General features: G+C 41.2%; 11 protein-coding genes and 1 pseudogene across 14 annotated transcripts; 4 read left to right on the forward strand and 8 right to left on the reverse strand.

The window, feature by feature from the left end:
- Positions 1-5094: 5094 nt before the first annotated feature.
- On the reverse strand, positions 5095-19396 carry LOC133008592 (myosin heavy chain, fast skeletal muscle-like; annotated as a pseudogene).
- Positions 19397-22758: 3362 nt separating this feature from the next.
- On the reverse strand, positions 22759-33138 carry LOC133009312 (myosin heavy chain, fast skeletal muscle-like). The gene is made up of 39 exons (XM_061076785.1): positions 32932-33138; positions 32709-32852; positions 32465-32621; positions 32345-32372; positions 32153-32267; positions 31975-32067; positions 31822-31885; positions 31642-31740; positions 31444-31547; positions 31177-31315; positions 30940-31058; positions 30202-30351; positions 29938-30108; positions 29543-29843; positions 29348-29412; positions 29180-29267; positions 28941-29058; positions 28730-28853; positions 28329-28465; positions 27982-28237; positions 27646-27888; positions 27387-27563; positions 27161-27306; positions 26966-27056; positions 26477-26866; positions 26230-26356; positions 26024-26142; positions 25746-25942; positions 25377-25560; positions 25129-25294; positions 24852-24976; positions 24420-24728; positions 24113-24316; positions 23894-24019; positions 23641-23811; positions 23450-23554; positions 23262-23357; positions 23029-23160; positions 22759-22779 (listed from the first exon to the last, which is right to left on the reverse strand). The coding sequence occupies exons 1-39, from the start codon at positions 33136-33138 to the stop codon at positions 22759-22761; spliced, it is 5808 nt and encodes a 1935-aa protein (XP_060932768.1).
- Positions 33139-37907: 4769 nt separating this feature from the next.
- LOC133009309 (myosin heavy chain, fast skeletal muscle-like) lies at positions 37908-48025 on the reverse strand. 2 transcript variants are annotated; one of them, XM_061076779.1, is made up of 39 exons: positions 47849-48025; positions 47596-47781; positions 47353-47509; positions 47233-47260; positions 47037-47145; positions 46849-46941; positions 46697-46760; positions 46517-46615; positions 46319-46422; positions 46052-46190; positions 45749-45867; positions 45268-45417; positions 45004-45174; positions 44609-44909; positions 44414-44478; positions 44246-44333; positions 44007-44124; positions 43796-43919; positions 43374-43510; positions 43030-43285; positions 42694-42936; positions 42435-42611; positions 42209-42354; positions 42015-42105; positions 41526-41915; positions 41282-41408; positions 41076-41194; positions 40798-40994; positions 40441-40624; positions 40193-40358; positions 39917-40041; positions 39484-39792; positions 39177-39380; positions 38953-39078; positions 38700-38870; positions 38491-38595; positions 38295-38390; positions 38054-38185; positions 37908-37928 (listed from the first exon to the last, which is right to left on the reverse strand). In XM_061076779.1, the coding sequence occupies exons 1-39, from the start codon at positions 48023-48025 to the stop codon at positions 37908-37910; spliced, it is 5814 nt and encodes a 1937-aa protein (XP_060932762.1). The 2 variants fall into 2 exon arrangements, with proteins under 2 accessions (XP_060932762.1, XP_060932764.1); XM_061076781.1 differs by having other exon boundaries at positions 47596-47739; positions 47819-48025.
- A 3078-nt stretch (positions 48026-51103) lies between these two features.
- LOC133009310 (myosin heavy chain, fast skeletal muscle-like) lies at positions 51104-61527 on the reverse strand. The gene is made up of 39 exons (XM_061076782.1): positions 61321-61527; positions 61098-61241; positions 60855-61011; positions 60735-60762; positions 60543-60657; positions 60368-60460; positions 60219-60282; positions 60039-60137; positions 59841-59944; positions 59574-59712; positions 59337-59455; positions 58574-58723; positions 58310-58480; positions 57915-58215; positions 57720-57784; positions 57552-57639; positions 57313-57430; positions 57102-57225; positions 56680-56816; positions 56334-56589; positions 55998-56240; positions 55739-55915; positions 55513-55658; positions 55318-55408; positions 54829-55218; positions 54583-54709; positions 54377-54495; positions 54099-54295; positions 53740-53923; positions 53492-53657; positions 53201-53325; positions 52769-53077; positions 52462-52665; positions 52239-52364; positions 51986-52156; positions 51795-51899; positions 51607-51702; positions 51374-51505; positions 51104-51124 (listed from the first exon to the last, which is right to left on the reverse strand). The coding sequence occupies exons 1-39, from the start codon at positions 61525-61527 to the stop codon at positions 51104-51106; spliced, it is 5808 nt and encodes a 1935-aa protein (XP_060932765.1).
- Positions 61528-64639: 3112 nt separating this feature from the next.
- On the reverse strand, positions 64640-74867 carry LOC133009311 (myosin heavy chain, fast skeletal muscle-like). 2 transcript variants are annotated; one of them, XM_061076783.1, is made up of 39 exons: positions 74691-74867; positions 74438-74623; positions 74194-74350; positions 74074-74101; positions 73884-73995; positions 73696-73788; positions 73544-73607; positions 73364-73462; positions 73174-73277; positions 72908-73046; positions 72671-72789; positions 72023-72172; positions 71759-71929; positions 71364-71664; positions 71169-71233; positions 71000-71087; positions 70760-70877; positions 70549-70672; positions 70129-70265; positions 69787-70042; positions 69451-69693; positions 69192-69368; positions 68966-69111; positions 68771-68861; positions 68282-68671; positions 68038-68164; positions 67832-67950; positions 67554-67750; positions 67243-67426; positions 66996-67161; positions 66723-66847; positions 66290-66598; positions 65983-66186; positions 65769-65894; positions 65516-65686; positions 65307-65411; positions 65111-65206; positions 64870-65001; positions 64640-64660 (listed from the first exon to the last, which is right to left on the reverse strand). In XM_061076783.1, exons 1-39 carry the CDS (start codon positions 74865-74867, stop codon positions 64640-64642), a joined length of 5817 nt encoding a protein of 1938 aa, XP_060932766.1. The 2 variants fall into 2 exon arrangements, with proteins under 2 accessions (XP_060932766.1, XP_060932767.1); XM_061076784.1 differs by having other exon boundaries at positions 74438-74581; positions 74661-74867.
- Positions 74868-78422: 3555 nt separating this feature from the next.
- Positions 78423-105538, forward strand: nlrc5 (NLR family, CARD domain containing 5). The gene is made up of 54 exons (XM_061076756.1): positions 78423-78482; positions 79748-80094; positions 80717-80806; positions 81465-81650; positions 81853-82007; positions 82334-82465; positions 82802-83117; positions 84030-84444; positions 84713-84875; positions 85314-85438; positions 86846-87077; positions 87173-87414; positions 88537-88620; positions 89193-89276; positions 89387-89470; positions 89591-89680; positions 89827-89877; positions 89974-90000; positions 90258-90341; positions 90553-90636; positions 90843-90932; positions 91132-91215; positions 91300-91383; positions 91522-91605; positions 91874-91963; positions 92152-92199; positions 92291-92320; positions 92760-92843; positions 92928-93011; positions 93176-93265; positions 93384-93443; positions 93842-93925; positions 94014-94097; positions 94525-94614; positions 94740-94805; positions 94988-95071; positions 95563-95646; positions 95928-96014; positions 96131-96190; positions 96661-96744; positions 96849-96932; positions 97023-97106; positions 97494-97568; positions 97731-97814; positions 97899-97982; positions 99485-99583; positions 99666-99746; positions 102741-102824; positions 102981-103064; positions 103166-103249; positions 103322-103399; positions 103560-103643; positions 103924-104007; positions 104139-105538. Exons 2-54 carry the CDS (start codon positions 79764-79766, stop codon positions 104218-104220), a joined length of 5697 nt encoding a protein of 1898 aa, XP_060932739.1. The 5' UTR covers positions 78423-78482; positions 79748-79763; the 3' UTR covers positions 104221-105538.
- Positions 105539-109854: 4316 nt separating this feature from the next.
- cpne2 (copine II) lies at positions 109855-135107 on the forward strand. The gene is made up of 15 exons (XM_061075811.1): positions 109855-110031; positions 113356-113535; positions 113733-113807; positions 114042-114113; positions 114260-114343; positions 114546-114635; positions 114884-114982; positions 116404-116490; positions 117994-118053; positions 122736-122869; positions 123570-123624; positions 124097-124148; positions 126785-126918; positions 133578-133814; positions 135000-135107. The coding sequence occupies exons 1-15, from the start codon at positions 109855-109857 to the stop codon at positions 135105-135107; spliced, it is 1644 nt and encodes a 547-aa protein (XP_060931794.1).
- A 2236-nt stretch (positions 135108-137343) lies between these two features.
- psme3ip1 (proteasome activator subunit 3 interacting protein 1) lies at positions 137344-143910 on the reverse strand. Of its 2 annotated transcripts, XM_061075813.1 has the most exons (8): positions 143836-143910; positions 142088-142220; positions 141904-142002; positions 141166-141288; positions 139275-139404; positions 138826-138908; positions 137982-138179; positions 137344-137405 (listed from the first exon to the last, which is right to left on the reverse strand). In XM_061075813.1, exons 2-8 carry the CDS (start codon positions 142212-142214, stop codon positions 137401-137403), a joined length of 765 nt encoding a protein of 254 aa, XP_060931796.1. In that variant the 5' UTR covers positions 142215-142220; positions 143836-143910; the 3' UTR covers positions 137344-137400. The 2 variants fall into 2 exon arrangements, with proteins under 2 accessions (XP_060931796.1, XP_060931795.1); XM_061075812.1 differs by having other exon boundaries at positions 137363-138179.
- Positions 143911-145070: 1160 nt separating this feature from the next.
- Positions 145071-147140, reverse strand: exosc6 (exosome component 6). The gene is made up of 2 exons (XM_061075816.1): positions 146825-147140; positions 145071-145909 (listed from the first exon to the last, which is right to left on the reverse strand). Exons 1-2 carry the CDS (start codon positions 147100-147102, stop codon positions 145369-145371), a joined length of 819 nt encoding a protein of 272 aa, XP_060931799.1. The 5' UTR covers positions 147103-147140; the 3' UTR covers positions 145071-145368.
- A 505-nt stretch (positions 147141-147645) lies between these two features.
- Positions 147646-160673, forward strand: aars1 (alanyl-tRNA synthetase 1). The gene is made up of 20 exons (XM_061075814.1): positions 147646-147715; positions 149733-149890; positions 150009-150197; positions 150363-150508; positions 151116-151307; positions 151740-151884; positions 152465-152610; positions 152746-152854; positions 153373-153523; positions 154359-154483; positions 155336-155480; positions 155564-155742; positions 156391-156504; positions 156594-156800; positions 156902-157086; positions 158065-158173; positions 158640-158753; positions 158840-159046; positions 159449-159562; positions 159733-160673. The coding sequence occupies exons 2-20, from the start codon at positions 149747-149749 to the stop codon at positions 159910-159912; spliced, it is 2901 nt and encodes a 966-aa protein (XP_060931797.1). The 5' UTR covers positions 147646-147715; positions 149733-149746; the 3' UTR covers positions 159913-160673.
- Positions 160674-168409: 7736 nt separating this feature from the next.
- On the reverse strand, positions 168410-207153 carry st3gal2 (ST3 beta-galactoside alpha-2,3-sialyltransferase 2). Its single transcript, XM_061076462.1, has 9 exons — positions 206902-207153; positions 206675-206860; positions 179213-179914; positions 173903-173962; positions 173313-173446; positions 170369-170548; positions 169828-169873; positions 168721-168840; positions 168410-168583 (listed from the first exon to the last, which is right to left on the reverse strand). The coding sequence occupies exons 1-9, from the start codon at positions 207151-207153 to the stop codon at positions 168410-168412; spliced, it is 1854 nt and encodes a 617-aa protein (XP_060932445.1).
- A 3839-nt stretch (positions 207154-210992) lies between these two features.
- sf3b3 (splicing factor 3b, subunit 3) lies at positions 210993-234585 on the forward strand. The gene is made up of 27 exons (XM_061075996.1): positions 210993-211094; positions 212201-212343; positions 213708-213863; positions 214582-214752; positions 215288-215460; positions 215690-215831; positions 216589-216701; positions 216981-217118; positions 217527-217630; positions 217761-217926; positions 218009-218104; positions 218593-218665; positions 220106-220257; positions 221505-221660; positions 221902-222057; positions 222583-222726; positions 223060-223182; positions 223440-223594; positions 223739-223913; positions 224177-224382; positions 224824-224980; positions 226888-227013; positions 228861-229073; positions 229433-229531; positions 232896-233039; positions 233218-233322; positions 233487-234585. Exons 2-27 carry the CDS (start codon positions 212274-212276, stop codon positions 233625-233627), a joined length of 3654 nt encoding a protein of 1217 aa, XP_060931979.1. The 5' UTR covers positions 210993-211094; positions 212201-212273; the 3' UTR covers positions 233628-234585.
- Positions 234586-259060: the final 24475 nt, after the last annotated feature.

Raw genomic sequence — 259060 nt, forward strand, 5'->3', positions numbered from 1 at the left:
TTTAATTTTCTTCAGGAGCTGCAACTGATTATAGGCAACTTGACTTGCTTAAGGTTCTTGAATGGTTAGTTTTGCCTTTCACCAACATTCTTATTAAGTTTAGAAATGAAGAAACCTCTTGAATGAGAGGTGAAACTTCTTCAAACAACTCAAGCATGTCCAGTTGCCCGCAGACACTTCTGTGCGACTTTTGAAGATACCATGACTGAGAGTCTTCACAGACACTTACTATAATATCTCTAATTGATTTTGTCCATTACATGTGACATGACTCGAAGTAGTTGTGATTAGTCACACTAATCCTAGTTTTGACAAAACTATGCAGTTAAATTCAATGTTTCACTCAAACTGGACCACAATAAAAAAAGTAGTTCATACCTGCCCCTTTCTATGACAAACTTCCTTTATATTTCACAATCCTGTGGAAATCATAAAACATATATTTAGTCTATGAAAGTTCATGAATGTTTATCTAAGATTTGTTGATATTGCTGTTTAACTAGTATCAAAGAAAGTTCTCTTATCTTTATAATAAACAATAAATGCTCTAAAGCAGATTGACGATACACCTACCAGTAGCAGGAGTCTTCAGGGGTCCTCTACTAACACTCTTAGGTTTGAATCCACTCCTTATATTGGTTTCATGTTGCGATTGATGCCAAAGTTATAAGGGGGAGATTTCCAAATGTGGTGTTGCTATCCCCTACAGCTGTAGTCTTAATTAATATATCTAATATTTTAGATGTCAGGGAGGCCATACATCTTTTATGAGGCATCTACAGATAGCCCATATCTGTGTTGCTGCCTTGGACATTTTTAACATTGTAACATTAAAATGATCTTTCAGTACCATTTTTCAATGTTCATACAGATTTGCTTTGGTTTTAATATGCACATGGTCTTCATAGTGGCTTTTTTTCAGTCATGCTTGACGCTATACTAAAGATAATGAAACTTTCAGTTTATCTCCAATGAACATTTTGATGTATTTGTGTTTTTTTCATCACTCCTCTTATACATCCTGGTTTACAACAGCTGTTGTTGTCCTCTGCGAAGTAATACACAATGTTTTGTGCACAGGATCATCTACTTCACTCAAGCTTTTTATATTAGATTTTTTAAACTGAAAAAAGGTTTGATTCTGAAGTCCATCATAGTCATTGGCATCACCAGCTGTTCAAACATGATGCACCCCGTGCCAGACTATTTGTGTGTGACTTTAATTTGATTCCCTTTAATGGACAAAATAATGTATTCTCTTTATTATTGTTGGATTTTAGCGGAATGTTTTTTCAGACACAACAAGTAATGACCTAAAAACACATATACCTTATAGTAACAACTTTTCAATTTCATCTTTTAATCATTGATTATTTGTAAACATTTTATTTAAATTTAACAATTTTGAAATCTTTTCCTGTCAATCCAAGGATTTTGTTTTTAGCACAACACATAAGAAATACATAGGGGCATAGTTGCACATGATGCAGTGGCATCTTTATCATATGTGTTATAGTTGTGTAACATGTTTTATTTATAGAAAGTATTATGTTCCCTCTGACCATGTCCAAGTGGCTACCTTGGATGTTATTACCACTGAGTCAACAGTGAATGCCCCAGCCTGCAAGATCTATTTTCCATTTACCTTCCTAAGCACAAATGAAGGAGCAGATATTCTTTAATTTCAATTAATACAGCCTTATTCACAGGCTCTCATTTCAATCAGGTTTTTACAAGAGTGACAACCTATAGCATCTTTATGGGCTTCATATCTATTTTCTGCCTTTTTATGAGTTTGATTGCCACCAGTCCTGAGTGTTACCCTTTTGGTTGGAAGGAAGCAAAGTGATATTAATTGTCAATATCGTAATTTGATCCTAATGTGTAATTGGTATATCTAAAAGCATAAACACAACGTGGATGCTAGTCTAACATTGATGGGGGAAAAAAATCCCATCAATGTTTGATTGGTATGTTAATGACAGTAACCACAAGCGAAATGTCTGTGTCTGCATTTTTACAAGTTGTAGTTTCACAACTATAACAGTATATCAAATAAAAAGCTATAATCAACACACATTTGAGAAGCTCAAACTGCCGGAATGCTTTAAGATCCTGAGAGCCTTGACTTTTTTTTTTTTTTTTAAACTCAAGGGCACTATTAGAATCTATCATTGCTGCAATGAGTGAAAATTTGTATGAGGGGGGAAAGGAAAGAACAGAAACGGCAAATCCTTAACTGAAGCTGAAACCAGAGAATGATTTGAATTCCAACTACAAATAGGCAGAATCTGTCTTTTGAATCACATAAAAGGTTTATGAAGTGTTGATCCTCTCACTCTGGACAGGATCGTGTCGGAGAGGTGCTGCTGTCACTGAAGTTTCTTCCAACTTCTCAGAGGCTTGAAATTGGTCTGCTAAAGGTCAGAACAGTCCCCACTGAGATATCCTCAGATGCCGGTAAATAACAAACCTCCTGACAAATAGAAAACCATCAGAAACCATACACACACACATTGTAACGTATAGGGTTACTGATTTGCTGTTTCTTGTGTTGTACAGCCGTTTACGTCAGGATCAGTGTCCAGTGTAACCATTGCAAGCTCAGGTCGCAGAAGACCTCGGTGGAGGCCCGGTGCCGGGTGAACTTCTTCAACGAGGTGCTCATATTCTCGCTGCCCGAGTTTCCTGTGGAGCAGTGTAAAATCATAATCTCTGTGTATGAGACTCACACGACCTGGAAATCACCCAAACATCTGATAGGACAGTTGACTGTGGGGAAGGAGAGGAGTACGGAAGACGAGCACTGGAACTGGATGATGCGCTCAGTCCGCCAGCCTGTAGCAAAGTGGCACGGCCTGCTGATCTGAGCTGCAGTTCATAAACCCACTTCTTAAATCTCCCTGTCTGCTGTGTTTAAAGCTGTTGAGAGATGGGCAGCTGTTGAACTGAAGGACAAACACGGACTCCTTTACTGTCGATTCCCAAGTGATTTAACAAAGAGTTCTTCCTGCTTCAATCAGGAAAGAGGAGTCACTACTAAGCTGGAACTTCAGGTTTCACAATCTACTCATTCGCTTACATCGCGTCTTTCTTTCGTTTTATTTTCAAATCACATTTTATTGAAAAGGCTCTTATTATCTGACTTTTTCACTCCTTTCATCAAGATTACTTGAGTGTTGTACTTACTGTAATCAGTGAATACCTGTTGTTTGTGTTGTTGAAATATTTATCTTTAAGCTGTGTTGTACTATTGTAACTGCTCTACTGAAAGATCATTAAATCTTTATACTCCAGCTCAACACAATATAATATAAATCTTTATGCTTATAGTCAACAATTTATATCATATTATTTATTGACTGATTTTCCATGATGTTTTATTATTCTGTTCGTCTTGGGTTTTCTTAATTTGTCCCAAGTGCAGCATTTTGTAATGGCTAAATTTGAAATGACGGATATAAATAAAATTGTTGTTACTACGATTTTTGAAATATATTATTTAATCAGTATAACTACACGAACCCATTATGGACTGCTTTTCAAGTCAGGTTCCCTTTTCAACTGTGCAATATTAATTCTGACCTGTGAGCTACTAATACCCTAAATTAGGACTAGAGTTTGTACTTGCATTATTTTCAATATTAAAATTAATCATTAGAAGTAAGTGTGTTAACTACAAACAATGAAACAAAACAAGTTTAGTTTTGCATGATAAATTCTATCGGAATTCCATGATCCATAAACTTCTGTTTTGATCAACAGCAATTATTTGATTGTTCTTATAATGTTTAATAGTGACGCCACAAAGAGATGGAGATATAGCTTTGAATGCTGAAGTAAAGCGTCATATTAGGTTCGTCTGTAAACACTAGAGGGCGCTATATAGGACCACGTGCTGTTGTGGTTCCTGTCCAGTTGCATCACAATTTGACCTTGCAGGAGCCAACTGACCAACAAGGCTCCAGACTTTGGTGTAGTAATGCTAAGCTATACATGCTATTTGATATATTAGTATTAAGGACAGTGGGCTTCATACTTTTAATCATTTCTAACTATGACTAAGCTTAGTGCCGTATAAATGCAGTTATCCATTATTTCGATTTAAGCTAGGTGGCTAGCTAGCAAAGTTCAGCTGCTTCTTTAGCCATCCAGCAGCTAGCTAGCTAGCAGATCCTGCTTAACATTGAAGGGTAAATTGTTAGTTTTAACAAAGCCTGTTAATGTTTCAATATATAATAGATCAGGCTATAGAATATAATATGTAGACAGTTGTTTTAAGGAGGGGTTAGTTGGGATTTGCTAATATTGGGGGTGGAATAGGACGAGACACTGTTGATTTTACATTGGAAACTATGGTGTGGCGGTTTTCAAAGTGCGTCCGATGCTGCTAGTTTAATTTCATCATAATCATCATCCACCATCTTCCTCTCCTCATCCAGAAAAGGTTTGACAAATCTTTCTGTAATCGTTTTGTAATATGTGATCAAATAACATTATTGGTAATATGAATGAATTATGGAAAGGCTTCACAGACAAAATAAGGTATCTAAATATTTACAGTATATACAGTGATGTTATATGTGATTAAATAATATTTTGTATTATTAAAGATAAGTTATTCATATGTACAGTATATTTTGCCTGTTTGCCACTTGTAAAAGAATCTGTAGCTACCGTGAGTTTTAACCGCACTGCTAGCAAGGTAAAACCTGATAAACTTGTGACATGCAGGTAAAAGTTGACCTGGACAATTATTGGTGATTACATTTTGCTCATATGCATCTAAATAACTACAGCTGATTATGCCCATATTTGTCATGTATTAGACAGTGAAAGAGGGACATTAAACGGGGAATGACTGAATGATGAAGGTAAAGAAAAACTACCTGAAAAAGTTTTCTTATCTGATGGAGATGGTAAAACCCAGGAAGAGACTTTAAAAGAGTGGACGGACAAAATATGTCTCAGAAGAAACAGGCAGATGAAAATAATATTAGAGACATCAATTTCAGAGCAAAAAATACAATTTATTTGAACAGCATATTTCACCTCATATTATATGATTTGAAACAGGCGATCAGCCGATGAGCTTTATTCAGCTGCCTCTTTACCCTGAAAAACACCAACAAACAAAAATTATTGATTAGGTTCCTTTCAAACACCTTTAACTAGTGACTTTCTGCCTCAATAATTTTCAATTTTTATTTGTTTACTACACAGAATTGTAGATTTACCTTTCCAGAGTCACGGGTCTTGGCTCTCAGTTTGTTGACTTGGGACTCTGCAATGTCAGCACGCTCCTCAGCCTCCTCCAGCTCATGCTGGACCTTCCTGCACTTGGACAGGTGGACATTGGCCTGCTCCTCCTGGAAGACAATACAGGGCAAATGGTTAAATTATCAGCAGATATACTGCACATGAGATATGATGTCGTATAGAGTTGTCATTTTTTAAATATTAATGTTTTGCCCTTACCGCTTCCTCAGACTGCCTCTTGTAGGCCTTCACCTTGAGCTGCAACTTGTCAACCAGATCCTGCAGCCTGGAAACATTTTTCTTGTCCTCCTCAGTCTGTAGTTGAAAATACATAGGTTTGCATGTTTTAAAGGAAATTATATCATTACATTTGCTTGTTTTGTACTATACACATTTAATGTCAAAGTGACTCTACCTGGTAGGTGAGCTCCTTCACTCTCCTCTCATACTTGCGGACACCCTTAACAGCATCTGCTCCACGTCTCTGCTCGGTGTCAATCTCTGATTCAAGCTCGCGCACCTTTTGGAAAAAAGACCAATGCATTCACAGTTTATGTTACAAGTGTTTTGATGTTTTTTTTAAACTGTGTTTATATATGTATAATTCTATCATAATTCTCTTACCCTAGACTCCAGTTTCTGAAGCTGCTTCTTGCCACCCTTCATGGCCAGGTTCTCAGCCTCATCCAGGCGGTGCTGCAGGTCCTTAACAGCAACCTCCAGGTTCTTCTTCATCCTCTCCAGGTGAGAGCTAGTATCCTGCTCCTTCTTCAGCTCCTCAGCCATCATCGCAGCCTGGAAAACACAATATTTGGTTTAGAAATGTCAAAAATCAATGAGTAAAAAGTATTGATAATAAGTAAAAACTTAAGCGTACATCAGTGATGGCTTTCTTAGCCTTATCCTCTGCATTCCTTGCTTCCTGAACAGTGTCATCAACTTCACTCTGGACCTGAACCAGGTCAGACTCAAGCTTCTTCTTGGTGTTCAGAAGGCTTGTGTTCTAAAGGATGACAAAATGAAGTTTCTTAAGTTATCAACATTTCATGTTGTTTAACGTTTCATTGGTTTTATATATTGAAGTACTGTATATTTGTTCACCTGAGAGTGCAGCAGTCCAACACGCTCACTGGCATCCACCAGCTCCTGTTCAGCGACTTTGCGACCTCTCTCTGTCTGTTCCAGAGCCAAACTCATAATGAACTGTAGGTGCACTCACTATACTGTAGTTTGTACAACAGCAGTTTGTCTGACAATACCTTCAGCTGTGCCTGCACATTCCTCAGCTGCTTCTGGGACTCAGCCGACTGGCGATTGGCATGGCTCAGCTGAATCTCCATCTCATTGAGGTCTCCCTCCATCTTCTTCTTGATTCTCAGGGCATCATTCCTGCTCCTGACCTCAGAATCCAGAGAGCTCTGCATAGAGTCAGTCACCCTCTGGCTGTTTCTCTTGATCTGCTCCATCTCCTCATCTTTTTCTGACAGTTTCCTGTCCACCTCACCCTTGATCTGGTTGAGCTCCAGCTGAACACGCAGAATCTTAGACTCTTCATGTTCCAGAGTTCCCTGATGACATCATAGAGTACGATTTTTGACCTAACCTTCAGGCCTTTTAGCCCGATATACTGCATTGTCCTAGATTTGTAATGTTTTTCTCCTCAGAAAATCTCCCTTGATAAAACAAACATACCTCAGCCTCCTCAAGAGCTGTCTGGATCTCAGATTTCTCTGTCTCCACCTGCTTCTTTGACTTCTCCAGCTCATGGATGCTCTTGCCAGTCTCACCAATCTGTTCAGTCAGATCAGAGATCTCCTCTGCAGAAAGACACATGTTACATATTGTCAAGCCTGAGATGTAAAATAGGAACACTAACACAAAATGCGTTGAATATAATCAAAGACAATCAGGTAGGAGCTCAACACTAAAATATGAATACATTATTCTCGTTGTCAGGTGAGAACTCACGTTGCAGGTTCTTGTTTTCACGCTTCATGGTCTCCAGCTGATCCAGAGCTTCCTCATAAGAGTTCTTCATCTTGAACAGCTCAGTGCCGAGAGAACGAGCCTCCTTCAGAGATCCCTCAAGCTCTGACTGACCCTCCTCATACTTCTGCTTCCAGTCTGCCAACACCTAAATAAGACAATTTATTGTGATCAGATAGATATTCTGCAAAACAAAGACAAGTAAAAAAAAATTTGTATGAATTGGCCACCTTGTCGAAGTTCCTCTGCTTCTAGTCCAGGTTGGCAGCCAGCCCATTAGCCCTCTCCACATCAATCACGAGGTCCTCCACCTCACGCTGCAGCCTCTGTTTGGTTTTCTCCAGAGAAGCACACTTGGAGTTCACAGCCTCAATCTGCTCCTCAGCCTCCTGGAGACGCTGAGCCAGCTTTTTCCTTTGAAACATTTGCAAATTTTCTCTCAATAAAAATGTCAATATCTTGTAAACTTTTACAGATATTCTTACATATATAAAATAAACTAAAGACACCAATGTGATGTTGCACAGCTAAATGTACAATCTATATGCAAAGAAAATATTGGGTAATTTAATTTGAATGTTACTCACTTGGACTCTTCAAGCTCCTCAGTGCGCTGAATAGCATCAGGTTCATACTTAGTTCTCCACTAAGCCACCTCACTGTTGGCCTTGGACATTCCACGCTGCAACTCAGCCTTGGCCTCCTGCTCCTCCTCAAACTGTTCCCTCAGCAGGTCACAGTCGTGGCGGGCTGATTGCAGTCCATGGGCAAGAGCATTCTTGGCCTAGAATAAGAAATATTATTGAATGTGTAAAACTTTTAAATCTCATTCAACGAGGCAAGGACCTGTTTGAGTTTTCTTACCTTAACCTCCTCTTCAATCTGTCTCTTCAGCTCTTCAATCTGTTGAGTGTAGGCCTGTTTGCCTCTGGTCAGCTGGGAGACAAGAGCCTCTTTCTCTTCAATTTGACGGCCGAACTCACCTTGTGTGAAAATTAAGATCAAACATTAGTTTCTTTTCAGTTTCTGGTTGATCTGTGTCAAACTGAAGATGGCTGCCATTTGCATACCATTTTCTGTCAGGAGACGGGCTTTCTGTGCACCCAAGTCATTCGCTTGACGAACAGTTTCATCATTCTTGGTCTTCAGTTCACTAAGTTGGTCCTCAAGAGTACGGCACATCTTTTCCAGATTTCCCTTGAGAAAAAAGTAACGGAAAAGAAAGATTTAATTTTTAACACAATTATGTCATTTATTGTTTTTTTAATGTACAAAAAATGCATTTAATACTCTAATATTACATTTATTTTGTACCTTTGCTTTGGCAACAGCCTCCATGTTGATGGACAGGTCATCAATCTCCATTTTGTATTCACTCTTTTCCTTTTCAAGCTTCTGCTTGACTCGCTGGAGGTTGTCGATCTGCTCTCCCAGCTCAGCAACGCTGTCAGCCTGCTTCTTGCGAAGAGCGGAAGCAGTGGCTTCATGCTGCAGAGTGGACTCCTCAAGGTCACGACGGAGCTTCTGGAACTCAGCTTCCCGCTTCTTGTTCATCTCAATCTGAGCAGCAGTGGCACCTCCAGCCTCCTCTAGCCTCTCACTGATCTCCTCAAGTTCCCTGGAGAGGTCAGCCCTCTGCTTCTCAACCTTGGCACGAGCAGCACGCTCAGCCTCAATCTCCTCCTCCAGTTCCTCAATACGGGCCTGTTTCAAGTGTTGATTTTATTGTTTAGTGAACATTAAATGTGAAACACAAAAACTTGAAAGCATGTTGTGCTTTGTTTAAAGCAATATGTTGATTACCGGAAGCTCCTTGATCTTCTTCTGAAGCTGAGATCCCATAGACTGCTCATCCTCAATCTTGCTCAGGAGTTGGCTGATTTCAAAGTCTTTCCTGTGAGAGTAACAAAGTTCACAGTAAGAGTTAATTCATGCTATTGAATATTACTAGAAACATGATGGTAATTTGTAATGGGGAGGGAAAAAAAATTCAGATACTTTTTCCCTTTCTCATCAGACTGCTGCTTGTCATTCTCAAGATCCATTATGGATTCCTGGGCCAGTTTCAGATCTCCCTCGAGCTTCCTCTTGGCTCTCTCAAGGTCCATACGCAGTTTCTTCTCTTGTTCCAGAGAACCCTCAAGCTGAACATTGAGACATTGAGATTGTAATATTATGCTAAAGAATCTTGTTTTGCCAACCTAAGTGATTTTGTAAACTTACATCATCAACTTGCTGCTCAAGCTTTGTCTTGGCCTTGGTCAGAGTGTTGACTTTGTCTTCCTCAGCCTGCAGGTCATCAAGAGTCTGTTGATGAGCCTCCTGAAGAGCTTTCTTCTCCTTGCTCAGCTTAGCAATGCTCTCATCTTGAGAGGCCATCTCCTCTGTCAGGTTCTAGACCTATGTGTGCAGGTAAAATGTTATTTAACACATAGCAACCATGAATTTACTCTATATGCTACACATTTTTAAATTTACGAACCTTGTTCTCAGTGGCATGTTTCTCCTTCTCCACCTTGGCCAATGTAAGCTCCAGATCGTCAATATCCTTCTTGAGCTCAGAACATTCATCTTCCAGCTTTCTCTTCTTAGCAGTAAGCTCAGCATTCATTTCCTCTTCATCCTCAAGTCTCTCAGTTGTTTCTTTGAGTTTGGCCTCAAGCTGAATCTTGCTCTTGATAAGTCCCTCACATCTTTCCTCAGCATCTGAGAGATTATCTCCTTCCTGTGTCATTATATGAACACATCAAGTGTGAGCCCATCATTATTTGTCGCACAACACATGAACAGTTGCAGGTACCATCTGAATTTACTTACGGATGCCACTTGGAGCTGCAGATCATTCTTCTCTTGCAGAAGAGACACCATCTTCTCCTCTAGTTCCTTCTTCTTGGCCAGGGCAGTAGCCAAGTCAGTTGTCATCTTTTCATAGTTTTCCTTCATCGCAGACAGCTCCTTCTCAGTTTCAGCAGTCTTCAGCAGAGGCTTGATCTTGTAGTAAACCTTCATCCATGGCCAATGTTTGACATTCATGAACGAGCGCACGTTGTACTGGATGGTGTACATGGCTTCCCTGTGAAGGAGAAATTGTTTACATGAGAATTTTTGAAAAATTTTCATCCCATGTCTTTCTGTCCAGAATTTATTGTTTTCAACATGGCTCCTCTCCATCATCTTCATAAACTCCTTTCTCATGAGGTAAGCACGGCAGAGAGCCTGAGTCATTGTGACCAGAGCTGCAAGCTTTTCATCTCTCATCTCCTCAAGGGTACCCAGCAGACCAGCCTTGAAGAACACCTGAATAAACAGAAAATATAAATTAACTTTCAGGTATCCTAACTTGTTCAACACTCACAAGGCAAAGATGCTTTATAAATGTACACATAAGATAGACGCTTTGAAACTATTCCATTGATGAGTAATTGCTCCAGGTACATGGTCTAATTTTACACCAAATTACTTCAAACATTTAATAAACGTTGAGGTACAATGCTGATTATCAGACAAACAAACAAAAAGAATAAGAAAAATCAACCTCCTTTGTAATTATACCAACAATCAACAAGGGAGCATGGTTCTTACCTTTGTGTGTCCAAATCTGTACTCGTCATGATTAACATCAATCGATCAAAGCAGCTTTTGTGAAGCCTTCTTGTTGTCAATGAACTGGCCCTCAGGAATGACACTGGCATTCAATACCTTGTTCCTTTAATACAAAAGTTATTGGTCTCTGTAAGTATTTTTTGGCGTTTGTGGCAACATTTTTGGACGTCAAAAATATAGTCATTGGCACCTCTGCTTGAAGTCACCATATTGGATTCTGCTGGGGAAACCTTTCCTGCAGATTCTGATACCCTCCAGCACACCGTTATACCTCAGCTGGTGGATGACCAGGAAGTTCTCCATCAGTCCTATTTCATAAGACATTTCATTATTACTTTTGTGAATAGTTATACTCTTCATTGAACCAGCACTGAACTGAAACCATACTAACAAAAAATACATGCTATTCCCCAAAGAGTTCAAATCTTACCTGGAGTCTTTGACTCATTGGGAATCAGACAACGCACAAAGTGAGGATGGGTGCTCCTCAAGTTAGTCATCAGCTTGCCCAAGTTTTCCTGTAGATACAAAAGAGTAAGTTAGTTGTGTATAACGTAATGTGTGATTCTATTTCTTAGTTTACAATGCCAAAGCTTACCCTGAACTGTGAAGACACAGTCTGCATAGAGCCTCCCTTCTTCTTGCCTCCCTTCTTTCCAGCCTCTGTTGATCATTTCAAGTAGAATTATTTTTGTGAGAAACTGAATATATACAGAGACAACTTGCTACATTTGATAAAGAGTAATACAATATTAAAATGTGTTTTAATTGACCAGTTAATTGTGTATCATACCCTCAACAATAGGTGGATACAGGCCAGCCAGCAGTTTCACTGATGACTTCTGGTACAGCTGCAGAACAGACTCATTCAGTGGGTCCTTGTTCTTGTCCAGCCAGCCAGCGATATTGTAGTCCACTGTACCAGCATAGTGCACCAGGGAGAAGTGGGCCTCAGCCTTGCCCTTTGCAGGTTTTGGCTTCTCAAATGCTTTGTTTTTGCCAAGATGCTGATCATAGAGCTTATTCTTGAAGGATGTGTCATCAGCCTTAGGGAACATGCACTCCTCTTCAAGGATGGAGAAGATGCCCATGGGCTAGATGAAAGTACAGAGAGATAAAGTATATCATTAAGTGACTGGTGTATTTTAGGAGAATTACATACAATAGAATCATAAAATTGGTGTTTACCTTTTCAATCAGCTCAATGCAGGCGGCCAAGTCCATACCGAAGTCAATGAACTCCCAGATAATACCCTCCTTCTTGTACTCCTCTTGCTCCAGGACAAACATGGTGTGGTTGAAGAACTGTTGCAGCTTCTCATTGGTGAAGTTGATGCACAGTTGCTCCAAGGTGTTGAACTGTGAGGTGACAAATAATCAGCCTGATTGCTCATGGACAACAGGAAAGGCTTTGTCATATTTTAATAATAAAATGCACTGTATGACGCTTACATCAAAGATTTCAAAGCCGGCGATATCCAGGACACCAATATAGGAGTTCCTTGACTGCTTAGTGTCCAACATCTGGTTGATACGGACAACCATCCACAAGAACATCCTCTCATAGATGGATTTGGCCAGGGCAGTCACTGAGTTGTTCACCTGAAGAAGAATCTAAAAATAGTTTTTTTCCTGTACGCTTCTGCAAAGTTGTTTTATAAAATCCTGTGCTACTGTATACCCTATATAGGTATAAAACTAGATTTTGGCGATTAATAGTCAATAAAAAGATAACACACCCAGTACATCTCAATCTCTTTACTTCTCAGGACAGCCTTTGGCCTCAGTTAATGCTCCACCTTGCCATTAGTGCTGTTTATTTATATCATGTTTTGTACAAATTACTTTTTTCTTTGTATTTATATATATATGCGTGTGTCATTATAGAAAAAACTATTCACTAGGATATTTGAAATGAATACTTTATGTTTACCTGAGGTACAGTCTGTCCCTTTGTGACATACTCATTTCCGACCTTCACTCTGGGATAGCACAAACCCTTCAGCATGTCAGCGGAGTTCAGACCCAACAGGTAAGCAACCTTGTCAGCATCTGAAAATGGTTTCATTATTTATAATGTAGTTTTGTATATATGTGTGTTCATGAAAGACCAAAACCAGTGTGATATAGAGCTTCTGTTGTTCACTTTGATATGATATCAAATAGTCACCTTCTGTGCCATCGGGTTCAGCCTGCTCCTCACGCTGCTTTTGCTTGAACTTCATGTTACCATGGTGGATCACAGCACCAGTAAACTTGTAGATGGCCATCTTCTCCTCACCAGTGAAGCCCAAGATATCAATAGCATTCTGTGTTCAGAACATAAATATTTTACAAAACATCTCCACTTTGGAAATGTACATTCATAAAATCACTTTCGATATCATACACATCAGATGTATGGAATATGTTAAATATTAAAACCTTGATCACTCACATCAATAGCTTCCAGCTCAACTTTGTCATCAATGCTGGCCACAGTGATCTGACCCATGCTGATCAAGGGGTAGTCGTAGGGGTTGGTTGTGATGAGTGCCCCCTCTGAAGATTTAAAACGGAATGAAGATTAAATACAGTTTTTCCCAAAAAACAATCAGCATATGTATAAAATCATGCAATAGCTTAATCTGTTTACCAACTATCCCCGGTATGTGGTTTGTCATCATCTGGTAGAAGATGTGGTAGCCTCTCTCAGCAGAAAGCTGGTATGTCACTCTTGACTTCTCCAGCAGATCTACAAATGTTGATCATCAGTCACAACCTGGTCAGTCCTGAATTTCAGTCATCTACACTTGCTATGAGGATTATTACTTACATGTCTCAATGTCAGCACTGGACAGTTTGCCAGTTGTGCCGAAATGGATTCTGATGAATTTACCCTGTTTAGAAGATAGAAATTGTTGTAATCTCCCCACATAAACAATTTCTAACATGAATTTAGTCTATACAAAATAACCCCATACTTACAAAGCGAGAAGAGTTGTCATTCCTCACAGTTTTGGCATTACCATAGGCCTCCAGCAGGGGATTGGCTGCAATAATCTGATCCTCCAGCGACCCCTATAATCCAAGTTTCGAAATTAAATCAGAAAATAACCTTCTTTCACGACATATACTCTATTTTACTTGGACTCAATGCTTTCATCACAACATACCTGAATCTTGCTTGTATCCTTCTTCTTTTCTCCTCCTGCCACTGCGATTGTGGCGAAGTACTGGATGACACGTTTCGTGTTCACAGTCTTTCCAGCACCAGATTCTCCACTGGGTATGAACACAGATTTATAAGAATATGCTTATATATATATAACATATTTATCTCTCAAAAAAAGTCTACAGATATGAACTTACGTGATCAAGACAGACTGGTTCTCCCTATCTGTGAATATAGAAACCAAATTAATTAATCACACTTCTTTCAGTGAAACAACATTGTGTATACTGTATACAAATTCTACAACATGGACATACCAGTGAGCATGAACTGATAAGCGTTGTCAGAGACGGAGAAGATGTGGGGTGGAGCCTCCATACGCTTCTTGCCTCTGTAGGCACTTACAACATCAGCATCGTACACTGGGAGCCATTTGTAAGGGTTAACAGTGGCACAGAACAACCCAGAGTAGGTCTGAAAGTGAACATAGAGATAAACAGTTAACTCCATGTTTAGTTTTGATTTCAATATATCTTATTGCACTTTAAAGATAGTCTTACGTAGATCATCCATGCTGCATAACGCTCTTTGAGGTTATACAGGACAGAGGCTTCATTGAGATGGGTCATCATGGCCATGTCCTCAATTTTGTCGTACTTGGGAGGGTTCATTGGATGGACGTCTGCTTCTTTATATACCTTCTCCTGCAACAGGACATTGGTTACAATTACAACTGAGAACACATACTTTACTTTCATCTGAGTCTGACCTTATCATACAAACCTCCTGAAGGTCGAGGAGTTTGACGGTGACTTTGCCAGCGTCTTTCTTCATGATTGTTCCCTTTAAGTACAGCTCTTTGTCTTGGCATCAAAAGGTGCGCTTTGAGCCTCAATTCTCTCCCTCTCCGGCTTACGCAGGTATATGGCTGCTTTGCCATAAATGGCCATCTCCGCGTCCGTACTCATGGTGACAGTTTACTTCTGTGAGGCAATAACAAATAAGAGTAATGTTATTTATCTGTGTCAAAGCTTCTATCTTCAGCTGATGTAACTGAACTGAATGAAAAACTGCATTGAACTTCTTAATTAACCTATCTATATTTAACTAATGTCTGGACATCCCCACAAGTGACTTTACCTGTGTTAAGTTAATATTGATCTGAATAACTATAACCTGTACAACTGTCTTAACAAAAACTGGAAAACTTGCAGAAAGCTTTCGTATGAAATGAGTTAAAAGTTCATTAAAAAAACGGTTGCCCTTACCTGACCCTCCCTCTTTGAAGATTGGTTATATTCCACTATCCTGTTGAAATCATAGAACACATTTTCAGTTAATGGTGATAGTGTTAAACCTACATTTGTTAAACAACCACTGCTGATTTCGGTATCAAAATAGTTCAGCCAAAAGCAAGAGAGTAGCGGACAAGAGTAGAACATATGGGTTAAATTGCAGGATGAAGCATGACATTTGTCACATTTGTCAGTGATACTGGGGTAGATTTGCGACAGTCGCGCTTTAGAAAAGTGGACTCTAAACAGAACTTTAAATTGTGTAAAAGTGTGAGACGAGCGCAGGATGAACTTGTATGAATTTTCTTAAGAGCGGTGTCCCACCAGTCATCCTCCAAATTTAGATCCAGTTCATCTTCCCAGGCAGCCCTAACTTTTGTAACTGGAGAGCAATCAAAAGACAGAAGTTCATTATAAACTTTAGAGATGAGTGATTTCTGAAGTGGATCGTGATTTAAAAGCACCTCCCATTGTAGGGTCGGCGGCGAGGAGGGAAAAAATGGAAACAAAGCTTTAGCGCTGTGTCTAATTTGAAAGTAACGAAATAGATGAGAAGTTGGGAGATGAAATTCTCCTGAGAGATTTGTAAAGCTGCGAAAAATACCATCTTTGTAAAGATCTTTAAAACATTTCAGGCCTCTATTATGCCATGTGAGAAAGGTTGAATCTGTAAGTGGAGGTCGAAATAAATGATTGTTCAGTAAAGGAGCTAAAGTAGACGTTGATTTAAATTTGAAGTGTTTCCTAAACTGATACCAAATTTTAAGTGTGGAGTGAACCACTTGATTATTTGTGAAGCCTGAGAGGTTGGATGGAATAGAAGAGGTAAGTAGAGCAGGTAAGGAGGATGAAACACATGACTGTGCCTCTAGGTGGCACCATGGCAGATTCATTGACTTGAACCAAAATGACATTTTTTTAATGTGTGTCGCCCAATAATACAGTTGAAAATTCGGAAGTGCTAATCCGCCATTGAATTTACATCTCTGAAGTGTGGATTTGCGGATCCTAGGAGCCTTTCCACACCACAAGAAGTCAGAAATAGTCTGATCGATTGTTTTAAAAAACTGCTTTGGCAGGAAAAGTGGGAGACAATGGAACAAAAAAAGAATTTGGGCAGAATATTCATTTTAACCGCGTTAATTCTTCCAATTAACGAGAGAGGCAAGCTCTTCCATCTTTGGAGGTCAGACTTAATTTTAGACATTAAAGGTGAGAAATTAGCAGAAAAAAGAGAGTTTAACGTTCTGGTTACGTTGATCCCGAGATACTTAAAGCCAGAAAGGCTCATTTTGAAAGGGACATCTGATTGTGTGAGCCGTAATGCTGAAGCATTGACAGGATAGCATTCGCTTTTAGAAGTATTCACTTTATAGCCTGAGAAAGAACCAAATCTCTGGAAAGCAGATAAGATTGTGGGAATCGAAAGGACAGGATCTGAGACATACAACAATAAGTCATCAGCATAAAGTGACAATTTAAATTCTGTGCCCAATCGTGAGATCCCAGTAAAAGTGGAGGAGGACCTCAGAAAGATTGACAGGGGCTCTATAGCTAGCGCAAACAATAGAGGAGATAGGGGACACCCTTGTCTGGTGCCACGGGTTAGAGTAAAAAAATTGGACTGAATGCCATTAGTGGAAATGTTTGCTTGTGGTGATGTGTAAAGGAGACGTATCCACGAAATGAACCCATTACCCAGTCCAAACTTCTTTAGTACAGTAAATAAATAGTCCCATTCAACCCTATCGAATGCTTTTTCAGCATCGACCGAGATCACTACCTCAGGTGTTGTTGTGGCAGTTTTAGAATAAATAATATTTAGGAGTGTTCGGACGTTAAAGAATAACTGTCGCCCCTTAACAAATCCGGTTTGCTCATGTGAGACAATAGTTGGTACAATGTTCTCCAGGCGATAGGCCAAAGCTTTAGCAAGAATCTTAGCATCTACATTTATCAATGAAAGAGGTCTGTATGAGCCGCAGAGATTCGGATCTTTATCTTTTTTTAAGAGGAGACTTATGGAGGCTTGCCTTAAGGTGGGAGGGAGAGTGTAATGTTCAAGTGATTCCTTATAAACAGCATGTAGCAAAGGGGACAATTTATCCTGAAATCTCTTAAAAAATTTCACTGGAAATCCATCAGGGCCAGGAGCCTTGTTATTTTGCATACCTCTCGCAGCGAAAGTGATTTCTTCTACTGTTAATGGTTTAGTCAAGTTCTTTTGCAGCATCTGGGCTTATCACAGGGAAGATGAGGCTATCTAGGAATAAATTCAATTCAGTGGTGTCAGGTGGAGATTCAGACTTATATAAAGAGGGATAGAATGAGTGAAAGACCGAATTAATGGTGGTGGGGTCCTTATGCAATGAGCCAGATGAATCTTTTATTTGAGGGATCATACGTGAAGCAGCTTGGCGGCGTAGTTGATGAGCTAGAAGACGACTTGCCTTGTCACCATGTTCATAATATGTGGAGCGTGATCGTAAAAGAAGTCGCTCTGCATCACTAGTGGTGATGAGATCAAATTCAGTCTGTAAATCGACACGCTGTTTAAGTAAACTGGGAGAGGAGCAAGTAGCGAGTTGTTGGTCATGTTTGGTGATATTGATAGAGATTTCTTGCAATTTGGCTTTGCGGGACTTATTTAAGTGAGCAGAGTAAGAAATAATTTGTCCACTCAAGTATGCTTTTAATGATTCCCATAGCAGTGAACATGAAACTGGTTCCATATCATTTTGATTTAGAGAGATATAATCATCTATTTTAGTTGTAATAAATTTGGTGAACTTATCATCTGAGAGAAGTAATGTATTAAACCTCCAAGGTGTTGAGTACCGGGGTTGTGAAGAGAACTGAATATCTAAAGAAAGAGGGGCATGGTCAGAAATAACAATAGGATGATAATTAACAGACAGTACTTTGGGAATTAGTTTAGCATCAATAAAATAATAATCAATCCGAGAGAAAGATTGATGCATCTAAGAAAAGAAGGAATATTCCTTGTTATGAGGGTTATTAAATCTCCAAGGATCAGTGCAACTGTTCCTGGACACAAAATCTGAAAGTGACCTCGCCATTGAAGAAGGAGTCAGAGTACGTGGGTTGGAGCGGTCTAAGTTGGGATCAATTACACAGTTCATGTCCCCGCCAATTATGAGGAGGCTGTTGTTCAATGAGGGAAGACGTTCAAATAGCTTATTCATAAAGTGTGGATCATCGAAATTGGGGGCATATATGTTAACTAATAAAATGGGAATATGGAATAACGTACCTGCAACAATTAAGTATCTGCCGTTTTTGTCTGATATCACCTTAGAAGCTGAAAACTGAATTGACTTACCAATTAAAATAGCGACCCCTCTGGCCTTAGAGTTGAAATTAGAGTGAAACACCTCAGAAACCCAGGGACATTTAAGTCTGACCTGATCTTTAGTACGCATGTGGGTTTCCTGCAGGAACACTAAGTCCGCTTTAAGACGTTTCAAATGGGCAAATATCTTTGATCTCTTAATTGGACTCCCCATACCTTTAATATTCCAGCTCAAGAGTCTCACAGAGGATCCAGTGAGTGGGACATCAGAAGTATTAGTATTGGTGGCCATATGTTAAATCCCTAGAGATAGAAATAGACTGAATGCGGATCCCCAAGGAAGGAAGAAGAAGAAAAAGGGAGAAGAAGAGAAAGAAAAAAGAAAGAAAAAACACACAAAAACACAAAAAAAACAAAACACACACATTGAACCACCCCCCCACCCCCCAATTGCACTTACAACTTCCCCATCCCCAAACGATGGAGAACCCAGTGCTAACTCCACAAGGAGACAGATCCCTAAAGCGAACACTTTCGGCTTTTTGCATAACTATCAAACTTCGGGTTAAGCTCCTGCAAGTCTAGCAACATTTGACAAGAAGGTACAGCCAATCAAGACCAAGTTAAACTGAAAACCACATACTGTGTGTTTATGAAAATAAGAGGAAACAGATTAACTGAAAAAAGTAATAAATGTCAATATGAACTGTCACTGCTTCCTCACCGGTGTGTATCACCTCACGGATCTCTTACAAGTTGAGCGACCTGATGAATGCGCTGGCCTCCTCCGCCGAGTCAAACCTCTTCTCCGCACCGTTGTGTGTGATCCGGAGCCGCGCCGGGTAGAGCAGACCATAGCGGATCCCTGGTATCTCCCGGAGCCGGCGACGAACATCATTAAAGGCGTGTGATCGGGGTGTGATCGGGAAAGACGGAGAAACTCAGCTCTCCAACCTTGATCCGCTGCTGGGTTCTGGCTCGGCACAATATGTCCACACAGTCTGTATGATAGTGAAGACGAGCGATTATGGGTCGAGGGCGCTCTCCCGGCTTCGGCTTCGGCTGGAGGGTACGATGTGCGCGGTCCATGAGCGGCTCTTTCTCCAGCTCAAAAGCCTCCTTGAGCAGAGAGGAAACATCCGCAGCAGCAGAAAAGTTGGAAAAATCTTCGGGAATTCCCACTAACCGTATGTTATTACGCCGGGATCTCGCCTCCAGATCTTCGCATTTATTGTCCAGTCTTGTCAGCTCAGTTGTCAGGTGCACCACTTTAGCCTGTATGGTAGCAATGTCATCGGTGCAGGAGGAGAGCGATGCTTCCATTTCACCTACGGTGTTCTTCAGAGTGCGCACCTCAGACTGGATGTTTGCAATGCTGCTGGATAACTCCGATTTCACTGCCTGTAGTTCAGTCTTGATGCTTGACAAGGTCTCGGCCGAGGCAGCCTGAAGTTCAGCTCTGAAAATAACTGCCATTTCAACACGGAGTGACGATAGCAGTTCGGCCTTGAAGTCGTGTGATGGAGCCCCACCTGTGGCCTCGACCAGGCAGGAGGGGGGATCACTACGAGGCGGGGATGCAGTGTGCGAAGCAGGCCGCGGCGGTTGTACATGTGGTTTGGCTTTTTGAGGCATTTTGGTCGGCGAAAAGACGGCGTTAAATTTAGATTATGGAGGTGGGGAAAACACACATCGAAGAAAGATGGAAAAGGTGTACGTAAAATAGTTTTTTAAAAAGTTGTTGCAGGAGCTCTGAGAAACACGTCCTACTCCATTAGCTGCAACACCGGAAGTCACAGATTTTGTTTTTAGCACAACACATAAGAAATACATAGGGGAATAGGTGCACAAGATGCAGTGGTATATTTTATAATATGAGTTATAGTTGTGTAACATTATTTATAGAAAATATTCTGTTCCCTCTGATCATTTCCCAGTGGCTGCCTTTGGTGTTTTACCCTTGAGTCGATGTGAATGTCACAGCCTGCAAGATCTATTTTCCATTTACCCCCTTACGCACAAATGAAGGAGCAGATATTCTTTAATTTCAATCAAAACAGCTTTATTCACAGGCTCTCATTTCACTCAGGTTTACAAGAGGGACAATCTATAGCATCTTTATGAGCTTCATGTCTATTTTCTGCCTTTTTACGAGTTTGAATTCCTCCAGTCCTGAGTGTTACCTTTTTGGTTAAAAGGAAGCCAAGTTTTAATAATTTTCAATATCGTAATTTGATCTTAATGTGTAATTGTTATATTTAAAAGCATAACTACAACGTGGATGTTAGTCAAACATTGATGGGGAAAAAAATCCCATCAATGTTTGATTGGGATATTAATGACAATAACGACAAGTGAAATGCTGTTTCTGTATTTTTACAAGTTTTAGTTCCACAACTATAATATAATAGTATATAAAAAAAAAAGCTATAATTAACACACATTTGAGTAGCTCAAGCTGCAGGAATGCTTTGAGATCCTGAGGGCCTTGACTTTTGTTTTTTTTAACTCAAGGTTAGGAATCTATATTTACTGCAAAGAATGGAAGTTGGCAACAGCTGTTGCCCACGGGTGGTGGGTTAAGTATATTGTAGTGCAGTGACACAGGTTAGATTCGGCTTTGATGCAGGATTACTCTCAGTTATTAGTAGAAGAAAACTTTTATTCTTTAATGGCAGCTTGAAATGAAGCTAATATTTTAGATGATTTATAGACTTGTAGTTACAGCTAACTTTTATTCTGAAGAATGCAAAGTTTTGTGTTAAGCATGATTTTCTGAGTTTCAAGTTTTCTCATTCAAGTGTTAAAATTCCTTTCTCAGCAGGTATTAATCTGCATTAATCTAAACATTTTTTTTTAAATCCTTCATGGGCAGGTGTGGCTGAGAGGTAGTGCGGTCGTCCTCCAACCTGAAGTCGGTGGTTCGATCCCCATTCTGAACCATCTGCGTGCCAAAGTGTCCTTGGGCAAGATGCTGAACCCTGAATGGCCCCCCATAGAATAACAAAAGTGCTGCAAGTAGATGCACTGTATGAATGTGTGTGTGAATGGGTGAATGTGAAACTGTACTGTAAAGCGCTTTGAGTGGTCATCATCAGACTAGAAAAGCGCTATATAAATACAATTCCATTTACCATTTAAACCAATTATTTTGAAGATGACCTTCTGTATAAGTATTTGGTTGGCATTAGATCAATTTTAAGGGCTTCATGTGTATTTTCTGCCTGTTTACAAGGTCAAGTTCCACCAGTCCAGAATGTTACTTCTTTGGTTGGAATTTAATTTAATTGGAAGTCTAATTAGAAGTAATTCATTATTAATTATTGTTATTATATTTTCATGGTAAATCTGACATTTTATTTGGACATATCGTTCTTTGAGTATTTGTATAATTGTAATGATTCTTTTCCAACAAGTCCAAAATATCTTCTTCTGATATGCCAAATAGAGCAGGAATGTAAAGTAATCTTTTCAATGTATGATTGGTAAACTTAAACAGTAGATGTTTGGTAATATAGTTTCCTTTCAGCAGTTGTTTTTCCAAAAAAAGGAATTTGGTTGCTGCGAAATTCACTGTTAAATGTATGTGCCCATGAAATTACGTGAGTAAAACAGTATAGTATATAATAATGCTACCCCACAGAAAAAGCATCATGAATTATTTGAAATAGTTATTTTTGATCCGTCATGGCAAAAGGCTCATACCATATAAAGACAGTTAAGATGAATTTACAGTATATTTTGACAGCTGTTGATTTCTTTCAAGGTTTATTCAAATCCCAATTGACACATTTGTTGCTGCATTTGTAAGATTCTGTAATATATATATACACAATGAAATTAATGCTGAATTGTTATTGATACCCTAAATGTCAAAGGTTTTGGAAATGATAACATTGGATTAATATTTTTGGTCATTCGTGACTTCAAGACAGTACCCAGAATGCAATTTATAGTGTATAAAGTGTAGAAGGTTGTCTAACTGTGTGTAGGATGTTTTCTAACTGTGTTGCAAATCATCCATAACTCATTTGCTCTCACAACACACAATGAGTTGTAAATAACACAGAGTAATTTAAGAAGAAAAGGTATTTTATTGTAGTATATTTCACATCATATTATATGACTGAAAACAACTCAATAGTCCTTTACTCTGCTGCCTCCTTTCCCTGTAACAAGAGAAAAAGAAATACTGAGGTTACATATGTGCAAAGAAACAACACGCTTCGTGCAGATATACAATTTTCGTCTGTTCTGGATTTTATGAATTACTGTGTCTACTCTAAAATTCACCATTACCATGAACGTATAACCATAAATGTGTACTTTGCCAGAGCTTTGATCATGTTCCTTTCAAACACCTTTAACTTGCAATTTTTTTCATTTAATTTGTTTACGACAAAGAATTGTATATTTACCTTTCCAGAGTCACGGGTCTTGGCTCTCAGTTTGTTGACCTGGGACTCTGCTATGTCAGCACGCTCCTCAGCCTCCTCCAGCTCATGCTGGACCTTCCTGCACTTGGACAGGTGGACATTGGCCTGCTCCTCCTGGAAGACAATGCATATTAAAATGTTTAGATGACCAGCAGATATACTGCAAATGCAATATGACGTATCTCTAATCATTTTTAAATAAAGCTTTTGCTTACCGCTTCCTCAGACTGCCTCTTGTACGCCTTCACCTTGAGCTGCAACTTGTCAACCAGATCCTGCAGCCTGGCACCGTTTTTCTTGTCCTCTTCAGTCTGTTATACATAGATTATAGATTTAAATATACATTGTTAACATGGCAAATGAGATTGATTTGTACACATTAAATGTAATAAAGTGACTATACCTGGTAGGTGAGCTCCTTCACTCTCCTCTCATACTTGCGGACACCCTTAACAGCATCTACTCCACGTCTCTGCTCAGCCTCAATCTCTGACTCAAGTTCACGCACCTTCAGAAAAATGTTTAGAATACAAGTATTTTGTATGTTTTCATACATTTCGTCATCCATGTAACTATCTTTAATAAATGTTTTACCCTAGACTCCAGTTTCTGGAGCTGCTTCTTTCCACCCTTCATGGCCAGGTTCTCAGCCTCATCCAGGCGGTGCTGCAGGTCCTTAACAGCAACCTCCAGGTTCTTCTTCATCCTCTCCAGGTGAGAGCTAGTATCCTGCTCCTTCTTCAGCTCCTCAGCCATCATCGCAGCCTGGAAAACACAATATTTGGTTTAGAAATGTCAAAAATCAATGAGTAAAAAGTATTTATAATAAGTAAAAACTTAAGCGTACATCAGTGATGGCTTTCTTAGCCTTATCCTCTGCATTCCTTGCTTCCTGAACAGTGTCATCAACTTCACTCTGGACCTGAACCAGGTCAGACTCAAGCTTCTTCTTGGTGTTCAGAAGGCTTGTGTTCTAGAGGATGAAAAAAGTTTCTTAGGTAATCAACATTTCAGTAGTTTAACGTTTTATTGGTTTTATATATTGAAGTACTGTATATTTGATCACCTGAGAGTGCAGCAGTCCAACACGCTCACTAGCATCCACCAGCTCCTGTTCAGCGACTTTGCGACCTCTCTCTGTCTGTTCCAGAGCCACTCTAAGTTCCTCAATTTCAGCCACCATCAGACCGTTCCTGCGATCCACCATAGCAGCTTGTTCCTTAAGGTCCTCCGCGGCTCTGACAGCATCATCAAGGTGCAGTTGAGCATCCTAGTGAAATGATAGCAGGAAAATATACGAATGAAACTCATAATGAACTGTAGGTGCACTCACTATACTGTAGTTTGTACAACAGCAGTTTTACTGACAATACCTTCAGCTGTGACTGCACATTCCTCAGCTGCTTCTGGGACTCAGAAGCCTGGCGATTGGCATGGCTCAGCTGAATCTCCATCTCATTCAGGTCTCCCTCCATCTTCTTCTTGATTCTCAGGGCATCATTCCTGCTCCTGACCTCAGAATCCAGAGTGCTCTGCATAGAGTCAGTCACCCTCTGGCTGTTTCTCTTGATCTGCTCCATCTCCTCATCTTTTTCTGCCAGTTTCCTGTCCACCTCACCCTTGATCTGGTTGAGCTCCAGCTGAACACGCAGAATCTTAGACTCTTCATGTTCCAGAGTTCCCTGATGACATCATAGAGTAAGATTTTTCACCTTACCTTCAGGGCTTTTAGCCCGATATACTGCATTGTCCTAGATTTGTAATATTTTCAGCACAGACAATCTCCCTTGATTAAACAAACATACCTCAGCCTCCTCAAGAGCTGTCTGGATCTCAGATTTCTCTGTCTCCGTCTGCTTCTTGGACTTCTCCAGCTCATGGATGCTCTTGCCAGTCTCACCAATCTGTTCAGTCAGATCAGAGATCTCCTCTGCAGAAAGAAACATATTATATATCGTCAAGCCTGAAATGTAAATTATGAACACTAACACAAAATGCGATGAATATAATCAAAGACAATCAGGTAGGAGCTCAAACACTAAAGTATGAATACATTTTTCTCGTTGTCAGGTGGGAACTCACGTTGCAGGTTCTTGTTTTCACGCTTCATGGTCTCCAGCTGATCCAGAGCTTCCTCATAAGAGTTCTTCATCTTGAACAGCTCAGTGCCGAGAGAACGAGCCTCCTTCAGAGATCCCTCAAGCTCTGACTGACCCTCCTCATACTTCTGCTTCCAGTCTGCCAACACCTAAATAACACAATTTATTGTGTTCAGAAAGATATTCAGCAATACAAAGGCAAGTCAAAAAAACCTTGTATGAATTGGCCACCTTGTCGAAGTTCCTCTGCTTCTTGTCCAGGTTAGCAGCCAGCCCATTAGCCCTCTCCACATCAATCATGAGGTCCTCCACCTCACTCTGCAGCCTCTGTTTGGTTTTCTCCAGAGAAGCACACTTGGAGTTCACAGCCTCAATCTGCTCCTCAGCCTCCTGGAGACGCTGAGCCAGCTTTTTCCTTTAAAACATTTGCAAATTTTCTCTCAATAAAAATGTATAATATCTTGTCAACTTTTACAGATATTCTTATATATATATATATATCAAATTAAATAAAGACACTAAAGTGATGTTGAACAGCTAAATGTACAAAATATATGCAAAGAAAATATCTGGTAATTGAATTGTTTGAATGTTACTCACTTGGACTCCTCAAGCTCCTCAGTGCGCTGAATAGCATCAGTTTCATACTTGCTTCTCCACTGAGCCACCTCACTGTTGGCCTTGGACATTCCACGCTGAAGCTCAGCCTTAGCCTCCTGCTCCTCCTCAAACTGTTCCCTCAGCAGGTCACAGTCATGGCGGGCTGATTGCAGTCCATGGGCAAGAGCATTCTTGGCCTAGGATAAGAAATATTATTGAAAGTGTAGAACGTTTAAATCTCATTCAACGAGGCAAGGACACATTTAGAGTTTTCTTACCTTAACCTCCTCTTCAATCTGTCTCTTCAGCTCTTCAATCTGTTGAGTGAAGGCCTGTTTGCCTCTGGTCAGCTGGGAGACAAGAGCCTCTTTCTCTTCAATTTGACGGCCGAACTCACCTTGTGTGAAAATTAAGATCAAAGATTAGTTTCTTTTCTGTTTCTGGTTGATCTGTGTCAAACTGAAGATGGCTGTCATTTGCATACCATTTTCTGTCAGGAGACGGGCTTTCTGTGCACCCAAGTCATTCGCTTGACGAACAGTTTCATCATTCTTGGTCTTTAGTTCACTGAATTGGTCCTCAAGAGTACGGCACATCTTTTCAAGATTTCCCTTGAGTGAAAAAGGAACAGAAAAGAAAGATTTAATTTTTTTTACACAATTATTTAATTTATGTTTTTTCAATGTATAAAAAAATGCATTTAATACTCCAATATTTCATGTATTTTGTACCTTTGCTTTGGCAACAGCCTCCATGTTGCTGGACAGGTCATCAATCTCCATTTTGTATTCACTCTTTTCCTTTTCAAGCTTCTGCTTGACACGCTGGAGGTTGTCGATCTGCTCTCCCAGCTCAGCAACGCTGTCAGCCTGCTTCTTGCGAAGAGCGGAAGCAGTGGCTTCATGCTGCAGAGTGGACTCCTCAAGGTCACGACGGAGCTTCTGGAACTCAGCTTCCCGCTTCTTGCTCATCTCAATCTGAGCAGCAGTGGCACCTCCAGCCTCCTCTAGCCTCTCACTGATCTCCTCAAGTTCCCTGGAGAGGTCAGCCCTCTGCTTCTCAACCTTGGCACGAGCAGCACGCTCAGCCTCAATCTCCTCCTCCAGTTCCTCAATACGGGCCTGTTTCAGGTATATGTTTTATTGTTTATTGAACATTAAATGTGAAACACAAAAACATGAAAGCATGTTGTGTTGTGTTTAAAGCAATATGTTGATTACCTGAAGCTCCTTGATCTTCTTCTGAAGCTGAGATCCCATAGACTGCTCATCCTCAATCTTGCTCAGGAGTTGGCTGATTTCAAAGTCTTTCCTGTGAGAGCGACAAAATTCACAGTAAGAGTTAATTCATGCTATTGAATATTACTAGAAACATGATGGTTATTTGTCATAAGGAGGGAAACAAAATTCGGATACTTTTTCCCTTTCTCATCAGACTGCTGCTTGTCATTCTCAAGATCCATGATGGATTCCTGGGCCAGTTTCAGATCTCCCTCGAGCTTCCTCTTGGCTCTCTCAAGGTCCATACGCAGTTTCTTCTCTTGTTCCAGAGAACCCTCAAGCTGAACATTGAGACATTGAGATTGTGAATATTATGCTAAAGAATCTTGTTTTGTTAACCTAAGTGACTTTGTAAACTTACATCATCAACTTGCTGCTCAAGCTTTGTCTTGGCCTTGGTCAGAGTGTTGACTTTGTCTTCCTCAGCCTGCAGGTCATCAAGAGTCTGTTGATGAGCCTCCTGAAGGGCTTTCTTCTCCTTGCTCAGTTTAGCAATGCTCTCATCTTGAGAGGCCATCTCCTCTGTCAGGTTCTTAACCTATGTTTGCAAGTAAAATGTTATTAAACACATAGTAACAATGAATTTACTTGATATGCTACACATTTTAAAATTTACAAACCTTGTTCTCAGTGGCATGTTTCTCCTTCTCCACCTTGGCCAATGTAAGCTCCAGATCGTCAATATCCTTCTTGAGCTCAGAACATTCATCTTCCAGCTTTCTCTTCTTAGCAGTAAGCTCAGCATTCATTTCCTCTTCATCCTCAAGTCTCTCAGTTGTTTCTTTGAGTTTGGCCTCCATCTGAATCTTGCTCTTGATAAGTCCCTCACATCTTTCCTCAGCATCTGAGAGATTATCTCCTTCCTGTGTCATTGTATGAACACATCAAGTGTGAGCCCATCATTATTTGACCTACAACACTTGGACAATTGCAGGTACGGTCTGAGATTTACTTACGGATGCCACTTGGAGCTGCAGATCATTCTTCTCTTGCAGAAGAGACACCATCTTCTCCTCTAGTTCCTTCTTCTTGGCCAGGGCAGTAGCCAAGTCAGTTGTCATCTTTTCATAGTTTTCCTTCATCGAAGCCAGCTCCTTCTCAGTTTCAGCACTCTGCAGCAGAGGCTTGATCTTGTAGTAAACCTTCATCCATGGCCAATGTTTGACATTCATGAATGAGCGCACGTTGTACTGGATTGTGTAGATGGCTTCCCTGTGAAGGAGAAATTGTTGTCATGAAAAATGTTCCTGGTTTATTTTTCTTTTTATGTCTTTTTGTCTAGAATTTATTGTTTTCAACATGCCTCCTCTCCGTCATCTTCACAAACTCCTTTCTCATGACATAAGCACGGCAGAGAGCCTGAGTCATTGTGACCAGAGTTGCAAGCTTTTCATCTCTCATCTCCTCAAGGGTACCCAGCAGACCAGCCTTGAAGAACACCTGAATGAACAGAAAATATAAATAAACTTTCAGGTATCCTGAGGCAAAGATGCTTCATAAATGTACACATAAGATACATTCTTTCAAAATATACAATTTATAAATAATTTCTCCAGGTACATGGTCTGATTTTGTTCCAAATCCCTTCAAACATAATAAACCTTGAGGTACAGGTTGATTTTCAGACAAACAAACAAAATTAATAAGAAAAATCCTCCTCCTTTGTAATTATACCAACAATGAACAAGGGAGCATGGTTCTTACCTTTGTGTGTCCAAATCTGTACTCGTCATGATTAACATCAATCGATCCGAGCAGCTTTTCTGAAGCCTTCTTGTTGTCAATGAACTGGCCCTCAGGAATGACACTGGCATTCAATACCTTGTACCTTTAACACAAAAGTTATTGGTCTCTGTAAGTATTTTTTGGAGTTTGTGACAACATTTTTGGACGTTAAAAATGTATTCATTGGTACCTCTGCTTGAAGTCACCATATTGGATTCTGCTGGGGAAACCTTTTCTGCAGATTCTGATACCCTCCAGCACACCGTTACACCTCAGCTGGTGGATGACCAGGAAGTTCTCCATCAGTCCTATTTCATAAGACATTTCATTATTACTTTTGTGAATAGTTATACTCCTCATTGAACCAGCACTGAACTGAAACACTACTAACAAAAAAACATGCTATTCCCCAAAGAGTTCAAATCTTACCTGGAGTCTTTGACTCATTGGGAATCAGACAACGCACAAAGTGAGGATGGGTGCTCCTCAAGTTAGTCATCAGCTTGCCCAAGTTTTCCTGTAGATACAAAAGAGTAAGTTAGTTGTGTATAACGTAATGTGTGATGCTATTTCTTAGTTTACAATGCCAAAGCTTACCCTGAACTGTGAAGACACAGTCTGCATAGAGCCTCCCTTCTTCTTGCCTCCCTTCTTTCCAGCCTCTGTTGATCATTTCAAGTAGAATTATTTTTGTGAGAAACTGAATATATACAGAGACAACTTGCTACATTTGATAAAGAGTAATACAATATTAAAATATGTTTTAATTGACCAGTTAATTGTGTGTCATACCCTCAACAACAGCGGGATACAGGCCAGCCAGCAGTTTCACTGATGACTTCTGGTACAGCTGCAGAACAGAATCATTCAGGGGGTCCTTGTTCTTGTCCAGCCAGCCAGTGATATTGTAGTCCACTGTACCAGCATAGTGCACCAGGGAGAAGTGAGCCTCAATCTTGCCCTTTGCAGGTTTTGGCTTCTCAAATGCTTTGTTTTTGCCAAGATGCTGATCATAGAGCTTATTCTTGAAGGATGTGTCATCAGCCTTAGGGAACATGCACTCCTCTTCAAGGATGGAGAAGATGCCCATGGGCTAGATGAAAAAACAGAGAGATAAAGTATATCATGAAGTGACTGGTGTTTTTTAGGAGAATTACATACAATAGAATCATAAAATTGGTGTTTACCCTTTCAATCAGCTCAATGCAGGCGGCCAAGTCCATACCGAAGTCAATGAACTCCCAGATAATACCCTCCTTCTTGTACTCCTCTTGCTCCAGGACGAACATGGTGTGGTTGAAAAACTGTTGCAGTTTCTCATTGGTGAAGTTGATGCAAAGTTGCTCCAAGGTGTTGAACTGTGAGATGACAAATAATTAGCCTGATTGCTCATAGACAACAGGAAAGGCTTTGTCATATTTTAATAATGAGTTGCAGTGTATAAAGCTTACATCAAAGATTTCAAAGCCGGCGATATCCAGGACACCAATATAGGAGTTCCTTGACTGCTTCGTGTCCAACATCTGGTTGATACGGATGACCATCCACAAGAACATCCTCTCATAGACGGACTTAGACAGGGCAGTAACTGAGTTGTTCACCTGAAGAAGAATGTAAAAATATTTTTTTCTGTACGCTTCTGTTTAGTTGTTTTGTAAAATGCTGTGCTACTCTATACCCTATATAGGTATAAAACTTTATTTTTGCAATTTATAGTCAATACAAACATAACACACCCAGTACATCTAAATCCCTGTCACCAGTGTTAAAAACATTAAATACAAACTCCTTATTCTCACCTATTAATTGCCGTAGCCCAACTATATTTAAGGCTCTCTCCTCCACCCATACACTCCGCTAAGAAGGCTGTGGTCCTCAAACTCTGGATTGCTCTCCATACCTAACACTTAACGCAGACTTTTGGGGACCTATCTTGTTGCCCCACCCTCTGGAACTTTCTCCCTGCCAAAATCTGCAACTTTACATCTCTGGACAGGTTAAAAAAACTACTCAAACACCCCCTGTTCAGTTTATGCTCCACCGTGTCATTAGTGCTGTTTAATTATATCATGTTTTGTACAAATTACTCTTTTCTTTTTATATATATATATATATATATATACATGGGTGTGTCATTATAAAAAAAAAAATATTTACCGTGATACTTGAAATGAATACTTTATGTTTACCTGATTTACAGTCTGTCCCTTTGTGACATACTCATTTCCGACCTTCACTCTGGGATAGCACAGACCCTTCAGCATGTCAGCGGAGTTCAGACCCAACAGGTAAGCAACCTTGTCAGCATCTGAAAATGGTTTCATTATTTAAAATGTAGTATTGTATATATGTGTTTTCATGACAAAACAAAACCAGTGTGATTGAGAACTTCTGTTGTTCACTTTGATATGATATCAAATAGTCACCTTCTGTGCCATCAGGTTCAGCCTGCTCCTCACGCTGCTTTTGCTTGAACTTCATGTTACCGTGGTGGATCACAGCACCAGTAAACTTCCAGATGGCCATCTTCTCCTCACCACTGAAGCCCAGGATATCAATAGCAGCCTGTGTTAAGAAGATTTATTTTTTACGAAACATCTCCACTTTGGAAAATACATTCATAAAAATCACTTTGCATATCATACACATCAGATGTATGCAATATGTTAAATATTAAAACTTCGATCACTCACATCAGTAGCTTCCAGCTCAACTTTGTCATCAATGCTGGCCACAGTGATCTGACCCATGCTGATCAAGGGGTAGTCGTAGGGGTTGGTTGTGATGAGTGACGCCTCTGAATATTAAAAACGTGATGAAGATTAAATACAGAGTTTCACAAAAAACAATCACCATATGTTTAAAATCATGCAATAGCTTAATCTGTTTACCAACTATCCCCGGTATGTGGTTTGTCATCATCTGGTAGAAGATGTGGTAGCCTCTCTCAGCAGAAAGCTGGTATGTCACTCTTGACTTCTCCAGCAGATCTATAAATGTGGATTATCAGTCAAAACCTGGTCAGTCCTGAATTTCAGTCATCTACACTTGCTATGAGGATTATAACTTACATGTCTCAATGTCAGCACTGGCCAGTTTGCCAGTTGTGCCGAAATGGATTCTGATGAATTTACCCTATTTAGAAGATAGAAATTGTTGTAATCTCCCCACATAACCAATGTCTAACAAAAAATTTGTCTCGTACAAAATAACCCCATACTTACAAAGCGAGAAGAGTTGTCATTCCTCACAGTTTTGGCATTACCGTAGGCCTCCAGCAGGGGATTGGCTGCAATAATCTGATCCTCCAGTGATCCCTATATGTATCCAAGTTTCGAAATTAAATCAGAAAATAACTCTTTCTCAACTTTACTTGAACTCAATGGTGTCATCACAACATACCTGATACTTTTTTTCGCCGCCCCCCCCTTTTTTGTCCCCTCCTGCCACTGAGATTGTGGCGAAGTACTGGATGACACGTTTCGTGTTCACAGTCTTTCCAGCACCAGATTCTCCACTGGGTATAAACACAGACTTATATGAATTTGATCAACATATTTGATTCTAAAGAAAAGTCAACAGATATGAACTTACGTGATCAAGACAGACTGGTTCTCCCTATCTGTAAACATAGAAACCAAATTAATTAAACACATTCCTTTCAGTGAAACAACATTCTGTTTAATGTATACAAATTCTACAATAAGAACATACCAGTGAGCATGAACTGATAAGCGTTGTCAGAGACGGAGAAGATGTGGGGTGGAGCCTCCATACGCTTCTTGCCTCTGTAGGCATTAACAACTTCTTGATCGTACACTGGGAGCCATTTGTAAGGGTTAACAGTGGCACAGAACAACCCAGAGTAGGTCTGAAAGTGAACATAGAGATAAACAGTTAACTCCATGTTTAGTTTTTGATTTCAATATAACTTATTGCATTTTAAAGATAGTCTTACATAGATCATCCATGCTGCATAACGCTCTTTGAGGTTATACAGGACAGAGGCTTCATTGAGATGGGTCATCATGGCCATGTCCTCAATTTTGTCGTACTTGGGAGGGTTCATTGGATGGACGTCGTCTTCTTTAAATACCTTCTCCTGCAACAGGACATTGGTTACAATTACAACTGAGAACACATACTTAACTTTCAGTTGAGTCTTGTTTTATTATACAAACCTCCTGAGTCTCCAAGACTTTGACGGTGACTTTGCCAGCGTCTTTCTTGATGATCATTCCCTTCAAGTACAGCTCTTTGGCATCGGCCACATAGCAGGCAGCCTTAGCATCAAAAGGTGCGGTTTGAGCCTCAATTCTCTCCCTCTCTGGCTTACGAAGGTATATGGCTGCTTTGCCGTAAGCGGCCATCTCCGCGTCTGTACTCATGGTGGCGGGTTATGTCTGAAAGTCAAAAAACAAAAATCTTAAACTGATGACTGACTCTCAATGTGATTTAACACTGGCTAAGTGCATCCGTACTCATTGAAGATTATACTTTCATCATTATGGCCTTGGACGCCTCTAAAGCCTATGCTTTAGAGCTGCTACCTTAAGTTCATGTAACTGACCAAAAAACTGAGTAACTATTTAATTTTCTTCAGGAGCTGCAACTGATTATAGGCAACTTGACTTGCTTAAGGTTCTTGAATGGTTAGTTTTGCCTTTCACCAACATTCTTATTAAGTTTAGAAATGAAGAAACCTCTTGAATGAGAGGTGAAACTTCTTCAAACAACTCAAGCATGTCCAGTTGCCCGCAGACACTTCTGTGCGACTTTTGAAGATACCATGACTGAGAGTCTTCACAGACACTTACTATAATATCTCTAATTGATTTTGTCCATTACATGTGACATGACTCGAAGTAGTTGTGATTAGTCACACTAATCCTAGTTTTGACAAAACTATGCAGTTAAATTCAATGTTTCACTCAAACTGGACCACAATATAAAAAGTAGTTCATACCTGCCCCTTTCTATGACAAACTTCCTTTATATTTCACAATCCTGTGGAAATCATAAAACATATATTTAGTCTATGAAAGTTCATGAATGTTTATCTAAGATTTGTTGATATTGCTGTTTAACTAGTATCAAAGAAAGTTCTCTTATCTTTATAATAAACAATAAATGCTCTAAAGCAGATTGACGATACACCTACCAGTAGCAGGAGTCTTCAGGGGTCCTCTACTAACACTCTTAGGTTTGAATCCACTCCTTATATTGGTTTCATGTTGCGATTGATGCCAAAGTTATAAGGGGGAGATTTCCAAATGTGGTGTTGCTATCCCCTACAGCTGTAGTCTTAATTAATATATCTAATATTTTAGATGTCAGGGAGGCCATACATCTTTTATGAGGCATCTACAGATAGCCCATATCTGTGTTGCTGCCTTGGACATTTTTAACATTGTAACATTAAAATGATCTTTCAGTACCATTTTTCAATGTTCATACAGATTTGCTTTGGTTTTAATATGCACATGGTCTTCATAGTGGCTTTTTTTCAGTCATGCTTGACGCTATACTAAAGATAATGAAACTTTCAGTTTATCTCCAATGAACATTTTGATGTATTTGTGTTTTTTTCATCACTCCTCTTATACATCCTGGTTTACAACAGCTGTTGTTGTCCTCTGCGAAGTAATACACAATGTTTTGTGCACAGGATCATCTACTTCACTCAAGCTTTTTATATTAGATTTTTTAAACTGAAAAAAGGTTTGATTCTGAAGTCCATCATAGTCATTGGCATCACCAGCTGTTCAAACATGATGCACCCCGTGCCAGACTATTTGTGTGTGACTTTAATTTGATTCCCTTTAATGGACAAAATAATGTATTCTCTTTATTATAGTTGGATTTTAGCGGAATGTTTTTTCAGACACAACAAGTAATGACCTAAAAACACATATACCTTATAGTAACAACTTTTCAATTTCATCTTTTAATCATTGATTATTTGTAAACATTTTATTTAAATTTAACAATTTTGAAATCTTTTCCTGTCAATCCAAGGATTTTGTTTTTAGCACAACACATAAGAAATACATAGGGGCATAGTTGCACATGATGCAGTGGCATCTTTATCATATGTGTTATAGTTGTGTAACATGTTTTATTTATAGAAAGTATTATGTTCCCTCTGACCATGTCCAAGTGGCTACCTTGGATGTTATTACCACTGAGTCAACAGTGAATGCCCCAGCCTGCAAGATCTATTTTCCATTTACCTTCCTAAGCACAAATGAAGGAGCAGATATTCTTTAATTTCAATTAATACAGCCTTATTCACAGGCTCTCATTTCAATCAGGTTTTTACAAGAGTGACAACCTATAGCATCTTTATGGGCTTCATATCTATTTTCTGCCTTTTTATGAGTTTGATTGCCACCAGTCCTGAGTGTTACCCTTTTGGTTGGAAGGAAGCAAAGTGATATTAATTGTCAATATCGTAATTTGATCCTAATGTGTAATTGGTATATCTAAAAGCATAAACACAACGTGGATGCTAGTCTAACATTGATGGGGGAAAAAAATCCCATCAATGTTTGATTGGTATGTTAATGACAGTAACCACAAGCGAAATGTCTGTGTCTGCATTTTTACAAGTTGTAGTTTCACAACTATAACAGTATATCAAATAAAAAGCTATAATCAACACACATTTGAGAAGCTCAAACTGCCGGAATGCTTTAAGATCCTGAGAGCCTTGACTTTTTTTTTTTTTTTTAAACTCAAGGGCACTATTAGAATCTATCATTGCTGCAATGAGTGAAAATTTGTATGAGGGGGGAAAGGAAAGAACAGAAACGGCAAATCCTTAACTGAAGCTGAAACCAGAGAATGATTTGAATTCCAACTACAAATAGGCAGAATCTGTCTTTTAAATCACATAAAAGGTTTATGAAGTGTTGATCCTCTCACTCTGGACAGGATCGTGTCGGAGAGCTGCTGCTGTCACTGAAGTTTCTTCCAACTTCTCAGAGGCTTGAAATTGGTCTGCTAAAGGTCAGAACAGTCCCCACTGAGATATCCTCAGATGCCGGTAAATAACAAACCTCTTGACAAATAGAAAACCATCAGAAACCATACACACACACATTGTAACGTATAGGGTTACTGATTTGCTGTTTCTTGTGTTGTACAGCCGTTTACGTCAGGATCAGTGTCCAGTGTAACCATTGCAAGCTCAGGTCGCAGAAGACCTCGGTGGAGGCCCGGTGCCGGGTGAACTTCTTCAACGAGGTGAATACCTGTTGTTTGTGTTGTTGACATATTTATCTTTAAGCTGTGTTGTACTATTGTAACTGCTCTACTGAAAGATCATTAAATCTTTATACTCCAGCTCAACACAATATAATATAAATCTTTATGCTTATAGTCAACAATTTATATCATATTATTTATTGACTGATTTTCCATGATGTTTTATTATTCTGTTCGTCTTGGGTTTTCTTAATTTGTCCCAAGTGCAGCATTTTGTAATGGTTAAATTTGAAATGACGGATATAAATAAAATTATTGTTACTACGATTTTTGAAATATATTATTTAATCAGTATAATTACACGCACCCATTATGGACTGCTTTTCAAGTCAGGTTCCCTTTTCAACTGTGCAATATTAATTCTGACCTGTGAGCTACTAATAACCTAAATTAGGACTAGAGTTTGTACTTGCATTATTTTCAATATTAAAATTAATCATTAGAAGTAAGTGTGTTAACTACAAACAATGAAACAAAACAAGTTTAGTGTTGCATGATCGGAATTCCATGATCCATAAACTTCTGTTTTGATCAACAGCAATTATTTGATTGTTGTTATAATGTTTTAATAGTGACGCCACAAATAGATGGAGATATAGCTTTGAATGCTGAAGTAAAGCGTCATATTAGGTTTGTGTGTAAACACTAGAGGGCGCTATATAGGACCACGTGCTGTTGTATTTTCTGTCGAGCTGCATCACAATTTGACCTCGAAGGAGCCAACTGACCAACAAGGCTCCAGACTTTGGTGTAGTATCACTAAGCTAAACATGCTATTTGATATATTAGTATTAAGGACAGTGGGCTTCATACTTTTAATAATTTCTAACTATGACTAAGCTTAGTGCCGTATAAATGCAGTTATCCATTATTTCGATTTAAGCTAGGTGGCTAGCTAGCAAAGTTCAGCTGCTTCTTTAGCCATCCAGCAGCTAGCTAGCTAGCAGATCCTGCTTAACATTGAAGGGTAAATTGTTAGTTTTAACAAAGCCTGTTAATGTTTCAATATATAATAGATCAGGCTATATAATATAATATGTAGACAGTTGTTTTAAGGAGGGGTTAGTTGGGATCTGCTAATATTGGGGGTGGAATAGGACGAGACACTGTTGATTTTACATTGGAAACTATGGTGTGGCAGTTTTCAACGTGCGTCCGATGCTGCTGGTGTTTAATTTCATCATAATCATTATCCACCATCTTCCTCACCTCATCCAGAAAAGGTTTGACAAATCTTAAAATGTTCTAAACTGTTTTGTAATATGTGATCAAATAACATTATTGGTAATATGAATAAATTATGGAAAGGCTTGACAGACAGGATAAGGTATCTAAATATGTTCAATACAGTGATGTTATATGTGATTAAATAACATTTTGTATTATTAAAGATTCTTATTATTATTAAGAATGTATTCATATGTACAGTATAGTTTGCCTGTTTGCCACTTGTAAAAGAATCCGTAGCTGCCGTGAGTTTTAACCGCACTGCTAGCAAGGTAAAACCTGATAAACTTGCGACATGCAGGTAAAAGTTGACCTGGAAAATTATTGGTGATTAAATGTTGCTCATATGCATCTAAATAACTACGGCTGATTATGCCCATATTCGTCATGTATTAGACAGTGAAAAAGGGACATTAAACGGGGAATGACTGAATGATGAAGGTAAAGAAAAACTACCTGAAAAAGTTTTCTTATCTGATGGAGATGGTAAAACCCAGGAAGAGACTTTAAAAGAGTGGACGGACAAATTATGTCTCAGAAGAAACAGGCAGATGAAAATAATATTAGAGACATCAATTTCAGAGCAAAAAATACAATTTATTTGAACAGCATATTTCACCTCATATTATATGATTTGAAACAGGCGATCAGCCGATGAGCTTTATTCAGCTGCCTCTTTACCCTGAAAAACACCAACAAACAAAAATTATTGATTAGGTTCCTTTCAAACACCTTTAACTTATAGTGACTTTCTGCCACAATAATTTTCAATTTTTATTTGTTTACTACACAGAATTGTAGATTTACCTTTCCAGAGTCACGGGTCTTGGCTCTCAGTTTGTTGACCTGGGACTCTGCAATGTCAGCACGCTCCTCAGCCTCCTCCAGCTCATGCTGGACCTTCCTGCACTTGGACAGGTGGACATTGGCCTGCTCCTCCTGGAAGACAATACAGGGCAAATGGTTAAATTATCAGCAGATATACTGCACATGAGATATGATGTCGTATAGAGTTGCCATTGTTTAAATATTAATGTTTTGCCCTTACCGCTTCCTCAGACTGCCTCTTGTAGGCCTTCACCTTGAGCTGCAACTTGTCAACCAGATCCTGCAGCCTGGAAACATTTTTCTTGTCCTCCTCAGTCTGTAGTTGAAAATACATAGATTTGCATGTTTTAAAGGAAATTATATCATTACATTTGCTTGTTTTGTACTATACACATTTAATGTCAAAGTGACTCTACCTGGTAGGTGAGCTCCTTCACTCTCCTCTCATACTTGCGGACACCCTTAACAGCATCTGCTCCACGTCTCTGCTCAGCGTCAATCTCTGACTCAAGCTCGCGCACCTTTTGGAAAAAAGACAAATGCATTCACAGTTTATGTTACAAGTGTTTTGATGTTTTTTTTAAACTGTGTTTATATATGTATAATTCTATCATAATTCTCTTACCCTAGACTCCAGTTTCTGGAGCTGCTTCTTGCCACCCTTCATGGCCAGGTTCTCAGCCTCATCCAGGCGGTGCTGCAGGTCCTTAACAGCAACCTCCAGGTTCTTCTTCATCCTCTCCAGGTGAGAGCTAGTATCCTGCTCCTTCTTCAGCTCCTCAGCCATCATCGCAGCCTGGAAAACACAATATTTGGTTTAGAAATGTCAAAAATCAATGAGTAAAAAGTATTGATAATAAGTAAAAACTTAAGCGTACATCAGTGATGGCTTTCTTAGCCTTATCCTCTGCATTCCTTGCTTCCTGAACAGTGTCATCAACTTCACTCTGGACCTGAACCAGGTCAGACTCAAGCTTCTTCTTGGTGTTCAGAAGGCTTGTGTTCTAAAGGATGACAAAATGAAGTTTCTAAAGTTATCAACATTTCATGTTGTTTAACGTTTCATTGGTTTTATATATTGAAGTACTGTATATTTGTTCACCTGAGAGTGCAGCAGTCCAACACGCTCACTGGCATCCACCAGCTCCTGTTCAGCAACTTTGCGACCTCTCTCTGTCTGTTCCAGAGCCACTCTAAGTTCCTCAATTTCAGCCACCATCAGACCGTTCCTGCGATCCACCATAGCAGCTTGTTCCTTAAGGTCCTCCGCGGCTCTGACAGCGTCATCAAGGTGCAGTTGAGCATCCTAGTGAAATGATAGCAGGAAAATATACGAATGTAACTCAAAATGGACTGTAGGTGCACACACTATACTGTAGTTTGTACAACAGCAGTTTGTCTGACAATACCTTCAGCTGTGCCTGCACATTCCTCAGCTGCTTCTGGGACTCAGAAGCCTGGCGATTGGCATGGCTCAGCTGAATCTCCATCTCATTCAGGTCTCCCTCCATCTTCTTCTTGATTCTCAGGGCATCATTCCTGCTCCTGACCTCAGAATCCAGAGAGCTCTGCATAGAGTCAGTCACCCTCTGGCTGTTTCTCTTGATCTGCTCCATCTCCTCATCTTTTTCTGACAGTTTCCTGTCCACCTCACCCTTGATCTGGTTGAGCTCCAGCTGAACACGCAGAATCTTAGACTCTTCATGTTCCAGAGTTCCCTGATGACATCATAGAGTAAGATTTTTGACCTTACCTTCAGGCCTTTTAGCCCGATATACTGCATTGTCCTAGATTTGTAATGTTTTTCTCCTCAGAAAATCTCCCTTGATAAAACAAACATACCTCAGCCTCCTCAAGAGCTGTCTGGATCTCAGATTTCTCTGTCTCCACCTGCTTCTTTGACTTCTCCAGCTCATGGATGCTCTTGCCAGTCTCACCAATCTGTTCAGTCAGATCAGAGATCTCCTCTGCAGAAAGACACATATTACATATTGTCAAGCCTGAGATGTAAAATAGGAACACTAACACAAAATGCGTTGAATATAATCAAAGACAATCAGGTAGGAGCTCAACACTAAAATATGAATACATTATTCTCGTTGTCAGGTGAGAACTCACGTTGCAGGTTCTTGTTTTCACGCTTCATGGTCTCCAGCTGATCCAGAGCTTCCTCATAAGAGTTCTTCATCTTGAACAGCTCAGTGCCGAGAGAACGAGCCTCCTTCAGAGATCCCTCAAGCTCTGACTGACCCTCCTCATACTTCTGCTTCCAGTCTGCCAACACCTAAATAAGACAATTTATTGTGTTCAGATAGATATTCTGCAAAACAAAGACAAGTAAAAAAAAACTTGTATGAATTGGCCACCTTGTCGAAGTTCCTCTGCTTCTTGTCCAGGTTAGCAGCCAGCCCATTAGCCCTCTCCACATCAATCATGAGGTCCTCCACCTCACTCTGCAGCCTCTGTTTGGTTTTCTCCAGAGAAGCACACTTGGAGTTCACAGCCTCAATCTGCTCCTCAGCCTCCTGGAGACGCTGGGCCAGCTTTTTCCTTTGAAATATTTGCAAATTTTCTCTCAATAAAAATGTCAATATCTTGTAAACTTTTACAGATATTCTTACATATATAAAATAAACTAAAGACACCAATGTAATGTTGCACAGCTAAATGTACAAAGTATATGTAAAGAAAATATCGGGTAATTTAATTTGAATGTTACTCACTTGGACTCCTCAAGCTCCTCAGTGCGCTGAATAGCATCAGTTTCATACTTAGTTCTCCACTGAGCCACCTCACTGTTGGCCTTGGACATTCCACGCTGCAACTCAGCCTTGGCCTCCTGCTCCTCCTCAAACTGTTCCCTCAGCAGGTCACAGTCGTGGCGGGCTGATTGCAGTCCATGGGCAAGAGCATTCTTGGCCTAGAATAAGAAATATTATTGAAAGTGTAGAACGTTTACATCTTATTCAACGAGACAAGGACACACTGAGAGTTTTATTACCTTAACCTCCTCTTCAATCTGTCTCTTCAGCTCTTCAATCTGTTGAGTGTAGGCCTGTTTGCCTCTGGTCAGCTGGGAGACAAGAGCCTCTTTCTCTTCAATTTGACGGCCGAACTCACCTTGTGTGAAAATTAAGATCAAACATTAGTTTCTTTTCAGTTTCTGGTTGATCTGTGTCAAACTGAAGATGGCTGTCATTTGCATACCATTTTCTGTCAGGAGACGGGCTTTCTGTGCACCCAAGTCATTCGCTTGACGAACAGTTTCATCATTCTTGGTCTTCAGTTCACTAAGTTGGTCCTCAAGAGTACGGCACATCTTTTCCAGATTTCCCTTGAGAAAAAAGTAACAAAAAAGAAAGATTTAATTTTTAACACAATTATGTAATTTATTGTTTTTTTAATGTACAAAAAATGCATTTAATACTCCAATATTTCATTTATTTTGTACCTTTGCTTTGGCAACAGCCTCCATGTTGCTGGACAGGTCATCAATCTCCATTTTGTATTCACTCTTTTCCTTTTCAAGCTTCTGCTTGACACGCTGGAGGTTGTCGATCTGCTCTCCCAGCTCAGCAACGCTGTCAGCCTGCTTCTTGCGAAGAGCGGAAGCAGTGGCTTCATGCTGCAGAGTGGACTCCTCAAGGTCACGACGGAGCTTCTGGAACTCAGCTTCCCGCTTCTTGCTCATCTCAATCTGAGCAGCAGTGGCACCTCCAGCCTCCTCTAGCCTCTCACTGATCTCCTCAAGTTCCCTGGAGAGGTCAGCCCTCTGCTTCTCAACCTTGGCACGAGCAGCACGCTCAGCCTCAATCTCCTCCTCCAGTTCCTCAATACGGGCCTGTTTCAAGTGTTGATTTTATTGTTTAGTGAACATTAAATGTGAAACACAAAAACTTGAAAGCATGTTGTGCTTTGTTTAAAGCAATATGTTGATTACCTGAAGCTCCTTGATCTTCTTCTGAAGCTGAGATCCCATAGACTGCTCATCCTCAATCTTGCTCAGGAGTTGGCTGATTTCAAAGTCTTTCCTGTGAGAGCAACAAAGTTCACAGTAAGAGTTCATTCATGCTATTGAATATTACTAGAAACATGATGGTAATTTGTAATGGGGAGGGAACAAAATTCAGATACTTTTTCCCTTTCTCATCAGACTGCTGCTTGTCATTCTCAAGATCCATGATGGATTCCTGGGCCAGTTTCAGATCTCCCTCGAGCTTCCTCTTGGCTCTCTCAAGGTCCATACGCAGTTTCTTCTCTTGTTCCAGAGAACCCTCAAGCTGAACATTGAGACATTGAGATTGTGAATGTTCTGCTAAAGAATCTTGTTTTGCCAACCTAAGTGACTTTGTAAACTTACATCATCAACTTGCTGCTCAAGCTTTGTCTTGGCCTTGGTCAGAGTGTTGACTTTGTCTTCCTCAGCCTGCAGGTCATCAAGAGTCTGTTGATGAGCCTCCTGAAGAGCTTTCTTCTCCTTGGTCAGCTTAGCAATGCTCTCATCTTGAGAGGCCATCTCCTCTGTCAGGTTCTTAACCTATGTTTGCAAGTAAAATGTTATTTAACACATAGCAACCATGAATTTACTTGATATGCTACACATTTTAAAATTGACAAACCTTGTTCTCAGTGGCATGTTTCTCCTTCTCCACCTTGGCCAATGTAAGCTCCAGATCGTCAATATCCTTCTTGAGCTCAGAACATTCATCTTCCAGCTTTCTCTTCTTAGCAGTAAGCTCAGCATTCATTTCCTCTTCATCCTCAAGTCTCTCAGTTGTTTCTTTGAGTTTGGCCTCAAGCTGAATCTTGCTCTTGATAAGTCCCTCACATCTTTCCTCAGCATCTGAGAGATTATCTCCTTCCTGTGTCATTGTATGAACACATCAAGTGTGAGCCCATCATTATTTGACGCACAACACATGGACAATTGCAGGTAGGGTCTGAGATTTACTTACGGATGCCACTTGGAGCTGCAGATCATTCTTCTCTTGCAGAAGAGACACCATCTTCTCCTCTAGTTCCTTCTTCTTGGCCAGGGCAGTAGCCAAGTCAGTGGTCATCTTATCATAGTTTTCCTTCATTTTAGACAGCTCCTTCTCAGTTTCAGCAGTCTTCAGCAGAGGCTTGATCTTGTAGTAAACCTTCATCCATGGCCAATGTTTGACATTCATGAACGAGCGCACGTTGTACTGGATGGTGTACACGGCTTCCCTGAGAAGGAGAAATTGTTTTCATGAGAATTTTCGAAAAAATTTTCATCCCATGTCTTTCTGTCCAGAATTTATTGTTTTCAACATGCCTCCTCTCCATCATCTTCATAAACTCCTTTCTCATGAGGTAAGCACGGCAGAGAGCCTGAGTCATTGTGACCAGAGCTGCAAGCTTTTCATCTCTCATCTCCTCAAGGGTACCCAGCAGACCAGCCTTGAAGAACACCTGAATAAACAGAAAATATAAATGAACTTTCAGGTATCCTAACTTGTTCAACACTCACAAGGCAACGATGCTTTATAAATGTACACATAAGATAGACGCTTTGAAACTATTCCATTGATGAGTAATTGCTCCAGGTACATGGTCTAATTTTACACCAAATTACTTCAAACATTTAATAAACGTTGAGGTACAATGCTGATTATCAGACAAACAAACAAAAAGAATAAGAAAAATCAACCTCCATTGTAATTATACCAACAATAAACAAGGGAGCATGGTTCTTACCTTTGTGTGACCAAATCTGTACTCGTCATGATTAACATCAATCGATCCGAGCAGCTTTTCTGAAGCCTTCTTGTTGTCAATGAACTGGCCCTCAGGAATGACACTGGCATTCAATACCTTGTACCTTTAACACAAAAGTTATTGGTGTCTGTAAGTATTTTTTGGCGTTTGTGGCAACATTTTTGGACGTCAAAAATATAGTCATTGGTACCTCTGCTTGAAGTCACCATATTGGATTCTGCTGGGGAAACCTTTTCTGCAGATTCTGATACCCTCCAGCACACCGTTACACCTCAGCTGGTGGATGACCAGGAAGTTCTCCATCAGTCCTATTTCATAAGACATTTCATTATTACTTTTGTGAATAGTTATACTCCTCATTGAACCAGCACTGAACTGAAATCATACTAACAAAAAAACATGCTATTCCCCAAAGAGTTCAAATCTTACCTGGAGTCTTTGACTCATTGGGAATCAGACAACGCACAAAGTGAGGATGGGTGCTCCTCAAGTTAGTCATCAGCTTGCCCAAGTTTTCCTGTAGATACAAAAGAGTAAGTTAGTTGTGTATAACGTAATGTGTGATGCTATTTCTTAGTTTACAATGCCAAAGCTTACCCTGAACTGTGAAGACACAGTCTGCATAGAGCCTCCCTTCTTCTTGCCTCCCTTCTTTCCAGCCTCTGTTGATCATTTCAAGTAGAATTATTTTTGTGAGAAACTGAATACATACAGAGACAACTTGCTACATTTGATAAAGAGTAATACAATATTAAAATATGTTTTAATTGAGCAGTTAATTGTGTATCATACCCTCAACAATAGGTGGATACAGGCCAGCCAGCAGTTTCACTGATGACTTCTGGTACAGCTGCAGAACAGACTCATTCAGTGGGTCCTTGTTCTTGTCCAGCCAGCCAGCGATATTGTAGTCCACTGTACCAGCATAGTGCACCAGGGAGAAGTGGGCCTCAGCCTTGCCCTTTGCAGGTTTTGGCTTCTCAAATGCTTTGTTTTTGCCAAGATGCTGATCATAGAGCTTATTCTTGAAGGATGTGTCATCAGCCTTAGGGAACATGCACTCCTCTTCAAGGATGGAGAAGATGCCCATGGGCTAGATGGAAGTACAGAGAGATAAAGTATATCATGAAGTGACTGGTGTTTTTTAGGAGAATTACGTACAATAGAATCATAAAATTGGTGTTTACCTTTTCAATCAGCTCAATGCAGGCGGCCAAGTCCATACCGAAGTCAATGAACTCCCAGATAATACCCTCCTTCTTGTACTCCTCTTGCTCCAGGACAAACATGGTGTGGTTGAAGAACTGTTGCAGTTTCTCATTGGTGAAGTTGATGCACAGTTGCTCCAAGGTGTTGAACTGTGAGATGACAAATAATCAGCCTGATTGCTCATAGACAACAGGAAAGGCTTTGTCTTATTTTAATAATAAAATGCACTGTTTGACGCTTACATCAAAGATTTCAAAGCCGGCGATATCCAGGACACCAATATAGGAGTTCCTTGACTGCTTAGTGTCCAACATCTGGTTGATACGGACGACCATCCACAAGAACATCCTCTCATAGATGGATTTGGCCAGGGCAGTCACTGAGTTGTTCACCTGAAGAAGAATGTAAAAATAGTTTTTTTCCTGTACGCTTCTGCATAGTTGTTTTATAAAATCCTGTGCTACTGTATACCCTATATAGGTATAAAACTAGATTTTGGCGATTAATAGTCAATAAAAACATAACACACCCAGTACATCTCAATCTCTTTACTTTTCAGGACAGCCTTTGGCCTCAGTTAATGCTCCACCTTGCCATTAGTGCTGTTTATTTATATCATGTTTTGTACAAATTACTTTTTTCTTTGTATTTATATATATATGTGTGTGTCATTATAGAAAAAACTATTCACTAGGATATTTGAAATGAATACTTTATGTTTACCTGAGGTACAGTCTGTCCCTTTGTGACATACTCATTTCCGACCTTCACTCTGGGATAGCACAAACCCTTCAGCATGTCAGCGGAGTTCAGACCCAACAGGTAAGCAACCTTGTCAGCATCTGAAAATGGTTTCATTAAAATAAAATCCCGAGATTGACAATCCTGAATACAGCGCAGATTCCAGCATCTACAAGTTCGATAACATTGGAGTTTTAGGTCTTGATCTGTGGCAGGTGAAATCCGGTACGATTTTTGACAAACTTGACAAAAATTATTCACTTTGATATGATATCAAATAGTCACCTTCTGTGCCATCGGGTTCAGCCTGCTCCTCACGCTGCTTTTGCTTGAACTTCATGTTACCATGGTGGATCACAGCACCAGTAAACTTGTAGATGGCCATCTTCTCCTCACCAGTGAAGCCCAAGATATCAATAGCATTCTGTGTTCAGAACATAAATATTTTACAAAACATCTCCACTTTGGAAATGTACATTCATAAAATCACTTTCGATATCATACACATCAGATGTATGCAATATGTTAAATATTAGAACTTCGATCACTCACATCAGTAGCTTCCAGCTCAACTTTGTCATCAATGCTGGCCACAGTGATCTGACCCATGCTGATCAAGGGGTAGTCGTAGGGGTTGGTTGTGATGAGTGCCCCCTCTGAAGATTAAAAACGTAATGAAGATTAAATACAGTTTTTCCCAAAATACAATCAGCATATGTATAAAATCATGCAATAGCTTAATCTGTTTACCAACTATCCCCGGTATGTGGTTTGTCATCATCTGGTAGAAGATGTGGTAGCCTCTCTCAGCAGAAAGCTGGTATGTCACTCTTGACTTCTCCAGCAGATCTACAAATGTTGATTATCAGTCACAACCTGGTCAGTCCTGAATTTCAGTCATCTACACTTGCTATGAGGATTATTACTTACATGTCTCAATGTCAGCACTGGCCAGTTTGCCAGTTGTGCCGAAATGGATTCTGATGAATTTACCCTGTTTAGAAGATAGAAATTGTTGTAATCTCCCCACATAAACAATGTCTAACAAGAATTTAGTCTATACAAAATAACCCCATACTTACAAAGCGAGAAGAGTTGTCATTCCTCACAGTTTTGGCATTACCATAGGCCTCCAGCAGGGGATTGGCTGCAATAATCTGATCCTCCAGCGACCCCTATATTCCAAGTTTTGAAATTAAATCAGAAAATAACCTTCTTTCACGACATATACTCTATTTTACTTGGACTCAATGCTTTCATCACAACATACCTGAATCTTGCTTGTATCCTTCTTCTTTTCTCCTCCTGCCACTGCGATTGTGGCGAAGTACTGGATGACACGTTTCGTGTTCACAGTCTTTCCAGCACCAGATTCTCCACTGGGTATGAACACAGATTTATAAGAATATGCTTATATATATATAACATATTTATCTCTCAAAAAAAGTCTACAGATATGAACTTACGTGATCAAGACAGACTGGTTCTCCCTATCTGTGAATATAGAAACCAAATTAATTAATCACACTTCTTTCAGTGAAACAACATTGTGTATACTGTATACAAATTCTACAACATGGACATACCAGTGAGCATGAACTGATAAGCGTTGTCAGAGACGGAGAAGATATGGGGTGGAGCCTCCATACGCTTCTTGCCTCTGTAGGCACTTACAACATCAGCATCGTACACTGGGAGCCATTTGTAAGGGTTAACAGTGGCACAGAACAACCCAGAGTAGGTCTGAAAGTGAACATAGAGATAAACAGTTAACTCCATGTTTAGTTTTGATTTCAATATATCTTATTGCACTTTAAAGATAGTCTTACGTAGATCATCCATGCTGCATAACGCTCTTTGAGGTTATACAGGACAGAGGCTTCATTGAGATGGGTCATCATGGCCATGTCCTCAATTTTGTCGTACTTGGGAGGGTTCATTGGATGGACGTCTGCTTCTTTATATACCTTCTCCTGCAACAGGACATTGGTTACAATTACAACTGAGAACACATACTTTACTTTCATCTGAGTCTGACCTTATCATACAAACCTCCTGAAGGTCGAGGAGTTTGACGGTGACTTTGCCAGCGTCTTTCTTCATGATTGTTCCCTTTAAGTACAGCTCTTTGACATCGGCCACATAGCAGGCAGTCTTGGCATCAAAAGGTGCGCTTTGAGCCTCAAGTCTCTCCCTCTCCGGCTTACGCAGGTATATGGCTGCTTTGCCATAAATGGCCATCTCCGCGTCCGTACTCATGGTGACAGTTTACTTCTGTGAGGCAATAACAAATAAGAGTAATGTTATTTATTTGTGTAAAACGTCCTTTCTTCAGCTGTATAACTGAACTAAATGAAAAACTGCATTGAACTTCTTAATTAACCTATCTATATTTAACTAATGTCTGGACATCCCCACAAGTGACTTTACCTGTGTTAAGTTAATATTGACCTGTATAACTGTTTTAACAAAAACTGGAAAACTTGCAGAAAGCTTTTGTATGAAATGAGTTAAAAGTTTATTAAAAAAACGGTTGCCCTTACCTGACCCTCCCTCTTTGAAGATTGGTTATATTCCACTATCCTGTTGAAATCATAGAATACATTTTCAGTTAATGGTGATAGTGTTAAACCTACATTTGTTAAACAACCACTGCTGATTTCTTAGTATTTTAAAGACATTGTCCATAAATATTTAAATGCTGGCTTACTGACAGAAGATGAGTCTACCTCAAGCAGGAGTCTTCGGGGGTCTGCTACCACACTGTTGTGTCCTGTTGGACCCTTTATATTGGAACTGACTTGAAGCTATATATGGGACTGATGCCAAATAGGGTGTGGATGGGAGTTTCAGGTGACATATATTGAAACAGTCCTCAAACAGTTATTGTGCATACATACCAGCCCATGTCGCCAAATTCTTTATTTGTTTGTTTAACATTTTATTTAAATTTTAACAATTTTGAAATCTTTTCTTGTCAATCCAAAGATTTTGTTTTTAGCACAACACATAAGAAATACATAGGAGCATAGGTGCACAAGATGCAGTGGTATCTTTTATAATATGAGTTATAGTTGTATAACATTATTTATAGAAAAAATTCTGTTCCCTCTGATCATTTCCCAGTGGCTGCCTTTGGTGTTTTACCCTTGAGGCGATGTGAATGTCACAGCCTGCAAGATCTATTTTCCATTTACCCCCTTACGCACAAATGAAGGAGCAGATATTCTTTAATTTCAATCAAAACAGCTTTATTCACAGGCTCTCATTTCACTCAGGTTTACAAGAGGGACAATCTATAGCATCTTTATGAGCTTCATGTCTATTTTCTGCCTTTTTACGAGTTTGAATTCCACCAGTCCTGAGTGTTACCTTTTTGGTTAGAAGGAAGCCAAGTTTTAATAATTTTCAATATCGTAATTTGATACTAATGTGTAATTGTTATATTTAAAAGCATAACTACAACGTGGATGTTAGTCAAACATTGATGGGGAAAAAAATCCCATCAATGTTTGCTTGGGATATTAATGACAATAACGACAAGTGAAATGTCTGTTTCTGTATTTTTACAAGTTTTAGTTCCACAACTATAATATAATAGTATATAAAAAAAAAGCTATAATTAACACACATTTGAGTAGCTCAAGCTGCAGGAATGCTTTGAGATCCTGAGGGCCTTGACTTTTGTTTTTTTTAACTCAAGGTTAGGAATCTATATTTACTGCAAAGAATGGAAGTTGGCAACAGCTGTTGCCCACGGGTGGTGGGTTAAGTATATTGTAGTGCAGTGACACAGGTTAGATTCGGCTTTGATGCAGGATTACTCTCAGTTATTAGTAGAAGAAAACTTTTATTCTTTAATGGCAGCTTGAAATTAAGCTAATATTTTAGATGATTTATAGACTTGTAGTTACAGCTAACTTTTATTCTGAAGAATGCAAAGTTTTGTGTTAAACATGATTTTCTGAGTTTCAAGTTTTCTCATTCAAGTGTTAAAATTCCTTTCTCAGCAGGTATTAATCTGCATTAATCTAAACATTTTTTTTTAAATCCTTCATGGGCAGGTGTGGCTGAGAGGTAGTGCGGTCGTCCTCCAACCTGAAGTCGGTGGTTCGATCCCCATTCTGAACCATCTGCGTGCCAAAGTGTCCTTGGGCAAGATGCTGAACCCTGAATGGCCCCCCATAGAATAACAAAAGTGCTGCAAGTAGATGCACTGTATGAATGTGTGTGTGAATGGGTGAATGTGAAACTGTACTGTAAAGCGCTTTGAGTGGTCATCATCAGACTAGAAAAGCGCTATATAAATACAATTCCATTTACCATTTAAACCAATTATTTTGAAGATGACCTTCTGTATAAGTATTTGGTTGGCATTAGATCAATTTTAAGGGCTTCATGTGTATTTTCTGCCTGTTTACAAGGTCAAGTTCCACCAGTCCAGAATGTTACTCCTTTGGTTGGAATTTAATTTAATTGGAAGTCTAATTAGAAGTAATTCATTATTAATTATTGTTATTATATTTTGATGGTAAATCTGACATTTTATTTGGACATATCGTTCTTTGAGTATTTGTATAATTGTAATGATTCTTTTCCAACAAGTCCAAAATATCTTCTTCTGATATGCCAAATAGAGCAGGAATGTAAAGTAATCTTTTCAATGTATGATTGGTAAACTTAAAATGTAGATGTTTGGTAATATAGTTTCCTTTAAGCAGTTGTTTTTCCAAAAAAAGGAATTTGGTTGCTGCCAAATTCACTGTTAAATGTATGTGCCCATGAAATTACGTGAGTAAAACAGTATAGTATATAATAATGCTACCCCACAGAAAAAGCATCATGAATTATTTGAAATAGTTATTTTTGATCCGTCATGGCAAAAGGCTCATACCATATAAAGACAGTTAAGATGAATTTACAGTATATTTTGACAGCTGTTGATTTCTTTCAAGGTTTATTCAAATCCCAATTGACACATTTGTTGCTGCATTTGTAAGATTCTGTAATATATATATACACAATGAAATAAATGCTGAATTGTTATTGATACCCTAAATGTCAAAGGTTTTGGAAATGACAACATTGGATTAATATTTTTGGTCATTCGTGACTTCAAGACAGTACCCAGAATGCAATTTATAGTGTATAAAGTGTAGAAGGTTGTCTAACTGTGTGTAGGATGTTTTCTAACTGTGTTGCAAATCATCCATAACTCATTTGCTCTCACAACACACAATGAGTTGTAAATAACACAGAGTAATTTAAGAAGAAAAGGTATTTTATTGTAGTATATTTCACATCATATTATATGACTGAAAACAACTCAATAGTCCTTTACTCTGCTGCCTCCTTTCCCTGTAACAAGAGAAAAAGAAATACTGAGGTTACATATGTGCAAAGAAACAACACGCTTCGTGCAGATATACAATTTTCGTCTGTTCTGGATTTTATGAATTACTGTGTCTACTCTAAAATTCACCATTACCATGAACGTATAACCATAAATGTGTACTTTGCCAGAGCTTTGATCATGTTCCTTTCAAACACCTTTAACTTGCAATTTTTTTCATTTAATTTGTTTACGACAAAGTATTGTATATTTACCTTTCCAGAGTCACGGGTCTTGGCTCTCAGTTTGTTGACCTGGGACTCTGCTATGTCAGCACGCTCCTCAGCCTCCTCCAGCTCATGCTGGACCTTCCTGCACTTGGACAGGTGGACATTGGCCTGCTCCTCCTGGAAGACAATGCATAGTAAAATGTTTAGATGACCAGCAGTTATACTGCAAATGCAATATGACGTATCTCTAATCATTTTTAAATAAAGCTTTTGCTTACCGCTTCCTCAGACTGCCTCTTGTACGCCTTCACCTTGAGCTGCAACTTGTCAACCAGATCCTGCAGCCTGGCACCGTTTTTCTTGTCCTCTTCAGTCTGTTATACATAGATTATAGATTTAAATATACATTGTTAACATGGCAAATGAGATTGATTTGTACACATTAAATGTAATAAAGTGACTATACCTGGTAGGTGAGCTCCTTCACTCTCCTCTCATACTTGCGGACACCCTTAACAGCATCTACTCCACGTCTCTGCTCAGCCTCAATCTCTGACTCAAGTTCACGCACCTTCAGAAAAATGTTTAGAATACAAGTATTTTGTATGTTTTCATACATTTCGTCATCCATGTAACTATCTTTAATAAATGTTTTACCCTAGACTCCAGTTTCTGGAGCTGCTTCTTGCCACCCTTCATGGCCAGGTTCTCAGCCTCATCCAGGCGGTGCTGCAGGTCCTTAACAGCAACCTCCAGGTTCTTCTTCATCCTCTCCAGGTGAGAGCTAGTATCCTGCTCCTTCTTCAGCTCCTCAGCCATCATTGCAGCCTGGAAAACACAATATTTGATTTAGAAATGTCAAAAATCAATGAGTAAAAAGTATTTATAATAAGTAAAAACTTAAGCGTACATCAGTGATGGCTTTCTTAGCCTTATCCTCTGCATTCCTTGCTTCCTGAACAGTGTCATCAACTTCACTCTGGACCTGAACCAGGTCAGACTCAAGCTTCTTCTTGGTGTTCAGAAGGCTTGTGTTCTAGAGGATGACAAAATTAAGTTTCTTAGGTAATCAACATTTCAGTAGTTTAACGTTTTATTGGTTTTATATATTGAAGTACTGTATATTTGATCACCTGAGAGTGCAGCAGTCCAACACGCTCACTGGCATCCACCAGCTCCTGTTCAGCGACTTTGCGACCTCTCTCTGTCTGTTCCAGAGCCACTCTAAGTTCCTCAATTTCAGCCACCATCAGACCGTTCCTGCGATCCACCATAGCAGCTTGTTCCTTAAGGTCCTCCGCGGCTCTGACAGCGTCATCAAGGTGCAGTTGAGCATCCTAGTGAAATGATAGCAGGAAAATATACGAATGAAACTCATAATGAACTGTAGGTGCACTCACTATACTGTAGTTTGTACAACAGCAGTTTTAAAGACAATACCTTCAGCTGTGACTGCACATTCCTCAGCTGCTTCTGGGACTCAGAAGCCTGGCGATTGGAATGGCTCAGCTGAATCTCCATCTCATTCAGGTCTCCCTCCATCTTCTTCTTTATTCTCAGGGCATCGTTCCTGCTCCTGACCTCAGAATCCAGAGTGCTCTGCATAGAGTCAATCACCCTCTGGCTGTTTCTCTTGATCTGCTCCATCTCCTCATCTTTTTCTGCCAGTTTCCTGTCCACCTCACCCTTGATCTGGTTGAGCTCCAGCTGAACACGCAGAATCTTAGACTCTTCATGTTCCAGAGTTCCCTGATGACATCATAGAGTAAGATTTTTGACCTTACATTCAGGCCTTTTAGCCCAATATACTGCATTGTCCTAGATTTGTAATATTTTCACCACAGACAATCTCCCTTGATTAAACAAACATACCTCAGCCTCCTCAAGAGCTGTCTGGATCTCAGATTTCTCTGTCTCCGTCTGCTTCTTTGACTTCTCCAGCTCATGGATGCTCTTGCCAGTCTCACCAATCTGTTCAGTCAGATCAGAGATCTCCTCTGCAGAAAGAAACATATTATATATCGTCAAGCCTGAAATGTAAATTATGAACGTTGATAAATTATTATCAACACAAAATGCGATGAATATAATCAAAAACAATCAGGTAGGAACTCAAACACTAAAGTATGAATACATTTTTCTCGTTGTCAGGTGGGAACTCACGTTGCAGGTTCTTGTTTTCACGCTTCATGGTCTCCAGCTGATCCAGAGCTTCCTCATAAGAGTTCTTCATCTTGAACAGCTCAGTGCCGAGAGAACGAGCCTCCTTCAGAGATCCCTCAAGCTCTGACTGACCCTCCTCATACTTCTGCTTCCAGTCTGCCAACACCTAAATAACACAATTTATTGTGATCAGAAAGATATTCAGCAAAACAAAGACAAGTAAAAAAAACCTTGTATGAATTGGCCACCTTGTCGAAGTTCCTCTGCTTCTTGTCCAGGTTAGCAGCCAGCCCATTAGCCCTCTCCACATCAATCATGAGGTCCTCCACCTCACTCTGCAGCCTCTGTTTGGTTTTCTCCAGAGAAGCACACTTGGAGTTCACAGCCTCAATCTGCTCCTCAGCCTCCTGGAGACGCTGAGCCAGCTTTTTCCTTTAAAACATTTGCATATTTTCTCTCAATAAAAATGTCAATATCTTGTCAACTTTTACAGATATTCTTATATATATCAAATCAAATAAAGACACTAAAGTGATGATAACAGCTAAATGTACAAAATAAATGCAAAGAAAATATCTGGTAATTGAATTGTTTGAATGTTACTCACTTGGACTCCTCAAGCTCCTCAGTGCGCTGTATAGCATCAGTTTCATACTTGCTTCTCCACTGAGCCACCTCACTGTTGGCCTTGGACATTCCACGCTGAAGCTCAGCCTTGGCCTCCTGCTCCTCCTCAAACTGTTCCCTCAGCAGGTCACAGTCATGGCGGGCTGATTGCAGTCCATGGGCAAGAGCATTCTTGGCCTAGGATAAGAAATATTATTGAAAGTGTAGGACGTTTACATCTTATTCAACGAGACAAGGACACACTGAGAGTTTTCTTACCTTAACCTCCTCTTCAATCTGTCTCTTCAGCTCTTCAATCTGTTGAGTGAAGGCCTGTTTGCCTCTGGTCAGCTGGGAGACAAGAGCCTCTTTCTCTTCAATTTGACGGCCGAACTCACCTTGTGTGAAAATTAAGATCAAAGATTAGTTTCTTCTCAGTTTCTGTTTGATCTGTGTCAAACTGAAGATGGCTGTCATTTGCATACCATTTTCTGTCAGGAGACGGGCTTTCTGTGCACCCAAGTCATTCGCTTGACGAACAGTTTCATCATTCTTGGTCTTTAGTTCACTGAATTGGTCCTCAAGAGTACGGCACATCTTTTCAAGATTTCCCTTGAGTGAAAAAGGAACAGAAAAGAAAGATTTAATTTTTTTTCACAATTATTTAATTTATGTTTTTTCTATGTATAAAAAAATGCAATTAATACTCCAATATTTCATGTATTTTGTACCTTTGCTTTGGCAACAGCCTCCATGTTGCTGGACAGGTCATCAATCTCCATTTTGTATTCACTCTTTTCCTTTTCAAGCTTCTGCTTGACACGCTGGAGGTTGTCGATCTGCTCTCCCAGCTCAGCAACGCTGTCAGCCTGCTTCTTGCGAAGAGCAGAAGCAGTGGCTTCATGCTGCAGAGTGGACTCCTCAAGGTCACGACGGAGCTTCTGGAACTCAGCTTCCCGCTTCTTGCTCATCTCAATCTGAGCAGCAGTGGCACCTCCAGCCTCCTCTAGCCTCTCACTGATCTCCTCAAGTTCCCTGGAGAGGTCAGCCCTCTGCTTCTCAACCTTGGCACGAGCAGCACGCTCAGCCTCAATCTCCTCCTCCAGTTCCTCAATACGGGCCTGTTTCAGGTATATGTTTTATTGTTTATTGACCATTAAATGTGAAACACAAAAACATGAAAGCATGTTGTGTTGTGTTTAAAGCAATATGTTGATTACCTGAAGCTCCTTGATCTTCTTCTGAAGCTGAGATCCCATAGACTGCTCATCCTCAATCTTGCTCAGGAGTTGGCTGATTTCAAAGTCTTTCCTGTGAGAGCGACAAAATTCATGGTAAGAGTTCATTCATGCTATTGAACATGACTAGAAACATGATGGTTATTTGTCATAAGGAGGGAAACAAAATTCGGATACTTTTTCCCTTTCTCATCAGACTGCTGCTTGTCATTCTCAAGATCCATTATGGATTCCTGGGCCAGTTTCAGATCTCCCTCGAGCTTCCTCTTGGCTCTCTCAAGGTCCATACGCAGTTTCTTCTCTTGTTCCAGAGAACCCTCCAGCTGAACATTGAGACATTGAGATTGTGAATATTATGCTAAAGAATCTTGTTTTGTCAAGCTAATTGACTTTGTAAACTTACATCATCAACTTGCTGCTCAAGCTTTGTCTTGGCCTTGGTCAGAGTGTTGACTTTGTCTTCCTCAGCCTGCAGGTCATCAAGAGTCTGTTGATGAGCCTCCTGAAGGGCTTTCTTCTCCTTGCTCAGCTTAGCAATGCTCTCATCTTGAGAGGCCATCTCCTCTGTCAGGTTCTTGACCTATGTGTGCAGGTAAAATGTTATTAAACACATAGTAACAATGAATTTACTTGATATGCTACGCATTTTAAAATTTACAAACCTTGTTCTCAGTGGCATGTTTCTCCTTCTCCACCTTGGCCAATGTGAGCTCCAGATCGTCAATATCCTTCTTGAGCTCAGAACATTCATCTTCCAGCTTTCTCTTCTTAGCAGTAAGCTCAGCATTCATTTCCTCTTCATCCTCAAGTCTCTCAGTTGTTTCTTTGAGTTTGGCCTCCATCTGAATCTTGCTCTTGATAAGTCCCTCACATCTTTCCTCAGCATCTGAGAGATTATCTCCTTCCTGTGTCATTGTATGAACACATCAAGTGTGAGCCCATCATTATTTGACCTACAACACATGGACAATTGCAGGTACGGTCTGAGATTTACTTACGGATGCCACTTGGAGCTGCAGATCATTCTTCTCTTGCAGAAGAGACACCATCTTCTCCTCTAGTTCCTTCTTCTTGGCCAGGGCAGTAGCCAAGTCAGTTGTCATCTTTTCATAGTTTTCCTTCATCGCAGCCAGCTCCTTCTCAGTTTCAGCACTCTGCAGCAGAGGCTTGATCTTGTAGTAAACCTTCATCCATGGCCAATGTTTGACATTCATGAATGAGCGCACGTTGTACTGGATGGTGTAGATGGCTTCCCTGTGAAGGAGAAATTGTTGTCATGAAAAATGTTCCTGGTTATTTTTCTTTGTATGTCTTTTTGTCTAGAATTTATTGTTTTCAACATGCCTCCTCTCCATCATCTTCATAAACTCCTTTCTCATGACAAAAGCACGGCAGAGAGCCTGAGTCATTGTGACCAGAGTTGCAAGCTTTTCATCTCTCATCTCCTCAAGGGTACCCAGCAGACCAGCCTTGAAGAACACCTGAATGAACAGAAAATTTAAATAAACTTTCAGGTATCCTAAATTGTTAAGACTCGCAAGGCAAAGATTCTTTATAAATGTACACATAAGATACATTCTTTCAAAATATACAATTTATAAGTAATTTCTCCCTGTACATGGTCTGATTTTGTTCCAAATCTCTTCAAACATAATAAACCTTGAGGTACAATGTTGATTTTCAGACAAACAAAAAACAAAATGAAGAAGAAAAATCAACCTCCTTTGTAATTATACCAACAATAAACAAGGGAGCATGGTTCTTACCTTTGTGTGTCCAAATCTGTACTCATCATGATTAACATCAATCGATCCGAGCAGCTTTTCTGAAGCCTTCTTGTTGTCAATGAACTGGCCCTCAGGAATGACACTGGCATTCAATACCTTGTACCTTTAACACAAAATTTATTGGTCTCTGTAAGTATTTTTTGGCGTTTGTGGCAACATTTTTGGACGTCAAAAATATAGTCATTGGTACCTCTGCTTGAAGTCACCATATTGGATTCTGCTGGGGAAACCTTTCCTGCAGATTCTGATACCCTCCAGCACACCGTTACACCTCAGCTGGTGGATGACCAGGAAGTTCTCCATCAGTCCTATTTCATAAGACATTTCATTATTACTTTTGTGAATAGTTATACTCCTCATTGAACCAGCACTGAACTGAAATCATATTAACAAAAAAACATGCTATTCCCCAAAGAGTTCAAATCTTACCTGGAGTCTTTGACTCATTGGGAATCAGACAACGCACAAAGTGAGGATGGGTGCTCCTCAAGTTAGTCATCAGCTTGCCCAAGTTTTCCTGTAGATATAAAAGAGTAAGTTAGTTGTGTATAACGCAATGTGTGATGCTATTTCTTAGTTTACAATGCCATAGCTTACCCTGAACTGTGAAGACACAGTCTGCATAGAGCCTCCCTTCTTCTTGCCTCCCTTCTTTCCAGCCTCTGTTAATCATTTCAAGAAGAATTATTTTTGTGAGAAACTGAATATATACAGAGACAACTTGCTACATTTGATAAAGAGTAATACAATATTAAAATATGTTTTAATTGACCAGTTAATTGTGTATCATACCCTCAACAACAGCGGGATACAGGCCAGACAGCAGTTTCACTGATGACTTCTGGTACAGCTGCACAACAGAATCATTCAGGGGGTCCTTGTTCTTGTCCAGCCAGCCAGTGATATTGTAGTCCACTGTACCAGCATAATGCACCAGGGAGAAGTGGGCCTCAATCTTGCCCTTTGCAGGTTTTGGCTTCTCAAATGCTTTGTTTTTGCCAAGATGTTGATCATAGAGCTTATTCTTGAAGGATGTGTCATCAGCCTTAGGGAACATGCACTCCTCTTCAAGGATGGAGAAGATGCCCATGGGCTAGATGAAAGAACGGAGAGATAAAGTATATCATGAAGTGACTGGTGTATTTTAGTAGAATTACATACAATAGAATCATAAAATTGGTGTTTACCCTTTCAATCAGCTCAATGCAGGCGGCCAAGTCCATACCGAAGTCAATGAACTCCCAGATAATACCCTCCTTCTTGTACTCCTCTTGCTCCAGGACGAACATGGTGTGGTTGAAGAACTGTTGCAGTTTCTCATTGGTGAAGTTGATGCACAGTTGCTCCAAGGTGTTGAACTGTGAGATGACAAATAATTAGCCTGATTGCTCATAGACAACAGGAAAGGCTTTGTCGTTTTTTAATAATGAGTTGCAGTGTATAAAGCTTACATCAAAGATTTCAAAGCCGGCGATGTCCAGGACACCAATATAGGAGTTCCTTGACTGCTTCGTGTCCAACATCTGGTTGATACGGATGACCATCCACAAGAACATCCTCTCATAGACGGACTTAGAGAGGGCAGTCACTGAGTTGTTCACCTGAAGAAGAATGTAAAAATAAATTTTCCTGTACGCTTCTGTATAGTTGTTTTGTAAAATGCTGTGCTACTCTATACCCTATATAGGTATAAAACTTTATTTTTGCAATTTATAGTCAATACAAACATAACACACCCAGTACATCTCAATCCCTGTCACCAGTGTTAGAAACATTAAATACAAACTCCTCATTCTCACCTATTAATTGCCGTAGCCCAACTATATTTAAGGCTCTCTCCTCCACCCATACACTCCGCTAAGAAGGCTGTGGTCCTCAAACTCTGGATTGCTCTCCATGCCTAACACTAAACGCAGACTTTGGGGGACAGAGCTATCTGTGTTGCAACCCCTACCCTCTGGAACTTTCTCCCTGCCAAAATCCGCAACTTTACATCTCTAGACAGCTTAAAAAAACTACTCAAACACCCCCTGTTCTCTGAGGCCTTCGGCCTCAGTTTATGCTCCACCGTGTCATTAGTGCTGTTTAATTATATCATGTTTTGTACAAATTACTCTTTTCTTTTTATATATATATATATATATATATATGGGTGTGTCATTATAAAAAAAAAAATATTTACCGTGATACTTGAAATGAATACTTTATGTTTACCTGATTTACAGTCTGTCCCTTTGTGACATACTCATTTCCGACCTTCACTCTGGGATAGCACAGACCCTTCAGCATGTCAGCGGAGTTCAGACCCAACAGGTAAGCAACCTTGTCAGCATCTGAAAATGGTTTCATTATTTATAATGTAGTATTGTATATATGTGTTTTCATGACAAAACAAAACCAGTGTGATATAGAACTTCTGTTGTTCACTTTGATATGATATCAAATAGTCACCTTCTGTGCCATCGGGTTCAGCCTGCTCCTCACGCTGCTTTTGCTTGAACTTCATGTTACCATGGTGGATCACAGCACCAGTAAACTTCCAGATGGCCATCTTCTCCTCACCAGTGAATCCCAGGATATCAATAGCAGCCTGTGTTCAGAAGATTTATTTTTTACAAAACATCTCCACTTTGGAAAATACATTCATAAAAATCACTTTGCATATCATACACATCAGATGTATGCAATATGTTAAATATTAAAACCTCGATCACTCACATCAGTAGCTTCCAGCTCAACTTTGTCATCAATGCTGGCCACAGTGATCTGACCCATGCTGATCAAGGGGTAGTCGTAGGGGTTGGTTGTGATGAGTGACGCCTCTGAATATTAATAACGTGATGAAGATTAAATACAGAGTTTCACAAAAAACAATCAGCATATGTTTAAAATCATGCAATAGCTTAATCTGTTTACCAACTATCCCCGGTATGTGGTTTGTCATCATCTGGTAGAAGATGTGGTAGCCTCTCTCAGCAGAAAGCTGGTATGTCACTCTTGACTTCTCCAGCAGATCTATAAATGTTGGTTATCAGTCAAAACCTGGTCAGTCCTGAATTTCAGTCATCTACACCTGCTATGATGATTATTACTTACATGTCTCAATGTCAGCACTGGCCAGTTTGCCAGTTGTGCCGAAATGGATTCTGATGAATTTACCCTGTTTAGAAGATAGACATTGTTGTAATCTCCCCACATAACATAACATAAAAAATTTGTCTCGTACAAAATAACCCCATACTTACAAAGCGAGATGAGTTGTCATTCCTCACAGTTTTGGCATTACCATAGGCCTCCAGCAGGGGATTGGCTGCAATAATCTGATCCTCCAGTGACCCCTATAATCCAAGTTTTTAAATTAAATCAGATAATAACTCTTTCTCAACTTTACTTGAACTCAATGGTGTCATCACAACATACCTGATACTTTTTTTCGCCACCCCCCCCTTTTTTGTCCCCTCCTGACACTGAGATTGTGGCGAAGTACTGGATGACACGTTTCGTGTTCACAGTCTTTCCAGCACCAGATTCTCCACTGGGTATAAACACAGACTTATATGAATTTGCTCAACATATTTTATTCTAAAGAAAAGTCAACAGATATGAACTTACGTGATCAAGACAGACTGGTTCTCCCTATCTGTAAACATAGAAACCAAATTAATTAAACACATTCCTTTCAGTGAAACAACATTCTGTTTAATGTATACAAATTCTACAATAAGAACATACCAGTGAGCATGAACTGATAAGCGTTGTCAGAGACAGAGAAGATGTGGGGTGGAGCCTCCATACGCTTCTTGCCTCTGTAGGCATTAACAACTTCAGCATCGTACACTGGGAGCCATTTGTAAGGGTTAACAGTGGCACAGAACAACCCAGAGTAGGTCTGAAAGTGAACATAGAGATAAACAGTTAACTCCATGTTTAGTTTTGATTTAAATATAACTTATTGCACTTTAAAGATAGTCTTACGTAGATCATCCATGCTGCATAACGCTCTTTGAGGTTATACAGGACAGAGGCTTCATTGAGATGGGTCATCATGGCCATGTCCTCAATTTTGTCATACTTGGGAGGGTTCATTGGATGGACGTCGTCTTCTTTAAATACCTTCTCCTGCAACAGGACATTGGTTGCAATTACAACTGAGAACACATACTTGACTTTCAGTTGAGTCTTGTTTCATGATACAAACCTCTTGAGTGTCCAGGACTTTGACGGTGACTTTGCCAGCGTCTTTCTTGATGATTGTTCCCTTCAAGTACAGCTCTTTGACATCGGCCACATAGCAGGCAGCCTTAGCATCAAAAGGTGCGGCTTGAGCCTCAATTCTCTCCCTCTCTGGCTTACGCAAGTATATGGCTGCTTTGCCGTAAGCGGCCATCTCGGCGTCCGTACTCATGGTGCCGGGTTATGTCTGAAAGTCAAAAAACAAAAATCTTAAACTGATGACTGACTCTCAATGTGATTTAACACTGGCTAAGTGCATCCGTACTCATTGAAGACTATACTTTCATCATTACAAACGGCCTTGGACGCCTCTGTGTTAGAGCTGCTACCTTAAGTTCATGTAGCTCACCAAAAAACTGAGTTACTATTTAATTTTCTTCAGGAGCTGCAAGTGATCATAGGCAACTTGACTTGCTTGAGGTTCTTGAATGGTTAGTTTTGCCTCTCACCAACATTCTTATTAAGTTTAGAAATGAAGAAACCTCTTGAATGAGAGGTGAAACTTCTTCAAACAACTCAAGCATGTCCAGTTGCCCACAGACACTTCTGTGCGACTTTTGAAGATACCATGACTGAGAGTCTTCACAGACACTTCATTTAATATCTCTATTTGATTTTGTCCATCACACGTGACATGACTTGAAGTTATTGTGATTAGAGTCACACTAATCCTAGTTTTGACAAAACTATGCAGTTAAATTCTATGTTACACACAAACTGGACCACAATAAAAAAGTAGTTCATACCTGCCCCTTTCTATGTCAAACTTCCTTTATATTTCACAATCCTGTGGAAATCATAAAACATATATTTAGTCTTCTATGAAAGTTCATGAATGTTTATCTAAGATGTGTTGATATTGCTGTTTAACTAGTATCAAAGAAAGTTCTCATATCTTTATAATAAACAATAAATGCTCTAAAGCAGATTGACGATACACCTACCAGTAGCAGGAGTCTTCAGGGGTCCTCCACTAACACTCTTAGGTTTGATTCCACTCCTTATATTGGTTTCATGTTGCGATTGATGCCAAAGTTATAAGGGGGAGATTTCCAAATGTGGTGTTGATATCGCTATGGCTGTAGTCTTAATTAAAATATTTAATATTTTAGATGTCAGGGAGGCCATACATCTTTTATGAGGCCTCTACACATAGCCCATATCAGTGTTGCGGCCTTGGCCATGTTTAACATTGTAACATTCAAATGGCCTTTCAGTACCATTTTTCAAAGTTCATACAGATTTGCTTTGGTTTTAATATGCACATGGGCTTCATAGTGGCTTTTTTTTCAGTCATGCTTGACGCTATACTAAAGATAATGAAACTTTCAGTTTATCTCCAATGAACATTTTGATATATCTGTGTTTTTTTCATCACTCCTCTTATACATCCTAGTTTACAACAGCTGTTGTTGTCCTCTGCGAAGTAATACACAATGTTTTGTGCACAGGATCATCTACTTCACTCAAGCTTTTTATACTAGATTTTTTAAACTGAAAAAAGGTTTGATTCTGAAGTCCATCATAGTCATTGGCATCACCAGCTGTTCAAACATGATGCACCCCGTGCCAGACTATTTGTGTGTGATTTTAATTTAATTTGATTCCCTTTAATGGACAAAATTGTTATGTCCTAAGTAATGACCTAAAAACACATATACCTTATAGAAACAACTTTTCAATTTCATCTTTTAATCATTGATTATTTGGAAAATATGTTGAAGTTGAAATACATTTTAAAAAATGGGTCATTGTGAATTACATATATTTAGATGCAAAAAATATTTAATTAATTAAAAATAATATTCTCCTTATAAACATGCAATATATCACTACTCTATGTTTGGAATTTTGTGATCTGATGCATTAGACTAGATCATTTAATTTCACAAAACATGAGTTCAATATGTCGTCTACCACTCTCACAGACCTGGATTGGAATGCTTGCATCGAATGTGCTATGCCTACGAAGCAGAAGTTAAAAAGGGACACTTGCCAAATATGGTTAGGGAGACAGCTGATGGTCACATGAGATTGACATTTGTTGCTGGTGCAGCCATTCTACATCTCAGGTTCCCATCAGTAAAGGAAGATCTTGAGTTTGCAACCGCACTCAAAACAGTTTGTTTAAATTTTTGTTATTCTGGAGACATTCAACAGTTTTAATCTTTTGTTAATTTTTTCATTAAATAGTTATTTCAATAATGAATTAATGACTTTGAATAGAATAATTCTAAATAAAAGTTATATGACATAAATGTGGTTAACAAAACAAATTCCAAAAATTTAAGATAGTATTAATACCAACAATAAATTTGAAACATCTTCACAATGAATAAATAATACAAGTTATATTTCTAGTACTTTTGATTAAGTGTAACAGATATGTTTGTGATATTCACACTCATATGTCAAGCTATTAACACCTTAACTGAGTCTGCAGACATAGCAGAGTTCATTTTTGGCTCATGCTCATAAGTGGACAGTGAAGGTCACTTCACTGCACTGCTCTGCTGTTGCAAAACAAGTTGCAAGTCCTTTGTGACTTAAATTTGTGTGATTATGTTATTGTTTTAAAGACTGGTCAAGGCACTTCATAACAGCTGTTAAGTTTGCCTTCTGCCTATGTATTTCATATTAATACAACCCGATTGAATATATTGTTATTAGTCTTGCAGCTGAATGCTTTTCGATCCGAGCCAAATATATTTACAACATGCGATTCTGAGATAATAGAGTTTGTTTTGCTGTTTTAAGTCCTGTTTGTGAACTCCCAAGAAAACTACCCGGTGAAAATTTATTTTTGGATAAGGTACTAGGTATTAGGTTATGCCTATTGTCCTGGTTAGAAATAAAGTGACTACACACTGTGTTACGCACATTTGATTTTTTTTTTTTAACCCAAGTCTGTTTCTGTAAATCTTTACTGGCCATTTGGTGCTATGACAAACATTTTGGCTACCCATAACCTCAAAACATTGTTTTCTAGTTTTTGACTCCCGTTTAAAATTTGAATTTAACATTTCATAACAGTATTATCTAATTGTGTTATGAAACAATTTAATTGATTTTTCACTCACTGAAATAGTCTAGATCATTTAAGGATTCGGAAAAATATCCATTTTTTCCATTTCGACATTGCAAAATATTAAAATCTCAAATTAGCTATTTTATTTTAAGCAAAGACATGAAAGACAGCAAGTTTAGGAGTAACAACTTAATCTTTATTGTGTCAGCATTTTATCATATTATATGAATCAACAAAGCAAAATCTTCAGTGTGCTTTACTCAGCGACTTCTTTTCCCTGTAAAACAGATACAAGGTTGGTGTTAGGAAGAGTTTTAACAAGACTCAGGGACAATTCATTTTGATCTGATTTTCTAATTTTAAACCTCATAAAAAATAAACTTCATTTATAATCTAATCTATCTGAGCTTACAAATTAACATATAAAGTAAAGGAATGATGACAGAATTTTTGTTCTTTTGTTACACCAGACTGATAGATATTTACCTTTCCAGAGTCACGGGTCTTGGCTCTCAGTTTGTTGACCTGGGACTCTGCAATGTCAGCACGCTCCTCAGCCTCCTCCAGCTCATGCTGGACCTTCCTGCACTTGGACAGGTGGACATTGGCCTGCTCCTCCTGGAAGACAATACAGGGCAAATGGTTAAATGACCAGCAGATATGCTGCACATGACAAATTATGTCGTATAGAGTTGTCATTGTTTAAAAATTAAGGTTTTGCCCTTACCGCTTCCTCAGACTGCCTCTTGTAGGCCTTCACCTTGAGCTGCAACTTGTCAACCAGATCCTGCAGCCTGGAAACGTTTTTCTTGTCCTCTTCAGTCTGTAGTTGAAAACACATAGATTTGCATGTTTTAAAGGGAAGTATATAATTATATTTGCTTGTTTTGTACTATACACATTTAATGTCAAAGTGACTCTACCTGGTAGGTGAGCTCCTTCACTCTCCTCTCGTACTTGCGGACACCCTTAACAGCATCTGCTCCACGTCTCTGCTCAGCGTCAATCTCTGACTCAAGCTCACGCACCTTTTGGAAAAAAGACAAATGCATTCACAGTTTACGTTAGAAGTGTTTTGATGTTTTTTTTAAACTTTGTTTATATGTGTATAATTCAAACATGATTCTCTTACCCTAGACTCCAGTTTCTGGAGCTGCTTCTTTCCACCCTTCATGGCCAGGTTCTCAGCCTCATCCAGGCGGTGCTGCAGGTCCTTAACAGCAACCTCCAGGTTCTTCTTCATCCTCTCCAGGTGAGAGCTAGTATCCTGCTCCTTCTTCAGCTCCTCAGCCATCATCGCAGCCTGGAAAACACAATATTTGGTTTAGAAATGTCAAAAATCAATAAGTAGAAAGTATTGATAATAAGTAAAAACTTAAGCGTACATCAGTGATGGCTTTCTTAGCCTTATCCTCTGCATTCCTTGCTTCCTGAACAGTGTCATCAACTTCACTCTGGACCTGAACCAGGTCAGACTCAAGCTTCTTCTTGGTGTTCAGAAGGCTTGTGTTCTAAAGGATGACAAGATGAAGTTTCTTAAGTAATCAACATTTCAGTAGTTTAACGTTTCATATATTGAAGTACTGTATATTTGTTCACCTGAGAGTGCAGCAGTCCAACACGCTCACTGGCATCCACCAGCTCCTGTTCAGCGACTTTGCGACCTCTCTCTGTCTGTTCCAGAGCCACTCTAAGTTCCTCAATTTCAGCCACCATCAGACCGTTCCTGCGATCCACCATAGCAGCTTGTTCCTTAAGGTCCTCCGCGGCTCTGACAGCATCATCAAGGTGCAGTTGAGCATCCTAGTGAAATGATAGCAGGAAAATATACGAATGAAACACAAAATGAACTGTAGGTGCACTCACTATACTGTAGTTTGTACAACAGCAGTATGTCTGACAATACCTTCAGCTGTGCCTGCACATTCCTCAGCTGCTTCTGGGACTCAGCCGACTGGCGATTGGCATGGCTCAGCTGAATCTCCATCTCATTCAGGTCTCCCTCCATCTTCTTCTTGATTCTCAGGGCATCGTTCCTGCTCCTGACCTCAGAATCCAAAGTGCTCTGCATAGAGTCAGTCACCCGCTGGCTGTTTCTCTTGATCTGCTCCATCTCCTCATCTTTTTCTGCCAGCTTCCTGTCCACCTCACCCTTGATCTGGTTGAGCTCCAGCTGAACACGCAGGATTTTAGACTCTTCGTGTTCCAGAGTTCCCTGATGACATCATAGAGTTAGATTTTTGACCTTACCTTCAGGCCTTTTAGCCCAATATACTGCATTGTCCTAGATTTGTAATATTTTACCCCTCAGAAAATCTCCCTTGATAAAACAAACATACCTCAGCCTCCTCAAGAGCTGTCTGGATCTCAGATTTCTCTGTCTCCACCTGCTTCTTGGACTTCTCCAGCTCATGGATGCTCTTGCCAGTCTCACCAATCTGTTCAGTCAGATCAGAGATCTCCTCTGCAAAAAGAAACATTATATATCGTCAAGCCAAATGTAAAATAGGAACACCAACACAAAATGCATTGATTTTAATCAAAGACAATCAGGTAGGAACTCAAACACAAAAATATGAATACATTATTCTCGTTGTCAGGTGAGAACTCACGTTGCAGATTCTTGTTTTCACGCTTCATGGTCTCCAGCTGATCCAGAGCTTCCTCATAAGAGTTCTTCATCTTGAACAGCTCAGTGCCGAGAGAACGAGCCTCCTTCAGAGCTCCCTCAAGCTCTGACTGACCCTCCTCATACTTCTGCTTCCAGTCTGCCAACACCTAAATAACACAATTTATTGTGTTATGATAGATATTCAGCAAAAAAAATACAAGTAAAGAAACGTTGTATGAATTGGCCACCTTGTCGAAGTTCCTCTGCTTCTTGTCCAGGTTAGCAGCCAGCCCATTAGCCCTCTCCACATCAATCATGAGGTCCTCCACCTCACTCTGCAGCCTCTGTTTGGTTTTCTCCAGAGAAGCACACTTGGAGTTCACAGCCTCAATCTGCTCCTCAGCCTCCTGAAGACGCTGAGCCAGCTTTTTCCTTTGAAACATTTGCAAATTTTCTCTCAATAAAAATGTAAAGACACTAATGTAATGTTGCACAGCTAAATGCACAAAGTATATGCAAAGAAAAAATTGGGTAATTTAATTGTTTGAATGTTACTCACTTGGACTCCTCAAGCTCCTCAGTGCGCTGAATAGCATCAGTTTCATACTTAGTTCTCCACTGAGCCACCTCACTGTTGGCCTTGGACATTCCACGCTGCAGCTCGGCCTTGGCCTCCTGCTCCTCCTCAAACTGTTCCCTCAGCAGGTCACAGTCGTGGCGGGCTGATTGCAGTCCATGGGCAAGAGCATTCTTGGCCTAGAATAAGAAATATTATTGAATGTGTAAAACTTTTAAATCTCATTCAACGAGGCAAGGACACACTTAGAGTTTTCTTACCTTAACCTCCTCTTCAATCTGTCTCTTCAGCTCTTCAATCTGTTGAGTGTAGGCCTGTTTGCCTCTGGTCAGCTGGGAAACAAGAGCCTCTTTCTCTTCAATTTGACGGCCGAACTCACCTTGTGTGAAAATTAAGATCAAACATTAGTTTCTTCTCAGTTTCTGTTTGATCTGTGTCAAACTGAAGATGGCTGTCATTTGCATACCATTTTCTGTCAGGAGACGGGCTTTCTGTGCACCCAAGTCATTCGCTTGACGAACAGTTTCATCATTCTTGGTCTTCAGCTCACTAAATTGGTCCTCAAGAGTACGGCACATCTTTTCAAGATTTCCCTTGAGAAAAAAGTAACAGAAAAGAAATATGTAATTTTTAACACAATTAAGCCATTTATTGTTTTTTTAATGTATAAAAAATGCATTTAATACTCCAATATTTCATTTATTTTGTACCTTTGCTTTGGCAACAGCCTCCATGTTGCTGGACAGGTCATCAATCTCCATTTTGTATTCACTCTTTTCCTTTTCAAGCTTCTGCTTGACACGCTGGAGGTTGTCGATCTGCTCTCCCAGCTCAGCAACGCTGTCAGCCTGCTTCTTGCGAAGAGCGGAAGCAGTGGCTTCATGCTGCAGAGTGGACTCCTCAAGGTCACGACGGAGCTTCTGGAACTCAGCTTCCCGCTTCTTGCTCATCTCAATCTGAGCAGCAGTGGCACCTCCAGCCTCCTCTAGCCTCTCACTGATCTCCTCAAGTTCCCTGGAGAGGTCAGCCCTCTGCTTCTCAACCTTGGCACGAGCAGCACGCTCAGCCTCAATCTCCTCCTCCAGTTCCTCAGTACGGGCCTGTTTCAAGTATATGTTTTATTGTTGAGTGAACATTAAATGTGAAACACAGAAACATGAAAGCATGTTGTGTTGTGTTTAAAGGAATATGTTGATTACCTGAAGCTCCTTGATCTTCTTCTGAAGCTGAGATCCCATAGACTGCTCATCCTCAATCTTGCTCAGGAGTTGGCTGATTTCAAAGTCTTTCCTGTGAGAGTGACAAAGTTTATGGTAAGAGTTCATTCATGCTATTGAACATTACTAGAAACATGATGGTTATTATATAATAGGGAGGGAATTTTTTTTTTATACTTTTTAAGTTTCTCATCAGACTGCTGCTTGTCATTCTCAAGATCCATGATGGATTCCTGGGCCAGTTTGAGATCTCCCTCGAGCTTCCTCTTGGCTCTCTCAAGGTCCATACGCAGTTTCTTCTCTTGTTCCAGAGAACCCTCAAGCTGAACATTGAGACATTGAGATTGTGAATGTTATGCTAAAGAATCTTGTTTTGTCAACCTAAGTGACTTTGTAAACTTACATCATCGACTTGCTGCTCAAGCTTTGTCTTGGCCTTGGTCAGAGTGTTGACTTTGTCTTCCTCAGCCTGCAGGTCATCAAGAGTCTGTTGATGAGCCTCCTGAAGGGCTTTCTTCTCCTTGCTCAGCTTAGCAATGCTCTCATCTTGAGAGGCCATCTCCTCTGTCAGGTTCTTAACCTATGTTTGCAAGTAAAATGTTATTAAACACATAGCAACCATGAATTTACTTGATATGCTACACATTTTTAAATTTACGAACCTTGTTCTCAGTGGCATGTTTCTCTTTCTCCACCTTGGCCAATGTAAGCTCCAGATCGTCAATATCCTTCTTGAGCTCAGAACATTCATCTTCCAGCTTTCTCTTCTTAGCAGTAAGCTCAGAATTCATTTCCTCTTCATCCTCAAGTCTCTCAGTTGTTTCTTTGAGTTTGGCCTCCAGCTGAATCTTGCTCTTGATAAGTCCCTCACATCTTTCTTCAGCATCTGAGAGATTATCTCCTTCCTGTGTCATTGTATGAACACATCAAGTGTGAGCCCATCATTATTTGACCTACAACACATGAACAATTGCAGGTACGGTATGAGATTTACTTACGGATGCCACTTGGAGCTGCAGATCGTTCTTCTCTTGCAGAAGAGACACCATCTTCTCCTCTAGTTCCTTCTTCTTGGCCAGGGCAGTAGCCAAGTCAGTTGTCATCTTTTCATAGTTTTCCTTCATCGCAGACAGCTCCTTCTCAGTTTCAGCACTCTGCAGCAGAGGCTTGATCTTGTAGTAAACCTTCATCCATGGCCAATGTTTGACATTCATGAATGAGCGCACGTTGTACTGGACGGTGTACACGGCTTCCCTGTGAAGGAGAAATTGTTGTCATGAATATTTTTGCTGATTTTTCCCCCATGTCTTTGTGTCCAGAATTTATTGTTTTCAACTTGCCTCCTCTCCGTCATCTTCACAAACTCCTTTCTCATGAGGTAAGCACGGCAGAGAGCCTGAGTCATTGTGACTAGAGCTGCAAGCTTTTCATCTCTCATCTCCTCAAGGGTACCCAGCAGACCAGCCTTGAAGAACACCTGAATGAACAGAAAATTTTAATTAACTTTCAGGTATCCTAAATTGTTAAAGACTCGCAAGGCAAAGATGCTTTATAAATGTACACATAAGATACATTCTTTCAAAATATACAATTTATAAGTAATTTCTCCAGCTACATGGTCTGATTTTGTTCCAAATCCCTTCAAACATAATAAACCTTGAGGTACAATGTTGATTTTCAGACAAACAAACAAAATTAATAAGAAAAATCATCCTCCTTTGTAATTATACCAACAATGAACAAGGGAGCATGGTTCTTACCTTTGTGTGTCCAAATCTGTACTCGTCATGATTAACATCAATCGATCCAAGCAGCTTTTCTGAAGCCTTCTTGTTGTCAATGAACTGGCCCTCAGGAATGACACTGGCATTCAATACCTTGTACCTTTAACACAAAAGTTATTGGTCTCTGTAAGTATTTTTTGGAGTTTGTGACAACATTTTTGGACGTCATAAATATAGTCATTGGTACCTCTGCTTGAAGTCACCATATTGGATTCTGCTGGGGAAACCTTTCCTGCAGATTCTGATACCCTCCAGCACACCGTTACACCTCAGCTGGTGGATGACCAGGAAGTTCTCCATCAAACCTATTTTATAAGAAATTTCATCATTAGTTTTTGTGAATAGTTATACTCCTCATTGAACTAGCAGTGAACTGAAACCATACTGACAAAAAAATAAGCCATTTCCCAAAGAGTTCAAATCTTACCTGGAATCTTTGACTCATTGGGAATCAGACAACGCACAAAGTGAGGATGGGTGCTCCTCAAGTTAGTCATCAGCTTGCCCAAGTTTTCCTGTAGATGCAAAAGAGTTAGTTAGTTTGTGTATAACGTAATGTGTGATGCTATTTCTTGGTGTACAATGCCAAAGCTTACCCTGAACTGCGAAGACACAGTCTGCATAGAGCCTCCCTTCTTCTTGCCTCCCTTCTTTGTAGCTTCTGTTGATCATTTCAAGTAGAATTATTTTTTTGAGAAACTGAATACATACAGAGACAAATGGCTACATTTAATAAAGAGTAATACAATATTAAAATATGTTTTTATTGACCAGTTAATTGTTTGTCATACCCTCAACAACAGGTGGATACAGGAGAGCCAGCAGTTTCACTGATGACTTCTGGTACAGCTGCAGAACAGACTCATTCAGGGGGTCCTTGTTCTTGTCCAGCCAGCCACTGATATTGTAGTCCACTGTACCAGCATAGTGCACCAGGGAGAAGTGGGCCTCAGCCTTGCCCTTTGCAGGTTTTGGCTTCTCAAATGCTTTGTTTTTGCCAAGATGCTGATCATAGAGCTTATTCTTGAAGGATGTGTCATCAGCCTTAGGGAACATGCACTCCTCTTCAAGGATGGAGAAGATGCCCATGGGCTAGATGAAAAAACAGAGAGATAAAGTATATCATGAAGTGACTGGTGTATTTTAGGAGAATTACATACAATAGAATCATAAAATTGGTGTTTACCCTTTCAATCAGCTCAATGCAGGCGGCCAAGTCCATACCGAAGTCAATGAACTCCCAGATAATACCCTCCTTCTTGTACTCCTCTTGCTCCAGGACGAACATGGTGTGGTTGAAGAACTGTTGCAGTTTCTCATTGGTGAAGTTGATGCACAGTTGCTCCAAGGTGTTGAACTGTGAGGTGACAAATAATCAGCCTGATTGCTCATAGACAACAGGAAAGGCTTTGTCATATTTTAATAATGAGTTGCAGTGTATGTAGCTTACATCAAAGATTTCAAAGCCGGCAATATCCAGAACACCAATATAGTAATTTCTCTGCTGCTTAGTGTCCAACATCTGGTTGATACGGACGACCATCCACAAGAACATCCTCTCATAGATGGACTTGGCCAGGGCAGTCACTGAGTTGTTCGCCTACAGAAAAGAAGATGATATTTGTTTTGACTAAAGCTGCATTGATTATACGTTTTTTGAACACTTCCCAGAACAATCTTTAAATCATTAATATAACCTCACTATTTATCAGTCTTGGCAAATTAATTCGCAAGCGGTTGCCTGTTACATCAATGTTGGATATTCCCTTCCCTTATTAACCTTTCACATTATTTATACTTATTTTATCCATAATTAATGCATCTTGAAATTCAGACCACAAATCAAATAAAAATAATTTCTATCTGTTTCATGTTTAATGAGATAAATGAAATAAACTTAATTTTAGTTTGAATTAATTTTGTCAAAAATAATGTATGCGATATTCATTCACTTAATAATACACAGCACATATGTGCATAATTGTTAAATGCATAATTACATATTTTTGGAATAAGTTCAAATATAACAAATTTTAAAACACAATTATAAAAGTTACTTTCAAAATACAACCCAATAAAACCATTGTGACTACTTTACCTGAGGTACAGTCTGTCCCTTGGTGACAAACTCATTTCCGACCTTCACTCTGGGATAGCACAGACCCTTCAGCATGTCAGCGGAGTTCAGACCCAACAGGTAAGCAACCTTGTCAGCATCTGAAAATGGTTTTATTATTAATTATGTAGTATTGTATATATGTGTGTTCATGACAAAACAAAACCAGTGTGATTGAGAACTTCTGTTGTTCACTTTGATAAGATATCAAATAGTCACCTTCTGTGCCATCGGGTTCAGCCTGCTCCTCACGCTGCTTTTGCTTGAACTTCATGTTACCATGGTGGAGCACAGCACCAGTCATCTTGTAGATGGCCATCTTCTCCTCACCAGTGAAGCCCAGGATATCAATAGCATTCTGTGTTCAGAAGATTTCTTTTTTACAAAACATCTCCACTTTGGAAAATACATTCATAAGATTAATTTAGATATGATAAACATCAGATGATTGCAATATGTTAAATATTAAAACCTCGATCACTCACATCAGTAGCTTCCAGCTCAACTTTGTCATCAATGCTGGCCACAGTGATCTGACCCATGCTGATCAAGGGGAAGTCGTAGGGGTTGGTTGAGATGAGTGCCATTTCTGAAAATCAAAAAAAGTTTAGTTGGAGTTTTTCACCGTATAACTTTCATGTACATTTACAATTGTGCAAGTCTCAATCTGCTTACCAATGATCCCCGGTATGTGGTTTGTCATCATCTGGTAGAAGATGTGGTAGCCTCTCTCAGCAGAAAGCTGGTATGTCACTCTTGACTTCTCCAGCAGATCTACAATTGTTTATCATCAGTCACAACCTGGTCAGTCCTGAATTTCAGTCATCTACACTTGCTATGAGGATTATTACTTACATGTCTCAATGTCAGCACTGGCCAGTTTGCCAGTTGTGCCGAAATGGATTCTGATGAATTTACCCTGTTTAGAAGATATAAATTGTTGTAATCTCCCCACATAACCAATGTCTAACAAGAATTTAGTCTGTACAAAATAACCCCATACTTACAAAGCGAGAAGAGTTGTCATTCCTCACAGTTTTGGCATTACCGTAGGCCTCCAGCAGGGGATTGGCTGCAATAATCTGATCCTCCAGTGACCCCTATAATCCAAGTTTCGAAATTAAATCAGAAAATAACTTTCTTGCTGAACATATACTCTACTTCACTTGGGCTCAATGATGTCATCACAACATACCTGATACTTTTTTTCGCCCTGACTCTTTTTGTCCCCTCCTGCCACTGCGATTGTGGCGAAGTACTGGATGACACGTTTCGTGTTCACAGTCTTTCCAGCACCAGATTCTCCACTGGGTATGAAAAACAGACTCATTAGAATTTGCTCAACATGTTTGACTCTCAAAAAAAATCTACAGATATGAACTTACGTGATCAAGACAGACTGGTTCTCCCTATCTGTAAACATAGAAACCAAATGAATTCAACACATTTCCTTCAGTGAAACATTATTCTGTATACTGTATACAAATTCTACAATATGGACATACCACATAGCATGAACTGATAAGCGTTGTCAGAGACGGAGAAGATATGGGGTGGAGCCTCCATACGCTTCTTGCCTCTGTAGGCACTTACAACTTCTTGATCGTACACTGGGAGCCATTTGTAAGGGTTAACAGTGGCACAGAACAACCCAGAGTAGGTCTGAAAGTGAACATAGAGATAAACAGTTAACTCCATGTTTAGTTTTTGATTTCAATATAACTTATTGCACTATAAAGATATTCTTACGTAGATCATCCATGCTGCATAACGCTCTTTGAGGTTATACAGGACAGAGGCTTCATTGAGATGGGTCATCATGGCCATGTCCTCAATTTTGTCGTACTTGGGAGGGTTCATTGGATGGACGTCTTCTTCTTTATATACCTTCTCCTGCAACAGGACATTGGTTGCAATTACAACTGAGAACACATACTTTACTTTCAGTTAAGTTTTATTTTATGATACAAACCTCCTGGTCCAGCAGGAGTTTGACGGTGACTTTGCCACCATCCTTCTTCATGATTGTTCCCTTCAAGTACAGCTCTTTGACATCGGCCACATAGCAGGCAGTCTTGGCATCAAAAGGTGCGTTTTGAGCCTCAATTCTCTCCTTCTCTGGCTTACGCAGGTAAATGGCTGCTTTGCCGTATAAGGCCATTTCTGCGTCCGTACTCATGGTGGCGGCTTATGTCTGTGTAGAATGTCAAAAAACAAAAATCTTAAATTACACCACTAGCAAAGTGCATTGTTTATTTTTTTTACTGAACTGTTTGCTTATCTATTGCAAAGAATGTATTTGCACATCTACAGATGGCCCTCGGCTTGGTACAGGTTTTTAAACTTGTTAACACTAACCATTACATTGGTTTTATCCAAACTGGATGAATAACATCTGGGGCCATTGACAAACTGACTAATACACACCTTCCCTGTACAAATGTAAATAAGCCAATCAATCAATTGAAAAAATCCATACATACCTTCCCCTTTCCCTTTGAGAAAATAATGCTATATTCCAGAATCCTGTCAAAAAGGTAGTATTTTAGAGCAGGACATGAACAAAATGAACTGTACAAAATACAATATAATCAAATATTAACAAAGTTTAAAGGAAGAAACAACCAAAAGCACAGTTTGCACTTAATAATAACTTCATACATCTTTGAACTTTTACATTACATATATTTTAAACTAATTTATAATATGAGGATTACATGTGAATGTTACAACACTCAATAGTAGATGTCCTCACCAGAGATGGGAGCCTCACCAGTCCACAAACTCTGTAGGTGTCTGCAGGGCCCCTTATATACAAAACCGTTTGCTTGCAAAGCAGAGGTCTAAGCTTGGCCCCCCTCCAAATACGGTTAGACTGACAGTTGAGTCTGTAGGCATTTGAAGTATTTTGGTGTCACTAAATATCGGAGAATCCCTTTCTAATGTGACTTGTGAATTATTTTCAAACAGTCAAACATATATACTGTATTCATACATTTATAATAATGGATTAATGGTTTCATATAAATACCTTGACCTTAAGGTGTGAACAGCTGTAAGGTGTGTGTGTGTGTGTGTGTAATGTAGCCCAATAAAACGTTCTGGGTTCACTAGGGATATTTTTTTAAGTTATGGTTTTCACTTCGAAGTTTCAAAACATGACACATAAATATTTGTCATTATTTGACACTGTGATGAAACCTTGGAAACCAATTAAGCTTTTAAATGGTTAATTATCATGTCCTTTGCTTTCAGGTTTTAAGTTATGTGGTGAGATTTTACGACTTTAGGAGAAATGCAAACTTGTGTTGAATTTAATAGCTGCTGTTCATAAAGAAAAACGAGGGGGCGACAGTTTTGTGGGTGTCACTGTCTTATGAGCAGATGCAGCTGATGTTGTTTTGCTTATACTTGTTTGATAATTTCTTGTTATTTTGAAGTCGGGAACCGATTGTTTCCTTTTTATAGATCAGAGGGAAAGTTTGGGAAAACTTGTTTTGACATAATGCTGCATTTCGTCGATAAAGTGAATGTCCAGTAAAAGCAGGGATTCTTAGAAAGCAATCAATGATCCATTAAAGTTTAAACCCGTATTTTTCTCAAAGAAAAATCTTAATCATTTCCTCTGAATAGTATGAATACTAAGAATTTAATTTTAATCAAATTGTTATTGGTATCTTTACTGTGCACATTAACTCAGTATGTATTATGTGACATTTGTCACCTAACTTGGGGTCCAGCACATGCTACGTTTCTTTGAGCTACATTTGTCAGGGGCCCCATGTCATAATCCATCATGTAACTTGAGCAGTTGCAAAGTATGGGGTTTACCAAAGTTGTCTTGTCATTGAACAGTAAAGGGGTGATGGGCTTACTCTGAATTGGTTGAATGCGGTTAAAAGCAATATCTAAAGTTTAGTGAGAACAATGGTGGTTTTCACTTGGGTGCCAAAAAGTTAATTAATTAAATATATCTTTATTAATATTTCATTTTAATGTAATTATTTGAAAAACATGTAGGTAATAATCCAAACCCAAATAGTTGTATACTTAGAAAATAAATGTCAGTTGCAAGATTAATACTACAAGCTGTAGAGAATCTGACACAATTAGTACAGGGATGCTAGGTCGAAAAGCATGTAAGATGTTTAACTAGCTGCTCTTCAGTCAGCCCAGAAAACCCAGTTGTCACTGAAAAAATCGGTGTAATCAGTCCATGACGGTTTTAAAATTGGGTAAATTAGTTTTAGAATATTTTTTGTGATGTTCCTCAAGGAAAATAAATCACAAGGATGGGTATCGCCTGTGTGTAGAAGTGTGTCTGGAATGAGTATAAATCCATTTGAAACAATTATTATCTTAATAGACATGTTTTAAACTTCTTTCTTTACATCTTTTCATTTAGGATCACCTACAATTGAAAATGCTGCATCTATCCAATTACGCCTGTTCAATGTAATGAGATATGTGTCAGGACACTAAGAATAAAGGTGGGAACTGGGAGGTCAGAGTTGAAGTGGTGTTATGTCACGATGTCGGTGGTTTGAGGCACAGGGCAGTTGCTAAGGGTTTTGTAAAAGCCAGTCAGCAGAATTGTTACCATAGTGAAATAGTGTAAATGCTGTGACCACTAATGGTGTGAGTTATTTGCGTCCAAAAAAATGAGGATAAAAGAGACTGCAATCCACAGTGGGCAGACAGAGAGTAAACAGACAGGTGAGGCGTCTCGTTCATTCTGTCTAACTCAGTTACAACTCAGCTTGGAGCGTTGGACTTCAGTTGTGTTGATTCATTTTTATTGTGAATCCTGAGTGAGTTTCCCGGGGATCATATGAAAAGGATGCCATCAGCTATTAAGTATTTTATTTTAACTGTTCAGTACAGCAGGCACCAGCTCTTTTCTGGGTAATGCTCCCTTAATGGCACAAGACAGACAACCAGTCTCCTTGCTCTCTCCCTCCTTCTCTGATAGATATTCCTGTTTTTCAGAAAGAGCTGTTTATTTAAACCAAACTAATTCAATTATTTAATACTTACAGCTCAATTATATTAATCCATGCCCAGAATGTACCTCACACACTTGTACAGGCTTCAGTAAGAATCATTGTCGTAGCCATGCAGGATCATTTGTTTCCATGTACACAATGAAGAGCTCATCATTAGCGAAGGGGCTTTACCAAACGTTAATCTGAGGCACAATCCCACAATTTAATTAAAATTTTATTTTTTAAGTGTTGGTTGCATTAACAAGATACTTTAAGCAGCAGCCACCTGATCTGTCTCCTACAGAGCCCCTTGACATCCCAAAAGATGTATTTTTCATCTTGTTTGCACAAGTTATTATCAAGTTACTATAGCACAAGATATTTATTGAAGAAGATGTTAGTGTTTTAATCACTCAGATGCACACAGCCATCAGATTTGTACAATAGTTGGATAAAATTCAGCTAATCTAAAAACTGAAAGTTTTAATGCACCTGCAGTTCACACAATGAAATTGTTTTTGCTCAGCTGGAAGGACTGTGTGCACAATGTATTAATTTATCTTGTGCACACAAGATAATGAAGTTGTACACACGAGTAAAATATCTTGTTTTTACTAGATCATTGTCTTTTGCGCACAAGTTTAATAAAGTGTGCACGTATTGTTAGTTATTAAAGACATGTCGGCTCCGGCAGAACTAATGGCAGTTTTGTTTACGTAAAAGCGAAACCAAAAGTCCGCTGCCTTGGTTTCGTTTTACAATAATAGACCGTGGCTGCAGAGAGATGCGGTGAACGACACCGGCTGTTGGTAAGTGTTGATTTTACGATACGTAACTACTGTGAATTTAACCCAATAAACGCAAATGCGTCGTTGTGTTCACCATGAAACGTGTTTGTGCGGATTTACGGCGTGAAGACTCCGCAGACTCCGTGTCCTTAAATGACCTCGCTGACGCTTCAGGGACACGATGGAGGAAATGAGCAGAAAACATAGACGCCCTGTCTCATTGAGTTTTGCCCTAAAACATATTTATACGGAAGAAACGAGAAGTTTAACGATGATTACAGCGGTGAAATACAACATGTGCGCAACATATAAGAAACTCTCCGGGTACATGCGTTCAAAACAAATGCACATGCTCCTTATTCGATGTCAGAAATAAACTCTTAATACACTGGGAACACACACACACACACACACATATAATATGATTAACCACCCAATGATAAATATATACTGTGTGATAATATGTTGTTATTTAGGCATATTTAACGTATAATAATCTTCTATTTATATGTATGGATAATATAATGCGTGAAACTGTCATTAGTGTTATATGAGTCTATTTCTTTATAATTACTCTTTCACTTTCGCATTTTAATTCAATATTGTGGCTGAAAAAACACAACGTGATACTTAAGCCAATGGAAACATTTGGTAATTTGAAGTCTTTGAAAAAGGAGAAACGTTGTAACTGTTATTAATGAAAGCAAACATGTGCTGCAAGTCATTGAAGGAGGCAAATTATGTGTGACTGAACTTGAGGGCCTTCAAGAAGTAAATAACTCAGATTTAATAATCGTCTACGTCTACAGATGAATGATTCATACCCATGAATCCATTGTGCAAACTGTGAAGCGTGTGTGTGTGTGTGTGTGTGTCTTATTGACTTATAGGGACTATATGGGTCCAGGTATATCTCCTGTCAGTTTAGACAGGGTTTTATTTTTGTTGGAGATTCTTCCACCCACTCAACCAAATGTTGACTTTATATATTTTAATTACATGTTAAAGTTCAATGTAATGGGTCCCATTTAAGGAAGTGTTTTCTATCATGTTGAGTTACTGTGAATGAATCAAGAAACATCACAGTGGTTTGATTAAATATTTTGTGTGTTTAATGTATGAGTTTAACTTTATTTGAACATTAAACTTAGGCAATAAAGTTACGTGGAACTTAGATATGTACTTGAAATACATAAAGTCAATATTTAAGGCAGAAAAACCTTTTAGGCGAATATGTGTCAATTTGTTTTGTGCTTGTGTCCATGTGTCTTTGTTTTGTGCCTCAGCTGATGGAGTCTGACCATGGATGAGGACCTTGACCCTGGCGATGAAAATGTAAACGTCGTCTTGGCTCAGGAATCCTCCGAACTGTTCCACATCCTCAGCAGTCAGTCGCCCGACGTCATAAAGAAGTTGTGCCTAATGATGCCCGGTGGTGATATGTGGAGCGTTGATGCTCAGCTCGAAGCCCCCCCTCGCTCCTCTGCAGCAGGTATCAAAGATGTGTTGGACTATTTCAGCATGGCCGAGGCCGTGGATTGCCGCAATTTCCTCCAAAGCATGTGCATGCTGTGTGAGAATATCCCCATGCGCCTGGAATCTAGGCTAATGTCAGCGGCTGGAAATGCAAATAGTGAGTATGAAATGAAGATTCAAATGTTGAAAGGTTACTGTTCTGAGAGCATCAGTCTTTTAATTAAGGTGGCCTTTGCATGCAGGACTGTATCACACAGCAACAAATTCAGCTTTCAAAATAAAATGTAGTTTACCCCGTAGATGACACACATTTAATACACTAATTAGATATAAGAAATTCCTGATTAACATTCACCCATTTATTTTCCTTGTATGATTGAAAAATAACAAATAATCTCTTAATGCCAGCCCCAGTACAATCAATGAAGACAGAATTTAATTATTGTTTTAATATTTAAAATGTTTCTATTGTCTTTATTCGATGGCCAGTAAATGCTCAACAACAGATGTAGTCAGACAGAAATGCTAAAGTGGAAAAGTGAAAGTGAAAAGGTAGCTGTGGGAGGAGCAGCAGCCGTTATTCAGTAAATCTTATAACTATTTTTGTTCTTTCACTTTGGGAATCCCCAATATTTCCCTTTTTTAAAAATTTGAGAGTGTGAGTGTAAGAGTACAAAACATGTCAAACTCTTGCAGTGCAGTAGTCTTTTTGTATTTATTTTCTAGTATTGCTCTGTATTTTATACTGTGTGTCTTGTATGTGTTTTTCTGCACTTTAGACGTTTGTGAAAATTCCAGCCCCGCTGTAACGTATGAGGAGTCGTCATCATCGCATTCAGAGCCGCAGCTTATCAAACGCCCACGGATTGGTAGAACATTCACACCGCAACTCAACTTTGTTTCATTACAGCCACATTCACAAGCTAACCTGGCAAAATGTCACTGACTGATTTAAATCCATGGAATTTGAAAGAGGATTGAATATGGTGTAGAAGAACCAGCTGTGTTATCACTTTGTGAGAGTGGAAATTATAGTAATGTAATTAAAAATGTCAGCAAAGCACAATGAACACAACATTTACGAACGTTTGTTTGTGAATTGTCAAACTTGTGAAAAGATTTTTTCTTAAAATAAAGTCTAAGTGATGAGTTAGCAGAGAGAGAGACGGAGACACAGAATTGTGTCATGAGCCGCCACCAACATCAGCACATAACCGTGAAACCGCAACCTGAGTTTGTTCAAATAGTAAAAATCGAAAGAGAAAGTTGCCAGTAAAAAAAGGCATGTTAACTATTTTTCTTTTAATGGGTATTAAATTACTAGGGTTAACCAGATCTCTTGTTAAAATGTGTTTATATACGTAACCAGCACTTGATAAAGTGTCTTGTTGGAAAAGTGTTTAGAAGTTACTTCATTCCTCAAGTACACACGCCGAAATTTCCAAATTAAACAATAACAATAAAGAATTATTCTCAAAGAAATTGCCCTCTGCAAATAATGTGTATTTTTTACTATATGTTCTACAGACTACTGGGAGCAGTACGTTGCTGCAGTGATGATTTTACTGCTGAGGAGGTGGGAGCGACTGAGTGAGGGCCTTGTGAAGGAGGTCCAGCTGGAAAATGTGTGGGTCAACCTCAGGACGGCAACTAGAGGCAGGGACAGACCTGATCAAACCCCGGGACCGACAGACAGAGGGAGCAGAACACCAGGTCCGCACGACTTCCTCTCAAAGTGTCTGATTCATTTATTTGATTATTATCTAGTTTGAATTCGATTTTCATTTGAAAATATAGCATCTCGTTGAACTGAATACAAAAATTAAGAGAGTGAAAGAGATAAAAGCATTTTCTAATCATTTATAACAAAATGTTGTTGTCCACTTAATAAACACATTTCCTTCACTGAACTCAGAGCCTGATGGAGATTTTGGGTCTTTGGAGTCCAGAGTGACACTGGAGACCTTCCTCCAGGGATGTGCAGGAAAGGTGACGGTCCTCGTTGGCCCGGCTGGATCAGGAAAGACTCTGCTGACGTCTTGTTTAGGTCGGGAGTGGGCACGCGGTCTTGTAAGTGCAAATACTTCCCCACTATTTAATAGAGTTATTTTTTGTAGATATTTGCATTATGACGGATAATCTGTGGTTTGGGGCTGGGGCAGATAAAATTATTATTGTCAAGAGGGAGCCCAATTGATCGATTGATACTTAATTGTCAGCTACGTGTGAATCATGTCATCAGGAGCAGCTCCATTCCCCAGAGGAGAGCATATAGGCGAGAGCTTGTGCGGTGTGAAGAGTGGTGGGGTGTATTGACTAGCCGCCCCTTTGAGTATTCTATTCTATCTCTGACATCCTGCCTTACCTGTGTTTCTGTCCTCTCTTTCATCATCCAGGGCCCAATCCCTTCATCCCGCCTGTTTGTCCTGTTAGAGTTTCGTTTGCTCAATCTCTTGTCCAGCCCTCTCTCCCTGTCAGAGCTGCTGTTCCAACACTACCTCCCTCCAAAAGGGGGCGACGAGGAAAAGGTATGGGTTCAGCCATACCAGAACAATACCTTCATAAATCAGGAATTTCATGGCATTATATGCTAAAGTAGCTTTTTTTTAAATGATTTTTCATTTGGACCGGAAAATGGGGAGATAAGGGGATATAGACTAAGCACCTTCTCTCTGGAGGACGTCTGTGAAGAGCTGCACCAGCAGATATAACTCAAGCTTTGCTTTGTGAGGGATTTTTCTGCTTCACTAGTAAACCAAACTGATTAAACAACTGTTACTAATGAATAACAGACACTAACACTTGTAATTTAGGTAACTAATGCTTATTTTCTAAACGTCTGCATGTATTGTCTGTTTGGGCAGAGAGCCGTTGTGGATTACCTCCTTTCCAATCCAGAGCAAAGCTGTTGGGTGCTCGATGGCTACGATGAGTTTAACAGCAAACTCACCAGACATGAGGTGCCGGGAGAACGGTTGGACCCAGAAAACCCCTTGCCTGTCGCCAAGCTCATCTCAGCACTATTATATCGTCAGCTTCTCCCAGGATGCACTGTGCTGGTCACCTGTCGCGTACGTGATGTCATGGATTTGGACGACGTATCAGATAAATCGGGGCAGCTGATGGGATGGGACTGCCATCAGATCAAGGAGTATGTGGACAACTTCTTTGGAGTAAAAGGTAAAGAATGTTCATGCTTTTACATGAAGTTGTATTTTTTATTCCATATAATTCATACAGAGACATTATCATGTAGGTTAATTATACCTATTATTATAATATATAATTTATACTGTCTGTCCAGTGGAGATAACATTATGTTGCCATTTCACATACACAGGCTACCTCTTTATCACAGACACACTGACAGCTCTATTACTGGTTTTATTTTATTATATCAACTGTGACTTCTCCACATCTCTTCATAATGAGAGTCTGTTGCAGCCGCTGTAAGTGTCATCATGTTTTCAGTTTGACCGTCTGTCCCTTTCTTGCAAACACAATATCTCAAAAGCAAGTTGTTCCCTCGGACTTGAGGATGAACTGATAAGAATTTGATGGTTAAAAGTAAATTTACCTGAAACCTAATAAAACACATTTTTGACCATTACTCAACAAAAGTTCACTTAAGTTAATAGACTATTAATTTAAATAAGCAAACAAACACTTTATAAATGGTGTCCGGTCACATAAGGTTTATAAACTTGAACCACACAACTTGCAAACAATCAGAATACAGATATCTCTGTGACCTCAGTATAATACAGTATATTCATGCATAATGACTAACAATTGTAAATAGTAGGTATAAAAATTGGTAAAAAAGGTAGGTTTTGGATTGCAAAACAGACAGTTTAAAGTTAGTGAGGCTGACCTCAGCTTGAAATGAGACATGAGATACCCGAACTTCAGGAAATAACAAGAATCATTCCAGATGCAACAAAAAGAAGAGCAGGTTCAGGCAGATGTGAATCAATCTCAGCTTGAACAGAACTACAATGTTTTTTGAAGATGTTGAATCAGTTACATCTCTGTTTAAAATCTGTCTTGAGTTTCTCTGAGTTGAAACTAGTTTTTCACTCATCTCCAAAGGTGACTCCACAGACAGAGCCCTGGGATTGCAGGCTGCAGACCTCCTCCTTTCTAGCCGACACCTCCTATCCCTGTCGAACCTCCCAGCCCTCTGCAACATCTGCTGCATCTGTCTGAAGCATCTGCTGCTGGAAGCTAAAGAGTTGGGAACAACAACAATACATTCCAGAGAAGAAGAGGGAGGAAACGAGACAAGAAGAAAAGGTACAGGACCGGAACCAAGAGGAGGAAGAGAAGACTTTGCCACTGGTGGGACGAATGACAGAGACCAGTCACCTCCCACACAAGTCCTGATACCCGCCACTCTCACCCAGGTCTACCTCAATGTTCTGTGTGCATTTCTGAGCCGTGGCTCTGATGAAAGAAGAAAAACTGTCAAAGCAAAGACCACGAAATCCTCAAAATCTCCACAGAGGTGCAGACCAAGTAGAGTATTTATTTATACTGTTTCACACCAACACATAATATCCCTTTTTCCTTAGTCTTAAAACAAAAAGGGAAAGAGGTGCTTCCTACTTAAGTGCAAACACTGAGTTAAGAAAAGTTGTAAAGAAGTATAACATGTTATTTTTTACATTATCTTTGAGTTTAAATCCAGTTCTCACTTCCATATAATTACATTATTTATTAAAGCGCTGTAATAGGTTAAGTTAAATGAATTTGTTTTCTGTGTCTTTGTGCAGAACTGTCTGTCGGCCTTCAGCTCTGGGTCAGTATCGATCAGAGTTATGTGAGCTAAGTCGATTGGCCTGGAAAGGTTTAGAGGAGAGCAAGATCCTCTTCTTGAAAGAAGATGTTCCTCACAATGTTTTGGATTTTGCCATCAGGACCGGGCTCCTCTCACAGGTCAGACTCACAATCTTCATTCAGGCTGATCGTTCTTGTTGAAGGTCGAACTGAAGTGTGTTTGGCTTGTAGTGTACCGTCTTTGTTTTATGACTTGGTTTGTTTGAAAACAAGGAATTTAGAACACTTTGTTTTGTTTGGCATTCAAAGAGTTAAAATACTCTACCATGGCCAAATAGTTTAGTAACAATGTGGAATATCTGCATTATGCTGTAGCATAAATATCGAAGCCTGTGGACACATCTTATAACACTTAAATACTCAAAAGATCTGTATTAACCCAAATAACTTTTCTTTCAGCCTGTGGCCAGTTCTACATTAACTTTAAAGTGACTGATGAACAATAATGACAAAGATTCGATCGTAACTTTCTTCAAGTCCATCTTCACAGAGCACATGTCACAATAAATAACTGGGTGGTCCCTGTCTTCCTGGAAGGTGGAGCTCAGACTTGACAACGGGACGCCCGCCTACTGTTTCATTCATCTGACAATACAGGAATTTTTGGCTGCACTCAGGATCATGACCAGTAAAGATGTCAGTGACCAGCAGCTCACGAAAAGGTGAGGAAATGAATTTGAGGAAGACAAATAGAGGAATTAACATTAAGACCATGTGAGTTTTCCTCCAAGGAGCTTTCAAGCCGTCCCTCTGGTATTGAAGGTGTGGGCTCTATTTTAGTGACCAGTGACTTAAACTGAGCCTGGTGTATTCAGTCAGTTACAATTACAACTCGAATTCCGCCTCCCACCATGTTAGGAAAGGAGAAAAAGATTCCCGGATCTACGCGTTTATTCAGATCCCATATTCCTCCGTAAAACAGATCAACAAACAAACAAACAAACCATTATAAAAACATTATTATATAATTTATGTCCATTTCCTTTCAAACAGATCAGGTTCAAACTGATTTTTATTTACATGTATGACTCAATTTTCCAAATGCACAATTTTCTTTCCCTCCCCTGAATGAGGTCTGCACATGTGTTACATCTTTGTGCTGTTAGATCTTTGCTGGTAACAAAACATCAAATGGACAAGGAATTCAAATCAGGTCAGGTAATTAACAACCTGTCGCTGTGATGCTTACATGAGCCTTTTCTCAGATAATAAAAATAGACCCTTGTAGCTTAACCTTGAAATATGACCCTATCAAAAACAAGTGAATAGTAAAAAAATTGAAATATATTCAAATACCATAAACCTATTGCAAGAGTGTCTAAACCAAATTTCAAAGTGGTAACTTAATCTGCGTGTGTGCCAAGACATTTTTGGACAATCAGGGTATTAACACCATCAGAGGGGGTTTAATAGATTTTGACCATATAAAGTCACACTGTATTCCCGGAATACATTTCACATGGAAGCAATGGAAGCTGTGTAAGTTGAGTACACTGAGACGTGAATTACCCTTCTCCCTTAAAGGAGATTAGCAGGGGATTTCCGAAAGGGGGGGGGGGCTTTGGAAGCATAGAAGGTTGTATCGAAATTGAGATGTGAGTGTGACGCAGCAGGAGGTATCCAGTGTCAACCAGTAAAGGCTGTCCTGTCTCCTTTAAAAATACCAGTCTCCCGTCTTCACTCTGTCTTATGCTGCTTAGAATACTGTGGGGCACCCTCAAAAGACTTTAACGTGTGTTGTGTGTTCCAGAGGCTGTTAGAAACCTTCCCAAGTCACATGTTGAATTCAATTAATTAAAAATCTTAACGTTAAACACAAAATTCCCTCAGTCTAAACCAACTTAGACTCATTCACAATATCCAACAAAGCCAAAAAACCCTTAAAATGTCAGTGCAAAAAGTGTCAACTGGTTTGATTCTTTAGGCCAAACTCGTCAATGCATCATGTGGATTATTTTCATATGGCTGGAGAAGGTAGAAACCGTCTTATCCACAGGAATATTATGTAGATGTAAACCTCAATCATAAACTGATGAAAACATTGACTTTATGCCTCATTGCTCTCTCAGATTCAGTCTGAAAACTCGTTGGACGACCCGGTCAGAGCAGAGGACAGTCTTCACTGACTCTCTGCACCTGTACGTGTGTGGTCTGGCTTCCTGTAACTGCACTCAGGCCTTAGTTCAGTTAGCCAGGGCTTCTGGTCGAGCAGGAGCACAAAGTTGGGTCCAAACACGACAAGCCCTAGTTCTGAAACTCCTGAAGAACCTGTGCCTCAGCAACACCCTGACTGGACCCAAGGTAGCATCATCATATGAGTGTTCTGGCAATTTCAGGCTACCCTTTCCTCTTTCTGCCTATTTTGACAGCGACCATTTCATTTGACATATTCCCAGATACTGGAGCTCTGCCAGTGCGTCCAGGAGAGCCAGGAACACAAACTGGCCAAAGAGGTTGTGGGTACAAGATGCACTCTGGAGCTGCGCAACATCCAACTGTTACCGAAGGATATTGATGCTCTGGCATTTGTAGTTAACTCAGTAGGTGATAGAGGTATTGGTCTGGACTTTGGATCGTGCTCAATGGAGCCGGAGTGTTTAGATGTCCTGCCAAGGTGTCAGTTCATTAACCACCTCAGGTAGGCGGGCACTAACACTCACACAAACAAAAAAGACACATTGCACTGCACACTTTCAGAATCAAAATCAAATAGCATTGTTTATCACTGTGTCTGTTATTTGAAATGATCTCAGGATCACTTTCTATGATATTCACCATTTGCTCATCATTGGTGCAGATATACATGTGTCAGTCAGTCAGTCATTTAAAGTGCAAGGGCAGAATACCAAGATGAGGGTACAGTTAAAATACTCAGTGGATGTGAGGGAGGAGAACTATTCTATTTTTATGTTCAAAGGTTTAGTGCATTAAAGAAGCATTTGAAATGGATGGTGTTAGGTTGTCAAGAATCTGAAAACCTGCGTTTAGACTTTGCTGAGCGAACACTTAAACAGAGGCTCCGGAAAGATCTGCTGCTTTGCCCCCGACATTCCACTGCTGATTTGCCACCTGTCTCGCAAACTGTCAAAGTATCCGGTGCTACATGTTCCCTGGTCTGACTCTGAGGTCGGCCGAGCCTCCACACGACAGATAGACTGACAGCGACACCAGAAAGACAGCAGCTGGGTCCTTAAAGTTAATTTTATCAGACCAACTCAAGAGAGAATCAACACATAAAACAATAAATGCAAGAGGCAGCTGAAGTGAAACTGGCCAGAGCACAGACTACACTTCCAAAATACATAAACAGATTCTCAGTGTAAAATATACAATACAGTGGTCACATTATACAGCAACATGCAAAGCTATATGCTAGACGTAGGAATCTGTCCACAGGAAGGGGATCGTGGGACAGAACACTATTAGGTCAGCAGCTGCCAACTGCACCTCCTGTTCAGTTCTCAGGGTCTTTGTGCAATTGGTCTCAGTGTTGGTGTCACATGGATCAGGGGCGAGAAGTTACCCTCCAGCTGGCAAGAGTTCTGTGCAGGGCCCCGTCATAACCAACAAGCACACAACAAATGCATCTGGTGATATAAACATACCAATTATCCTATGAGCTTTGTAGAAGGTGATCTTCAACAGACAGTGTTGGTTACAAATCAACATATCATGCTTGCACCTCAGCTTCCAGTCCCATGTGAAGACTTGTGTCATTCTGTGTCATGCAAGCTATTTTTAACTTCTTGTGCAACTTCAGTTTTCGCAGGCGCAAATATGGCGACAGGTTTGCAGAGAAGTTGTCCTCCGTTCTGCCTGAATTCACAACCCTGAGGAAACTAGAGTAAGATCTGTTCCTGTTTTTTCGCTTCCTTAGCTTCACTGTAAGGATTATTTACAAACACACTAATGTTTAGCTTTTCAGTATCAAAAGTATGCCATGATATAGAATATTTCTTTTGATTATTTCATTGTAACATTTACAGTCTGTCATTTAATTAGTTTAAATTCAGGGTAAATTGTGGTGTTTGGTGTGGGAAGGACAAGTTACAATGGAAGAGGACAATTTGCAGAGTATTAATTATTATGAATTGCTAATTTCCCATATATAATACATAGTTAGGGGGATTACAACCAAGTAGATGAATAAAGTAAAGGCAGCCCCCGAACTCCTCCCACTTACCACACTGTTTTATTCCCAGCATGTCGTATTACTATTAATTGCTTCTTATGTCGTTATTGGGTGTTTTTTAATATGTTACAATTAATTAATTGTAGTCGTGAAATCATTTTTAATCTGGTTCAACCATGTGAAGTACTATGAAACTTTTTAGTTAAAGGTTCTGTGTGAATAAAACATTTTTAATCAGTTTATTCGTTTTATTATTATCAGTAATTGACTGATATCTTGTCTAGGTTTTGTGGTTCCAGTCTGACTTCCACCGGAGCAGCTTGTTTGGCCTCTGCTCTGCAGAAGTGTCCAGACATTACTGAAATCAAGTATATTTTCTATTTTTCATGTAAAACACAAATTTCACTACTAAAGTTAATAACAGATTTAAACACAGACCATTGATACAAAGCTTCTTTTTATTTTTTTTTGGTAAAAGTTTCAGTGACAACAACTTGAAAGACGAAGGGATCAAACACGTGGCTGACATCTTTACCAAACTACCAAAACTGGTGTCTGTCACGTAAGTCCATACTTCTGATGAGCTACTTTTAACCACTATAATGCAGTTTCTCAAAGATCGTTGTCTTTCAGGGCAGCTGTATTGTGTGGAGGTTAACGTGTGGATTTATGCAACTTACAGGCTGAGTCGTAACAAAAGCTCCCTGAAAACTGTGGACTATCTCGTTGGGAAAATGTCTTCGTGTTCGAACATCCAGCAGGTTCACGCAGAGTATGACTACACAACACACACACACACACACACACACACACACACACACACACAGCTACCGGTATCTTTATAAGTTTGCATGATGTATCACCGAGGCTGTAACCTACATCCTTTACCTATAATACGTTTCTTTTGCCCTTTTGCAGTGCGAAGAAAGAAGTGCAAGTAACTTTCTCCCAAACCTCAGATATGGAGGGGTGAGTTTTTATGGTCTGATAAAACTAATAAATCTATAAAAAAAATGCTGACCTCAATGAAATTCTGTCTTATGCATTTCCTTCATGCACTTACAGCCATAAAAAGACTGAAGCAACAGTCCGGTAAGATACAATAAACCTTGTATCACATTTTGACTACTTTCCAAAACTTTGGTGTGGATCCAGTTTCCTTGGAGAACTTTACTCCCTCTTTGAACTTTGATTATGTTTGTAGGCAAAGTCCATGTACCCTTGAAACCTCAGTACTACTACTGTATTACTACTATTTGATTAAATTAAATGGTTAAGTTTCTATGCAGACAGTTGATGAAATTATTATTATTATCATTATTATTATTAATCTGTTTTGATTTTTCCAGCTTGTTGAACCAGAAATGGAACAAGCCTGATATGCAGAAAGTTGCCAATTCATTGACTTGTTGTCCTGCTCTGTCTGTCCTGGAGTAAGTAACTGTAAATACATCTTTACAGATTTATATTAATGATTCAACAGAATGAGACAAAAGAATGCATAAATAAATACAATAAAAGTAGCCAGTTAGCAATTTACAGTTTCATTTTTGATCTTCACAAATTAGTACAACACAGTTTCTTATATGTATTTTGTTTTTTATGAAAATCAAATGCCATTTAAAGTCTGTGTTTGTGTCCTAGTTTGTCTGGAGGCCAGTGGAATGTGGGAACTCTAAAGACACTGGCTCAGTGTTTGCCAAAGTTTAATGTCACCAACGAGATCATGTAAGACATGATATTATTCTGACATAAAGCTGCATATGGCGTTTGTTATGGTGTTTCTTATGCAATATAACATTTTGCTAAATTTGATTATACATCCAAAGTGATCTCAAATGCTTTCAATACACTAACATTCCTTGTGGTTGAGGAAAGGTAAATAAACAAAACAGTGCTCATCAGGTTGTTGATGATGGTTTGTTGTTTCTCAGTCTCAACGGCAGCTGCTCTTCGGTGGAGGACCTGGTGGTTCTGACTGCTCTGCTGTCTCACTGCCCTGCTGTGACCGAGCTTCACATCAGGTACAAACACTCACCCCAAAGCAAGAAGGTTGTCCTTTCTAAAGTTCACAGAGTTCCCACAAGAGAACAACTTCATGATGTCCTTCTGTTGCAACCCTCGTGGCTTCTGTGCAGAAACAACCAGCACATTGTCTGTTTAAATTGCTGTAGGTGGAAACACAGAAACACAAATTAACCCTGATGTTTCTTCATATTTAAGACTTCAGTCTGATCCAGATCCTGTTCCGGTGTCTATACTTTTCTCTGGAGGGAGCAAAAAGCCTGCAAACACTAAAACGCTCTGGTATGTATGAGGTTATTTTCATTTATTTTTTGAAATGCTAAAACATTATTACAGTATTTCCTGTCTTTCTGTTGCCTCTGTCAGTCTCAGCTGCTGTGGTCTGCTTCATACGGATCTGACCAGAGTTTGGAGGAGTTTGGGGAAGTCCTGTGATCTCACTGAGCTAGAGTAAGACACAAAGTTCTCACACTGACACATGTGTGGCAACATTAAACATTCCTCCATCAACACAGTTTATGTTCATGTTACCCTTGTTTTGTTGTGTATTTCGTTCTTATCCCACTCTTCTGACATATTTTTTTTCAGTTTGTCCAGTAACTGTTTGGGAGACAAGGGTCTGAGGAAGCTGCTGGATGTCCTGCCTCGTCTTAGCAACATCCGGGAAATCAAGTGAGGCTTGTGCACAAATACATAACAAGATTTCAGAATAAAAATGCTTCAAACTATTATTCAAAAAGGCAAAAGGGGAATGAGTTGATCTAATCTTCGTATGCTGGAGGAGGCTGGACTCACTTGTTTTCTCGTCAAATAGATTTCAAGAAAACGTGCTGATCCTGTGTGCTAGATTTAACCCGGGGGCATTACTCAGTATAAATATCTCATGTTGACATAAAACTCTCCTTTCACCTGGCTCATGGTGTTTGTGTGTGTTTTTCAGTGCCAGTAACAACAGCGTCAGCATGGAGGGTGTGGTGATGCTGGCTGATGCTTTGTGCTCAAGGAACAACTTAGCAGAAATCCACATCAGGTACTTATTGCTTTACACTTTAGGTATTTAAAGTTTATATTAGAGCAGCAGCAGAGTGAGCACCTGTCAACACCATTTAAACATAAATGTCTGTTTATGAATAATAATAAATACACATGTGCATAAACATTTGTGCCGAGGTCGATGGTGTTATGGTGAAGAGTGATGTTGTCCTGTTGGTTTTACAGCGATGGGGGGAGGGAGCAGGTGATCCTGAAGTTCTGCTCTGACCAAAGGTAGAAAAGCTTTATTCATGAAAAACCACACAAATCTGAATATAGTTGTATTTGTGTGTTTATCGGATCCTGTGCTTGTCTTATTTTTCAGTGATGACGAACAGCAGCTGAAGATGTTCAGGTAAAGTCAGCGGATAAAGAGTTGGTTTAAAAAACTTTAGATAAGGTCATTATTTATCTAGGTATTTGTGGATTAGTTTATTGGCAATTGTGTTAATAATCCATATCATTTGGTAATTTTTTAATAAAGAAATCCACAAACGTTGCTGGTATAGGCTCTCAGATGTAAGCCTTGTTGATTTTCTCGGTCTGTAAAATAATTTGTATTAATAATAATTAATTATTGAATAATTTGATTGAGCTTTTGTACAATTGGTGGATTCCGGGATGCTGTTATGTGTGTTTCCCATTATGTCATATTTTATTGATCAATTTATTGATAATGATAATAATCAGCAGATTAAATGATAATAAAATTAATGGTTGATTGCAACCCTATATTCTTCAGTAGTCATTACGGGAGTTAAAATACAGAAACGTGATCCTCTTTTATTGTGAAGGATGAGGAACAGCAGCCTCCGGCCCTCTGATGTAACCACACTGTGCAGGAGACTGATCCAGTGTGGCTCCGCCCTCGAGTTAGAGTAAGTGTAATACTTGTTTATCCACATGTTATTATGTCTTTGTCATTACGTGACATTTCGACATTAACATCTCTGTCCTGTCAGTTTGTCTTGCTGTTCAATGAGTGACGGGGCGATCCAGAATCTGCTCAAGGTTCTACCAAAGATGGCGTCGCTGCAGAGACTCAAGTAAGACACACACACATGAAGAATGTAAATATCTATGAGTTGTATCCACTTTAGTATCATGATAAACATAAAATCCATAACAGATATTGAAGAAAGATATTAAATCCTTTCATCAGTTATGTGATCACCCTCATTTGTATCAACCCCATCCTCTCTTCATCCAGTGTCAGCTACAGCATCACCTCAGCAGCCGGGGCGGTGATCATGGTCCGTTGTTTGATGGACATTCCACGCGTCACAGCTCTAGAGCTCAGGTGTGACCCTAATGTGACCATAACACATTTGAAAGTCAAAGTGTTCGTTCCCTGCAGTTGTGGGTAACAATCATGAGGATTTATTATAAATTGGTTCCTGCTGTGACTCTTTCCTCAGGCCTCAGAGTGAAAGCTTCATCCATTTTGACAGAGTGAAGGCAGAGCAAGTCAGCTGCAGGTCTGTGATCACCAACATGGTTTTGCTTACTGATAGTTTAAAAAAGCTTAGTGAGTGTTTTTCAGACCTCGCAGTTAAATCATATTTAGCTTCTCACATTCTCCCCCTGTGTATTTATTTAGAAAAGTATGTGCTGCTAACTTTTTTTTGTGTTAAAATGGAAAAATATAAAGTGTTTAAGAGCTGTCAACCACTGAGAGTCATAGAAAAAGATTTTATTACATAAAATTATCAGTAAATGATTATCAGGTTATGATTTATCAATTGAAGAACACTTGTTTCCCATACAGCGGTTGACTCTTTGCTGTGTGACCAAAGAAACAAGATTTTGTGAACACACCACATCTGGCTGGGACTAATGTAATTTGTCTGTCGGTCTGATTCACTGATTTCCGCAGGTTAACTAATTTTAACCTGTCCAGCGACAACATGGAGCAGCTGATTAAGATCCTGCAGCGGGTTCCTCAGCTGTCTCACCTGGAGTATGTCGCTCACACACTCTTATACATGAAACCAGCCTTCACTGAACTGTCGGTTGGAACAATGAGAACCTTTTTCTTCTCACTGCAGTTTATCGAGTAACCAACTGAGGGATGAAGGAGTGAAGCGTTTCATTGATTCTCTTCCGAAGCTTAAAATCAACAGCTTTGTCAAGTAAGATATATAATATTTAAGTTTTTAACATTTTACACTCAGAAGAACTGCATTAGTGAACGGTTTGTGTGAAGAATTGAAGTTCAAATAATCCCAAAAATGTACTTTATTTCACACCACACGAAGGTCGGTATTGTGGATTACTTAAAATGACTACCACATAATGGACTATTTAATGGAGCAGGCATCTTTTAAACAGATGTGAGATGTCAGAAGAAAAAGTGTTTTCATTTTTAAGAAATTCCATCTGTGCCTTTATACTATGACGTGAGAAAATGTCTATATGTTATTAATCACTTTTTATATATATTGTTAATCTTTATCCTTTACTCTTTAACCACAGTATTGGAATTCACAGCAACTTCAGCTTCAGTAACTGGTTTATATTGGAAAGTCTTTGGCAGTAATGTAACCGATTCATCCACAGTCTGAGCAACAACAGCCTGACCCAGCAGGGACTGCTCGATGTGGCCGGGTCACTTTGTACCTGTGGCGACGTCGCTGCTGTAGAAGTCAGGTGAGCACGTGCAGCGTAGAAATAAATGAATCAAGACGGAAAAATCAACTGTTGCACGTGTGAAGGAAATAGTAAAATGATGCTAATTCTCATCCCTGTGAAATCCCTGTGATGTCCACTGGAAGTCTGGGGGCAGAGGAGAGGTGTCTTATCTGGTTCAGACAATACGGAGGTTGTGAAAAATCTCTGAGGTAAGACCAGAATACACAGTGAGTTTGAATTCAGATCAGATACTGTGTTAATGCTCACCTTCTGTGTCCTAACCAACAGCAATAGTTATCCTTCCTCTGTCGTCTTAGGAGTGCTTTTAAATTCACTGGACAGTTTATACTTGATCTGTTTGTTCCCTCCATCTTCTCTGCTTCTCCACCAGTGTCAGGGACAGCGGTTTGGAACGTGAACATCTGGACAGATTGGCAGAGATTGTGTCTCACTGTCCTCGTCTGACCAAACTGGAGTACGTAACATTTCCATGTTAAGATTATTTATGTAGCTCTCGTCCTACGAAAGATTTTATCTGTAACTAGAGCTTTTCAGGAAGTTCGGAAAACAGATATAGATCATATTTTTTTAATAAAATGTTTATACTACAATTGGCATAATCTTCTATAATTGTTCCATTTATGTTGAAGCATTACTTGATACACAGATTGTAATAAGAAAATTCTGTGAAAAATACAGACACTGTATGATCTTATGAAACTCGCTCAATACCCAGTGGGTGAAAAAAAGTGATATTACTTCTGAGGAATTAGCATTTTAAACATGGTTTTAATCTGAAAGTCAAGACTGTCTTTATTTTTTCTCTAAAATACATAAAGGCTGTTTTAAAAGAAAAAAATTGTATCATTCTTATGTGAGTACTGAGCTGAAAGAAGATTTATCACCAGACTGATATGAGAATGTCCTCTAACAGTTAGTAATTAATTATCTGTGGCTGATCTGCAGATTCAAGAACAATTCACTGCAGCCTGAGGGGATCGAAGACTTTGTGAGAGAGTTGAACGTCGGTCAGAGTGGATGCAGCATCAGGTGAGACAGAGAATTCTAACAACTAAGTATTTTCCCTTAAATTTATACTGAATAAGTATAGTACACACTGACAACTAGTATTTGACAGTGTATTCTCAAACATGAGTATAAATGGTCAGAGTGCTGCAGGTCACTTGTGTAGGCTACAGCTTAAAATTCTATCCTGTTTTAGAAGTTTTCAAAATTAGTCCCAAATTGTTTCTGATCAAACAGCTGAATTAATTGTTGTTAAACTGCTGTGTTATATTTATATTTATATACATTTTCTCTTTTCTTGTCAGTTTTGACGAGTGTTGGATCAGAGGTGCGAAAGCCGTTAGTTTGGTTAGTAGCTGTCTGGAGCTCAAACACAACATTCAGACAATCAGGTGAGAAACACACGTCCAGGGACTAAACACTCTCGACTAATATTCAATGTCACTGTGGAATTTTCCAAATCAGTGTGTAGAATATATGTGTTTGTGATAACTAAATTGTTCTTCAGGGTGCACCAGACCACACTGCACCTGTTTCTGATGAAATCCACAGGACCGACCTCAGTCAGGTAATACGTTATAAATAACACATTATAAAGCTGTAACTTAAATACACATTAACTATAAACTTATAAATAAAGTGTGAAATATGAATCTGCAGTCACTTTGTAGTCCAGCTGCAATTTTCGCAACTTCACTGCTTTTACTCCATCAATGGCTGAAGAGAAAATATGATCCTTTTATAAAACGTGAAGTTTTTATCTTAAATTGATTCAAGTTCCATAGTAAAGTTAATTTGCCTCGTTGAAATAAACATTAAGTTGCTGTTCTTCAGACTGTGTCCTGCTGGAATCCTGACTCTTTACAACAAACATTACATGGAGGCTCATGTCTTCACTTTAAAACCCTGGAAAAGAGGCAAACATTATTATTCTACAGAGCTGATGACAGCAGGAAAAAGACCAACAGCTCATATATTGTTGTCACATCAGTTGTGAGGATGTTAAGATCAGGTGTCTCTCTCTCTTCTCCCCCTCAGCCTTGCAGGCTGTGCAGTTGAGGGACGTCAGCTGTCTCCTCTGAAGAGCATCATCCAGAGGTGCCCTTTACTCACAGAGCTGGAGTTAGTTCACAGTTTTGTGTGTTTGCATTATGCACATGGCCGAATGCAAAATGGAGACGTACTCATGGAAGAAACGATGTTTGTTGTGTTCTTGTTATTTTCAGTTTTTCCCACAACAGCCTGGATGCAGAGGGAGTGAAGTCTCTCTGCTCTGTTCTGCCCTCGCTGCCCAAACTCACCTCCCTCAGGTTCGAGGCTAATGTCGCAGTTGACTATAATTTACCATTTCCTAGTTTTAAAGTCTTAACGTGTGAAGCATCTGCTCTCATCTTTAACAGTGTTGTTTCCAAGGAGACGTGTAATACTGTGGTTGAGAAGCTGTCAGAGGCTTTGCTGCACGCTACAACTGTTCAGTGCCTCAAGTGAGCAACACAACCACAAACATATATTATTACATGCCTGGTGTATTGAACAGAGTCTAATTCAGCAGCGCTGCTCTGTTCATATTACACATTATTATTATTTCCCACAGAGACAAATATTCAACAAATATAGCAACTGAAAGAATTAATATTATAAAACACAAAGTTTCTCTTCTGTTAAAGTGTGAAGCCTGTGTTTTGTATTTCACAGACTTATTGTCAAATATTGTTCATATTCACATAATTGCAATATTTCATATTTCTTTATATTGTCACATTTTTGTATTCATTATTTATTTATTCACATTTTTACTATTTACAGTTCTTTATTTTTCTGCATCACTTCCTGTGCAGCATGGTCATTGTCTTCCTCTCTGTCTGTCTCAGTCTATCAGGTCATGTGATTAGTGACACAGCAACTCAGACGATGATCAGAATACTCCCCCGTTTACGATCGCTCAAGTAAGCATTAAAATCCAGACAGTGTTGTAAACTATGTGTAACTTTAGTTCACAATCAACACGTAAAAAGATCAACTTCTGTTTACTGTATAAACTGTGTTTTAGTCATGTCACACATTGGTCGAGCACTTGATAACGTCACCGTTCGACTTGTCGTCTCTAGTTTGTCTCATTGTTCGTGGTCCGCGGCTGCAGGGCTGCAGCTCGTCAAAGCACTGGGGCAGAGTGTCAGTCTGGAAGCTCTTTGGTGAGACACTCGTACATATCAAGGATCATGTAGTAACACGTCTCAGAGTACTTCCTATAATGTTCTCTCTGTGTTTAACTGAAGTCTGGACTCGGTGCACCTGGATGGAAACAGCAGGGCGTGTCTGGCACAAGTTATGAAGAAGATCACGTCTATTCGCAGTCTCAAGTAAGAACAACTTAATATACACAAAACTTTAAAAATGGACTTTTACTCTGGTTCCAGAAAGTGAAGCCAATGTGGAAGTGCCTTAAACCTGTATTCTCTCGACTGACCAGCAGAGGGCGACACCACTGTTCGCAAAATTAAGTCAGTTCTCATAAAGGTCAATAGAAAAGAACTCTACTTCTCACCTGATCTAAACGTCAATAATCATTCTCCTTTGGAGTTTATGTCTCGATCACTAGTTTCAAGTCTTCTTCAATACAGAATAATACTCACTTTATAAATTAAAGTCCCATTTACCATAAAGCCCTGTATGTTTTGGGGCATGGATACATGTGATTGACAGCTAGTACCAACCAATGGGTGCAGGTCGCAGGTGTAGGTGGGTGTCCTTGAGCTCTCAGTTAGGCTCCACCCCCTGCTCCTTCAAATCTGGTTACTTCTGGTTTAAGATTCAAGATGGCGCTGGACAAACCTCAGAAAAGCTGTCAGCATTACTACAGTTGTATATAAAGATTTAACTGTGGACAATTCATTTTAATAAAAATAGATGTATAATCCCATAGTCATTTTGAAGACCCAGTAAGATGTTGCCACTTACTTACTTAGTTGTTGGTATTTATTTAATCCAGTGATGTGAGCCTGTTATCTCAGGCCTTTGATTTTCAGCCATTACTTAACTGCTGACACATCGTATTCAAACTACTTGGATAATCTGGTTTATTTATGACATGAGTTTCCTCACAGGGTCCCTGCCAAAGCTGTGGCTCCGCAGTCCACATTGTCATACCAGCGTGTGGCGGATCTGTCATTGTGACCCCCCCCCCCCCCTAACATCCCCTGTGCGCTTGTAGTGTTTGGCTGCAAAGCCACGTTGACTGACGACCTGTGAGATCACAAGCCAAAATGTCCGGGTGGTTTGGACGGGGCTTTATTACAGATCATGTTTGCATGATTGTAAGTTTAAATCCTCCTAACATGTTGGCTATGCAGAAACAAACAGTTTGACTGAGCCCCTCCCTCTCTCTCCCCTCTTTTCCTCCCATCTCTCCTCTCTTCCCTGTTAATCACCAGCCGGTCGAGGCAGATTGTCGCCCCCTAGAGGTTTCTTCCAGTAGATGAGGGAGTTTTTTCTCTCCACAGTCGCTCATAGTGGGAACTGTTGTTTCTTTTTCATTTTAAAGTCTTGATCTCCTATGGAAAGAGCCTTAAGATAATTTATATATTGATTTTGCGCTTTACAAATATAATTATTTGCAGACTTAAACAATCGCAGTGTTGAAATTTTCTTTAGTTCTTAATTTCTGTTAAGTTCTGCAAGCAGATGAGTTGTATTTTTATATTTGATAAGATTTAGTTCAGTTTTTATTTATTTCTTTGTTCATTGTAGATTTTATTAACTTTTTGTTCTTATTTGTTTTATATTGTGTGTGTGTGTGTGTGTGTGTGTGTGTGTGTGTGTGTGTGTGTGTGTGTGTGTGTGTGTGTGTGTGTGTGTGTGACAGGCTCAATAAGGTTGTTGCAGTGGGGGAACCCTCAGAACAGAAAAGTGTGCTGGATCTTCTAGCTGCTCTGGAACAACTGGCACTAATGGAGGAGATAGAGTGAGATTTTCAATGTGATGAACCAGTTTGAAGTTTTTCAGAAAACTCTTCCTCAGTGATGTGTGATCTCTGGTGGTTTCAGGTTGGACGGCTGGAGGATGTCTGATAGAGTCGAACAGCTGATCAGACTCCTTCCTCTCTGGACACAGCTCAGGAAGATCAGGTGGGAAAAAAAGTCACAAGTACTTATCTTCTTCCACAGGCTCTTCATTTAGTCATATATAATTTGTATAACATGTTTAAGCCTTCCTGTTCTGTTTAGACAACATCCTGGGCTCTAGGGATGCCTCAGTTGAGAGGGTGTGGCTAACAGAGCACATATACTGTATTTTCAAACTACTGGGCATCACAGCTGCTACATGTTCATGTTCATAAATACAAATCCAAGGAGGTGAATGACTTGCTCCACCTCCTGTGTACACATTTACACATCACAATTATAAATCTGCAGATCGTCACTTTAAATTCCTCAATGGTCCTTGGTCCAGTTGTAGTTTCTCCGATCTTTAACAAACTTTCTTACATTTGCTTTGTGTCTGATGTAAACTCAAGACCCCCCCATGAAACCAAAGAATAACCATATCCTTTAGTCACTAAAGGATATGGTTATTCTTTGGATGTTATTCTTGGATGTCAAACATACGGGCGGCGGGCCGGATACGGCCCGCCAGGGGGTCCAGCTCGGCCCGCCGGATGCAAGGCATGCTCGAAATTTAAAAAAAAAAAAAATTTAAAAAAATTTAATTTTTTTTTTTTTTTTTCATTTTAAATAAAAAATAAAAAAAGTCAAACTGCGAACCAAGTTGAAAATAAAGTACGATGAAGCCTGTCTTGCTCTTTGGTTCACAGTGATGAAAGAGGACATGAGCAGAGACTAGTGTATATTTAGGTCTGAAAACTCTGGCAGGTGACAGAATGAGACAAGGTCTGAACGATTAATTGCATTTGCGATAAAATCGCGATATGATAAAACACGATTTCCTAATCGCAAAGTGCGCGATTATCACGTGCAAACGAGAGCAGGGCACCAGGCTGCTGTCCTCACCTGCAGCCAGAATGCTGCGGGACAACAAAACTCCGCTGATCCAGAAGATAGCGAAGCAGACCTGCATCACCTACAGGGGCCTCAAGTCTTCGACGTGGCGGAAACATAGAGCGAGCTCATCTCGCTGGTGACCGCGGTGCGGGCGGCGGACCTGAAAATCGCTCCCCGGAAAAACAAGCCGGGCGGCGGGTCTCCAGAGCCCCCCGGTCACCTACATGCACATCTGCGAGACGGAGGTGCTCATCATGGGGGTCTTCCTGCTGAGGCCCGGCGCCTCCGCACCGCTGCACGACCACCGGGACATGAACGGGACGCTCGAGGTCTTTACACCGCCTCATGTCTGCTGTGTTGTGGCTCCACACACACTCTGTCTGTTACGTGACTTGTGTTCGAAAGGGTTAAAAATCAAAGTCTGAGGATTGATTGCGATTATGTTACACTAACTGTATCTAATATTGTGTTGGTCATATTTAAATCATTCATTCCTTTTTTTGGGGGGAAAAAGAGCATCAAATAAAAAAATCGCATATTAAATCGCAATATTGGGGGAAAATAATTGCAATTAGATTATCTTCCCAAATCGTTCAGCCCTATACGAGACCCAACAAATTAAGAAGACACTTAGAAACATTACACCTCAGTCACATGCATGTGTTCTTTTTGGTTGAACTTTATCATCGTTGTGACAAAGAGATTATAATTTAATTTATTTTTTCTCTATTTTTGAAAAAGTACAGATTGATGTAGGAATGTAGTGATAAATGTCACCAAACGTACTTCATTTAAGTTGAATTTAAGCAAAGTTGAAACAGATTAACAAAAAAAATAAAACATGTTTTAATACATCTGTTTCCTACCATCATTGTTGTGGAAATCATTGTTAATAATTATTGTGAGAAATAATTAAAATTGATGTGATCAGACATTCTCTTCACATATATTATTATTATTATTAAAAGGTGATCTTTGCAACTTTGTTATTCAGGAAGTTTGTATCAAACAAGTAGCCCTTCATACTACTCAGCACCTTCGAAGTAGCTCTCAGTTTCAAAAAGGTTGGTGACCCCTGCCATAGACCATCGGTTCCCAAACTGGAGTACGGGGTACGCAAAGTGGTTCAGGGAGAACGCAGTGGTGTGCATGGAGCCCCAGCGGGCTGGAATCCCACCTCAGCCGGCGCGCGCCGGCCCTCACCTTTCACTTTCAATGCGTGCGATAGACTCCTAGGTCCGTGTTCCAAGACGGTTCGGACACAACGTCGTCCAGGGCGGAGGGGCGTGGTGGCGGCGGTTAAAAAAAAACGGGGGGTTACGAAGCTATTATGCTATGATTTTACTGGTCTGGCCCACATGAGATCAAAGTGGTCAGTATGTGGCCCCATAACTAAAATGAGTTTGACACCCCTGCTTTAGTGTGTAAAGCATTAGAGAAGAGTTTTGTTCTACCTGTAATCATAGCTCTGCCCCTCTGCTTGATTGTAATAGTGGTGAATGAACTTCACTCACTGTTTTGTTGTGCACCTGCCACCTCCTGCTCGGGGACCAGCTGTTCCCATTCGTCAGCAGGGTCTTCCTGTTAGACTGGAGAGTTCCAGAAGGTCTCGTGGCTCGGTCATATGTATTGAAAACAATGATTTACTCCATGTGTTATCTGCAGACACTTTACATGGTGAGGTCAGGACCTTACAGCAGGTCCCCCCGGGCAATAGTACATAGGAGAAACTCCCCTTTAACAGTTAGAAACCACCAGCAGAGCCAGTCTGTGGGTGGGGGAGGGGTCTCGACTGGCCGGGGAGAGGGGAGAAAAATGTGGGGGAGAGGTGGAAGGAAATCATAGACCATATTTAAAAATAGACAATGCGGGAGTGCCTGACACCTGTTTTCTCTCGTATGACCAGCAGAGGGAGACTCTGCTGTGAATTGATCCATGGCTTAAAGTTAGGGTGCGAACATTTGTAACTTTGGCACCACCCAGTGGTGTCAAAGAATACAGCATCATGCCAAAATGTCCCATCAAATATCCTCTTAGTGGAAACTACCAAGGCTTTCAGAGAAAAACTTCAAACTACATGTTTAATTTTCAATTTATTTTATTCTTGTATCCATCCTCCAGTCTGTCAAAGAACCTCATCAGCGACCAATCAGGAGACAAGCTGCTGGAGGCTCTGAGCAGCTGTCATCATCTGGAGGAGCTCGAGTAAGAACATGAAATAACCCGTCTCACATATCAAACCACTTTTATTCTAATATATTGTTTTATTATACTTTTATTAATTTAATCAGGTGAATTTTGGTGGAAGAGAATAATTGATAATTCAATAATTGAAACGTTTGTCTCTGTGCTGTCGTCCAGTCTGAGTAGCAACCATCTTGGTGACATCACTGCTGCCAGAATGGCTCTTGTTCTACCATTGCTGACGCACATCACAGTGCTGGAGTAAGTCACACACATTTAAATTCTTTCTAATTGATATTTGTCATATTAGTAATAGTTGTCCTGACGTTTCTCTTCCTTCTGCCTGCACATGTCTTTTCTAGTATTTCAGACAACTGTATTGGAAATGAAGGGTCGGTGAATCTGTCTGAAGCGATGAAGAGCATGAAGAACCTCACCAAGATTCAGTAAGACTCATCAGCTCCTCACACTTTTAATGATGGAATAGATTCACCGATTGTTTCTCTCTTGCCTCTCAGTTTGACCTCTGTTGGGACATCTGAGCTTTGTGCTGTAGCTGCAGGTCTGGCTCACTGTCCACTCATACAGGATGTTGGGTGAGATTAAAGTCATAATATAAATTTAATCTTCAAAACTCACAGATAGCTGATGTTCTTAAACGTCTGGCAGCAGAAGTATACATTCTCAAATCCATATCTCTTGCTAATTCAAAACCTTAAGTGTCATGTTTTACCAATTTTCTCCCTCTCTGTTTAGTCTGGGATGGAATAACTTTGGTGATGACGTGGTGCTGGAGCTCGCCAGAGTTTTACCCTCCTGTCACAATCTGACCAGAATAGAGTGAGTTTATAAAAACACACCATCAATGCTGGTTTTTGCCTAAATATCTGGTTTCAAGTCTTCATATGTCAATATTTCTCTATTTCTCTCACTGTGAGGAAGATTTCATGTGGTGTCATTTTGTATTTTCGGAAAGTTCATGCGGGTATATTCAGCCTGTTTAGGTTTCTATTGCAATTGATAAAATGTGTAAGAGATAGTTAAGATATAGTTGAGGTCCTTGGCCCTCACACTAATACATGGAAGTAACACAGTATGCATGTTCATGTTTGTGTCTCAGTCTGGAGTCCAACAGTGTGAGTGTTGTTGGAGTGGAAGCTTTGGTTAAAGCCTTACAGTCGTGTCCCGCTCTGCAGCTCATCAGGTAAACGTCCTCTCATGACATGTTTGAGACAGGATCTCGGAAAAATGTGAATCTGGTAGCTGTTCTTTACCTCCAATCAGTTATATAGAGAATGTAGAAATATATATAAAATGTTCTGTTGTCTTGTTCAGGCTGTGGAGGAACGACGTGTCCTCCGTAGAAGCTCAGAGGCTGATTGTGAAGGACAAGAGGCTGAATTTCTCTTCCACCTAACGGGAAGGAAGTAGTTCTCAGGAGGAGCTTTAAAAAGTGGTGGTAGTGCCACAAAATGTGTTTTCCCTGCAGAATATTCATAAGAACACACAAACTATGCTCATACAGAAGATGTGTCCAACTTCAAATGGTACTGAGCCCTGGTCAGTTGTGTATTCAACGACGGCAGCTGCTGGTGTTGTACCAGCATGAATGTTTAAAACACCACTGTGTGGTTTATGCACTAGTGTACATGAAATGATTCCCTTTTAGTATTTCTCTGAGCTGTAGATTTTGTCTTAAGAGTTGATCTTGGGAATGTTCCGCTGAATGTCTTTGCGAAAGAGTTGAAATTGAAAATGTTTGACGATGCACTAACCAGCGTCTAGTGCCACAGCAGTGAATTCACATCATCAGTTATAGAGCACTTTCAAACAAGACAACAACTTGTTAAGGAGGTACGTAAATAATAACGGGTATAATAATAATAATAGAGATGAAAGACCAAAGGCACCTCAAGTTAGGAATACGCTTCCAGAAAAATGTCTGATTAAGCTCAGATTTGAAAGAAGATGCCATATTTCCTCAGGCAGTTAATTCCAGAGCCTCGAGGTCCTGATGCCAAAAACTCTGCCCCCTAGTGTCAGAATAGGGAGTTAAAACATACAAACTGGGGAGCATTTGTGTCACACTGCTGTGAAGCTAGAGGCCCTGAGATAAGGATTCCTTGATTTCTAACACTGCTGTGAGAAAAAACAAATGAAATAATGAGTATATATTGTATGTATTTATGGAGACAGACTCTGGGACTCTGAGTCACTTTGCACTGAAATGTTGTTTACTGTGCCTGGAGGCCACATAGGTGAAAAAACACAATAACTCACAGTGAAGACGATGGAGGATCCCCTCTCTGATCTTCATTTTAGGTTGTGGTCTCTGGACAATGTACGTATTTAAATTGCATATTTCATGCATGGAAATGAATTGTTTCTTTTTATTTATGCAATTGTAGATTATGTTGTTGAATCAGGAGAGCTCTGTTTAAACAACAGTAAGATTCGGTCTCACTTCCGATCTCTTAAGTGGAAACTGCTGCATCTTATTTACTCTCCTGTTCCTGTGCGTTGTTGTCCAGCTTCTCCACTTCATTCAGGTCAATTATCGTCTCGAGACGAGATGTCGTGAAGCAGCTGAAATGTTTAAAGTTATTTTGCTGTAAGTGTTTGTGCTCAGGTTGAGTTTTAAATTTCTCAAGTAAAAAAATTGCTTCCCTTGACATTCATTCATTCATTCTGACTTGCACTGAGCCGTCACTTGAGAATAAACAAAAGCACGACCGTGGGTGTGGTCTCTGTTTAAATAGTCTGTTTGTTTCTCTTTTTCATTTCCGTATGTTTTCCTCTCTCTGTGTGTGTGGAGGGCAGCTCATGTGATGAAACTGGCCTAATGGGACTCTCATTCATTAATGTTGGCCTGGAGCTCCCTCGTGGTGAAGACTGGTGGTACAGATATAGTGAAGTTGTTTCTGCTAAATGAACAAGACAAAACACAAAATTTAATATTCCTTTAAATATTTTAGTAAATTACGTTAACAGCTGTTATATAATTATAAAAAATCTGGAATATATAAATTTTTTAAAATGAACCACCCTGAACCTGAGGCACTTCATGACATGTTACAGGTGCATGAACATTATTAAAATGAGCTGATCGTTCCAAATAAATATTATCATTTGACATTGGTTATAACTGTGGCTGTTGAATAATTTGTAGAATAAACATTAACAATAAATATCTGAATGGTTAAGTCGAGAATTCGAGTGGTGTAGAAGTTACACACACACACACGCACACATATGTGGTAGAAACTAATTAAAAAACCACACAAAGTGTAAGAGAATATTTCAAATGTATATAAATATCGAATAAATATATTAAATATGAAAATAATGATGTGATATATATTATATTTAGAATACCAAAAAAATGTAGAAAACTCATTAAATAGCCAAAGATAGTACAATGTAGTAAATGTACTCCAGCTGTATTAATGTTTATGCAATGTGCTAAAAAAGGGATTAAGACACTTAAGTACATTTACCGCAAAAGAGCAGAAGAATAAACATGTACTTTTCATAATTAAAAAGAAAAATCCCTGTATGGTTATAACACCCTGAATGTTAATAATATAATAATAACTTAATTTATAGAGCTCATGAGAACAAATGGTGAAGAGTCATAACACAACAGACTGTGAATTAAACAAACAAACACTGTGAGATAGTTTCATAAACTCAGAAGGAATAAAAATGTGGGAATAAATGCAGCAAGGCGGAAGTGCTTTGACCCTGACGCTTTTATTTTGTAGGCACGCTCACGGTACTTCCGGTGCGGAGCCAGCACCGTTAGCTTGTCTGCTGTCGGAGCTGCAGCGGCTCTGAGGCATAGTGTGAATCCGGGCTGACGAGGAATCACACCCGCGACACTGTGTCTCCCTCCTGCGAACATGGCTGCAGCACTTTTCACTCCCTCATAGAAGAAGACAGAAGAAAGAGATTTGCATTCCCTGCTGTTCATCCATTGAAGCTGAAGAGAGAAGTTGCTCCTTTGATATCAGAGGTGAGTTTTCACACCTTCAATGTGTTCAACGTGGATATGTGCAGATGAAACTGGGAAATACTGATTAATGGAGAATTTTTACCACTGATCTGTGTGTGAGTTTGATGTTTGTGACACAGAGAAGATGTTCAAACATCTGGCAACAGCTGTTTGCTCCGTTCAATATCAACTTTAATGCAGAAACAAATGATCCACATCTGTATGAAATTCGATAAAATACAATCAAACATGTAAATACAACCACTAGCAGCCCAGTGAAGGAGCATGTATCTGTACAGCTCCGTTCAAGCCTTGAATTAAAACAGTATAAGAGAGTAAAATGTATTTCAGAAACACAGAAATGGTCAAAAAAGACAATAAATTGTTACTAATTAAAAGCAATAAATCTACTGAATTCTACTTTATTGCAGAAACAAATATCCACATTTGTATAAAGTAAAATAAAATAAAAAAACAACAACATGCAAATACAATCATACAAGATAATTCAATAGACTAATCAAATTAAAATGGCAGCAAAGCCTTGAATGGAAACAGTACAATAGAGTAAAATGCATTATACAGGCAGTAAAATGGTCAAAAAAGACTATAAATTGATTTTATTGTTAACTGTTGACTCAAATCAATTAAACATTTCGCAAACACAAAGGTCCACGTCTTTGTAAATTAATTAAAAACACAAACAACATGAAAATAAAATCAGCCCACTCAAGGCTCATGTATCTGTGGCACCGTTCATGCACAAGGTTATTCAACAGACAGATACAGCAGCAGAGCAGATGAATTAAAACAGATGAAGACAGTAAAATGCATTAAAGAGGCAGGAAAATGGTCAAAAAACGACAATCAACAGTTATTTTACTGATTTTAATGCGACAGCTGCAGTAAACCACCATGTTTCCAGTCCTGATTTGAATGATCCGACCGTTTCAGCAGACCTCAGGTAGTTCGTTCCACAGGTGGGAGCAGATCCTGGTCCTGGGGTGTCGATGCTTCCTGAAGGGAAGACGTGCCGAGGAGGGGACCGAGTTAGAATCTTGTTCTCTGGGTGAACATCGTGTTTGTGTGTCGGTCATTGAGTTTGATCATCTTTTTTTATCAGTGTCACGTTGAATTGAAGTCGTGTGATGGATTGCTGTTTACAGTCTGTCTGGGCACCAGAGTGGCACCAGGACCTGTAATTACACTTAATGACTGTCTGCCCTAACCCTAGTACACACACACACACACACACACACACACACACACACACAGACACACACACACACACACACACACACACACACACACACACACACACACACACACACACACACACCCCCACACACACACACACACACACACACATGCTCAGGACTCAGGTGTGGAGCAGCAGGGTCAGTACCATCACAGGCTCTTGCGACTGTTTAAAGCTGCTTCACACGGTGCAGCAGCTGATGGTGTCAAAAGCTTTTACATTAACGCTGGCATATCTTCACTTTCTTTTTCTATGTGCATTGGCTAAAATTTTGCAACAGAGCCTGTAAATAAGTCAAGGTTCTTCCAGTCGATGACGATAAATATGATGATAAATTGTTGTTCTTTGAGTGATTGTTGTGGTTTTAAACTCTTCATGGACAAACAAACACTTCGCAAATCTGATCAACTATGTTAACCGCACAATTCATTATCAATCTATCAATTTATATGTTGAACCTAACCCTAACCCTGGTGTAAGATTCATTGTTTGTGTTGTAAGTCCTGTAACATGTTCCCCAATGCATCGCAACTTCATGTCTGAATCCTGAATGTTCGTTTTTTGTTTATTTTCATTTTCATTGGCTCATCTTATATACATATATATATATCAATTCATTTTTACTCTGCACTGCCCTTTCATGTCCAATATCGTCCATCATGTCTTTTCCTGATCATTCAGACCTCTGCTGAAGCCTGTGTCTGTTGCTTGTCTAATCTGTAATTAGTCAATGAGTCCAGTGAGCGAATGAATGAGTGAGCGATTAAGAATATTTCAGTCAGTCAAAACAGGCTATCCAGTGAATGGCTGAAAATATTGCACTGGTATTTTCAGTGCACCACCGAACTACCAGCGAGACATCACAGGAGCAGGGCGGGGGGTGGGGAGGGGAGGAGGGGGGGGGCACGCTGGTTAGGACACATTAGTATCTTAGCAACAGACAGCATCGTTTTAGCATGAGAACAAAACCTTTATTTGTCCTCAACACTCGTGGAAAATTGTTTAAAATTTGATATACAGAGAAGCAAATGTTACAATTTACAGATGCACAAAGAAACTATTTGTGTGTATTTCCCTCATGTCTTGCACTCAATGATTGAGGTGTCAGGGTTTTGGAGGTTCTGTCATCGCTTTGATCTGTGTGTGTGTGTGTGTGTGTGTGTGTGTGTGTGTGTGTGTGTGTGTGTGTGTATGTTTTCTACATGTGAGTCTCATTGGTTATTTCCTTCATATGCTCAGGGCTTTAAAACCAAATGTGCTGTATTGTAATTCTGATTTATTGATTATTATTTATTTGTTATTAATCATATTTTTTAATCTTCAAAAAATGTAATTGAGGATTTATATTTTACAGTTTAACCTAAAACCTTATTACAAAGAAATAAGAAAAACCACAAATACAACCAAATACGTTTAATATAGCATTTTTGTTCTTTTATGTAAAATATATATGCAAATCTTTTCTGCCTTGTCTGTGAAGATAAGATAATCTTCCTGAGTTCCGCTCCAGTGAAAAAATGAAATAGCCTAATTGAATTAAGGGGCCTGTCACTGGGCTTGGCGGAGGATTGCACGCCATCCTAGTTTAAACAATGTACTTTCAACCACCACCATTGATCAACAGTCCAAATGTTCCTCATGTTTATCATTGGAAGCTTTCAGGAGTTTTTGTTCAGCCAAGAAAGAGACAGTGTGGGATGTGAGTGGGTGTGTTCAACACTTAGTTCAACTAATTTCTACTTTAGTTATTGTTCTGTTTGTATTTTTTCTTTCAGGGTGATTAGTTGTGAGTTCAGATCATGGCCTACACTCTGGGCTCAGCCACCGAGGGCCAGACGCTCAGTGTCGGGCCCCAGCGCTGCATCACCCGGGTGGAGATGTCCGTCACCGCCGCCAGCCTGCTGGACCGAGATGTAGCATCCAAGTCCGACCCCTTCTGTGTTCTCTTCCACGAGGTGGATGGAAACTGGGTGGAGGTAAGGATGGAGGAATTGTGGGTTAGAGGAAGAACTGAGGGGTGGAGGTGGAGAGGCAGAGGACAGGAAGTGAAGAAGAGGCGTGTTTTGTCTCCATTGAAAAATGGAGTTGTGAAGGATGAAGAGCAAGATGAGAGATTCACGATTTGGATAATAAGGAGTAAAAACCAAATTCCGTTGCTTCTCGGTGCTGGGTGTCGACTCCAGGGAGGTGGAGGGACGAAGTTAAAAGGGAGGAGGAGATAAAGAGGAGACAGAAGGGAAGATGGAAGATTTGAACAAGTGTTAGAAGTGCTTTCAAGGTCACATTCTCCGTGGTGGGTGTCCCAGCCAAGGAGGAGATAAGAGGACTGTGTTTGTTGTCTATGTTTGCAAGCAGCGTATGTTCTAAACTCACGATGTTTTCACCACCTGGCACGAGGACGGCCGCACTGAGCCCAGTGGGAAGTTTGATACTGTAGACCTGATTAAAGTTAAATAATGTAAAGTAAAGAATATGAAGTTCTTCCTTCTTCTTTTACTGATGACAGAATGTTAAACCAGGGCACTGGTCATTTAGAGCATGTGTAGATAGAAGTATTGATTGCTATTGAGTTTATATTTAGGTAAGCATGTGATAATAATTTCTGACTCTGGCTTTAATATAAGATCAAACCCATATTTGTTAAGAGCGAAACATGGAAAATAACATCATGGTCGTAATTGTTTACACTTTTAAATCAAACTTGAGAATAGATTCTGTACGTGGAGCCTTTCATTGTTCATGTCTTCTGTTTCTTCTCTGAACCTTGTCGCTGTCATTCCATAAACACCACACAATGGGAATGTGATTGACTTTTTCTCGTGGTGTCGGGGGAGACAGACACAAGCTTCAACTTGAAGACGCTGAAGAGGAACGTGGTGATGAAGACTAGTTGTGTGTAGGCTGCTGCCTCACGGTTTCTACAGCGAACGGCTGGTCAACAGGGCAAAGCCGTCTTTTGTGTACGTGTGCATGCGTGTCTGTGTGTGTGTAGGCGAGTGCCTCGGGTTGTAGCTCGCTGTCGGTCAGCAGGGCATGTGGCTCTGATGTGAAATTGCCAACGGTTGCTGTGGCAACGGGTAGCGAAACAAAAGCTCAGGGCTCCTGGAGTGAGGGAACGATGGAGGAGGCGAAATGAGGCCCGAACCTTTTCTTGGATATCGTCCACAGCTCCACAGTTTCTTCTCACACACACTCGCAGTGTTCTCGCTTTCTGCGATCATCTCCTGTTAACTTTGTTCACTCTCTCTGATTGTTCCTCTCGTTCCTGGCACCCGTTGTCCCCTCTCTTCATCTCACTTCCTGTCTATCTTCGTCTGTCTTGTGAGATAGAGGTGTGAGAAGCAGCTGGGTCCCTCAGTGGGGAAAGAGAGCGAGAGCGAGAGTGGATAAGAGTGTGAGAGCGAGGAGGTGTGAGTGAGGGAGATGAGAAAAGAGTGAGGGGGGAAAATTAGCAAGAAAGAGGGAAGGAGAAACTCAAGGAGGAAGGAAAGAAGAAAGAATGAAGAGAACCAGTACGATGTGATAGTTAAATCTGGCTGTAAAGAAATCATTATAGATTAAAACCGGCTGACCGAAGTATCGATCTCAGATTTGCTTGTTACTCAGCACCCGGTTATCACACCACAGGAGCTATTTGCTAAATCCTCTGTTTGTTTGTTTTCTCTGGACTCAAATGCAAATCTCAACACGTGTTATGGACACAAATAAACACCTGGAACTAGTCGAGGGAGAACTCAAATGTGATGGTTTATCACAAACTGTAGGGAGGCTAAAGAATCACATCTAAAGCAGTGGTCTACTGTTAAGCGCAGCTTTATGGAGCTGAGCTACTATTTACTGGTTCAGTTTTTGTAATTATGAGCCTTGTTTGACTACCCATCACATGTCTCATTATGCTAATAAAATATGTATATGTATATACATATACATATATATATAGCCAATACCAATATTAGGGCATAAATCATTTCTAATAATGATATTTCACTCAATACTTATCTTTGGAATGATTCTTAAGGCTCGATATTTTACAGTTTAACCATAAACTTTATTGTCAGCAATTAATACAAAGAAAAAAACACAAATACAACCAGATATGTAGAACCCTGGATATTTAAAGCATATCAATATATAAAAAAAGATATTGAAGCTATTAAATCAATATTTTAATATTAACGATGGGTCAAATCACTGTGTTAAATGGGACGGGGTCCAAACTGCAGTTCTCTTTGGGTGAACCGAGCGTTTTAGAATCTTTGAGTTCATTATTTTTGGGTTCACGTGGCTTTTATCAGCGTCATGTTCAAGTCAGGTAACCAGGCAGTGACACAGACACATGTTATTGAAGCTTCTGTGATATTTGGTCTTTCTGTTTGACTAAAGGCATTAAGCTAGATACCAGTCTTTTTTTTTCATTGTCTGTTTTGTTGGTTTCTTTTTTCGTTTCATTTATCTGAAAGTGAACACGAGCAGATAAAAATAGAGGAAGGCAGAGAGGGGATGAAGTGCCACAAGGGTCTGATTCATATCCACGGCCCGATGAGCCAGGTTCAAATCCTCAGTGACACAAATGTGAGATGTGCACTTCTGCCTGCCAGAGCTCCATGATGCCCCAGTCATTTCTGTTGTTAAGCCACAAAGTGCAGCCATTCTCCTGAGCTCCGCTGTCATCCGTAAGATAAATGGATAAGTGCTGTGAGCCCCGTTAGTAGGTGGAAGTTAGAGCCTTTACTTTACTCTGTTGTCAGTCCACAACATCTCCCTTCTCAGGCCTTTAATGAGAACAACATCTATAGTCAGAGAAATGTAAGATATTTGAATAAACACTTTCATAATCACATGAAAAATCTACACTGTACACTTATTCAGTTACTAGATAGGGCAGTGATACATAAAAAATATTATTACACATTGTAATTATTTGGGAGTTATCATTTTTTGAACGATTAAACATCATAGTTTCGTAGAATATCCAACATTTACTAGTTAGCATTCAATACCAAAAATATTCAAACGCAGCTATTTAAAAATAATCTGAGGCTGATGCGAATATCATCACATTTGCTGAAATTTAAATTTAATTTAAATTTTTTGGAACATTTGAAACTTGGAACCTGATAAACCTGACTCACCTTCACCTCATTTATTATTTATTTATTCAGTTTGGACATTTTGACGTACCAGATTTTAAGACGATTACAGACGAGAGGATGAACCCTAACCTTAACCCTATCACAAGTTAAAGTGATTTACGTTTTTGTTTAACGTGTCGATCTCTCTCCCTGTGTCTTGTCGTTTAGCTCGGCCGCACTGAAACCGCTGTGAACAACTTGAATCCAGTTTTCGGAGTGAAGTTTCGGGTGGACTATCACTTTGAGGAGATCCAGAAGCTTCGCTTTGCCTTGTTCGACGAAGACAAGTGCGCCACTCAGCTCTACGAACACGACTTCCTCGGAGAATTCATTTGTAATCTCGGACTGGTATGACTTGATTTCTCCTTTCCCGTCCAAAGTTGGTTCCGTTTAAAAAGGAGCTCTGTAAAAGTTTCTAAGAGATATTTGATTCAGGGAATGGGAATCAAACTCATATTTTAAGAACAATTCTTTGAAACCAAGACTTTGCTTGTAGTTCAAACCCTCATTTTTTTAATTCTTCATTCTCTTTGATTTACCTCTAGATTGTGTCCAATAAAAAACTCCACAGACCATTGATCTTAGCCAATGGGAAGCCAGCTGGCAAGGGATCCATTACAGTAAGCATCAGTACTGTTTCCTTTATATCCTGTTTTTCTTTCTGTTTCTCCTGTTGACAGACATGTTGCACCGTATCATCTCATGTGGTCACTGTCGATTCTTATTTTGGCATCAAGGAGTAAGGATGTTATTGAGGCTGCTGCTGTGACTGTTGCAGATGTTGATGTGAGTGTAAATTGTGAAGGACCAGTATTTTTGCTGGATCTAATATCGAGCTGTAACTCCTTCTTCAGATCACAGCCCAGGAGCTGTCTGACAACAGAATCATCACTCTGACCCTGAGTGGGCGTAAACTGGATAAGAAGGTAGGAAGCTTGCCTCGGTTGACCCCTTCCAGTCCTCACCTTTGGTCAGATGGTGACATCCCGGTGGAGCATTTTGGCTGAGAAGAGCATGAATAAGGATAAAACACGTAAAAGACTTCACAACAATCTGTCTCTGTTTCATTCAGGACTTTTTCGGGAAGTCAGACCCTTACTTGGAGTTTCACAAACAAGGAGAAGATGGTAAATGGATGTTGGTGCACAGGACGGAGGTGAGTCCCGGGTCCACCTGCAAGTGTCATGAGCTGTGATTGTCAGCTAAACCTGGTTTTACACAAGGTCAGACACTGTAACAGTAAGTGTGTGAGTGCTGATGCTGAGGTAATTCTACTGTGGCTGCAGCTGCATCATGAACTGTAAGTGCTGCAGAGTAATCTCATGATAACTTGACTCTTTCTGTTTTGGGGACTTTAGGTCATAAAGAACACTTTAGACCCATCGTGGAAACAGTTTACTGTGCCGCTCATCTCTCTCTGCAATGGAGATGTGGACAGAAACATCAAGGTTGGTGATTATAACACTGCTCTACTATGGGTTTTCTTCTTTTATTAGATGTGACTCATCGACAATAGGAGAGAAGGACAGACACTGTTTAGTTTTGATGCATTTTATCATGTTTAATGATTAAACACCAAAACTAAAATACTAAAAGAAAAACAGGAAGACGTACACACCAAATCATGGAAAACAAACAAGATAGGATAAAATATAATATGGAGTATATAATGTGTATAATGTGTTCTACTCAACAGGTTCTGTGTTATGACTACGACAATGATGGAGGCCATGACTTCATAGGAGAGTTTCAAGCTACGGTTTCCAAGATGACTGAAGCCCAGAACTCAGTGGAGGTAAAACGTGTTTAGCATAATTCATATTTCGGTCCAAGAAAACAAATCCCTGCTGTGACTGTTGTTGCACGTGACCAGTGTACATGAATGATGTGATGTGCTTTTTCAAGTGTTAGTATTTCTTATACGGAGCGAAAACTCTGGTTAGGGTAGCATCAGCATGTTAACCTGTTACCATTAGGCTGTCAAGTAGAGAAATGACTAAGTTCCTAAAACATTTCAGGGTTTCCCCACCAGCCAAATCCCATTTAATCCTTAAACATAAACCACCATCAGGCCAAATGTTGAAATTGTCCCCACTTGTGGTGATAATCTGTTACTATCCAAGCTGTGTTTTTCCTCTGGTGTATAATGAACATCACTGTCCCACTGCGCTGATAATTTACACCAAAGCTGCTGAATCCCTTTTGCAGCAGAAGGTAACAGTGTGATTTTAAATGTCTCAAATTTCTTTTAAAGATCAAATCAATCTGAATCTGATGTTGCAGAAAGTAACAGAGAAAATAAACAGAACTGTGCTCATCAGCTTCATTCTGTCTGATTTAGATTTTCCTGAATTGGCTTCTGGCTAATTTGCAGTTTAAATACATTCAAATACAATGAATATGAAATAACAATGCACAGATTAGCATATTTTCCCACGTTGTGTCCTCTGCTGACCGACTGAGCCTGAAGTCTCTGCTTCCAGTGACTAAACACTGATGAGATTCATTCTTTTCTGCTAAAAATATAAAGATGCACGGATCAGAACACAGTTTATTCATTAGCTGCTCTGTGTGTGTGCGCTGGCATGTGCATCTGCGCGTGTGTTCATTTATGAAACTGCACGTGTGCAGAGGCCGCCTCTCCACACGCTCTCCAGAGTCTCTTCATGTGTGGTAATGATGTTCGGGGTGACACAAAAATAACAAGTGAAAAATAAAAGGGCAGATGCAGGATGGAGAGATGGGGGAAGATGGAGGGCGAGAGGCAGCGCGAAAAGAGGTATGAGGGAAATGAGAGGTGCTTTTGAGATGTAAAACAGCCTTTAGCTGAGCCCCGGGAACACTGCGAGGCATTTAGAGTTACCTGTCATCTGAATCAGCGACTGACTTAAGGCATGTGAGTCTGTGCAGCGTGTGTGTGTGTCTGTGTGTGTGTGTGTGTGTGTGTGTCTCAAATATCTGTATTGATGAAACACAATGTTATAAAAGTGTGTATTTGTTGTAATAGTGTTGCACCACTGTGATTTGTTTTGGATTATGATACATCACCAAGTATCTAAGTTGCTGTGGGCGGCGTGAGGGAAACATGCAGATCAGAGTCACATCTGTTCATGTCCTCCCTGCTCCTCTTTCCCCCTCTATCCCTCCCTCCCTCCCTCCCTCCGTCTAACACTCCTCATCTGTCTCCTCCCTCCCCCTGTCGCTGTGTCCCTGCAGGTGGAGTTTGACTGCATAAACCCCAAGAAACAGAAGAAGAAGAAGAATTATAAAAACTCTGGAATGATCATTGTCAAGTCATGTAAGGTGGGGAAGATTGATGGATGAAGACATTTATAGATATATAACACTGGAACATGTCCTGGAAAATTCTTTGTAAAAGGGAAAAGGATTATTTCCTTTGTTGGATTGACTTCTCGGTATTATAATTATTAAGCTGACAGGATACAAACAACTGACCTGAAGAAATCACAAAATGCTTTGAAAACCAGATGATTTAAAGCCACCTTCTCTACTGGTCGCCATTCAACCCATATCAAGAATCCTCACATCTCAATGTATTATATCTAACATTAAAGGGCAGAGATCTTCTAAAACACATTTTCAGAAGGAAGTCAGTTTCTACAGAAGTCTATTAGAAAATGACTTTACTTCCCACTTGATTTGATGACAACATTTGATGACAACATTAGTAAATATTTTCCTAAAGAGTTTATTGTCTCAATCTCAAGGTTCTATACAACAAAACATCATAGGCATTGGGGGGTGAATACCGTGTGATTTGCAGGTGTGCAGTCAGGCTCCTCCCCCCTGCTCTTCCAAATAAAGTTCATTCTGGTTTCAATAAAACAAGATGGCGCTGGAGAAAATGCCAAACTCGAGGCTTCAAAGCGACAGCTCACAAATCAATTAGTGGGAAAAAACAAGCTAAACGAGACTTAAAGCTGCACAAACAATAACTCGTCAAATAGTTTCTTTAGTTTATCATGAAAATCCATCTCACACTCGACACAATGAAACATTTGATTATACCAGTTTGGATTTGATCAGCTGACACACTTCTAACTGGGCGTTCATAACTTCTTCTGAATAACTAATTAGCGTGGCAGCTTTGAGCCCCACAGACGACACATTGAGCTGGAATACTGAGTCTTTAGATGCCTGTTGGAACCACATTAAAGCTGCTTGTGTGTTTGATGACAAGCTTTCATAATTGATTCTTTTCCTCCATCCTTATTTTTTCATGATGCAAAACCATGAAGCATGCAACCATTGTACACACACACCGACACACACACCGACACACACACACACACACACACACACAGCACATGCACAAAACTGCTAATGCAGTAATTATATTTGTTGGCTGCCGGCAGGGATTAGACTAATGACAGTAAAATCTGTGCTAAATATTCATTGTAATTTGAGTGGAGATTGTGTTCAAACAAGATAATAAGTGGTGTTACAGCCGTGTTACCTTCACAAAAAAATGTTCTGTCATTTTACAACAAATAAAAAATCGTTTATTTTTACAATTTATAATGTGTTAAATTATAGTTTGTGCTGCTGGAATCAGTTCGTACCAAAAAGCTTTGAAACGACAAACTGGATCAAAATAATAATTTTTAAAAAGCATTGGGTGTCTATTTGTTTCATTTAAACATTGTATGATGCAGTGAGGTTCGTTACTTTCTGTTTCCAGGTCCTTTTCTCACTGTTTTATTTGTCTTGATCCACCTTTTCTCAAAAGATCATTGACTATAGTTATTTTCCTTTTTTCCTTACTTTGACTCTTGTGTCTTCCAGGTTACCAGAGACTACACCTTCCTGGATTACATACTGGGAGGATGCCAGATCATGTTCACTGTGAGTATCATATAAGCATTCCTGTGGTTTTATCCTGCCTCTGAAACGACATGATAATGAGACACGTGCTTCCACGTACTTTGCTCCTGAAAATGAATGAAAACATCCACAGTTTCTATTCATCTCCCGGGGGGTTACAGCGAGATGATCATTTACATTCAGGAGAGAGAAAGTGCGAGAGACAAGGAAATGTTACTCAGAGACGGAAAAATTGTGTGGAGGGGGGGGAGTAATAGGGTTTTGTGAACCTCGATTCATGGGTGCTTGAATTGTGAAAAGAGGAGGGCAGAGAGAAAACTGGGGGAGAAAAGAAGCGAATACAAGAAAATTACTTTTGAAATGATGAAAATAGTAAGTGAGTGTGATGGTGAGATATGTGAGGAGGAGGTAGAGAAAGAGAAAGAGAGAAAGCTTCTGGTGGAAAGAGCAGCGTCTCAGTCCATTTTGTAATCTTGTTAGGAGAAGCTCATACGTCCCTGGTGATGTCACACCTATTGTGTGTGAGTAAACTTGTTTATAATAGCCACAAGCGCGCACACACACACACACACACACACACACACACACACACACACCGACACAGTCATTGAGTAATCATACTATTATCCAGGGGGTATTTGTGTCGGATACTGCTGCTCTGCTGATAATTTCCACAACCATTCAGACCAACTCACTGTTACTGTAAAACTCACACTACACAAATTCTAAAGCCACAGACACACTAAGATAAGACTCACACCCATGTTTACACCACATTACAATTCAAAAAGAGCCTGTACACACAACATTCAGTCCCTTAAGACGTCTCTTTTACTTTCCCCATTGCCAGGAACACCTTTCTGAGAATCTCTTTAAATTTGGCACAAGCTTTCACTCACACTCAAGGATAAACTGGTAATAATTATTATATTTGTTTGGAATTTTTCTGGGTCAAGGTCAAGTACAAAGGAGCTGTTGTGTGGAGGTGACCTGATTTCTTTTGTTTGTCAGAGAAGGTGTCACACACACACACAGGCGGTGACAACCTTCAATGTCAGCCTGTTATTTTTTACCTTGTCTTATTGTTTGAAATGACGCTTTAATGCAAAGTGCATGGTTATTGTTGCCATAGTGACGCTTTGAGCTGTTCAAGACAAAGTTGGCACCATGATGAACAAGTGAGGGAGAAAAATATGAACAAGAGAGAAAGGGAACATAAGAGCAGAACGGTGGAATGTGTGTTATTTAATTTGTCAGTTAAGACAATGCTGTATATTCTCATAATATTAATAGGTTTGCTTTCATTTAGAACAAATACTGAAATATTTTCAGGTGATTTTAAAAAGTAACAGCGTTTGATTGCCAGATTTTGGGGATTTACAGGTTTTATTTTAGCCGACAACATCAACGAGCACTGTTTTAAAATGAGATGCCTCTTTTTCTTATCTATCCTAACTACTGAAAATGTTCATGGTAGATCTGTCACCTTTTATAGCTGCAATCGGCTTTGAGTGCTCGGTGGAAATCGAGCTTGAAACTTAATAGGATGATGCTTATGCATGAATTAGTCGAGAGATAGATATGAAATCAAAAAGCATCAGGCTCTACACGCCGTAATGTCGCTCTCACTTAACAGCAGAATATGCAAAGATCCTGATTATATGATAAAACTCTCACATTAGCTTTAGTTCCTCTTGTGTGGGCTCTTGATGACAAGTTCAAACCAGAGCGGTGAGTTCGGACTTGACGAGCAGGGATGAGTTTCAGTCGTGAGGACTCTCTACTTCCAGTCGGCTCTCCTCTCACTGACTGAAGTGAAGGAGAAACACTCACATCTGTGGAAGTATTTCATTGATTGAGCGTGTGAATGTAAAGACGTCGGTTACAACTGAATGTGTTACAAAAGAAATATCACCAGTAGTAGAATTTGTAAATGGCTGCTTGTAGTTTTTGATGAGAAACAGATGTGAACATTTGAATCACTTCCTCCTCCAGACCTGGATTATTCGTAATGAGCAGAATTTCAGTGCGATGGGAACATTTGTCTGTTCTCGTGGTGACGAGATGAGAAAATTTAAGTCGGAATGGGAACTCTTAAATCCTCACTGCTTCCTCCTAATCTTTTGCCTTTTGTTGGAGACCTGCAGCTTTTTCATTGACACACACACACACGCACGCACGCACGCACGCACACACACACGCACACACACACACCCACACACACACACACACACTAATATACTAAACTAATATAGCATCAACACAGATACCTCTTCTTATTCTTACTACCGTATTTACATACACACATGTGAGCACAAACATAATGTCCCTCTACACACTCTCGTTCTCTCTCCTGCTTACACACTACGACTGATTTACGCACAATCTCCTGAAACATGACACAACCCCAAATGCGGCATGTCCTCCATACAAACATTTTACCACACACACACTTTGGCACTGTGAACAAGCGGGGCTCTCTGTGTGCACACACGTGCAGAATCTTCAAACATGCACCTTCCCTGCTCGTGCAGGCGGACTGATTTAGACATGCTGAAGCACACATAATCTCACAAAGATGCTTGATCGTCGAGGATGTTCGTCTTCTCACATGCACATTGCCACTAATATGCATAGATTTTACACACACACACAGACACACACATGCATGCAGAAAGAGCTGCTCCGCGGTGTTCAATCAGACTTAGTTTGGCTATAATCCTAATCTCCAGGAAGAGAAAGTCTCGAGGCTGTGGAAGCTGGAAGAGAGAGGGAGAGGAACATCTCTGTGTTACACACTCCAACACAAAGACACAGCCTCACACTGCTGTTTGTGAAAGACTCAGTTCATCGGAATCTCTTGTGTTTGATATCATTCAGCAGCACTGGTTGTAAGGGAGCCTGGTGACTGGAGAACAGGGTGTAAGATATGTACAGTGTGTACAGTAAACATGTCTCCTGTGGTAAAAGATACTTTGTGAAGTGTGAGTTGACACACACAGTCACCCTCTCTTTGTTTTTATGGATATCGTCAGAAGAGGGGATGATCTCCCTCATATGTTTGCCTGTAAAAGACACAAAAAGAGACAGGTTGACCTAAGTCTCAAAACTAGAATGGAACTCAGACAGTCTTGTTCCATCCTTTCATCAAGTTTCGTGGGAGTCTGTTGTGTAAATGTTGTGTAATCCTGCTGACAAGCAAACAGACAAAAGGACAAGAGGTGAAAATAAAACTGCTTTTGCAGAGGTTAAAAGATAAAAGGTTAAATATATATTGATAAGTAAACATAAGGAAAAATGTATTAGCAATTAAGTATTGGGATGACACATGAAGGTAAATATAAATTTGAAGGTTTAATTGACACCTGAGTGGGGGGCCATGTGGGTCTCTCTTCACACGTATGTTCCAGGAAGTAACATACACACACACATGCCGACACATTTACAAAGTACACAGCAGCACCCTAATTCTGTCACCCTACATCTGAGTGTCCGTCACTCCTGCTGCCCCTGGTGCTCTTCATTCCCCCCCGTCTCTTCTTCCTCCCATTCTTCACCTCATTTACCCAATTTTCTCTCTTGTACTCATCAACCACTTCTCCATTTTGTCCTTCTTCGGTTGTTGTCTGTGCTGAAGCAGGACATTGTTGTTTTTATAACACTCACAGTGGCTCCAGACGTTAAATTACAAAAAAAGAGGGAGATGGTTGAGAAAATATTTAAGCTGATAGAAAGGGGGGGGGGGGTTCTGGGTCGGTTTGTTGTCACCACAGAAACTGCTGCTCGAGGCCTGAGGAAAAAGCTTGTCACTTTTAATCTCATATTATGTTAGGCTGTGTATCTCTGCATGTTTGTGTGTGTGTCTTTGTGTATGTTCTCACAGTGTCACCCTGTGGTCATCTGCGTTAAAAATACGCCTTTGTGTGATTTCAGGGACATTTTCTTTCTTTCTTTGATTTTTCGGACACGGCTGCAGTACAGTATTTTTTAGTCTGTCCTCAGATGAAAACCATTTTTGTCCTAAATTTAAAAAAACCAGAAGATGGGAAACTGCTCACATCAACAATTTTCTATAAAGGATGTAACCACGATATCAAAAAAAATCAAGAACGAAGAACAAGTCGTTTGAAGTTGAAGTGCAACAGGTCTTTTTTGTAATTGTACTGTTGAAGTTCTTTCTCCGAGATAACGAGATGTTCCAGCAACTGCAACTCCATTTTCTCTATTGTTTCACTTTACATTCTGTATTCGGTTTATTGAAAATATCGACTGTGTAGTCTTTCGAGCTTAATGTTGTTATTGTCTTCTGAGTTATGAAGCTGTTTTAGAAAATGAAAGTATAATGTTGTTATACTTAGTTTAAACCTACCAGATTATTGTACTCTGCTCGTGTCTGTTATCAGGAAAATCGACTTTACATTTACAGCATCAAGCTCAGGTCTGGTTCAGATACAAAAAAATGACTTTCTGTTAACACAGACTTTAAGTTTTATAGACCTATGTAGATGGCAGAAAAAGTATTCTACCTTTTGGACTTTTCCTGTGAAGTATCTGTTATTCAGAGGAAAATCTATAAAACTGGATTCATCATTTATGTCAGAAGAACAACCGTCACAGTATGTTGAGACTATGAAACTCCTCACTACACTGCAGGTTTTTGAGAGGATGACCTCTAGTGAATCGTCATTTCTCTCTGTCCATAGGTGGGTATTGACTTCACCGCATCCAATGGGAACCCTCGAGAGCCGTCTTCCCTCCATTACATCAACCCGCTGGGCAGCAACGAGTACCTCACTGCCATTTTAGCTGTGGGACAAATCATACAGGACTATGATACGTGAGTATGATGAGAAAGACTTGGATCTGATTTCTCTACAAACACAAAGAGACAGCTCGGGTTTATCGTTGCTGGAGTTTTTCAAATGTAACAGTGAAATAGAAACGATTTCCCTGCCAAGTCCCACTGGGGTTCACAGAAAGCTTTTAACAGGTTTATCGGTTCCTTAATATCCATCTTAATCCCGTCGCCTACCTGAGCACCACTGTGCAGTACTTTGGCATGAAAGTCATCGTACATGAAACACACAACCATCTGTTTGTTCTGTTTACATGTTTATCTGTGTATTTATACATAGAAAATATGAAAACATGTTATTATAACAATGAACTTCTCATAACATGATATTAATCCGTATTTACTTTTTCTGGCATGGCAGAAAAACTCTTTCCATGCATTTGTACACAAGATAATTCTTTCTCAAGTATTACTTCCTTCCTACATACCTAAAAAAAGACAATATCAATATCTGTGTATCCTGCCCTTCAGCTAACCTTCTTCCTCACTGACTGTTTTACAGTTTTACCTTTTTTCTGTCACCGCTGCTTGTTTCTCTGCAAATGTCTGTGAACGTGTCTTTGTGTGAATGAGGTAATGGGATTTTCTTCTGCTGTCGAAATCCAGCTTGTTGAATGGGGTTGCAAAAATAAGAAAAAGGTTTAACTTGTGTTCCAATCTGTTGTCATGGTTTCCTCCTCAGCGACAAAATGTTTCCTGCTCTGGGATTTGGAGCTCAACTCCCACCAGAGTGGAAGGTAAACGTTTGTGTGTGTGTGTGTGGTGTGTGTGTGTGGTGTGTGTGTGTGTGTGTGTGTGTGTGTGTGTGTGTGTGTGTGTGTGTGTGTGTGTGTGTCACAGAGAGAGTGAAAGAAAGGCGGTGGGGGGGGGGCACATGCAAACTTCCAGTTGAAAAAAGCCTGTATTGTACAGACGTTTCTATAAACACGGACCAAACACACAGACAAAAAAAAGCAGCTTTATACATATTCACATGATTATGCAACTGTCAACCCATCTGTGTTGCCATGGCACTGAGCTGATGAAAAGGACAAAGGAGAGACAGTAGTGAACAGAGATAGAGAGAGAGAGAGAGAGAGAGAGAGAGAGAGAGAGAGAGAGAGGGTGGGAGGGAGAAGGTGTGGGAGAAAAGGACTGTATTTCTCATCAGTATTTTTACTGCGGAGTGAAGGACGAAAATCACATCTATTGTCTGTTTCGTCTCCTCAGGTGTCGCACGAATTCGCCATCAACTTCAACCCCACAAACCCCTTCTGTTCAGGTGAGACCCCCCCCCCCCCTGATACTGATTATTCTTTCACAGTTTAATTTCTGGCTTTTTTTAAATTTTAATAATCTCTATCTTTGGTTCTCTGGATTCTCTTGGATCTTTGAGAGAAATATGAATATAGAGAGATTTTTTCAACATAAACCCCATGAAGAACTTTATAACTGGAGATATTCATTTAGATATTTTTCTCATTCGTAGCCAGCGCTCATAATAAACCATTAACAGTTAACTGACGAGAATTAAATGTTCTTGACACATTAACAAATAACAAGAAGCATAATAGAAGCATAAACAGTAGAACATGAGGATTATCTCATTCTCCAACACTTTCTCACATCATACTCTCACTGTGGAGACACACAAAAAAATGCAAAAATCTTAATTTTAGGCCTTGAATAATCTTAAATATGTCAAGACATTTCCAACAAGGTCTTAAAATATATGCAGGAAGGTCTAAATTGCTAATTCAGAATGTGTAGTGTTAAACTGTTTTCATTCATCCGTCAAAGTCCTACTGTTTAACGGTTAATTTTAAACATCCCTGTGATATTCAAACAAACAAATGTAACTTTTCCATTAACAAGAATTAGCTCACACATGCTGACTCATTGTTTACTACTGTTCATTCATCACCAGCTGTCGCTCATGCCGGCTTAAAGGTTGTCGTCTTCTTTCTGGCTTGAGCCCACATGTTCTGCCTGCAAGCAGCATGAACAGATAGGATTTACTGAGATGTTTCTTGTCCTGTACAGATGTAAAACATTTGTTTAAAATGGTATTTTATTTAAAAACATTGACAGGCCCATGTTACAGTGGAGGTTTCTTCAGTTTTAAAAGACTGTAGGAAACGGAGTTGATTAAAAAGACATCTTCAAATCTTGTGACAGTAGCAAGCATCTCACTTCTCTGAATATCTTGTTGCGTCTGAGTAAATAACACATTCACACTTCACCTACACTTTCTGCTGAAGATCGCACAAACAATTTCCCCTGATCATTCAGACCAGTGCAAGTTTATTCACATTTATTTATTCGAGCACAACTCTCAGGAGCATAAAAGCCTGGAGCTTTTCAATGCAGCCTTTATGAACTCAACAATGAGAAGAACAGATAAAACAATTAATCCTGATTTGGAGGAGTTCATTCACAAAGTGCTGCTTTAACTACAACATTTTATATAATATTCAATATTCCATCTGATCAAGGGGTTAGCGTTATATCTCAAAATCAAATGATTGCCACTGTCACATCCATTGAAACTGATGTGATTAAGTACTTGATATGATACATAATTAAAAGATACTCTTTTTCTGGCTCTGATTTGATTGAATGTGGAAAAAAACAACCTCTCATGAAGCAAGAACAAGCAATATCTCTTACAAATATGACAAAGGTACATGAAAAATAGTAGTAAAAAATAAACTGTGTGACAAAATAAACTGGGGTCCTGAACATACTGGTGTCCCGCACAAACTGGGGTCCTGTACAAACTGGGGTCCTGTACAAACTGGGGTCCTGCACAAACTGGGGTCCTGCACACGTTGGTGTCCTGAGCAAACTGGGGTCCCACACAAACTGGGGTCCTGTACAAACTGGGGTCCTGTACAAACTGGGGTCCTGCACAAACTGGGGTCCTGCACACGTTGGTGTCCTGAACAAACTGGGGTCCCACACAAACTGGGGTCCTGCACAAACTGGGGTCTTGACCAATCTGGGGTCCTGCACATGCTGGTGTCCTGAACAAACTGGTGTCCTGAACAAACTGGGGTCCTGAGCAATCTGCGGTCCTGCACACGTTGGTGTACTGAACAAACTAGGGTCCTGAACATACTGGGGTCCCGCACAAACTGGGGTCCTGTAAAAACTGGGGTCCTGCACAAACTGGGGTCCTGCACACGTTGGTGTCCTGAACAAACTGGGGTCCCGCACAAACTGGGGTCCTGAACAATCTGGGGTCCTGCACACGTTGGTGTCCTGAACAAACTGGGGTCCTGAAAAAACTGGGGTCCCGCACAAACTGGGGTCCTGCACAAACTGGGGTCCTGCACACGTTGGTGTCCTGAACAAACTGGGGTCCCGCACAAACTGGGGTCCTGAACAATCTGGGGTCCTGCACACGTTGGTGTCCTGAACAAACTGGGGTCCTGAAAAAACTGGGGTCCCGCACAAACTGGGGTCCTGTAAAAACTGGGGTCCTGCACAAACTGGGGTCCTGCACACGTTGGGGTCCCGCACAAACTGGGGTCCTGCACAAACTGGGGTCCTGAACAAACTGGCGTCCTGCTCAAACTGGGGTCCTGATAATCATTTTTGTATTTTCATGAATTTCATTACATTCTATTCTAGAATTTTACTTTAAAGTTTCCGATATGTTTTGCATTTTTTACTATTAAGGTGTATATATTTATAAAGTTAAAATTTTCATTAAGTATTCACAACTTTTAAGCCAAATAAACACATCAGGGGTTATATTCTAACTGCAGTATGGATTCAGTTTATTAGAGAAACGGCACCTGGGGATACATGTACAATCTTTTTTTGAAGGCAGCTCATCTGTTTTCCATTCCTCTGTTCTCTCTTCTTAAAATTGAAGTTGTGTATACATTTAAATCCCCTCTCTGTCTCTAGGTGTGGAGGGCATTGCGGAGGCCTACTCCACCTGTCTCCCTCACATCCGGTTCTATGGCCCTACAAACTTTGCTCCAATCATCAGCCATGTAGCGCGCTTCGCCGCCCAGGCCCTTCAACAGGAGAAAGCAGCGGTAGGTGACAATAATTAACCTGTTTATCTGCCTTTCCACATTTTAATTATTTCTCATTTGAACTGGTATAATTAAAAGCAGAAAGATGAGACAGAGCGCCGTCATGTATTACAAAAACACAGCCAGTTATTTACTGCTATCTGTCTGAACACCCTCCTTTGTTGACACACTTGGCAGGAACTCTCCACGTCTTCCAGGGACAGACTGTGGAAATGTAGCCACAGGTCTCTTAGGAGAATTCAAGAATAATCAGAGGAAACATTGCAGAATTCCAAACTGAAATCAATTTCGATATCAAATTAGATATCGTCTGGAGGTGAGAGAGCAAAGGTCAAGTTCTGGTTAAACTGGGACAGGCACAGTTTACTGTTAACAGCTGATGCAGGAATGATCAGAGACTTTATAAAGACGTACAACAGGACTGCTGCCTAAAACTCCTCTTGATTGCCCCCTGCATAAACCCCACCTCCTCCATTTTAGAGGATTGGACACGCGCCAACCTAGAACATTTTATTATTATTTTATAGTATATATGCTAAAACCTGTCAGGGTGTTTGTACTCACATTTCAGCAGCTTCATGGTCGACAGTTTGTGCGTCTGTTGGCTAAGACTGCAGCAATGTTGACCACAGGGCGACAGACTGGAGTGACACCTCCTGTTGGACATCTTCTGTCCTTACACCACTTTCCAGCTGAGACACTGACGGGGAAGTTCACACATTTTCGAGTAACCTCCAATCTGAGGTTCTCATTTTAAAGCTAGAGGCGTAGCTTGGACAAACTACCCGCACTACTTTTCCATATATACATTCCCTCTTTACGCCACCACTGTACACATGTTAATCTTCATACATGAGAAATACGATTAACAGCACACATACTGTCATCTCCCTTTTAGTCAGAGAACCAATCCCAGCTGAGCTTGTTTGATCTCAACCAATGAATTGGAGCTTAGTTTACTTCCAACTGGTGGAACCACTGGATTATGTATTTTAAGCAGTAACACCTCAAATCAAAATTAAGGGGCGAGCCTGAGGGTCTGTCTCACACCCAGGGAGATATTTTCTAATTAGAAACATTTCTTGGGAGGAATTCTTGTAGTACTCTTGGAGCTGTGACACAGTCTGTCATAGTGTATGGTGATATGATTTTTTTTTTTACCTTCAGCTAAGAAGATTTTTCAAACATGCATTATTGAGCTTGGCTGTTTGGAATCTGTTATAATCACATATAAATGTTCAGTCACTTCTGCTGCTCCAGCTTCTAAATCTGCCTCTCCTGGGCCAAAAATAAGAGTTTGTGTCTGTAAGCCACGGTCTTAATTAGTGTGAGGCAGCAGTGGTTCGCTCTGGCGAAAGCTCACACCCCTGAGTCCCCCGAGGGGCAGGAGCAGGATCATGTCAAGCACATGTGTCTGTTTTAATGTCCAGAATAACAAGAGAGAAGAGTTTACTTAAAATTAATATCAGTAGTAATTTGGTCTTGTATTACTGTGAAGCTGTAGCATGTTTCAGTTTCTGATGTTTATGTCATCGAGCTCATGTTTGTGACGGCAGAGAAAACAACAGTTGGCACAAACTGAACAAACCGGGGTCCTGCACAATCTGGGGTCCTGAACAAACCGGGGTCCTGGACAATCCGGGGTCCTGAACAAATCGGGGACCTGCACAATCTGGGGTCCTGAATAAACCGGGGGCTGCACACACTGGGGTCCTGAACAAATTGGAGTCCGCAACAATCTGGGGTCCTGAACAATCCGGGGTCCTGAACAAACTGGGAACCTGCACAAACTGGGGTCCTGAACAAACCGGGGGCTGGACACAATGGGGTCCTGAACAAACTGGAGTCCTGAACAAACTGGGGTCCTGAACAATCTGGGGTCCTGCACAAACTGGGGTCCTGAACAATCTGGGGTCCTGAACAAACTTGGGTCCTGAACAATCTGGGGTCCTAACAAACTGGGGACCTGCATAATCTGGGGTCCTGAACAAACTGGGGACCTGCACAAACTGGGGTCCTGAACAATCCGGGGTCCTGAACAAACCGGGGACCTGCACAATCTAGGGTCCTGAACAAACTGGGGACCGGCACAAACCGGGGTCCTGAACAATCCGGGGTCCTGAACAAACCGGGGACCTGCACAATCTGGGGTCCTGAACAAACTGGGGACCTGCACAGACTGGGGTCCTGACAAACTGGGGACCTGCACAATCTGGGGTCCTGAACAAACCGGGGACCTGCACAATCTGGGGTCGTGAACAAACTGGGGACCTGCACAAACTGGGGTCCTGACAAACTGGGGACCTGCATAATCTGGGGTCCTGAACAAACTAGGGACCTGCACAAACTGGGGGCTGCACACACTGGGGTCCTGAACAAACTAGAGTCCTGAACAAACTGGGGTCCTGAACAATCCTGGTTCCTGAACAAACTGGGGACCTGCACAAACTGGGGTCCTGAAAAAACTGGAGTCCTGAACAAACCAGGGTCCTGCACAATCTGAGATCCTGAACAAACCGGGGTCCTGGACAATCCGGGGTCCTGAACAATCCGGGGTCCTGAACAAACCTGGGTCCTGAACTATCTGGGGACCGGCACAAACCGGGGTCCTGAACAATCCGGGGACCTGCACAATCTGGGGTCCTGAACAAACTGGGGACCTGCACAAACTGGGGTCATGACAAACTGGGGACCTGCACAATCTGGGGTCCTGAACAAACTGGGGACCTGCACAAACTGGGGTCATGACAAACTGGGGACCTGCAGAATCTGGGGTCCTGAACAAACCGGGGACCTGAACAATCTGGGGTCGTGAACAAACTGGGGACCTGCACAAACTGGGGTCAAGACAAACTGGGGACCTGCATAATCTGGGGTCTTGAACAAACTAGGGACCTGCACAAACTGGGGACCTGCACAAACTGGGGGCTGCACACACTGGGGTCCTGAACAAACTAGGGACCTGAACAAACTGGGGTCCTGAACAATCCTGGTTCCTGAACAAACTGGGGACCTGCACAAACTGGGGTCCTGCACAATCTGAGGTCCTGAACAAACCGGGGTCCTGAACAATCCGGGGTCCTGAACAATCCGGGGTCCTGAACAAACTGGGGACCTGCACAAACTGTGGTCCTGACAAACTGGGGACATGCAAAATCTGGGGTCCTGAACAAACTGAGGACCTGCACAAATTGGCTCCTGAACAATCCTGGTTCCTGAACAAACTGGGGACCTGCACAAATTGGAATCCTGAACAAACTGGAGTCCCGCACAATCTGGGGTCCTGAACAAACCGGGGTCCTGAACAATCCGGGGTCCTGAACAAACTGGGGACCTGCACAATCTGGGGTCCTGAACAAACGGGGGACCTGAACAAACTGGGGACCTGCATAAACTGGGGTCCTGACAAACTGGGGACCTGCACAAAGGGGGGTCCTGAACAAACCGGGGGCTGCACACACTGGGGTCCTGAACAAACTGGAGTCCTGAACAAACTGGGGTCCTGAACAATCCTAGCTCCTGAATAAACTGGAGTCCTGAACAAACTGGGGTCCTGCACAATCTGGGGTCCTGAACAAACTGGGGACCAGCACAAACTGGGGTTCTGAACAAACTGGGGTCCTGAACAATCTGGAGTCCTGCACCAACTGGGGTCCTGAACAATCTGGAGTCCTGCACCAACTGGGGTCCTGAACAATCTGGGGTCCTGAACAAACTGGGGTCCTGAACAAACTGGGGACCTGCACAAACTGGGGTCCTGACAAACTGGGGACCTGCACAAACTAGGGGTCCTGAAAAAAACTGGGGACCTGCACAAACTGGGGGCCTGCACAAACTGGGGGCCTGCACAAACTGGGGTCCTGACAAACTGGGGACCTGCACAAACTTGGGACCTGCACAAACTGGGGTCCTGAACAATCTGGGGTCCTGAACAAACCGGGGTCCTGCACAATCTGGGGTCCTGAACATTCAGGGTCCTGAACAATCCGGGGTCCTGAACAAACCGGGGACCTGCACAATCTGGGGTCCTGAACAAACTGGGGACCAGCACAAACCGGGGTCCTGAACAATCCGGGGTCCTGAACAAACCGGGGACCTGCACAATCTGGGGTCCTGAACAAACTGGGGACCTGCACAAACTGGGGTCCTGACAAACTGAGGACCTGCACAATCTGGGGTCCTTAACAAACCGGGGACCTGCACAATCTTGGTTCCTGAACAAACTGGGGACCTGCACAAACTGGGGTCCTGACAAACTGGGGACCTGCATAATCTGGGGTCCTGAACAAACTGGGGACCTGCACAAACTGGGGAGCTGCACAAACTGGGGGCTGCACACACTGGGGTCCTGAACAAACTAGAGTCCTGAACAAACTGGGGTCCTGAACAATCCTGGTTCCTGAACAAACTGGGGACCTGCACAAACTGGGGTCCTGAACAAACTGGAGTCCTGAACAAACCAGGGTCCTGTACAATCTAAGGTCCTGAACAAACCGGGGTCCTGAACAATCCGGGGGCCTGAACAATCCGGGGTCCTGAACAAACTGGGGACCTGCACAAACTGGGGTCCTGACAAACTTGGGACCTGCACAATCTGGGGTCCTGAACAAACTGAGGACCTGCACAAACTGGGTCCTGAACAAACTGGGGACCTGCACAAACTGGGGTCCTGAACAAACTGGGGACCTGCACAAATTGGGGTAGTGAACAAACTGGAGTCTTGAACAAACCGGGGTCCTGCACAATCTGGGGTCCTGAACAAACCGCGGTCCTGAACAATCCGGGGTCCTGAACAAACTGGGGACCTGCACAATCTGGGGTCCTGAACAAACGGGGGACCTGCACAAACTGGGGTCCTGACAAACTGGGGACCTGCACAATCTGGGGTCCTGAACAAACTGGGGACCTGCACAAACTGGGGACCTGCACAAACTGGGGTCCTGACAAACTGGGGACCTGCACAAACGGGGGTCCTGAACAAACCGGGGGGGCTGCACACACTGGGGTCCTGAACAAACTGGAGTCCTGAACAAACTGGGGTCCTGAACAATCCTGGCTCCTGGATAAACTGGAGTCCTCAACAAACTGGGGTCCTGAACAATCTGGAGTCCTGCACCAACTGGGGTCCTGAACAATCTGGGGTCCTGAACAAACTTGGGTCCTGAACAATCCGGGGTCCTGAACAAACCGGGGACCTCCACAATCTGGGGTCCTGAACAAACTGGGGACCTGCACAAACTGGGGCCCTGCACAAACTGGGGTCCTGACAAACTGGGGACCTGCACAAACTGGGGTCCTGACAAACTGGGGGCCTGCACAAACTGGGGACCTGCACAAACTGGGGTCCTGACAAACTGGGGACCTGCACAAACTGGGGACCTGCACAAACTGGGGTCCTGACAAACTGGGGACCTGCACAAACTGGGGTCCTGAAAAAAACTGGGGACCTGCACAAACTGGAGACCTGCACACACTGGGGTCTTGAAGCCATGTGACAGGAGGTGTGGATCTACAAGCTTCTCATCACAAACTGTTCATTTCCCTCTCGTGCACACATTCAGTGGCACATCTCTTGCCTGAATGTAGAGAGAGCGGGGTAGCTGGGTATCATTATGCTCCCACAGGGCTTTTTGTCCATAATTGTACCCTGTCGGCCTGTGGAGAACAAATACACAAGCCAAATGCACAAAGGCTTGAAATCGTCTGTGTCGTGTTCTAAAAAATCCTATTGTTTCAGTAAGGAAATGATTACAGACCCTTTTCTTGTTTCAGATTATTGTGAGTTCAAACAGGGGCTGACCGTGGCAAGGAGTTAACGCACAATAAGATGTGACAGGCACAGCAGAGGAGAGTGTGGACCACATGCTGGCACAGGGGCTGGTGATTGTGTGTGTGTTGTAAGTGGGTGGGTGTGTAACAAGCAGCACACACAAATCGGCTGCTGCTCTTCCTCAGTGTTCCTGTCCCTGCTCCTGATAATGAGAGAACCTACAACTGCAAACTGTGTGACCATGTAGGAACACACTCCTGCTGCTCACACACACACAGACACACACAGGCACACACACAGGCTGTGGCCGGTGCAGTCTACGCGTGTCCCAGTGTGCGAGCGACCCTGTCTGTGTGAAAATGATTCTCTAATGAGCGCTGCTGTTAGCACATTAAAGAGACAGGCTTCAGAGCCCTCCCTGCGTGTGTGTGTGTGTGTGTGTGTGAGTGAGTGTGTGTGTGTGTGTCTGTGTTTGTGCATCATGGAAGTGGAATTTTGAAGAAAGTTTTGAAGTAAAGTCAGTGTGTGTCTTCATATGGTCGTTTCATAGGAAAACCATCAACGCTCTAGTTTACAGAACTGATCATTGTTTGTGTTTGTGTGTGTTTTAAATGGAGTCTGTTTGTGGATTTGTTTGTTTGCAGGATTATGAAAAAAATGCTGAACCGATTTACACCACACCGAAAAGAACTCATTAAATTTAGTTGTGGATGAGTTTAAAGGGTCAAATCAACAATCTCATTCACATATTTATGGTGCGGACACGATTTTGCACAGTTTGGAGCAGATGATCAAACTACCTTTGTTGGTTTTTTTTCCTCTGCATATTCTTGCATTCTCAAACTTTTTCTTCTTCTCCTCCCCCCCTCATCCATCTTCCCCCCTGCAGCAGTACTTCACTCTCCTCATTATCACAGATGGTGTCATCAGCGACATGGACGAGACGCGTCACGCCATCGTGCAGGCGTCTAAACTACCAATGTCCATTATCATAATCGGCGTGGGCAACGCAGACTTTGCTGCCATGGAGTTTCTGGATGGAGACGCCAGCGTGTTGAGGTCCAACTCAGGAGAGGAGGCTGTTCGAGACATCGTGCAGTTCGTCCCCTTCAGGGATTTCCGTAATGTGAGTATCAGCCTGTTCAACACTGGGATGGATGGTTTACTGGTTGTTAGAATGGCTAAGCTAAGACATAGGCAGCGTGAAACCAATGTCAGACCCTCAAAATCATCCTGGTCAACATTATCTGAGGTTATTGTAAATTATGTGACGATAATATTCACCAGGGCTGCAACAACATGATGTCATGAGTGTTTGTGTTTAGCGAGTGGAAGCCTGCTGCATTACAGCTGGACACACACACATACACACACACACATACACACACACCCGTGGTAGATGAGGGTAGCTGCCTGCATGTGTTCTGTTGATGAGCATAAACTTACACTGGTTGTGTTCATGTTAATGAGTTTTCATACATGTGTAATGTAGAATAGCACACAGGTTAATTAGTGTGTGTGTGTGTGTGTGTGTGTGTGGGCTGGTAGTAGGCGAGCTCACTTCCTTTGTTGTGGGCGGAACAGACAGTGTATCCTGGCTTCAGTCCAGTTTGCTGGTTTGTTGGTGGGAGGGCGAAAGACACCAGAACAGAGAGGTAGAGAGAGAGAGAGAGAGAAGCTCAGACTGAGGAAACGTATTAATGAGACAAACATGAAAGTGTTGGCAGCTCAACTTTTACTTCATATCGTCGTTGCAGTCGGTGCTGATTAGATTAATTAGTTTATTTTCCCTCCTGTCTGTTGATTTGTGTATTTATTTGTTTGTTGTATGTTAGATTACACAAAAAGAACTCCACAGATTTAGGGTTAGGGTTAGAGACTTGGTGGAACGATGCATTGTGGGTCGGGGAAGAACTCATTACATTTTGCTGCGATTCGGGATCAGAGGGTGGATCCAGGATTATTTATTTTTCTCTCTTTTTAACAATCTCAGTTTTCTCAGGAAAGATTTCATTGATCTTGAAAATCTGGCACATTTAGGGAACCGATGACTATGAGTGTGAGAAATTTGTTGCAGCTTAATTGGATTTAGGGGAACTAAAGTGGATGTATGTGTGACAAACACAAAACAAAAGCACTATTTCAAGACAAACACATAGAAGACAAAGACGTCAACTTGGAACAGGATCTGAGAGCTTTTTGTGATAAGGTCCGAAGCTGTAAACACAAACTCTTGATCTCACAGTGAAATGAATAGTTCTGTTGTGTTCCGTTTTTGTGTGTGTGTGAAAATGTTGTATTTCTCTCCCAGGCTCCCAAGGAGACTCTGGCCAAGTCGGTTCTGGCCGAGCTGCCTCAGCAGGTCACTCAGTATTTCAAGCAGCGGAATCTCCCCCCCATCAACCCGGCGCCGGAGTGAGACGCCGTGAAGACGAGCCCCCTCACGCTGTACCATAGCTCAACTCAACCTGTCCTCTCCTTAATGACAAACCAGAAAGAAAACCTCCCTGCCTCTGTGTTAAAATAAGAAGATGGCTCAGCCAGTGTGAATCCATCAGATGTGACTTTCTGTGTGTTAAAGCTTCGCAGCACAGATCTTTGATGAGTGTGTAACGGACACGTGTGAAGTGAAGGCAGGCGGCAACAAGCAGGAAAGACACAATGAAAAGGGAAAAATATCTTGATTCATCAGGACGTAGGTAGTTTGTTGTGTTTTTTTTTGCTTTTTGCATGTGTGTGTCTTGTGCCTGAGACCATGTGATACATCCTCGGTGTGACGTCCTCTCTGAGCTGAAGTGCGTCTGTGGTTGAAATCCTCTCCTGTCGTTGTTCGGATGGTTTTTTTCCGGCAGCGGATCAGACGAACTGAACCGAGCAGTGTTCCTTCACCTCCTCCGGCCCGGGGGAAGCTTTGATCCCCTTGTCGTGCTGGAGGCGGGTTTCAGGCTCCGCTGTGTTAATGTGCTGGGCCGACTGAGGATGGAGCTGTAGCAGCGACGCAGGTTAGATGTGAAATACTGAGTCAAATCCTCGTGCTCTTAAAAACACGGGGGCTTCATTTTGATCGCTTTTGCAAAACATCCTTGTATTTCTAATGACTTCGGTTCATCCTGCATGTCGTCGATATCTACTCACTGTTTACGTTACGATGCCGATGATCACTAACGCATGGTTTTCTTTCCTCCAGATTCTGTATTTAATAGAGTTTGTACATATTTGAATTGTGCGGGAATAAATAGAGGAAGTGTTTCATGTCAGAGTTTTAACGAGCGGGAGCAGACAGGAAGTTTCTGATATGCATGTACAGGATATCGAATGTATATTTCTATGATGCTGTTCATGTTCCGATAAGCCGATGTTTTTAATGTACTTTTTATGCAGTGCTGAATTGTGTATTGAAAACTGCTACTACGTGTGTTACTGTGCATCTTTGTAATAAATGTGATATTTGTTTTATAAAGTTGTGTCCATGTCCACGCTCAGGTTAATAAACTCAAGAAAATATCATGTGTTCCGTGTGATTCTGTGGATGTTTTACATAAACAACATTTAGTCTCTCTCATCCTTTTCCTTCAGGTGTAAAAACAGCAGCAAGCTTCGGTTTAACACCAGAACTTATTTTTTTCAGGAATCTATTTAAAAAAACATCGATCCAGACTAGTAAAAATAACCAAATTATTTCATATTTCAATTTTATTTAGACTCATTCCTGCAAAGTTACAGCAGCTTCACATTCTGACCTCAGCTTCACGACCCACTGCTGATTTGATCGGGAGAAAATAAAAACTTTAACTCAGAGAATCCACTCAAGGTTTTTAAATGAATTGGTTGAAGAATGAAGGCAAAAAATATCAGATATTCTAAATTATCTCCAATGGATTTTAAGCCACATTTGAAATTCTCCAGCAATGTAAATTCAGCCTGAGACATTGTCCTAGACTAATGATACAATAATTTATATTTCTAACAGGATGAATTAAAACGAATCACTTGATCCTTTATAATTTTTTGAGGGGGTTTACAACTAAATACATCCAACCAATGAAAATCCCATCTGCCTCTGGTGGCAACATTTTAGCTTTCTACTTTTCTGACATAGGAAAACATAAAACTCAACACTGTAATTGAATCAGGTGTAAACACACAGGAAAGTGGATCCAGGAATTAATTTGAACACTTTCTATAACATTGCAAGATGAATGCACCAATTTCCCAGGGAATTCTTGGATGTTTATAGAGTAAAAAAACAAGAAACATTTAGGGAACTGATGTCTTCAAGGAGACTGTGGAGGTTTGAGTTCTGTTAAGTGTCTGTCTCACACACTCATGGACACAGTGAACACACAGAACCAGGGAAAGCTCTTTATTTATTTCTCTCTGCTCAGACTTTGACCAACAACACGAAGCCGAGACGACAGAACACATTCCAGCATCTTTCCAACAAGACTGACGGGAAAAACACGTCACACAAACACACACAAACACAAACATTTGTCAAACTTTGCATTGAACCCGAAGAGAGAAAGAAGCTCGTCCTTCCTTCTCTCCTCTGGGTCATGTGTCACAGTCTCTTCCTCGCTCCACAGCTGTCAATCACTGTTCCCTCAGCCAATAGCACAGCTTGCAGTCGCTGTGGCTCGGGACGGGAGGGGGGTGTGGGGTGGGGGGGGGTGGGGCAGGATGTCGTCAGAGTGCGGGATTGGTTGCTCGGCTTAAACTGCGTGAGTCGTGATTAAGGGAAAGGAAGGGCAGCGGTGTCACGTTTGAGAGCCACAATAGGAAAGAAACACAAATAGATATTAGTTTAGTTAAATTAAAATTATAAAAAAAGTTTTGAATGTTACTGGATTTTATTTACTGGGCTGAACTTTGTCCGGAGACAAAGAGACAGTTGAACTCACAGCTGTGAAAACAACAGGAATACTGAACATGTGTGTGTGTGTGTGTGTGTGTTTGACTCTAACATGATATGAAGTTGTGTTGCCTGTTTCGTGTGTTCCTCTGTAACAATGCGTGTGTGCATGACCTTTACTCTGTGTGTGTGTGTGTGTGTGTGTGTGTGTGTGTGTGTGTGTGTGTGTGTGTGTGTGTGTGTGTGTACATTTCTTATGTGAGGTTACCTTTTCTGACTGTTAACCATCCTACAGGCAGGTAAACAAGCTTCAGAGGCTGCGTGTGTGTCTGTCTGTGTTTGTGTGTGTGTGTGTGTCTGTGTGTGTGTGTGTGTGTGTGTGTGTCTATCTGTAAGCCCTGTTGAGCCGGGAGTACGGCAACATGATTGGGTCCACGCTACCTTCGCTGTCCGAGCTGCTGTCAGAGTCGCTGCTGCCAGAGTACACGGACATTCCCGGTAAAACGCCGACGCACACGGCTGCGGACGGCAGGTGTAAGACGCCCGGGCCGGAGCCCTGGGGAGCCGGGGGCGTCGTGGACGTCAGGTCGGGGACGGTTTGTTGGTCTTCAGCTCCCCCTGCTCCTCCTGCCTCCTGTTCTGAACAACACAACACACTGTCAGCGCCACGCACACATGCACACAGGCTCGTCTGTAAAAAAAAAAAAAAGGTCAAGGATGGAAGTTTGGAGAGGGAAGAAGATGGTGAAACTACGTGGCGAGTGAATATTACCTCAGCCATGGAGGTTATGTTTTTTTGCCTCTGTCCGTTTGTGGGTTGGTTTTTTTTATCGGCAGGATTACGTAAAAACAACGGGACGGATTTCAACGAGAACTTCTTGAGCCAAGAAAGAACCAATTACATTGAAGTAGCTCTAAAGCGGCCGATCCAGACTTAGAAGGGAATGATTCAAGGATCTGGCTGAAAGAAATCAGGCAGATTTAGGCACTGACGTCTGAGTGTGTGCAGCTCGGTGCAGAGCGGAATAAATATGTGGCTCTAGCCGATTTAAATGTTTTTTCATTAGGGATTGTTACGGTAAATGCTAATGTTGCACTGTGACTGTAAAGTGTGTGAAGTAACTGGGTTCCAGGGTCAGTTTCCAGTGTCTGTGACAGAAAGCACTCGCTCCATCTGCGCCTCCCTCAGCTGAGCAGTGAGTTGTTATGTGAGTTTGTGTAACTTTTCCGTTTGTGTCAGCCTGAGACAGACCCTCGTCCTGTTGGTCCTCAGGCTGCTGCCCACCTGTGTGTCTGTCTCCGTTTCCTGTCGATGCCGCTGTGATTTCCACCTTCTGTCTCTTACTGGTGTCTGACGACTGGGAGGAACTGGGAGAGAGAAAAACGGAGAGATTTGGAGGAAGATTTAAAACAACATGTCATTGTTTGAACCCCATACAGCTCATGGTGTTGTTAGAAGTTGAATACAGGGTTTAGCGAGTCGCAGCAATTGATGGAGACTATAGACTTTAAATAAAGAAGGACGATGCTTCTACTTTTCCTCCTGCTGCACAGAAAATGTACCGTGTACTTTGATTAACATGGAGGAGGCAGCGTTTATGTGCTATACTGCAACCAGACAGCAGGGCCTCTTCATCACGTGAACAAAAAACAAGAATCTCAATGTGTGTGTGTGTGTGTGTGTGTGTGTGTGTGTGTGTGTGTGTGTGTGTGTGTGTGTGTGTGTGTGTGTACCTGCGTCTCTTTACAGCTCCAGCCAATAAATGGGCTTGAGACAGGTGACTGGTCCTTTGCTCTGATTTAGGCGGTACCTTCTTTTCAGGTTCTTTGCGGGTTTCCGTAGACGCCTTCTTCACTAGAGCGCTGTGACGGTGCAGAGTTAAGATGAATAAACCATAATAGAGAGGGAACAGAGCATCTGGAAACATACGACCCATTCACCCGCAGTCAATTCAGCAGGTAACAGTTTGGCCTCCCTTCAGGAGGAACCATTAAATCTGCTCATCGGTGCTCTGGGAGAAAAAGTGACACAGTTCTGAGAGGCTAAGAAAAGCAGCGAGGCACAGAAACCGGGTGAGAGACGGAGGAATGAGAGCGACACAGATAAAGAGGCTAAAACAAGACCAGGAGACGGACAGAGCTCAGGAGACGTGAAACAGGGTCGAGAGACAAAGGAGAAGAATCACACAGGTGGAAGACGAAGCCGGGTTTCGGTGCACGTGAGCTACAGATGTTTTCAGGCTTTAACTCGGGTCCCCACCTGAAAGGACTTTGTGTTCACAGCAGCAAGTGACTGCTTTAAATCATCACCGTAGTTACCAGCCCTTGATACAGTTTCCACGACAACCCATTCCCTTCATCCATAGACAAACTGTCAGAAATGTGTCTGTCTGCAAACACAGAGGCGGAGTGACAGAACAGATGAAACCCACAAAGAGCTGAAAGCAACGTGCAACATGGCCGAAGAGGGAAATACGAACAACGCAAAGCAAGGATTTCCTTTTGTTTGTTAGAATTATGTTATTGAACATAAGGTCAATCTGCATAAATAAAATGAAACAAAAATAAGTTACAATTATATTACCCTACAAAAGAAAATTCATAAATCATAAAGACGTATGTTGTTAAAGCTCAGATGAGCTGTAACACAAACAAATGCCTTCACTGTTTCCTGTTCACACATGAGCCCAGATATACATAGGAGGTGTGTGTGTGTGTGTGTGTCTGTGTGTGTTTGTGTGTAATGTATGCATGATGCAGTCCCAGCAGGGGCTCGTCTGTGCTGGAAAAGGAGCCTGACTCTGCCAACACTTGGAAAGCTGCTTATCATGCATGAAGAGACTCACATATAAGCAACATGCATGTGCGTCAGCGGGGGGGGGGGGAGCCTGAAGTGCAGAGAATGACCTGAAACCAGCTAGAAAGAGGTGCTACTGTCAGACCTGCACTGGAATCAGGACATATGACTGAAATTATCTGGAGGGGCTGCATGTGAGAACGTAAACGTCCCAATCAGTTGCTCCAGAAATTAAATCTTCCTGCCAGCCCCCCCCCCCTTCCAATATCTGGAAAACGTGTGAGTCGATGTGAGAAAACAGCAGGCAAATGTCCCGTAAAATGCACAGCGAGCAAGTGGGCGTGTTGATGACGATTCTAACACACGACGGAAGCCAAACTGGAAGAATAAAAATATCTCCGGATGATAGAGAGGAGCGATAAACGAAGAAGAAACTGACGAAGATCTCAACTTGGTAAATCAACAGGATTCGAGAGCCAGCGTCAACGAGCTTTCAACAAAATACTTTTCTGCAGGAGATTTCTACGTCATGTCCGGCCTCTTGCAGGATCTACAAAGCCACTTCTCGCCGGAGGTTGACGTGTGGAGACAGCCTCAAAGTGTTAAAGCTCTAAAGCTGCAGCTTTATTCCAACATGTTGAGATGTCCGAGCTGGATTCCTACACTGGTTTCCAGACAAATGTGATTTCATGGACTAAATAATCAAGCAAATGATTATTCCACTGCTGTGACTTCACCTACATCTCTCTGCTTATTTTACATCTGATCTATCGAAACTAAAAATGGAGAATGAAAGATGAATATATTGAGACAAACACTTGAAGGATATTCTGTATTCCAGCAGCTCCTTCTTCTCCTCGTCCCTGCGCTGCTTCTCCACCAGGCTCTGTTGCCGGGAGACCTCGTCCAGGAAGCTGCTCTCATCGTCATCCAATCCTCTCACCATGTTCCCTGTCACCATGGAAACAAACATGCTCTCTCAACACATGGCAGGAGAGTGCATTTTTTCAGACATCAAACCATAATAGTATGATTAAAATCAATACTCGAGTAACCTTCACGCGAAAAGAAAATCTTGAGCACCAGCTGAACATTTGTCAGACGTTTGACATTTACTGTTCATGTTTAATAACGTTTTCAGACAAGCGAGAGATATTTTAATGCTTTAACTGAGCAAGAGCTTGTTTTCATCCCAATTATATAAAGGATGATGGGATGTGGATTTACACAGCTGCAGATCTGCCTACTGGAATTGAAATACAGGAAAAGAATCACTACATACAATAGTTCATGACTGTGGGGAATTGTATGATCATTCATCTGTAGCACAGTCATTAATATAGCAAAATGAAACAAATAATGTGTCTGGACTTAGAGACACTGAGAACTGGGGCCGAGGACCAGATCACCTCCCACAGTGATTTGAATGATCAGGTACAGTTGGTTTTTAAAACCCGCAGCCTCTGGGCCTTTGTCTTGGTGAAGTTGATGTTGTGTGAAACCTGGATGATAACTAGGAGATAAAAGTCCTGAAAGCAGCAGAGAAACAGATCAACAAAGACCCACTGAATTTGAACTGCTCCTCATATTCCTCCTGCTTCTTGTCTTTCTGCTCCTGCAGCCGCTCGAAGAGGGTCCGAGAGTCGTACGCCTCCTCCGGAGCCTCTGAAGAAGACATGAATACAAATGAGGATGTTAATTTGGAGATTTGGTCGGTTTTGAACGTGTGTGTGAATGGACGTGTCCTCACCCTCTGGATCGTCGGGTTTCCTCACTTTGTCCCACTCTTCCTGTCTTTGCTTTCTTTTCTCATCGAGCTCAGATTCCGACACAAACTTCCTGCTTAGATCAACACCCGGTGCCCCTCCCCCTTCCATTTCAACCTGCAAACAAACAGACAAACAATCGAAGCTAGATATATATGTCTGTTTGCCCTCATAGACGAAGAGGTCACTTCAATAGCAGTGTTTGTCAATGGTTATTCCTCTGGGAAGCAAAGAGGAAAAAATGTGCTGATTCAATCGACTCGATGTAGTTCAGCTGATCAATCTGATCCATTAAAACCCAGCTTAAGTCCCAGGAGCCAAACCCTGTAAACACACAGCTATTGAATCCTGCATGAAGCCATTACTCATCTGTGTTCACTGTTCAAAACCAACTGGGACCAACATGAATTCAAATTAATAATATAACAATAATAGCAGGAGAAACGAGCAACAGACGCTATAATTTTAGAATAAAAACAACCTTAAAATCTCTGACATCCTTTTGCCATCAAATTCATGAACGTTTACAATGTTTGAATGTGGATCCCACAACAATCTAATAAATATCAAATGTAGTTTAATGATTTTTTCTCCTTTTACTGCAAAACAAATCCATGATTGATGCAGGAGCCTCTAATTTCATCTTATCACTTCTCAAATTCCTTTTGCTCGCTGCAGAAATCTGTTAATAAACAAGGCACATGAGTCAAGCAGCTTCGACAATTAATTAATCAATCAGTAATTACATGTTCGTTATTATTAATTACTGATGCATATTTTCGAGTCTTGCTTCTGTGATATTGCAAATGTCCCCATTGTGGGACTAATGAAGGATTAACTTATTTGATCTTATAATAGTATAATAATAATAATACAGTATAATTTTATAGAACCTTTTTAAAAACAGAGTTTACAAAGGGTTTTGACAGCAAAGCTAGAAAAGTAAACATAACAATCAGCAGGATGTGAAGGAGGCCTGAAAACCACGTTTAGGTTAAATGTTCAAATTAAATGAATAAATATAGAGCAACTGTGTCACATTAAAATGTAAAAGCAGTAATATGACAATACAAAATAAAAGGTGTAAAGAAAACGATAACAATAACATAAAAGCAAGTCTATACAAATGGGTTATAAGAAGTGATTTAAGCAGCTGTATCTAATGTTAAATATCGTCTCATATTTATGGATGTTATAACAATGTTGTAGGACTCCGGCTGTGAGGGTTTGGCTCCCTCTACCGGCCACATGTCCCCATCGCAAGTGACTGGAAGATTACATGAATTTAATGAAGCAACAACACAAAGAAACGACACACAACGTGACGATCGAGTGGAACGTGAACTTTGCAGCTGTTCACTCGTGGACGTTGATCTCAAGGGGCTAACAGCTAGCACCTGCGTTAGCCACACAGCCCTGTTAGCATGTGTAACACATACAGGGCTAGCGACACCACAGTGACACACAACACGTGTGTTACTGTGTTGTAGAGCAGCCCACAGTGGGTGTGTGTGTGGTTGTTCTGGTTTTGGGCTGTTGAGCTAATGGGAGAACACGAAGGAGCCTGATGGGGCTGCTAGCTGCACGTTAGCTTCACTAGCATCGGAGCTAACGGTGACCGCCGCGGCTCGGGATGCGATCTGGATGTTTTTCCAGACTTCGGTTCCATCCCGGGACTGATGGGTGTCGTGTGTGTTGTTTCTCTTGTGTGTCTCTCTTGTGTAACACTCACCAGCCTGTGTGATGTTACGGCTCCAGATCAATGGCGTTGTGAGTCACCGCCAAAACGGCCCGACGCTGGTTTTTGGCGATGCGACACTTTTAGTTCCGACTCGGTTTTATTTTGGTTTCTGCTGCATCGAGGGAATTCGATCCGTAAAAAAAATAAAAGATACAGGAAGGATCTAAAAGCTCAGTTCAGCGATGGATTATTTAGCTGCAGATCATGTATTAAGGTTTTTAAATAAATTATATTCTGAAATGTACTTTTGTGAAATTTACTCAGATGTTAAAATATTATAGAACCTTTATTATTCACTGATGAATCTCTGCTCTACTCTGCTGCCTGTTTTACTTACACTTTATTCTTAAATTTACAGTTGAACCCAAACCTGCACTTGACATTAAGTTAATTTAAATAAACATTTGGGCGCAGAGATAGTGTTTTTATAACTGTTATATTTATTATTTATTATAGTTACACTTACCTCTGGGAAACAGTCTGGTGAAATGACCATAAAGTTGTTGAATCTTGAGATATGTTAATATACCGAGCACATTATTTCCAGAAACAGTTTATGGTATTACAGTATTGAAGCAGAGCTCCATAACAAAGCATTAGGTTGTTGCTTTTTATTCATTACACAGAAAAAGCCTCTTATGAAATTTATTTCTTTACTTTTGGAAAATTTTTGGATATTGAGGCAAAAGTTAGACATATGTGGATTTGTTTGTGGTCCATCGTATATTTGAACCAGAACTTCTCCAGTACTGGACTATTATGTGACCATAGATTGGTGTCTCTGGCTGAGGGGATAGAGCGGTTGTCCTCAAGCCAGCAGGTTGGAAGTTTGATCCCAGTCTCCCATCTGCATGCTGAAGGGTCCTGAAGATACTGAACCCTGAGTTGCCCCTGAACCAGACTCAATCTGACCCCTATAGAACCAAGATGCCTTAATTTACATTATTTCCTATTGGGATGTTTGCGTTAAAGAGCTTGGAGCTTCTTTTATGACTCCAAATCTGTTAAGAAGAAAGTTCTCCAGTCTCTTGATCCTCTACTTAACCTGTTTTGGCTAAAGAAAGTGTTAAAATGGCTAAATCAGAGAGTCTGTAGTACAGCTTCAGGACACAGCACCATTAATTCAGTTTCTAATAAGTTTAAACACATATTTAACTTGAACCTGCAGCAAAGATAACAGCAGAGTAACAACTCCATGTATTGCGAATGTTTATGAAATCTTTCAATTTGCAAAAGCATGTGTTTATTTTCTTGTTGTTTTTTCACTTAGTACTTAACATCACGACAAAACATTCAGAAAATATCCCACATGATGAATGTCAATTTAATTTTCAAACGTGTGCTTCAAACTGTATTTCCTTTTTCAGTGTCAAACAGAATTTGAAGCGCTCATTGCAAAGTGAAATCAAGTCATTTAAAGATCATTAAATCAAACTGGAAAAATAAGTCAAACTGTCAGTGTAAGGTTTGGAAACTGTAAATATCAAAAACTATGAACCAAGCAGTTGATGGATAATGAGTCTCTCAGCTCTCTGATGGTGGGGGGGCAGCCCTGCGTACAGCCTTGGCCAGAGCTTTCTGGATGACCGGGTACAGTTTGTAACATCCCTCGATGCAGGTCCGGACCCCTGCTGTCAGAGTCTCTTCAGTCATTTCTCCATCCGACTGCAGCCCAGAGATCTGATTCAGACTCGGGAGGAAAGCAACAGTCAGATTTCCCTGGTTGTCGACTGAGCTGCAGCTGTTCTGCTCCGTGTAAGACGGGTCGACCACATACGAGTCGCCGTCCTGCCGGATGGAACAGCCGAGCACCAGGTCGTACATCTCAATGCCTGCGTCTGCGAGAGCCAGGGAAGCGCACGTGATCGCATGGGCCAGAACCGAGCCGCTGTTCTCCAGAACCATCACGTTGACCTCGATCTGAGAGCGGGGGTATTTCTGGAGGCACACCGCCGGCTGCAGACTCTCATGCAACATCTGGGATAAGTCCTTATCCTGGCTCCCCTGAATCCAGGAGCCCCTCTCTGGGCAGGAAAACGGAGCGAAGCGCATGTCAGTTGTTAATCTGGAAAAAACAGGGAAACACAGAAGTTGACACGTTACAAATCACAGTCAAAACACATTGTAGTGATGTGAATTAATGACCTCAGATCACTGTCAAAATAATACAAGTTAAATTAAAAGACACAACATCACATTTTCTGCCACTTGCGGTCTCTCAATCCAAACAATGACACTGTGAGGTAACATTAAATCATGGGAGCTGTGCACAGAGGTCTCGGGATCTGAAAGCTGATGCGGTGATGTTTGTTCCGCTTATTCCTCTAATGCAGGTGTTCTATGACTAAAATCCTGTATTTTTTTTTGGAATATACATCTAAAAGCAACCACACTCTAGTGATTGCATCTTTAAAATGTGGTTTAATACTGGATAAAAGGACAATTTATGACAGTCAACTATAACTCAGACGTGTGCAAAAAGGTGATATCACGTCAATTACAGGTGAACAAATGAAACAGGCTTTTTTGAATCTGAAATGGACAGTCGATTTCTCTAAGTTTGAGCATTGCTGGGAAAAATTTGGGATTATGTAAGTAGATAAATCAACAATATGTCAATAGCAGAGGGAAAGTGGTTTTTAGACATTTGAATATACTGTTATATAAAGATTTTTTACAGGACAGCAGCTTACGATACTTTTACTACTATCACTTCAGCACCTACTACACTAATGGCGCTTTTATCTTTACTGGGCATGTTTATAGAAGCGTTTAAATATTATAACAATACAAACAACTATAACTTTGAATCATTTTGTTATATTGATAATTGTTTCGGGTCTTTAAGTTGTAGCTACATGTTTAAATGTCTTTTTCAGAACGTGGGACCAACGGGAAAGTTAGGCTGCGGGTCACTGGATTTGACACCTTTGCAAAGTGTGTAACTGTGTGTTGAATGAATGGACGAGTGTCTCCAGACCTGCCACACTTCATGTCGGTCTCGTCCTTCCTCTCCGTCTCCTTGGGCCCGTACACGCAGCACAGCAGCTTGGTGCTTCCCGCCTCCAGGTACGCGGAGCCCTTGGCCTGGCTCACCAGCCCGCAGCGCACGAACACGGGCCGGACGTCCACCTGTCCCCGGCGCCGGCCGTCCGCCCGGGGCCCGGGGGCCGGAGGAGCCGCCGCGGGCTGGCGAGCAAACAGAGCCGGGCTCTGAGACGCCTCCGGGCCGCGAACACGTTTGGTGTCGGTCGGCATGATGCGGTAGCACAGAGACGAACACACTTCACTGTAACAACAACGTGTAGAAGGGTTCCGGCACGAAAACCCGTCCGACCAGAAACACGACACGCAGATAATTAGTTCTGCCAGATCGTGGAGGTGGCTCTGAATGAAATAAATTAAACCTGCTTGTTTATAGTAATATCTATTTATCATTAATAAATAATTTACAATTTATTACAAAGAAACGATGTGATACTTCTCATGAAGACTCGGCTTTCATATACACGAATAAATATAAAACTATAAATCATTTCCTACAAAAAACAAAATGTAACTCTTTAATATTTAACAGATATAAACTGTTAATTCATATTTCTTGATTAAATACAACATGTTTTGACACTCGAGTCTTTTCCATTGCATCAGCCGAACAGGGGAAGGAACTCCTGCAGCAGTGGCGGGCTTGGCTCTGACTGACATCCCGCTCGTCCAATAGGAACAGAGCCTTCCCGACGTGTAGGCGGGCTGGACCAATAGGATGCGAGCTTGGGCGTGTCCTCGGTCAGTGTGCTGTCTCCTCCTGGTCGTGCAGCGTGGAGCTAACCGGGGCTAACAGCGACTCATCCTGACAAGAGAAGCCGCTTCTGTGAGTATCTCCCGCCTCGGACCTGCCGCTGGGAACCATCACCTCCTCGGTACTGATTTATAAAGATGGTTTCTGGCACTAGCCGAGTGGACACTTGTCTTCTGGGTGCAGGTGTAGCCGGGTTAGCTAACTGTGAGCAGGCTAACGTCAGCTGGTCAAGCTAGTTCAGCCTCAGTTCCCAGTCAGCTCCAAGTCAGCTGGTGATCTAACGAGTCAAAGTCCTGGTTCTCAGAAGCAGACTCAGATTCATGAGGTTTTCTATTTGTGTTATTGTGATTATTCCTATTCCTATTTACACCTGAGCTGCTGATTCTGCAGGAGAGAAATGATAGTTTGGTGCTTATTACCTGTTTCTGTTGCTTCCATCAAGTCCAGATGTGGGATGTTTCCTTCTGAACAAAACAAACCAATGCTCAGCTGATTAATCTGGATTTTGACTCGTATACTAATGAGTAGTTTCATCATTTGTCAGAGCGAGTGATTGTTGTTGTCCTCATTTTTATTTGCAACCTTTAAAACCTGTATAACTCTCAGCTAATCTCCTGTTGTCATGTATTGGATCCTGTTTTGTGTTGACTTCCAATAGTCATTGTATTTGTGTAGCGCCTTTAACAATGGACAGAGACACTTCACCTATTTGAATACCAGAAACCAATCAACTTTATTGTCACTTCTGAAGTTCAGGACATAGACAGGATTGAAATTCAGCTTCTCTCTAAGAAATATAGTATACGATACTCTTCATAATCACACTCTGAATTGAGTTGAGTTTCATCTTTACAACACAGAAGTTTCCATCCCATCACCCCAACGTCTTGACTTCCTCTGGTTGCCCTCAGGGTGGCTCGGTAGTCAGGATGGGGACGCCGCCTGTTTACCGTACGTGTGCCAGCCCCAGAGAGACGAATGTATCAGCTGGATGGTTATCTTCGCCAGCCAGTTCATAAACCAGTGTCCTGATGGGAATTTAATTCTGCTGCCATTGATACTAATAGGGAAGCATTCTGTTCTTTGTGACGCTGTGGTTATAGTGGTTTGTTCCAAGACAACAAATACAAAGTGATTTGAATCATTCAAGAGTGTTTCGGGGTTATATTTGTGACAAATGAGGTTTAAAAATCATACAATGTCTCAGTAAGACTTCTTCAATCTCGGAATTAGAAAAATAAAACCCCAACACCACGGCACACAGGGAAACTGAGCTAAATTATGTCACTTGTGGAGCTAGCGACTGTATTTCATCTCTTTAAATAAACATTATTTATTGGGCCAATAGAATATACAAGTTTGTTGAATTTACAATAATATAAAGAGGAAAACCTTAGTTCTTCAGAATGGGAATAGCAACGCTTGTCATTTTACCTGCTTAATAAGTTCAGATATTGATTGATTATCAGAATTGTTTTTGATTGCCCTCGACTGCAAGTGGCACTTTTCCTGCTGTTCATTCAGGCCTGTCTCTAAAGGCAACTCTCAGGGGATCGGCACTAAAACTCCATCTCACCATACAGCCTTGCAGCATTCAAGCCTCCAGGACGTTTTCCTCCGTTTAAGATTCAAAAGCTTGGAGATCCACCGTAAGCTGAATGATTCACTGATGCAATACTGCAGTAATATTACAACGCTGTGTTGTCAGTCAGAGCCAACTCTGGTTGTCAGTTTGATTATAGTGCATCGCTGCAAGAAGCGCTTCACAGGCCTCACAGGATTCCTGAGCTGCTGCTGGTTTATGAGAGGAGCCACCAGAGACAGGTTTGTTAAGAGTGAAATCACAGAGTAGAATATCTCCGCTCAGACGGCTTGTTAGAACACGGACTCTTGACAATAGGGCAGAAGTCGGCACAGAGGAAGTCGATTGACAGGAAAGTGATTGTCTGTTTGGGTTTCAGACAAAATAAGACGCACAATTTAGAATTTCAACATTTCAAACACTTTAACCTTTATGACCAACAACCATAAAACAAAAAGGATTTCTGTTTCTTTCTAACTGATTTCAGTTCTTTGTTCTTTTAATCAGAAAGCTGATTCAGAATGGATTCCTCTTTGAGTGCAGCCGAGATCCGTGAGAAGTTCATTGACTTCTTCCGTGGCTATGAGCACCAGTACGTCCACTCCTCGGCCGTCATCCCGATGGACGACCCCACGCTGCTGTTCGCCAACGCTGGCATGAACCAGGTATCCATGGGTCTCCGTGTCTTTCTCAGATGTCTCTGCCTCTCTCCTACATGTTAACTGTTTATACCATGTCTTTACAAATCACAAATGAGCATTTTCTTCCTCTCCCTTCTCTCAGTTCAAGCCCATCTTCCTCAACACCATCGACCCCTCCCACCCTATGGCCAGGCTGCGTCGTGCCGCCAACACCCAGAAGTGTATCCGTGCAGGAGGCAAACACAATGACCTGGACGATGTGGGGAAAGACGTCTACCACCACACCTTCTTCGAGATGCTGGGGTCCTGGTCCTTTGGCGACTACTTCAAGGTATCGTGATGTCATCCTTTCCAGCTTTGTCACTTCTGTGTAACCTTTTACACAATCGTAATTAGACTGATACTTGTTGAGATTAATATTGTCTTTAATAAACTTAATTTGGATTTGGTCACATGGTCCGATCATCTAACGTTATCACCTCACCTGCCTCTGCAGCACCTCGCCTGTAAAATGGCTTTGGAGCTGCTGACCAAGACGTTTGGTATTTCAATAGAGCGTCTCTACGTCACCTACTTCGGGGGCGACGAAGGAGCCGGCCTGGAGCCCGACCTGGAGTGCAAACAGATCTGGATCGATTTGGGGTGAGACCAGCTTGAGGATGCACGAGCGCTGCACAGTAGCTACTATATATTCTCATGTTTATAGTTATTGCAGAATGTTTTGTGATCGGTGCCCGGGGGAATTTCCTTTCTTTTCCCGGACTTCATACGACAACAGCCGAGAAGATGATCTTTTTATCTCCACTTGTCTTCCTCTCATACCTTATCTCATACCTCATCTTATCAGTTTTAACTCTACATGAAACTTTTTTTCTTGTGGATTCAATGATGATTTTACAATAACGAGAAGAAACCTCAGGCTTATGCCTCTGGGATTAGATTTTACAGCATTTTACGTGTGTATATTAATCCTATAACTAGTTTAAACTCCTTAACACTTAAAACTAACAAGTTCAATTTGAAATCAGAGGACAAGTTTGCAAAGACAAACACGTTGCAGTGTTTCCCACAGAATTAGATCAAATCTGTGGCGGTCCGGGTTGCTAAGTTTTGATTATTGTGAATAGATGCTCTCATACACACCTGAGCAATTTAATAACTGAAGCGCATATGATCTAACTTGTTTTTTACCTGTTGAAAAGAACTGATTTAATGAAGTTTTCTCTCTCTGTGCTTTTGTTTCTCTCAGGATGGACGAGGCTCGCATCCTGCCCGGCAGCATGAAGGACAACTTCTGGGAGATGGGAGACACTGGTCCCTGCGGCCCCTGCAGCGAGATGCACTTCGACCGCATCGGAGGCCGAGACGCCTCCCACCTGGTGAACATGGACGATCCCAACGTCCTGGAGATCTGGAACCTGGTGTTCATCCAGTTCAACAGGTAACAGACTCACAGAGAGAGAGAGAGAGACACGCTGATGGGAATAAATAATCCAAACCAAATTTTACACTGATACATTTATAGTCAAAATTTGTGTTGTAATTCTTCAGATGCAGTGAAAGGTGTCTAGTATTTGTAGTCTTCATAAAGCTGATTGTGTTTTCAGCTCATAAGCACCTGTGCTGCTGGTTCTCCAGGCTTGGAACCAGTTCAGTTAGTTTCTCAGCATCAAACCTAAATATAAACCTAACCAACAGTTATAAGGTCAGGAGAAGCTGGAATTTGGACACACCTTTTTATCACCATCTGTTTTGTACAATAGGCAGAGCAGCTACTCATTAAAATGTTAACACCCTCCAAAACGTTTTTACTGTTCATTTTAATTGTTGTGTCTAATTATCGGTGTCTGTGACTCATGTCTTCGCTGTTCAGAGAGTCGGAGACGGAGCTGAAGCCGCTGCCTGCGAAGAGCATCGACACAGGGATGGGTCTGGAGCGGCTGGTGTCTGTCCTGCAGAACAAAATGTCCAACTACGACACTGACCTCTTCGTCCCTTACTTTGAAGCCATTCAGCAGGTGTGGACATTACCAAGAATCCTGTAGCTGAAACAAAGTATAAATATGTGAATGCTCAGTAAAACCCTTAACTCAGCTCTTTCCTCAGCACTGGAACTTAGCAGCTACAAATTGAAGCGTAATAATATTATGGCTAAAATCTGTGAATGTAGTTTGCTTCTGAATTTAGTTTATTTGCTTTAATGCTCCCCACCAGAGAAGATGTGAGAACACAAGTATCTAATAAAGATATTAGCCAGATTATTTGCAAAAACATTATTTAAAATATTTAGTTTAAAGGTTTAAAACACAACTTTATCAATCCTGAAGGCAATTTGGTGTCAGGCAATTAAAAGAAGATGAAAAGACAAGATGCAGATATGCAATAACACTATGGTTAAAATTTAAAGTAAGTTTAGTTTAGTATGTTTACAAAACAGAGACCAAGCATAAACATTAACAGAACAAATATCAAGATGTCTGGTATAAAAACATAACAATTTCCACTTAAATCACATCCAGCAATGTGACTGAAAGGCTGTAGGTGCACACAAGGGAAAAAACACGGTTCCAACTCAATTTGTTATTTTTGTTTCTCCAGGGAACTGGTGCTCGACCTTATACTGGTAAAGTAGGAGCTGAGGATTCTGACGGTATCGACATGGCCTACCGCGTGCTGGCTGACCACGCCCGCACCATCACCATCGCCCTGTCCGACGGGGGTCGCCCTGACAACACAGGAAGAGGGTGAGACACGGACAGTTCAGAGCAGAAAGTGGAAGAACATAAATCTATACAGCATCTGTAGAGAGTGGAAAACAAGTGTGTTTTTTAGTTTACTTTTAACGCTGTGTTATAATTGACTGTTTCCTTCATGTGTAGCTACGTGTTGAGGAGGATCCTGCGTCGTGCCGTCCGTTACTCCCACGAGAAGCTCGGAGCTAAGAAAGGCTTCTTCGCCTCCTTGGTGGATGTGGTGGTCGCGTCCCTGGTGAGAACTTATTTCCTCTTGATTTTATGTCGGTGTATCTATGATCCATGAAGTGTCAACAGGCCTCATCTTACATTTATATATAAATCTCACTAACCAAACGTATTTAACGTTGTGTTTTAAACCTGTTGTTTCTCGGTCTCGATGGAGTCAGATGTTGTTCTTATTAAACTGTGCGGTCGGCTGCTCTGTACAGGACGCTTCCTTCTCTCTGCTCTCTGAAGACAACGGTGTGGTGCTTCACACTCAGGGGAACCAAATACTTGTTATTGGTGTTTGACAGTAGTTAAGATCTGGCTCTCAGAGCTAAAAAGGAATAGATTATGGAAGATCTGCCATAGTGGATGATAATAATGGTACAGTCTGTTGCACTGAATCAAGAGTTTCACCACTTATCTCTTTAATTACTGTTGTATAACGATGTGAGGATTCAGTGGCTGTGCATGAACGACCCCTAGCTGTGGATAGTAGTAGTTTTTCTTATTTAACTATCGATTTTGCTGTCCTCTTTTCTTCAGGGCAATGCTTTCCCGGAGTTGAAGAAAGACCCGGAGATGGTGAAGGACGTTATCAATGAGGAGGAGGAGCAGTTCCTGAAAACCCTCAGCAGGGGGCGCCGTATCCTCGATAGGAAGATCATGAGTCTGGGAGAAAGCAAAACGATCCCAGGTGAAATGAGAGAAATGTTATCACTCATATTAGTTCACATTAACATGTCCCATCGGATTTTAGTGGCAAGAGCTCAGATCATTGTTGTGTTTAGAAACTGTTGAGGGGTCGTTGGATACATATCATTTCTCCACTGATTTAACACCAATTATTTATCAATTTTTCTCAACTTCTACATCACTTTCGCTCTCTCGCTCTGTCCTCCTCTGTCTGATCAATTTGAAACCATTGTCAATTTGTGTTATATATATATTTGCAGATGTGGTGCTATTGAAAATCCTTCACTCCTTAATATCGGTATCTGTGTCGTCCCCTAAAATCGGTCAGGCTCTTCCCTCCGTTTGTTTTTGTCTCTTAATCAAATTAATGTTTTTGTTGACATTATGGATCCATCTCTTCCTCTATTCACGTATGAAGTCTCAAATCGTTCGTATTCAGGCTATAAATAATACTCTTTTTAATTAGAAAAGGCTAAAACCCTAATGACTGATCTTTCACACCATGAATTCAAATGACATAAAAACTAATGCACGTCCAGCTTTCCTTGGAAACGACCTCCAGGTCTGTTCGTCGACACCGTATTGAATTTCATCTACCTCTGTCCCGAGGGTTAGACGGCATCGTTTGTGCGCTCAGCCAAAATGAGACGCTTCAAATACAAGCCTACCAGACGGTGTCCTTGCAAAAAGGCGACAGAGCCGACGACTGCATCGCTTTGTATCAATAACGTGTGTTCACTGTTTGACTGGAGGACACGAGTCTTCAAGCACTGTTGCTTCAGACCCACTCCTGTCCTGAATCTCAAGCAGCATCTTCTCTCTGTGTGTGCGTCCAGGCGACACTGCGTGGCTGTTGTACGACACGTACGGATTCCCCCTGGACCTGACCTCCCTCATCGCAGAGGAGAAAGGGATGGCCGTGGACCTGGCTGCGTTTGAGGAGGTGAAGAAGGCAGCACAGGTGAGGAAGATGGGGATGTGGGACTCCTTCTGATATCCGCTGATTGTTTGAGTTTGGCCCTGACTGCTCTGTGAGGGGAAACTCCACCGAGCCGTGTTATGTGTCTGCTCCTGTGGGAACACGGTTTTGCCTTGTGTCAGCGTTCTCCAGTTTTGCTCTGTAAGTTAGAAGCAGCAGCCGTGCATCTGCTCTTTGGATAAATCCTCATTTACTTTACAGCCCCATTCTGATCCCTTGTTGTTGGATTCGGCAGGAAGATGAATTTCTCTTCTGCAGCCTCGTGCAGAACCTCACAGTTAACTTCTGCCTGTATGTGCTCACCAAGCACTTTATTAAGAACACCTGATTAATCCTTAGTAGAGCTTCCCTCTGCTTTAGAATCAGCCTCAGTGCTTTGTGGTATGGATTCCACAAGTCGTCCATGAAGGGATGAACATGGTCAGCAACATTACTCAGAAGGGGACGTGGAATTCAAACGTTAATTCATTTTCACAACTATTAAATCCAGTTCATCTGGCACAAACAACTAAAGTGCAGTCAAAGACAAATTTACTTCTCGATTGTGATGTTTGACACGAACATTAACAAGGTGCTTGGTGAGTTCACATGCTAACACTGCAGTTCTACCTCCTGTCATTTAGACTGAGTTACCAGTTTGTTAAATACACTCTCAACTTATGAAGCTTGTAAAGTTTATTTGCAATATTCCCAGAGAGACGTGGGTTTAACTGTAAATTCAATGTAATCACTATAAGAGGTTTCCACTCTAGTTTGCAAGTTTGACTCTACTGAACTGATGATGTTGTGGCGGTTTCGTTGTGAGTGAGTAACAACACAAGTTTGTGTGTGTAGTTGAAGTCTCAGGGTAAAGGAGCAGGAGACCAGGACCACATCATGTTGGACATCTACGCCATCGATGAGCTGAGAACCAAGAACGTTCCGTCTACAGACGACTCTCTCAAATACAAATACACGTCCGACGACAGCGGCAACTATGGTGAGTGAGATTCACTTTCACTGGCAGACTTTAGGTCTGTGTTTTCAGGACGATAACGTACTGACCTTCATTCTGTTTGTCAGCGTTGCATCAGGCCTCTGCTACAGTGCTGGCTCTGCGCCGGGACCGCGCCTTCTGCGATGAGGTGACCACTGGTCAGGAGTGCGGCGTGCTGCTGGACCAGACGTCCTTCTATGCTGAGCAGGGCGGACAGACATTCGATCAGGGCTTCATGCTGAAGGAGGATGAGAGCACAGAGGACGTAAGTGGAGAGTCGCTGGTGGAGATGTGATATTCCCAAACTGCACTGCGGTCACCCCCCTAGTACAAAAATACAAGTTCCTGCCAAAGCTGGAACAATATCCCTTTTTGTTGACTCTTAACTGGGGAAAGAAGATAATTATAATATCTTATCTTCAAAGCAGACACTCGGGTAGAGTTTAGCAGTTGTTTCAATGGGACTGAAGCGTCTGAAAGCTGGTGGAGAATCGTGCCTGCAGGCAAACACTCTCCATTCTAGTCGACAAAGGCTGAAAAATAAAATACCTAATTTCTGACTGAAGAAGAGTGAAAAGATAATAATTTGTTCCCGTGAGCTCGTATGACATGAGGACACATTCATATCACAGTTTCCAGAACGCTGTCTGTCAAAAAGGAACTGATGAAGTAAATGTCTCTTTTCTGTCTTGATTGTTCTTCCTCCCATTTCTGCTGAGGATGTGAAGATTTGCTGAACCTTATCTGAGTTGAAAAACCTTTTCTTCTCCCACACACGTACTTCCAGCAATTCAAAAACTCTGCCTTTTAGTTTTAAGAAAAGTACATTTTATCATCGAGTACTAGAACAAAAGGCACAAAGCATCAGCCCAGCTTTCTCACCACACTGACCGGGTTTATCTTCTGTTCCCAGAGGATGGAGTTCACGGTGAAGAACACACAGGTTCGAGGAGGTTACGTCCTCCATGTGGGGACCGTCTATGGAACGCTGAAGGTCGGGGACAGCGTCGTCTTACAAGTAGATGAGGTGAGGCTCGTTTTCAGGAGCTGTTTTGTTGCCTGAATGCGGCTCTGAGTTGATTCTCTGACAAACATCCACCTGCGTTCTCTCTCCAGGCTCGACGCAAGCCCATCATGAGCAACCACACCGCCACACACATCCTCAACTTTGCCCTGAGAGGAGTTCTGGGGGAGGCCGACCAGAGGGGTTCCCTGGTCGCTGCTGACCGCCTGCGCTTCGACTTCACTGCTAAAGGGGCGCTGAGCACGGGGGAGGTCCGCCGGACGGAGGAGATCGCTTGTGCCATGATAAGAGATGCTAAGGTCTGTTTGGGGAAAATACACAAAGTAATCACTCACCAGCGAATAGAAGTAAATCCTGACCTTTCACATGGTTTTACCTTTTTGCCAAATCCACCATCCAGCCGGTGTACACCATGGACACCCCCCTCGCTGACGCCAAGGCCATCCAGGGTCTGCGTGCCGTGTTCGACGAGACGTACCCCGACCCCGTCCGAGTCGTGTCCATCGGCATCCCCGTGCAGGACCTGCTGGACGACCCCACCAGTGCTGCTGGCTCCCTCACCTCCATCGAGTTCTGTGGTGGAACGTGAGTGCGATGCCTTATTTCTTGTCTTGTGTGTTTCTGCTGGTGACACAGGATGAAAACCAGCTCAGTCAGCATTTCTGTTCACTTTAATTCAGTATGTCAGTGAACTGGAAAGAACTGAAAGCAAATATCATGTGGAGATGGTGTTAAAACTTGATTTCAAGTTCTCCTGGTTTTCGCAAAAATATCTAGGACACTAGTTAAATTATATGTTGTAATATATAAGCTGCTTTTACTCTATAATATCTAGTTTGCGATGGTTCTGTGGCAGTTTTGTACTTTTGTTGAAAGTTCTCTCTGTTTCTGTAGTTTCAGGCATTTGTGTTTAAAGTTTTCAGTGAAGTTTCATCATTTTAACACTGAGATTCTGTTTGATTTGAATGTGTCCATTGAACGTAATGTACAACAACACAGAACACGACAAATAAAGAGTCGGCTCCTGAGTGAAGAAAACAGATTTCACACCTGCTCAGTTCTGGAGTGTGAAGTTGAACCCATGGATTGGATGAGCTGGTCTTTACAGCGGCTCAATCTCGTCTCTGTGCAGCCGAGGTCTTGAACATGTTCTCGATTAGATGAGCTCCACTGACTTTTACAGTGTCTGCTCCCGGCTGTGAGATTCACCTGAATGAAGCCAAACTATTCATTTAATTTGATTACTGGGAAAAGTCCCAAACATGTTCAAGCTGTGTTGAAAGAAGTTTAAAACTCTGAGAAACACAGAAAGTTGTTTGATTGCAAGTCTCAGAACCAGCAGCATCCAAGTTTAATAAACCTGTTGTCGTGCTTCTAGATATTTTTGTGTTTTTTAAATGTGCAGCAACTTCAAACGATCCCTGTTCCTGCTGCTGTAGCTTTGTAATGTTTCCTCTGCCGCTCCTGTTCCTCCTCCTGTTCCTCCTCCTCGCTGCCTTTCATCTGCCGCCCACTCTGGTGAAACGCTGTTGGTAATGTGTTGTTGGTGTCTGCTATCTACAGCCATCTGCAGAACTCGGGTCACGCTGCGCCGTTTGTCATCGTCTCCGAGGAGGCCATCGCTAAGGGCATCCGCCGCATTGTTGCTGTGACAGGAGCAGAGGCACAGAAGGTGAAGAAACACACATCCAGCATTATGCTCGTATACACACATCCACCCACACATGTAGACAAGAGTTAAGCCTAAAAAAAAAGACATAATTTTCCAACAGTGCATGTGTCGAGTTGTGTTAACCTGCCTAATTAAATTAAAAATGTCGCTCAGTCTGAGGTACGACATGTTGTTTTGTCCCTGGTGACGAAACGCACTCCGGTAATGAAACTTTAATTAAGATTGTTTTTTACTTTAACTCTGAGACAGAAAGAAGCATTTTTCTCTTCAGGCCTGAGGACAAATTAATCTTTACTATTTTTAGACAATCGCTGTTTGATCCTCCCCTTTATCTTTTTGCCTTTTCCTCCTCTGCCTCAGTCCCACCACTCTTCCTTTTCTTTTTTGTCTTCACCTCTCCGTGAGGTTTTTTGCTCTCTTCCCCTCATCCCTCTCTCACACTTCTGTGTTTCTGTCCATCCCTCAGGCCCAGAGAAAGGCCGATGCCCTGCTGCAGTCTCTGTCCGCACTGGGAGACAAGGTGAAGCAGCAGGCGTCCCCGAACAAGGACGTTCAGAAAGAGATCGCAGACATGACCGAGGTAAGAGACATCGTTTCTTTTGTGCCGGGACAAACTTCAGAAGAGAGAGAAACTCGACTGTGGCGTCACGTCCATCTTCTCTGCAGTCGATAGGCACCGCAGTGATCTCCCAGTGGCAGAAGGACGAGATGAGGGAAACCCTGAAGGGCCTGAAGAAGACCATGGACGACCTGGACCGCAACTTCAAGGCTGACATCCAGAAGAGGGTCCTGGAGAAGACGAAGGAGGTGATCGAGAGCAGCCCCAACCAGCCGCTGCTCGTGATGGAGGTGGAGTCTGGAGCCTCAGCTAAGGTGAGAGTCTGGGCCGAGACTAATCTATCGACTGGGATGAAAACCAGACTGAAAATCAAACAGGTCCTCGTAAGAGAAGACCCTGCACAGAGTAAATCCATAATTCAAGCTCTAAGACTTCATCAGCATCCTGAAGAAAAACAAATGATAAGTGCAAACACTATTAAAATTCACTTAATGTCTGCAGCATCGGCGGCCTCGGAGCTTATCTCCTTGTTTTGTTGCCACAGGACCAAACGAGCGCCGTGGCCCATTAGTTCTGACCTTGAGACATCAATAGTGCTGATTAGGAGACTTGTTATTCTTTCTACCCTCCGTGTTTCTCCTCTCGTTCCCCCCTCCTCCTTCTTTCCTTTACATTTATTATCTCTCCTCCTCCTCCCTCTCTCCCCCCCCTCTCAGGCTCTGAATGAGTCACTGAAGCTGCTGAAGTCGAACTCCCCTCAGACCGCTGCCATGCTCTTCACCATCGACCCTGAAGCTGGAAGAGTCACCTGTTTGTGTCAAGTTCCTCAGGTAACTCGCCCGCTCGTTCACTCAGACCACAGATTGTAAATATTAAATTCCTCCCACTATTCAGAAATGAATGGGGAGTCGTCATGTCGTCTGTCTTCACCTACAGTCAATGACTCAGTGCAGTGAGCAGGCTCCTCTCTGATTAACCTTCATCACCTCCTCTCCCTCAGGATGTGGCCAAGCGTGGTCTGAAGGCCAGTGAGTGGGTTCAGGAGGTGTGCCCCCTGCTGGATGGCAAAGGAGGCGGCAAGGACATGTCTGCACAGGCCACGGGCAGGAACACGCAGTGCCTGCAGGAGGCGCTAAAGATGGCCAACGAGTTTGCACGGATCAAACTGGGAGAAAACTGAGGAGAGAGGAGATGTCGTGGAATCAAGGTGACAGTTGAGTTTTAACTGAGTTAGAATTCATCAAACATCCCCCCACCCCTCTATCCCCCCCGCTTCTTGCTTGTAAAAGATTTAGAAAACAAATGAAACTCTCTCTGGACATTTGACCAACGACCACTGACTCTCAGCTCGCAATAAATGAGCCACTCATATATTATAGGGAGAATCATTGCTGAGTAAAATTCATCTCTGGAAACTGCTTGAATATAAAAGATCCTCACAGGAAACAGATGATCTAAGAAATGCGTTTATCACTGAATGCTCGAGGGAAAGTAAAGAACTTGATTCCTGCAGGTTCTGCACAGCTCAGCTGAAGAAACAGAACTCCTTGGACTCTCAGTCGGCTCCTGATTCACTGAAACGTTCATCTCCTCCTCTTCATTTAGAAACAAACTCAGTCTGTCCTTTGTCGGCCTCTGATCTCTGAGCAGTGGCACCGTCCACCTGTGTGAGTTCTCTCCTGTGATTGGTTGAAGTCGTACAGTAGCTGTATGATAGTCGTGCTTTTCCAATAAAAAGCCATAATCTGACATGTGTACTAACAGGTTTAATTGAGTAAATTCCTACACTGTATAAAATGATCACAAACGTGTCCAAACGATGTTAAAGCTAATTTAATATTGATTCAGTGCAGATTATTGTGTCTGTTTTCATTGTAGCTTTTCCAGGTCGGAGAAATGTCACGTTAATGGGAATGGAATAAATGCAATGATTAAATTCAACTTGTCTCTATTTGTCTTTGGAAATCTGTACCCACACACACACACTCTCTCAAAACCCTTGCACTAACCTTAAATATCACAACTAAAATAATTAACCTGTTTTAAGATCAATACTTAAAACATATTTTTAGAGGAAAGTCTTTAAATTCGCTGTTTTTAACTGTTTTTATTATTTTTATATATTTTCTTTCTTATATTTCTTTTGTTCTCCATGGTGTTATTCCCATGTGTTTTGTAAGACACCTTGTTGTATTGTTTAGTTAAGTGCTGTAGAAGTAAAGTTTCATAATCATACATAAATCACCTTATCTTAACCTAGAATTTACACAAAGTTTACACTGAAGGTTGAGAACCGGATTAATCCTGTTCACCTGTGAGTTAATCAGACATTCAAGCTGAAAACATGGTTGAGGTTGAGGCCTCAGAGCTGAGGTGGAGACAGATGTTGTTTCTCAAGCGGTTCAGTCACAATATCTAATGTTAATTTAGAAAATATGAAGCAGCTTTAAATGCTTGCTTTGCAGTTGAACGTATTAAATCAGTGATTATTTTCCGAGCCATGTCAATTTCTTAAGCTTCATCCTTCTTTCACTTTTCTCTCAAGCGAAAAAGCAAATTTACAGCAGTGGATTAAAGTAAATGAACCGATGGGTTTAATAAAACAGGAGAAAAACTCCAATTCAGATGTTAGTTTGAGTAGAAATACTAAATTATTATATTTAATTTAGTATTTCTAAATTAAGTGGATTAAGTGGATTAAAGTAAATGAACCGATAATAAAACAGGAGAAAATCTCCAATTCAGATGTTAGTTGGAGTAGAAATACTAAATTAAGTATAATAATTTAGTAAACTAAATTAAGTTTAGTAAACTAAATTAAGTATAATAATTTAGTATTTCTACTTTATTATATTTAATTTAGTTTACTAAATTATTATACTTAATTTAGTTTACTAAATTATTATACTTAATTTAGTATTTCTACTCCAACTAACATCTGAATTGGAGATTTTCTCCTGTTTTATTATCGGTTCATTTACTTTAATCCACTATTAAGTATAATAATTTAGTAAACTAAATTAAGTATAATAATTTAGTATTTCTACTCAAACTAACATCTGAATTGGAGTTTTTCTCCTGTTTTATTAAACCCATCGGTTCATTTACTTTAATCCACTGCTGTAAATTAGCTCATTACGCAAAGCTTGTCTGTTTTAACACATTATACTTATCATATTTTAATACGTTTGGAATAATAGTGATAATTTCCTGCTGCTTTTAATGATGCTATACACTGTTGTGTTGTTTAATTTAGAACATAGTACATGTTATAAAATTACAATTTGTGTATGAAGCGTTAATCTGAAAATCAAAGAAATGGAGTAAAAAGTATGTTTCATATAAAGTAAGTACTTAAAATAATACTTTTATCATTATCATTACTTTCACCCAGGAGACGACGTTTCACCCGACTGTTAGGAAACATTTTTATTATGTTGTATAGATTTTGTCTATAAGTTTCACACCAAACTGCTTCTGTATAAACTCACAAACACACAAATCACGTTTCATGAAGCTTTTATTTACAGAAGCATTAGATACAAAGAGTCTAAACTCGTCATACAGATGTTACGATGTGGTCGATACACACGTGTCCGTCCCACTGGAGAACGAGACGTTAACGCCGGGATGAGACGGATTTAGACATCAGGACACGATGGAGACATTTCAAACAAACTGAGACAACAAACTCTCTAAACTCCACGAATTCATTTCCCCGATGGGATCCGTGTCATGAGTGAAACCAAAACAACGTCTTTCTGGATTTCATCCTGGTGATGATGGAGCAGCTCATCAAGTGACGGACGTGATCTCCATCATCAAAACAAACCATCAATACACTTCAAATTATATAGTTTGATATTTGGGGATATTTGCTCATTCACTTTCTTTTAGTTGTAGCTTGAAACCAGTCTGTACCAGAAAATATGAAGCCAAAAGACGGTTAGATTAGCTTAGCTTAGCTTCACTCTGTCCAAAGCTAACAGATTATATTTATTTGTACCTCTCACTAATTAAAACAATCTTTTGATGCCTTTTTATTGTTCATTTTTATTATGAATACTAGATTTTGAGTGTCTAAGCTAACTTGCAGTGGTAAAAAGATGGATGACGAGAAAAGTGAAGCCAAATCATCTCCATAATTAAAATTTTACAATTTCACATTTAGGGGAAATTGCTTCTTTAAGCGTTAGTTTGAAACTCTGAAGTCTGTGCAGGACATATGGAGCCACAGCCAGGAGAAGGTTAGCTTGGCTTAGCTTCACTCAGTCCAAAGCTAACAAGAAAATCTTGATCGCCCCCTGGTGGTTTGCTGCAGTACAGGTCATAAACCCTGCCTCCTCCATGTTAACAGAGGGTGAACGGTCATCATGACTTGTGAATGGTTAAGTGCATGTTTTGGCAGGATCACTACAGCGCCAGCTCTGGTTCCAACAACCTAGGAAGTAATTTGGGATATTATAGTGGTATCAGTCTTCCACTTACTGGAATGTATTTCTTAAAATGTGAAACTGTATTCCCATAAAAGCACATTCTCCCTCTGAGCAGGTGTGGATTCAAATTGTCCCTTGTTCTGTTTAATTGACCAATAAAAAATACATTGAATGAGTTTAATAGTCGTCTTTTATTCCAGGAAAACGGAAATTGTGGTTTTATATATATACGAGTCATTTCCATCTGCTACTGTACAAAGCTCTGAAGCATATTTCAGGCGAACAGTAATTGGCCGACGTTTGTGGCTCTGCTGACTAAACGATGGAACCTGGATCCCACCGATCGTCAAGAAGAACAGTGCGGGGGTGTTTTTACAGATTCAGGCCCCAAAGGGAAAATCAGTCCAGTTTCAGCTTTGAGGGAAACACACATCTATCACCACGATCAGAGGATTGAACCACACATTCAAACTTCCCCTGAGAAACTGCTGCTACCGGGACATGTGAGGAAAAATAACAAGATTCATGTTTCCCAAAATGCTCTTCAACCTGTTCAGCTCTTTATTTTCTGATTTTACACATTTCAGAAATTATTCTTAAGCAACTCTACACAACTTTAACCAGCAGCTAAATAAAAATTAATTTGATGGTGAATAGATTAGGAATATGGAGCATGTTATCCTCTTTAACTCGCACTCAACATTCCCAAATGAAAACCAGGTTATCTCTACATGTGGCTGCAGGGGGCGCTGTTGTCACATAGTGTTGTATTAAGCATCAACTCTGGTGGAGGAGAAGAATCAGTGTGTTGGATCAGCGACAGGAGAAAAGAGCAGTTTTAGGTTATAAATGCTCCAGAGGATTCGAATATCTGTGTCATGTGCTGGAGGTGGAGAAGCCGTCCAGTCTAATTTCGGCTCAGCAGAGGAATCACCTCCTCTGTATCTGATGTTCAGCTGTGAGACAGGAAGCTGATAACAGCTGGAGGGTGTCGCCTGTGTGTGGGGGGGGTCAGTGGACCGTGAACAGTTTCCCACCAGCTGCAGGAATGTGTGGTTCTGGCCCACTGATGTCTCCATGAAACTACGTCATCTCCACAACAAGGTCCACATTCATTCTGAGGCTGGAGGGAGCATCATGGGAAACACACATCTGTAATATCACTACACTTTCCAAACTATGGACTGTTTATAACAACTCTTCATAAGTCAGATGATTGCCCCCTGGTGACTGGCTGCAGTGTAGGACATCAACCTGGCCTCCTCCAATTTAGTGGATGGGACACAAACTACAAAGTTAAAGTACACGTCATATACATGTTTCTCTAAAAAATGTTTAGTTAGTTCATATCACACTGATGTATGTTTGGGTTCTAATTAGATTTCCTATTCTAACGGGTGATTTGTCATGATTGACAGTGGAGACTGACTGGCAGCTTAATTTCAGCAAAGTGGGAGGTCGTCCATCTTTATTTACAGTGTTTGACCTTTAGATGCTTTGTCCCCTAGTTGTTCACTTGATGTAAACAGATGCAGAAGGTTAGGACGTGTATAATGAGCTTTGATTTTTTTTAGCAGTTTTAGTAGATGACCCTGTGTGAATGTCGTCGTTATTCTCTTCCAACACGTCTATAAAAACAGAGAGTTCCACAAAAGAATCGGCCGTATGTTGAGAAACGTATCAACAGAACTGATGTGAATTCTCAGCACATCCTCTCCTTTAGCCCACAGCCGTCTGTAAAAAAACACTATCAGTGTACAAAGCAGTAAGAATTGAAGAGCGAGGCGAGAGGAGCCTGTAGCCTTCCCCAAGCAGAAGGCAGAGTGTGTGTCTTCATGTAGACTGTGAGTGTGTGTGAGTGTGTGTGTGTGTGTGTGTGTGTGTGTGTGTGTGTGTGTGTGTGTGTGTGTGTGTGTGTGTGTGTGTGTGTGTGTGTGTATGCAGCTCACAAGGCACAGCTCTCAGCCAGAAAACATGTGTATGTTTGCATGTGTTTAAAAGAAATGCGATGGTAGCAGCGATGGATCAGCTGCAGCTGAGTGACGTCCAGCAGCAGGACAAGGCACGAAAGCATGAATGATGTGTGTGTGTGTGTGTGCTGGTGTATGTGTGGTAGTGTGTGTGTATGAGTGTGTGTGACAGAGAGAAAACACAAACATGTCTGACTCTTAAAATGAGCCCAGCTCAACACCAAAGCATCAAATCTGTTATGTGCAAAGTCGGATCAAAACACTGGAAGCAGAAAGTACAACGGTGAAACATGAGTCATGACAACATCATCAACAGGTAACACAATAAAAACAGCAACACAACTGAAAAGTAGCATCGGAGGCACATTTCTACCCATCACCTGCTGGGGGCGCTATAACGCCCCAACCCTCCTCACCATATGTATGTGAACAAAAGCTTAAAACATTAATAAGGACGAGCGTTACAATGTCACGTGGTTTTATCCCTAAACTTCTGACGTCTGCTGCAGCTGTTGACTCTCGAGCTTCCTACACAGACTCTATTCATAACTGACACTATCTCCCTATTCTTTGTTTCACATTATGAGTCACTGGAGCAAAAGAATCTGTTTGTTTGTGACAGGAATTTCCAAAAAGGAATTCATTGATTTGTTTCAAAGTTAGTGCGGATCTGGATCAGGAAGTGGTTAATTTCTTTCTGTGATAAAGGGCATTGATCACAAACAGAGAAATAACTGACGATGTTTCTTTTTCCAAACTTAAAGGTCCCTTGTGGAGTTTTTGTTAGATTTTTGTTTTAGATAAATAATATTATATCCTGAATTGTTAGTTTTCATGTGTAGCTTCTTCTTCTTCTCTACCTTTGGTGCATCACTGGGTTTCTGCCACTTGCAGGTTTGTGATATTAAATGCACATATGCAAGAATAAATAAAAAAGAGACCCACATAAAAGAAAAAGATCAGTCCATATCACTAATAATCCATAGAAAACTCCACAGGACACAGGTTTAACTTTGAATGTCTGAAATATTTGAATTCAGGTTTCCAGGCGATTTCAGTGAACGAAGACTTTTACCTTTTCTACTGCTTCCTGCTGAGCACATGAAATAATATGAAGAAACCGTTGATTCATTCAAAACGATAAATTTAGTGTAAATACTCAAGGAAAGATATTAGTCATTGCACTTTGAAAACCACACGTACGTAGAACTTTCTATTGAAACGCTGCTCTTCTCCTGTGCAGCCTGCGGCTCTTTCTTTACAAACACATCTGTCACATCGTGTTGACATGGATTTACAGATTCAGCTCAAAACAAACACGTCTATTTTCCTGCTTCTCTTCTTGGATATTTGTTTTCCGATCCTGTCTGGCAGCTCTTCCTTCACAAATATTTGTTCAGGTGTCCTTGCTCAAGATGCAAATGACCAACAATGGAGAATACAAATTTGTAAATGGAATATCGTTTGATGATGGAACCGTTAATGTGCCACCTGGATGGAAAACCGAGCCAATAGTATAAACTCTGCAGGAGGATGTGCCTTCATCGTGAGGACCAGAACAGGAAGTGCAGTTTCTGCAGAATGGGGGGTGAAGTCTAAGGCGTCTGGTGGCTACACCCCTTTCCAGACGTATCTGGCGTTCTAACTGGCTGAGCAGGGACCATAGGGCTGGTGGTTAATGACGCTGAGCTGCTGACTGAAGTTAAATAGTTCCCCGATCCAGTGGGAGTTTCTTTCACCTCAATCTGGGGCGAATGCACTTTGCTGGGACACAGGAGGTTAGAGTCTGAGATGTGTGACAGGGAAAAGAAGCAGCGGGTTTCTTTTTGTCTCAGTCCTTTAAAAACCAAGGTGGTGAACCCAGCACAGTCTGTGTAGGAGTGTGAAGAGGATAAACAACACCGGGGAAACTTTCTTTGTTTCCTCCTTTAAAACACTGGAGCAAATGATGTGTTTCCAATGCTGGCTTTGTCCGACTGGCTCTTCATGGCCGAGCTCTCCGTCTGCAGTCCTCCTCCCAAATTAGACCCTCACAGACCACATGGGGATTTAACTCAGGTCCAGAAACCAGTGAGCCTCCATCCAAACATGAAATCCCAGGAGAAGGACTTTTGGCCTCATTAGAGTCTCACAGAGTCAAACCAACACTCTCCCAGTGAGTCAGGAGTCTGGAGCTGGACATGTGGTTTCTGTGGCGTTGGAAATCAGGCCAGAGAAGCTGCTGCTCGTGCTGCAGCCAACGTTGCTGAGTCAGAACGGACCAAAAGCAAAAGTCTTGAATAGATCTGCAAGGTACCGAAGCCTAGCTCAGGCTGGTTTGGACCTCGGGGGGGTTTAAAGGACACTCGCTACACACCCACAGCAATAACCTGTCATCTCATAATCAATCGTTTTACAGCCCATCAGAGAAAGTCCTCGAGACGCAGTCGTCTGACATAAAGTGGAGTTAAGAGGCGAGAGATGTTTTACCTCGTGTGTGATTTGAGAAGAACAATTCTCTCTCAAGTGACAGCAAATCAGAACAGGCCCCGGGGTCCTGACAGAGCTGCAGCAGTCGTCCTGGTGCCCTCGAAATGTTTGACAGTACAATAACGTCTGATAGCGTTTCCACAGCTTTCCACAGTTTTCCACAGTGTCCATAACCTCAATCTGGTCTGATCCTGGTGTTTGTAAATCTCCCCAGGTGAGAAGCTGATCTGTCAGACACCATGTGGCCTCCTGGATGTTAATGGTGCAGTTAGGGTTGTATTTTCAGTATGTTGCATGGATTAAATAATAATTCCACTGGTTTGAGTCCAGAGGTGGGACATTTATCCGTGAAGTCTGTCCCTCTCCAGCTGTCTCGGCACTGTACACAGTCAAAGTCGGTGTTTGTGTTGAAGCTGCCCTGGGAAAGAGATCAGTGGTCTTTGTCTGTCACTCCTCACGTTGAGCCAGTGACCTCACAGTCACACTTAAGGCCCAACACTCCCTTTAATGTCAGTTTAAAGTGAGCACAACGTATCTACATGAATCTTAGGATCCCTGTTCCTGGATCCTACACCACACTCTCCAAACAGAACCAAGACTGGTGAGCTGTTTCCCAAACGTGAGGGAAAGAGAATTGGTCCCATTTCCCTTTTGACCTTTCATCTTGCCTTCAGTTTGGATTTGATTGACATCATCTGCAAACCAGAACTGAAAGAGCTAAGTGAAAGTGAGAATATCTAACACGTTCTAAGCGTCTGTTTCCGAACATGAAACCTTGGATTCATGCTGCGTGACTTGCTGGTTATTTCCCGGGGAACACAGTGATTTTTTCGGCCTTGGCCAGCTGCTGAATGATCTGGGCTTCGTAGTCGGCATCGTGGACGCCCGTCTTCCTGAACTCTCCGGAGTAGCGGTTCTGCTCCCAGTAGTGGTGCCAGTTCCCCCGGCTGTCGGCCCCGAAACCGAACACATTCACCTGGAGGAGATGGACGAGTGCGTGTCAGAAGCCTGTGAGTGTTTACACCTGCATGTAAAGAATCTGAGCTACGGTTTCAGCATTCTACAGTTTGTTGGTGACACTGTGGAGGCAAAGTGAGAAAGTGAAGGACTGACCTCGTCACAGACGTGAAGGGCAAAGAACAGCACGAGCATGCCAGTGGACGGGTAGCGTCCATGATGCCGGGTCCAGTGGTCGTGGATGTATTTAAAGAACGCTGGGTTGAAGACCTGGACCTGGACGAAGGACAAAGACCCAGAGAAAAACAGAGAAAAGAGAATACGATTAAATGGATTTTAATCTACATTCACTCCCAGGTCAAATGACTCTGCAGTAGACTCAAGTTTTAATCTGCTGCGATCAGCCATGATGGAAACGTGACACCCTGTCGATCACACTAATTTGACAAGGCAGCGAGGTGAGAGAGCGCCTCAGTTGTCAGTGCGATGAGATATCGAACATGAGGCTCCAGGGAAAAACATAACTCCTCTACTGGCATAGAAAGGAGTCAATCTTCTTTTTAGTGGGTTTTTAAAAAACTCTTATAAAAGCTACTTTTAGTGTAAATCAGGTTTAATAATCAAACTGAAACTGAAGATTGTTGTTGTTTATTACTTTTACAGCCTTGTCCTACAGTGTCATATTCTCAAAGATATATAGATTTCATATCCAAGTCGTTCAGAGGAGTCAAACAGAAAAACAATTCAAAATAATCTCATGCAAATTGCATCTGCATATTCACGAGGTCCGACCGAAGTAAAGGTTTAATTCTCTCCGTGGTTTTGATTGCTCTGAAAGATTAAAAAGCAATGTTAACCAAATGAGTCTTAATTATAAATATATTATCTAAATCCCGGGGATGTACAGACACAACAAACAGGGATTTATGCTGCTTAGAGGATTAAATCTGTTAAATCTATAGATGAGACACTGCAAAAAACGGATTCTACGACCAGGTGAAGAAGTTCACGAAGACGTCACAGGACGGGGATTTATTTGAGTGAATTTATATTTTCATGGATTAAAGAACGAGCGGGAAACGAAGGGAAGGTTTATAATCTAACTGTAATCCTTCTTCAACCATGAGGATGAGGGGGGGTTTAATTGCAGCGGGGGGGTCAAAGTGTGTGTATGTGTGCATGTGTGTGTGTGCGTATCTGCTTACATGTATGTGTTTGCACCTAACTGTTAGAATGACCAAAAGTAATAAGTAAAATTCATACCTTGTCTTTATCTACGCGAAGGAACTGCTTCACTGGAGCATAAGTACTGAGAAAGAGAGAGAGGGGGAGAGAGAGAGAGAAAGAGAGAGAGAGAGAGAGAGAGAGAGAGAGAGAGAGAGAGAGAGAGAAAGAGAGAGAGAGAGACATTGATTAAACACATCCAATCAGCACTTTAAGTGATTGCTGCAGCTATGAATTCTGGATGATTGACAGCTTGTGCCAACCCAGTGACTCTCTGGCTTCTCATAACTTTGTGTGTGTGTGTGTGTGTGTGTGTGTGTGTGTGTGTGTGTGTGTGTGTGTGTGTGTGTGTGTGTGTGTGTGTGTGTGTGTCTACAAAGTGATGTATGCAAGCCCTCCCACTCCACTCTACTCACTGAACATGTGTGTCTTTGCACTCTGAAGTTAAATTGTCGTATTCCAACATTTTAGGGACTCGTGTTTTTTTGTGCACATGCATGTGCGTCCACAAAATGTGTTAATCCATGCTTACGCATCTCTGTGTCTCATGTGGCTTATGCGTGCGTGTGTGCCTTCTTACAATCGAATCTGGCCGGTGGACAGAGCGCTGGTGATCCACACAAGATCCAGAGTTTTGAAGGGGACCAGCACGAAGCTGACGTTGGCAGCCAGGTTCTTGGCGCTCTCCGGGTACATGAAGTGATGGGTGGTGCGGCTGCCTGCGTCCTCCTCGTAGCCCACTGTGGGGGCCAGGTTTATCCTGGGAGCGGGAGGGAGAGAGAAACAGCATGAGAGAGGAACGTCTTCAGGTCGCACAATCATCTGCTGAGGCTGGGCAACGGAATATTCAGATTATTATCATGAAGGAAAATTCCCACAGTCACATTTTCAGAAAAATTAGTTTGTGTGCATTTGGATCAACAATGAAACGTGCAAATGGTGAATGAAGCTCACAAAAACTCATCTGTTACTACTTTGTGTTTGTTCTTATTGTTGTTATTGTCATCATATGTATTTCCTCTGCGATGAGGAGCTTGAATGACTAGATGGTGGGAGTGGGGATGGTAGAGGGGGGGGGGGTGAGGAATTGGACGGGTTCAACAAGTCATGTTAACACAGGGATGATTCCATCGATGTTTAAAACAAGTGACTGAGAGGAGTAATCTGCAAAAAATGAGGAAATCCTCGTCAGCTGCCGTTCCACTGAATCACCAGGAAGAGCGGGATCACAAGCTTTGGTTCAAACCCCAGCAGCAGCCGCTCATCATTATTATTTATCAGTATTATGCGGCTGCCAGTCCCCGTGTGAAATAGTAAATATGTGCAGCAGAACAAAATGATCTTTGTGTGATGTTTGAAAGAAAATCTGCTGAAACACTTTAAGGAAAATCCATCATTTTGGGCCTTGAGAAGATCAACAGCAGCTTTGTGTCGATGCATTAATTGATGTTTTCAGCCATTTGGCAATAGAACAGGACTGTGGAACACAAAACTAACACCAATCCTAAGAAGCTGATATGAAAAAGATCTGTTCTTACAGTATGTACACAATGGTCCAGCATTAAAAAAAAAATTTCTGAATGTTTCTGAGTTTAAACTCTATAAAATCAACTAGTCTGACTGTGACAACATCTTAAAAACTCACTAATAAGTATATTTGTTTGGTCTTTAGGTTTAAATTCAAAACTGTTGCCTTCATCATATAAGAAAAACATGAAATAGTTTCAGTTTCCTTGAGTTTCTTCCTCTTGTGCTGTGTTGACTTTGTGCTGCTGAGGATCATCTGCCTCTTGGACAAGTTGTGTGTTTGTACATTCAAAGCATTATTCTTCATTCTTTGTGTACTTGTTTACAGCTGAGCCTCTCAGCCCAGTGAGCTGCAGACTGTATTTACTGGGACTCCAGATCTGGAGGAGTGCGTTGTTTGAGTCAACAGGAAGCTGCACCTGAACTTAATGGCCAGAACAAAATGATCTTTGTGTGATGTTTGAAAGAAAATCTGCTGATACATTTTAAGGAAAATCCATCATTTTGGGCCTTGAGAAGATCAACAGCAGCTTTGTGTCAATGTATTAATTGATGTTTTCAGCCATTTGGAGATAGAACAGGACTGTGGAACACAAAACTAACATCATCTTAAGAAGCTGATATGAACAAGATCTGTTCTAACAGTATGTACACAATGGTCCAGCATTAAAAAAAATTTTAATGAATGTTTCTGAGTTTAAACTCTATAAAAACAACTAGATTGACTGTGACAACATCTTTAAAACTCACTAATAAGCATGTTTGTTTGGTCTTTAGGTTCAATGTTAAAACTGTTGCCTTCATCATATAAGAAAAACATGAAATAGTTTCAGTTTCCTTGAGTTTCTTCCTCTTGTGCTGTGTTGACTTTGTGCTGCTGAGGATCATCTGCCTCTTGGACAAGTTGTGTGTTTGTACATTCACAGCATTATTCATCATTCTTTGTGTACTTGTTTACAACTGAGCCTCTCAGCCCAGTGAGCTGCAGACTGTATTTACTGGGACTCCAGATCTGGAGGAGTGCGTTGTTTGAGTCAACAGGAAGCTGCACCTGAACTTAATGGCCACCGTGCACATCTACCTATCTGTGAACCAAGCCGATGCTGGTGAGACGGCAGACAGACAGGAGGTGGGCGGCAGGGGGGAGTGGGACCGTTGTGGGAAAAGTCGGTTTTAAAACCAAATGAGGATCAAACTGCGGCGAGGAGACGATGTAACAGGAGATGGAAGCTGGAGGCGCCCACGCAGGTCTCCTGGCGCTGCCACGCTAATGGAGGCTAATGTCTCAAGCACAAAGAAATACTCTGCATTCCTGCATCGTAACCAGCGCGTGGTCTCGACTTAGACACTGCACGGACCAACATATAGCTGCTGTGTGTGTGTGTGTGTGTGTGTGTGTGTGTGTGTGTGTGTGTGTGTGTGTGTTTGTGTTTGTGCCAACTGACAACAATCCCGCTCTGTGATCCAGGGGGAGGAGTCTGCCACACAAGGATTTATGTTCCTCAGTGTAAGTCCGAGACCCGATCTATACATTTCAGCTCCTGACCTCACCAGAGACCTCCTCTGTTGACCAATAGGAGAGCCGGCTGGTTGGCACCATTACAAACAGGGAGATTAAATATAGTATCAGAGGAACACGTCAGCTGATCTGCATCTTGATTCTGTAATTTCCCTTTCGGATTAATAAAGCACTCAATCTATCATCTATCTTTAAAGAACATCTCCCCCTCGCGCACACACACACACAAACTTGATGATGATGATGTAACTTTAATGACATACTGTGCACGGTATAGTTATCTCCTCACATGAACTCTCTCCCCTCTCCTCTCCAGATGTCTTCCTCCTCCTCCTCCTCCTCCTCCTCCTCTCTGCTTCAGCCTTCATCTTGGCATCTATCTCATCCATCTTTTGGGATTGCTCTGTCTAATGCAGCCCTGTATCCCTTCTGCTTTCTATCACTTCGCTCCTCTGTCCAAAGCCTCTTTCCCTCTCACCTCATGATGTGGTCGTGTCCGTCTATAGTGGGACCATACCCGGCGCCGCGGAGGTTTCCGGAGTTACCCACCACCGCACAGCGTAGGCAGCGTGCTGGATCCCACGAGCCGTACGGAGACCTTCCGGGAATCACCTGCAATGAGAGAGAATATGAATAAAGGCGGACTGGATTCATGCTACACGTGAAAGGATTTATTTATTATTTGTACTGGAACAGCAAGAGACAAAAGATAACCGAACCCACAGCTCAGACCTGATCGTAAACATACATCCTGGCCTCTACTGGGGTAAATTCTTCATGAGACCCTCCATTAAAAATAAATAAGCCCCTTCCCTTTACCTCAGGGAGCCAGACTGAGATATTCAAAGAGAATCCTTGTGTGAACGCTCAGTCCGGTGCTTGGAGTCATAATAGATAAAAAAGATATAGACATACATTAAACGGGAATGAGCCAGTTCATTGATAGACCTAATGTCCAATAAAAGTATATCTGCTCCCCTCTGCCTTTGCCCAAGAGTGTGAGGTAATGACTGGGTGGATTTGAAAGCACAACAGCAATGGAAAGATGAATTAATGAAATAAAAATACCTGGAACAGCCTCAGCAGCACCTGCTGGAGACTGTGTGGTTTAAACTGGGGCTGTAACATCTAGAGAGAGAGGGAGAGAGAGGGAGAGGGAGGAAGAGAGGGAGAAATAAAGGACGGTTAGGATGCGTCGTTTCTCCTCTGCAGACAAATAGGATCTGACAACAGACTGAAAATGTTGTTACTTTCTGTGTACCCATGTACGTGTGTATGCATCTGCCTACATTCATGTACAAATAAGCAGGTGATTGTGCAGAATGTGTGTGTTTGTCTTTGTGTGTGTGTGTGTGTGTGTGTGTGTGTGTGTGTGTGTGTGTGTGTGTGTGTGTGTGTGTGTGTGTGTGTGTGTGTGTGTGTGTGTTTGTGTGTCTGTAACAGCCATGTGTCAGACTGGTGGGATGCAGTCAGACTGGCTGAGCTGTGGTCAGAGAAGCAGAGACATTTCTGTCCACATGTCAAAAAAGAATGCAAAGAGAACTAACAGCTGCTCACAAAACAGAAGTTGTTCAATTTAGAAGGGAAATAAAAAATCCTGTTTTCCGATTCCAGCATCTGCCAAACCAAACAGGAAAATGTCCAGTCGTGCATGTAGAGACAGAAAGCAACAGCACACACACACACACACACACACACACACACACACACACACACACACACACACACACACACACACACACACACACACACACACACACACACACACACACACACACACACACACAATCTCACACACACTATCACACACACACACACACTATATGAACATTGTCCCTTTCTCTTCTTCTCCCTCTCTCAGACACAGCTCTATTTATTACCGAGCTCCATTGTAACCGTTTCCTTTTCACCCACCATCGGCCTTAATTCACTTTTCCCAACACAGATCTCCCCCACTTGTGTTTTCCTTCTTAAATCCTCTCCAGCAGTTTCCGTTGCCCTCACGTCTAATTCCCTCTCTTTAATTTCCCTTGCTCCCCTCTTCGTTTCTCCTCCTCCTCCCGTCTCTCTTCATCTCTCCGGTCTCTCTGGGACACCCGTTCACCTTGCAGCTCATCAGTGCTTATTAGAAACCGACAGTCTTAAACTTCCCATTGCTCTCTCTCTTTCTCTCTCTCTCTCACTTCGCCTCTCCTGTTGTTTGCTCTCTGCATTTCACTCTCGTTCATCCCTCCATCCTTTGACTCCCTTCATGACACCAGAGGCAGCTTGGCCCGATGCACCGCTGCACTTCAGGGGCTGCTAATGATGTTTTTTGGCAGCCATGCCACTGTTGTCTCGCTTCCTTCCTTCCTCTCTGTCTTCTACCTCCTGAAGTATTACCCCCTTGACATCCACTTTCATTTTTAAAATAGTACTTCACACACAAACATCCTGATTCAGGAGTCGTGTATATCACTGGGTTTATAGTCCCACTCCGAAGCTACATATATCTAAAATGGCTAAATTATAACTCTACACCTTCTTTCCACGTGTGGGGACTGGGATCAAGGAATATGCTAATATGGCCCCGCCTCTGCACCCCCCCCAACCCCACCCTTACCACCACCTGCAGCTGATGAGCCTTTGCCAGCTCCTAAGCTCCACCCACCAGATGACAGGATTGGTTACTTAGGTTCTGGTGGAAATACTCAGCCACGGCATTGACTGCTTGTTTCGCACATATGATTTAAACACAGTTCAGAAAGTGCTAAGAGATTATTGCAAATTAAAAAGATTTGAACCACATAACATATTTTTTGAGTAGAGATTTGTTGTCATTAAATATTTAAACCCGTTAGGAGCCAGATGTAACCACAGATTGTATTAATGGAGGACAAGTCTCCACTTCTTCGCACTGTATGAGAATGAAGCCAAAATATCCTGGATATAGGTTCTGCAAATTATTTTATTGGTTTACTTCATTAATTCTCTATTTAAGAATTCTTAAATTTCTTATTTCTTTCTTTCTCAATGCTCAGATAAACTAGCTTTCTAAATGTAGACATCTGTGGAAGTGAATGTTTAAGTATTTTCTTTTCAGTCTCAATATCATGCAAATTACAAGCATTCAAATGTTCTGCTGAAAATCTCCTACAGTTAATCATGATAAACCAGTGAAGAGTTGTCTGAGTGTGTTTAATATAGTGTGTGGCAAATCATTGCTTTAAGTATTTATTTCATTTAAGACTTGATTCTTTTTTCTCCTCAGGCAGGACTCCACAATAACACATTAATTTGGATTGAAGAGCATAAACTTAATCATGCATGAGATCATTTATCTTCTGCTTTCTCGCAGACACCGGCTGATTGGACTTGGTACTAAAAGCAACTCAAAGAAATGTGGAAAAAACAGACAAAGCAAAAACGTTATTTCACCCTTTCAGTTGGTCGTGTTGACTCTGGGAGAGAAAAGCTATAAGTGACTGTGAAGCACTTACACAGCCTCTTTCTCCCTTTTCACCAGGGAACAACCACCTATTATTATTCCCAACAGCAAAAGGTTTAACTCCCTCTTGCTTTTATAATATGTTGTCCAGTGAGCAAGCATTGGTTTGAATCTCTCTCTAATCTTATTTGACTGCAGAGACTGGTATGTGACATTTGTTTGATACGGTTGGTCCTGTATCTTCTCTTTGTTCTATAGTTTAATTTATTGTTTTCCTCACACATTGAATATTCTTAATTTCTTCTCTGTTCTCCTTCAGTCCTCCTTCCTCCCTATTTACCCAATTTATTATTCATCTGTTTCATCCATCACTCCCCTTGTTAGAAACTGCACGCTCATTCCCTCTTCTCTCCACCAGGAGGCACCCCGTGGTGGTCAGGTGCACATGTAGCACCTCCACTTCACAGACAGAGGCCAGGACAAGGACTTTCTCCTCTTTGTTTCCAGACGGCTTTGCATTGATTGTCTGTCTGTGTCTGTAAAGTGACCTTCAATGTGAGTTGCAGTTTTCTTCTATTGATTGAGATCATGTCTCTGAAGAATTGTTATGAAGGTTATTGGAAAATCTGTGGTCTCACTTGTTATTTAATATTAGGATGAAGTCAGCATTCGGCTGATTGCTATTGGAAACATTTGTGGAACTTAAAAGTGGAATTGTTCAAGATGATTTAAAGCCAGATTAGGGATTTGTGTGGTCGAGATATTTTGTTTAAGATGATGTGTTCCTCTCTTTGTTTAGAACTATGGAAATCAGCACTCACATCTGGACAAACGATTGCAACCCTCATTCCCTGGAGATTTGTGGCTTTAGTTAAAATCCTAAATCCAAATCACCTGTCCTTTTGTCATTTCATCATTTTCCTATCTTCCATTTTTCCACTTTCTCAGCTTTATCCAAAATGTGATCTCCCCTGTCCCTTGCCCACCCATTCCTCGTCTCTTAATGTTTTCTTCCTCCTCCCCTCCCCTCTCTCTCTCTCTCTGTGTTTATCACCTCACTGTTGCTGTGTGACCTAATGACTTGGCAGCTGTTGGCCTGTGTTTGCAGTTTTCAGTCATTTCAGAGCCGGCACCGAGGCTGCTGCTCTGAAACAGGACTCTGAACCAGCCGCTGAAGGGCATCCCATAATACTGGAAATTCACAGACACACACAAACACATCTCAAGTTCACTAACACACCCAAACGAATACACACCCATGAAGACAAACGCCAACACATCCAACAGTAGGATTCTTTGATTAAGGCCTTGTCTACACAATGTTTTCCCTTCCAATTTAAAAAAAATAATCTCTCCATGACATTAGCTCTTCAAAATATCTCAAACTAGCCTGATTGGCCAGTAGGTGGCGATGAGGTCAACATCAACAACTCGTCAAATACCAGAGAAGAACACTGTGAGGACCCTCATTGGGCTGGTTCTCCTTAGCAGGTGGACACTTCTAATCCAAGACCATGGCACAAATGTTCAGGTGAGACAGATGCTGTGAATGTTTGGAATGTGTTGCAGTGATGCTAAATGTAGCTGTAATTGGACAATGCTGACAACTGTAGTGAATCTGGTAGTAAGCAGTGATGAGAGATTTTGAAAACCTTAACTTTTGGTAGCGTTTGTGAAAGTCTTTGTTTTTGCGACTCGAACATTGTATGAGGCTCAAACGCAAACATAAAATAACCACATTAGTGTCGGCATAGGAGCTTCCCGTCCCTCTCCCTCTCTCTCTCTTGGAGGATGGAGTGATTTCAGTTTCTTAGTCATTGCTGAGTTGAGCTTTAAGAGCCAACATAGAGAGCAGCCAACCCTGCAATGTTCCACTTCCTCACTAACACCCTGTCATGTGACTGGCACCGGGGTTCATGCGGGGCATGTAGTTCTTGTACGAGGGGATTGGTTGGCTCAGCGGTGAGGGACGATGGGCGATTATGATCTGTTACTCCCCCCTGCATGATCAAGATGAACGCAACCGGCTGATGCTTGCACTGCGTCAGAGAATATTGGAACCATTCACACCTTTCCCAGTGTGCGATTGGCCCGAGACGCCCGGCCAATTCACATGTGGAATCTTGTTTGTTTAGTCCAAAGTGGTTTCAAGGAGGATTATGTGCCACGACTTATTCCGAGGCAAACAAACAAGATGCAAACTAGTGGTTAGAGAGGCTCCGTTATCTTTTGGCAGAGCCAAGCTGGTACTTTGTTTTTGGTCTTTATGCTAAGCTAAGATAAGCTAAGCTAAGCTAAGCTAAGATAAGCTACCTGGCAGCTGGCTCTCTTCCAAGATAAATTGCAGCTAGAAGACAAACAAGAGTTTCTCCTAAAACACTTTTATTATTGACTTGCAAAGTAGGGAGAGTTTATTTTGTCACTTTTCCCAATGTATCGCCTCACAGACAATGTTGCATGATTCCCAGGTGGGGAACGTCTACGGTTCTAAATCAACAGTGTGTTAAAAAAGTCTCTGCAGCGATTCCCAAGGTGCATTTCTGTGAGAAACTACCAACCGCCAGGCTTTAAAACCCGGTGGTGGGCAGCCAACGGTGAACCGGAGGCAAAAATGATGATGCTCATAACAATTCTGGATGAATTCGGCGTCCCTGGTGCAGTGTTTAATTTTCAAAATGCTTTGTTGTTGAATTTGTGTTCACTCCAGCTCTGATTACTGCCTCTGACTGGCTCCTTCTCTATAGCAACGACTCAGGGGACCAGATGAACAAAACATTTCTCAGACAGACATGAAACAATCAAGTCTGGTGTTGGTAACATTAACCTGTGGGAGAGTCGTGTCTTTCTATGTAAAAGTGAGAAGATGAAAAATATGGAAAAACACTTGTGGCACCAGCTTCACCACTCTATCAGCTGCAGATATTAGAAGGTAAGAGGATCTGATTACTTACCACCCACCAGTAGTAGACATCCGACAGCAGCTCGATGTTGTCTCTGGTCCAAACCGGTGAGATGTCCGGGTCGAAGTTCTCATCGAACCAATCCGAGACGCCAGGGTCTCCGACACAGCGTGAGCAGGCACATGTCTTCTGCTGCGGAGCGTCAGGTGCTGCCAGGCGCTGTGCGCCCGCGTAGCTGGGCACCAGCTTCACCCGCCTCGACTCCTCCCACCCGGGCTGCTCCAGGTAGTTGAAGCTGACGCCCCCCCGGAGGGAGATGGAGAAGAAGAGCGAGGTGAGGAAGACGAGAGCCAGCGAGCCGAAGAGAACACAGATTCTTCGGGAGCATCTCACCCTGCCTCCTTTCTCCACTGCTCCTCCTCCTCCGGGGCTACCTGCACCTCCTGCTGCCCCGGCCACCCCTCGGCTCAGCCACGGCCGGAGCTCGGAGAGTCTGGGCCCTCCCCGGGACAGCCCCCCGCCCCAGGCCCCCCAGCCCCAGCGCCTGTCCCGCTGCAGAGTGGAGGACGGGATGCGGCCCCCCCATGGCCATGTCCCCACCCCCGAGCCTGCCACTGTCCCCAGCCCACTTCCTCCTCTGCCTCTTTGTGACGACCACCAGTGGCTGGTCACCCGGGTGGGGACGACCTCCTGCCGGGGACTCTGAGCCACGGGAGAACCCACGATATCAGACGCGTGGGACACACTCACACACTGATGGAGGACACGGTGTCAGAGTCGATTTGTCTCACAGTCAAGCTGTGCAGTCAGCGATGCTCCGACGCCTTCTCCCGTCTCCTCGTGGAGTCTCTGTCTCCCTCTCTCTCCTCCACAGCTATGTGCTCGTTGCACACAGACACACACACACGAGTCGCAGCTGACTCACATTCACTGCCTCAGAAGTCCTCTGCTTACAGTGTGAGGTGATCTCTCCTTCGCCTTTGAGCCCAGTCTCAGATTTCCTTGAACCTTTCTATCATTTGTTCATCCTCTCCTTTGTTTTAACTTTCTAACTGTCCCCTCTCGGGCTTTCACTGTCCATATGTCCACCTGTCTGTCTGTCTTTCTTTCTCAGTAACAGCAGTGTCCATCTTCAGTGAAATCCCGTGGATGAATTGCAGCAGACGCCTCTCTCCTCCTCTGCCATCCGTGTGAACGGCAAGCGTGTGTTGCTCCGTGCTCTCCCTCTTTTTCTGTCTCTCACGTTTGCACTGAGGCGACGTAACCACAGAAAGCTGGCAGACTAGTTGAGAACAGCGGAAAGGGGGAGGGCAGGAGGGAGGAGGAGCAGTAAAAGGGAGGAGGTTTGGCCTGAAGGGTGTTCCATCACATCTCTAGCCATCCTCAACAAAAAAAAATACCTCTCTTCCCCTCTTTGCTTTCCTTTCCTCTGCTTGGCTCCTCTGTTGTCTGCCGTATTCGCAGTATTCTCGTTTTTCTCTCTCTCGAGGTTTCCGTCACCGAGTCTTTCTCTGTCTGAAGGTCTCTCCTTTCCCCTTTCTACTGCTTCCAGTTCATTGTGTGTTTTCTGCCTGTTTCTGAGCCGTTTGGTGTGTGGAGTTTAAAGCTGTCGATCCTCTCCACACTCTCTTCAAACAGAAAAGTTTTTAAAAGTCGGGATAAAAAGTTTCAGCTCCTTGTGGTGAATGATGAAATCCTAATGAAAAAAGGAGCTTCCTGACGCTCGTTCAACGGAAGAACAGCAGTTCCCACTATCGTCTCCTTGATGCCTGCGCTGCATTTGAGTTGATCTCAATTCAGAAAACATCCAACGACTAATCAACAAACCCCTTCACTGTTCAGATGCGTCCCCATTGAGATTTGGGGGGGGGGTGGAGACGTAGGAAGAATCAAAGCGTCACAAGCGGATTGATCCACGTTCCTCTGATGGAGAGATTTCTGTGGAGATGGTTTATCTGGGGTACAGGCTGCAGGGAAAGTGCTGGATGGAGTGATGTGCAGAGGGGGTGATGGGGAAAAACAGACAAAACCAATCAGCCCCAAATCTCATCTTCTCTCCAGCTGGCTTTGAGAGGACCGGGGGCGGAAGGGTTGGGGGGGCAGCATCTGTCTTGCTGCCCAGTGTGTGTCTTTGTGTCTTTTGATGTAATGTATGAAGTTAGGCCCGGGTTGCCAGTTGCACTAATCTAATTGTGTTCTACAGCTGTGTGTCTGTGTGTGTGAACAACCTATTGGCTGGCGATCCAGGTTTGTGTTGAGCTGGAGGTGACTGCTGCTAATCTGCTGAGCTGTAATCCCACGACAGAACCCCCCCAGCGCCCACTTTCTGCTGTCTCTCTCTACTCAAATAACTTTTTAATGTGTTTCTCCAGCTCCTGAAGCTCAAACCACTGCTCCCATTAAAGCTATAAAATGGATTATTTCCTTATCAAACGTCCACGTGTGTGTTTTTGTGTCCGTCAGCGATCTTCTCTCCTCGTGTGGCCTGAAGTCGGGCTTCCTGTTCCGTAGAAAACCTGTGGAGAAAGAGAGAGAAAGAGATGAGAGACTCATTAGCCTCGTAGACCAGTTTGACTACTTTAATATTCCTCTTTTTCCATGTTGATCCCGTTTTAATTCTTCTCTTGCCTCAGTCTAACCCAGTTCACCACAAGGTTTAAGCTCTGGCTTCACATTTTAATTTTTACAGTCTTGAACCATTTGACAAGTAGGTATAGTTAAATTTGTCATATACTCTCATATGAAAAACGTATTAATCCATGTTTTGCCGCCTACTCCTTTTTTGTTCTCTTATCCACCTCATTCAGACTCATCTGCTGCTGTAACAAATTAATTTCTTCAGTGTGGGAACAATACATTCACACACCCCCCTCTGTGTGTTTGTGGGTCAGGACGTAAACCACACCGAGACACTTAAATATGACACTTCACATTTCATCTTACTTGCAACCTCCACTTTGCCTGTGTGATCCTTTCTGCAGGAAGCTTTTACAAATACATTTACAAAGACAACTGGTCTCAGAACCTTGTTCGTTGACCAACATTTCCCACCACACTGTAGAGATGCCCCATCCGAAAAATCATAAACTCTTCAGGTGTAAGAAAACATGCTAGGTTGGTACAGACGCCAGCAAAAACCACATCATCATCATAAGTATCAAACTATTTCAACTAAAATCAAGACTCATACTGAAATCACAATGTGATATTTATTTTCTTAAGCATATTGTTCAGCCTTGTCTGCAAAAATGTGAAGTGCAACAGGTGAATCGTCTACTGAACAAGAGAGGGTTTGGATGGTGGAGGAAACTGTCATCGTTATTGTCGTTTTTACATTTGATTCAGTCATAGTTCTCAATCGCAAAGGTTTTCAGAGGTCGTTCATTTCTTTTATTTTTAGTCTTGTGTTCATCATGAGAGAAAATAGGTTGCCACCGAACACATTTTGTCCTAGTTTGCACTGACACGATTAACTCTTCTCCCCACAAACTTTCTCTTGTCCTGTTTTTATTTGTCCTGCAGCAACCTGTTTCTTTTTCGCTCTTGCACCTGCATCGGTTCTTTTTTACACGTTTCCCATCCTCTTGCCCGTCTTTCAGTCTGTTCATTACGAGGAACGGGACGGGCTCGGAACACACTCCTGCTCTGTCCTGTTGTGGGTCTGTTGATTACATTTTAAAATGTCACTATCCGTGAATTGGAAATGCTGAGGTAGACTAACAGGATACAGATTGAACGAGTCGGGCAGAATACTAAAAAGAGAAAGGGAACAGACCTACCATGCAAACTCCTCTCAGATCTGTTGTTTCTATTGTCTCTGTACCAGGTGATCATCATCTGGTTGAGATATTTACAAAGCCCACTACAGAATGCTGTCAAGTTTAATTTTGTGTCATTAAAACGTAATTTAATGAGGTTAAATAAAAGATAGTTCTGCTTATATACCAGGCAGATCCGTCATGTTTTATTAATGACTCAAGTAGTGGTTGGAGAAAATACATTCTGGAACTACGAGAGAATTTGGATGTTTACACTATTTTCTTACTTTTAATAAACTTAGAAATTTGTCAGTTCTAAAAATTATACAAACAGCTGAATTATTGATAACTGAAATAATAGTTAGATGCAGCCCAACCATTGTTTACCCATCACCCCCTATCTTCATTTTAACTATGCAAACTTTGCCAGAAAGAAGCTCCATGAACAAACCATAATTTTGTTTTATTCAGGAATATATTTTGTTGTTTCACCAGAGGATGAAATATGAATTACATAGAGAAGACAGCCTGTCTCTGTTTCTTGCTATGAACCTTCCGAACCGTCCAGAAATGACTGATTCCATTTCTCTATTTTTGATGATTGCCATGGCAGCCAGCAAGTGATGCAGTTGTTACGGCAACACAGACCACAGAGTCCCCAACCTTGACCCATGTAGTCAGTGCTCGAGCACTGGGACAGACTTCGCTTTCCCCTGGTCGACACATTTATTTCTTTTAATGTTCTGTTTCCATATCTGATGCTTAAGTGAAGATTTCCATGACAACACTCAGCCCAACACATGTTCACCTCCAAACGCAGCCCTACCTTTCCTGGTGGTTTTTCATAACTCAACAGATGTTAGTGGACGTTAGTAAAAACTCCTTGATGCAGACAAATACACACAGCGGTGTACACAGACCCACACACTGTATCCAGAGCCCGATAATATGCTGCAAATGTACAACATGAACTTAAGCTGGTTGGTTTTTACACCAGTTACTTAAAATAGATCATGTATAATGGCTTGTCAGCATCCCTTGCATTTGTTATCAAAGCCAATGCATAAAATTAATTTTAAGCATGAAGCTTAAAATAAGAAATCCTCCCAATGCAACAGAGCAGTCTTCATTGTGTTCATTACTCATTATAGCCGTTAATGGACCCGACTGTTGGTACTTTGCACTGTATTTCCCACTGTGATCCATCATGTCCCTCACAGCTGTCAATGAAAACCTCTGTTAAATGATCCGTCTCCACAGGTTGTCACTGAACAAATGCTCTTATCAGTGCAGCAATCGATGCAAAGCAAAATAACACATTTAATCTAAGATTAAAACAAATTATGAATATCATTTGTCATCCTCGCAGTATTGTGTTGCTAGATGGACACAACTTCCTCTTAAAACAGTAACAGGTCTTTACCTGCAGCCTGCATCTGGTGAGTCAGCCCATCAGGCGGAAATGTGTGAGCCTGCATTTTTATGAACTCTTTCCTGTTTTTTTTTTAAGATGCAAATGCCTTTAGGTGTTAAATACTACATGGAGAAGTATTAGCTTTCAGATTCTCTGGAAAAACACTGAGAAATAAAGACAAGTAGCACTGACATGACGTTCACTAAGTCACTGGATCTCGTCTGCAGCCGCTCCTTGGTCAACCAGACTACAGGCCTGTAGATTTGCGTGCCTCTACGCTCTACTAATGCATTAGGGTGACTTTGCGTCCAGGTTTAATTACAACCTTTAATTGCTCTAATCACTTGCTTTAAATGCTGCTGTCCCCAAGCACGTTGTTGCCAAACCCTGTCTGGAAGAGTTGAATCTCGTCAGTGGACCAGCATCATCTTCTCTCCCTCTCGTTCCCTGTTTTTCTTCCTCTCATCATCATCATCATCATCATCATGATCACCGTTTAAAACATCTGCAAAATCCTGCTCCAGAAACATCTGTTAATAGCAGCTGTTAACGTAGCACTGACTATTTTTATTACTCCCCCCCAATCACCCTGGCGTAAACTATTCTTTCTCCCTCTCTCTCTCCTCTGCTACTGTTTATTATTGTGTATTTATGCTACCTGATTATTTCCCACTCCCCTCATTCACCTCCTCTGATCGTTAGAGAAAGAGTTGTGAGGATCGCTATGTGACACGTCCCGCCCCCCCCCCCCCCCCCCCCCTCGTTGCCTGTCTGGTGTCATTAACACCTGAGGCCTTTATCAGCAGCACTTCATCATTTTAAAAGTTCAAGCAGCTTCCAGTAGTTTTCTATCACTTCTCTCCTCGCTTCCCTTCTTTTGGATTTATATTCTCTCGACCTGTCTCGCTGTGTAATTTGTCACTGGTTTTTCACCCGAGCTATTTCGGCTGTTACAGGTGCCTAATGTACCCCCCCCTCCTCCTCCTCCTGTTCTCTCTCCCTCTCCGTCCTCTATGTATCCCGGCTGTGTATGTGCAGCATTTGGCAAACCTGCAATGCTTCACTTCAATTTCATACAAGAGAGGCCACGATCTCCATCAGCATAAATTATAGATGCAGGTTTCAATGGACGATCTTTGTTTAAAGTGATCTATTGTCCATATTTATATTTGCTAAGTCGTCCTCTCTCATTCACCCTGTCTGCACTTCTCTCTTTAGGTCGCCCTGTTATCTACAAGTTCTGTCTTGTTGGTCAGTTTGCACTTCACCTGACCCCCCACCCCCTCTCTCTCTCTCTTTCGCTCTCTCTCTCTCGCTCGCTCTCGCTCTCTCTCTCGCTCTCTCTCTCTCCTTCATTTTCACTGAGTGTTCAGTTGATAACACCGGCTGCAGCTGCACGAATCATTTCGATCTCCTTGAACACAGATGCTCTGCAAGAGTGGAATTAAACAGCGATAAATTATCCCGTTATCTGGGCTTGAGTTGCTATTTAAGTTGCAAAATTTATGGCAAAACATTAAAATATTCTTGTATTTGACTTCGAGTAAGATTTGAAGTAGCGTTATTTTAAATGGAGGGTGAATCCATTCTGAAGAGTTTTATTCGCTGCCTTCCAATTTTCAAAATGTCTCTTCGATGTAAAAAGAACTCCAACGGAGATTTTAAGTCATATTTAAGATCATCAATTTAAAGCTTTTATGTTGCAGCAGGGTTACAGAAGCAGCTTGGTTGTTTCATGGAGAAATACAGAATTTCTTCCGCTCTATCCTTTTAATTAGATGGAAATATCAAATGCCATTATTACCCTAAAGTTTTCACCCCTTTGCGTTGGCTTGGATTTTGGACAAAGGGGTGGATCAAGGATTGTTTTCGACTTTCTGTACATTGCCTTTTTTGACATTTTAACCAATTTCCCATTTTCACACGTGGATATTGACCTCTTTTGTAATAATCAGGCACATTAAGGGGACTGATAGTTATGAGTGTGACCAATTTGGTGAAGATCTAGTGGATTCAACGTACTGAGAGTAGGTCCCCCCCCCTACCTATTAATGTTCCTACTTTGTTGAAGTTTCTTCCCTGGATATATTAAGGTATATGCCTTTAGACATGAGGTGCATGAGGATGTTACACAACAAATACCATCAGCAAAATGCTTTTAAATATTTGCTGAGCCATCGAGAGCCAAATAAGCTGTGGGCAAAAAATTTTGACCTGTTGAAATGAAGAGTGTGAGTGTTTCTACACATGCTGATGATTAAAGGTGTTTTGGAGACATTTTGAATATAGGGTGAACTGCTAATGAGCTCTGAGACCAGTTAGAGAAACTTTTAAAACGGCGTGGATCTTATCTTCGTGCTTTGATGTATTTGAGAATTGAACGTTCTTTTAATTTAATGGCACTCGCCATCTTTGAAACACAAAAACAAAGCCGTGACCAGGCTTCAGCGACACAGGAGAGGGAGAAAGTGAAGACATGGAATGAAATATAGCAAGATGAGAAAATAATCCCAGACACAAAGAGCAGCCAGTTTGAAAAGAAAAAGGCAAGATAATGGGTTATTCATCATCAAATTGTATAAACTGCCAGCAGAAAGCCTCACTCTGCAACTGGGCTGTAGTCATGGAAACACACTATCTGTATCCTATGGAAGGAGATTATTCTTTCATTCTAGCCTTCAGTTAATTGCGTCGTACCAACACTCTGATTACACAAAATTAATGTAAAAATACAGTCGTTAAAAATATACTCAGCTGTCCTCATGAAGTGTTTTGTCAAGGAAGTGTTTAGATTCAAGAGCAATTATTTATCTTCCTCTGCGAACTACCAATCGGAAATCAAGTCTGTCTTAATAACTTAAACAGAGAAGCTCTTACATGTTTTTCATTTAGTATGAAATCACAGCCTGCCTGAAATCTCTGAATAAAACTGATGCATTCAAATCTTATTGGATAGTTCAAAGTGCTGTCACATAAATTGCAGCTGATAAAAAAGAAGCCGGTGTAGTAGTCGTTTTTTTGTGGGCTCTTCTTTCTGTCTTTTAGAATAATTCCAAACTCTGCGAGGTCCTGGTTTCGTCCTGTCAGCGTGATTATAATTAGAAGAGACTGGTACAGATACTCTGAATGATAGTTTACTAAATCTCACTTGTTTGCAGACATCTACACTCAAATGCCATACAGTACACATGCAGCTGAACCTTTAAGGGCCCTTTTAATGCTCAGTTTTTGCAGACCCTGTACTGTTTAGCATTGAGGTCATATTTTTGCTGCACTGAGCTGCATTATATTGAGTGTATAATATTCTGCCCGTGGTTTGTAAATAGTAAATTCAATAATCAGTAAATCCAGAGGCATCCCGGAACAAGTGCCACCCTGTTTAGTTTCATAGGCATCAGTTTTCTTTGTGCAGCAGAGATGTCCATAAACTGGATTAGGCTTCGAGTTCTCTCCTCCCTCTGCTCCTCTCTCTCCTCGCTCTCTCCTCCTCCATGCTCCCTTTGTCACTTTTATTTTACCCTCGCTGCCGGTTCATTGGTGTGTCTGATTGATCTCTGCCCTACACCCCCTTCCTTTTACATGCGAAAAGGGCCATTCTGTACATTTTCTCATCCCTTTCTGCAACAGGATGGACAAAAAATTATGAACACCTGCTTATCTAATGTGGTCCATCCATCTGTTAAATATGACCTTAAAAATAATGAAAAGCACTGAAGAGGCGATGCACTGTTCAAACCCCAATCTGGCAATGCTAACTTTTAAATAGTAATAGTACCATTTCACAATTATCTAATTTAAACCATATGATAAACTAAATATAATTCTCTTATAAGGTCTCTTATCTTGTCGTTTGTAAAGGTGAATGCATTTTCAAAATCTCTACCCTATGGTCATTATTATATATGGGTCTTTGCACTGGTTTATGCACATTTCCTAAAATACCTTTGGGGCTATTTTCTATTATCCTAACTTAAAAAGTTTTGCTTCAAACTATGCATTTTTAATAAGGACACTCGGGTTATTGTAGCTTAATAAGGTAGGTGGAAACTTTTCTTTGCATTGGAGATGAAAGCACTGTCACTAGTTTCCCCCCCGAGGTCTCAGAAACTGACAAAGAGTCACAGATAATCACACCAGATGGGAATTTGCATACTGAGGAGAAACCAAGACACTTTACAGGAGCACCATGTTCCCAAGCATAAATAGAAATTCATAAGTGGTGAGGACATACTGTAACACCTTAAACACCTTGAATAGGGGTCAAGGGGAAATTCACATATTAAAATGTGGTTCTCCGAGATTGAAGTCAACAACTTAAATAGTATATTAGCATCACAAACAGGGCATGTCACGCCCACAGGCAGGGAAGTCGTTCACTGGACATCACTGAGAAAAGCAGCGAAGCCCTTTAAAGTAGCATAAGAGTTAAAAGAAAATATAAATTGTTCTCCTCTAACACAAAATCTTATCATACGTCAAATAACGTCAGATCTAAGACACAGCCGAGGATGCAAAACTCATTTGTAGAAAAAATAATCCAAAAGTTCCAATATTTTTATGACTGACATATTTAAATAGGAAAGTCCAAGAGAAAATCCCCCTGGAAAATCACTTGAGATGAAAAGCTATTTTGAATAGAGTGCAACTCGTTTCTTCGTGCGAAAGTGTGAAAGTGTGAAAGAAGAATCTTGTTATTTTCAGTCAGTCTAGACTTTAATCAGCGGTGGAGCAGAGGGAAGGGAGGCTGACAGAGCGCTGGTTGTGAGCAGAGCTTTCCACATGATAGAGAGCAGCAGCTAGAGGAGGTTCAGGCCTCCACCCTATAAATATAAATACCCTCTCATTCCGCTAAAATAAAGTTATTCATTTCCTTCCTGTTACCATCTTTCCTCTCGCTCTTCTTCTCTCAGTGGATTTCCTCAGGTTTTAATTAACTTTTACTTACAATCAAACTGAGGGGAAATTACTCAATGACAGGGAAACCAAAATGTAGACCTTAATGGACCAGTCTAGAGCCGGAGAACACAGAGAAAGCATGTAAAGTCCACCCAAAAAGACACCGGGCGAACCGGGATATGAACCAAGAACCTTCTTGCACCTTACAGAGTGTGGTTTAGCTATAGTGTCCTTGTATGGCTGAGGCCTGATTCTTTAATAACCAGTTTTTTTTTGTTTTTTTTGAACAATGTTTTTTTTATTAATTTCCAATAAGAACCTACAAAACACATTGACACATACCACACAAGTTGCACAATGAAATGCAGGCGAACTTCACTGCATACACATACATACAAAAAAAAAAAATAATAATAAATAAATAAAGATAAACACGCACACAAACATACATACCTACATAAAATAATAACAATAATAAATAAAATAAAATAAAAATGTCACACTCGATATCCCTACAGATAGATATAATCTACCGTTGCCTGAGAAAGTCCATTAAGGGTGCCCACACCTCTTCAAATAACCAGTTTTAGTGCATATGAATATAATTAAAGATTTATCAATTCACGTTCCATTTTCCCAGGAAAGTTTGTTTGGCATTTCTATTATTTTATTAGTTTTATTCAGTTTAACTGCTTTATCTCTTGTGTGGCCCGATGTTCTTTTAGTCAACTGTCTGGTTTATTTTTATTAAGCAGTTTGTTTTTATTTGTTACTGTGCAATCTAACCCAAGCAGCCCCTCTGATGAAGATGGTCGCCTCCCAGTTTGATCAGCACACTGTTTTTTATCAGCAGTTATTTTGCTAATATTTGTCAAACCCTGAAGGCAGCGCTCCGCTCTCGACTTGGCGAGACACAACATGAGGGGGCGAGACAGCTACTAACAAACGGGCCTATTACTCCATGCCTCCATTGTTTTGATGTGTGTGGCCGTGGAATGTACAAGCAATCGCCATGTAGTCAATCTCATTTGACGAAAAACTAAAATAACAAAGTAGCAGGAGAGACTTGAATGGGAAGTCGACTGTTTCACCTGAAGCTGCTGCAAATGGTGAGGGGGGGAGGAGGCCGGGAGAGGAGAGATAGAGAGAGGAAGGTACAGAATAAAGATAGACAGAGAGACAGAGAGAGAAGAGAGACCCCTCCAATAGCCAATAGCTCCCCGGTGGCCAATTAAAAACATCAGACCTCTTTCTGTTGGAAGAATTCAAATGAGTAATGCCTGACTGTTAGTGTGCATCATGAATCTCTAATGTTGTGTGAGGGTGTTTGTGTGTCACAGAAGCACGTTTCGTCTGTAATGCTTTGCCATAGTGAGACAGACAGAGAGACAGAAGGAGAAGAGCCACTGAGAATAAGTGTGTGATCCAACTATAGAAGAGACTAAAAGGCCCTGACGAACACTCGGTCCCCGACGTGCTGCTCAGAGAGGCCAGAGAGGTCACACAGCGCTTTTATTATGGCGACAGATTCCTGAATCAATCCATGATCTGTTCTGAGCCTCTTTTACGGCAACAAGACTCAACTTTCTTTAGGAATCTGTAACAGCTAAGCCTCTGGAAATCAAGATAAACATATAACGGCAAAGTAGCTTGTTTGATTTTATTATCCACAACAATCTGACTGAAGATAACTGTTCATACCTAGAAAAGCTAGTTTAATTACTGTTGATACAATATCTCATACACGTGGTTGATCAGGTTTAGATTTTCATCTCTTTTGCTGTGAGAGATCAAAGTAACAATCGACAGATATTTAGCTTACACTTGTCTTTTCTTGTAAAAAATTATCTGTAACAAATGTCATTGTTCCACATCGTGACATCCAAAAACTAAACGATCAAATTAATGTTCTTTTAACGCACTTAAAACATTGTTTGAGCCATGAAACAGAAAAATTAACTGCCGGCTGCCTGAAGCCATCGCACGCAGACACACACACACACACACACACACACACACACACACACACACACACACACACACACACACACACACACACACACACACACACACACCCTCCCATGAAAAGACTGAAAAACACAAGCCATTAACTGGCAAAGCTTTAATTTTGGCCACAATAATACCTCATGCTGACTGGGAGATGTTTCGTCTGAGGCTACGTCTCATTTACCGAACATAATTCCTCCCTTTGATGCCAGAACAGTGCTGTAAGAGGAGGTATCATCACAGGGCGACACATTCGAATAAATATACACAATTATTCATAAAGTGTTAACGCTTTGCTTCGGGCCTGATCTATTTGTCTCTGATCTCGCCTCCACATCACACTGCACTTTGATTAGTGTGATGAGATCCTGACAAACTCTGTGTTTCAGCCGAACCCGATCATCTCCCACACGACCGCTCTCTCTCTTCTGTGAACGGACGCGGCACAAAGAGGTTTGTGGCCATTAACGGCGACATCGGTATTCTGTGTTCTACACATTCCCGTGACATTTGCAATTTTTGTTTATTAAAATAGTTTTGGTCACAAAGTCTCTGATTAAACATAATATAATACTAACGCGTTACAAAGTGGGGCATTGCTATGTGATGGTTATTCATCACAACTTATTATATGAACAGCACTTATCAAACAATAAATGAACCTAACGAGAACCAAACCAGCCACTAATGGCTTTTTGCTGTGTTTTTGCAGTTCATCGGTTTTTATTACTCAGACGATATTACACAGTTGAGTCGAGCTATGATTAAAACTAGAAATCAGAAAAACTCTGCTGCTGCATGAAGTCTTAAATATTCATTATGAGCTACACTTTTAAAATGTTTGAAACACAGATGAATTTTACCATTAGAAGAGAGAAGCCGTGCAGGAATAAATCAAAGACCTGATGAGCAATATATATGTATTTTGTTGGTTAATGTGTCCTGTAACCAAAAATGATCAATGTTGTAAAATTAAACTAAATGAAACCCCTCTGTATATGTTTACATGTATATTCATGTACAGTATATGTGCTTTCAATGTATTTCCCATGCATTAGCATTAGGCTCAAACTGTCCAGTGCTGTGACCTTCACCTTTGACTTTCTAAGTTAAATCCAAATTGGATTAAAAGGGTCAGAGTTATGTGACAGACGGACGGACAAACGCTGGTGATTACAATAAACCCTCTAACCCTTATGATAGTGAGAAAAGAGTTTAAAGCAACAGACCTAATGAGGCATCTCAACATGGGAAAGAAAAAGAGTGGGTAGCTACGTCTGCACACCTCCTGATCTCTCCTATGGAGATGCAGTTTGGGAACATGGAAGAATTCATAATATTAACTTATGTCAAGATATTTAAAAGGTCGAAGCACTGGGAGGATTAGCAGCATAAACAGGTTTAACCATTTCTTTGCTTTCCATAACAGTCTTGTTTATATAGTAATTAGAACACTGTGGGCATTTTCCTGCTGATTAGCTTGTGAACGTCTTTTAAAAAAGGATGTGGGCTAAAAACCAGATCCTTTTTCTGGTGTCAAAGCAGGACTGTGTAGGTCTGTTGTGTCAACAGCAGTAATACATGCCATCAGACAGTTGACAAGCGTTTGCTTTGAAGCAACGCTCACTTCAAACGACGATGGGAAGAGGCAGAGTCAAACTGAGAGAAAACAGGGAAACCTCAAATCACAACAAAATGCAGAGAAATCGCTGGATGTCAACACGACAGGAGGAAAATATTAATTTCAACAATAGGAATAGTACAAAGGGACAAAGAGCGAGTAGTTTTACCTCATTAATATGGAAATATAAACATCATCACATCACAGTGTAATCAAACCATCTCCTCCATATGTACTTGAGGTGCAAGTATGAATGTTCTTGAGTAATAGTTTCCTCATAATTATGCCAAGTAGCTCATAAATAAGCAATCATTTTACGTGTCGTGTTCTTAATATGTGGCATTAATTCTAACTCGGTTGCTTGACGTGTTAAGGACTCACTGGGAAATCAATGTCCCCTCGTAAATATGCAAATGTATGCAGAGAGAGCTATAAAATCTAATCTATTACCTCATATCAAGTATAAGTATGAATTCTGCTTTGTATGATTGTTGAGTTTTCACAAGAAACAGGCACCAGCATGATGTCTCCTATATGTACTATGGGCAAAGTCACAGGTGAGTATTTATTTCAAATCCTGTATTGTTTTCATCTGTGTTTGCTGACTAATGTTCTTCTTCTGCCTGTGTTGGCACATTGCTTTGTTTCCTAAAGCTTGCCCGACACCAATTGTAAAAAACAAAACATAGTCGAGTCTGAACTATAGTGGCAGGGACATAAATCATGTAACACACGACTGCTGCCGGTGATCAAAACCCCACAGGAAGCTTTAAACAAAAAAAAAGAAGTGCATAGGACTTGAAATTCTATTACATCATATCCTTTCTTGTTATAACATGGTTTATTTTAATCAGTCATCGTCCTGCATTGGTTCTGATTCATTTTTATCCCTGCTCCAAGAAGACAAGTCCTTTCACTCTGTGGTCAAAAAAAAAGAAAAGAAAGGGACAGGGGTTTCTCTCTTTTTCTAGTTGTTCCCTCAACTTTCTTTTTCTGGGATTTATGAGACGTTACAGTCTGTTTCTGAATCGGATAGCATCGCATTTGTCCAATCACCGGAAAAAATGGGTGCACTTAAAGAACAGTTACAATATTTCCTCCTCGACAGCTGCATAAAGGCACCAGTGTCGAGGCCTATCACCCAAAACAATCACCTCTTCCTCCCGCTTTCATCTGCCGGCTCAATTTTTCCTCCCTTTTCCTTTTCCTCCATCCACCCTTCATCATTGTTCTTTGACCCGTTTCTGTCCCCTCGTAATCTCTCTCTCTTTATTGTCTTCCATTCTTCAGCCGCCCCGTGTCAAGGCGGTTTGTAAAAATCTTTATAAAACATGACTTGTATTTAAATAGGACTCAGCCAATGCTTCACGAGTTTAAGGCGCGTTATTTTTGTAGCTTATGCTTCTTTATGGAACATAAATTGACAGTTTGAATTATAAGAACTTGCTCTTTCCTCTCCTCCCTTTCTTCTCTTCAGTTGGATCCGCGCAGTAGTTCCTTCTGATCTCAATTATTTGTCACAGCGCTGCTCACATTTGTGCCTGATATCACTTTCTCACACATGCGTCTCACACCAACACTTTATCTCACAGATACACCGACACCAGTCATACCTGCCACATTGCCTTACATTTAAGCCTTGATTACTGCATCTCTGCACCTCCACCTCTTTTTCTCACCTGTTTTCTTTCCTTGAGCCTCTTATCACTCACCCCCGTGCTGTCACAAACACATTCTTTCCCACTCGCTCCCTGCTCACTTTTTAATCTTCGCTCAATGCCGTATTTCTCTCTGCATTAAAGCTAATGCAACATGACCTACATGCACCTTTCAACCATAATGTTGATTTGTGTTGCTTTAAAATTAACCAGTACAAATCTCTCATCCTGTCAATGGGCTGGTTCTGCCACGCTGAAATCCCACAATGTGCCTGTTAAGTAATTGGGACATTTAGCGCTGAAGATTGCTGATGTCCCAAATTAAATGACTTATATTTATATGAATAACTCTTTATCTATTCAAAATAAAGTGGAAACATTCTGTACAAATGCTGTGTTGTATGTGTACTTGTGTGTGTGTACATAAAAATAAAAAAATTGTAAAATACTACCTCACTTTTTGAAGGGGTAAAAAGATTTCCCTGGAACTCAATTTGGACCCTGGTGGTTCCTTCGAAGGTTCTATAGTTTCTAGAGAAAGTTCCTGCATTTGAAACGCAGCTTCACCAGAACTGTTGACCAGTCACTTCTCTCCTTCCCAAAAGAGCAGCTGTCCAATCATAGCTTAGTGACCAGCTCCATGCATCGCAGGTGCACGGCTGTATTTCTGCACGTTGACTTGTCTGCATGGAGGATTGAGTGAATGAGTTTCCTACAGCAATCTACACACCCAAAGTTTCAGATACCAAATCATAAAGAGAGGTGCAAGAAACCAGAAAGCCAAAGCACACAGATGGCAAGTCTGCTTTTACACGGTTGCTTCATTTTTAGCCGCACAGCATGAACCAACCACTTGTCTCTCCTCCCTCTCGTCTCCCTGCAGCCCCTGCTAGTGTCTCTGGGCTCTTCCTCTGCTCCCCTCCCATCCCTTTCTCTCCGTTAGTCCTCGGTCCTAAAGAGAGAGACGAGAGGAATACAAAAGGGAAAAACCAGGAAGAGAGTCCTTCGTCCTGAGGCCCAGTGCCAGCTGCTACTGCTGCAGAGACGATCCATCCAAACACAGGCAGGAATGAACGACATTGCTTTTGGACTACTGCTCTTGTCGCAAACCCAAAGGGTATCAGCCTTTTCTCCATAGACCTCTGGACTGTCTGGCTGCTGTGTGACATCTATGCTCTGTCAACAGTGTTATCATTACAAGTGTGTCTCTTATCTGCCATGTACACAGAGGTCAGCAAGTCTCCCAGTCTCCATCCTCCGTGTTGGCTCAGTAATGTGTACAGGAGATAACGTTACAGTAATAACACACATACCAACAATATCAGGAGAGGATGGGGAGCTGAGAGCTGCTGCTGCACAACAATCTGCCCTTTTTACCATCTCGCAAAGTCTTCTCCAAAATATTGACCCTATTTCTTGCTTGAACTTGCTAAACCACTCCTGACAACTTCAAGTGTTACTTCTCTGTTAAGTTTTCAGAAGATAAATATAGAGGTAATGAACGCATATGGACAGAAGTCTCCTTCAGTTTCCATACGAGTATCAGACGTGTGGTATAAATGAGCCTCATCGTGTATCATGACACATTTTTGAAGCTGTAAAAGTTGGCAACAAGCTTCTATTTAAATTTGTATACTTGTATAAACAGTTAATAGCATTATAAACATTCACAAGAGTGGTTGTCTTCTAGTCGTTGTCATATTGACTGATACCGAGGACCAATCCGATACCAGTGCATTAAAACTACAGAACTTGAACAACGTATTTGACAGCTTGATGCGAATAAGTATTAAGAAAAAACTACATTTTCTGTGTTGCAAATGTTGTGCTTTTAGTTTATACAAGGACTCCTCTGCTATTCTGCAACGAGTCAGCAACACATCTGTTGTGTCACATATATCACAGGGCTCATAAACCCCAGACGCAACATTGTGTCTAGACAACACGGCAAATCTTCTTCAAACGACAATGAAATAGGGTGAATTGGACATTCTTATATTTTATAAGCCATCTATCATTAGTCAGCTTTTGTATCTGCCACAACATGAAAGATGGAGCTGTTAACAGAAAACTGCTGCATCAGTACACCGTGAAGAAAACTCATAGAGAAAGAGAAAAGCTGCTTTAGGTTGGCAGCTATAATTACCAAGAATAAGCTCTGTGAGCCAGAGGCAGTGTCAGCTACTGAGAGGATGTATTTCTACATAAGTTGAAGGAGCATAGTCAATATTTTGTGCTGTGGATACAGAGACTGAACAATGGGGCAGTTTTCAAAGGCTGCTTTGTATACAGCTGAGTTTATGAAACAACTTGAGGCAAAGTGCAGTAATATGAGCTGAGTCATCCGAGTCAATTCTGTTATGTCTTAAGCAAAGCAGAAACACCACCATGTCCCAGAGGCAAAACATTTCTATTAACAATTGTGCTTAGATACACAATTATGAGCACAGAAAGTAACTCAACTTTAACCGCACAATAGGGATTCAATGTATGAAAGCCACATGTCCCATGTGCTACATGAAAAGATGATGAGCATCAGTTACTGTAAGTGCTGATTTAATTTGCCTCACACGTTCTCTGGATAACAAGCGGCTGTATAGAGTTGTTTTGGATACTTTGCACGTTACATACAAATGCATTTTGATTTTCTTCTCAGAATCTGTCAGTGTTGCCACGGTGATAAGTCAATAAGTTATCCTCACATCAATATTTGTGTGAGTCAACCGTAACAGTTTTGACCTCGATTCCTGCTTATTTGTTCATTTCTTTGAGAGCAGAGTGGAACTGGTTTAAAGCCAGCAAAGAATTATTAAATGGAAAAGCTACAGCAGTGGAGTGAGAGGAGAGTGGTTACCATTGGTTACGAGGGACACGAGGGGGGGTGTAACTTTAAAGCCCCACCTGTTATTTGCATCATTGACTGATGAACCACCCAGAAGTCAAGTCAAAGCTTTTCGATTCCCACCTGGTGGCTGGCTGCAGTATAGCATCTAAATCCAGCCTCCTCCATGTCAAGAGATGGGACTTGGACCAAACTAAAAATCAGATCCAGAAACCCATCGAACACATTAATCTCAAGTCAGGGTTCTGTCATTTTAGGAAGTCCTTATCACTGATGTATGTCAGTGTTTGCTAAGTTTGGTTTAAAGTTGCATTGTGATGCTATAAAAACAGGGTGAAAGGTAACGATTGAAAGCTGAGAGTGACTCGCGGTTTGCCGAGATTGAAAATCCCCTCTATTGATACTTCACAGAATCTGGCTCCAAAGGCCCAAGAACCCAGTGTTCATATCCAGGATATATTGGCTTCATTCCTGGATAGTAGGGGTGAGTAGAGAATCATCGTCCATCTTTAGACATCTTATGATTTTAATATGTTTGACAGCTTTCATGTCCTGAATATTCAACCGCTGTTAACTTCTTAAATTCCTGTCAGGTGGCGACTCAGAGCCGAGCCTTGCTGATTTAGGGGGAAGTCTGTGAACTAGGTCTCGGCCCTACACATTTCTTGAAAAGACAGAAGGAATCTCTCCCCAGGGTGCCCTTTCGTGCTCAACAGAGAGAATGAGTTGGTGAGAGGAGACAAAGGGATAAGAAGGTTTCTGGGAGATGGATAAGATGAAGCGAACTGTTGACAGCCAGAAACCCTGAGAACTGGCCCTGTCTGAGCTGCCGTACAACAAAGAGTCAGACAGACAGACAGAGAAGAAATACTTTTTTTTCTTAACCTTAAGGAACAGAGCTGCCAGAGAATTCTCCACAAGTTGGATCAACGAGAAAATATTGCATAGATAATCAGTGACACGGGGATTTCTGATCACATTATGTTCATTAGACATGGGGTCATGAGATCAGTGCGGGTACCAGTAATGATCGCAGTGGTAGAGCTGATACTGAAATAGCAATGGTTGCGTCAGCTGCTTCGCTATGTGGCACTCCAGGATGAGATGTTTTCAAAGCTGATCTTCAGTTAAGTGAAAGAGTTATTAATGCGTCTAAAGATGTGCTCCCGGGTGAGGACAGGCCATTTAAGCAAGGCACGCTAATCCCGAGAGAACAAAGCCCCCGGATGAGCAGTAATCTGATGTGATGGGCGGTTATGTCTGCCGTCCTACCACCCATGTGGAACAAAGAGGAGGCCATAACATGGGCTGACTCGAGCTGGGAGACAGGGCCACATTCTTATAAAGCCACTATGACACATTGCGAGGCACTAGTCAGATATTGCTCTGTATTACATAGAAAATATCAATGTTCTTTGTAGCCTGACAACTGGTGCACACTGGGTAGTTGCTCTTGCTCAGGGGCTACTTGGGGGGATCTGGGTCTGTCACCAGCAAGTGATGTAAACAGCTACCTGCAGACAAGCCTAATCCTGCTGACAACTGTGAAAAGTGAAATTTCCTACTTTCTGGGATAATACACCAGCACAATGTACAGAGATATGATCAGACAGAGGCAGCAAAACACGTAAATGTAAATACATGGCTCTGAACAAACAGGTTCTTTATCAGCTAAGAGCCAAGACATGCCCACAGACAAAACTGTATATATACCCATGCAAAAAGTTTACTTAATGACATAGAAACGTCATAAATCTGTGCTTGATTTGATTTTTACTTTCAAAGTCTCCTATTCCTGCTCTGACTGAAATGACCCACAGATGCAGGGTTCACAGCAAATGTACCGTCTTCAGTGCAGACGCCTTCTTTCTGCTTCACATTAAAAGCTTCTGACCATAGCGAACCATGGGGCTTGTGTTGTGAAGCAGCCACAAGAAAATGCAAATGAGTTTCTGGCTGAGGTCGGTGTTGACTGATACTGATCACGCTCATCACGAGACAAGCTGGACTTTTGGTTATTTTCACCAGACAACATGCTCCCACTTGTGAGAGCCAAAACTGATATTTAGGCTTTGACAGGACATGCTGGAATGTATTTGAGTATTTTTATGCTGTTTGTTCTTGACGGACAGCTGAAGACTAACTTGATTTTAACAGTAATGCTGCTGCCTTCTCTCCACTTCATCCTTTTAAAACCATCACAACCACTTCCATTGACTCTGGTTTGCTTTTAAAAGGCACAGAAAGAGATGAGAGGATCAGAGCAGACAGTCGTGAAAACTGCATTTGTAGGGAAATCAAGTCATTTAATCGGAAACACAATCATTGGATTCGCTCAGTAAATCTGCACAAATCAAGTTAAACCACCACCTGTACTGGATTTATTAGTATGTTATATAATATCTAACACACTGCTACATCATAAGTGTGTTAACTAACCACGTATAGTAGCTGATCAACTACTCCAGCTCCCCGGCTACCCTGCTGAGATCCATGAGGATGGATGGACTTACACATTTCTTGCTGAGATTTACATGAAAAGATCAATACCACCTTCATATCGCTGCTTTAAAAATAGGGGTACAGACAGCAGGTGGTAAGCTTAACATAAAGACTGAAAAGCAGGGAGGAATGAATCCAGTCGGCTCTGCCCTAACATGCAAATCTGCACCAATCAATAGCCAGGCTTCCCGAATGTGTTGGGCTCTGAGGGGATGTAAAACGGAAAAGTGCAAAATGGGGGAAACCATGATCTGTGTTGCACCTTCCACTCTTATTTAACCTCCACTGTTGTAGTATAGACGACTCCACTAAAGAGGAATTGTTTTAAGACTCCACCTCATCAATTTGTCATTGAGGCATTGTGTGTAAAACAGTTTGAGCTGCATGAGCTCAGACTGCACAAGCTCAGACTGCATGAGCTCAGACTGCATGAGCTCAGGCTGCAGCAACTCACAGCAGGATGGAAATTATTGATTTCATTACAACGTGACACAATGAACCCAGTCAGGCTAAAGTCGTTTGGCTGCACTTCAAACAGACACAAAAGGCCACACATAACTTTGGCTGATGTTAACATTCATACTTACAAACACTCTATATGAAAACCATTGCCGGCCACCACACACCTAACAGACCCCATCTGTCTTCACCCAGTACGTCTGTCACCTACGCTCTCCTTTCAGAAGAAGGAACATCAGTTTGATAACTCAACGACGAGCGTCTGCTTACTTATTCTGAGAATGTTGCTTGTGAATGTATTGTACTATTGAGCAAACTCCCATTGTGAGTAATGCGTGTGGATAGGAGCAGACAAAGAGAGAGAGAGAGGAAGTATCAATAGGATGACCTGTGTGTTAACCCAGTTTGAAATCCCTGTGGACGAAAAGTGACTGGCACTGTCATTGCAAAAACTAAACACAAAGAGAGAAGAGAAGAGAGAAGAAGAAAAGACAATCGGTTTGTGCGGCTCCATTAAAACTCTGTCTGTTCCCTCGGTATCAGATTAGCCTAGATGAGTCTTTTCCTGATTAGTTCATTAGACAAACTGGAGAGGTCCTCTGATCCGCCACTGCAGATTTCTGATGATACGGTGAAAATCAACGGCGCCACACTCAGAGCAAGGTGAGAGACCGTGATGGTGATCTCTGCTCAGGTGGTTCAGCTGAGTTCAGACGCTGGAATGTTCATAGACAAACTTTCACAACCATTTAACCATCGCAGGTGGCATTTCGGTCAAAACTGCTTTAAAACAGCACATCAAGAAAAGTACTTAGACAAATTCAATTACACAAAATTCTCCACAGAATCAACTGTTTGGAAAACTTCACAATAAAAGACCAGGACATGACAGCATCTAAATCAGATGCATTTTTTTTAGAGGAATCATTTCATTGAAATCAACACAATCAGTGGATAACGGGGGAAAAGTAAATCCGAACAAATGTTGGGCATCAAGTTCAAACTGAAATTTAACAGGAAAAGTGCACCAAATTAACCAGCGTCTTTATTGGATTCTTTAATATGTTATGTAATAGTTATCACACCAATCATTTTTGTGTTCAATAATTAGCTACAGCTAATGTGAACTATTCTATCTTTCCAGCTCCCCCGCTGAGCCTGCTGCCACGGCAGCCCGACCTCGGTTAAGTGGAAGAACATGAAAGGATGGATGGACTTGCTGAGTTTTAGATCAAAGGATCAATACCAATCTCATATCTGTCCATAAAAAATGAAGGTGCAGCCGGCAGGCAGTTAGCGTAGCTTCTTCAGACCAACACTGAACGCAGGAGAAGAATTAGAATATAAGATGCTGATGAAGTGAGCATTTAAGGAGCTGGTAGGCCGTTTTTTGTCATTTAAAAAGAGCAAAGTCACTGTTTACCACTAATTCCAACCCTTTCATGCTAAGCTAACGGCCTCCCGGCTCCAGCTTCATCTTGAAGAGCCGAGGATGGTATTGATCTCCATCCTCTCATCTGTTAAATTATGGATTAACTCTAGATTTATTTGCTAGATAATGCAAGAGCACTGTTGAAGCTGTTACCAAAGCCTGTGACGTGAGGAATTAGCTTGAATTAACACAGCGCATTGATCGCTCCGTAAAAATGTGGCATCCATTTAAATTTAAATCGTGCTTTCTTCTCTCTGCTCCGTGAGCAAAGTGGTAGAAAATCTCCCGGTCGGCCGTCAATGGCTGCGTGTGTTTCCTCTATCAGCGCTAGCAGACACCATCGATTATTAACTAGACAAACAGAGTGGAAATAAATGGACTGACACTGACTGTGCTGTCTCATCTGATGGTTCGAGTAGCTATGTGATTTCTATTGGAGAAATAATTAGAGACAGACATCAGGACCGTTACGCTAACAAATGTCGGACTGAATTGATTATTAATCTTTTACATAAATAATGTGACACAACGCTGCAAAGTACGAGGTTCTCTTCGGTTTTACACTAAGTGGTTTTCAGCGTTTGATTAAAATACCTGTGTGGATAAAGGTGTTAAACATGTGTGAGCAAGTTAAGCAGTTTACAGTGATTGGATTGAGTGGGTGCTCCTGTGTGTGTGAGAGAGAGAGAAGAAAATACAGTCAGTGTAAGTAGTTTAAAATTACAGGATTAACTGAATGTTTGTCCTTGGCTGTGTATGTGAGCCTTTGAGAAAATAAAATAAAACGCGTTGCTTTTGTCCTAGTACATGTGGTTTTTACAGGTTTTACATTAACACCCCCTCTCACCCTAACACAAGATGTCCATGAGCGCCCATAACTCTCATCAGCACCAATGGCCTTTTACCTCAAGGTTGGTTCTTCAGCTCATTAAGCAGTAGATTTGAGGTTTCAGACACACTTTACCCTGAAAAGGCCTCAGGGAGGAAGTTTGGAAACTAAACCAAACTACTCACCTCCTTGATTGTTGTTTCTGAACAATAAAAACCTAATCAAAAAGCCCTCGCTGCATTTGGTAGAAGTGGGTTGAGCCTGGTTTGCTCCACCGAGGAGGTTACGTTTTAGTTGCCGTTTTTCTCTTCGTCTTTTACCAGGATTACGGAAAAACTACAAAACCAAATTTCTTGAAAGGGTGGAATATGGGCCAAGGTTGTTGTTTTTCTCTGGGGACACTTTAACGGATTTCCCAGAGAATACTTCACAGATTGTGATGAAAGAAACAACCAGACACCTTCAGGGGACTGATACCTATGAGTGTGTGCAATTTAGTGCAGCTTGATTTAATTTAAAGGGATTGTTGGGCCTTGGCGTTGGAATGCTCTCTACTGAGTGCAGTTCTAGCTGGTTTGTTTCTTTGTTGGTTTATTTGGTAGCAGGATTACACACAAAAATACAGAACCGATTGCCATCAAACCAAGTGAAGGAATCGATCCTCAGCTGGGGAAGAATTTATTACATTTAGGTGTGGATGTGGGTTAAATGACAAATAAATGATTTAGGTTATCCGATCACTTCATAATTATTTGTACTTCTACTTTAGGACAAGACATTCTTCTACCTTGGTGTTTAGCAGCAGGTTAACAGTCATCCCCTGTTATGCTGTGCTGCTGGTTAGTTTACCAGTATTCAGGCTGCAATTAAAAACCATCACATTAAAGCCACATCAGTTGCAAAAATGAGCTTAAAGTATTTGACACACTGAACAGCAGCACCTGCGCTTTGAGTTGGAAAAGCTCTGCCATCAAATCCAGGAGAGACTTTTCTTCTTAAGTGCCTGTATAAAGCGTTAAGTGTGTTCTGTGCTCCTGAAGAGACAGAAACAACACTGTGCCGTGTTAATGTGCGAATTTGTTTTCAGAAGTGTTAACAGGTAGTTTTGCTGTGTACCGACTCTGTGGGCTGAGGCTGCTGCGGTCGGCTGGTCACAGGCCTTGAGACGACTTGTGTCATTCTAGTGAGGGGATTTACTTTTCAAATCTGTTCTCAGTATTCTCAGAATTCAGCAGCGGTAGAATGAGGGAGGGGTGTGTGTGTGTGTGTGTGTATAGACGCTTGGTTTAAAGGTTAGAATCCTATTAGGACCTCTTGGCTCAGTGCTAAGTCTGTCAGCTGACACCTCACCTTCCTGCACTAAACACTAGTCCGACTCTTGACTCACTCTCTTGATCTGATTTGTAAACTGCCTGAAGATGTATGATAACGTTCACGATCAGTGTGTGAAAATAACGTAACAAAAAATGATCTGGCAACATCGAGGATGCATATATTTCTAGTTATTAAGTTTAATTTAGTTTAATTTAAAATCCTTTTTTTATTTATTATTCTGGTATTTACGTCTTTGTTTACATTTTTACCAGTGTTTACTCTGATAGATTGTGTGTGAGATATTATAATCGGATGTTGTGACACAGTATTTCACCAGTTGTGTTTGTGGTGAAGTGAAAAAGAGAACATGACACGTCTGAAGCACGTGAAAGGGTTTCTATCTCGTACATTTTTCGTGAAGTGGCACTTTCCTGGACATCCAAGGTCTATGTTGCTTTTCATTTCATTTTCCAGGCAATTCACATTTTTTATAAATGCATTAAATCTTGCAGTGGAGCTGTGGTTTCGAGGTTCTGCCGATACACACACTCGACCAATCACAAGCTAGTCTCAGCTGTCAATCCTGACGTTTCACCCTGTTTGAACACATTCTATTATCATTTATTTCAACTTTTGGGTTATCTATACATCTGTTGTGAACATAAATATATCCTGTATTTCTTATTCATTTTATTTGTTGGATTGTTTTCCGGCATTTTCATGAATTTCCCCACATTTAGTTTGCAGGCACATATTTAGTTTGCAGGCACGTATACTAATTTTTAATATGTGGGTATTGGAAAAATCCTCAAGTTAAATATTAACCATGAGAATGTCTACTCTGTGCATGAGTACAAATTTAAAATAAATCTGTATGCAGATGTTTTGCTGGTTTAGACATTTCTTTACTTGTGTGTATCTTAACAGCAGAGTTTTAATTAATCCACTGACATCATCTACTTAAGCACTAGCTTTAAATAACTAGACAAATTAATTGTTTTCCAGCTTTACTGATGAGAAGAGAGGACGGAGCAAGAGGAGGAGGAGGAGGAGGAGGAGGAGGAGGAGGAGGAGGAGGAGGAGGAGGAGGAGGAGGAGGAGGAGGAGGAGGAGGAGGAGGAGGAGGAGGAGGAGGAGGAGGAGGAGGAGGAGACGTTAAGGGTTGATAAATTCCTCCAAGGAAAACATAAGGAAAATGTTCCCACTGCGGGCTGATTAACTTCCAAATTTAAAACTAGAAACAGTAGATTTACAGTGATTCATTCTGTCAAAGTCTGCTCTTGCATTCTTGGTAAAACAAACAAGGTGGCATACATTGGATCTCAACACATTTAACAACTGGATCAAACCTGTGAAGTGATATGATACTGATGGTTGCTGTTGTCCTTGATTTTGTTACTGGTTATTTTTAACACTTGCATAATTAAACCAGGGGGTCCAGAGGAAGATGATTACACTTCTCACCCCAGATTGCTAAACTAGTGTGAGAATGTCCCTGCTAACATTTAAGCCCCTTGGGTTTTCTTAGAGGATAAAGTGTTGTTGTGTTCTTTTAAATGAGAGGAAGGGGGAAGACGACGGAGGAGATTTAATGATGTCAGTCTAGTTTTTAGAACATGGCACAAAATGGATAAAATGTTTTTATTTCACGTGATATGTTGCTGTTTTGTTTTTTTTACTGTGCTTTTCTCATAGGTTGAAAATTGGCCATGTTTCTCTTTTTATGAAAATCTGATGGCACATAGATCCTTCCAGTATTTAGAGGGGAAAGGGGAGGAGAGGAGATGATAGATGGTGAAGCGAACGTGTTGGGGGGGAGAAAGAGGGAAAAGAGGAGAGAGAAAGAGAAGGAAACGCAGCAGGAAATGATATTTAAATGTCAAGCTCGACCCAAGTCGCTGCATTTAATGTCACGTGGGATCAAAATGTCAAAACCATAAAGTAGACTGCGGCACATTGTCACTTCCAACTCCTTCTAGGAAAAAGTTTACAGGACTTTTTCCTGAAAATTCATACTTGAATACTTAGAACACTTACTTTAAACTGTATTAAACTGTAGCAGTCAATGAAAACACTGGTTAATACGCAGGTACAACAATTTCACACTGGAGGAAATAACACTTTAAATCAAAGCTTACAAGTAATATTGATTTATATTGTTTATCTTTCACTCATGAACAACACAGCAGGAGATTTGATTTGGTTTGTGTCTTTTTAAATTTGTATATGTCTATAGATGTATAATGATAGAACATATACACACATATAAACATACATGTATGTGTATGTATAGGTTGGAATTGCTCAATAGAATTCCAGGACAAAAATTAAGATTATTCCCAGAATATTTTGTATAAATATTATATTGTGATTATTTGAATAACAGGAAAAGTACTCCGGGGTTTCCCAGGATACATGGGATCCTACATTTCTAGAAGAATACTCAACTATGAGTCCAGAAACTTCACTTTCTTCTCAACAGGATCTTACTTCGTAGTAGTTCCTCTTTGTTGAGATTTTAAGAAAAGCGTGCAAAGGTCAAATCACACCTGGAGGGAGCCTGGTGTGTGTGAGAGGGCTCATGCGGAGAAGAGGACCCATCGTCCGGCAGAGGACTCAGCAGAGAGCCGCTGGCCTCCGACACCAGCAGCACACATAGGAGGAGGATGAGGAGAATGATGAGGAGGAGGATGATGGTCCTCTTCATCATCATCATCATCACCAGCACCTACACAACAGGGCTGTGTGTGCACATCCACACAAACCCCACAGATCACGAACCAGCACAGAAGCTAGGATGTTTCTAGAAGCCTCACCTCGCTGTGGACCGGTCCTTCGGGCTCGATGCTGCCGCTGCTGCTGCTCCTCGCTCCGGGCACCGAGCGGCTTCTCCTCGCTCCTCGCTCCGGGCACCGAGCTCCTCACGCTGCCTGAATCTAAATGTGTGGTTCCTTCCTCCTCCCGAAGCTACACCAGACAATGAGAACCCGTCAGCTGCTACCGGGCACCGGGTACCGGGTACCGGGTACCGGGGGGAGAGAGGGGCTGGATCCGTGGAGAGGGACCGGGCTGCGAGGCTCCAGCACCGGGAGCAGTGAGCAGTGACCAGCGGGGACAGGAGGAGCAGGAGGCGGCGTCGAGATGCTGAGTTCCCGGGAGACTCGATCCTGTGAGAGCCGCCGACCACCGCTGTCACCCCCCGCCTCAATACACCACTTCCTGTTGGACCCTTTCACAATTAAACTCCCACACACTCTCATTGTGGAGGACTCACAGCGTTATATACATGTACACACACAAACACCAGTAAATACACATGTATACACGTGTGTGTGTGTGTGTGTGTACTTGTACAGTGTGTTTATGTGCGTATGAATGTGTCTTTTATCTTTTATCTTTTATATATTTTTATTTTTATATATTGTTTTTTTTTTCTTATGTGTGTTGTATTTGTTGTGTTTTTATGTTTTTATGTTCATTGTATGCACCAACAACCAGAGCAAATTCCAGGTAGGTGTAAACCTACTTGGCAATAAATACATTCTGATTCTGATTCTGATGTTTGTCTTGTGTTCGTGTATATGTTCATATACGCAAGTAAAGATATATAATGACACAATAGACATTACATATATATTTATATATATATGTACATATATGGACATTATGTACTGTATGTATGTAAACATGTGCATATATGTGTGTATGTATGCGCATTATAAATATAACATATTCTATATATATATAATATGAAAAGTTTTTAAAGAATTAATATAAAAAATCTGTATATATAAATTCAGTGAAAGCATCTAATTAAAGCAATTTGATAGATTATATAAATTTGCATTTTTTAAAAAGGAAGTAGCCTGACACCAGCCACTTTCTGCATTTACACCCGATCCCATCAATCAGTGTGGTGACTCATTGTTTGTAAAGAAGCTTCTAATGGAGCATTCACTTTCTCTTAGACATGTTAGGAATAGTGCAATACAGCAAATCCATGACACACCTTCATCAAGCCTCAGGCTGTTGTAACATGTATAGCCGTGAGATGACTCACCACTTAGTTCTATTTTCATTATTTTCCCCTGTTTTTCCCAGTTTTTCATTGATTGAAAAATCCCAATCAACCTCGTCTTTGTGGCCCTCCTGTGTGTTTGGTGTAAACTAATTCAGGGACACTATAGGGGTTATGTACACGCGGTTGAGCCTGTTGGTGCACGTACTGCAAACTACACTGAAGTCATTACTGATTGTTTAAAGTCCCTATAGAGAGGCCCATTAAATCAGCACGCATGGATGCACATACAGTATTTACAAATTAGCACCACACTGGGAAATATTGTACCTCTTATATATTACACTACCAGTATTTATCTCCTCCATTTCAAAATGCAGGGCTGGGCACATCAGCGTCAACTGCTGCAGAACATTTGATCCTCCAGTAACTTTCCAGGTTACAGAGTATTAGACTGCAAAGGTCAAAATGATGTGAAGAGGACTGTAGTTGTAGTCGAGACTGTAGGTGCACGGCCAAATTTAACACCTAAAACACTGAAAATTAAACATGATCATTCTTACAGTTTCATATGAATATTTAATAAAGAGGACATTTCTTAAAATGTCTCACGTATCTTGATTGATTTGAATATTTCTGACAGATAAACGTTTAGTTAATTACACACAACATGAATACAAAATACATGAATGAAATGTTAATAATTCGAGTGGGGTTTGGTAAAAACGACTTATGGCTTATATGAAAACCAAACGCAAACTTCACAAAAAAATCACAACAGCAAGAGTCAAAAATAGGCAACAGTAATAATAAGTAACATGCAATATTCTATTGTAAGGAAACACATAGATAATATTATAGAAAATATATACAAATATGAATAAAATATGAATATCAATGTTTAGGAACAACCTCAGATTTGTAAAATGTTTTGGTGTTTATAAGAATTTAAAACCATAATCTTCATTCAAGTCCAAAATCAGTCTTTACACTTAAAACCATTTACCAGGATTTCATCGATACTGACTGATGTGAAAAAAATCATAACTTGATATGATCTGGCTATATTGCCCGGCCTATGGTTTAATTTATCGTAACTATTTATTGTGACTATTTCACTGCCATGTGTTCACTTTTGTCCACGTCCTGAACACTGAAGTTAAATATTCAGTCCTGACAGAGTCGGAGATGGGAAGTTGTCTTTTTTTATTAATTGGTAAAAGCTTCCTGCAGAAAGGATCACACAGGCGGGGTGGAAGTTGTAAGTGAGATGAAATGTGAAGTGTCATATTTAAGTGTCTCTGTGTGGTTTACCTCCTCACCCAAAAACACACAGAGGGGGTTTTGTGAATGTATTGTTCTGTGTATGGAACTCGTCGTCTGAGAAGGTGTGACTGAGAGACCGCATCCTCAAACACAGTCCAGCCAGAGAAGAGCAAAAGGATCAACTTCTGCAAGACATGAATAGCCAATTGGCTCACATGCTAGACAGTAGTGCACCATAAAGTTTATGTTGAGCTGTACCCTAGATTGAAATGTCTGCTGTAAGCAAAAACTAAGAGGTAATTAAATAAATTTCAAGTACACGTATCAGCCGACCTGTGTTTTCTAGCTGAGTCAGGTGTGCTTGCAGGTGATTGGTCTGGATGCTGCCTCGGTGCAGGGCCAGCCAACAGATCCAGGAAGAAGCACCTTTATAGGAATAAAGAAAGGTCTACTCTCTGTACACGGATGCTGCTGTATTGCTTTTTTTTGTCTGTTTTTTTTGCAGAAAACTTCCTGCCGGACATCCTCTGCCTCAGCAACTAACGCAACAGGATTTAAGCTGATGTGATGCACTTGTGGGGGAACATGTGCTCACAATAAATCCAGACACTGTTGTCCCTTTGTTAGCTAAATCTGTTTCGGTGCCTCCTCCTCATGCCCCATCGTTTGAGTGTCTTGTCTTTAGGTGGATCCGAGCATTGAGACCACCACGAGCTGAGGCAAAAGACAAATGTTTTTATTAATTTGCATGTGTTTTCTTAATTTGCAGTGTGTCAAGCTCTGTCAACCAACGTATGATAGCTCATACTATCTTCTTCTAAATCAGAGGTCATGACCTGCACTGATTCCAAATTGATTTTATTTGTATAGCTCATATTTTACAAACCACAATATATCTCATAGGGCTTTACAATGTGCAACGTCCTCTGTTCTTCACCCTCAACAAGAGTAAAAATACCCAAAAAGTATTAACAGGGGGAAAAAATGTAGAATCGTCGGAAAGAGACAAATGTAAGGATCCCTCTGCCAGCAATAGATGCTGTGTGTAACTGAGAACATCAGCAAAATAACAGTATATACAACATTTTACTCTAGTGTAACACTGCACCTTTGAGTGTATATTGATCTTTGTTTTGTATTGTATCCTTAACTATTACACTGCTGAGCTGACCGGTTTCTTCTTGTCCAACACCTTTCATTGTACTGTTGACACTGTGCTAAGTTGCATATGACAAATAGAACGTTAAACTTGAAAGAATAAACCATTTGTAACGTAATTGAAAAGCGTATCAATGTATAAATGTTCAGTGTGTTGTCCTAAAAACTAATAAGGTGTTTGTTTTGTCCAGTCTAGACTACTGTAAAAAAAACAACATGTCGGCCTCTGTAGAGAGGAACCGGTCCTGATGTTACTATAAAGTATTTAAATATACAGGGTCCATAATAGGGTAAAGAAAACAACAATTTAGATTGAACACCCCTAATGAAAAACATCACTAGGGTTATTTAATATTCAATCTCTACAAATAGATCAATTTAATTTTTTTGGACCTTGAAAATGTCTGAAAGAGATGAAGGGAGCAGCAAAGACAAGTGAATGGAGGAGTTATTGTCGTTGATGGTGGAGTGTGTGAGTCTCTAAACGGATGTGGACCGGGCGGAACATTCTGTCCTGCTTGACTTCAGTCGATGAGTTGTCCAGGTCTCTGTCGATCTCTGCTGGAGACCCTCCACCACTGCAACATGTGTTGGATTTCTATCAGGCACCGCGGAGGCCACCTGACGCGACGGCGCTGCGAGTGACGAAGGACCCAACAAACGGCGGCTCGTCGTCGGCTTCCTGTAGAATCAGAGAAAACAGTTTGAATCAATGAAACTTTATCCAGCAGAATCCGACGCATCTGATTTAACACAGCGGTAAATATGTCCTAGCATCATCCTGCAGATTGTCCGCTATTAACGAGGCGTTGTTTTGAACGCGCAGTTTGTACGATGCGAAGTGAAAAGGCTCGAAAACCCGCGGATTGCGTCATGAAGAAGTGTCGCTTTGTATGAATGGAGGCTGTGCGAGTTAACATCCGGCTGCGTGTGTTCTCAGTTCGGCCTTTACGCTGTTTCCACGCGAAAGTATCACGTTGTTGCGATGCTAGCTAGCGCCCGATCTAAAAAGTTAACGTGGGGAAAACATTCGCGAAAGTTCGCTCGCTAGGCTAGCGTGAAGTAGTCAGTTAGCTAGCTAGCGTTAGCAATGCTCAGCGGTTGCTAGCATGTAAACAGTCATGTTTCATTACATGTCATTTTGGCTTTTGTCCAAAGCGACTTACAATTAGTACACACACAACATTTATGATGGGCCCGTTAGGGGTTCAGAATCTTGCCCAAGGACACTTCGGCAGGCAGAGGGGGAAGAGTGGGGATTGAACCGCCAACCTTCTTGTTGGAGGTCGACAGATGGGGAAGAGTGGGGCTTGCAGGGTTCCTACGGTCATGGAAAACCTGGAAAAGTCATGGAATTGTTAAGTGTGTATTTCCAGGCCTGGATAAGTCATGGAAAACAATAAAATCCCCAAAAGTTTTGGAAAAGTCATGGAAATTTGTTATATTCATATTTTCATGTCGTTCACTTACGCTGAGTTTTAAATAATTCACATGCTTTTAAAGAAATGCGTTCAAAATATAAGCAGGCATACCTCGGTTTGTGTCATTTAAGGTTTACTGTATGCCTTGGAATTCTCATTGTAAGTTTAAATACTACATTTCGTCACTTTTTCACGTACACACCGAGATATCACAAAATTGGTTCAAAGTTATTGAAAAGTAATGGAAAAGACTTGGAAATCCATTGGTCAAAATGTGTATGAACCCTGCTCCTTCCTGGTGTAACTTATTGATTGTTCAACCCAGTTAAACTGCACCCAGCCACTAGGAACCTGAGCAGGTGCACAGTGTCCTTTTCCACAGGAGTGTATTTGGTTATATTTGAGTTCACAGTATTTATTGTTTCTCCTCTCTCTGTCTCTCAGTGTTAGCCGGGCCGAGCCCTCAGTTTGCTGCCCCTGAAGGACCTGGTGGGGAAGGAGCCACAGAGAAGGAGCCATGTTCCTGTACAACATCACCCTGCAGCGCGCCACTGGCATCACACACGCCATCCATGGAAACTTCTCAGGTGAGTTGACCCCGGGATGCTGGTGTCTGCACTGTTCTACACACTTTCTCCTATAGTGCTTATCGTTATTATTATGGCGGCTGTGGCTGAGGGGTAGAGCGGTCGTCCTCCAACCTGAAGGTCGGCAGTTCGATCCCCAGTCTGACCCATCTGCCTGCTGAAGTGTCCTTGGGCAAGATGCTGAACCCTGAATTGCCCCTCATAGAACAACAACGTGCTGCTAATAGATGCACTGTATAAATGTGTGTGAATGTAAAACTTACTGTAAAGAGCTTCGAGTGGTCATCATCAGAATAGAAAAGCGTTTTATAAATACAAAATTATTTACCATTTATTTTGTCCAACCTTCTTTTCAATCAGGTAATTGTTGTCTTGCTCGTTGAAGTCTCTGTTGACATGCCTGGTGGATTGTTCTGTAGTCTGACGGGATATTTGCCTTCTTTTTTGGATGTGTATATTTGGGTTTGGGGATTATTCAGCTGATGCACAGGCCTGTTAATTTTTAAGTTTTCAGATGGCTTGGCATAGCTTTTCTTTTTTATGACTGCACATTAATGGGAAGATCCACAACTCTCCTGACTGTAGTATCAAAACACATGTGTTCTCATGGCCTCAAATAATAACTATCTTCTCGTCTTGGGAAACTTAGATGTTTTTTCCACAACTGGGGTTTGATGTTTAAAATTAATCATGATGGTCTCTCATTGTGTGGTCATTCTCTCAGCATTTGGTAGAATTAGAAACACAAAGTCATAGATTTAACATTTTTTTATGACCAAGCAATTTCATTTGTAGGAGTTTACAGTTGTGCAGAACATCCTTATGGTAGAAAAGAGCATGTAGTGTTTGCATAGTACTGTAATTGTAGAAAAATGTATTATAGTTTCACACCATGTCATTGACTATGTTTACCAAAGCGAGTTAGTACTTGTATGTATTTCCTACAAACACTGAACTGTTGGATCACATTAGTAGAGCACAGAAGAGCCTGTTGTGGAGACAGATGCAGGGTTGTACGGTTACAAAGCGTTATGAAACAATTGTTGTAGATATGATGAGTTTTCATGTCTCTTCTCTGACAAATCTGAAGAAGTATTGAACATCTCTGATCTCAGCACAAGTTCACTCACTGTACATGAACATGCGACTCGGACGGTCCCATTTCCTGAGTTGTGAAGTCGTCATTCCCACTTTGGTGTGTGTTAATGAAGTTGGACCATGAAGGTCGTGCCTTCAGGACAAACTATACAGAACAATTTAGTAAGAAAAACTGGTGAATTGTCTCCTGGGTTTCAACTATAATTTGCCCCTGTCTCACACATGAACATGCTGAATACTTAAATGTGTTGTTTCTATTTCGGTAGGAACCAAGCTGCAGGAGATTGTTGTTTCCAGGGGAAAGATCTTGGAAATTATACGTCCGGATGCCAACACGGGAAAGGTGCACACTCTGCTCACAGTGGAGGTGTTTGGCATCATAAGGTCACTGATGGCATTCAGACTGACAGGAGGAACCAAAGGTTTGTAACCAAGGTTACCGCTGTGCTTGCATGCATGTAACACATCTTTGATAGGTATTTGTGGTAACACGCATCAGGGCTAAATAAAAGGTTAAATCACGTGTCAGCTGTTATACAAGTTGGCTGGAATGGAAAGCATGAAGCACAAAGCTATCCCGTGTTGGAGACTCAAATGTGGAGCAGAGAGGAGCCTTGCTTGCCAAAATTCACCAAGTGGGGACAATGGAAATTTGGTCAGCCAGATTTGAAATATGGATTTGTTTAGTACTGGATTTGTTTTCACGCACCGGTTGTGGCTGTTAAATTAAAAAACCTTATGAGACACACACACACACGTTGTAGATATGATGAGCTTTCATGTCTCTTCTCTGACAATTCTGAAGAAATATTGAACATCTCTGATCTCAGCGTCAAGCCCCTCAAACGAAGACATTGGAAAGTTGCTAAATATGGATTATACAATGACATTTAAAACGACCATTAAAATCAAATGTGTATTGATATATGTGTTTAGTTAGATACTGTTTTTTGATAACTTTTGATGGGGGAAGATTTCTCTCCGATTCTCTTAAATTTTATAATGAGATTTCAAAGTTTGATCTTTATTTTTTGTAACCTCAGAATAAAGGGTCAAACTTCAGACTTTCTAGGGGAAAGGTTTCTGTCACAGGTGCCGTATTTGTATGTTGTGTATTTATTCTTGTCTGTGTTTTTTTAGATTACATCGTTATCGGAAGTGACAGTGGTCGCATTGTCATCCTGGAATATCATCCATCAAAAAACATGTTCGAGAAGATCCACCAGGAAACATTCGGAAAGAGCGGATGTCGGCGTATTGTTCCCGGACAGTTTCTGGCTGTCGACCCAAAGGGCAGAGCCGTTATGATAGGTACGAATATCTGAGAGTTTACACTTGTGTTTTTCATGAGCAATAAACCCAGAGCAGAACACCCTAATAGCATGTAGTGTTTGCATAATACAGTAAATGTACAAAAATGTATTATAGTTTCACACCATGTCATTGACTATGTTGACCAAAGCGAGTTAGTACTTGTATGTATTTCTTACACTGAACTGTTGGATCACATTAGTAGAGCCTGGTTGAGCCTGTTGTGGAGACGGATGCATGGTTGTTCGATTACAAAGCATTATGACACAAATGTTGTAGATATGATGAGTTTTCATGTCTCTTCTCTGAAAAGTCTGAAGAAAGATTGAACATCTCTGATCTCAGCACAAGTTTACTCACTGTACATTAACATGCTCCTCGGAGGGTCCCATTTCCTGAGTTGCGAAGTCGTCATTCTGACTTTGGTGTGTGTTAATGAAGTTGGAATGTGGAAAAACTTGGATACTGTAAGCAAAATGTGTTTAGAGCATTTAAACCACACCTTGATACCTGTGTGTTTCCTTGTCCTGTCTAGGAGCAATCGAGAAACAGAAGCTGGTTTATATTCTGAACAGAGATGCAGCAGCAAGGCTGACCATCTCCTCACCACTGGAAGCACACAAAGCAAACACACTGGTGTACCACGTAGTGGGAGTCGACGTTGGCTTTGAGAATCCCATGTTTGCGTGCTTAGAAATGGACTATGAGGTGAGGTCATTAAAACGCAGCATGAAGAGATTATAATAACAGACACAGACCTCAAAGATCACAGGCTGCTGCAGATGTGATGAGGTTGTTGTGTCTCTTCTCTACCAGTGGAGAACGCCTTTGATCTCAACACATCTTTCAAGTCATCTTCAGTGTCTCCGGCTTTTATTGAGCTATAAAATTGACAGACTTGCCAAACTCTTATCCTGTTAATTCTGTCTGTGTCCAGGAAGCTGACAACGACCCAACAGGAGAAGCTGCTGCCAACACGCAACAGACTCTCACCTTTTACGAGCTGGATCTTGGCTTAAATCACGTGGTCCGCAAGTACAGCGAGGCTTTGGAAGAGCACGGAAACTTCCTCATCACCGGTAGGTTTTTGTGGTGACACACATCTGGGCAAAAAAAACAAAAACACTTGTCAGCTATTGCAGTCGTTGGCTGGACTTTCAAATGTGGAGCAGAGAAGAGCCTTGCTTGCCAAAATTCACCAAGTGGGGAAAATTGAAATTAGATTAGACAGATTTGAAATATGGATTTGTTTAGTACTGGATTGGTTTTTCACGCACAGGCGTGGCTGTACGATTAATAAACCTTATGAGACACACATGTGTTGGAGATATGATGAGTTTTCATGTCTCTTCTCTGACAGCTCTGGAGAAAGATTGAACATCTCTGATATCAGCACGAGTTTCAAGCCCCTCAAACGGAGACGTCTGGAAACTAGACCCACTTTGGTTACACTTTTTAGTCTCGACAGGCAGAAACAGATTTTTGGAAGGGTTGATCCAGACTCCCGTGCTACCTTCTTATTAATTTCAGGCCCTGGGTTCTTCCCTTAATTGTCACGCTCTGATCACAGATACTGTGAAACAAAACAAATGTCATGAATGGATGATTATTTCTGATTCAGAGCTAAAATGTTCGTCAGGGTGGATGTTTTTTTCATTTGTTTTAAAATGAAAACATATTTGTGTGGACGTAGCCCAAAACACATTTCAAGAGCTACTTAAAGTCACAAGGGGAAAGATCTGAAAGTAGAAGAGCTCCTCCTGCTTTTGGATTCCAGCTGTGTAAATCGTGACTTTTCAAAAGAAACGCACCCACCAACCACTTGTCTCTGTTCAGTTCCCGGTGGTTCCGATGGGCCCAGTGGAGTTCTGATCTGCTCTGAAAACTACATCACTTACAAGAATTTTGGAGACCAGCCTGACATCCGCTGTCCTATTCCACGACGCAGGGTGAGTTGTTAATACAATACTACATCGTAAAAAAACAATGATTTATACTTCCACACTCTCTGTGATGTTTTTATGAAGGCTTTGAAATCTCTAATTGAGTGATGTTGAGAGGCAGTTTAACGATTTTTGTGAAATGAAGTCTTTCCCTGTTTATGTGCGAGCTGTCATGATTTAATTCATCACAATCCATCTGTGTCTGGTTCCTTTGGTCTCTGTATACACATCTATTTTCATTCTGCTTTTCTCTGTTTTCCCCTCCTAATCTGTCCCATCCTCCAGAATGACTTGGATGACCCGGAGCGTGGCATGATCTTCGTCTGCTCTGCCACCCACAAGACCAAGTCTATGTTCTTCTTCCTGGCCCAGACAGAGCAGGGAGACATCTTCAAGGTTACTCTGGAGACAGATGAAGAAATGGTGAGCACTGACGGGAAACAAAAATTGGGATTAAATGGTCCCTAAATTTAATCAATAGATTAATCCTTTAATTTTTAAACTCTCTCAAACTATTCAAAAAATACTATCCGATGATCCTTCAGTAGCTGTGAGCTTGGATTATTTATTTGGTCTCAGCAAGAGGAGAAAAAAAACCATTATCATTTTCAGTTTACACTAATTTAAATGAGACTATGCATTAATGCTTAACGGTGATCCTACAGTACAAATTGAATATTTTACATGTATACCACAATATTATAATATGTAATATACAGTATTATACTGTCTCTGATACCCAGTGCTCTAAAAAATGGGATGTAATTGATGGTTAATACTTAAGTATCACAGTTTCCTGTATGTTATGAATAATACTGTGTTGTATCGTAGGTCACAGAAATCAGGCTGAAGTACTTTGACACGATCCCCGTGGCAACAGCCATGTGTGTTCTGAAGACTGGCTTCCTGTTCGTTTCTTCAGAGTTTGGAAACCAGTGAGTCTCATGCCGTGCACAAGCTTTTGTTTTATTTGTCATCTTGTTCTGTTCATGTTGTTGAAGGTTATTTGGCTTCGGATGTCTCAGGTTTCATCAACTCATGTTTTTTTTTCTCTGTTTCTTCTAGTTACCTTTACCAGATCGCTCACCTGGGTGATGATGATGAAGAACCTGAGTTCTCATCTGCGATGCCACTGGAGGAGGGAGACACCTTCTTCTTCCAGCCTCGTCCCCTCAAGAACCTTGTGCTGGTGGACGAACAGGAGAATTTATCACCCATCATGTCCTGTCAGGTGAGTTTTGGTTTATTGGGACAGATTTATAAAGAGCAAATAAAGATGGAGGCTCACCGTCTGCTGCTCTTGTTTTTGACAGATTGCTGATTTGGCCAATGAGGATACACCTCAGCTCTATGTGGCCTGCGGACGAGGACCCAGGTCTACTCTCAGAGTCCTTCGTCACGGACTGGAGGTACATACATAAACTCTTTGTAACATATATGCAGGTGCACGTATAAATGCGTCTCATAAGTCTCTGTGTATTTGAGATGGAACATTATGTAACCAAGGGAAGACTATTTGTTTGTTAGGGTTGTCAAAATAATGCAATAATTTAGATTCACTTAGAGGAAAATAATGTTCAACAAGAATTAAGCAGATTAATAACACTGTGAAATCTCCTAACCGCATAACGGATGCAGGGATGTCATCTGACCTAAAAACATTCAGACCTTCTTGTGCCACAGTGGAAAGCAAAAACTCCCTCAAATGGTGCATTAGATATGATTTGTAACATTATCCATGTTGAGATGTTAACATAAAGACCAGTTTGATTCAAACTCAGCATGTGAGATGCCTCAAGGTATTAATCACACTGTAACGTCATTGACTCAGGTCATTACAGTATCATCATTAGTGATCAACATTATTCGTGTTAACCTCCTCTTCCTCCTCTCTCAGGTTTCAGAGATGGCTGTGTCCGAGCTGCCCGGTAACCCCAATGCTGTGTGGACAGTGCGTAAACACGTGGAAGGTAATAACATCACCCCAGCTTTTCACCTTTCAAAAATTCACTTTTTTTTGTTGTTTTATTACATGCTAGCTACCATTTCCTGTTCATTTCCTTCTTTGCGTTGACGTCCATATTTGACACCACTTCACCAAAGACAGCATTTAAGTTATTTCTGGTGGACACAGAAAGAAGGTTCAGAGTAAACCGCAGCTTTAGTCAGTTTCACCTTCTGAGGACAGTGTAATGGGATTTAAGAAACCACAAGTTTCAACACATCCTCAATCCTAAACTGCAGCTAAACTAATAACAGCTTCAGCCCCATTAAATTAGTCCATGTATCCACCTGTCAATCAACATAGGTTCACGGTAATGTTTTAACATTTTCTTGATGGGTTGGTGCTTTTTTTTAAACGTATGTTAATAAAATTGTTGTAGATATGATGAGTTTTCATGTCTCTTCTCTGACAACTCTGAAGAAGTATTGAACATCTCTGATCTCAGCACAAGTTTGCTCACTGTACATTAACATGCTCCTTGGACGGTCCCATTTCCTGAGTTGTGAAGTCGTCATTTCGACTTTTGTGTGTGTTAATAAAACAAACCTTGATTGATTCCTGAACCAGAAGAGCTGCTGCTGTAACAAATCCTCCAAACTTAGAATTCCTCCATGTTTTAAAAGTTTCCTCACTGAACATAAGTGCTGATTTTATTTATTCAGTTCTACAGTTCAGCTTTACTTTTGAACAAGGATTTAAAATTGCCACAAACTCTGAACAACTGTAAATTACAGGTTGAACTTGTTAGCGGTCGACTTCAATTTCAGTAATAAAACCTTTTGAGTGTTAAACATGAACTCCTGTGCAGCTGTATCCAAACTGAGCCTGGCTACTTCAGCCCTGTCTGGCTCTAGCGGCGGCAGCTACGCACTTAAAGTGGTGCTTTCCAAGCTGAGTTTCTTTCTCTTCCCAGAACTGTCATCCTCTTTGGGCCTGGGGCCAGATGTGTCTTGAAAGAGTCAGACGTTGCATTTTCTCAATAAGTTGATAAGACGGTCTGGTTTTCTGGCGCCTGCATGCAACAGGCTGTCTGTGTTTTTTCCTCAGGAAATTATTTACCCACATATTGTTTGTTTCCAGTAAAGTTCCATTTAACTTTGGAAGAATATGCATCGTCATATAAAGCTTTCACGTTTTCTTTAACTGTAAAATCATACACGACACAGAACCTTGTATTTAAACAGTGCTGCTTAATCTCCTGTGGTGAACAAACATCATTGTTGGTGTTCTATCTATAAATTGATACAAGTTCACTTTAAAGTGAAGGAAGTGAACGTTGTGTAAAGCTGTGAATTTAGTGTTTTTCTGTTGCTTAAAATTAGACAAAGCTGAACCCTGGCCCACTTGTACATTAAACCATATGCAAAGTCTTAACAGATGTGAAAAACTCTGCTTCTATCACTAGACGAGTTTGATGCCTACATCATTGTGTCTTTCGTCAACGCCACTCTGGTTCTGTCCATCGGAGAGACTGTGGAGGAAGTGACAGATTCTGGTTTCCTGGGAACAACCCCCACCCTGTCCTGCTCACTGCTTGGTGAAGACGCGTTGGTGCAGGTGAGTGAATAATACGTTTTGACCTTTTCAACATATTTTTAGCTTTAACTTTCAGGGTTCCTACGGTCATGGAAAACCTGGAAAAGTCATGGAATTTTAAAATGTGTTTTTCCAGGCCTGGAAAAGTCATGGAAAAAAATAATCTCCCAAAAGTTTTGGAAAAGTCATGGAAATTTGTTCTATTCTTATTTTCATGTTGTTCGTTTTAGGGATGGGCATAATTACTCGACTATTGATTGATCATTAAGAATTTCATTGATGACATGTTTTCATCGATAAACTATTGCATGTTCGCTATGTGGCAGGAGGTCGGAATATCCGAGTTGCCCTGAACGCAGCACAGCGAGGCTGTTAGCAGCTGGAGGAAGCAGCCCGGAGCTAAGCCTCCGCTGCTCGGCTTCATGTCCGCACACGGACCGTCAGTCCACGCGGAGGGTAACCCGGACAGACCCGGGTCTGGGTGAGGGGTTCCGGGAGTGAGGGCGTTACAACGACCGGACTGAGAGATCGAGAGCCGTCAGATCGAGCTAGCTCTCAGCGTATAGCTGCTCTCTCTCGGGGCTCAAGATTACAGCAGCGCATATTTTCAAGTGTAACATTGAACGGATCCCGTTTAACTGCCACAAGAGTTGTTAATCTTGTAATAAAGATCTCAATGAGGAAACACGCTGTTTTTTCTATTTTCACTGCAGTTTAATATAGGCTATAAATAGTGAATTTTAATATAAAAATATGAATGATTAATTGAAAAATCGATCGTTAATTCTTCCGACGATCGATTAAGACAATTTAATCAAATGCCCATCCCTAGTTCATTTACGCTGAGTTTTAAATAATTCATATATTTTTAAAGAAATATGCTCAAAATATAAGCAGGCATACTTGGGTTGGTGTCATTTAAGGTACACTGTATGCCTTGGAATTCTCATTGTTAGTTTGAATACTACATTTTGTCACTTTTTCGCGTATACACCGAGATTTCACGAAATGTTCGGTCATGGAAATTTGGTTTAAAGTCATGGAAAAGTCATGGAAAAGTCATGGAAATCCATTGGTCAAAATGTGTATGAACCCTGAACTTTAAGACACACACTCAGAAAATAGATGTGACGGAGAAACATGACAATAGACGACAGTGAAATACCTGTAGAGACTGAAAACATTGAGCTGAAATGAAAGAACTACAAAGAAATTAAGTAAATAAGTTTTCCCATCTTTATTTTCTTCTCCTCCTTTTCTTGTCACAGGTCTACCCAGATGGCATCCGCCACATTCGAGCAGACAAGCGTGTGAATGAGTGGAAGACTCCTGGTAAGAAAACCATTGTCCGCTGCGCGGTGAACCAGCGGCAGGTGGTGATCGCCCTCACTGGAGGGGAGCTCGTCTACTTTGAGATGGACCCGGTAAGAAATGAGAAAGTGAAAACCAAATGACTTGATTGTAACTTTAGAACTAATATTACAGAACAAAACTAAATTTGTCTCGTTGACCATAATAAACACAGCAGAGAAATGTGATGACTGAGTTGTATAGTAAGATTCAACGTAGGTCGCTTTGGATAAAAGAGTCAGCTAAACGAAATGTAATGTAATGTAGTGTAGTGTAGTAATCAGTTTTCTCTCTGTGTCTCCTTGGTTTCTCTAGTCTGGCCAGCTGAACGAGTACACAGAGCGGAAAGAGATGTCCGCAGATGTGGTTTGCATGAGTCTGGCTAACGTTCCACCTGGTGAGCAGCGCTCCCGGTTCCTGGCGGTTGGTCTCGTCGACAACACTGTTCGAATCATCTCCCTGGACCCTACAGTAAGAACAGTAACAGTTAATACATGAAATAGATTCTCAGCACAAAAAGCAACACCCAGATAATTGGTGACGTCAGACTCCACAAGTGCTTGTGCAACTGTAATCGCTCCCTTGTATATTTTGATGTAGGCCTGTTATTTAGTTTAAGAGACTGACATTAAAAACTGGCTGAAGATGCGGTGATCAAAAAATAATCCATTGTTTATTCGATTGTAGAATTGCAGAATTGATTGAAATGTAACGTAATGAGAAAAGTTATATGCCTGCTTATTGTGACAGTGACGTAAATAGTGAAATAACTGAGCATTTTATTTGTGAGGTCCAGCCTTTAAGTCAGTTCTCTTTCATAGGGAAAATCAGTGCTGACACTCACTGATTATTTATTATCTCACAAAAGATCCAGTAGCCTTCAATGAACCAAATCAAATGAAACGTGACATATGTTTTATTAGGAGAGTTTATTTGTAGTCACATTGTTTTGTATGTGGAAACTGTTCTAACCCTGTGGATCTTTATCACGTTCAGGACTGTCTGCAGCCGTTGAGTATGCAGGCCCTTCCCGCCCAGCCGGAGAGTCTCTGTATTGTAGAGATGGGAGGTGTTGAGAAACAAGATGAGCTTGGAGAAAAGGGAACCATTGGATTCCTCTACCTCAACATTGGACTTCAGGTATTTCTCATTCACGGACATGCATACATCTCTTAGACATTCACATCTACTGTAGATATTTTACTTTGTGACTTTTCATAGCCAATTAATGCATGTTTGCCTTATGGGGCATTCAGGAAGAATATTAACACTGGCTAATAGAATATCTGCAACATCCAATAACGTCTCGCCAAACCAAGTCATTACCCTCCATCCAGTACAGTCTACAGATGATAATAAATAAGTTATTTTCTATCTACATTTGTCATTCTCCAGGCTGTTATAACCATTCCCTCTGATATACATTTTCGATTGTGCCGTCTAATATACACAGTTTTTTTTGCCCTTTCTCAGAATGGTGTGCTACTGAGAACTGTTCTGGACCCAGTCACCGGTGACCTGTCAGATACACGAACACGCTACCTGGGGTCACGACCTGTCAAGCTCTTCAGAGTCAGGATGCAGGGGCAGGAAGCTGTAAGTGACTCAGCATTTACATACAATCTACAGTATCATAATGCAATTGACACTTAACTAAAATAGAAAACAGTAAATTGTTTGCTTTTGTATTTGATATAAAAAATGTTCGGAATCTCTGCATAAATGTTTGAGCCTGAAGAACCTGTAGATATGTGTTTTTTGACATTTAAAAGACCAAACGACTTGTTATTAATCATAAATCAGAGGATGAATCGTAGTGAAACTCTTTAAATTATAATTTTGCTCTTTGACAGGTGCTGGCAATGTCCAGTCGCTCTTGGCTCAGCTACTCGTACCAGTCTCGCTTCCATCTCACCCCTCTGTCATATGAGACTCTGGAGTACGCCTCTGGCTTTGCCTCCGAGCAATGTCCAGAAGGCATAGTGGCCATCTCCACCAACACGCTGAGGTATGGATACACACTTAAACTGCTGTTGGTGCATGTCTGCATGTAGAAGAGCTCAGTGGAGATATGTTAATCTACTGTATCTTCAGAGATGGCAGTGACTGACTTTCCCTTTCTTCATTCCCCACATCACTATCTGTCCGGCAGAATTTTGGCTTTGGAGAAGTTGGGAGCCGTCTTCAATCAGGTGGCCTTCCCTCTGCAGTGCACTCCCAGGAAGTTTGTGATCCACCCAGAGAGCAATAACCTCATTGTGATCGAGACTGACCACAATGCCTACACGGAGGCGACCAAAGCTCAGCGAAAGCAGCAGATGGCTGAGGTAGGAAGTGCAAACTAAATAAAACACTATTTGAACCGATTGTTCTTGTCTAAAACTATAGAACAGCTGTTCTCTATCACTGAGGGAACTATGACAGCACCAATTAATCTTCTTTCAAGCGTTTTGTGGATGCTGGGCAGGTTATGTGATCTCCCGATGACTTGTCAAATTCTGCAGCTGTTAATTCTTTTCTATGCTTAAATTTGCTGAATTAGTTTCAAGCTGCATCATCGTATGCTTGAAATGCTGTGTTGCCCCTGCAGGAGATGGTGGAGGCTGCTGGGGAGGATGAAAGGGAACTGGCCGCTGAGATGGCCGCTGCCTTCCTCAACGAGAATCTCCCAGAAGCCATCTTCGGTTCCCCTAAAGCTGGAGCCGGGCAGTGGGCCTCAATCGTGCGACTGATCAACCCCATACAGGGCACAACATTAGACCAGGTGCAGCTGGAACAGAACGAAGCCGCTTTCAGGTGAGAAGGACCAAGGTCACAGATCCACGTTTCATCTATTTTGGGATTGCATGAACACAGATGAAGAAGTAAAGGTGGGAATCAAAACCAAAAGAGGGCTCAGTGTTCAGAGAATAAAGGGTCAAGTTTAATTCTTAAAAGAAGCAGAACATTTATCACCATGAAGGAAGGAAAAGATGGCTATTAACACTGGGTCCATCCTGCTCTTTAATAGATGTTTGTTTAAACGAGGATTTAGTGAAGCTTTAAACGATATGAAATAATGTGTATATATAAAGTTGCTGACCCTGAAGAATCCTCAAATAGATAATGTTTCGTTTTGAGAAAATGCTGCTCTACCCAAATGTCTTACACACGTTTTCATAATTTACTTATTCTCTGTTTTGTTTGATTATTTGCTGGAATTCTCACCCCCATTTCCATGTTTTTGATATTTTTCAGTGTTGCAGTGTGTCGCTTCCCCAACACGGGAGACGACTGGTACGTTCTGGTTGGTGTAGCCAGAGACATGATTCTCAACCCCAGATCGGCGGCCGGCGGCTTTATCTACACCTACAGGCTCACTGGTGGCGGAGAGAAGCTGGAGTTTGTGCACAAGGTGAATTTAACTGACACTTCAGTGGTTTTTTAATGAACGTATTCCTTCCTTCCATCCCTCTCCCTCCTTCTTTCCTCATTTCTGATTGTTAAATGATTTTAGCTGCATTTCTTTAAGTTTTCTTATTAGATTTTATACCCTTCAGGCAGAAGATTTTCACCAAGGCGCATTTTAAATTTCTTTTGCAGATTTATATTTGCAGATTTATAGCAGCTGATTTAATCCAAATGTTAGAATTATTTGTTAACATCACTTTTCAAGCCAAATAGTCAAGCTCTTATAATTTGCGCTCCTCCTGTTGTCCTTTCTTTGCCTGTAGGTGGCGACCTCTGACTTGTTTGTATATTGTGCATGTCCTAACTGCTGCTGTCACTTATGTGATGTGCAGCTCAGTGCTTTTGACTGAGGCTGGGTAAAGTTACACTTGTGGAGAGACTGTGTTCAATTGTTGACACGGGAGATAAAAGGTTACTGTGTGAGATGGCTGCTGGGATAAGGATTGGTCATGAGGGATGAAGGAGTTCAACGCTCTTAAGTGCAACTCAGAAGAGTTTACATCAAACACAGATGTAACTGCTCCCGAGGCATTCCCCCAGAAACTCGAGCAGGGTGGAGGTCATCAGCCCACATGCATTTGATACCTGATGTGGATTAACTGGGGGAGTGACTCATGAGCGTTGTATTGCACAGTGGTGTCAACCACTACATTTCATATTAGAGGGGTTTCCCAACCACTTAACCAGACTGGAGGTTTTAGGAAACTTTTACTCATGCACTACACTGGTGTATCATAAGGAGAGGACTATGTTGTGGGATGTAGAACTGTCTGTTGCCATCAGACAGCGGTGAGGAAAGGGAAGTTGCAGAGGACGAGAGGTCAGGGCGTCATCCTTTAGCAAGATAATCACTCAAAACCTGAGGGGAAACTAACTAGACTCTGGCTTTAGATGATGGAGGAGAGGCCCAGTCTCTAGACTAGTTGGGGATGAACGGAACACAAGGTGAAAGTAGAAACTCCTTCAAACTCAACACATTCATGGAAACGGTCTCAACAAACCTTCTGACCAACTTACTGTCCGCTGCAGCCAGAGATATTATGGAGGTCTAGTACAAGCCTTCCTCAGTCACGTTAGGAAATGTGTCAATAAAGCAGCTCGACCTCAGTGAGACTTCCGGGCGTCGCAATTGACCCCTGCAGTCATATCAGTCCCAAGCGACTGATTGCCAATGAAAGAGTGTTGCGACTCCAGTCCACAATCAGAAGAGCAATCGAGTGACACATCACACTTTTATTTATCTGAATCTTGTAGTTTCGAGGCAGTTTTAGCTCCTCTCGTACTTACTCCAAAACCACAAATGTTCTTGTAAATGGTCTGAACACATCGTCTGCTCTATGGAAATGTCATCTCCTTTGTGTCACCGGTCTCAGATCGACATTACTCCACAAGGAACTCTGTTGATCCCTTTCATAAGACAACATAATATTATGTTAAGGACATTGCAATATTCCTTATTACTAATGCAGTACAAGTTGCAGATGTAGGCTTCTTTTTAATTTGCCACAACCCGTTGAAAATGTGTGTTCAGCTGGTTCATATCAATTTAAAACCAGTTAAGCTCTTGCTATTGACCAGATTGGCCAAATTTGGAACTCTAAAGGTAAGGCATACTGGCAATGCTGCAGGCAATCAAGATAAGATGTATCATATTAGTGGTTTGTATTCTAAAGAACATTTGCTGGTATTGGATTCCTGTTATCACAGGAGGATCTGAACCCTTCTGTCTAAAGCTGTGTTTAGTAAAAACAAGCTCTTCTACAAAGCTTCCTCCAAATGTAAATTCTCCTGAAACCTGCCCAATATAATTTGGTGATGTGTGTTTTATTAACCCTGTGTTTTGATTGGCAGACCCCAGTAGAAGATGTGCCTTTGGCCATTGCTCCATTCCAGGGACGAATTCTGGTGGGAGTTGGTAAACTCCTGAGAATCTATGACCTCGGCAAAAAGAAGCTGCTGCGCAAGTGTGAAAACAAGGTAAGCCTCAGTAGAGCTGCTTAATACACAAAAGGCACATTTGTGCATGTCTGTAGTCATGTGTCCTGGATTAAAGGACGTTTTGGACAAGTTGCCGTCTTTCAAACATTAAATAATTTCCAATTACATTGTTTTTTTTGGCTCAAAATGAAGTGGATTATGTGCACACGTGTTCACGTGTAGAGTTCCTTCAACTGACCTCTTTTTATAAGCAACATATTTTTGGACTTTAACCTTCAACTTCTATAACAAATAGGTCACATTTGATGAATAAAAGAAAAGGCTTTTGTGTTGTAGTCACCCAACTACAGTACAAGGGGCCTCCTGTGAACTGTAAATGAAGACAAACGTCTTAGTGTTTTCCATTCAGACACCTGGCTGGGTCTTGTTGAGGGCTGCAGGCGGCACACAATGTGGTGTATGTTCCTTGTAATTCTCTAAGCAGGAAAGAAACATGCTGTTGTTCAACTACATTTAGCTTCATCCACACCAGCACTGATGAATTTAGAAATGCATCTTTTTCACTTGGTATTTGTCACCTGTGAATGAAGTCACAGCTCCTTAAAGAGACTGAACTGGATGTAGCACTGCTAGTGTTTAGAAAAACTTAAGGTGTCAATGACCCCCAGACTAATTGATCGGTCAGGGACAACATTCATATCCTCTGACATAATAAGCTTATTCTCGCCCGTTTAGTTGACACTGCAGACAAGTTCACACTGCAGTGTGAACTTGTCTGTAACTAAATATGTTCACATTTAACCTCATATTAACCTTTTTTTAAATAATAATAAATAACACCCCCTGTTCTTTATTTGGTTTACGTCTCAGGGTTAAATAAGAGCTGCACACAATTATCAGAAAGTTCATCTCAGGAATGAGTTAACATTCACGCAAAGGTCCAGACAAATCAGGTTGAGACAAGAAATGTAATAATATTTACATATAGTAGCCTGAATTAGAAAACATTTATTATTGTGTTTATGACACTTCCTCGCAGAGCGTACTAAAAATAGAATCTCCCGCTGTGTTCTTACATCGACTCCTGCAGACTTTCTGCAGACTTTATACTGGGGTGAAACTGGTACTGCAGCAGTGTACCACAGCATGCAAACCTATTTTATTAGACCTTCAAAATAAAATGATCAGCCTGTAAATTGAATGTACAATACGAAAGATAGGCCCTTAAAAATGATATGCTCTGAATGAAGCACACAGCCCTGAAGATGTGGTCTGTTTTGTGTGTCATCAGTATTTCCTTTTGTGTGCGTGTGCGCATACACACAATAAGACAAATTAAAAGCAAGTGGTGAAAATGTGCTGTTTAATAAAATATGCTTAACGATGACTTTATTGCTTGTTTCATAAAGTTTAGAGCCATTTTATGAGGCCAAGTTCATGAAGCCTTGAAACACACAGAACAGCTGCTGTATTTAGTGAAAGCTGCACAACTTGCACTGTGAAGGTTCAGCGCTGTTTCTGGCAAACTCTTCTATTGCAGACGAGATACACGGTTTGCATTTGATTACACATTTACACACGTGTTGATATCGAAACACAAAATTAGGCAGCTTGTTGAACAGAGCTACAGGTTCCCCACAGTATAAAGATGGACGATGCATGTCCACGTCCTCCATCTATCCAGAAATTAAGCAAAGTCTCCTGAATACAAACTTGTCGGGGGATGAAGATGGGCCATTAAGATTGAGGAGGTTGGGTTTATGACCCTTTTAGTGGGAATGAATCAGATGCTCATCCACCATATACAGTTTTTGCACAAAGTAAAGGTTAAGTGTGTTTTTAAACCAACTTAACAATGTCTTCTCTGTTGATCTCCTCCCCTGTAGCACGTACCCAACCTGGTGTCCAGTATCCACACCATCGGCCAGCGAGTGATTGTCACTGACGTCCAGGAGAGTCTGTTCTGGGTTCGGTATCGACGTAACGAGAACCAGCTCATCATCTTCGCCGATGACACGTATCCCCGCTGGGTGACGACGGCCTGTCTCCTTGACTATGACACCATGGCATCTGCCGACAAGTTTGGGAACATCAGCATCGTAAGTACAGGGACAAGGATTGTTAGGAATGTGTATGTCTAACTTGGTTGAATCATTTAGAAGTGTTAGCCTTTAACTGAAAGACAAACCACTTCAGTATGTGATGTAAGCGGAATTAGTCACTATCCGGGTTCCAATGAGATCTTGAAATACATACGTTTTGTAATAGTAATTAACCTTGATCCATGAATTTGACCTGAAAACCCCCTTTACTTGTTGTTTATGAAGGTCGGGTACCACTGCACAATTGTATCCTGTGCATAAATCTCACAGACGCAGGGTTGTAAAAGCTCCTAACTTCTGTGGGATGATAAGAGAAGAGAAATGCATATCCTAATTTTTCTTTTCACCTTTCACAGGTGCGTCTCCCCCCCAACACCAGCGACGACGTGGATGAAGACCCCACAGGAAACAAAGCTTTATGGGACAGAGGTCTCCTCAATGGAGCATCACAAAAGGTAGAACTCACCAAATTCTTCTTCTCGTTAAAGCCTTCTGCTGAACTTCAAAGGGAGTAATGCACCTCCTGAGATGGTTTTAACAACTAACAGCACTAGTTAAAAAGCAGAGTGTGAAGCAACACCCCAAACAGAACCGCTGAGTGACACACTTCTTCGAATAAGTTGCCATAATGTTAGTTTTAAAACAATTTCAGTCTGATAGCTTTGTGTTAAAATCGTGAGCTTTGTAGATGAGTGATCACCAACCAGCATGAATGGCGGTTGAGGAGGTTTGAATTACATCAAAGCGGTTAAGGCTCCTGATCCGGATTGGACAAAACCTTCCGCACATCAGAGGGTCTGAATACTTTGACTCCATGATTAAGGTTTAGATTTTTAAGAAATTAACAGATCTAAAAAGGTATCTTCTAGTTGTCATGGCAAGCAGAGGTTGAAGAGCAGGAGTGACAATTTCACATTTAAGATTGAAGTGAATTGTCTGAATTCTTTTGTGAAGTATAAATGTATAAAGAAAAAGCACAAGAGAGTTGTTGTGGTTAAATGAGTTGCTTCAGGAAGAAAAACTGACGCAGTTGAGGTTGAACATGTGAAACGATTCAGGTCAAACTGCTTCTACAGCTGAAATCTCAGTGTTGCGCTGGACACGGTCCAGATTCACTCATCTGCCTCCTCCACTGCTCAGACCTCAGCCGCAGACACAACACACATGCTCTCACACAAACTGCACAACACTGTAAACCACAAGTTTAACCTACTCGCAAATGCAACACAACTCGCATACACAGCATCACATATCCCACATTTCAAGCCTGGTCAGAAACTGTTTAGGTAGCAGATCAACTGGGAAAGTCCCTATAATTCAAACGTTATGAGTTGGTCCCAGTTGCCTTTATGACAGTGTTTGTCCGCTATTTCTGCCCGAGCTCACATTGACACTTTTATTTGAATGTGGAAATGTACCGTGTCTGTTTTTAGATGCTGGAGTGGTGGCCTGGATTTTTCCTTTATTCATAAGTGTGTGTGTGTGTTTTCACATCTGGCTGGTTGAACTTAATAAACCTGCATGTCTTGGCTAAATGCCGTCTTACATTAGATTAGATGCATTCCTCGGTTATTTGATTAATGTATCTCAAAAGATCAAGAATGCACAGCTGTCTGTTGAGCAAAATGAAAGGACCGACTGTCCTAACCCCCAAAAGTCAGTGTGTGAGGAGCGTTTCTGTTACGATGTTTCCAACCATCTCTCGTTATTATTCGGGTAAGAATTTCAGTTTCTCGTCAAATTTCCCACACTTGGATTGTCTAAGTATGTTTTGCACATATTTAAGGTCAAAAGTTTACATAAACCTCACAGGGATTCACCTAAAGTATAGGGGTTAGGGTTCTTTCCTTCATGGTCTTGTTGAAACCTGCAAAAACTCATAAAAGTGTTAAACTGTTATTTGCTGGCCGTCTTCTTTATTGAACAGTTTAACACTTCTACAAAATGTTTTAACTACTTCTCATGTTAGACCGAACTTAGGCTCGAGCAGAGAAAACCTTATGGAAGTTTCATTCAGGCGCTAAAACACTGCAGATGTTTTGACCAATAAACTGAGAATGGATTCTTCCTGCTCTGGAGTTTTATGAAATGGATAAATTTCAACGAGCAGCACTTTCTAACGGAGTTCTGTTCACACAGGGACAATACAATGGAATCAAAGATGAAGTTTTGAGGCTCGCCAGATCAATTTGTGACGTAATAGTTATTAGTTAGTTATATTATAATATGAATGGGTATTGATTTCTGAGACTTTAGACTCTATCAATCGAAAAATGTAGTGACACACCCTAGATATTAAGCCACCAGAGTAGCAATGTGTATTGCTTCGTCCAGACTGAAACAATTTTGCACAGATATTCATTGTCACCAGAGGACGCATCCTCTGACGTTGTGGTTGACCTTTTGTTGTTTGGAGCTGATTGTCCTGACAACCGCTGTGTGAGTCTTGTGCATGTGGTCGTGGTCCCCTCAGGATAAACTGCAGTAGCTTCAGTGATCCTCTTCAGTGGCGTCCACTGTTTGAGTGAGAGGAAGCGTGTAATCACATTAAGATATCAACGCTGGTAAATCGTATACCTGCTTCTTTGTCTGGCCTCACTGAGCATCATTCACAGGCCGGGTGCTCAGGTTTCACTCTGAATGTTAACAAACTGTGTTGAATCCCCTGAGAGAATGAAAGGATATTGGTGATGACCACAGCAGTAAAATAATATATACGTGACTTATGTCCGTGTGCAGTTGTCTATATCAATTCTCAAAAAGGGCCATTTCTTCCCCGTGCGGAGATGACTGTGCTCGTTTCATTCAGACCTGTTTCCCATGAGAGGAGGCTGTGTTCTGTAAATGCATCGTCTGCTTGGATCTGGGACACTGAACCTATTTTTACTTCGCCCGTGCTCTTCAGGTCCCATGGCGTCAGCGTCATGCACGACCTTAATACAGTTTGTTGAGTGCTGCCCAATGCCATCTTTGTTTTCAAGGTTTGTCCTGATAGTTGCATCTAATTATTGGTTAAGCAGTATTTTTTTTGACGTTTATTGGATTAGGTCTGACCATCCGGACCAATTTCCTCTAGGCATAGGATGAGTGTGTGTCTCTGACCTTAAAGCAGAGTCTGCTGCTCTTGAGTTTTATACGTACATGATCTTAGAACCTGAATGACTAAAAAGTGACATCTGATATAATTATATATGAATGTGTGCCTAATACGTTAAGTGAGCTCCTTGTTTCCCATGCTGTATATTTATTTATGTTTGTACGTACAGAGTATATAGGTTTTATAATTGTTTTCATTTCGTACCCATAAAGACAAATTGACAACAGAATTTAGAAGATTTTTATTAGAAGAAATAACCATGGCCTGACATAATTTATAATTACAACGATAATACATTTTTATTTGTAAAGTGCTTTTCAAGAATTTGTACAAATAAATTGCTGTCATGAGAATCATCTTTATGTATTTCATGGTTTCTACGTATTGATTGTCTAAAGGCTGTATGCAGCACAGAGGTTCCACACCCCCGATTCAGAAACCTCTTATTTCCACCACAGGAACTTTCTCCAGGAACTTTTGCGTTTCCACCGCAGGGACCAGGATCTAAATTAAGTTTAGGGAAAATCTTTCTACCCCCAAAAGTCCCTGCTCGAGGGTGGTACTTTACAAAAATCACATATGTGGTGTAATTTACTAGATATTTTAGGGTGTTCCATCTTTGTTCTGTCTTTTAAAACATTGAAATATTTTTTGTTGCGTGTCCATAAGCTCTTATCCAGCAGCAAAAGCTTATAGTTCTCCCCCCCACTGTCTCTGTCCAGGCTGAGGTGATCGTCAACTACCACGTAGGTGAGACCGTGCTGTCTCTGCAGAAAACCACTCTGATCCCCGGAGGTTCCGAGTCCCTGGTGTACACCACGCTGTCGGGAGGCATCGGCATATTGGTCCCATTCACCTCACATGAGGTAAGACGCACTGATTCCACACACGTGCACAAGTTGTGAGATGCTAAATCCTCATTGTGGCCCAGAAAAGCCTCATTGGATAAAACATTTATTTAACTAGATAACTAAGAATGTTTCCGTTGCCCTTATCCTTATTTTCCAGTTCTCTTAATCTTCTTTTTTGTCTACTTTTCTCCAGGATCATGACTTTTTCCAGCATTTAGAGATGCACATGCGCTCGGAGTTCCCTCCACTCTGCGGTCGAGACCATCTCAGCTTCAGATCCGCCTACTTCCCAGTGAAGGTTGGTATTTGTCATTAAAGTTTATTAGGTTGTTGAAGCTGAGCCCTTTTCCTTGGGAGGATACGGGAGGTCCACCATCAATAAGCGTCCTCACAATTACACAAACGTCTGAGTGAGTTTGTGACGAGAAACTAACAAGTGAATCCTTCTTGTCTCGTCTCCAGAATGTGATCGATGGAGACCTGTGCGAGCAGTTTAACAGCATGGACCCTCACAAGCAGAAGAGCGTGTCAGAGGAGCTGGACCGGACCCCCCCAGAGGTCTCTAAGAAACTGGAGGATATTCGCACACGTTACGCCTTCTAATCGTACACAACACCCCCCCCCACCCCCTCCTTTTTATTGTCCATCACACCAACTGGGACTCAGGACACAGATTGATGGAGACGTGTAGATGGCCGTGTACCTTGTAACATGAAATCATGCACGATGTCAGATGCTTGTAAATCCCTCACATCGCACAGATGTTACATTAGAACACTCAAAGATTCAAGTGCAGGAACCGTCACCTGCACAGCGACGTGATCACAAATCTTTTCTCACACACAAACTCATGTACTGAGATGTTTGTGGCAGTTTTGTTATTACACCTCCTCTGTGCAGTGACGCACACAAAGCCACAGTTTCACAGATTTAAAGCAGGAAGTCCCTCAACATCGGGTACAGACGTGTGAACAACCTTCACACAACCTTCACACAAACACACACTCAGGAGTGTGAACAGAATTCACACGCACTCATGCATAAGCAATAGTCATCTGCTCATTTCGAGAACCCAAATCCTCCGTCATCTGCGAGCGAGTGAATATCCGCTCACACGAAGTAGAGTCCTCCATCTCTGGTTTTCAGCTAAATATCTTTTTGTATGGTGTGATTATTTTAATGTGTATTGATTTAGAATGAGCTGTGATGATGCAGTTCTCCTCAGCCCCCGGCCCGACCCGGGTCTTTAGCCGTCGCCCGGATCGTTCAAGCTCAGTTTGCAGCTGCGAACCAAACGGCAACGACCTCTAACTAAGTCGAAGCCTCAGGCCGCGGAAGAAGCGTCGCCGTCCTGTGACATTAGACGCCCGGTGAACTCAGACTAAATAAGTGGGTGGAAGAATACTGAAGGTTTGCACTGGGTGTTGTTCCTCTCAGTCCAGTAAATTCCCAACCTCAGCCACAGACATTACATTCCACAGTAGTCACTGAATTTAGGGGTTTGTGGGCCTGGGGCAGTGGTCTGTTTTGTAAATAAAGATGTTTTTTTTGTACTTTATAACGCCAAGTGTTTGTATATCATTTCTTGCCCCTGTGAGTGTGTGTGGAGGACAATCTCACACAGGCTTCATGACTACAGGACATCTGTCTCACCCGCAAACACTGTGCAGGACAAGTGATGTGATGAATGTTCCTGCCAACAGATCTAACAGTTTCTGTGGCGTCTGAAGAAGTCCAAATCTTTGTTTACTAGAGTTTGTGTTTTATTGTAAATCTTAAATAAGTTATCGTTCACTTAACACTTCTGTCTCGCTTTAAAATTGTTTTTTGTTTTTTCAAGAGAGGTTTTAGCACCTATATGCTAAAATATACAGATATTAGTACCGTACATTTGCAAACACCACAGTGTGTAACTGATACAAACACCATCAGAAATGATCTCTGTAGTTTCAGACTGTTTTATTCTACTCGCTTATTTACACCATATCTTTAATTACGGGGAAGTGTGACTCATTCAGGAAGCTGATATTCCCTCATATCTGTTGTTCTTGACGTGGATGACTTGATTCATTATATTCATAAATAGTATTTAACATGAAGGTACGATTTTTGTAGCAACCTGCAGAATCCCAATCAGTGGCGGGATGTAACAAAGTACATTTACTCCCTTACTGTAGATTGGTGCATTTTATGCATATATCTTATGTACTTAGATTTAGGTTTTCAGGTACTTTTAACTTTTACTCCACTACATATATTGCCAAGTATCTACTTTCTATTCCACTACATTTTACAAAGAATTTAATATATTTTAGAAGTAATCAATAACAAGAGGGGAATAGATCCACTGATCTGATCAGAGCAGATAAGTAACATTAGAACAAACACCTGAAATGGATTCAGAGACTCAATCATAAAGATGTAGTCGACCGTCTCCTCATGCAAAAGGTTACACTTTGAGTACTTAAAAGTTTACATACTCCTATTTTTAAACAGGTACTTACCTGCTACTTGTCCAGTAAGAAAGTACTGGTACTTTTACTAGAGTTCGTTTTTGTCTATTTAAACTCCACTGAACCTGAGTATTAGTTTGTTGTCTGACATCCCTTTACCTCCATGTGCAGTGTTTCACATGAAGCCCCCTCTCCGTGGTCAGTGGTGTGTTCAGGATGCGTGACCATAGAGCTTTGTACACTGAGCTGCAGTAAACTCCTCCCCTCTGGTCTGGTACCTCTGCACAGGCGATGGGAATCTGCCTCTGTGGGAGAAAAGCACTGAACTTTGCCAGACTAAACTTTCCCTCTCAGAACAATGGCACTGTGGAGTTTCACAAAAGTGTAACCACCAGTTTTTAAAAATAAGTGAAGGAGGACAGAATAGTTCCCTGTGGCGACTTCCTAATTGGAGGAGTCAGCATTAGAGAAACCTCTGGATCTATGAAAATGTCCGACCTAATGAAAATCACTGGATTCACATTGTCCTGCACCAAGGACTTTATCCTGGAGGGTATCATGGTCTATAAAGTGGACTGTGACGCAGGGATTTTTCTCTCAAATAAGAAAAATATCCATTAATAATGATATTACATTTCAGTGGGTTTGACCTTTCGACCTGCTCACTTCAACTCAGTGTGTGTGTTTGGACTCTGCTCCGCGATTTGAATTGAATTGAATCTAAATCTGGAATTTTCCGTCCCTGTGGCTCTTCTCAGTGGCAGGATGTTCCTGATATCATCTCAGAAACCATCTGATAACAAAGTATTTGACCTTAAACAAGGATACTTCTAAATCTGGTTGTCAAAGAGAAACTTATTTAATGAGAGGATCTTCTGCAGTTGGGTTTGGTTACTTTTTTCTTTCCCAAACATCAAAAATAAAAATGAATAATATGAAGTTAAAGATGAATTGAAAGTCCAGCGTGAGGCCCAATCATTTTTAAAACTAAACTAAAAGTTATTTTACTTGTTTATTTTTCTTTTAGCCTGTTGCCCAAACCAAACAGTGAGGAAAAATGTAAGATAATAAAAGAAGTCATATAAAACTAGAGGGGTGATCAGCGCTAACATATATTTGAAATTTTTTCGCCCCAAAATTGAAGGAGTTCTTCCATCAGGTTTCATGGGAATCCAGTCAGTAGTGTTTGTGTGATCCTGTGGTTTTTATACACTGATACAAACAGCACCAACTCCACATGAGCTACGTTCTCAGGACACAGACCACTGGGGGGTGTACAATGGAGCTCAGACCCCTACAATTCAAATGACACACTCATAGATATCCATCACCTAAATACGGGTGATTTCTTTCATTAAGATCCATGAATTATTCCTGGGAAACTGTTGAAAATGTCAAGTTGTGTGGAGTTGAACTGTGTAATCCTGCAGAAAAACAACAACCAGCAAACAGAGGTAGAGATAAAGAGATAAAGGTATTAAAATTCCTCCAAAATAAAAAAAGGTTGTGAGAGCAGAGTTGGGCCGTGACGCTGGCGAGAGCAGCCTCGTCCACAATGTGTCTGTTTTTAGAGGTAACACAATACTTGTGGTTACACAACTGTCAAAAGGGAACTTTCCTGACCCTTGTCACTGCAGCTTCATGACTCACGTTGCCTCCTCCTTTTCACACATGACCCCCAACACGGCAAACAACCGTCTCATTACCGGTCGGCTGATGCTCAGGGTCGTGACCCCCCCCGCTGAGAGTGGCTGATGTCACACTGCATTCCGCCGCCACCTGAGTGGTTCTCAAGCTGCTCAGATCGTCTGTGGCTGTTGAGAATGTGTCTTTTTCCCACAGAGGCAGTTGGTGAAACGTTGCAGCCTCTTGTTTTACTTCCACCGCATGTTGCAGCTTCTGAATTGCATAACTTGAGTGTGATGAAAGAATGTGTTAACACCTCTGAGCTTGTTTGGGTTTTTGCGTGAGGCTGTTGCAGAAGGGAAACTATTTTCGTCATTTCTCTTGAAAATAATGAAATTCAATGTTTATTTATGTGAAAGGAACAATGCACGTTATAGTCCACGTGCAAACTGAGGTCCAACGTGGAAATGTGCCAGATTGAGACACTTTTCGTCTGCAGCCTCTCACAGGTTAAAGGTGAAAAACATGTCACATACACACATGCATGGAAAACACAGAAGAACAAACATAGACTATGAACATAAACAATTAACTTCATAATAATAACTGTTTACAGTGATGAGTAAGATTGAACTTCATGAGCTTCAATACTTGAAAATATGAGTTTATCACAACAATATTCTCGTGCTTGCCAACAGTCAAACCAAAAAGCGTTGAGTACGTTAGAGACAACTCAGATTGAAACCATCTGAGGAGCGAGCAGAAGAAAACACGTCTGGTTCATCAGATCGTTATTATCAAGAAGAGAGATTCTCAAGGTTCATCTGATCCCAATGCCAGAGACAGGAGGTCGTCTAAAAACACACAACATCTAATCTCATGCATTCCAACTCTCTAATGTTTCTCCTTCACAATATTAAATGTATAGAAGTATCAATCCCAATATCCCTGATGTATGAAAACATTGGAGAACACAGAAGTAGAAATGATTAGTTAAGGAAGGAAAGGTACATAAACGCTAGAACAACAACAATAACTTTATTTGTGTAGCACTTACTGTATCTAAACAAGGTGCTTCAGAATATTTTAAATAAATGAGGATAGTAGGGAAACTATTCAATTCAGTTTGATGTGCCGAGTCATAAGATCAAAGAGGAGAACTTAAGAAGATAAGTAATAACTAACTAGATCCATAAAACAATAACATCATATACATGATTAATTATTGATCATTGTTTTAGAAAAGTAGTAAATAGTTGTTATTATGGTGTGTGTCGGCTCATGTCAAGTCTAGAATATATGTTATTTTATTATGAAATACCATCACAGAAGAATAACCATAATGGAAATGGATGAAAATAACTATATTATTCAATGTCCATTGGAAAATCCTCTATTTACAAACATGGTGTCTCTTTCTTCTAAACTGTATTCGTCTTTTTTGTCCGATGTCCAAACTCACTGTGTTGGACCTGTGGACGGACGAGTGGTAATAAAAAGAAAGACAACAAAGCCATAAAGTTCTGTGACACCTGTAAAGTAAGTATCAAGCAGGAACATGACCTGAGGGGAATCTTACATCTGTAAGTATTCACTTCTGTCGGCAAAGAACAAAACGCTCCCACGTAGGTTCGTTGGAGTGACGGCTGCTCACTGGGTTTTCATGTTCCTGCCGTTTTTCTGACAGGAGACTGACGTGCAGCTCTGATGAGGCAGCATGTGGAACTCCCTGCTGCCTTGAATTGAAATTAAGAGCGAAAGATTATGTTAAATTTATAAATAGATTTTTATTTATCATGAAACAAATATTCTCGAGAATACCCGAGATTAAATGTAATTTAGGAAACATTAACCTGTTAAGCCGATAAGCCTCAAACATTGTTATTTTCAGATCTGCCTCGTACCGCTAGATACTGATGCAACATATCATTAGAAAGCTATGATTCTTCCGATTCGACTGATGTAAACTATTTCAAGATCCGTCAAGACACTAACACAAAAAAAACAATCACAAAGTCGACGTCACTCACCTAAGAAGCATCATGTTAATCCACAGATCGCTAACATTCCAACAAAAACAGTCTTGGTACAAAGGTCCAGAGGTCCAGGCCACAGTCAGCTGTTGCGTAATCTCAGCGCAGCCAGCATCAAGATGTAAACAACATGAAAGATGTTTATTTGTATAAATTTTAAACCATATGACCGGTTTTGCCTCCTTTATATAAAAGTATGATTTTGAGTGTAAAAGTAGCCTTTTTAGCCTAGCTGGTTACCATAGTTCCAAATGGCCTTTGTGGAAAACGCCTAGACATGCCCTTAGGAAAAAATCTGTGAAATATTCATTTTCTGTGGTATTGTTTTCAAATTTGAACCACGGCTAGTCAAGGCTTCATGCTCGGGTCCCAGTGTGTTTTCCAGCTCATAAGTCCCAGCTAGAGTCATCTGCAGGCATCTGTTTAACAACAAATATTCAGGCGGAAATAAAAACCTTCTACTTCACTGTGTTCCAACTGCTATTACTCAATGTCAGTAGCACTAAGACTGATTCTGACTGTTGGGGGGGGAAGTTCAGAATGTTACCTTTCAAAGAGACCAAAATCATGCATTTACTCCAAATGGTTCAAGAACACCTTTCAATTTACTTTCTGTACTCCTCAGACAGGCAATTTAGGCGAATCTCACCCGCTGCTTAAGAGGCTACAACTCACTATCAAATGTTAAATCCCATCATCGAGGACGACAGCTGCTTCTACGTATTCTACGTTCATGTCGGAATAGTTGAAAGAAATGTTTTCTCGGGAAGAACAACTGTGTGGACACCTAAACACACAATTACGCAGTTGAGAACTGCGTAATTGTGTGTTTAGGTGTCCACACAGTTGTTCTTCGCAGTTTGCTATGTTGATGTCAAATGGTGTTTAAAACGTAATTATGAGTTGCAAGTGAGAAAACACGAGCAGGTTAGCCTCTAGCTTGTAATTCTCTGTGGGACATAAGTGATACATTTCTCCCGCTTGGTGAAAAGAGCAACAAACATGTCAAATTATCGCTGTAAAATATCACAGGCAACAGAAATTAAAGAGGAACACTATGTTCGTTGTGGATTTATTGATTTAATTGCCCTGAGATGCTTCTGTTCCTGGAACACGTCCATGAGGTGTCAAGTCCTCCTCGGCCTCGCGTGCTGGCTCCTTCAGCTCATCGGGGTTCCGGGGCCGACTAGTACACTGCTCGGGATGGGGCCTCGGCCTTTGCCCCTGTGCATGCTGGGAGTGGCTCAAACCCCCATTTAGAGAAAACAAATCCTTACCTGCTTTTCCCCCCCAACTGTCTTCACACTTTCTCCTTATATCTCATCACGTTTATCTTTTGTACTCTTGGATTTGTGAACATCTTGGCAAACCGTCACACCACGCACCATCAGCCACCAGGGTCTGGCTTTGCTCTTTTTAATAAACTCAACATCCATTTAATAACGCGTATGAAAATGAATCGGATCCAGGAAGCTCAGACAAACAGTGTGAACAGTGTGAGTGATTTGATAAATGCAAATCCTCTTTGATTATGAAGCCTCACAGCCTCTAAGTCCGATGTCGGAAACATGTGCTTACAGGAGTGAGACAACTTCGATTTGACCTCAGAACATTACAAGTTTACCTGTGCAAACATTTTAGAAATGCCGGGTTTAACGAGCAGCTCTGTGAAACCTTCAGGTTTTTAGTGTCGCCAGCCGAGGCCAGATGGAACCGACCCACCACAAAGGTCAACGAGCCAGGGGTCAACCACGTCAACTTTAATTACTGCAGTTTAACCTTTGCAGTTAACGTTGTCCAGTGGACAACGTTATTTTTTATTTCAGCTCGTTTACCAACTTTGGTACAAATGACACAAAGTAACGTATAGTTACGTTACTATACACTTTACAACTTTCTTTACTTTACTTCATTTAATATACTTTTACTTTACACTTTACACTTAACCGTACATACTAGAGTAGTATCATGAGAGAGTATTACTATTAGAGAGGAGTGAGTTTTCAGTGAATTCCTGAGACTGGAGGAGAAATAACCTGCTGTGGTTGGACTTCCTCTTTGCTTCCGTTTCACTGGGATCGTTTCCTGTGTTGATTCTGTTTCTCTGTCGGCTTTGATCAGATTATGTGAACTTCTCGTTACGTTATCACAGCCCTTTGGTCGAAGGGTTAGGGTTAGGGTTAACTTTTTAAAAGGGTTAAAAAATTTTAAAATTTGCTGTGTAGATAAACTTCACATGACTTGACCTGGGTAATAGCACCCCCTCCTCCCGATGCTCCCCTGGTGGCAAGTTCGACACATTTCTGACCTCAGATGAGAATGAGCATCTGGGTCATGGGGGGGAAAGTCTTTCAAACTCGGGCGTGTCAAATGTTAATGTTTTTTCTTCTTGTCCGGTAGAAAAGTGATGTTTGAGATGTCAAAAGTCAACTTTCTGTCAAGAAAAGGAAAGACAAGCGGAAAGAAACAGATATCTGGAGGAAACTGCCCAATACATTTGGGTTTAATGCAGACACACACGTAATAAGAGCATAACTCACTGTGATGAGTCAAGGCTTCACAATTTGTAATAAATCTCAGGGAGGCATGGTGGGCTGAGCACGTTCAGATGCTAAGCAGAGGTTTGCATGTAAAGGACATCACCATAATCAAGTACACATGAAAAAGATGCAGCAACAAGTCGCTTTTTATTTTTTTTTATTTTTTTTTACAACTTTATTTATAATTTTTCCATATTGAAAACAGTTACATCATTAGTTAGGCATTTCTTACAAAAGTTGTGCACCCCACCCCCCACCCCACCAGGTGGCATCCCCACAAATATATCCACAGAAACACTCACGTATCACACTGACAGACAGAGCACCAAAAGAAGAAAGCAAATATAGACAAATTCAAAAAAGAGACAGGCCAAAGGGAAAAAAAAAAGACTCAAACCAATCTGTGTTGATCATTATGGTCATAACACCAACATTCTGGACCTTTAACATAAGAAAAAAGTCCCAACAGTCAGAATATAGGCATTGAGAAGACTAGAACGGCAGTCAGAGAAGGAAAAAGGGAAAAATAAATACATACTAAATAAGAACAAGGATTCAGGCAAAAGGCAAGCTCTTGATATGTGTCATGAACTGTGACCAGGTTCTGTCGTATTTAACCTCCGACCCGTGTAACAAGTCGCTTTCTTACAGTAAAGGAACAATTCAATCCTTTTCTCAGGTAAAAACCCATAGTTTTGGACTTTCAACAGGTGCTGCACAAAGTGAGGGACTCCTCAGACAGGACAATCCCGATATTTATAAGAATTATTTATTTCTCTGCCATCAACAGTGACACACGCTCGTGTCTACTTCGAGTAATCAGCATCATTTTTTAATCGTGACAGTACAGCAGCTCTTACACATGAAGAATTGAGTCTGTCTGTGACGTATCATATTCGTACAGGGAGCCGCCCACAGAAATCAATCCTCCCTGTGTGTGGACTTTCCTAATGTGCTGCACATGGACCTGTGTGCTCAGGGTCACAAGCATGTACTGCTGGCAAACAAATTAGGTGATGCCTGGTGTGTGTGTGTGTGGGGGGGGGGGGGACTCGAGTTTCTGGAAATATGCTTTGACTGAATGGGCATCAGCTTAATAACATTTATTTGTAACTGAATTGGAGAGGGATCGAGTTACCTAAAATAGCTGCAGAAGAATCAGATTTTTTTTTAAATAATCCAACGTGCTTCAGCAGTAACTACTTAGCAGGTGATTAGTGGTCGGAGACAGTTCACCCTTTGAGGGAAGAATGGCACAATATTTTCTTCATTTATTTTGGTGGAAGGAATGAAAGGCTGACCACCAGTATTTGCTGATTTGCAGGGACTTGTGGGCAGGATCTTTTTTCTCCAAACCAAAGTCTAAAAATCCAACTTGTTGATGCATGAAACATTTGTTTTTCTGCAGAATAAAGGTGATTAAGTTTGTCCCTGCGTGAGAAATGCAAGTGAAGACAGTGTGTGAACGTCTGATGTGGACAAACATGCAGGCAATGAACCGGCATCAGGGACAGGGTGAAAATAAAATAAAAACTCCAAAGGCAAATATGTGCAAAATCACATATTTGAATGGAAAAGTTTTTTTTTAAACTCAGACAACCTGCGTCTCTTGACTGAGGACGAGTCTGTCTCTTTGTCTGTCTGTCTGTCTGTCTGTCTGTCTGTCTGTCTGTCTGTCTGTCTGTCTGTCTGTCTGTCTGTCTGTCTGTCTGTCTGTCTGTCTGTCTGTCTGTCTGTCTGTCTGTCTGTCTGTCTGTCTGTCTGTCTGTCTGTCTGTCTGTCTGTCTGTCTGTCTGTCTGTCTGTCTGTCTGTCTGTCTGTCTGTCTGTCTGTCTGTCTGTCTGTCTGTCTGTCTGTCTGTCTGTCTGTCTGTCTGTCTGTCTGTCTGTCTGTCTGTCTGTCTGTCTGTCCGTCTGTCCGTCTGTCCGTCTGTCCGTCTGTCCGTCTGTCCGTCTGTCCCTCTGTCCGTCTGTCCGTCTGTCCGTCTGTCCGTCTGTCCGTCTGTCCGTCTGTCCGTCTGTCCGTCTGTCCGTCTGTCTTTCTCTCTGTCTCTCTCTCTTTGTCCGTCTGTCCGTCTGTCCGTCTGTCCGTCTGTCCGTCTGTCCGTCTGTCCGTCTGTCCGTCTGTCCGTCTGTCCGTCTGTCTCTCTGTCCGTCTGTCCGTCTGTCTCTCTGTCTCTCTCTCTTTGTCTGTCTGTCTGTCTGTCTGTCTGTCTGTCTGTCTGTCTGTCTGTCTGTCTGTCTGTCTGTCTGTCTGTCTGTCTGTCTGTCTGTCTGTCTGTCTGTCTGTCTGTCTGTCTGTCTGTCTGTCTGTCTGTCTGTCTGTCTGTCTGTCTGTCTGTCTGTCTGTCCGTCTGTCCGTCTGTCCGTCTGTCCGTCTGTCCGTCTGTCCGTCTGTCCGTCTGTCCGTCTGTCCCTCTGTCCGTCTGTCCGTCTGTCCGTCTGTCCGTCTGTCCGTCTGTCCGTCTGTCCGTCTGTCCGTCTGTCCGTCTGTCTTTCTCTCTGTCTCTCTCTCTTTGTCCGTCTGTCCGTCTGTCCGTCTGTCCGTCTGTCCGTCTGTCCGTCTGTCCGTCTGTCCGTCTGTCCGTCTGTCTCTCTGTCCGTCTGTCCGTCTGTCTCTCTGTCTCTCTCTCTTTGTCTGTCTGTCTGTCTGTCTGTCTGTCTGTCTGTCTGTCTGTCTGTCTGTCTGTCTGTCTGTCTGTCTGTCTGTCTGTCTGTCTGTCTGTCTGTCTGTCTGTCTGTCTGTCTGTCTGTCTGTCTGTCTGTCTGTCTGTCTGTCTGTCTGTCTGTCTGTCTGTCTGTCTGTCTGTCTGTCTGTCTGTCTGTCTGTCTGTCTGTCTGTCTGTCTGTCTGTCTGTCTGTCTGTCTGTCTGTCTGTCTGTCTGTCTGTCTGTCTGTCTGTCTGTCTGTCTCTCTGTCTCTCTCTCTTTGTCTGTCTGTCTGTCTGTCTGTCTGTCTCTCTGTCTGTCCATCATTTCTCAGCATCTTTCGTACGTGACGTTTTGTGACTTCCGATCTTTCTTCTTCATCGATCTCATCTCAGAGGAAAATTTATCAAATCCCATCATGACTTCCAGCGTCAGTTTCCAGTTTGTCTTCGACATGCAGCTCCTCTGAATGTGAAACACTTCTGCAGAAGTCCTGAATCTGTTTCTCTTGACACGGTGCCAGACGTCCCTGCAGCAGTAGAGCAATTACCCCCCCTCACAAGTGGAGCGTCATTTATCCTTCAAAATGTCGGACCAATGAAGAATTTTAATTTGTGTTTCCTGAGACGTCTCGGGGGAGGGAAGTGTGAGCGTGCTGTAAGTCAGAGGTCAGAACCATCAAGTCGCTGCAAGGCATCCTGGGAAACGGATACAGCCGTGTGTGAAGGCTGGTTTTCAGCTGAGTCAGATGTTGCAGAATCTGTTTGTGTGTGGATGATCCTGCACTGAAAACAAACTGTGACTCACATACACATGCAAATTTACGCTGAAACACAAAAGATGCACCAATGCACAAATGAAAGATGACAAACAGAACGTGGTGTTATCTATCTTTGAAGAACCTCATGTTCCCCGGAGAATATTCAGCATCCTGCTTAATGTTGACAGCGCTCTGACATTTCCCGTCATCCAAACATGAGGTCGGCATCTGTGGGTTGGACTCGTCCTTGGCAGGCGGCGGAGAGAAATTCTGATGTGTGATTAATCCAGAGTGTGTCTGTTCTCCGTAGGCAGCTGCGTTAAAGGCAAATCGATCACACGAAATACTACGAAATCAATCCAGACACGATCCTTGAGCACGGTTCCTGATCTGATTCACGTGAGGCTGCGAGTTCCCGGCGTCCGCGAATCTCAATGGACGCTACGAAAGGTTAACGGAGTTCTGATGCTGCTGTGAAAACTTCATAACATAATATATATTAAAGCACACACTATGTATAAAGATGGAGGACGTGACAGCTCCTTAATATAAAGCCAAATTACCTGGATCGCCCCCTGGTGGCTGGCTGCAGGATATAAATTGCATCTGAATGGTTTTGTTTTTAGTCGGATTCTTTTAAAACAGGGAGAAATGTCGACCCAGTTACCAGAGCAAGACGGCAGCACAGTGGGAGGATGTGGAGCTGAGTCGTCTTTATTATTTGAACCCACAACTCCCGTGTGCAGCTCAAACTCATTTGAGGGAATTGCTTTTCTGTGCCAAAACAAACATTGTCCGTGAATGAAATCCAATAATCTGTGAAAACGCTGTTCACACACCAACAGGTAGTCCTGCTCCCCTACGTTTTTCATTGTTAGATAAACCTGAGAACTTTACACCGCTGCTCGCCTGAATGTTCCCCCCCCGCTGCGTTCTACACATGTGAAAGACAACATTTCCCAGAGTTGGAGTCTGAAACCGTCTCCTGACTGATGCTGAGGCTACAGAGCACCAGGGGGTGCAGGAGGAAGCAGCTCCGGTACATGGAGCTGACGGATGTTTGACATCTGACTGGAACTGGGGCTGTTTTCCACTCGGCTGCATCCCTGGAGCTGGATTAAAGTTATTTAGCAGAGAATAACACAGAGAAGTGAACCATGTTATATTCTTTCCCTGAAGGGCAGAGACGGTTAAACAGCCAGAGGAGCAGGTGAGATGAATCTTCAGCTGAGTGAACGACAGAGGAGACGAGATGAAAGAGAAGAGGAAGGTGCTCGAGGAAGAGGATAGAGGAGAAACCGCCTGCTGGACAGAGGCTATCGTGTTTCACAGTGTGCAGACACCTCACCCGTTGTTCCAGCTATTCTGAATTAATGAACAGCAGCTGGTGCGGAGCAGTGAGATTCCTTTTACATTTATCAGCCCTGGAGGAGTTCATACAGTCCTCCAGATAACAAGAACAATCTGACCAAATAACAAGGTCCCAGGAAAGATTCAGGGGTCAAATCCACACACGTGTAGCAGATATGTCTTTGCATGCTGTCTCTTATTATCATCATCATCATTAATCACTATAAAAGCTCCAGCTCCTCCTCTCGGTGTCGGTGCCCAGCTCACCCAGGACGTGTGTCAGAGGCATGTGGTCGTTTCCCTGCGGGCGCTGCCTCGTCTGATGTGACTGGATGAATCACACTCATGTCACTGTGGTTGAGGGGAACATTAACTGTAAATGCCTTAATGACGACTCTGGGATATTCCAGGAAAACAGGAGTGATTCACTTCACCCCCGAGCTCGTTGTTTTATTTGAATTCCTCATCGTTGATTTTCCTTTTTGTGGAGTTAAAAAAAAAAAAAGAAGCTAATTTATCAACAGCATCACATTTTCCACATAATAGAAACAGTTGGAGCTGAAGAAGCTGCCAACACATCAGTGACAATGTCACCTTGGTAAGTTTTTATAGGAAACATACGAGCAAACTTTCTTCCTCTGGAGCTCTCCTCCGACCTGTCCACTTTCAAATCTCACCTCATCTCATCATAATAACTTAAAAAGCACCTTTTAACACAACCACGGAAATAAATACATGAATAAAGAATTAAACCAAATGACAGGAAAACTAAAATAAAGAGCTAAAAGATGCTTAACAGCTTTTTGTGGCTGAGAGTTTGTCTCTGCAAAGCAATACAAAAAACACATCATTTGTATTGATATGAACCATGATCCATAAAAAAATGACTGTAGCAGATTTAAGTTTTGTTATTGAACGAGTAAGAAATAATCAATTTGTTTTTGATTGACTAGAATTTGCCTCCAGACCAGAGAACCTCAAAAGGAAAGTGGAAAACATGAGGAAAACTAACTAAAATTACACAACAGGATCAAAATGTTAAGATTTTGAAAAAAAGCTTCGTTCACAGTTTCTTTACTCATTGATAAAATAATAAAAATGTTATCTATTTCAATCCAGTGTCAGGTTTGTTTGAGTCGGATTGAACTGGGACAGTGGAGAGAACAGATGTGTGACTGTGTCATCGGTCATTTTACAAAACAGCCTCCTGTGAAATCTGAGGAACCTGAAAACACCGGAGTAGTGTGGACACCACAGGGGTAGGGTGGGGGAAAGTTGTTAACATTTTGCATGGCTCCAGACAAAGAGGTGGATCTTCTTTATTACTTTCTTCAACATTGAAAAAATATGTCAGGGACAGGAATCTATGAGAACTTTGGTGCAGCTTGATTTAATTTAGCTGTCGGGGCCTTGACCTCAGAGTGCACATAGTACATAATGTATTAAATAATATATGCAATACTAATAATGTGGAAGAACTCCATACATTACATTCATTGTCTTGGTAGTGCACAGTTTAATCCAAAACCATATTCAAAATCAGTAGTTCAATATCCACAGAAATAAGGATACAAGCTTTTATGTTTCCTATCATTTTATTAGGTACGGACGAGCCTGAAGGACACAGCTGTGCTGACCGTGTTCTGTCTCTTATGGCAAAGAAGAAAAATAAAACACTGGGTTCTTATCTAAAGTGTATCAAATCAGAAAGCAAAAGATAAACATTGTTCTAATAAGTGTTCATTGGAATATATAATATATAATGAATATAGAAATTAACTCTATTATCCATGACACTTAGCAATGACTCTAAACAGTTGCAGGCCGTCTTTAGTTAGGGAGGAAAACACAAAGTGTTGTGCAGATGAAGCTGGTGCATGTCGTCCTCATGTTGATAATAATAAATTAATAAATTATGCAAGTTATTTGAGCTAAGTCTGTCTTATCTTTTTACTTTGTTGCAATCATTTTACTTTAATGCTGTATTATAGGCAACATCTTTGTGTCGGGCTGAGCGCGAAAGCATGTGAAATGTATTTGAAATAGGATTTCTGCTGCCTGCTGGCACTCAAAATGCAGCCCATAATATATCTTACTGGTCTATATAGGCCTACTGCTTATAATAATCAGCTACCTCTATTTTTGTGACGGTGACATGACGTCATACAAAATTGCCCCAAAGAGACCTGTCAAAGAGACTCTTCAGTGTGAATGTCCAGTTGGGGAGAACCTGGTTTGTCTTGTTGGACGTGTGGTTTGGTTTTGGCTGATAACCACCGTTGTGTGACCATTTAGGGTGATTGTAAAAAGATAGCCCGGCTATGTTGAGCCGACAGTGGGACACAGGACTGGAGGTCAGATGGGTCCAGAGCACGGAGGACAATGAGGCCATCAAACGGCATAAATCCATCGTAAAAGTCCCCTTTACTCTGTTATCCTACATCCTGTTGGTGGCACTTGCTGCATCAGATAAGATCGCACAAAAGCCGTGTGACAGCTGGACAGTACCTCACCGAGAGTTACATCCATGGTGAGGGCTCTGATCTCATGTCCTTCTTGGCTTCAGAGCTGCAGGACGTGAGACTGTATTTAAACAAGAGGCAGGAGGGTTGTGTGATGTCGGCTGCAGCAGAAACACTGACCACACTGAGTTTGAGCTTCTGATGTGATGGCAGCGATAGAGCACAGAGGACGGTTACAGCTCCGTTCACCTCAAACCCAGATAAGCACAACAAAAAGAGATTTCTTTAAAAGGTCACTTTTAACACAATTACACTCACGAAGTTACGCTGATTCGTCAGAAGTCCTCCCCGGCTCGGGAGGAGCTTTTTTAGACTTGTTGAGGAAAGTAATTCTCATGGTGCTTCACCTAGAGGGGTCTGATGAAATGATTTAGAGTTGCATTATGGGAAATGTAGGATGAAGGGGTTTCAGAGATTGTCTCGTATGAAAAAAATCGGAGGTTCAACTCACTTTGAATGTGGCTTTACTGAAAAATATTTCCTCTAATCGATGTTGTACATTTATCTGATGTGTTCAGCTACAGACGGGAACTCCCTCCCCCCCATGTGTCTCACTCTGTCAACAGATCTGTCTCTGTTGAGTCCCACAACTTAAGGGAAATGTCAAGATAAATTGCTGGAATACTCCTTTAATGGGATTTAGTTTTTTGCAGGAGACACATTTGGAGAGAATTACAACATATGACCTTTACAGAATGTGAAATAAGGATTGTATGTTGAAGAGGTGTTGACTGTGGACACAGACACACAGACACAGACACACACACACACACACACACAAACACACACACACACGCACACACACACACACACACACACACACACACACACACACACACACACACACACACACACACACACACACACACACACACAGTCTACATAGATACATTCAGTGATGAAGAGGTACAGTATGTCTTTTAATGTCCCATTTAAATCACATGTTATTTGAATTGATACGTATATGCTAAATAAATTATAAACTAATATTCTATTAATAAAAAAACTTTTTGGGCTCCGACAGTTGTCCGACAGTCCTCATTGGATTTTCCCTCTGAGCTTTTAAGTCTTTATGAAGCTGTGATTCAATAAGTGTCTCAGTCAGTTCCATACATGAGCTCACTGCCGGACTTTATTATGGTCTCTAATGTGCCATGCTTTCAGGTTAATTTCAATTAAAAAAGAACTGAGTGGGACATATTTAAACACTAGTTATATGGATTGTGGAGACTGTGAGAGTCCCTAAGAAAACAAAAGATAAAGTTGAGAATAAAGTCAAAACTAATTCAAAGTTCAAATCTCTTCACAGTTCTGATCACCACGCTGTGATTATGAGCTAAAAGAGAATTTCCTTGTAACTAAAACTGACTCTGAAGAACAATTTCACCATTTGGATATGTTCAGGAAGCATTTTGCAGAGGAAGTTATATCATATTCCTAAAAGTTCAACTTTTATATTCCTCAGCATTTTTTGACTTTGTTCTCGGTTTGCTAAATCCAAAAAACCTCTTCTGATTTTGTTTCGACTTTATTCTCAAAATGCTAAATGGATGGGACAGAAGACACTCAGCAAAGGAGACAAGTCAGAGTTGAAGCTGCAGCCGCTGCAGAAGATTTCAGCCTCGGGCACCAGGCAGCACCAAACATTTGTGGAAAATCCTTAGCAATCAGGACGTGGAGCGTTAAAGGCAGAGGATGTTTCACCTTAGTCCCATGAGGCAAATTGTGACTCTGGGTTATACAAATAAAACAATTGGTGTAATTTCAAATTCATTGTATTGTTCCTGTGTCCCTCTGTATTCATCAATTGCTTCCGCCGCCATTTTGGACCGAATCAACATCAGCATGGAAGTCTGGAGTGAAGGGATCTGCTTTAAATCAAGTAAACACATGTGAACTGGATGCACACGCTACTGTGATCTAGCTTCCACTTGTCTGAAGAGTCCGGGTGGAGCCTGTTGAATACGTGTTTTTTTATCCTTTAAGAGAAGTAGAGCCGAACTCGGTTTGCTCAAATCAAAGTATTTATTTAGGAAGCAATAAACAGGTTATCAGCAAAGCAATGGGCTTCCAGTATATTAGGTGTATCAGAGCGCCCTGAACATCCGGCATCTGTCTATTTTATACAGTAGATCTTCGTTCCTCCTCCTCGGAAGTGTGCAGGCGTAATCCATCCTCCTGGCATTTGGTATACCGAAGTGAAAAGGAAGACACTCCCAATGACGCTATAGTTGCTAGGCAAGAAAGTCCTTGAACCACAGATGCAATGTGCAGCAAAGGTGTTTACAATTGGAGAAAAGATTATTATGTTTCAGCTATATCAAAACAAACCCGACTGTGTAAACATTCGGATCCTCGAAACCAAAGCAATGAAACAGAATTAAGTCAACAAAGTCTCTCTATCCGACCTCGAGAACTTTATCAGACAGCTCCTGGAACTCTATGTGATGTTGAATCTGAGGGAGTTACGCTTTTAATCTCAGAAAAGTTAATTATGAGGACAAGTAAAAGATACATTATTGGCACTAAACAGCAACGGTTATTAAATTCATTTGTATGAAGGCATAATATCTAGCTAAAACTGTTCCTATCTTTATTGTTAGAATTCTGTCAGACACAGCCTATAGTTAAAAATTTGAAATTCCAACAAGCCTCCTCACCACATAGGTCAGGGCCTCTTGTGAAGATTGATTCTTGGAGAGGCCAAATGGTCGGCCCTCAGGATGAGATGGTTGGGGAGGACGAGGAATGTGTGGGTCAGAACAGGTTGGAACCAAATCACTGGTTCCAACCTCCAACCGGTGAGATTATAGCATAATTGTTCTATTTAATTTATCTAATCAAAGGTTTTCTATTTTATTACTAAGTCAAAAGATGCTTTGCTTCAAATTAAGAAAATAATAAATGATTAATGTTAGGGTATTTATAACAGAACAGATGACAAAATAAAAGCATACACACACACACACACACACACACACACACACACACACACACACACACTGTGTGAGCTGTGTATGTGTGTGTTTGTGTTTGCGTTTGTGTGTGTTTGTGTTTGTGTGTGATTGGATGTGGTGTGACAAGTGAGAGTGTCATTGGTGTTTCTGTACTGCTGGAATTTATTGTCTTTCACAGTCAATAATGTTAACGACCACAGGAGTCATTTTATGGGTTAATCTCGCGAAACAGACGACAAAAAATACATTCAGCTCATAAATCAAGACACTTTCTCTCCCCTACGGATCAATACACGATCTGCTTTTAATAATACAAGGCATCAATGTTGGTATTGATATCATTGATCCTTGAAGACACTGGTTCACACTGACATTTTAACAAAGACAACATATTTCAAAGTGAAATCCCATAAAGAGCATTTTCTGTTACTGTGTGAAATTGGGAGTGAGTTTAAATTGTGATTTTTTTTTTTTTAAATTTGTAACTATTCTGAATTGTTATTATATTTTTGGTTTTAGAAAAACGACTTTTAAAGGCACAGTGAGATTTAAGGTCTGTGTTTTGTGCAACAGGTATTCTCCCTCCATTAATTAAAGATTACATTTTTTTATTGCACAAATAAATCGTACATGACATGATGGTAACACGTAAATAATTCAATAAATTATTCATTTTCTAAGAAAATCACAGCAGAAAATATTACAGAATAAAAGCACATTCAATGTTTTCCAGTGTAGTTTCACGTTTGAATTCCAAATTTCTAGTTAATGTTTCTCCTGATGAGATAAAAAAAACGACTTTCATCTGTTTAATGGAGCTCAAGACTCTTTATGACACTTTTATATACGTTTTCAAAATTGTATTCAACATTTTGAAAAAACTGAAATTAAATAAAATTAAATTTGTCAACCGAGACGAATTAGATGAAAGAAACTAACTCATATCATAAAACCCAGATTATCTTGGATTCTGCAATTAATAAATTAATTTTTTTTAAATTAATTTTGCCAATTTCTCAGTTAATATATTGTTGTTTTATGTTCTATGCACCGACCACACCGAGTCAATTCCCTGTATGTGAAAATATACTTGGCCAATAAAATAATTCTGATTCTGATCCAAGTCCACCAACGCTTCCGGTCCAAGATGCTCCGAGTGCTTTAGAGTAAAAGGCCCAATGGTTTGATTCATTTCATCACAACTGAACTTTATTTAACGTTATAACGAAAGTGTTTTGTTTTTTACAAAATAGTGGGTCTAACTTTTAATTTGTGTTGTTACAGTACTTTGTTTAGCTTCATTATAACAGTGCTATATTTACCTTTAATAAATTGCACTTTATTGTGACAGTACTTTATAAATTTGTTATCACAACAGCAGTAGTTTAACTTCATTATAGTATAATAAGCAGTACTTTGTATTACTTTATCACAGCAGTACTTTATTTTAATATATTACAGCAGTAATTTTGTTTACTTATTTACAGCAACACTTTGTTTTACCTTATCACAGCAGTACTTTACTTTGGAGGGATGATTTATACTCTGAGTGTGAGCTTTTTTCTCTGGTGCTGGCTCCAGATGTGCTGTGGAAGTACTAAATATGTCTTCATTGTAATTCTGACAGTGAACAGACCTGCCTGAGATGACCAGGGAGGTCTGGTCCTTTCATCATGCAGCAGCATATCAGAAGCAATTTTTGACACTAAAGGATTTAGCGCATCATGAACCAGCTTTTGTTCTTCAGTACCAAATACGTTCTGACACACGGGACACCAGCGGAAAATATCTCTGAACTAATGACCTTCAGTTGCTCGCTGTCATGAGGGAGAACGCCAGCAGAAGTGTCAAATCAATTTCAAGACCTTTAAATCCACCATTTCAGTCATTAGCCGCGTGAAGATAGGAACAAGGGTTTTTAATTAAGCTGAGATGTGATTCTAAAACTACTGAAGAAAAACAAAGAAACTCTTAAAACAGAATAATCAATGTAAAACAGAATCAAAATCACAAAAGTAGAGGAAATTAAATACATTTCAAGACATACTAATCGATCAGATGCTATTGCCCAGTTCCAGAGGAGTAATAATTAGATCATGATAAAATGAATGGAAATAAATAATTTATTGAGTCAGTTATATTCTAAACTATATATCTGTTTATTTATATTTATTGATATAACTGACGGGTAAATACAGGGTTTCTGCTGTGAACTCATTTTGCAGCAGTGGCCCATCGCTGCTTCAGGATCGGACCAGAAAGACGTTTTCTCCTTCGTCACACGTGTTTCTGACATGAGGCTCTAACAGCTGAGGATCCAGAACTTCTGTGTTTATATCAGAAATTAGACGTTTATCAAAAGGATCAATTTATAACCTGAGGCTATTGTTGTCTTACTGTAATGTGGAAGTTTAAACTCTGGGTTATGTTGATAGAGTGTTTGAACCATAGACTGTGGCCAACGTGACTGCTTCCCCTAAAGCGTCTCCAACCCCACCTCCTCCATGTTAGCAGATGGGACATGAACCAAAATATAAACATGATTTCGTTCATGTAAATGCAAAAACTCAGAGTTCATTTAAAGGATAGTTTGGTTCTTTATTTATATTAGATTTTTTTGTGTTGATGTTTGACTTGGACTGCCAGAAAAAGCAGAGATAACAACTGATCATGGTCCAAACCAAAGTTTGTGTCTTTTTTCTGCAGTTTACAGTTAATCCGTTTCATTTTGGTTTCACTTTCTACGTCAGGGAGCTCACTTCAGACGTGTGTGACAAACGGACGTCCTGTCACCAGCACCTACGTGGGCGATGTATGTCTGACATGTTGTATTCTTTAACTTCCATAGGAAAAGTCTGATTTTGTGAATTTGTTACCACTGTAATATCATTATAGCCTCACTACCAGGTGAAGACTGCAAGATCACAAGCAATCCTGAGAGCTGCATAACCTCAATTTAGAATTACACACTCGCTGCTTGTTAACGTTGTTTCTTTTACTCTGTTATTTAGTTAAAATATCTCATGGGTCATTGGCTTTTCCGATAAGTTAAGTGTTGACTCGTCTATTCCTTTACCAGAAATCCTTTAGCGGCTCCTTGGACAGACACAACAACTGCTAATGAGGTGTTACTGGATCTGAGGAGTAAATGGGTGTAAGTTATTTAACATTAACAGCCTATCACGCTGCTTTTTTACGGCCCTTTGAATGTGTTGGTGTGTAATTTATTGGGTTTCACAGCAAATGTTGGGCTTGTTCGGTGGTTATTTTCAGGCCCGTCAAGGAGAGAAAATAGAGGAAATAACATTCATTGATTTGAGATTTGCGGGCTACTTTGGTTCAATGAAATGTCAGATTCAGATTAGTGGAAAGAAATTAATATTACTACATTGTGTTTTGTTTCATTTGAGAGAGTTTTTTCCCTAAAATGATTTTGATTCTCATAAACGAGCAAGACATTTCCACTTGCACACACAACTTACTCTTTATGATGAAGGTTCTTCTGGAACAAATATTTTTTAATGGCCTATTGATACATTTTTAATTTTTTAAATAATTTATTTGGAGAGTACAGAGAGAGAGTAAGGGTTGAAGGGGGGCAGACGGACAGTGGGGGACGACATGCAGCACAGAGCCGCCGGTCGGACTCGAACCCGGGCCGCTATGGGCGAGGCCTAGCCTCAATGACGCAGCTGCTCCACCAGGCGAGCCACTCGCCGCCTCTATGACGGATACTTTATAAGTGTCACAGACATAAAACTGTATGTTCGGCTGCTCGTATAGAGCCGACGGATAACATGACGCTGTGAACACTCTTCCTCAGGGCAATCATCCGAACTCATGATGCAGTGCTCCCCCGGCTAGACCGACTCTGACGTCTGACTCTGGCAGACAACAGCTTTGTATCTCATTATGTTTTACGAGGGTCAATATCTGCATGACTCACACACCAACATAAATCCACAAACTCATAAACGGCCTGACCCATGCTCCTTCCAGTTCTGAAGAAGTCACACAGATAACCCTCCTGTCAGCCAACACTGGGGGATATCAGCACATGGGCCCGACTCAGGCCTTGCACCCAGCAACATGTTGGGCTCTTCACGTTTTTATCTGGGGATCCATGTTTTTAGTATGTCAACTACTTCCTCAAGCAGGTTCTCAGGTCCACTTTAATGAGATGAATACAGTGCGCTGGCTGTCCAACAGTGTAAAAAAAACAACAAAGACACTCAGTAGAACACACACCTCAGCCAAGGCCCCTTCATTTCGACACCAAGTGAGTCATGTTTGTTTGAACATTGCTCTAAAGCTATTGAAGATATATATAATATATATATATAATCATCTCAGCTGCAGTTACAGTTTTTTTAGTCGTACTTGTTAACATTAAAAAGCCTGACATTGAAAACACATTTCCTCCACTCGATCTGGATTTTTATTTGGATCAGCATCAAATTCCACACGATCATAGATATCAGTCCCTAAATATATAAATATACCTGATTTGTATCATCAGAATCGATGAATTATTCCCTGGGAAATCGGAAAATTTCCAAAAGTGCAATGTTAAAGAAATTGTGATTTTTTTTTCTGGTACCTGCTCCTTTGTCCGGATCCATGTGGAAATATAGTGCTTTCTTTCATTCTGATCCATGTTGCATCCTTCCAACAAGTTTCTTGCAAACCCGTACTGTAGTTTTTGTGTAATCCTGCTAGAGATGCACTGAGAGTTAATCCGATGTTTGCGCTGCAGCTTTAAGTTGGTGCAATTCAAACAAATGAGGAACAGTCTTGTGTGGTCTGTTGGTGCCTGAGCAGCATGGCAATGTTTTTATATCATTACATTAAACATAATAACAAAGACTGGTTGTTCTTCAGTGATCTGAAATGAATGAAGCGAAACTCCCTCCTCTTCCACCCCCTCTGCTCACTTTAGTAAGTGAGCTGTCGTCTGGTTTGAGTTTTAGAGGGAGACGAGTGATTTGTGACTTTACGAGTCAGAGTCAGGTTTCTCTGTGTGGAGTATCTGTGCTCTCCTCATCGTCTATGTGGGTTTTCTCCAGGTTCTCCAGTTTCCTTCCACAGTGCAAAGACCTGATATATGAACAAACACATGAACAGAGATCTGATCCAAAGTGCAGGTCGGATGTGTCGAGATCCAATCACTGAAACCACATTAAGGCTGGTGATCGTTGGGTTGAGATCTACCTGGTTTTAAGTCTCTGTATAAACGTTTACAGACATCAGCTCCAGAGGAAGTTCGCACAATTGTTTTTTGTTGATCGCACATTCACTACGTTTACATGTTGGCATAAACCCGATTTCGGCTGAAGCCCGGTTTCTCTATCCATGTGGGGTTAACTGCTCTATCTCAGGGTACATGGCACTGAGAAATCCGACTCTTGTCCGAAAGCATTTCATACCCCGCTACGATAGGTGGCGCTGTTTTCATTACAGCTAGTGGTGATACAGCCATTTCCGCTTGACCTCGTCACCACTAACAACAACAGCCTTCAACTCAGCATGCGAGAAAGATGATGAACGGAGAGCAAGGTGAAGCTACGTCCCTCTACATGATGTTGTGCATGTTTACTCTAGGAGTACTGCGAATGCGAACGGTGCATTTGATTAGAATGGTTTGTTTGTTTGTTTGTTCCGGCCGGCACTGGGCAGCGACATTTTATCTACGTGTCGACTTCCGGGCCACAGCCAGGGAGGGAGGGAGGGGGGGTGGTGCAGGATCTCAAGCATGCGCAAAGACGTCATCTCCAGTTGTTGTCTAGCTTCCAGAGTTACATGCGCGCGTTGTCCGATATACAGCCAAATCCGATCTACTTATCTGGGGGTGGTTATCCGACTTCAGTCGGACACAAGAAATCTAGATTTGTGGAGTTACATGAAATGGATCTTCGATTGAAACCCGACAACGCCAGAAATCGGGTTTCAATCGGACACATGTAACCGCAGTGATTGACACTGGCAGTTGTCAATTTAGCGCCATTGTTGCCCAATTAGCAAGTTGTTTTTTTTTTAATTCTGAGAAAATAACTAAAGCTCTGGATTGTCACATGTGGATATGAAGAACTTGAAAAAGTCAGGGCTGCGGTTGGTTAATGAGGAGAAAAGACAAAAGTGGGTCACATTCTGTGGTTAGGGTTAGTTAGAATAGTTCGGGGGAGGAGGTGAGTTGTCATGGACAGCTGTCATTGTTGTCTGTATCTTGAGAAAACAACAATTACTGGGCACGTCCAGATGTTTGACTGCTTACATGTGTTTTCTCAAGTTCATTGCATCAAACAACTTGCGGTGATGCTGCGATGCTTTATTCAATTATTCTGCGTGGACAATCCATAAAGCTGTAAATGAATTGCAGATTACTGACTCCTCCATTTGACATTAATTCAACAGAATTGTTCAGTGGCACGACCACACACCATTGTGATTGGCTGCTCCCCCCCACAACCTGCAGCTGCAGCACAAACAAAGATCCTAAATACAACATGTCAGCGGTCGCAGCCATTAGCGGGATCTCTGCTCTGTAATCCACAACAACGTCTGAGACAGTAGATAAACTGCAGCGGGTCCAGGCAGTTGAGGAGACATTAATGTCAATGTTTTCATCGTAGTGTTCATCATCTTCTACGTGGATTCGGTCACTGGTCAGCCACACCGACCTGGCTGAGGAGCTCTCTGTGATACACGTGGACCAGGACCTCGTGGTGTGGACAACATCACTGACCGATGTATTTCAGGTTGCACGGCACAGTCCAGGGAACGGCCTTTATCTTTGTTCATCCTTTACACCTCTGACTTCTACTTCCACCAACCATCAACCACCTGCAGCTCAACTTTGGAAAAACCCAAAAGTCGGTGGTCTTCTGATGCAAAAGACCGGTCGTCCTAAACCTTGGAGGAGGCGGAAAAGGTTCCTACAGCGGTGAAGCTCCAAAACAAACTGGATTGATAGGACAACCTGAGCTCCTCTGGTGATGGAGCTGGACGAGTGGAGGCAGCGACAGAAAAGGAGGAGAGGAAAGTTCTCTTGGACAAAAGACCCCTCTTGTCTCCTCTGTGGTTAGCTGAGGTAACACAGACTCCTCCAGCCATGTCCCCGAGGAGCTGCTCTCCCACTGTTTAGGACTGAA

This window comes from Limanda limanda, chromosome 8 (genome assembly GCF_963576545.1).
Source record: "Limanda limanda chromosome 8, fLimLim1.1, whole genome shotgun sequence".
In the NCBI taxonomy this organism is placed as follows: Eukaryota; Metazoa; Chordata; class Actinopteri; order Pleuronectiformes; family Pleuronectidae; genus Limanda; species Limanda limanda.

Excerpts from the sequence above, each read along its gene's own strand:
- exosc6 (XM_061075816.1), bottom strand. The coding sequence starts at position 147,102 with ATGCCGACCGACACCAAACGTGTTCGCGGCCCGGAGGCGTCTCAGAGC. Across the intron at positions 145,910-146,824 it reads ACCGACATGAAGTGTGGCAG|ATTAACAACTGACATGCGCT; the intron begins GTCTGGAGACAC and ends TGTTTTTTCCAG.
- sf3b3 (XM_061075996.1), top strand. The coding sequence starts at position 212,274 with ATGTTCCTGTACAACATCACCCTGCAGCGCGCCACTGGCATCACACAC. Across the intron at positions 223,595-223,738 it reads ATCTCCACCAACACGCTGAG|AATTTTGGCTTTGGAGAAGT; the intron begins GTATGGATACAC and ends TCTGTCCGGCAG. Across the intron at positions 229,074-229,432 it reads AGTTTGGGAACATCAGCATC|GTGCGTCTCCCCCCCAACAC; the intron begins GTAAGTACAGGG and ends CACCTTTCACAG.
- LOC133009309 (XM_061076779.1), bottom strand. The coding sequence starts at position 48,025 with ATGAGTACGGACGCGGAGATGGCCATTTATGGCAAAGCAGCCATATAC. Across the intron at positions 47,146-47,232 it reads AACCAGTCTGTCTTGATCAC|TGGAGAATCTGGTGCTGGAA; the intron begins GTAAGTTCATAT and ends GTTCATACCCAG. Across the intron at positions 43,920-44,006 it reads TATGGTGACTTCAAGCAGAG|GTACAAGGTATTGAATGCCA; the intron begins GTACCAATGACT and ends TTTGTGTTAAAG.
- aars1 (XM_061075814.1), top strand. The coding sequence starts at position 149,747 with ATGGATTCCTCTTTGAGTGCAGCCGAGATCCGTGAGAAGTTCATTGAC. Across the intron at positions 151,308-151,739 it reads GTGTTCATCCAGTTCAACAG|AGAGTCGGAGACGGAGCTGA; the intron begins GTAACAGACTCA and ends TTCGCTGTTCAG. Across the intron at positions 152,611-152,745 it reads CCTGACAACACAGGAAGAGG|CTACGTGTTGAGGAGGATCC; the intron begins GTGAGACACGGA and ends CTTCATGTGTAG.
- LOC133009312 (XM_061076785.1), bottom strand. The coding sequence starts at position 33,138 with ATGAGTACAGACGCGGAGATGGCCGCTTACGGCAAAGCAGCCATATAC. Across the intron at positions 31,548-31,641 it reads CCACATACCGGGGATAGTTG|AGGCGTCACTCATCACAACC; the intron begins GTAAACAGATTA and ends TTTAATATTCAG. Across the intron at positions 24,317-24,419 it reads ATGTGCAGTCACAGCTGAAG|GATGCTCAACTGCACCTTGA; the intron begins GTATTGTCAGTA and ends TCATTTCACTAG.
- cpne2 (XM_061075811.1), top strand. The coding sequence starts at position 109,855 with ATGGCCTACACTCTGGGCTCAGCCACCGAGGGCCAGACGCTCAGTGTC. Across the intron at positions 116,491-117,993 it reads TCATTGTCAAGTCATGTAAG|GTTACCAGAGACTACACCTT; the intron begins GTGGGGAAGATT and ends TGTGTCTTCCAG. Across the intron at positions 124,149-126,784 it reads CACAAACCCCTTCTGTTCAG|GTGTGGAGGGCATTGCGGAG; the intron begins GTGAGACCCCCC and ends CTCTGTCTCTAG.
- LOC133009311 (XM_061076783.1), bottom strand. The coding sequence starts at position 74,867 with ATGAGTACGGACGCAGAAATGGCCTTATACGGCAAAGCAGCCATTTAC. Across the intron at positions 69,112-69,191 it reads TTGAGCAGCAAGTCGATGAT|CTTGAGGGTTCTCTGGAACA; the intron begins GTAAGTTTACAA and ends CTCAATGTTCAG. Across the intron at positions 64,661-64,869 it reads AGACCCGTGACTCTGGAAAG|GGAAAAGAAGTCGCTGAGTA; the intron begins GTAAATATCTAT and ends TCTGTTTTACAG.
- st3gal2 (XM_061076462.1), bottom strand. The coding sequence starts at position 207,153 with ATGAGAGTGTGTGGGAGTTTAATTGTGAAAGGGTCCAACAGGAAGTGG. Across the intron at positions 206,861-206,901 it reads TACCCGGTACCCGGTACCCG|CTTCGGGAGGAGGAAGGAAC; the intron begins GTGCCCGGTAGC and ends TGTCTGGTGTAG. Across the intron at positions 168,584-168,720 it reads CCCTTCACGTCTGTGACGAG|GTGAATGTGTTCGGTTTCGG; the intron begins GTCAGTCCTTCA and ends CATCTCCTCCAG.
- LOC133009310 (XM_061076782.1), bottom strand. The coding sequence starts at position 61,527 with ATGAGTACGGACGCCGAGATGGCCGCTTACGGCAAAGCAGCCATATAC. Across the intron at positions 57,640-57,719 it reads CTGTGTCTTCACAGTTCAGG|GAAAACTTGGGCAAGCTGAT; the intron begins GTAAGCTATGGC and ends TTATATCTACAG. Across the intron at positions 53,326-53,491 it reads TGAAAACAAGAACCTGCAAC|AGGAGATCTCTGATCTGACT; the intron begins GTGAGTTCCCAC and ends TTCTTTCTGCAG.
- psme3ip1 (XM_061075812.1), bottom strand. The coding sequence starts at position 142,214 with ATGGAAGGGGGAGGGGCACCGGGTGTTGATCTAAGCAGGAAGTTTGTG. Across the intron at positions 141,289-141,903 it reads TGAGGAGCAGTTCAAATTCA|GGAACATGGTGAGAGGATTG; the intron begins GTGGGTCTTTGT and ends CCATGGTGACAG. Across the intron at positions 138,180-138,825 it reads AAACGGAGACAGACACACAG|AACAGGAGGCAGGAGGAGCA; the intron begins GTGGGCAGCAGC and ends TGTGTTGTTCAG.
- nlrc5 (XM_061076756.1), top strand. The coding sequence starts at position 79,764 with ATGGATGAGGACCTTGACCCTGGCGATGAAAATGTAAACGTCGTCTTG. Across the intron at positions 84,445-84,712 it reads TCCTCAAAATCTCCACAGAG|AACTGTCTGTCGGCCTTCAG; the intron begins GTGCAGACCAAG and ends GTCTTTGTGCAG. Across the intron at positions 94,806-94,987 it reads GGTTGTGAAAAATCTCTGAG|TGTCAGGGACAGCGGTTTGG; the intron begins GTAAGACCAGAA and ends CTTCTCCACCAG.